At 42.4% G+C, this 213,547-nt stretch overlaps 5 protein-coding genes across 8 annotated transcripts; 3 read left to right on the top strand and 2 right to left on the bottom strand.

Annotated features, from left to right (window-relative positions):
- Window positions 1–19,140: 19,140 nt before the first annotated feature.
- On the top strand, window positions 19,141–56,903 carry KRAS (KRAS proto-oncogene, GTPase). 2 transcript variants are annotated; one of them, XM_065398612.1, is made up of 4 exons: window positions 19,141–19,266; window positions 29,082–29,260; window positions 36,523–36,682; window positions 53,298–56,903. In XM_065398612.1, exons 1-4 carry the CDS (start codon window positions 19,156–19,158, stop codon window positions 53,412–53,414), a joined length of 567 nt encoding a protein of 188 aa, XP_065254684.1. In that variant the 5' UTR covers window positions 19,141–19,155; the 3' UTR covers window positions 53,415–56,903. The 2 variants fall into 2 exon arrangements, with proteins under 2 accessions (XP_065254684.1, XP_065254676.1); XM_065398604.1 differs by lacking the exon at window positions 53,298–56,903 and adding an exon at window positions 45,516–45,635 and having other exon boundaries at window positions 19,156–19,266.
- A 1,186-nt stretch (window positions 56,904–58,089) lies between these two features.
- ETFRF1 (electron transfer flavoprotein regulatory factor 1) lies at window positions 58,090–64,309 on the bottom strand. 3 transcript variants are annotated; one of them, XM_065410144.1, is made up of 3 exons: window positions 64,296–64,309; window positions 58,969–59,061; window positions 58,090–58,871 (listed from the first exon to the last, which is right to left on the bottom strand). In XM_065410144.1, exons 2-3 carry the CDS (start codon window positions 59,011–59,013, stop codon window positions 58,650–58,652), a joined length of 267 nt encoding a protein of 88 aa, XP_065266216.1. In that variant the 5' UTR covers window positions 59,014–59,061; window positions 64,296–64,309; the 3' UTR covers window positions 58,090–58,649. The 3 variants fall into 3 exon arrangements, with proteins under 3 accessions (XP_065266216.1, XP_065266207.1, XP_065266224.1); XM_065410135.1 differs by lacking the exon at window positions 64,296–64,309 and adding an exon at window positions 62,887–62,969; XM_065410152.1 differs by lacking the exon at window positions 64,296–64,309 and adding an exon at window positions 62,784–62,858.
- A 3,824-nt stretch (window positions 64,310–68,133) lies between these two features.
- On the top strand, window positions 68,134–120,897 carry DNAI7 (dynein axonemal intermediate chain 7). Its single transcript, XM_065410120.1, has 15 exons — window positions 68,134–68,331; window positions 71,706–71,796; window positions 73,110–73,201; window positions 76,028–76,129; window positions 78,254–78,391; window positions 82,315–82,461; window positions 99,157–99,260; window positions 100,455–100,725; window positions 103,981–104,086; window positions 106,385–106,551; window positions 107,706–107,856; window positions 117,017–117,231; window positions 117,998–118,165; window positions 118,429–118,542; window positions 120,622–120,897. The coding sequence occupies exons 1-15, from the start codon at window positions 68,134–68,136 to the stop codon at window positions 120,895–120,897; spliced, it is 2,340 nt and encodes a 779-aa protein (XP_065266192.1).
- A 465-nt stretch (window positions 120,898–121,362) lies between these two features.
- On the bottom strand, window positions 121,363–186,653 carry IRAG2 (inositol 1,4,5-triphosphate receptor associated 2). Its single transcript, XM_065410005.1, has 38 exons — window positions 186,083–186,653; window positions 185,481–185,591; window positions 184,375–184,555; window positions 183,930–184,003; window positions 183,765–183,843; window positions 182,216–182,374; window positions 177,348–177,465; window positions 175,970–176,020; window positions 173,493–173,570; window positions 169,784–169,840; window positions 166,073–166,132; window positions 165,898–165,962; window positions 165,694–165,796; window positions 163,418–163,531; window positions 162,551–162,652; window positions 152,638–152,801; window positions 151,214–151,328; window positions 150,669–150,831; window positions 145,526–145,587; window positions 142,924–143,032; window positions 141,549–141,696; window positions 140,589–140,670; window positions 135,812–135,858; window positions 135,659–135,723; window positions 135,105–135,221; window positions 132,328–132,413; window positions 131,571–131,643; window positions 130,165–130,228; window positions 130,052–130,079; window positions 129,125–129,265; window positions 127,113–127,247; window positions 125,183–125,330; window positions 124,108–124,151; window positions 123,343–123,420; window positions 123,194–123,258; window positions 122,637–122,738; window positions 122,350–122,457; window positions 121,363–121,647 (listed from the first exon to the last, which is right to left on the bottom strand). Exons 1-38 carry the CDS (start codon window positions 186,651–186,653, stop codon window positions 121,404–121,406), a joined length of 4,311 nt encoding a protein of 1,436 aa, XP_065266077.1. The 3' UTR covers window positions 121,363–121,403.
- A 14,333-nt stretch (window positions 186,654–200,986) lies between these two features.
- On the top strand, window positions 200,987–208,611 carry SPX (spexin hormone). The gene is made up of 6 exons (XM_065409915.1): window positions 200,987–200,992; window positions 201,931–202,011; window positions 202,143–202,200; window positions 203,890–203,952; window positions 205,147–205,230; window positions 208,553–208,611. Exons 1-6 carry the CDS (start codon window positions 200,987–200,989, stop codon window positions 208,609–208,611), a joined length of 351 nt encoding a protein of 116 aa, XP_065265987.1.
- Window positions 208,612–213,547: the final 4,936 nt, after the last annotated feature.

The raw sequence follows: 213,547 nt of genomic DNA, 5'->3' as shown, positions 1-213,547 counted from the left end.
TAAAACAAAGAAACTAAAAACAGAATCTGTTCACTTGACTGAAAAGTCCCTTTAAACTGTGTTGATATCATTAGCTGAATAGGATTTTTTCTGATAATGTTTTTAATATAACTTAATTATACCCCTTGACCATGTTTATACCTTTATTTACAATAAATTATTTTCAATTTTCTTAATTACATATACTCTTCAAAACTGAATTTGATGCCACAAGTTAGATTTTTTCCCCAATGATCTTTGAGACCTTAATTCAATTGGATTGAAGTTTTAAAGAAGAGAGAGACCGTAGCCACAAGTTCAGATGCCAATGTGGAGCTGAACTTTCCCAAAGTTCAATTCACCTAATATCACTCCCCAGTGTTCATCTAAGTCTTCCTTTTAACAGAAAAATGAACCTTAGACAAAACCCCAGATCCAAACATCTCTGACCTTTCCCAAAGCTCCCACATATCCCAAAGTTCAGAGGTGTTTGGATCTGGGGTTTTGTCTAAAGCTAAGTCATATCTCTGTTAAAACAAAGGCTTTGAAGAACACCTGGAAGTGATATAAGATGATATTGGGTCCTTGAGGTAGGAGAACAAAAAAAATCAGGAAAAAAATCTGGAGACAAAAGAAAAAAAATCTGCCAAAGCAAGACAGCAGTTTTTAAATTTTCTTTAAGACTCTGTGGCAGCAAGAAATTTACATCTCAAGAAAAACTATTAAGAAAAACAGCAAGCTAAGCTCATTCCCTGCTGCCTTCTTGCCATTGACTGTAAACTCTCATAACCTGTGTGAAATCATGAGGTCTTCTAACTACCAGTGAGAATAGTGAAGGTGATATTGAAAGAAAGTAATGGCAGACTTGAACCCTATAAAAGAACAACCCTGGTATTAGTATATTTTTACCAGGAAACAAATGTTAGGTAAGTGAATTTAATAGCAATGTTTTTATTTCTTTTATAGGAAAGTTGAGAGAAAAGGCAAGAGAGAAGGCAAGAGCAAATTGCTTTGCCCATTTCCCACCCAGAAAGAACTTTTAGTTCTTAATTTAACAACCACAAGGCCTAAATAAACATTAGTAGTCTCTACTAATTATGTAGGTGAGGGTGCTCAAAGTACAGCCTGGAGGCTAAAAATGTCCCATGGTGTCCTAAACTCTGCATTCCGTGATCATTCTCTCCCTGTAATTGTAGTATGAGGACAGGGGAATCAAGGGCAGGTTTTTATTTTTGAAGAACAACCACCATTTCTATATCCACCCTTTACTATCACCCATTCATGGATCTCAAAGAGCTCTATCAACAGTGATGTGCTGTCAGAATTTCATGAGGGGTTCCCTCACTTCTTTTCCCTTGACAGCAGTACATGTGATATTCCCCAGATAAGGTACTCTTCTTCACCAAAAGCAATCATGTATCCAATATTTTCTTCTTTCCTGTTCCCCCCCCATCCATCAATCCAATAGTTTCCCCTCCCACCAAAATCCATCAACTCCATGCTCTTCCCCAACCAAATCCATCACCATCCGCCTTCCATATATTAAAAATCTTTCTGCTTTACGTCTGCCCCCTCCCTAGCTGCTTTATGAAGTATCTGTCTAGTTGGCTCCCCCCCAACAGCTGTTCTTCACAGCACCAGTATTGGAAGCAGACACATGTCCTGTGGTCTCTGCTGGTGGCAGTGGCAAACTCCTTGAAAAAGTGGCTCTTACAGCACTTGGTCTCTCCTTTTAACGTCTTAGACCCTTACACAATCAGGAATGAGACCAAGCCATGTCATAGAGATGGATTTACTAGCATTAAAGGATGAGCTCCTTTTGGGAATATAATCTCAACCAGAAGCTATGGGCTTGACACAGAAATGACTAATGAGGTTCTTTGGCCTGCGTTATGTAAGAGATCGGACTAAACGATCACAAATCTATTAATGTTGTTTGAGCTCTCTCCAATGTTCAGACTGCTCATGCCTGTCAGTAGCTTTCAGCATTATTGATCACAGAGTGCTGCTAACCCCACATACAAGACCGAATGGGAATGCATGGCATAACACTCAGTGGGCCTCCTTTCAAACAGATCCTGCAGAATGGAGGTGAGCAGCAGCTCCTCGTCCTCAAACTCTCTCATGTGTCTCACAAGAGTCAATCCTGTCCATTCTCCTTTCTAGCATATATATGAAAGCCCCGAGATAGGCTGTGCAATGCCACAGACTACATTGCAACCCATATTCTGACAATAAACATTTTCACAATCCCTTTTCAGTTGGCATGAGCGATGCCTTCATACACATGACACAATGCTTTCAAACGATAACAACCTGATGCAAAAAACAATTCATCCCAGTAAAGAGGGAAGTGATTCTCTCAGGAAGAGTGGAACACTTAAGGACCTAGCCAAGACCCTGACCATATCCTTTTCAAAAGTGCACATCCTACTGGAATCCTCTCTGCTCCACGAAAATCAAATGTCAGAAGCCATAGACATCCTCTTCCAGATGGAGAAAGTGAAGGACAGATAATTTAAAGGACTTGCCTAAAGTCAAATGATAAAGTCTATGGCAGAACTAAAAATAGAACCCAGATTTCCTGACTCTTAGGCTTGCATCTTAATCACAAGGCCATACATCTCATCATCTTTCTATTTACCTATTAAGGACAGATGCACATACAAGTAAATGCTATGGGAATGTGCATCATTTCTGATGCAAAGGATACACGAATTAGAGGGGCCCCTCATGCTATCAACCAATTGTCATTGCAGCCCATGGTTTTCCCGGGTTCAGATGCCTTTGAAGATATAGAATGTTATGGGAAGATCAACACAAATTATAATAATAATAATAATGATGATCAGCAATCCAATGAACAGATTTGGGGGCCACCAAAGCTATGTAATTGGAGATGGACATTTATGTGGGGAAAAAATGTAAGGACCTATGAAATTAACATTTATTTGGCTAAAAATGAATTAGCTGGATTTTTATTTTACTAAGGTTTTTGGCTGACCAAATGTTTGTTTGTGAACTGATTCCTAATTCTAATTTTTCAAGAACTGTACGTGCATCTGTATATCCCAACAAAGTTGTTCATCTCTTGGTAAACTGCTCATCTGCATTTTACACATAGGAAATCCCTAGTCCAAGCCTTCTGTCTGACCAAATGGTCTGGAAAAGCAGCCTGGCCAATTAACCCTTATTTTTGTGCCACAGAGCAGTGATACAATGGAAATTCAGAAGCTGTAAGAACCCAGACAGAGAACAGAGCTTTAACCCATACAGTAACCGTAACAATTTTCTGAGTGCAGTTACTGCATGACATCTTTAACTCTTTCTATAGAAAATTTCATCCTAGGTGCTTATATATCAATGCCTCATAGGGTACTTAGCCATTAGTTCCTTTCACTATACCTGTATATTTTCTAAAACCCTTTAAAAAGGCTTTAAAAAAATTAAAGTGTTGCAAAATGTTATCCACTCCTGTTCTGCTGCATATTATGTCAGCAGCTATCTGACAATCCATATTGCATGCCAGTGACTTATATGTGTAATTCCTAGAGAGCGATGAAACCCTCATGAAGGGTCTTGGTGCTTCGTACTAAACAATGTGTAACGAAATATTTAACAAATGAATAATGCAATCCATAAAAAACATATTGAGGAGGTTGGGGAAAAATGAAGCTACTGAATGTTGAGAATTAAGGAAAAGAGAATCTGATTCATCACTGTATGACCAGTTTTATACTAGTGCAATAAATCAGCAAAAAAACAAAACAAACAAAAACAACAGTAATGCCATGATGAATGAAAGTATGCAATGTTGTTATAGCCATGCTGGTCCCAGGATATTAGAGAGAGAAGGTGGGTGAGGTAATATCTTTTATTGGACCAACTTCTGTTGGTGAGAGAGACAAGCTTTCGAGCTTACACAGAGCTCAGCTCAAGAGCTTGTCTCTCTCGTCAACAAAAGTTGGTCCATTAAAAAATATTAGCTCACCCACCTTGTCTTTATGATAAATCAAAGTGAAAGAAGCAGATCCCCATATGGTGTAAATCAGCATAGCTCCATTAGCTTGAATGGATATATAACATGAATTTGTTCCATTGTTTTCAATGGAGGTATGCAACTTTACATCAGCTGAAAATCTGGCTCAGTTTCTAAAATGAGGGCAGTTCTTTGACTTTTCCCTCTTCCCTTTAGAAATAAATCACTGTTGCATGTTTTCAATTTTCCTGTAAGTTTTCTATCCAATGGCATAAACTCTCCAAAATAAGCAAATGTGTTTCCTTGCTTGGAACTGTATATCAGGATCTATTAACTACCACTGCAATTGCAAATGATCCAGAAAATCACTCAGTTGAGAGCAAACAAAAGTTTTTTTATTTTTAAACCCTCGCTCTCGATACTTGTTATAACTAAACTATGCTTTGCCTTGACTCTTTCACATTCTTGCAAAAATTCTAGGTTAAAATCTCCTTTCAGTTACACTAGTGCAAATACAAAGGGGCTCTACTGAAGTCAATGGGACAGATTCTGCTCTCAAGTATACTAATGCAAATCTGGAGTATATGAAGCTATTGCATATTACTATACATGAAGCTATTACATACATATTACTGTATATGAAGCTATTCTCCACAAATTCTGTCCTCAGAATTTCACTCGTATACCTTGATAACTGTGAATTGCATCAGAACAATGTAGCAATTGCAGTCTTGATTACTAGTGACTCTCTCTGCAGCGTAAAGTGAAATGCTAGTGTAGGGAAAACAATGGTTTAGTTAAGAAGTGCATTCCAACAAACAATTGTGAATTATGCCTTCTTAATAATTTATTTTTTATTATTTTATTTTTTGTATTGTAGTAGCATCTAAATGCCTCAGCCAACGCTCCCTTCTGCTGATTGCCATAAAAACATGTATTAAGACATAGGACCAGATACTCAGACGCTGTACATCAGCATAGCTCCCCTGAAGTAAATGGAACTATTTGATTTACACCTGCTAGAGATCTGGCCCACAGTCCTTCCTTTAAGGAACTTTCAATCTAACCAAAGGCAAGATGAAACACTTACACTTGACAGATGTGAGTGTAACAAACACCTCAAATGTTCTGAACAGCATTTTAGTTTACACTATTTTGAATACGGATGGCTCCAATTCTAAACTCTCCAGAATTTTGGGGTGGGGTGGGGTGGGTGTTTGGAATCTGGATGCATAACTGCACTTCCCATCTGTGTAAAATGCTGCTATTCTGATTTGGTAGTGTAGTAAACTCACATTGCATTTCCTTTATAATGGTGTAAATGAATACACAGGGCACAGGGCAACAGAGAATATGGCCCAGTGTACTTTGCAACATTCCAATGGAACAATTTAGCGGGCCAAATTTTGTCCTTTGTTGCAGCTGTGCAAACACATGGAAATCACTGAGGTGTCATGAATGTAACTGAGAGCAGAATTTACATTAGTCTTTAGAGCAGTGACAGCGCAGCACTTTTACTAGAAAAGGCTGTATAAAACAAAACCAGACCAGTCCTTTTTTTCCCGTTTGCCTTGAAAAGCCTGCTTGGGGTTAATGCAGCTTAATGCTGAACAAGCATCATGCACTATGTAGCTATGTCTGTACAAAGGGCTTGCTCTTGAAAGTAGAGCTGGTCGGAAATGATCTGACAGAACATTTTCCATTGGTAATGCAGATTTGTTGAAACTGAAACATTCTGCGGGAACATGGTTAAAACTTTCGATAAAACTTTCAATGGAAACCGGGCAGGTTGCTGGGGAGCCTCCTCAGCACCTCACCTAGCAGGGAGCTTAGGTGCTGGGCCCCTCAAAGCCAAATCAACATGGCTCCTCAGCAGCCTGCCAGATGGGCTGCTGTGGAGTCTGGTCTTCTCAGCTCCATGGCACCTGCCAGGTGGGCTGCCACACTCCCAACCTTCCTGGGATCTCCTGTTACCTAAGTCCCCAAGCTCCCCAGCTTCTTGTGTGGCTCGTTCCCTGGCCTGTCCCACACCCCAGCTGGCCAGCTTCCAGCCTTCTCAGCGGCTTGCTAGGTGGGGTTGCTATGGAGCATGGGCTCCCAGAATTCCAGGCTCCTAGGGAGCATTTTTCATTCTGGAAGCACCAAAACATTCCTGCTGTGGGAACATTTTGGTGTCTCTGAAACAAAGTATTGTGGAATTTCAGTTCTGCAAAAAATGTTGAGGTTTTGGCATTTTGTCCCAAGTTGGGCTGAAAACTTTTCCAAAACCTCAAAATGTTTTTGTTGAGCTGAAATTCAGTTTCCTAGCCATCTCTGCTTGATAGATCCTCAGCAGAAGCAACATACTTAGTTTGCGGGGTGAATAATGGGCACACAGCACCTCAGGATCAGGCTATAAATGTTTTCCGAAGTACTTAGAGTATTTTGATATTTTTTTTAAGTAAAAAAGCCTGCAGTAAAGAAAAAGCAAGAGAGTAACCATTTTGAAAAGAGAAAATTTCCTTCTTTTCTCTGTATGCAGTATTTTAATAATTTTCTTTCCTTACTGTGTCAGAATGATGTACAGTTTTACCAAACTCCAGTGAACTGAAACTCCTGGTTATAACAGACTGGTTATGTCCCCAGGAGTTGTTCTGATATGCAGGGATCTGAGTGGAGGTCTGTAACATCTGAAAGAGAGCAGGCAATACTAACATGTAAACTAAGGGCCTAATCCTAATCACATTGACTTTATGTGGAGCAGGAGCAGGACCCAGTTTACCTCAGGGGGTAAAGATCATGTTTTTGATTCAGAACAAGAGGCAAAACCTACTTTGCTTACTCTAAAGACACATCTGCACTGCAGAATTAATTTGGACTCTTACTCGGGAGTTGCCCCTAATCTGACTCCCATCCACACACACAAAACTCTCTCATGTGAGCATGGCGGTGATTTCAACCTGGACCAACTGGCTTGTCTGTAGTTGCATGCTAAAGACCAACTGAAGCTTTCACTTGGGCTAGTAACCTATTAATTTTGCTGTGAGGACACAGGCTAAACCACTCAAGTGCTGATAGTCCTCCAGTGCCTTCCCACAATTCCTCCCCCCTGGGCCCAGAAGGATAGACAAGGTCTTCTACAATTTACTGGGAAAGAATCATAGGGCAGCTTAATTTATTGCAGCATAAAGAACCATGGGGATATGCCCCAGAAATCGAAACAACACTCAGGGAGGAGCGTAGTACCAGTGAGAACACAGTAACTCCTCTATGGCTGTGCAGTGTGGCTGATCACACCGAGGCTAGTCTAATCCATGTGCCCATCACCCAAGTTAATTCTGCAGTGAAGACATACCCTGACCTGCCTCCACTCCAGCGTCTCTGGGAAGGTGACCGCCTCACACTTTTCGAGCATCCTCTTCAGCACATTCCAGGGCTGGAATATTAGAGCCTTATCTGGGCAAGTACTAAACATATGCAGTTCTTCTGGTACTCCCTGGAGTTGCAGGTGCTCAGCACCTCTCAAAATCAGACTTTGGAGTGCAGCCTTGCTGTAGTTGAACCCGGAGCACATCTAGTCAGTGCAACAGAGTCTGCTGTCTTTTCTTCTCTGTTTTCTGGGGTAGAAGAGAGAGACTGCAATTGGATGGTCCATTTCTAGCTCATCGAAGGGCCATTTTTTCCAAAGGTTTCAGAAATCCTTCACTAGTTTCAAATAAATGCCTATACTTACAGATTTGTGTCTGCATTACTGAACGTAATTGATTATGGGTGCCATATTGTGGATATAAATGACAGAATTTAGGCATCCAACTAAACGATTTGCAGAGATAAATTAGATAGCTAAACAATGGATTTTCCAAAGGTTTCGGGCCTGATCCAAAAGACTCCCATTAATTTTAATGGGCTTTGGATCTTTCCCTATGCACACAAACAATGTATACTGTACAACTTGAAACATATGCTTTTTTAGAAGTTAAATTGGGTTTTTCTTTCAACTGTTTTAATTTTAATTTAGGTATATGTGCTGACAATATAATTAGAGGGATGCCATATTAATTAATGCTGAGCTGGCAAATTGGGATAGCAAAGTCACCCAACCTTCTAAAGAGTACTTTGCAGACAAAGCATATGTCCCTCCCTGCCTGCCCCACCCGTTAGATCCCATTTCTAGGTAGAGAAACCTACTATTAAAGAGAGAGAGAGAGAAAGAGAATGCCAGTGGTTGACTAAAAATCAAACCATTTAGAAGCACTAGCAAAATTCAGAATTGTAAAATGTTGCCTTCAAATTAAGTCTGATGTTTTTGCAGAAAATGTTAACCGTGTTTCACTGGAACCTACGTACAGTGAAGATTTTTGAAATGAAATTTAAACAGAACTTCACTATGGGCTAAAGTCTGTTCTTGATGCATGTTAGCATGAAGCTGATAGAAGCTGCGTGTACACACCCATGAGCAGAATTTGGCCTTCTCATTGGAGGTTCACTGTAAGCAGAATTGAAATTTGCACATTACAATACATTGAAAAAATTTGGAATTTTCTATTTCAATATAAGATTTTTGCTATATCTGATTTCACTGTATTCTGCTGTATGAAGTTTGTTACCATACTTGTCATTTAGGACCTGTCTAGACTAGAGTTTTTGATTGTATTGTATCAAGAGTTAATTGATTCCCAATGATGTGTTAAGTAGAAATTGCCAGTTAACTTATGTTTACATTAGCATTTATAATCAACACAATAGTATGGTCTAGACAACGCCTTAGTTTTTTAAAGGAGCTCTTGTGTAAATGGCCTTATCCACATTCTGCATCCTGAAGGTGTCTGTAGGAACTTATTTAAAATGTTTAAAATGTCTAGAAGGGGAGATGGGTAGGGAATGCATGCAGATAACCTCCTAAAACCCTTCACAAGGGTTTGCTGTGAGTTGTGCGTGTATATGTGTATGTCATTTTCCTCATCAGTATTTTTTTAAATGACGGTGTTCAGTCTTTGGGCTGCATGAATCCACTCCCTTTTCTTGGGCTAAGTCTTCATGGTCTCACATTGGCATTTATTCTGCATTCTCTTTGCAGAGGAGTGAGTGCCGGTACAAGGCGATGGAGAAGCACACTCCTGTCTCAGCCCCAAAACAGATGTCAGCCAGGGAAAGACTATTGTATATTTTTGGGCTGTAGCTGCTTTAAAACTCTTCCCTAGCTGGTTGACATTCAGCTGGTGAAAAACTCTGCTCTTCAGTTTTGAATGTCGTGAGCTTTACTGCCCAATATTTAGGACTAGATGAGTCTGGGAAGGGGGCAATCCTGAGTGACAGTGCAATGCCTGCATGAGGGTCCAGTGGTTGTGAGCATCAGGGAAATACCCTGTCAGAAAAAGATACCATAGCCATGGTGTTGATTCTCAGAAGATTTTAACGTTTCTGCATGTGAACCTTCAAAGTTCAGTAGTTGTGCAGGCAATTCTAGGCTGTATGCAAGTCTTTAAAAAACCCTTTGAATCAGGACTGAAATTATGATTAGGACAAATATAGAGTTGCCTTTGAATTGGTAAAAATATTGTAATTAGATGTCTATTTGGTTCCAGGAGAACTGAATTGTTTCTGATTGTTTTGTAAAGTTGAAAGTGCATCTCACTTGCCTGTGTTCAGAACTTCCTCTACAAATTATAGTCAAACACAATCAATCAAAATGTAGTTTGGTAACTCTTGTAAACTCTGGCAAAATCCAGCTTTTTTGCTGCTTTTGCACTGCAAAAGCTTACTTCTAATCAATCCAATTAATGAGTAGGTGCATAACACATCTTAATTCATGTATTTATTTTGATTTAAATATTTTTTAAAAAAACTACTCAGAATTATAGATGCTTGTGATATTTTTAAGAAGGGATGTAAAATAAAAAAATAACCACCCAGCAATATATTTAAACCGACATACAACAAAAATCAGGAAAACATATTTCCCACCTTCTCCAGAATCCATCCCTCACAAAACAAAACAAAACAAATTATCCTTCCACAAATGCCTGAGCAAATAGGCTTTGAATTTAACTAACACAGCAAACCCTGAAGGCCAGCAAACTCAGGCCATTTGGTGTCAAGGTAGGGAAATAATTCCAAAGTCAAGAAGTCCACTTTTGCTTCTCCCTGAGGATTCTTTTCTGATCTCAGCTATGGATATGTGGCATAGGTAGAGAAGGAGACTTTCGAGCAGCCTAGCCCCAAACCACCTATGGCTTAATAGGTCGAAACAGTCAGTGTAGCTCATGGAGCATCAGTATCATGTGCTCACAGTGGCTGATGTCCCATAGTACACTGCCATATACATATTATTTTGTGCAATTTTTTATGAAGGCTGCTGAGATATAGTGTAATAAGAATGCCTAAAGCAAAGATCTTGGACAAGGCCCATAAATAAGACATTGAATAGTCAGATCAACAAGTTTTATATATTCACTGCTAGAAAGGGATCAGGTTACTAACTTCTAAACCACCAGTAGAGGAGTGACAGAAATGATCTATAAGAGCACCCCAACTACATTCCCCTCACAGTTTTGAGTGATACATGCCCCACCACTTTACACTGGCCCCTAGAGTGGAATCCTTACACAAAGGTCCTGAGTTTGCTCCCATAGAAGTCCAGAGGACTTTTGCCATTGACTTCAATGAGAACAGATCAGGCCACAAGAATATGAACAAAGCAACTGGTCTGGACTTTCTCAGACCCTATGCAATGGAAGATGGCATTTTCACACTATAGTTCAGAAACATGCACTCTTCTGCTTTCTGCCAGAGCCTTAACATCAGGGAATAGCATTCAACAGCTAGCTACATGAGCAATTTGGCAGCAAAACCAACTTGCATCAGTTGACCATGGGAACACAGCTTTTAAATTAGATGGCACAGTCCCAAAGTGTCAATGTCTTAGAGGACCAAATGGGTGCAGCTCAGCAGAATCCTTCTTGGATGAACATTACTGTGAAAGAAGCTTGAACATCTTACAGTACTTCTGTCATCTATGATTAGGGAGAGCAAAGCTCTAATCTGTTAAAAGTCTTGAATACTAGGTTTGTAGATACAATATTTGCCTTCTTGGCCTGCCAGCTCAAAAAGTGGGCTGGGCCACCGCTTCCCGCAGCTCCCATTGGCCGGGAAAGGCGAACCGCGGCCACTGGGAGTTGCAAGTGGCTGTACCTGCGGACACTCAGGTACACAAAGTGTCTCATGGCCCGCCAGGGGCTTACCCTGAACAAGCCGCGAACCAAGTTTGGGAACCCCTCATATAGATTTAAAAGTTGACATCATTCACTATATAGCAAAGGTCTATACATTCACCTGGTACAATAGACATCTACAGTTCTAGGATATTAAGTTTTTGGCCTTTTTGTTAGAGAAATACACTTCACCCTGTAATTGTTAACTTGACTCAAAAATTTGATTCATGTTTATTAACTTTTGCAATGAACATCCTGTGTAACTAGAAGAGGTGTTTCACTTAGGTTTTTAAATGAATGAAACCAACAAACTTTAAGTGGCATCAATTATTTTAAGTTTGACAGTAATTCTTTGGAGGGGGTGTGTTTTTGTCTCCCCTTCTATTTTCTGCCAGTATCTCTGCTTTCCTTCCCCCACACAGCCTTTTTCAAATTTAACTAGAAAGCTTCCCAAATATACTTGACTAAACAACCAAATGTGTGGGTTTTTTTTAAAGAAATAAAACCCAAACAAGCCATAGAACTGATTAAACCACTTTCCTCAAAGACATTACTTTTTGGAAATATCTTTTGCCATCGGGTACTGTGTGGTTTATTAATATGTAGATAGTATGGACTAGCTCATACATTTATGTATTGCCCAGCAGGAATGGGATCTGTGTATGGTGAACTATGCATATAGTGGGTCCAATATGTATATGTGTGAAATACTCAGTGTGGATTTGTAATTCTGTAGGTCTGAGTGTCTTGGGCTCTGTGTATAGGTGTCTGGCTCTGTGTGGTTTTCTATTTCAAGTGTCTTTCATAGATGGGTTTGGAAATTTCGATGAACTTTTTTTGCTTTTCGTTTTCTTTCTGTTCTGGTTTCTGTTCTGGCTGGCCAAGCTTGAGTGGAGCAGCCAAAACTTTTGAAAATTTTAAATATTGACAGAAAGTGTTCATAGCAAGCCAGCCCCCCCCAGTGGAGCCTTCCCGGCTTGGGGTGGGGCAGCTGTGGATCTACAGGGCTGGGTTGCTCTGTGTGTCCCTGTAGGGCTGGGGCTGTAGCTCTGTCTGTGGGTCCTTCTGCCTCAGGCTGGTGGCAGGATTGTAGGACACTGCGGGTCTGTCTGTCAGTCTGTGGGTGGGGCGCTCCCTCCTCCCCCTCCCGGCGGCGGAGCGCGGAGCGCGTCGAGCGGATCCATTCGCTCGGCGCTCGGCTCGGCAGCCCCAGCAGCCCCAGCCCCGTCCCCCGCCATTTCAGCCCGGCGCGGAGAGGCAGAGGGACGCGAGCGGCCGCCGCGGGGACGAGCAGCCGCCCCGCAGCCCGGACAGCGCCAGGCAAGTGTGGGGACCCGGGGGGAGCGGCCGGGCAGAGGCCGTGTGGAGCCGGGACCCCGGATCCTCCAGCGGGACCCGGGGCGGAGAGACCCGCCAGCGCCGCCGCCCTGCCCGGCCAGCGTCCCCGCCGCCGCCTGGGGGGAAGCGGGGCACCCAGACCCGAGGGGCCCGGCCGGAGCCTCCGCCCGCAGCGAGACGCCGCAGCCGCCTGCCCCCCCCCGTGCCCCCAGCGCCCTGCTTACCTGTGCCCCCGACAGCCCCATTCCCCCGAGTGCCCCCTGTATCCCCACCTGCCCCCAGCGCTCTGCTTACCTGTGCCCTCGTCTGCCCCCTGTATCCCCACCTGCCCCCCGTGCCCCCAGCGCCCTGCTTACCTGTGCCCCCAACAGCCCCGTCCCCCCATCTGCCCCCTGTATCCCCACCTGTCCCTGTGTGTCGCCAGCTTACCTGTGCCCCCGACAGCCCCTGTTCTCCCGTCTGCCCCCTGTATCCCCACCTGCTCCCAGCACCCTGCTTACCTGTGCCCTCGACAGCCCCGTCTGCCCCCTGTATCCCCACCTGCCCCTGTGTGTCCCCAGCGCCCTGCTTACCTGTGCCCCCGACAGCCCCGTCTGCCCCCTGTATCCCCACCTGCCCCTGTGTGTCCCCAGCGCCCTGCTTACCTGTGCCCCCGACAGCCCCATTCCCCCGAGTGCCCCCTGTATCCCCACCTGCCCCCAGCGCTCTGCTTACCTGTGCCCTCGTCTGCCCCCTGTATCCCCACCTGCCCCCCGTGCCCCCAGCGCCCTGCTTACCTGTGCCCCCAACAGCCCCGTCCCCCCATCTGCCCCCTGTATCCCCACCTGTCCCTGTGTGTCGCCAGCTTACCTGTGCCCCCGACAGCCCCTGTTCTCCCGTCTGCCCCCTGTATCCCCACCTGCTCCCAGCACCCTGCTTACCTGAGCCCTCGACAGCCCCGTCTGCCCCCTGTATCCCCACCTGCCCCTGTGTGTCCCCTGTGCCCTCGACAGCCCCGTCTGCCCCCTGTATCCTCACCTGCCCCTGTGTGTCCCCAGCGCCCTGCTTACCTGTGCCCCCGACAGCCCCATTCCCCCGAGTGCCCCCTGTATCCCCACCTGCCCCCAGCGCCCTGCTTACCTGTGCCCCCAACAGCCCCGTCCCCCCATCTGCCCCCTGTAGCCCCACCTGTTCCTGTGTGTCGCCAGCTTACCTGTGCCCCCGACAGCCCCTGTTCTCCCGTCTGCCCCCTGTATCCCCACCTGCTCCCAGCACCCTGCTTACCTGTGCCCTCGACAGCCCCGTCTGCCCCCTGTATCCCCACCTGCCCCCCATGTCCCCAGCGCCCTGCTTACCTGTGCCCCCGACAGCCCCGTCCCCCCAAGTGCCCCCTGTATCCCCACCTGCCCCCAGCGCCCTGCTTACCTGTACCCCCAACAGCCCCGGCCCCCCATCTGCCCCCTGTATCCCCACCTGTTCCTGTGTGTCGCCAGCTTACCTGTGCCCCCGACAGCCCCTGTCCTCCCGTCTGCCCCCTGTATCCCCACCTGCTCCCAGCACCCTGCTTACCTGTGCCCTCGACAGCCCCGTCTGCCCCCTGTATCCCCACCTGCCCCTGTGTGTCCCCAGCGCCCTGCTTACCTGTGCCCCCGACAGCCCCGTCCCCCCGTGTGCCCCCTGTATCCCCACCTGCCCCCCATGTCCCCAGCGCCCTGCTTACCTGTGCCCCCGACAGCCCCGTCCCCCCAAGTGCCCCCTGTATCCCCACCTGCCCCCAGCGCCCTGCTTACCTGTACCCCCAACAGCCCCGGCCCCCCATCTGCCCCCTGTATCCCCACCTGTTCCTGTGTGTCGCCAGCTTACCTGTGCCCCCGACAGCCCCTGTCCTCCCGTCTGCCCCCTGTATCCCCACCTGCTCCCAGCACCCTGCTTACCTGAGCCCTCGACAGCCCCCTGTATCCCCACCTGCCCCGTGTGCCCCCAGCGCCGTGCTTATCTGTGCCCCCGACAGCCCCGTGAGCCCCCTGCCCATCTGTATTCCCCCCCATGTGTCCCATGCCCCCTCTGTGCTGCCAGCTTACCTGTGCCCTCGACTGCCCCTCCCCACCTGTATCCCCACCTGCCCTCCGTGTGCCACCAGGTTACCTGTGCTCTTGACAGCCCCTCCCCACCTGTATCACCACCTGCCCCCCATGTGCCACCAGCTTACCTGTGCCCCTGACAGACCCAGTCCCCCTGTTTGTTCCCTGTCCGCCTGTATCCCCACCTACCCCCAGCGCCCTGCTTACCTGTGCCCATGACAGGCTCTGCCCCCTGTGTGCTCCCTGCCCACTTGTATCCCCTGCTGCCCCCGTGTGTCCTCTGCCCACCTGCCTCCTGTGTGCCCCTAATGCCCTGCTTACCTGTGCCCCTGACAGCCCCTGCCCACCTGCCCCCCCTTGTGTGCCCTCTGCTCTCCGTATGCCCCTAGCGCCTGGCTTACCTACCCCCCCATGTACTCCCTGCCCCCCGTGTGCCTCCTCTGCCCTGGCAGCTCCTGCCCTTATGTACTCACTGCCCACCCTTGTGCCCCCAACACCCTGCTTACCTATGCCAATGACAGTCCCTGCCCCCTGTATCCCCTTCCCCCTCATGTGCTGCCAGCTTACCTGTGCCCCTGACATCCCCCCATGAACCCCCTGCACACTTGTACCTTCTGCCACCTGTGAACCCCCAACAGCTCCTGCCGCTGTGTACCACCAGCCCCCTGCCCACCCGTACCCCCCTGTGCTTCCTGCCCGCAGGTTGCCCCTAGCTGCCTGCATACCTGTGCCCGTCAGCCTCTACCCCGTGTATCTCCAGCCCTCATGCACACCTGTGCCCCCCATATACCCACAGCACACCTATACCCCCAATAGCTTCCATGTGCCCGACAGCTTGTGCCCCCAGCCCACCTATATTCCCTACAACTAGGGTTGCCAAACCTCCAGTATTGTCCTGGAGTCTCCAGGAATTCTTTAATTAAAGATTGTCTTGTGATGAAACCTCCAGGAATACATCCAACCAGGCAACCGTACCTACAGTCCTTGCTTCCTTCACCCTTCTACACCCCCGTGTGACCCCAGCTGCCTCTGCCCACTACACCCCCAACAGTCCCTGCTCCCCATGTGTCCCCAAGGCCCATTACCCCGTATCCCCCGCCTTCCACTGCCCCCACACCACTATAACCTCCAAGAGTTTCTACTCTGTATGCCCCTAGCCTCACCTGCCCCCTACACCTCCATACCATTCCCAAAAGCCCCATCACTCTCTATATCCCAGCCTCCACTGTGTCCTACACCTTCTAGACCAGGGGTAGGCAACCTATGGCATGCATGCCAAAGGCGGCACGCGAGCTGATTTTCAGTGGCACTCACACTGCCCGGGTCTGGGGGGCTCTGCATTTTAATTTAATTTTAAATGAAGCTTATTAAACGTTTTAAAAACCTTATTTACTTTACATCCAACAATAGTTTAGTTATATATTATAGACTTCTAGAAAGAGACCTTCTAAAAACGTTAAAATGTATTACTGGCACGCGAAACCTTAAATTAGAGTGAATAAATGAAGACCCAGCACATCACTTCTGAAAGGTTGCCGACCCCTGCTCTAGACCACAATGCTCTCTATACCCCCTGGGTACTCCAGCCTCCTCTGCATCCTATACTACATGGGAATCCCTACCCCCTGTGTACCCCAGCTTCTGACCCCTATACCCTCTGAGAGCCTCTACCCCATCTATACCCTTATCCTCCTCTGACTCTACATCCCCATGCCTTCCTGAGAGCCCCAGCCAGGGGCGGCGAGTTATATGGGACTGTGGTGCCCATGCTCCAGGAATATTCAGGGCCCCGGGGGCCTGGCTTCACCAATGTTTGGTGCCGGGTCTCTTCCCCCGGCCCTGTGTGCCTCCCCCAGAGCATCTCCCGGTCCCACCTGCCGCCTCTGAGCGATTTAAAAGGGCCTGGGGACCCCTGGCTGCCGCCACCGGCAGTGCAGCAGGGCTAAGGCGGCTTCCTGCCTGCCCTCAGTCTGTGCCACTCCTGGAAGCGGCTGGCACGTCCCTGCGGCCCCATGCAAGGGTGTCTCTGCACACTGCCCCTGCCCTGAGTGCTGACTCCATAGCTCCCATTGGCTGGGAACTGCGGCCATTGGGAGCTGCGGGGGCGGTCCCTGTGGGCAGCGGTGTGCGGAGATTCCCCTGATTCCCCCCACCTGGGAGCCACTGCTAGAGGGTGTGCAGGTCTCTTTTGGGAGCCGCCTGAGGTAAGCGCCGCACCCCTCCTGCACCCCAGCCCAGAGCCCGCACCCAAACTCCCTCCCAGACTCTGACCCCGCATCCCCTTCTGCACCCCTGCCTCAGCCCAGAGCCTGCACCCAAACTCCCTCCCAGAGCCTGACCCCCATCCCTCCTGCACCCAAACTCCCTTCCAAATCTCGAACCCCCTCCTACACCCAAACGCCCTCCGAGCCCGCACCCCAGCCCAGAGCCCGCACCCCAAACCTCCTCCTGCACCCCAACCCGCTGCCCCAGCCCAGAGCCCGCACCCTTCCCGCACCCAAACTCTCTCCCAGAGAACTCCCTCCCAGAGCCTTAGGTAGGTGTGTGTGTGTGGGGGGGGGAGCGGGAATTGGACCCGTTCTGGGCACCACAAAAAATTGTACAAACCTATCTCCCCTGGCCCCAGCACCTCTGTATATCCCCTGAGAGCTCCTACACCCATCCATATCTTTAGCTTCCTGCTCCCCTACAGCCCCCTATTCTGCTCTAGGGCTTCTAGACCGGGGTGGGCAAACTTTTTGGCCCGAGGGTCCATCTGGGTATGGAAATTGTATGGCGGGCCATGAATGCTCATGGTTCCCAGCCAATGGGAGCTGCGGGAGCGGCGCTTGGGGCAGGGGTAGCATGTGGAGCCCTCTGGCTGCCACTACACATAGGAGCCAAGGGGGGACATGCTGCTGCTTCTGGGAGCCACACGGAGCCCCGGCACGTGCAGAGCAGGGCAAGCCCCCGACCCTACTCCCCGGCTGGAGCTCAAGAGCCGGATTAAAACATCTGAAGGGCCGAATGCAGCCTCCGGGCTGTAGTTTGCCCACCTCTGTTCTAGACCCTTGATCCACACTCCTCTACACACCCAAGAGCCAATACACCCTGCTCCTTCTCTACTCCTGGCCCCCCACTCTATACCATACTGAGCTTCCCCTATACCCCAGCACCTCTTTATACCTCCCTCTCCAGCTTCCAACACCTCTTTACCCTGAACCTCCTTGCCTCCCCCACTCTCCCCAGCTTCTCTCTATAGCCCCCTCTGTGCTTTCATTGCCTTCCCCAAAACACCCTCTTCTTTGTCCCCCTCCTTTCTCTGCCTCCTCCCTGTCTCTCTCTGCCCCATGGTTGTGTCTCCTGACTCTCCTCTCTGCCCCACCCCCCTCTTCAGGCAGATAATGATTTTGCTGCCACTGAGAGGAGGAGGAGGTGCTGCTAGAAGGACAGGTGGCCAACGCCTTCCACCTCTTGAGCGTGAGCCTGACACCAGCCCACACGACTGGATCCCAACAATATTATGCTGTCAAATTCCACCCCTCCCCCACAAAATAATCACCGTACGCACAAATAAATAGTGGGATTCCCAGCCCTGAGTGTAAGGAACGTAAAGAGCCAGAGGAGCAAAGATGTTACAGAAAGTTTTGGCTGTCATGCTTTTCTGTCCTGTTCTGTCACTTTCCTCGTGACAGGCTTTGCATCTCATTCAAGAATTTACTTGCTACTATATCATTATTTATATAACAGAATTGGCTATAATGGGCAAAGACTGTATTCTGGTAATTTATGACAACCATACAATAGTATATCATTGGATGTCCCATATATAATAATAGTATACTACTCTTGCCCGGAAAAAAAAATCTGTGAAGGTGAATCTGACAGGTGAGCCCTGGTGTTCAGTTTTTTTGATAGTAAAATGTTTTAAAGGGTTGTGTTCATATTTTAATATTAAAACTTTATATAGTTTGCTGCTCTCTTGGTAGTATTTAGCCACTTTGTAACTTCCCAGTGAATCAGTTGTGACCCTCCATTTTTAATAATCAATTTCATTCTGAGGCTTTGGCCTTTAAAATAATATAAAATAATCCATGAACCATTCAAGTCATAACTCCTGATATCCAACAACTTGCTATGTCACTGCTCAAAATGGAGAGGTCTTGATGATAGCAGCTTTGCTCTGCAGTTTTTTTTAAATGCATGTTTCTGATCTAACAATGTTTACACCAATTTAGTCTTTAAGATTTGAGGGACCAGTGTCCTAAATCTCTGAAATTTTCTGAAAAGAACTGATCAGAATATCAAATAAAATATTGCATATTATAACCTATAAAAAATGATTTTTTCCAACTTTCCCGAGTAATGGTTTTCACAATTAAAGTTCTTAGTTTCAGTTTGTGTTCAGTAACTTGTGGCACAATATCTGCACCAAATCTTTTACAACTTTTGACACTCAGAAATAGCATCGCCTTTTCAAAAGCTTTTTTGTGTGTGCGCACTAGCAAGAGAATAGTTTTCCCTTTCGTTAAACACCTCAGTAAAGGAACTGGGGGATGACTTAACATGTAATTGAAACCTGACTCTCTCATGCTTAATCTTGACTTCTTTGTTACCAGGTCTGCTGAAAATGACGGAATATAAACTTGTCGTTGTCGGAGCTGGTGGTGTAGGCAAGAGTGCCTTGACAATACAGCTAATTCAGAATCATTTTGTGGATGAATATGATCCTACAATAGAGGTAAACAATTTAATTTTAATAATGTGACAAGTTCTTTTGACATGAGAGAGGCACATTACTTTCTCTTAAATGCTGATGTTGCTTTTGTGGCTTATATTGCTATATTTTTCTATGAATGTCTTTTCTATAACCTTTTGATTTGTATTTTGTTTAAATGATGCTATAATAGTGACCAATATTTATAGCTTGTTTTAAAGAAATTTTAGATATCCAGCAGATATTCAAAGTTCTATTCTAAGCTCAATGGACTGTCATTCCACAGTGGTGTTACAAAATCAAAAGGTAATATCCTGAAAATGTACTTTGATCACCTGAAGATTGGTTCTGGGTACTAGATCTCATTTAGGAGAGACCAGTAAACTAGGGTGTGTGTGTGTGTGTGTGTGTGTGTGTGAAATTGAGAGTGAGAGAAGTGCACAAAATTAGCATAGCATTTGAGACTTTTCTCATAATTCTTATAAAAGAAACTTACCTCTGAAATTGCAAGTCTCATTACTTGAACTGATAATTAAACCGTCACATGCTTCTACAAAATCAGAGGATTGTTTAGATGCCCAGGACTTAAAATAACAGGGAAGTTCTACATTAAAAGTTGTGGTGTGTGGCCAGAACTGCATGGGGAAGTTTACAATGCCTACCACTACTATCCATCAATAATAGTGTTAGTACTTCTAGGAACACCAAATTCATTCAGACTGTTAACGTGTAACGTTCCCCAGAAAAGATGTAAACTTCTTAGAAGATTTGACTAATGGAATTTCTTTGTATTATAGGAAGCTTGCAAACTAGTTGCACAGGATTACCTCAACATTATGTTGTAGTCCACAGTTGTGGAAATCATTGGTGTAATGTTTTGAAGAAAACAACTGCAGTTTTTACCTCCATAAACATCTTTTGACTTATCACAATAGCATTCCTCTAAAGATTACTTTGATAAATACTTGTCTGAATGGATGTCCTAGGTACTGTTTTTGTCTGTTAGTTTGTAAGACTTTTAGGACGGGGACCTGACAAACGGATTACATGATCACAGCACCATAAAATAAAAATAAATCATATAGCTGAGGTTGTAGGCAAGGAATCATTTAGAATGGCAAGTGGCACCCCAAGGAAAGTTCTTACAATTGGATGTTACACTTCTACTTTCCTGCAACTGGATCTGCAAGGGCAGAGCCCCATTCTAATGAATAGGGCTGCTTAAATGTGCTGTTTGCACAGATCCATTTGTGGGTTCAGGGCCTAAGTCAAAGAGCTATAGCCATAAAGATATTAGGTGTTTGTAAACACACAGTGAGAAAGAACATAGGTTATAAATTTGCCTTGCTTTAGTACAGGGGTGGGCAAACTTTTTGGCCTGAGGGCCACATCTGGGTATGGAAATTGTATGGCGGGCCATGAATGCTCACGAAATTGGGGGTTGTGGCGTGGGAGGGGGTGAGGGCTCTGGGGTGGGGGTGTGGGCTCTGGGGTGGGGCCAGAAATGAGGATTTCAAGGTGTGGGAGGGGGCTCTGGGCCAATGGGAGCTGCGGGGGCAGCATGCGGAGCCCCCTGGCTGCCCTACGTGTAGGAGCCGAAGAAGGGACATGCCGCTGTTTCCAGGAGCCGCACAGAATGGGGCAAGCCCCCGACCCCTCTCCCCGGCTGGAGCTCGAGGGTCAGATTAAAACGTCTGGAGGGCCGGATGTGGCCCCCGGGCCATAGTTTGCCCATCCTTGCTTTAGTAGATGATACTTGCACAGTGACAATAGCATTATTTTTACTGTTATGGTATCATTGTCGTCTCATTGCCACTTTGTATTAATGTTGTTGCTGTAACATTCATTGGGTGCTTCTCCTTGGAAGAATAAATATTACATTTGTAAAAAAGTTAAATGTTTGTTTCCATAAGTACTCAGACGTTTGAAATTATTAGTGTGGCTAAAGGAGGTATCCACAACACCTGTAGCATTTCTGTATTGTGAAAGATGATTGGGGGGGAGAGGGGGAAGGGGAAAATATTTATTGCCTGTCAGCAGCAACATTATAAATAAGTATCTCTGTAAAGTTTGAGAGTAGCAGCCGTGTTAGTCTGTATCCGCAAAAAGAACAGGAGTACTTGTGGCACCTTAGAGACTTCTCAATTGTTTGGCCTCTTACAGTTGGCATGGCTACTTCCACCTTTTCATGTTCTCTGTATGTATAAATGTCTTCTTTCTGTGTGTTCCATTCTGATGAAGTGGGCTGTAGCCCACGAAAGCTTATGCTCAAATAAATTTGTTAGTCTCTAAGGTACCACAAGTACTTTTATCTCTGTAAAATTACTTTTCAATAGCATATGTAAGTATTTTTGTTCTTAGAATGTATGATCTATGTGGAAGTCCTCAGGCCCACATAAAATCCACTTCAGTCTGGTCTACTTTCACACTTGTACCTAAACAACTAAAACTGTTTTAGGGAACAGATTTAGTTAAATCAGTGCAAGTGTGTATGTAGACCAACACTTCTAAATATGGGCTAATAAATTAAAGCAGTTTGGTTAGTGCCCTCTACTGGTCAAATATTTTATCTTGTATCCAGAATGTATTGTGGCTCATTCATTTTCTGACATTTTAATAAAATGTTTGTTTTTTCAAATGTTCTTTAGAAAAAGACCAGCCATCCAAGTAGGCTATCCCCGAAATACCCAACTAAAGCTTGAAAGTTGTTCAGGGTGGGATTTCCAAAATCATCTATGTGACTTAGGAACTCAAGAAGTCTGAACTGCTTTCAAAAATTTTACCCTGTGTTTCTAAATCACTTAGGCATTCTTGAAAATTCCACCCTAATTAAATAACATTTTAGAACGGCTCATATTAACTTGTGTAGAGGGTCCTTTCATAAAGGTATGAATAGAGAATTTTTTAGCAAGTGTCTAACATAGACAAGGATCAGTTAAGTGATTTTCTCCCCCGCCCCCCTTAAATTACATACAGTACACAAATGTGGACAATCTCAGCTTTATCGCTGAGAACAGTGGAGGTGTTTGCCATTAGCACAATTCAGATTGACTTTAGGGCTTGTGAAAAACCAGTGATAACAAATTAAGTAATTAGTGTAATGGAAATAAAGCTTTTTGATGTAAATTACAGAATCTAGTTTTCAGGAAAGAATTACAAACTGACTTCTGGAGTGATTCCTAGCATAGCAGTAACTAGTGGTTTTTTTTGTTTTTTTTTTTGTTTTGTAAGTTATGTCTGCTACTCTGGGTTTCCCTTTCTTACTTGAGTGATGTATTTTTGTGCTGGGTCCTGGGGCATCACTGCTGTCTATTTCCCCTTCATTTGTGTGTTTTCTCTAATCCAGAGTGGCACTATTTGGCCTTCTCTAAATTCCAATCTGTCTCTCCCTGAGAGAGCGAGCACGTAACTCAGCTTTCATTACAGGTTGGAGTGTGCACAGTAAAGGGGCACTTTCTGGTTTTGCTATGGTGTTTTGGGGCAATGGTACTAGTACAACAGACTAGGTGTGGAATTTTCTTTTAGAACACATAGAAGCAGTCATTTGAAGTGCTACATACAAGAGAATATCTTAACTTGCATATGAACCTGTTGTGCCTTTTCTATGATGCATTTTAAATTCTTTTTTAAGAACTTTGTAATTTTTTCAGAAATGGTAATACTTACAATACAATACTTATCTATGCTGGATACATATAGACTGCTAGTCCACACAATGTCTAGGCACTCACAAAACTTAATGATCTAAGATTTTTTTCATAAAATGTCAAATTATAAATATGAAATCTTATTTATAGCAACATATTAATTTTACTTTTATCTATGGGCAATTCTTCTTCCTTTCCTCAAATATTTACAGATGGGGGAGAGAGAGATTCCAGACTTTAAACTATCCTCTAGAATCATCTCTGTCCTTGTTCCCTCTACCACCTCAAATCCTGTTTCTTGTCATGGTAGATGGGTTTTCCTTTCATTTTTGGGACTTGGGGAGCAAGGACTTTTGCAATTGGTTTTCTTGTCTGTTGCTGAAGGGCTTAGCTCCTTCAAGCACTTCTTGTTTCTATGGTAAGCAAGATGCTGTGCTACACTATAGTGTAGTATCCTGCTGGGGAGGGAGAGAATTAATTTCTCATAAGGCCCAAGTCTATAGTAGACTACTCAATGGGAGGAGTGGAGAGTGTGCCTTTTAGATGTGAGAGTGGTCTTCAGAGTTGTCCCTGAAGAGTTGATCAGGACAGGAGCTTAGGGTACCCATTCACCAGACTGGACTCCTTTCCCCATGCCTCCTTCACATGGAGTATATACGTAGGTGTGCTGTACATTGGGGAGAGAAGGCAGTCTTATGCAACTCACTTGCCACAGATCTCCAAGGGGGTAGGCATGGACTGGAAAGCTAAAAGTTCCCTTTGGGCTCCGAGTGAAATAGTCGTTTGGCCCTACATGTGTCTTCTGTTTTGGAGGAGGATAAGGGTTTGATCCTAAGCCTACTGAAGTTGATTGGTGGGGGAGGGAACTCACATTGACTTTAATGGGCTGCGGATGAGGCCCTGAGAGCAGTGGGTTTCCTACGCTTGTACATGACATTGGAAACTGATCAGATTTGAATAAACTTTTTTTCAAACTTTCTACAGAAATCTAGTCAATATTAAAAGAGTTCTTATAGGAAGAATACTGTTGGTGTAAAAGTTTTATGATGCAGGTGTATGGAATTCGGAAATCTTAATGTAACAGATGAAGTAGAAAACTCTAGCTGAACTATTTGTCAGTATAACTTACGTTTCTAACTGTCAGTGCCTTCATTAGAAACCGCCTATTTCAGGGACTATAAAGTTTACATTAAAATAATAGTGGGTTTTTTTTTTAAACTGGAAAAAAAAAATGGCTGAGCTATTTTCCTTGACATTCATTACTTAAATTAAGAGTGGTGGTGTAGCTATGTTGGTCCCAGAATATAAGAAACACCAGCTTTGCAAGGGAGTATCTTTTTTTTTTTTTTAATTGAACCAACTTCTGTTGGTGGAAAGTACAAGCTTTTGAACTACAGAGTTCTTCGGGTCTGGAAAGTTTCTTTCCCTTGACCTGAAGAAGAATTCTCTGTAGTTCGGAATCTTGTACCTTCCACTAGAAGTTGGTCCAATAAAAGATGTTACCTTATCTACCTTCTCTTTGAAATAAGAGTGTGTTTTTTCTTTTTGTATAGCTCAGCTATGCAGTTTTGCCTCCTTTGGAGAGGTAGGGAGATATGAAGGACTGACACATGCACATTTGCTCATCACGAATGATGTTTTCTCATGGTTTCTCAAGTAAAAGTCCAAATGAATACAGAAAGAACTAAGGATTTTTTTTCTTTTGATATGATCAGTAAAGTGCCAAAGGTGGGGCTGGTGCTTTATCATTAGCTTGGTGATGAAACTAACGGCAAAACATGGCAGCTCTGCCTTTCAGTTTAATTGGAACTGAACATTGGACTCTGGATGTCTTTTTAACATTCCACAATAGGAAAAAAGTGTTAACATTAACTTTAAATTTCCTGGGGCTTGTAGGTTTGTTGCAACTTTATCAATATTTAAACAATATTTATGTATTTTTTTAAAGTACATGTACTACTACTTACTTTGGCACTTAACGTTGCACTTAAGCAAAATAAATATTTCCAAAGTGATGAGAGGTGAACTTTATCTTAAAGGGACACACAGTTAACTTAAAGTCACATTTGTGCTTGAATTATTTTATGTGGTATTGTTACAAATATCTTCTAGGATCAAGATAAGTAAGAGATGAGACTTTTTTCCCCAAGTTTGTTCACTTTGTGTATTTGGCACTTCGTGACTGTGTAGAATATTTACCTTACCTTATACAAACAGTCATTTCCCTCTCGTTTGTGTTGGTTGTTCACACAGCAACAGGGAAGAGGAAAAAAACACTTTAAAATGGGAAAACATAAGTAAGACTGTAAAAGTTGGTAGGGGGCACCAGTAGCAGGTGTAATACCTGAAACTAATTTAAATTATTAGAAATTAAATTATTTGTTAAAAGTTGGCTAGATTTCAAGCTGTCTGTATCCCTTGTAACTAGAACTGAGGCTCTCTGTTACTTTTTGCCCCTCATTCACAACAAGAGCTCAATACAGCACAATAGCTTAAGCTTTCAATTTTGGTTAGTATTAACAAGAACAGAGTGATATTTTTTTAACTGGAAAATAAAAGGATCTGAAAGGTGATGCGGGTATTTCTTCCTGAATCATTGTACCCATGACACATTTAGATTTCTGAGAAAAGTATTGTTTTCACTTTCCATGGATATATCATGCCTCCGTTTTAGTATTCTCTAGTGCTAGATAATGCTGTATGCATATAATACTGTATTTACAGAAACATAGCAGTTTGTATACAAAAGTAATGTGCTCACTTATACTATCACTGAACCTTTAATAAACTCAGAAGGTAAGGTCCCCTGGGAAGGAAATCTAAGTTCAGGAGAGCTGGCAGTTTCTCAAGGAGACCGTAGTAAAGGCACAGCAGCAAACTATCCCATTGCAATGGAAAAATAGGAAGAGTAGTAAGAAACCAATATGGCTCCATTAGGAGCTCTTTAATGATCTGAAAATCAAAAAGAAATCCTACAAAAAGTGGAAACACGGATAAATTGCTAAGAGAGTACGAAAGTATAGCACAAGCATGCAGGGACAAAATAAAAAAGGCTAAGAACAAAATGAATGACACCTAGCAAGTGTCATAAAAGGTAATAAGAAGAGGTTCTATATATACATTTAAGAGAGAGACAAAGGAAAGCGTAAGTCCTCTACTTAGTGGGGAAGGAGAGCTAATAACTGATGATGTCAAGAAGGCTGAGGTGTTTAATGCCTATTTTGCTTCAGTCTTCACTAAAAAGGTTAATGGTGACCAGATACTCAAGACAATTAATATTAACAACAAGGGGGAAGGAACACAGGCCAAAATAGGGAAAGAAGATGTTAAATTATATTTACATAAGTTAGATGTATTCAGGTTAGCAGGGTCTGATGGAATTCATGGTAGGGTACTTCAGGAACTAGCTGAAGCAATCTCAGAACCCTTAGCAATTATCTTCAAGAACTCATGGAGGTGGGTGAGGTCCAGGAGGACTGGAGAAGGGCAAACATGGCACCTATCTTTTAAAGGGGGACCAAAGAGGATCTGGGGAATTCTAGACCTGTCAGCCTAACTTGAATAACTGGAAAGATACTAGAGCAAATTATTAAACGCTCAATTTGTAAGCACCTACAGGATAATAGAGATATAAGGAATAGCCAGCATGGATTTGTCAGAACAAATCATGCCAAACCAATCAAATTTCACAGGGTTATTGGCCTAGACTGAGGATGGGGGGGAAACAGACATGGTATATCTTGATTTTTTTTCTTTTTTTGTAAGGCTTTTGATAGTCACACATGCCAGTTTCACATGCAAACTAGAGAAATGTGGTCTAGATGAAGTTACTCCAAGATGGGAGCACAATTGGTTGAGACAGTATTCAGAGTAGTTATCAATGGTTCTCTGTCAAACTGAAAGGGGGTATCTATTTGGGTGAGCCCTGGGTCCAGTACTAGTCAATATTTTCATTAATGACTTGAATAATGCAATGGGAAGTATGCTTATAAAATTTGCATATGATACCAAACTGGTAGCGGTTGCAAACACTTTGGAAGATAGGATTAAATTCAAAATCAGAGTATTGGTCTGAAATCAACAAAGTGAAATTCAAGAAAAACAAGTGCAAAGTACTACACATAGGAAGGAAAAATCAATTATGTAACTACAATATGGGAATAACTAGCTAGGTGATGGCACTGCTGACAAGAATCTAGGGATTATAGTGAATAACAAATTGAATATGAATCAATGTGATGCAGGTGTGAACAAGGCTAATATTCTGAGGTATATTAACAGGAGTATCATATGCAAGACACAGGAGGTAATTGTCCCACTTTACTCAGCACTGGTGAGGTCTCAGCTGGAGTACTGTGTCCAGTTCTGGGCGCCACACTTTAGGAAAGATGTGGATAAATTGGAGAGAGTCTAGAGGAGAGCTACAAAAATGATAAAATGTTTAGAAAACGTGACTTTTGTGGAAGGGTTTAAAAAAACCTGAGCATCTTTAGCCTTGACAAAAGAAAACTGATGGAGGACCTGATAATAATCTTCAGGTATGTTAAGCTCTGTTATAAAGAGGATGGTGCTCAGCTGTTCTTCATGTCCACTGAAGGTAAGACAAGAAGTGATGGGCATAATCTACAGCAAAGGATAGTATCCCTGTTATAAGGGTAGTTAAATTCTGGAATAGGTTTCCAAGGGAGGCTGTGGAACCCCCATCACTGAAGGTTTTTAAGAACAAGTTGGACAAACACCTGTAATGGATAGCCTAGGTTTACTTGGTCCTGACTTAGCACAGGGGGCTGGACTTGATGAACTCTCAAGGTACCTTCCAGCCCTACTTTACTATGATTCTATGAAACTGTATGAGACCTAGCATCAAAAACAAATAGTTGTTAGTTTATTCCAGCATTTAGCTGTTACTTTCCAATCCCTGAATTCTGCTTGAGTCTTGTGTGCAGACATCAGGTACTGTAAGTCCAGATTCTGGAAACTTTGAGTCAACCATGCTGAAGTAGTTCTTTTTTACGCATCATAGTAATTGTCAGTGTTTATATCCGAGTCACATTTTGTAACTGTTTCTTTGTAATGCAGAAATGTAAAACTATGCAGTGACACTAAGGCTATGGCTACACTACAGCTTAAGTCAACACAAGTTATGTCACTCAAGGGTGTGAATTAGCCATCCCCCGAGCGACGTAACTTATGCCAATTTAAGTGCTGTTGTGGAGAGCGCCACGTCAGTGGAAGAGCTTCTCCTACCGACATAGCTACCGCTGCTTGCGGTGGCTGGAGTAATTAAGTCAATGGGAGAGCTCTCTCCTGTCGGCTTAGAGCAGCTACACTAGAGAGTTTACAGTGGCTCAGCTATACTGATGCATCTGCGCTGCTGTAAGCTCCCTAGTGTAGCCATAGTTTGTTTTTCAGAGTTTAGTATCAAAATGTCTTCAAATTACTGGTTATTCTAATTTTCATGTTTCAGGCTGCTTAGTGGTAGAAAATAGACTTATTGCCCCCAACACTAAATGTTAGGCTCTTGCATTCATTCTTAAATCTATTCTTCCTCCTTCATTGGTGTAAATTTAGGAATTGCAAATGTGTTTGTAAACTGTTTATTTACATCTGGCTAGTTTGTGTACTGTTGTCAGTGTTGGACATGGTTCATGGATGTTTCCTGAAAATATCCATGGTGTGAAGATGAAACGCCTGATTTGATTGTTCATGAAGTGACTAGACTTAAGGTAAATTAGACCCAGAAAAACCATGGGTTGCATATTTCTGGAACCCTGGTATTGATGAAAATGCAACCACTGAACTTCTGATCTGGGACTGTATCTAAATTACAGTTATCTATAGGGCAAAGAAAAGAGGACTGCCACTTGCATCTGATGTTCTTTAGAAAACATTATATTTTATATGTTTAAGATTATGGAGGCAGAGTCTAGCAGCTGGAGCAGGGGAATGAAAATCTACATTTCTGGGTCTATTCTCCACTTTGCTGTTGGCTTGCTGTATAACTTTGATCATGTAATTTGTCTTCTCTGTGCCTCAGTTTGCCCATCTGTAAAAAAGTGTGGCTAATACCTGACTCAGGGATGTGGAGTCTTGCTTAATTTTGAAAAGAATTTTGAGGTCGTTTGTTAAGTGGAGTTATAAGTCAAAGTCTGCCATGTTTAATTTAAAGATTTTTTTTTTCTCTCTTCTCAGGATTCCTACAGGAAACAAGTAGTAATTGATGGAGAAACCTGTCTCTTGGATATTCTTGATACAGCAGGTCAAGAAGAGTACAGTGCAATGAGGGACCAATACATGAGAACAGGGGAGGGCTTCCTATGTGTATTTGCCATAAATAATACAAAATCATTTGAAGATATTCACCATTATAGGTAAGCTTTTTTTTTTAAAGTTAAATTATAATCTTGGTGACTCTCAAAAGAGAGAAAGAAGCTTGCTTGCACTCCCTCATACCAAAAGATGGGTTTGTTTCCTACAGTTTAGTTAGTTGTGGAATAATAATATATTACTCCTGGGGAATTCTGCACCAAAACATTAAAAATTCTGTATATTTTATTTGTCAAAATAACATAATATAATCATGCCAGTTTCAGTTATTTTGGTAATTTACTTCAAAATACCTGTCAGCAAGTATGTCTGTAACAATACAGACCAAAAAAAAGATTCTGGTATTATTATTATTTTTTTTTTGACAAATAGATTCCTGACTAGGCATATTGAAACAGAACTTTGAGTAATTCATTTAAACTATAATACAGAAACGTATTTCCCACACCCTTCAGAAGCAGTGCAAAGTCTTGGGGGAGTCAAGGGTAACGGAGTAACTGAGGGAGAGGGAAGGAGCCTGGAGTGAATGTGGAGGGTTGTTGGGTGTGGGTGGGAGAAGTATGGAACAAGTTGGGTTTTTTTAGGGAAGGGATTGTTAGGGAGTTGGGGAGCCTCCCCCATGCAGACCCTGGCTGATCCAAAGTCTTTCCCATTCAATCAGGCACATCTGTCCCTGCACCCGCCCACCCCCAGGTCTCTGCAGCCCTCCCCCCCATCCCCATGTGGTCTTGCACCCCCACTCCCATTCAACCCCCTCAGTGCTGTCACCCCACTAGCTTCTGAGCTTGTGCCCCAGCAGCCTCATGTGTTCCACTCTCTGTCCTAACCGGCTCCATGGGCAGGATGCTGTGATAAACTTCTACTCCTGGGGGAATTCTGAATTTTTTTCCCCACAGAAATATTTTCTGCCTGAGAAGTGCTGCAGTTCTATCTTTTTCCCACCAGAGGCCGCTGTGGTGCCAGAACAGCCAGTTGTGCTCATTCTCCTGGCTCTTCTGGCTCCACAGTGGCCTCTGGTGGGCAAAAGGCGGAACTGCAGCACTTCTGGGGCAGAATGTATTTTCTGTGTGGTAAAAAAAAAAAAATTCTGTGCCATACATGAGTTCTGCACATGTACAGTGGTTAGGGTGACCAGATGAGAGACGTGAAATATCGGGATGCGGGGGTGGGGCGGGGTGCCGGCGGAGCAAAAAAAAAAAAAAACCAAGAGCCAGTGGCGGAGGGAAAAAAACAAACAAAAGCAAAAACCCAGAGCCGCCGGAGCATAGGAAAAATTGGTGGGGGCTGAGCACCCACCGGCAGCTCCACGACCCCCCCCCCCCCCCCACCAGCTCGCCTCCGCTCCGCCTCCTGCTTCTTCCCCCTCCCTCCAGCACTTGCGCTGCCATACAGCTGATTAGCGCAAGTCTGGGACGGTAGGAGGGAGGAGGAGGAATGCGGCATGCTTGGGGAAGAGACGGGGCCAGGGCAGGGATTTGGGGAGGGATCCAATGGGGCAGTGAGGGGGCGGGGCTGGGAGTGGGGCAAGGGTGGGAATTTGGGGAGGGATCCAATGGGGGAGGGAAGGGGCGGAGTCAGGGTGCGGGGCCGTGAGCCCCTTCTGCCTGTGCGCCTGAGAGCAAAATATCAGGACAATTCGCGTCCCAACTGAACATCGGTCGGGATGCGGGACAAACAAGTAAATATCGGGACGTCTGGTCACCCTAACAGTGGTGCAGAATTCCCCCAGGAGTAAATATGATAAGCAGGGTTTCAAAGCTGCTATTGCAGTTGATAGGCCATTAAATGTATACTAATCAATCCTTTAGTTACTTAGCCAGAATATTTCCAATTTGCCACTTACGCTTGGAGCATTACACAGGGTTTTGAGTAGGTAGAAGGGAGATGGCTGAAGCCTCCTGAAAGGTCAAGAAGTTGGGCAATTTTGAAAGGTAAATAAAATGTAAAATAAATATGGAAGTGAGGAGATTTCAACGTTGACATCCTATTGAGGTGAATGGAGGTGATTTGTATCTCTCGGGCAAATCCTGCCCATTCTGAGGCTATAGCAGGCACTCTTGGAATTAAAGTAGAGTAGTTGTGCTCTGTGTGTGAAGTATGAAAAGATATGGCGATCCATGGTGTGAACCAAAAAACCCATCTCCGTGGGGCCCTTATATGTTACTGTATAGCACAGGAGCGGGCAAACTTTTTGGCCTGAGGGCCACATCGGGTTTTGGAAATTGTATGGAGGGCCGGTTAGGGGAGGGGGTCGTGGCCTGGCGCCCACCTCCTATCTGCCCCCCCCCCCAATTCCCTGACGGCTCTCCCGGTACCTCTGCCCCATCCACACACCCCCTCTCCCTGTCCCCTGACTGCTCCCGGACCCCCGCTGCCCCATCCAACCCCTCCTCTCATTCCTGATAGCCCCCCCGGAACCCTTGCCCCATCCAACCACCCCTTCTCCCTGTCCCCTGATTGCCCCCTGCCGCCCCATCCAACCCCCCCCCGGGATCCCTGGCCCCATTCAACCCCCTGTTCCCCCCCCCAACCCCATCCACACCCCTGCCCCCTGACCACCCTCCTGAACTCCCCTGCCCTCTATCCAACCCACCCTGTTCCGTGCCCCCTTACCGCGCTGCCTGGAGCACCGGTGGCTGGTGGCGCTACAGCCGCGCCGCCCGGCTGGAGCTGGGCCACGCCGCCGCCACGCAGCACAGAGACCGGGTCAGGCCCGGCTCTGCAGCTGCGCTGCCCCAGGAGCTCACAGCCCCGCTGCCAAGAGCATTGCGCGGGTGGCAGAGTGAGCGAGCTGAGGCTGCGAGGGAGGGAGGACAGCGGGGGAGGGACCGGGGGCTAGCCTCCTGGGCCAGGAGCTCTGGGGCTGGGCAGGACGGTCCCGCGGGCTGGATGTGGCCTGCGGGCCGTAGTTTGCCCACCCCTGGTATAGCAGGATGTATGGATGGAGCCTGGGGGTCTCTTACTTAGGTTTTTCAAATTAGACACCAAATTTTATGTATACTTTGAAAATCTTGGCCCTAGTTATCTATTATGACTTAATATGATATGTAATATGACTTTCCTGATTATAGTGGCTATTTATGTATTAAAAACCTTTAAAAAGTTGCCCATGTCATAAATGTATTACAAAATATAAAGAACAACTTTTCCAATAGTGACACAAACAAAGATCCATACTGCTAATGTAAGGATAATTAAAATAAACACAAATTAGGGTAACTATTGGTCTGTACCCTGAAGAAAAAGATTAACAGATTTGGACTTTGGACCGAGGGAAGGGGAGCGGAGCACACTTCCAAATTCAGGACCACTTCCAGAGAACACCCTGTGAGGCGCTCCCTCCCATTTATAGTGAGGATCTTCAGCTCTCATGCCTCCATCTTCCATTGATCTTAACTTTGGGAATTTGGCATCAGAGAGTGGCAGTCTCAACCAGTGTTCCCTTTAATTTTTCCTACGCATGTAAGGAATGAATTTTATGTGTACCACTATGGAGGTGATCACCTCCATATTGGTGCATATAACAAAATTCATGTGGTGGGGCCGAGAGGTTTGGAGTGTGTGTGTGTGTGTGTGGGGGGGGGACGGGACTCAGGGCTGGGGCAGAGGATTGGGGTGCAGGGGGAAAGGAGGTGAGGGCTCCAAGGTGGGGCTGAGGATGAGGGGCTCAGGGCTGGGGCAGAGGGTTGCGGGGTGTGTGTGTGGGGGGGCGAGGGCTCCAGCTGGGGGTGCAGGCTCTGGGGTGGGACCGGAGAGGAGAGGTTTGGGGTGCAAGCTGCCCAGGGGTTACAGTGGGGAGAGAGGACTCCCCCCAGCTCTCTCCCCCTGCAGCAGCACCTGGGCTGGGGGAGAGGGGCACTTCTCCCCTGGGCATGGCAGGTCCATGCCAGGGCTGAGTTGGAGCCAGGGGAGGGGCGCCTTTCCCTCAGCAAGGCGCGGCAAGTCCAGGGCAGGTCTGGGTTGTGGGCGGGGCGCCTCTCCCCGCCATGGCCCGGAGCCCCTGTGTGGGGCTTAATAGGCAGCTGCGCGGCCACGCAGCTTAGAGGAAACTTAAGTCTCAACCCTTTTGTGACTTAATAAATTATCATCACCTGGAATTCAACATAGGAACATATTGGAAGCCAATGCAGATCCCAGAGCGCTAGAGTAATGTGCTCCCAATGTGAAACATGGCCATGACATTCTAAGTTCACCTCTTGTACTAGATTCATTTTAAGAATTGTCTCTGTTTAGTCCCACATACAGTGCATTAAGCAACCTAATCTTGTGGTTTGTATAACTAGCAAGCCCACACTGGGGGAGAGGGGAGGCAAGGCACATGAGAAAAATATAGGGCTGTCAAGCGATTAAAAAAATTAATCGCGCTGTTAAACAACAATAAAATACCATTTATTTTAAATATTTTTGGATGTTTACTACATTTTCAAATATAGTAATTTCAGTTACAACAGAGAATACAAAGTGTACAGTGCTCACTTTATATTTATTTTTTATTACAAATATTTGCACTGTAAAAAACAAATTTTTTTTTCAATTCATCTCATACAAATACTGTAGTGCAATCTCTTTATCATGAAAGTTGAACTTACAAATGTAGAATTATTTAAAAAAAAAAAACTGCATTCAAAAATAAAACAATGTAAATCTTTAGAGCCTACAAGTCCACTCAATCCTACTTTTTGTTCAGCCAATCACTCAGACAAACAAGGTTGGTTACAATTTGCAGGAGATAATGCTGCCTGCTTCTTGTTCACAATGTCACCTGAAAGTGAGAACAGGCGTTCGCATGGCACTGTTGTAGCTGTTGTTGTAACATATTTACGTGCCAGATGCGCTAAAGATTCATATATCCCTTCATGCTTCAACCACCAGTCCAGAGGACTTCCTGTGTGGTTATAGCAAACTTATTTTTATTCTTGCTTTAACAGTAAAAGGAACATAGTGTTATTTTTGTCCAGCTTTCCGTATTTTGAGTTATACGGTATGGCTTTTAAACCCTTCTTACAGAGATAATGCAGAGAGCACAACTGTAATTATGTAAGAAGGCTTCTTGTTATACAACCTCTCCCCACAGAACATTTAGGCCTTGGCTACACTGGCAATTCACAGCGCTGCACTTGCTGCGCTCAGGGGTGTGAAAAAACACCCCCCCCTGAGCGCAGCGAGTGCAGCGCTGTAAAGCGCCAGTGTAATCAGCGCCTGCAGCGCTGCACGCTCCCTCGCAGTGCTGCAAGCTATTCCCCTCGGAGAGTGTAGTTGCTGGTGGCGCAACTACACTCGGCAGCGCTGTGAATCCGCAAGTGTAGCCAAGGCCTAAGGGTTGAATTCTGGCATTAGTACTGTTATGTTCACACATCAGTGAATGAGCTTGTGATCTGAGATTGAAGGTTCACAGAACTAAATACCTATAAAGATAAGAAACCATAGCTATGTTAATTAAGGAGTAAACTTCCAGACTGTCTGGGTGGGAAACAAATTAAATTAGTGATTGGCATTATCTGTGGAGATTCTTTCAGCAACATCATTGTCTTGCCAAATAGTTTTAATCCAGTATTTGAAAGATGCATTCTAACTAGTATTTGAAAGAGGGATCCACTTACTAAAGAAAGTCTCAGAGAAAAGTAAATCAGTGATTTAAAGAGACAGATCTTAAAATTGCCCCCCTAGCATAGATGTCAGCAGTATTGATTTTAATACATGCCAGCTATTGTGGGTTTTTAATAGTATTTTATTGGTTAAAAAAAGCTGAGATAGTATGTGCAAAAGGATGTCAGGCAGTATAATCAGTCAGCAAAAATGCTGTACAATAAAACATTGATCATAAACAATTCTTGAGAACCTTGCATGTTTTCTAAATGTGGGAAGACAGTAAATTGAGACACTAATGTTGTGTCTACACTTATGGCGGTATGTAGAGTCCAGACTGCATGCATAGCTAGTACAGGTATAAATAGCAGTATAGACGGTGGGGCATTGCTTAGACGAGTGGAGTACACACATGTCAGAACATTAGGGTCTGTACCCTATACGGTTCTCTACGTGCCCAAGCAATGCGTCCCATGTCGGCACTGCTATTGTTAGTGTAGTGTCCTGCTGCTGGAGCCTTTTCCTGCCACAGTGAAAGGCTTAGGCAGCGGGGAAAGATTCTGGTGGTGGTGAACGCTGCGCTGCGCCAGGGCGGCAGGAAAGTCTCGGCGAGGGGGTGGCACTGTAGAGAGAGGCTCTGGTGGGTGTGGTGTGGTGCGAGGCAGCACGGAAAGTTTTGGCAGGGGAGTGGGTGGGTGCCTATTGCAGGGTGGAGGGAAAAGGCTCTGCCTGGGCAATGGGGAAAGGCTCTGGCAGGGAGGGTGGGGTGGACGCTTTGCTCAGGGCTGTAGGGAAGGGCTCCCCGTGCCTCTCCCCACCAGACCCTTTAACTGCCACATGTATCTAAACGTCAGCATGGACGCAGCCTGCTTTTCACTGCAGTGTGTAGTTACGTGTACCCTATATGCCACCGCAAGTGTAGGCGAGCCCTTAGAAGAGGAGCAAATCAACTACGCCTCTGATGCTAGCCTTGGAAACAAATTACTTGCTCACATTGCCTGGCCAAGAAGAGGAGTGGGACGGAGGGGACAGTTTCCTCATAAACCCTGCCATTGCTCACAAAAGCCATCACACCTCATTTACAGTTAAGAACCCTAGTAAATAGGATCTTGCAGCATATTTGGAGATCTTTTCCTACCAAATAATTGAGTTTTGATTCTGCTGTTTTGTTAATCTCTTCAGGTAGAGAGCTCAAATATTGTAAAATTAAGATAGACTTTTATGACTTTGCTATTGCACTACTCCACCAGACAGGAGTAGGAGTTTTGGCTAAATGGGACAAAGTCCCTGGGGAATAAAACAAGAACACTATCTGAGCCTGATTCTCATCCACACAGAGGCCCTTTATGTTGCTCTGGCAATGTGAAAGGACACTAAAGTGGGGATAAAAGTAAAGCAGGTGTAGTGTAAATGGAATCAGGACTCATGTAATTTTAGCTCTCGGAGTCCCACCGCTATCCATAACCATGTGACCAATATTTATGCTCTTCTTTTAAGTTGAAATGCTAAATCTGGGGGGAAAGGCAGTAGTATCTCCTAGTTTAACCGTTATTGAAAAGTTTCAAATAATGTACACATCAAATAAAAGGAAACTATGATGTAGTGTTGACCCATTTGGAAATAATAGAAATGTCTAACTGCATTTTGTTTCCTCCCCTAAAATTCTACTGTATTAACACTACTAAAAGTATTGAAATGAAATCTCTCCATTTTATTTTAGGGAACAAATAAAAAGAGTTAAAGATTCTGAAGATGTCCCCATGGTGCTAGTAGGAAACAAATGTGACTTACCTTCCAGAACAGTAGATACAAAACAAGCTCAGGACTTAGCACGAAGTTATGGAATTCCTTTCATTGAAACATCAGCAAAAACAAGACAGGTAAAGTTCAAAACAAAGACACACAAGCAGAATTTCAAGAACTGAATCTTGAAAGTACCAGAGCATTCAAAACTCCAGCAACTGCCAAATTTTGGTGTTAATGCGTATTTCTCTAGAGGAAAATTTGTGGTGTTTTGCCATTCTGTGGACTCCCAGACAACTCGTACTCATTCACTGATCAATGATGCATTTCAATAGTTCAGACTTAAGGAATGAGACCCGGGCCTCTGTTGCATTCAGCTACTACGCAATAGCATATTTTTTCAAGTTTTACTTGATTTTAATAGTTTGAGAGTGTGTTTCACTTAAAAAAAAGACGGTGTGAAGGACATGAATCACTTTCTTAGTGAAGGTGTTCAGCAGTCAGACAATTAACCAGAGTTCTGAGCTCTTGTTCTTGGCTAGCAAAAAAGTGTAATTTATGCTTAGAATCAGAATAGGGTTATTGAAGGAAAGAAGCTGTCTCAAAGGGGAATGTTGTTGCACACTGCCCAGGTGGGTAGAACTCCTTAGAAATCCATGTATAAATTATGCATTTTACACATCCACAGAATGTCCGGATTAATCAAGTTATGCTATTTTGCCACTACTACCCAGTTTTCTGACCATCTTTAACCTAATGGACTAACTCATGCAACTTCTAAATAGAGAGTAAAATTCATTGAGAAGAAAATTCAGGAGTTCTAAATTTGGATGTGCAGTAATATTTGGAGCATAAACCTATGTCAAGGAAGATTCCAAAGTCATAAAACTTTAGGACTAGAGGGTAGACTAGAAGAAGTGTCTTAAGTAAGCCAAGTGGCATACAAACTGGCTGAATAAATATAGAAGTTACAATATTCCTGTCTGGGAGGTCCTGCGTGTGTCTCATTAACAAGACACTAGGTAGGACAAAAATGAAAAAATTAGGAAATAAACAGCAAACAAATACTGCTGTGGACTATTAATTCTGTACTATCATTTAGTGTTGTAATTTTTTGTTTTACTTTCTTAAACAATGATCTTTGTTACAGAAATCTACCTCCCCTTTTCTTTTCCAAGATAGCTTTTATAGAACCCATTGCTAACATGTTTGAAATTACTTCTTAGGAATACATTTCAAAACAGAAACATAATTAACGTACCTAGCCTTTGATTTCTTTTCGTGCTTACCCGATTTTCTTTTCATGCTTGCCTGATACAAAATTGCTTGTTCAATCACCATTCAAAAATCTGTGCAGTTTTATCTTTGCTTAAAATTCAGTTTAAGAATTGACACAAATCTATTTGATATTTGATTTTTTACCTCTTAATAGGAGACTTTTAAAGAGCTTATGCCCAACATTCATGTAGATTTTAAAAGGCAGTATACCAGCCTGATTAAATACAGATGAAATTGCTTTTCCATTGTCACATTTGAAAATCTTGGTCAGATACTACTAATGTTTGGGTGCTTAAATTTTGAATATCCATGTGAGATGTTTTAAAGAGGCCCTGAGCATACATCCTTGGGGAAATAAAGCCTCTTTAAAGGTGTCTTGAATTTGAAACACAGCAATTTAGGATCCAAAATAACTAGTCACTCTTGAAAATCTTGCCTTCTAGGAATTGAATCATTAGATTTTTATTTTTATTTTTGGTAAATCAACAATATCATTATAGATTAAGTACCTTCTTATGGAACCACAATGATGTGGTCTCAAACACAGAAAATATTGTCAAAAGGGAATTGGATGAAGAACACTGTCTTTAATTTTACCAAGATGCTACCTTTAATGTTTTAATGATTGTGTGTGTGTGTGAGAGAGAGAGAGAGAGAGAAATAGGGGAGAGAGAGACATTCTCTCTCAAAATAACTCTTTTTAAATGAGGGGTGTCAAACATATATAGCCTCTGGGCCACATCTAGCCCACATGAAATATTCAGACTGTGTAGAAGTTAAGCTTTCATTTAAGAGAGATTTTTAATCCTCGTGGTTGCAAAGACTACCTTTCAAACATGAACAGACTGTAAGTGATGCAGTGATGTCTTTTGGAGGCTGCAGAAAGCCTGAAACAATGAGGTAGAAATTTCCCACCCCTCTCTTAATCTCATTGGTGCATTTGCTCTAAAGGTCAATGATGACGCTTCAACATTAACTATTTAATTGCTGATTATTTTAGCAGATAGAATGAGGGAAGAGGCTGAATGTGAAGCCTCAGGGGAGCTGGGAGTTTCTGAAGGGAAAAAATATAGAGTGGAGCAGAGAGGGGAGAGACAAAGGGCTTGTCCATACACAGTTTTTGTTGCAGCTGCAGGTATAAACCTTTATGGTGATATAAAATTGTCCATACTAGGAGGTTGCATTAATTCTCCACTTCATTTTTGGTGCCAGTTTAGTTTAAATCAGCACAAATACTATATAGAGAAGGCCAGAGAGATTTTTGAAAGGAGGGTAAGGATGAGCAGGAATAAGAATGGTCATAAAGGTGTGCATATTTTTTCAAAGTGATATTGAATGTGACAACAAGGTACTTAACAAAAAACTGAAGATTTAGTTACTGCAGAAAGGTCACATTCTCCATTTTTGTGCCAACTTCACATTAAAATCAGCAGGAGTTCTGCAGTGGGATTGACTCCATAATTTATATCCCTGTTCACGGACCATAATTTAAAAAAAAAAAAAATTTGGCCTTCTGCATCAAATAAGTCTGACATCCATAAATAACATAACATCTTGCCCTCTGTATTTCGTTTTTTGTGTGTTTGACTTAACTCGTAGAATCAATTCAGCCTTGGCATATGAGGAAGCAGCTCCTAGTGAAATCAAAAGGAGTTGCACCTCTTTAAACTAGGGATGATTTTTGTTTTTAAGGTTAGATTTTGCAACCATTGCAAGTACTTTTTTACCTTTTATAGGAGATGCACAAAGAGTAACTTCAGGACTGAGCCCAAAATGTGTTTGAACCTAGGGTTGTACGTTGTCCTTCTGTGTTACTTAATTTCTCTTCCAACTCCCATAATAGTATTTGATTAAAAGGAGAGTGTGGGTGGGGGTGTATCTGTGGGTGAGAATTCTTTGAATTGTAACACTAGCCACAAAAGGCTTGATTTATTGTGGAGAATGCATATTTAGACAGATTTTGAAAACATTTTATTTAAGAGTTGATATAAATGACTAATTACTCGTTTTTTTTATTTTAACTGTCTGTTGTATGAACACATAAGTCCCACATAGGTGAACCCCGGCTCATACTGGGAGTTCTAGTGAAGTAAGTGGTGTTCCATTTACAGGACTCCACTTGTGCAGTTCTCACTGTCAGGTTAGGGCTGTAGAAATAAAAAAACTTAAATATAAAAAATTGTTACTTGAACCAGCCTGCCATTTGCAGGTATCATGCCAAAGATCTATGTAAAATAATGGTACCTTATCTATGTATAGTATGCAGCCATTATATTTTATTATGAGGGACTGGTAGCATGACCTATTAAGGTTGCCCCTCACTTCCCTTAAGGCCCTGTTTTCAGTTGCTTGTAATTTTTTCCAACTTCAACTATTCAGTTAAAATTTTCCATGCCTGGTGTCTGTCTCAGGTTGGTGTTTTTTGGGGGGAAATTTCAGCCAAAGTAGTTCAGACATTTCTGAGAATAAAGCTAGGGCAAAATACATTGTTTTGCTCATGTTTAAAAAAAAAAAAAAAAAAACTAGTGAGCATATATTTGTAAAGCTCAAAACACCCCCATGCTTTGGAGCAGGGACTTGAAATTTGGGAGATGGTGACCTTTGTGTCAGTGATATTCCTGGAATGGCACCTAAGATTCCTGAGTCTTGCCATTCCTTTGCTGTCAGCACATATCTGTGAAATCCACTGGCAAAAGGGGTATCTCATTCCCCTCTAGTGCTGGTCCACAAAGAAGATGACATTGTACTACTGCTAAGTGGCAGAGGTCTGTGTGGTGGATCTAAAGGTTCCAACTCTGCCTATGACCCATATAGGTGCCAGGGTATACATGCCTTCCCCCCCCCCCCCCCAATTTGCTTTTTTAAAAAACCCTTGGAAATCACACAAAACAAAACATCCAAACACTATTAAAAGAACATGATTAAGGCTGCAAAGTCAAACACTCATACGTTAGGAACCTTAATTTGTCCCCCTTGTGTGTATGGATTTTGAGACAATCTTTAATTACACGATCATGTATTATATTTTTCCCAAAGGCCCCATGCCTTACTCAGTGCACAGGATGGATGGTGGTCACTTAATGAGTAGCTGTTTAATATTTTGTTTTATCTTCATTGTTAAATTTGTGGCCCTGGGCCTTATTTGCTGTACACGTCTGAAGACAGAATTATTCATTTTCTCATGGGCTTCTTATGGCACTCATCACTATACCATTTGAGTGCTTCACAAATATTTATGAATTTTACAATACACCTGTAAGATGAGGGTGCATTATTTATCACCATATTACAGATGAGCAGCTGTGGCCTAGAGAAATTAAGATCAAAAGTACTCCACTAATTCTGAGTGTTCAGTTTGCAGGGTGAGTGATTTAAATTAGTGATTCAAATCACCAATTTTAACCATGATTTAAATCCACAAACAGGAAACCAATTAAATAGTTGATTTTAATCTTGGTTTGCATTTGTTCTCTCTGGTTATTTTTCTAAAGAAAGGTTCATGGTCATCTGTTGGTAACCATTAAAACATGTTGATTTACAACTACATAGAGCCTTTACACTAAATTTTTTCTTTTTGTTAACCAGGAGGATACACTGTATCTATATGTATTTATTTAAGCATTTATATAGCTTAACTGACACTCAAATTCTTAATTTTTACATTTTTTATTATGTTGGAAAATGGTGAATGGTTAATTTTTTACTTGTGTTTTGTGTCAAGATCAACTTGGATGGACATTAAAAAAAATTAATTAAATAAAACTACCTTAAATGTGCTGGATACATAAACTTTTTCTTATGAAAGTATTTTGCATTTAAAATTGATTTATTAAACAAAGGAGGTATTATATGTAGTTAATGAATTGAACTGATTGTTTTCAGTCATGTCCTTCAAGATTTTAGAATTAGTAGTGCTCACATCCTATCATACATTGTTTTATTCATACATTGGAAGAGGGAAAACAAGCTTTGTTGCTCTTTCAACTCCCAGTTGATGTTTTTAACTTTGAATGAACTAGTAATTGAACTGAATAACTCACATGATGAAAATAGTCTCTCTGCACCTACAGAAGAGGCTACTGCTGTCAGAAGCTGACTTAGACTTCAGCAAACTCTGATTCCAAGTGCTTAGCCAGTGACTTCCATCAATTCATTGGTTTTACTTTCTTTAAAACTTGGCAGCAAACGTGTACTGTTTTGATATTTTTTGTTTAGTTAAATGATTTTATTAAGTGAAGGCCTTAACCTACGTTGTCAATTTCAAATTTAATTTTAAATTTATTTTTTAAAAATAAACTTGTATTTATTTTAAATTAAAAATATCCAGTTTAAATAAAAATCCAATTTTTAGTTTTTTTTAAACTGATTTTTATTCACCCTGCACTAGATGTTCTTTTAAAGTATTATTTGCAAAAGGACAATGTATGAATATACTGTAGGCATTCTGGCCTATGTTCAAATAGCCTTTTATTTTTGTAAATAGTCACATTTTAAACTAGCCATCTGGCTATGTACGAGGAGTCTTCAACAGCATCTCGAATACACTGTGCTGCAAGGTCTTGTGTGTCATGGGCCTTTAACGTGTTTAAAGTAGACCAGTACTCTACAGACATATGAACTTCTCCATTAAAGAGCATGTAATATATTTAATTTTGTAATTGCTTAAAGAAAAGTGTTGACATACTGAAAAGGGCTATTCTTTTTACTTTCTGGTGGTGTCACTATGACCTTGAATTACCATCAATTTATTAACTTTATGAAGTGAGCCTAAAAGAGAAACAGTAATGCAAAGTTTTTTTTAAAAAAGTATTACAGTTGCTTTTTTAAACATATCACTGTGGTGACTGACTCTTTAAAAATTGTCCCTTGTGTAGATTGTCACACTAGTTAAATATCTCTTGTTAAAAGATGTTCTTTCTAGTATGACTCCTGTTAACTAGAGTCCTAATGTTACGTTCTTGGTGGCGGTCGTAGCAACTTCTTTTCTCTCTCTCTGTGTGATTCTCTGCATCGCTAACGCAAAATCACACCTCCTGTTATTGGTGATGGGGACATTGGCATTATGAAGTCAAATGAAGGCGCATTGTCTTATTTCTGATATCACAGCTATAGAATCAAATTTCATATTTCTTCTGCAAAACAGTAAACCCTAAGTATCTTGATTTCTGCACAGCATGTGCTCTGGCACACTGCAGCTGATCACTGTTTATTCTCTCTGTGTGAATAAGATCCCCCCACCTCCCAGGAAAACATGAAAATATGAGCTTTACTTGGCTTACATTTTTTGTAAATGTTCTTCTACAAACTACTAGATGTTTAAATATAAGAATTGTCAGGCCATCAGTATTTTGTGGATATGAATTTAAGCTCCCCGTCTTCTGAAGAGGGTAGATTTTATTTCTTGAGCTTAATTTTATTTTATTTATCCATAAACAAACAAACAAAAGTACAGTGTGTTTCATCTTCAGAATCAGATGGCTGCTGTGCAGGGAAACCTTCAGATAGCAAACTCTGACTTTTGAATGATTAATTTAAAATATGATCTCCTGTGGCATCGTATATAGCAAATTAGAGTTAATAGCAATATCAGTAAATATTAGATGATTTATTTTTGTTTCCTGGGATTCTCTGCTGATCTCAGTTGCACAGTGCATAGATATGCTTTTAGACAATTTAATAATTCTTACATAAAGGTTGTAAAAATATAATTATAAAAATTATTGGGGCAGACTGTGTGCATTAGCCAAGGTAGATTGAAGTTGAGGTAAACCGGTATAATGTGTTCTTCTCAACTCAAGTTAAACCTGTTTACGGAAAGCAGAGGCCCCGATCCTTGGAGCTGGAAGAGCTGTGCTCAGCGCAGGACCTGAGGAGGTAGGTAGAGCTGCAGCTGATTGGCTCTGCCAAATTTAAAGGCTCACCCAAAAAGGCTGGCTCCAGGAGAGGGTAAACAAAAAGGTGGCTTACCTGTTTGTTTACCCAGTCCTGGGGCCAGACATTTTGGGCTTCAATGCAACTTAAAACAGTCCCGTAGATTTCAGTGGGCCTTTAAGTTTGGCAGAGCCAATCACCCGCAGTTCTCTGAAATAGCCATTTGCCAATTTTCGGTTGCTGATACACCTTTCTGTCTTTCAACTGGTTAGTTATCTCAGGTTTTCTCCCAGTTTTTCTTTTATTGCTGAAGAGATGGTATATTCTCACAATGTCCTAAACACAGAGCTGTGAGAGAGAATGGGTGGGTGCTATAGAGTTGTCTATTGTGGCTGTGCTACTCAAATTGCCCTCATGATAGGGGATTCCTTTTCTGGCTGATGTGGCCAGCTTTACAGCCTCTGCACCACCATGTTGCAAAGGTACCAGAGCAATTGCCTGGATCTGGCTCAGACAGTGTAGACTAGAGCCACTTTTTGTGGTAACTTATGAACTTTTCATCCTACAATCTGTAACAGAACTTGCTATTTCTCTACTTTGGAGAAATAACTTATGAGCGATAATATGCATGTTATTTCTGGTGTGGTGTAAATTGTTGACTCATTATTTTAGAAACAGAACATTTAATTCAAGGCACATTATTTTAAAGGGAGACTCTATGTATTTCATCCAAATATATTCTTCTGATAAAATTAGGGCTAACAGTACTTGTACCTTGGCTGACAAATGAGTTCCATTTTTAAAAAACAAAAACAAAAAACGCACCAAACCCCTCCCCATAACAACCAACCTGTGGTCACTTTAAAAATTGAACAATACAGCATTGAGTTAAATACTGCCCATATGAGTAGATGTTTCTTTGTATCTGTTCTTGAAATATGTCGCATAACCTTCCCTGATGTAAAGCTCTCATGTAGAGATCTACATGAGGGCAAATCTTGCTGCTTTAAAGAAGAGTAGACAGTAGCTTACGCACCCACTTGACCAAAGAATGCAAAGGCCCCAAATTAGAGGTGTAGATCTGCCTGCCTAAATAATTCCAAAAGATTGGAATAGGTGACTGAGGAACCTTAAATAAAAACATGCTCCCTTCTTAGTTCCAAAGCTACTGTACTTACATTGTGCATTAAAACATTCACAATCCTAATATGATATGCAACTTTATCTGAGCAATAAATAATGTTGATAACACCCTCATCCCCCCCACAAATTGGTCCACATCCTGTTTTGGCAAATTTCTATCTTCCTACAAAAATGTTGAAGGGCTTTAAGCACAATGCAGCATAGTGGCTTTGCATCACCCAGATCTTACTCCTTGATTTTAAGTCTGCCTCTAACTTGTTCATGTTAGTTATAATAACAGTTATCAAGCCAAACTTACCTCTCTCTAAAGATGTTTTTAAAAATGCATAAATGACAAATGTTTTCCCTAGCAAAATTGGGTACAGAAATAAGTCTTAAAACTAACCTTGAAAACAACACAGGGATAACTCCAGTAGAAAGCATCAATTAAAGAACATGGAGCCATGGAATCTATCTGTGACAGTGTAGACATGGTGCTCCTCCTTTCCTCTGATAGGCAGGCTCTTGCTTTCTGTCTGCAGACTGAATATGAACACAGCCCTTAGAATTACTTGTGCTCCATATACCTACATTTCTCAAGTAAAGCTCATACTTTCAGTGTTTTTTCTGTGATGGGTGTCCCAGTACATCATCTCTGTCAATAAAGCAGATTTTAAGGAGTTGTGTTTTACAATGCAGAGAGTGGAGGATGCTTTTTATACATTGGTGCGAGAGATTCGACAGTACAGAGTGAAAAAAATCAGCAAAGAAGAAAAGACTCCAGGGTGCGTGAAAATTAAAAAATGTCTTGTAATGTAACAGGGTAAGTTTTGTAATAGGGTAAGTTTTGCAAATTAATTTTGGGCAGAAAAGCTGATAATCAGTTTCACGTAAATCAGATATCTTATGGCTTCTCAGTAGTAATTATATAATTTCAAAATATTAATAAGTACAAAATTAATCAAACTTCTATTTTCCTTTATTAACGTTTAGTTTTGAGATTTAGTTTCCTAGCAATAGAGTATTTTTTAAACAATAACTTAGCAGCTATTGGTCTGTTCTGTTTTGTGATTTTTGACAAATGGATAGGAGGAGATCCATACTCTGAGTGACCTTGGGCAAGCTACTTAATCTCCGTGCTTCCGTTGTCTGTAAAATGGGTATCATGATATGTGCCAACTTCATAGGGAGTGTTCTGAGGAAAAATTTGTACATTCCACAGTAGTGAAGGCCAGGGATAGATCTTCAAATTGCTTTACAAATTGCTGATTCTCTCTCTTCATCTGTCTACATTTTCAGATGTAGAAACTGAAGTTAAATGCTTTGCTCAGTGTGACAGACAGATAGTATCTACATGGGAATTAGAACACAGGAGTTCTTGGGTCCCAAGCCTGTCCTCAGAGCATCTTCTCCTGCCTCACTCTCTGAGGTGAAATAAATCACTTTATCACTTCAGGAAATGCATCTGAATTCTTTCCTCCCTTGTGCCAGTTGTAATACCATCAGACAACGGATTAGGATGGGAGAGAGGGAAGGATGATTTTTATCTTTTAAATATCTTTGTTGTAAAAGGGAAGAGAAAAAACTTGTCTAAAGAAATAAGAGAAAATACAAATGTAAGTACAATATATAGCTGTATTAATCATATCATAAAACAGTGTTTAATATTTTCTGGTTTATGTTGCAAAAACTAAGAACCAAAGCAAAAGGGGAAGAGAGAAAGCTATGAGAAATGAAGGAAAGATAACATTCAAGACATAGCATGTCATCAAGAAGTAATGCATTCAGTCTGTTTCTAGCACTGTTTCACCAGACTCTCAAAAGAGCTCCCTGTACACATTTCCATTCCATTAGTTCTGTTGCTCTGGGTGCAGCAGTGCAGATCTTGGGTTATTCCTCCTCACTCACTTGACAGGCCGGATGATGACCACTCGCTGTCCACTCTCTAGAACCCCACCTTTGTCTTTGCCAGTTTGATTCTTGTCTCACTCAGAGCAACATGCATGAAGGTAGTGGAGTTGGACTGTCATTTGTGTTCTAAGCCGTGAAAGCTAAGGAGAAAGAGAAACTCCACCTCAACTGTGGCTCTTGGCAGTTGTGCTTTGCCATTGGGATCATGAGCATTTTATCTTATCCGAGGAGGGAAAAAATTCCACAATCTCATTGGAGTGAGTTTAGTGGTTGAAGTGATGTCTATGAAAGAAAAACCAAGCTGCACAGAGGTTCTCTCCAAAATATTGGCATAATGAGACAGTGGCTGAGGGTAGTTCGTCTGGCTGTGACTGACAAAGCCAGCCCATCCAGTTCATATACAGGGGAAAGAAGTCCTCCCTTGGATAGCCACGGACTTAGGTGGAAGTAGTACTTGAAGACTTCCTGAGGAAAGGGATGTCAGTGAGTTCCCCAGTTCCTTTTCCTCTGGCCTGTAAAGTGTTTGAATTTAAATCTTACTGGGGGACTTTGAACTCCTCCCAGGAGTTCCTATAAAGGCTTTGAGAAAGGTTCCCGAAGGGTCAATACTGGTCTCTTAGTAAAAGTCTCTTCATTGCTTGGCACTGTCCTTTCCCAAACTTCTATAAATGCTTTGGTGAGTCACTGTTCAGAGAAGGGAGAAGTGTCTTATGACTTAGTGTCTGAGTTGACCCCCAGCACCTGCTAAGGAATAAAGTCTTTAAAGAGGATTGAAAATAACATGGTTGTGTGGTTTTATTCATTTTGTTCAGGATTCCCTTCTAGTCCATCCATCAGTCTAGCAGATCATGCAGAGCACCTTCATCACTCCACACACCCAGATTTTTGCTAAATCTGCACAGGCCATATATGCTCCCAGAAGATTTGAGGGATAAATGACTCTCCTCACCTAGACTGGATTCTGCAATTATGCCTTGCTCAAAAAAGATATGTCATTTATGGAGTATATTGGCTTAAAGGTTTTCTTTGTATTGAATTTGGAGTTTACTGCTAGAAAGTTCCACACAGACTTGTTTCCAGATGAGTTATTTGCTAGCTGTTGGCATTACAATATGAGGTTTTCTATTCTTCCCTTCTCAGGAAAGTTTTAGAAATATCGATAAAGATGTGCCGCTGCAGCGCGTCTGGTGAAGACGCGCTCTGCCAACGGGAGAGCGCTCTCCCATCAGCATAAAAAACTTGCGTCCACAAGCGGCAGAAGCTATGTCAGCGGGAGACGTTCTTATATCAGTGTAACTTATGCCATTTGGGAGGGGGTGTAATATTCACACCTTTTGAGTGACATAAATTTTGCTGACATAGGCTTAGTCCCTTTAGCTGAGAATAGCCTGAATGCTGTTCCTCAGGAGTCCCTTAGATATTCCACTAATGTCATCTGCTCCTCCCTAGTGGCTCACTGGGCATTATGGATTTAGCCATGATGTGGGACAATAGCTTATCCGAGCTCTGTACGATAGCTGTTCACTTCAAACTGGATAGACTTTCCCCCCCTTTTTAAAAGAAACTCATTCAGTTGTATTTCCCTAAGCCTTTTCTTCAAGGAAAAGTAGTCACGCCTTTTCACTTAGGATACAGGAGAGAGAGACGCTGGAGATTACTTCCTAAGTATAAGCTTAGTTCTGGTATTTTGGAAAGGGGCAGCTTTCTTTTGTGCATGTACCTGGAAGTAGACCCAAGTCTTCATTCTGACCCCCAAGCAAAGATTTTGGGCTGTGTTGACCTTTTCTCTCTGTGGACTTGCTTGGGAAAGAGAGGCTGGAATCTCGTTTTCTTTGTGTGCTTCCCACTGAGAATCTCCTCAGACTCTTAGATCCATTTCTATGCGTCTCGAGGGTATCCTTTCTCTCTTCACTTGCTTCCCAGAATAGTAGTCTTCCCCCAGATCAGGAGAAACCTTTTGACAAATTTCTGGACACCTGGTTCCATCCTCCCTAATGCTTAGTCAGAATATAAATTGCCTGAGAGGCAAGCCTGTTTGGTTTGAGGAGCTCCTAGGATGCCAGCTCAGTTCAGGGAAACATGATCATTAAGTGAAAATAAGTTCCACGTATATGCCCTTGAGGTGTGATCAGTCATGTTAGCAATCTTAGCATTTAGAAGGCTAATCTGGAGAAAACGTGCTCATAAAGTCTGATGGCACATCACTAGCTGAATACCTGATTCATCATGGTGGCACAAATAACCCACCCTGCTAAGGAGTCTGCCCTTTCTTAGGGTATGTCTACACGTCAAAAAAGCTCCCTCCCTCCCCCGGCCAGAGAGTCTCAGAGCCTGGCTCTACAGACTCTTGCTATGGCACTAAAAATAGCTATGTTGACATTTGGGCTCAGGCTTTCAAGGGGTGGTGGGTTTCAGCCTACACAGCTGTTTTTAGTGCTGTAGCCAAAGCCCTGAGAGCCCAGAACTGTAGACCCAGACTGAGACTTGCTGCTGAGTGTGGGGGTTATGTTTTGTTTTTTGCTGTATAGACATACCTTTATTCTCCTCTCAGTAAGACTCCACTTGTTCTGGGACAGCTTAACTGTACAGCAGACCGGCTAAGCAGATCCAAGGAGAATGGTCCCCTTTCAGCAGATATCCAGAACCTTGGGAAAACTCACAATAGAACTGTTTGCAACTAAATGCAGTGTCAAGTGCTTTCTTTCTTGTCAGCCAACCAAGCCCAGCAATGTTGGTCCAGAATACATTTGTTATTTCATTAAACTTGTCCTGGTGTATGTATTTCCCACTCTTGGTCATCATGGGACACTTTAAAAAAAGAAAAAGAAAAAAGATTTTAAAAAAATCATGATGGTTCTGGATTAGCTAGCTTGGGGAAGCTTGGTATGCCTACCTGCTGATGCTCTCCTGAAGGATAAAATTCCTTTGGTGTTATGCCATAAAGCAGGAGACACCTACGTGCATCTGGCTGACTTTGCCTGTGACAGATGAACAAAATGTTTTAACTAATGTAAAAACTACAAAGGATACATTACTTGAAAATGTTAGTCAGTAGCATTATTTTACAGTTGATTGCTTATCTGAGCATAAAGTTAACTGTAAATTAGGTAGTGAGATGACACAGTGATGGTCTTATTAAAAATGCAAATATAGAAGCTATGTTTCAACTTAATCTTTTAAGGGGTTCATTAATTGTTTTCAGGCTGTAAACAAAGTTATTTTATGGCCTTCCCACCCAACTCCAAAGGTGTGCAAATTTGCAAGCCAAAAATGATGGTGTGGTAATTGTGTCCCCCTCCCATGTTGGAAGTATACACTACAATTAGACCCTTCTTTTTGTACTACAAGTTGATTTATGTCCTCTTTAAAAAACAAACAAACAAACCCTCCCCCACCCCCCCAAACCAAAGTTTGTGGTAGAATCCAGTTGATAGGAGCATTTTGACATAGAGCTACTTAACAGTTCAACTACTTTAAGTCTTAAACAATGTCTAAATATTGTCATTTTCTTAGTATGAATGCAGGATAGAAGCTGATTTATGATCCTACGCTGGGCTCTGATTGTGAATTAAGTTGTCTCCCTTCTGGAGCATGGCCAGTAGGAAGCCTTCCAGACACTGACTGTTTTTAATTTTAAAATATGACTTAAGCTGAATAGAGCACTAAATGAATTTTCTCACGGCTGAACTGAATAAGGTGACTGCTGCTTAGTGGTATATCTATCAAAAACACTTCTAGACTATCATCTTATTGTATGGTTAAAACACTGTTGTATTTTGCATATATACTTTTTAGACCAGGGTCCTGGATGATGCTGTGTGGCAGAATTCTAACAGATTGCTGAATTTCTGTACAAATCCTTCCCAGTGTTGAAATCTTTAGAGATGATTTTTTTGTAATACTTCTTTAAAGTCAATGTTTCATTAAAACACAGTAAGCTAAATAAAGTAAAACTATATACTGAAGGTGACTGAAGAAAAGGCAGCAATATCTAATGCCACCTCTAAGACACAGGTTAGGGAGAGAATTCCAAAACCCAGTACACAGAGAGATTTCAGTAGGAGGCCATAGAGGCTGTGTGATTTGTGGAAATAGTTGCACACTTCCATATGCAATATTCTGTTAGCCAGACTTAGTACTATCAAATGATTTGGGGCTCCTCCTTAGCTGTTCTTGTGACATTGTCAAGTGTATCCATGTTGCATATGTAGAACCTGAAATTTCTCACACATTAAAGGGTAGACGTATGTGCAAATGCCTGATTTTAATTCATAAGTTTTGCCAGCACATTTGAGGAGGTCTGCTTAGAAAGTGGCTTAGTGTCACTGACTCTTTATTCGAGGAGTGTTGAGTAAAGCAGGACTTTGGATAACTTTCCCATTCAACTCTAGGACAGTGTGCTGCAACCCAAATTTTGAAATAATGTTCCTTATCTGCAGGTAACCAAAATAAGTATCTGGGGTTAAATGAAAGGTAAAATAAGGCCTCAAGTTAATTTTGAATTTAAGGTTCTTTATTTTATTTTCACCTTTAAAAGATTCTTGAACTGAGTCTTGATACAATGTGCCCAATTATCAGCCAGTAGGTGCATTAAAGAGCATTTACAGCAGAACCAAAACCAGTAGAATGCAAATATTCTCTGAACCGTTTAAGATTTGATCTGCAAAACAAAGGATTCAATACTGTAAGCTGAAATGCCATACTTAAGTCTCCCCCTAGTGTACAGGTTTTGTAATACACACTATATAAAATTATCCTGTTTTGCAATACCTGCAGTAGGCACAGTAGAATGAATTTCAGCCTTAACTGTGAATCTCTTTACTTTCTTTGAGGTTAAGGTCCTTAATATTGTTTGAATATCGCTTTTTATGGGTTAATTTCTGTGCATTTATTTTAACAGTAGCTTAAAAGAAAGTGGGTGGAATCTTTTTGTGGAAGTTTCAGTGTTCTGTTACACCTTGCATTTAGCACTTTTCATCTGAGACTCTTAGACCATTCTACAAATGTTAATGACTTCCTCTGTGAGGAAGATGGTATTCCTTACGTTTTACTGATGGGGGAAACTGAGGCACTGAGTGGTCATCTTGCTTAGGCTCATGGGTGCAGTTTGTGGGAAAACGGCATGTAGAGCTCTTGATGCCAATCTTGTACTCTAACCATGAGACTTTGGCCCTTTGCAGCAAACTGTAATACATTTTTTTGCTCTGTTGGTTAATGGAGACTTAATACTGCAGTATGTGTTTTAAAATTGCATATCCAGTTACAGCACCACTGTATCTTATCTAGATACAGGTTATTTCCCTTGATACAGTTTATTATGGATTCATATTGTGCCATTATTCTGACTATCTTTCAGAGTTGTAAGTCAGATATTAACATTGGACCGAGTTTTACAGCAGAACAGTACTAATTCTCACTAATTAATGAGATTGTTTGATTTCTAATTTTTTAAAAAGTGAACAAACATTTAAAAAAACAGGGTACTGCATGACACAATATACTATGTTCACTTTATTTTGACCATTACAGTTTATTTTGTATTTCGAATAGTTCATGGTGTACTAGTAAATGTACTTAAGTATGCTGAAACATTATTAGAGCACTCTGCTGTGAAAACCCTGAGAGGTAGGGAGAAATGGCCAATGTTTGTGTGAATTGGTAAAGTACAGACTGGCTAGGATTTTATTCTAGTTAACGATCCTCTCATAGAAGTATGCAGGGACTGAAGCTGTTTTGATGTATTGTAAATGCACATTTGTTTGAAGGAACTATTTGCTTTTAGATATAGATCTCTTTAAATGGCGTATCCTTCAAACTTTCTCTATAGCTAAATCTACTCAAACATATACACTACTATATTTGAATAAAACTGTGTAATTAAGCACAGTAACTATTTTTAAGGGGCCCAGTCTACTCCTATTGGTATCAATGGGAGGGCTTTTAGCTGTTGCCCTTTTCAGCTGTTGTGTGTGGAGGAACTTACAGTGTGCATGTTGCCCTTTATTTGCGGCTTGCAATTTAGGATGTAAGGGTCTGTAGCTGATGATAAAGAACTTCTTTCAGCTCCAGTGGTAGTAGTCTTTGTTTTTACCTGTAGGGCTCAATTTCGGGACCCACTTCTGCAGGTGTGTGGCTTATTACTCTGGTAAAGCAGTATTTTATGTCCACTTCGTACATGTGAAATTCATAAAGAACAATGCAGTGGAGAATTGGGCCTCACTTTCTTGTGTAGCAAATGAAAATGTGTATCTTAAAAAAACCACACTAACCTGGCAACTTCCAAAAATGAAAAGGTTTCCAAAACCAATGAAGATTGCTGAGTGACAATGTATGTGCTTGTTGTTATATTTATAGAACCCAAACACCTAAAAGCACAGAAATTAATAATTAAATAAATCGACACTGTTTATTTAAAAAAAAGCATACTTCATCACAACACCCAATATACATGTTCTTACTAAACTGCAACATTAATAAGAACCTGCAGTGTTCAGATGAAAACAAACACTATCCAAATGAGTACATAAATCATGTTAATTTGGTCTTATAGCCACATATGTTTCTTTTCAGGGTGTCGATGATGCCTTCTACACGTTAGTTCGAGAAATCCGAAAACATAAAGAGAAGATGAGCAAAGATGGTAAAAAGAAGAAAAAGAAGACAAAGACAAAGTGTATAATTATGTAAATACAATTTATCCTTTATTCTTAAGGCATACTTAAGAAAGTGATTTTTTGTACATTACACTAAATTATTAGCATTTGATTTAGCATTACTTAATTTTCTTTCTGCTTCATGAACCTGAATGCTTGTTTAAATGACAGTGGAAGCTTTATTCCTCTTAAGTGCCAGTATTCCTTGAGTGTTGGTTCTTGAACTAGCAATGCCCGTGGAAGAGAAAAAAAAAAAAAAAAAACCCTGAGAATTTTCTTAGGATTTTTTGGTGCATGCAAAGCTGCTAACTTCCTATTTTTCTTACCAATTGTGAACTTTAGTTCTGTGTGCAAACAAAATAATGAAAGTGCTCCACAGGCTCTTATATCGTTACTGTGGTTTTTTATCTGGTTGAATAAAAGGACTAGTTAGCATAAGAAATTTTTATTTCCGACTTGTTTTCTTTTATTCTAGACTGACTGCAATATTGAGAGACCAGAAGCCTTTATAGTCTTCCTATAGATTCTGCTTCTAGGCATCTAGTCTTGTAGCATTTCAGATCAACTTCAATGAATGTAAAGATATAACTTTCACAAAGTTTTTCACTGCAATTTGTCATGGTCACTCCTTAAATACTATATTTTTTCTATAAAAAAAGAAAAATTAAAAAAAGACAATAGTGCACATCTGGCAATGGAAAAAGTAAAAGTTCTAATTAAATTGATTTGCTATTGTAATGCTTTGCTTAAGACTTTCACTAACTTTTTGTGTCAGGAGACCCAGGGTTAAATCCTGGCTCCACTGAAGTAACTGGCAAACTTCAAAGTAGCTTCAGTAGGGTCAAGATTTCTCCCTCAGCGTCACTACTAAGAAATACTGGAAAGCCTTAACAAATGAGTAATTCAGACACTTACAAAAGTTAATTCATATGTTGATTCAGAGTTTAATCCTAAAAATGAGGTCAGGACCTCTACCTTTATAGATGTCAGAACCATTTTTTCAAGAGTGGCATTAAATATTTCCAAATGCCCATTTTGTGTATAATAGGGGAGGCATTTTAAAGTCCAGTAACCTCTTTAGATTCAGTAATGGCACTTGAATTCAGCTGCTTCATACAGATTAGTTGGAAATCCACTATGCCATAAATATGGGGATGATGGAGAATTTGCACAAACATTCAGTAGGCATAGCTGATATTATGGTTTCCAGAGCTAATGTTGTTTTGTGTTCTGCTGTGATTCTTGTGAAATACTAATTTTGTTTCACAGATTATATGGTTGTTTAGTGGAATAAAATGTCAAGATTGTTACACATCGAAACCAGGTTTTCAGTGTTGTTGTTCCCAGAGTGATTTTTTCTTGTGATTTTTCTGATTGGAGTTAATCCATTATTTTGAAGAAGCTTTCATTTGCAGTATAGCAATAGTTTGGTTAATCTGCATCAAAGTGAGAGCCAGCTATCTCGTGTTGCCAACTCTTGTGATTTTCATCGTGAATTTAGTAAATTTGATGTTTTTCTTAAGGCCCCCACTCCTGGAGTTGAGTTGAGTTTACATGAGAATCTCAGCTTGCTTTTCTAATGTTTCTAGCCCTCATAGTTGCAGGGAAGAGCTTGAAAATGTGACTCAACTGTATGCTAAATGATTGAACAGCAGAAGGCAAATAATACACAACGTGTATTGGTCTTTAAAACCTTGTGATTTGTTGGGGCATGATTCGTGAATTTTCAGTGGTCATGATAGGCAAAACTGCTATTCCCAAGTTATCCTGAAACTTTTAAACAGAGTTTGCACACTTAGTTTTTCACAGAATAGGATTTTCATGTAGCAGCGTAACTTAAAACGCATGTTCAATATCAAAGGTACTACATGTGCAAGATGACCTCTTATTTCTACACGGGGAGCAGTAGTAGCCATATTTGAAGGAGAGCTGCAATGGTGGCTAGGGGTGTAGTAAACATACTACCTGTATTTCTGCATGACCCTTACATTTTGTGTGGCTGGGAAAGCATTTCTGAAATTTTTAAAAAATTCTTTCCCAAGCTGCAGGGTATACTTCATACATATGGCCAAAAAGAAAAAAAAAATACTGAAAGATGGTGGTGGGAGAACATAATGTTACATCCTAATTTAGGACCAATAGGAAGCGGGAACAAATCCCGGTAGATGTTGTAAACATCTAATGTTTTATTTGCAACTTCTAAGTTTAAAACATCTTGAGGTTGAGATTTTGTTGGTTAATTGCATATTTTTAGACACCACTATCAATGTATTGGAAGAACGTAGCAGAAGTGGATAGTGTAACTTGAACAAACAAGAAATAAAATCTTAAGACTTATGACTTTTTGTAACTGAGTCACACTGCATGCAAATTTAGGGCTCGTTTAGACACAGTTTTTATCAATTTAACTAAATTGGTAGAAAAACTGATTTAGCTAAAATTGGTGCAGCTTTCAAATGTGGATGCAATTATCAGTATAAAAGTATTTATACCAAGATAGCTTATTTTAATAAATTTAATCTGTAAACTACCAATTCATGTGACTAGATATTAAAACTGTTTAGACCAGCCTTTATGATCTAACTTTCACAAAATACGCTCATCCTTGTCACTGTTGTGCAGTTTTGTCTTAATATTTGTGGAGACTTGGTGAGGCATGTTGAATTGCAGCTTGCACAAGTTGATCTAATAATTATTCTGCCTTTCCCTATTTGAAATGCTTTCCAAGAACATATCCAGATTGCTATCTTTTTCTGATAGTAAATATTAAATGAACATGTGAAGTCACTTACTACATTAATACATTAGATTTCCAATGCCTGATAGTAGCTTTATGTAACTTTTGGTAAACACCTTTTAAAAAAAAAAAAAGTCATCAGTTGAATAAAATTTCAGTTTTAAGTTTTTTTGATTCTTTTAACCTATACAGTTGTCCTAAAATCTTGGTTGGCTGAGATTATTTAAAAAAAAATTCACCATATAAAATGCTATTACTGTAATAGTTCCTACATAAACTTCCATTCTTTTGTCAGTACTATCAAGCAATACAACAATTTCCTTCTAAGGCCATCAAGATGTGGCTCTTTTTGTAAAGTCTACATAAAGCTACATAGGCAGTAATCTTTCCTAACATTTCCTACTAATTCCACTGTCTTGTGTTTTCATGTTGAAAATACTTCTGCTTTTTCCTCTTGAGTGCCAACTTCTTACTAGAACAATTTCTTAATGTAATATGTTTACCTGGAATGTATTTTAACTATTTTTGTATAGTGTAAACTGAAACATGCACATTTTGTACATTGTGCTTTTTTTGATGTGGAATATATGCAGTGTGATCCAGTTTTCCCATCATTTGGTTGCGTGACCTATGAATATTGGTCATACCAGACATTAAATTAAAAGAATGACCACTGTTTAAACTTTTTAATGTTTTATAGGAGCATGTGCTGTGAGGTGATCTGAAATTTGTCATTTTTTGTCAAATTGTACTGCTCCTATTTATTGTAATGTAATAAAAATAGTTATTGTGAACTTTTGTTAATATTTAATTTGTTGCTCCTTCCAATAAATGTAATGCTAATCTTTATAATTAGTTAAGTACCCCATGAACTTCATTTATTTGGCAGCCCCTCTTAATTTCTCTTGCTGTTTTGATTACCAACCACACTGCAGTCATCTTTGCCCATCAACTTTTGTGCAAACCCCCTACCCCCCTATTTACGGTCATATACTCCCTCTTTTTACAGGAGGACTCTCCTTTGTGAAAGCTGTAATGAATAAATTTGGGCAAAACGTTCTAGGACACTGGTCCAGGTCTTTGTTGTTCATGTATTACTATAACACCCTATTTTCAGTTGCTTGTAACTTTGCCAAACTTGAATAGTTTGGGCTGAAATTTTCCATGCTGGGTGCCTCCTGCTGCTGCTGCTTATTATCTTTAGCCAAAATGGTTCAGGTGTTTGAGCATGAAGCTAAGGAAAAATACATTGTTTTGCCCAAGTTTAAAAATTTCTGGCAACCTTTTCTCTGAACAATATTAGTGACCCTGTGCTTTGGAGCAGGGACTAGAAATTTGGCTGAGGTGGTCTCTGCCAGAGGTGCTCGTTTTGCTACTATCCCTATGAAAATCTGCCCAAATGTGGCCAGATTCTAAGCCTTTGGAAAAAAATTACAATTCACACATGCACAGACTTGCTAGAGCTTTGTGGCTATATTCCCTGAAGATTCTGTCCACACTTGGTGTGCTCCAACCTGTGGCTGGGCAGGACTTCCCCTGCAATTGGATTTCTAGGCTGTTGCTAGCTTGGCACCAGAACTGAGAGCATGAAGCCCCTTTTCTGTGCTCTCAATGTTGCCTGGTCACTGAGGAGGGAGTTGCCTGATTCAAATGCAGAGGAGACCAGAGTCAGATCTGGGAGGGGCAGAGTACCTTTGGACAGGGAGACTGGGAGTGCAGGAGGGAAGATGAGACAGGGAATTGGAGGGGATGTTGAGGGGGAAAGACTGGGCCTGGTTGGACAAGGAGACTGGCGTTGGGGAGTGAAATGAGGAGTAGGAGGCCTGGAAATGAAAATTCACCCCCCAGAGATGTTCCAAGATGATCTTCTTTCACAGACTGGACTCCTTCCTAGTCTGCATCCAGCAATCACTCACCCCCCCATAGTTACTGTCCTTTGTTCCAGTTTCTTTCAGTGCAAATATTTGTAATAAAAATATACACTGATTTCAATTACAACACAGAATACAATAGATATGAAAATGTAGAAAAACATCCAAAATAATAAATCTCAATTGGTATTCTATTTTCAACAGTGTGATTAAAAATGCGATTGATTTTTGAGTTAATCAATGAGTTAACTGCAATTAATCAACAGCTTTTTTCATTATATATATTAGAGCTATCTGATCTGCATTCAGTTTTAAATTCATCTGTTCAGTGAAGAAAACGAAGTGAAGAACCAAATTAGGTTAACTTTCTGTCAGAGCATTTTTGCGCATCAAGCTTCAGTTCAGGATAGATCAGAATGGCGGACAAAACCTCTAAGCTACGAGTATAAGATCATATCTGTATGCCACAGAACTTTATATTCAAATAATTAAAATAGCCACTTGAAATGTAGTAATGTAGCCACTGACATGGTGATCAAATATGTCCTTTGGTTTGGAAATATTTAAGTCTCATTGCCTTTAACATAACCATTCTTCTTTATTCATTCATCCTAGCCACTAACCTGCATTGTTACAAGCGCAGGGTCAACAATATTGCACATCACTTATTCTTATTGTCATCCTCATAGTAGCGCTGTTTCATAGCCCTGTACTTTCTGAGATAATACAAGGCCTCTAGCTCTTTTATAACAAATTCTCCACGACTAATTAGTTGCTTAATTTTTTCTGGATCTTTCACATCCTTATTTTTTAGGAAAGCTGCCTTCAAACGGCTTCTAAAGTAGTCTGCTCCTTTGGGATATTCCCTTCCAAGGTACAGCAGCTTTAAAAACAAAAACATATTTTAGAACTTAGCAATACGTGGCAAAAATGTTTTTATCTAGTTAAGCAAAAGTGCTAATTGCATTCAAGACACTTACATTTTTGTAAAGATTCAGCACTTCACCTCTTAAAGGATTGGCCATTTTTCATATTTCACTGAACATAGCCACTTAATTCTTGTGATTATTTACCTGAAGAATAATCAGTTTGATATTAGCCACATACTGAACTAACAAGTGACTGCACTTTAACCATTTATGGTATGATATTACTTACACTAATGCCCAAAATACCTGTTGAATTAGTTTTCCTTAACTTTTGCTTTCCTGAATTAGCAGAAGTGCACTTACAATTTAATGAAGACAGATCTTATTTTAAGCAAAGTTGCAATCAATTCTGAAAATAAATAATAATTCAATGTATATTCCCTAGTTCCAGAATGTGAGCTTGCTAGCTTCCAACATTAGCGTTTTTTATAATTCCCTGTGTTAATATCTAGTTTATACTGCAAGTAGGCAATGTACCCTCGGCCTCAATTATATTGTTAATCTTTCAAGTACCTTGGCCCTGACAATTCTGAGATGAAGCAAAATTGGCTTGTTTTGCATCTGGAAGTAAGGTATTGTTACTATCAAAACCAAGCAATTGAGATTCAAAAGTGGAAACAACTGAAATAGAAGTCACTATGGAAAAGTTCTAAGTTCTTTTATACTCTGCTTTTCCTTAGTTTCTAGTCACAGCTGATCTGGTATTTGTGATTAGAAAGTAACTGAACATGAGATCAGCAAGCTTTATGTTCTGAGTTTAACTCTTGTAACAAGACTGCACTTGAATCCTAGAAAGATTTGTATGAAGAGTAGAGACCCAAGGAAAGGACAGATTTCAAGCAGTCATTTTGCAGCCCTCATTACTAAATGTTTTCAGCAACTACTGAGCTGTATGGGGGCAGATCCAACACAGCCACCTTATGAGTATTCAAGAAATAAATGATTGCAGGATTCATTTTCCTATGCTTGACTTTATCCTCACACACAGACTGTCTCATCAAATATTATCACTCCATGTATTAGTTATAAGCCTATTTTATTATGAAGTGGAAGCTGGAGGATTTACCTTGTTGGGCTCAAAGTCTGTACAATTACTTTCAACCCAAAGATTCTGGAAAGTTCAGTAAAATGCCTGGGGCTCCTAGGTGCTACAGTACTACTAATGAAGGAATTATTTTCAAAGATAAATTTCAGAAGTTTCAAGTAATGCTTCTTTTAAAAAGTTAGTCCTCTGAGCATAAGTGCCTTTCACATGTTGAAGAATAAAAGATATTTGAAAAATATCACTGTGTACAGTACATTTTCTCATTCTGTTTTTTTCCTCTGAGATGTGGATGTTGAGCTACATGCTGAAACCCAAGCTCCATATTTGGCTTGAAAGAATATTCAGACTCAACATCCCTTCCCACCAAGCAGGGCTTGAGAGAACTGCAGTGTGGGGTTCAGACTTAATTCAGATCCCATAACAACGTTGCTAAAGCATTTAAAAAAAAGTCAGATCATTCAGAATATTTCTAATGTAATAAACAGGAAAAAAAGTGAGAATTGAATCAGTGTACATCCTAAAAGCACTAAGTTGCCTAAACTACTTGTTTTATATCATCTTTAAATTCCAAATCCTAGCACTATAAAGTTATTTATTAAATGTTGCTTCTAAACCTCTGGCTGTAACCTGACTGACAAGGCCATCGCAACTAAAGAGAAGCATCAGTGTTGACTCCTTCAGGTGTTATCAGTGTTAAAACATGTGGCAGCAGAATGACATTACCATAAAGGAATTGTTTTCACTGCTTAACACAGGGGTGAACAAGCTTTTTGGCCCAAAGGCCACATCTGGGTGGGGAAATTGTATGCAGAACCATGAATGCAGGGCTGGTGTAGGGGTTGAGGTGCGGGAGGGGGTGCGTTGTGCAGGAAGGGGCTCAGGGCAAGGGATTGGGGTGCAGGAGGGGTGCATCAGGGGTTTGGGGTGCAGGAGGCAGTGCGGAGCACGGGCAGGGGCTCGGGTTGCAGAAGGGGTGTGGGTTGTAGAAGGGGTGTGGCAGGGGGCTCATAGTAATCTTTCAAAGTCAATGATCCATTGTAAACTTTTGAAAGAACAACCATAAAATATTGTTCAGAATTACAAACATTTCAGAGTTACAAACGAGGTGTTCGTAACTGAGGTTCTACTGTACCCTTAGTAACTTGGCACTACGTGAATGTAGACAGTGTTGTGACCATGAGTAGGCCTCACTGATGTTAAGGACTGAACTGATTAGATGGGGCAATTAATGTAGTAGGTCTACCTTGAACTCCTGAACTTCTTTAAAAAGATAGTAGAAGGAGGTACCATTTTAATAGCATCACTGCTTTAATGCAGAAAGTCAAGGTGGGAGGCCTTCCCCTAGATAAACTATTTCACATGACATAGAAAAAAAAATCCTAACTAGCACTATTTGGTCCCTGTGATGGCAGTCTCTGCAGAGGGGCTAACTGACAGGGAGAATGAATTACCCTCTTCTCAACTGAGCTAGTGCCTCCATGATGAAGTTGAAGCCCATTGGTGGGGTGTTTGCATTGCTGCTGCCTCTCTACCTTTTCTGTGGAGAGAGGATTTTAGTCTCCTCAGCTGTCAGGCACCTTTCACAAGCAATCTAATCACCATAAAAAAACAAACATTAACACTGGAGAGGGGGGAGGGGATAATATGTTGACAATTTTTATACTTAAAGTATGATATAACAAGTGGTGTGTGTGTGAAATATAAACCCACATACTTCAAGGAACCCCGGCGGTTCCACCAATACAAGGGATGACAATACCCCAGTGAGCCCATTCTGAGTCTCAGCTCAATCCTTTGTTTTTACTGAGGAGGTAGATAAGCAGAGTTTGTGACACTCTGAGGGCCACTTTTGTTTGAAAAGGGAGTCTCTGCCTATTCCATTGCCCTGCTGGCTCATAAGAAAAACATGCATAGGCAGAATTGATAAACACACATTAAAAAAATATTTTGAGCCTTTAGCAGATCACATTTCCCAGCTTTTCTTCACAAACAAGGGCTAGATAGAAACGTCTCTTCTCCCCCCCCCCGACCCAAACAAAACTGAGATTCTCACATAATCACATGGTTTCAGGAGCTGGAGCTTTAAGGCATCCCTAAAAGTGTTTGAGACTGAAAATAAAATCACAAGAGTTGGCAACACCATGGATATCTGTGATGAGAACCTTGGGGCTGGCTATAAACTCTTGGATTGGATTATCAGCATGGGGGTGGGGGCAGCACAGGGCTGTGTGTGGGTTTGGATTGCTACCCCAATATCAGCAGCAATACAGTCATTTAAAGGTATGTCTACACAGCACACTGAGCCCAGGATTCACTCAGGTTTGAGCCTACGCCCTGCTTCTTTCAATGTGCAAGTCAGTCTGATTTGGGTCAGCAAGTACTCAGGCCCCAGCCCTAAGATCCCATTCAGGGGGAGTGGACTCAAAGCCCAAGTCCTACTCAGCCTCTGGTCCAAGACCTGTAAATTTGCAGTGTGGACGCAGGTCAAGCTGCAGATCCAAGTCAGAAGGTCTGTGCAGGGCAGTATGGACGTGTTAGCTGGGGTAGGGGACCCAGGTCGAGCAACTGTAAGGCCAGGTTTACAGTGCAGTGGGGACGCCCAAGCGCTGGCTCGGAACCAGCCCAGACCCCACAGAAAGAGCCGAGTTCACAGTGCAGCGCAGACATTGCCCGGGAGCCCCCCACTCCCTTGCCTGGCCTAGGGGGCCCCTGGGGATGACGGGGCGCTGCTCAGTGCAGCATCCACAAGCCCCCTCCCAAGCGTGGGGCAGGGCGCTGCTCCCCTGGCTGCCCCCCCCGGGGTGGTGCGGGGTTAAGGCACCTGGGGGCTGGGACTCAGTCTTGGCGTCAGGGCAGCGCCCATCCCCGCCGCACGGGCTCCACCCGGGTCTCGGAGAGAGGAGGGGAAGGGGGGGGGTCTGTACCTCACCACTTGCCCTGCCGCAAAGCCAGCCGCACACGCTTTACGGCACCTTCTGCCGGCCGTAAAGCGCCACCGATCCCGCCCCAGCTTAGCAACCCCTCCCGCAGAGTGAGAAAGACACGAGCGAGCCACCTCCCCGGGGCGGCCGCTTGAGTTAAGCGTGTGGAAGTCTACTGCGGCTGCGCGAGGGTGGGGGGAGGGGAGAGGGTTGTTAGGGAGTCCGGAGCGGCTGCGCGAGAGCTCCACGTGGGTGGGGCTAGTCGTCTAGGTAACGAAGGGGAGGGAGTGGTAAACAGCGCCTCGCGCCGGGCTGGGGGGGACGCGTCGAGATGGTGAGAGCGGGGCGGGGGGGCGACCCCAGGAAGGGCCCGGCCCTGGGGTTGTTTGGGGGGTGGGCGGGGACTGGGGTTCGGCGTCCCCCGGCTCAGCGCCCCGTTCCCATCCGCTCCGAGCCCCGGGGTGCGCGGGGGTTTCAGCCCCCTCCCCGCCCGCTAGCCTCTGAGCCTTTAGCATCGCGGCTTCCGCCTCTCACCCAGCCCGGCGGGGGCCCCGGCGCCTGCCCCTGCCAGTTGCACACAGGAGATGAACAGTGACAAGGGAAGCGAGCTGGTTTGCTTTAGTCTCTTCCAGGGGCGCTGGAACAATTTGTGTCGTGGGGGTGCTGAGAGCCATTGAACCAAACTGTAAACCCCTGTATAGAATGGAAACCCCTTCAAGCCACCCACAGCATCCCTAGTTCCAGCACCTACTATCCCTTTCCATTACGTTGAGGGTAAGGGTTACTGGGACAGTCGGAGGGTTAAACAAAAACAATCAGGTAAACAGGAGGGAGGTGAGTGCCAGTAATCACGGAACAGGTAGAAGGCACTAGGCAGAGAGGCCATTCAAATGTCTCCCACAAGAGGGCATTTCAGCCTTCTGCAGCCCCAGCCAGTTCTGCTGGGACTGCCAACAAAAGTGCCCATCTAGTACTGATTATGGTGGTGGTTTTTTGCAATGTGGACCTTTATCCCCTAGGAACTGGACTGAGACCACCAAAGCATTTCACACAGGCCACTAAATTGGAAATCCTACTCAGTTATTGCCAATCTGGGCTTGATTTAAAAAGGTAATCTGGAGGAGACAGGCACTTTGGGCCAGATCCTCAAAAGTATTTAGGCTCCCCAAATCAATGGAAGTTAGGAGCTTAAGTATCATTGAGTATCTGAGCCTTTATTCCTCCCTGATGAATCCATTTTTTTATGTTGTAGGAAATCCCTGGGATATTTTAGCATGAAACTCAGCTTTCATTCCCCTAAACTTCACCTTCACACCTTACCAAAACCATTCCACCACAATAGACAGCTTCTTCCACTCCCCTAGAGGAACCCTTTATTCCTTCCCCAGGTATCCATTTCTGCCCATCTTTACCTCCGTGTTCTCTTGCTTCTCCACTCCACTGGCTGCCTCTACAGTCCACTTCAATATTCTCTGTAAATTTTCAAAATAATGCATTAAAAATGTAGCCAATCAATGTCCATACATATTAACTAGCTATCTCCTACACATTGCACTGAAAAAGTAACCATTTGGTACATGATACAGTGTCCTGTAGGGATTGAGTGTTGGGATACTTTAGTTTCTATTCTTTGCTCTGACTTCTTCTTAGCGTATGTGCAACGTGCTTCAGGTGGCATGTGACCAGGATTCATCACCGAATTTGATCTGCTGGTTGGATCATTAGTTTCCCTGGCCTGGGCCGGGTACTGATGGGGAGTGCAACGTGAACGGTGATCCATATAACTCCTTGTGTTACTTTTGGAAAAGTCCCTTAGTGTCTTTATGCTTCAGTTTCTCCATATAAAAAAAGGGATCAATGATACCCATTTCTGTATAGTAATTGATAATAATTGTAAGATTATATGTACTACAAACCGGTGAAAGCAGGAAGCAAGGAGTTCAGACATTTTTACCTAAAACGTACTAGTCTCTGATGATGTGAATTGACTTTTAATGGAGAAATTAGAATGGATGTGCTCCCCCAGCCTTAACTACAGTATATTGCTATGAAATGTGGCGGTGGTCTGTTAATACCAATAAAAGCAATGAAATTGTGTAATACTGGTGGTTCTCCCTTTCCCCAGTATTAAAGCTCATTGGCTATTCCCCTTCCCTCATATTAAAGTTTTTTCATATTATCTGTTATCAATGGCTAAACTTTGAATTGAAATATACTTACCTATCTGATTTTAATTTACTTAGTAGCTGCATTTCTTAATTATTCCTTATAATTTGTTTAGGTACTATAATCTCTGACTCTCTCTCTCTCTCTCTTCTTTTTCTCTGAACTTTTAGGGTCCAAAAAAGAAAAAAAAGGTAGGTAGGTAGATATATAGATATATCAGATAGATGTAGATATAACTGCAAAGATACAATCTTGCTCAGACACAGTTTGTTGGACTCAGTAGTGTTCATTTACATAGTTGGAAATAACATTCTCCTCACTTAGGAAATTACAGGGTGAAATTCTATGGATTGTGTTACAGAATCATAGAACTGTAGACCTTGAGAGGCCATCAAGTTTAGGCCCCTGCACGGAGGCAAGACCAATTAAATCTAAACAAGTGTTTGTCCAACTTGTTCTTAAAAATCTCCAATGCTGGGGATTCCACAGTCTCCCTTAGAAGCCTATTTGAGAGCTTAACTACCCTTATAATTAAAAAGTTTTTCCTAATATCTAACGTAAATCTCCCTTGCTGCAGTTTAAGGCCATTACTTCTTGTCCTATGTACAGTGGACATGGAGAACAATTGAGCACCATCCTCTTTATCACCCCTCAACATGTTTGAAGAGTGTTATCAGGTCCTGTCCCCCCCAGTCTTTCTTTTCTCAAGACTAAACATGAACAGTTTTTTTTAACCTTTCCTTAGAAGTCAGGATTTTAAAACCTTTTATCATTTTTGTAGCTCTCCTCTGGACTCTCTCCAATTTTTTTCATCTTACAGTGTAGTGCCCAAAACTGGACACTGTACTCCAGCTAAGGTCTCACCAGAGCTGAGTAGAGAGGAACAGGTTTCAGAGTAGCAGCCGTGTTAGTCTGTATCCGCAAAAAGAACAGGAGTACTTGTGGCACCTTAGAGACTAACAAATTTATTAGAGCATAAGCTTTCGTGGGCTACAGCCCACTTCTTCGGATGCATATAGAGTGAAACATATATTGAGGAGATATATATACACACATACAGAGAGCATGAACAGGTGGGAGTTGTCTTACCAACTCTGAGAGGCCAATTAAGTAAGAGAAAAAAACTTTTGAAGTGATCATCAAGATAGCTCAGTACAGACAGTTTGATAAGAAGTGTGAGAATACTTACAAGGGGAGATAGATTCAATGTTTGTAATGGCTCAGCCATTCCCAGTCCTTATTCAATCCTGAGTTAATTGTATCTAGTTTGCATATCAATTCCAGCTCAGCAGTCTCTCGTTGGAGTCTATTTTTGAAGTTTTTCTGTTGTAAGATAGCCACCCGCAGGTCTGTCATTGAATGGCCAGACAGGTTAAAGTGTTCTCCCACTGGTTTTTGAGTATTATGATTCCTGATGTCAGATTTGTGTCCATTAATTCTTTTGCGTAGAGACTGTCCGGTTTGGCCAATGTACATGGCAGAGGAGCATTGCTGGCACATGATGGCATATATCACATTGGTAGATGTGCAGGTGAACGAGCCCCTGATGGTATGGGTGATGTGATTACAAACATTGAATCTATCTCCCCTTGTAAGTATTCTCACACTTCTTATCAAACTGTCTGTACTGAGCTATCTTGATGATCACTTCAAAAGTTTTTTTCTCTTACTTAATTGGCCTCTCAGAGTTGGTAAGACAACTCCCACCTGTTCATGCTCTCTGTATGTGTGTATATATATCTCCTCAACATATGTTTCACTCTATATGCATCCGAAGAAGTGGGCTGTAGCCCATGAAAGCTTATGCTCTAATAAATTTGTTAGTCTCTAAGGTGCCACAAGTACTCCTGTTCTTTTTTTAGAGAGGAACAGTTACCTCCCTTGTCTGACATACAACATTTCTGTTAATACATCCCAAAACAGTAGCCTTTTTTTTGCATCTGCACCACATTGTTGACTCATATTCAATTTGTGAACCACTATAACCCCCAGATCCTTTTCAGCAGTACTAGCCATCTGCTCTCTCTTTTGTAGTTATGCATTTGATTTTTCCTTCCTCAGAGAAGGACTTTGCACTTGTCTTTATTGAATTTCACCTTGTTGATTTCAACCTCTAATTTTATCAAGATCGTTTTGTTTTCTAATCCTGTCTTCTGAAGTGCTTGCAATGACTCCCAGCTTGGTGTCATCTGCAGATTTCATATGCACACTTTCCACTCCATTATCCAAATCATTAATGAAAATATTGACTAGTACCGGACCCAGAACTGAACTCTTATGCAGAAGGTCAGACTAGATGACTCACAGTCCCTTCTGGAGTTAATCTGCAAAATAGTATTACGGTTTTGCAGGTTTTGGCTGGGACGGGGGAGAGGGAGGAGGAGGTTAAAATATGCTGTTGGGTCAAATTTGGTGCAAAAGTTAGATTTTGAAAAAATGAGACAAAAAATTCCATTTTTAAAAATTCCAGTATAGTTTTTAAAATTTACAAAAAACAAACATGTTCTCCTGTAGCATTTTGGTAGGTCACACATTGCAACACTGGACTAAGGCAGGAGAATCTGAAAAGAAAATTGATTAGAATATGATTGTAAACAAGTGAAACTGACTAGTCTGTTTTCATCTTCCATTCTGAGAGATAGAGAGAAAAGTCAACAAATGACATATGGTAAAAAGTAAGTTAGATATCTAAAAACTTTTCAGCTTTAATATCCTAAGGCCTCATCCTGGAGTCAAACTCACGAGCATACCTTTCATGTCTGTATCTACAGATCTCATTGTGGCAGAACTTTGCAGATGAATGCTTGAGTAACACGTGATGGGATTCACTCTTGCCTTAGTAGGACATAACTAAGGCTACAATTTAGTCACAGGTATTTTTAGTAAAAGTCATGGACAGGTCATGGGCAATAAACAAAAATTCACGGCCTGTGACCTGTCCATAACTTATACTAAAAATACCTGTGATTAAATCTTGGGGGGGGGCAGGGGGGTGCTGCTGGGAGGGGGACATCTGTGGGGGCCCACTGCTGGGGTGGGGGCGCCCGGGGCCAGCGGCACCAGCTGCCTGGGGGGCCACAGACCATGGCTGCTCCGGCCGGCCAGGGAATGCTGCCGGGGGCCACAGACTGTGGCTGCTCCAGCCGGCCACCCAGGGACCGCTACTGGGAGACGCCAGAGCAGCGGCTGGTGTGGCTGTCCCCGGGGCTGCTCCAGCAGCAGCTGATGTGGCTGTTCCCCGGAGTCCCTGGCTCTGGAGCCAGCTTCTTGGGCAGTCCTGGGGTCAGCCACACTGGCTGCTGCACCAGTCACAGAGGTTGCAGAAAGTCACGGAATCCGTGACTTCCGTGACCTCTGTGGCAGACACGGAGCCCTAGTCATAACTACGTTGTCATCAGTAGAGTTACCAACTCTTTTTGCATCAGTAAATTTGTCCTAATGTTTTGTTCAAGTTTCATAACAAGTCTTTTAACTAAGTTTCAGTTTATACATTTGATTTAAGTTTTCATTTGTTTTTTGCCATACAAGGTTCAAAACATTTTGTCATTTTGGCTGGCCATACAGAACAGAATAGCTTCCCTGATATTTCTGTTAGCTGACAGTATGCTAATCACCTTGGAAATAACAGAATTCAGAACACATCTTTTAATATTGAATGAAAAGGGTCCTCCTGGATAATCTGAAAGCTCTTCATAAAAATGGTTTGTTTAAGATAATATTTACCAAAAATATCACTACTACCAAAATGGGACAAAAGTACATAACGAGAAGGCTTCCATTATATCACACTATTTATTTACAAGAGTTTGGCCTTCTGCTCTTTTCTCCTCATCTTCCTTTTGGTTATCCTGCACCTGATTCTTTATTGCCTTGCATTTCGTGGAGTCATTTACATCTTTGCAAAATAGCTGTAAAATTTTACTATTCTGGACTGATAGCACGTTACATGCACTCCCCACTCAATCTATATAGGTGCAAGTGGCAAGATAGTGGAGAATCAGGTTCCCAATCTCTACCTTTACATCCTAGCTCTCACTTTTATGCTGGTGATATTCAACTCTGCATGTCACCATGTCTCCTCTGTTTCAAACAAATGAACATATGGTTTCATCTCATCTGCCTTTAAGCTAAGTGTCTCAGAAACAAAGATGCATCTTTTGGTCAGTCAGGAGGTACATCATCAAATGCAACTCAGACACCTTCCTTGACTTGGATGTTTCTTTTTGACTGTTGTCCATAAATTGGATTTAAGCTTAACTCTGAACTCTTCTCCCATATCTTCTGCATCTGCAAATCCATCACCATCTGCACAATGCTGTCTTATTCTACCTCTGCTGAAATCCTTGTCCATAATAAAATCATCTTTTTCTTTAGTTACTGTAACTCTCTTCTCTTTGGTTTCTCCAAGTCCCAGTACTGCTGATTACAGCATTTGTGGAATACCACTGCTTATCTTCTAAGACACACAAAGAAAAATGTATGTGTCACAACAAACAACTCTGCTGGCTCTGTGCTGATTGTGCAATTCAGTACAAAATTATCTTCCTTGGATTTTTTTTTTTTTAATCTCATGGTTCATTCTCCTTCTCTTCATCTCCCCTCTTAGTCTAATAGAGGGGTAGCCAACCTGTGGCTCCGGAGCCACATATGGCTCTTCAGAAGTTAATATACAGCTCCTTGTATAGGCACCGACTCCGGGGCTGGAGCTACAGGCGCCAACTTTCCAATGGCCCAGGGGGTGCTCACTGCTCAACCCCTGGCTCTGCCACAGGCCCTGCCCCCACTCCACCCCTTCCTGCCCCCTCCCCTGAGCCTGCCGTGCCCTCACTCCTCCCCCTCCCCCCAAAGCCTCCTGCCCACCACAAAACAGCTGATCAGGAGGTATGGGGAGGGGAGGAGGGGGCGGGGCTGCCGGTGGACAGGAGGCGCTGGCAGTGGGGGAGCTGATGTGGGGGCTGCTAATGTATTACTGTGGCTCTTTGGCAATGTACATTGGTAAATTCCGTCTCCTTCGCAGGCTCAGGTTGGCCACCCCGGTCTAATACTAGCCCTCTCTATTCTATCATGTTTTGGCCATTACTACTGCAAGAGCCACCTTCTTCTTTTCAACTTTTGCCATCTAAAATAGCCTTCCTTTATACTGCTAACTCATCAGCTCTATCTATGTTATATATCAGATATCTTCATGTATGTTTGTTCAGCACCTAGCACAGCATGCCCTTGATCCTGAGTGAGGACTCTGCTTGTAGCTTGTTTATACAATATAAATAATAAATTATAATCTTTTATGAAAATCTCTCTTCTCCCTTGTAATCTCTCCCTCCTCTACTATTATTTATCTGTTAACTTTGTAATTATTATTTGGATTCTGTAAAACATTTTTAGATACATGTATGAAAAATGTTATACAGAACCAAGTTGTATTGTATTGTGCATAGGGCTGTCATATGATTGCAGTCAATGAGAACCTTGTCTGAATAAACATTGAGTAAAAACTCATGTATTAACTAAATTATTAATTAACTAATACATTAACAAATGTATGAATTTATTTATTCATTAACTAATGGATTAACCAAAATAGCCTGTGCTCTTGATCCTCCTCATATGTATAGTTACTAGATCAGATTCTATCTAGAATTCTATTCTACCTATTCTATTCTAAAGGATAGAATTTGATCTAGTAACTATACATATGAAGAGGATCAAAAGCACAGGCTATTTTAGTTAATACATTAATAATCGTTTAATATTTTTCCTTTTAAATCTATTTATTTTAGATGGTATTGTGTGGTGATTTTGCTTATTCCTCACAGTATGGGTTAAACGATCCCCTTTGTGGACTCTATCAGAAAAAAAAAAAGGAAAACAGGGCTCTGGGGAACCTATCTTTTGGAGGGCAGGAGAATACCAGTGGATTCTCAATTAAGTCTTCAGGCTGCTCTCAGGGCCTTAACACATATATATGTTGCAGAGATCTTATATGCTGAGCCACCAGTAGCATCTGGTCCTTAGTATGTAGTTAACTTCCCAATTAATTATTACAATACATAGATTTTTTTCTAATATAGTGTCTATAATGGGTCACATTTTCCCATGTTATGTTGGTTCAAGTTGATTAAGGAGAATTTGGCCCAATATGTGTAGCTCTACTTTTCTTACTTATATGAATATTCTTATGTCAGTGAGGAAACTGGTGAAAGTTACAACAAATATATAAATTCCCTGCTTTAATCATCTCTTAATTGTGCTGTTATGTTAAAGGACTGTTCCTGTGACTTTGTCTTGTCTGTGTATTCTTTAAATCAACATTCTTTATGCTTACTTTCAAAAGTGAAAAAATCTTTTGTTCTGTCATATGAATGATATTTTAGTACAAAACAAAAATCCAACTTTTAAATGCACTCACTTCATTAGTCTTGCTAACCACATTTCCCTGAGGATAGGGCTGGTTTAAACATTCAGCTATTTTTGTGGGTTACAAGAAAAATTTGTTTCCTTTACTGACGTAATATCCTGTTCTTCTGTTATCTTTTGAACACAGATGTTGCTACATAAAAGACTGAAAATATACTTTGAAATGCTACATTAGAGAAATAAAATGTGTAAAATTAATGTTGACATTTAGTCTCCTTTAATTTATTGCCCATGTTAAGTCTGGTGGAAGTGGAGGTAAAAAGAAACTTAGCAAAGCTGAACGACTGAGATTACAGAAAGAAGAAGAAGATAGAAGATTGATAGAGGAAGGTACAGTGCGTTTCACTTACAGGAAATGTGATTACACCAAATCACTAATTAAATAGGTAGAGTGCAAATTATGATCATTAAGGATATCTAAATTCTGTTTCATTTCAATAGGATGATTTACTTGTATTTCTCTGTTCTCAAGGCTGGCTTTAAAGTTTTGGAAGGCCCTAAACAAAGTTATTTTTTGAGACCCCACATATCCCCCCTCACTATGTTCAACCTCCTTTTCTACATACTCTTTCCACTAGTTATTCCCCCCCCTGCTCCCCACAAATGTTTGGAAAGTGTATGAGGATGGGGAAGAGCATTACAATTTTTCCTTATCTTCCCTTCTGGTACTCTCCCAGCCAAGTCAAGAACAAGTGGGTAGAGAGGTAGGGGAACAGATATTTCCTCTTCTCCACGTTTAGTAATCGGGGGAATGAGAAATTCAATGACCAGGACTTTTCTCAAAGTAGATCAACAGAGTACGCCGACTTTGAGCTTAACAGAGTACTGATCATTGCATTCAGACAGCAACAGACGCTCCATATTAATGTTAGGACAGTCTTGCAAAGAGGGATGGATTAAAGCATAGAGGCATAGGCCTATGCCTAGGGCTGCATCTCCTGCAGTCATGTAATCAGAATCTCAGCTATCATAAAAAACCCCTATTTTTTAGCCCTAATGGCTGAGAAGAAAATATTGAAATGTAATTCTAGTTTAGCTTATGTGATGACACCTGTCTGAACCTACAGAGACCTTGATAAAATAACTTTGAGACATGCGAACTATCCCATGCATCTCAATGGGTTACTAACTCCAAGAGCTTGGGGAACCTGTCAACATCACCTTAGCAGAGGATGATGTATATGGCAAGAGGAGATGACCAAAGCAGGACCAGACCACCAAATCAGATCTATTATAGCTATTGTAATGAGTACTGGGGGACTGCCGGCTGCCACCTCTGCCTCTTAATATGTAGGTGGGGGAGGAGAGGACTCCTGCTACTTCCCATTGAGGGGAAAAAAGACTCTGTCTCTGCTTCTGTGGAATTGTAGGAATGGCACATCTGCCCCCACAACTCCAAGACGGGGTAAGGCCATGGGGAGATCTGTGTGCATAGAGATGTGGATTTACTTTATCTGGCACTGCTTCCAAACGTTATGGATTGAACCCATAATGGACAATGTAGATTGAACTCTTGCTATCACCAGTTATTAGTTATTTTGAAATAAAAATATTGATCTGCTAGCTAGTTTTTAAAATAATGTATCTGTTTTTATTAATCAGGATGTACTTGTATTGCTGATAATAGATTTCTCATTCTTCAGAGGAAGCCCGTTTACGAGCTGAACAAGAAGAAGCAGAAAGACTTGAAAAGGAGAGAATTGTGCGAGAGGAGAGGGAAAGACTTGAAGCAAAAGTTAGTTCACAGCCATCATAATAAACAGCTATTGCAAACTGCAATAGTCAGTTAAACTTTATGCCAAATCATTGTTGATTTGTTATGAAAATGTGGGAATTTCTTTCCATTTCCTCGGGGGGGGGGGCGTCTTTCCAGTATTCTTGGATCAAAACTAATAATGAAAACTCTAGCCATACCACTGCAAAATGTAAGAGCCACAAGTTAAGTACAGTTGGGCAATTAACTGGGTCAGTAGCTAAATGAGTGACCTCCAAGGAAAGCCAAAGGTGCTTAAGAAAATGATGCTAAAGACTTGGTATGTGCCACTGTGTCCTCTAAGCCAGTAGTCACACGGTATGATATAAAGAAGTGCTTATGAGGTAAAAGAAGATGTAAAAGCTCAGTCTTGCCTACTTCTGATAATTAAAATCCTCATGGTACTCTTTGTATGAGTAGAGATGTAACCTCTGTCCTGTCCAAATTCCAATCTGAGTGAATGGTTCTTGGTTTTCTACAATTCCACATGTATATTCTATTAGACATATTCCTTTTTGCTCCTAAACTGTATGTAGTATTGCGTTGGGCTGTTATGAATTGTGATATTTCATTCTAGAAATGGCTGCATTTTAGTGCAGGTGTAAAATTGTTGTATTGATGTGTATGCATGTATGTGATGTTGTAGTGTAAAGTTTGACTTGCTCTGAATTGTGAAACTGTAGGTGAATTACGTAAGCCAACCCAAACTGGTGCCAATAAAAACACACTGCTATGTATTCTGTGTATGGCACATTTATCAGAATTTTTTTTAGAAATGTTTTAGCAAGTTTAACAATTTTAATTGGTCTTTTTTTTCATACCCCATCATCTGTAAAGCTAGATTGCCTTCATTGTTGTGAACCCAATTAGCTAGGGCTCTGAGGGGAAAAAAAGCGACGAACCAGTACATTTTAAAAACTTCTAAAAATTGCCCCAAACAAATTTCCATACACTAAAATGTCACAGTTTTAAGGTTTGATATCTTGGAACCTACCAGAGGCAACTGCAGTGTGTTCCATTGGAAAGCAGGAGTGGAGGGGTGCTCTTGGATCCAGTGATAATCAAATATCTCTTTAAAGCTGATGGATGTGCCACGCACTCTTCTACTAGGGTTGCCAACATTGTATTTAAAAATTAAGGGACTATTTTCTTAGCACCCCACCCCACCCCACCCCTCCTCCTGATATTATTATTAATAATAATAATAATTAATAATAATCAGTACTCACCTACATTCACCAGGGGTATTTCTTGCAACTGGGGATGTTGGCAGAGACTCTGTGAATGGGGAGGCTACACCCCAGGAGTAGGGATCCCTTGCCAGACAGAGCCCCTTCAGCGAAGCCTGTGCAGACAGACAGAGCCTGTGCAGGGAAAGCAGATGGGGCTGTGCTCAAGGGTTGGAGTAATTTATTGTGTGGCTCAGCAATTTATCACATCACCAGCACATAGAGATTCTCTATGATAAAACATTGCTAATTTACTGCAATCTCCTGGATGTAATGTGCCATAAAAATTCAAGATATTATTGTGATGGGTTGTGTCGCAGAGACCCCCTTGGGACTGCCACCTGATGGGCTAAGACTACCTCTGAGCCCGTTTTCCCTGCCAGCTTGGAACTCCAGTACCCTGTCTTGTTGAGCCAGACACGCTAGCCTGCTGCAAACATAGACCCAGGTCTGAACCACGGCCCCCAAAAGCTGCAGACTTAACTGAAAACAGCTTAAGAAGTGCTCCTGTCTCTAGCACCCAGTCACCCAGTTCCCAATGGGATCCAAACCCCCAAATAAATCCATTTTCTCTGTATAAAGCTTATACAGGGTAAACTCATAAATTGTCCTCCCTCTATAACACTGATAGAGAGATATGCACAGCTGTTTGCTCCCCCAGGAATTAGTCACTAACTCTGGGTTCAATAATAAGCAAAAGTGATTTTATTAAATATAAAAAGTAGGATTTAAGTAATTCCAAGTAATAACAGACAGAACAAAGTAAGTTACCAAGAAAAATAAAACAAAAACACGCAAGTCTAAGCCTAATACAGTAAGAAACTGATTACAGATGAAACCTCACTCTCAGAGATGTTCCAATAAGCTTCTTTCACAGACTAGACTCCTTTCTAGTCTGGGCCCAATCCTTTCTCCTGGTACAGTCCTTGTTCCAGCTCAGGTGGTAGCTAGGGGATTTCTCATGACTGCAGCCCCCTTTGTTCTCTTCCACCTCCTTATATACCTTTGGCACAAGGCGGGAATATTTTGTCTCTTTGGGTCCCCACCCCGCCTTTTAAATGGAAAAGCACCAGGTTTAAGATGGATTCCAGTACCAGGTGACATGGTCACATGTCCTGTGAGACCCCAAGCCTTCATTCTTCCCGGCCTGACTCACAGGAAGGCTTGCAAGTAAACAGAGCCATCTACAGTCAATTGTCCTAGTTGATGGGAGCCATCAAGATTCTAAACCACCATTAATGGCCCATACTTTGCATAACCACAATAGGACCTCAGAGTTATATTTTATATTCAATGAACACACTCAGTAGATTATAAGATTTATAATGATACCTTACAAGAGACCTTTTGCATGAAGCATATTCCAGTTACATTATATTCACACTCATTAGCTTATTTTCATAACATCATATGGAGTGCAATGTCACAATTATATTATCAATATTTGGATTATTTTTAATATGAATAATCTGTCCATTAAAATACCTAAATAAATTGGGTTTTCTTTGCTATAAAATAATTTATACAAACTAAAATTAAACTGAATAGTAAATTCATGTACCTGATCTTATACTAACAGGATCAAGAGCGGAGAGGGACTGAACTTGCAGAGCTCCATTCATTAGAAGAGAACTTTTTGTCAGCAAGGCAATGGAAAGCAGATTATAGAGCACATGCTAAGGTAAGCTTGCTTTCCAAAATATCCACATAGTATTATAGAGGTTTGACAAAGAAGAGACTTTTAAATGATCTTGTGCTTCTCTCTTCTATTACAAGATCGTTCCTTTATTTTCTAGTGCTTTGTTCATTCTATTTTAAACGAAAAACAGCACATTAATCAAAAAAACTTCTAAGGAGTTTGAACAGTGGGTAATATTTGCTCAGGTGAGTCAGGGATGACGGAAGTCAGGATTTTGAGGTATATTGGCAAAATTATAGGCGGAAAACAGCATAACACCTGAGTTATATACTACTGTCAGATAAAAACTACATTAAATGCAGTTTAGGCTGAGAGTATATATCAATAATTTAGGGTAAATTACATTACAAAGATGTTGGAAATATCCCTCAGATAAGCATTCTATAACCAGGAAATTCAGAGTTAATGTTTCTATTTAAGTCTAATGTGTTAAGGGATGGAAATACAAAGTTAAAGAATCCACAGTTCCATCCTATAGGACATCATGCAATGCCCAGATGATTATTGTTAAGTTGTTTGCATATTTATGTTTCCAAATTAGGTTAAACTGAATTTTAAAGATGCATTAGATTTTTCCTTCCACCTCCCATCCCCTTTCTGACGGCACTATAGGATAGAGTTAAGGTTGTTTGTGTGCGCTAACTGTGCATTTCTGTGTCTTGCCATCTTTGGTGTTGTTGTTTTCTCTTTAACAAAATAGCTTTTTTACTGAAGGAAACCTGTTGCTTTAGTACCCCTGAGAACAATAGGAGTTACCAGTCATTTTGAAAGAGGGCAATTCTTTATGGAATTCTCCTAAGATTATTCTTCAGCCTGTGCTGAAGGAGTAACTTTCAATTATGAAAAATGATGATAAAATGTGACCATTAATCTTTAAAAACTTATTCAAATGTCACCTATGCCCACAGTTTCAGTGAGTTTTAACTTTATAGGAAGTGTGAAGAGTTTGCTTTATTCTGTTATGAAGAATATTCAGACCAAAGAAAAATCTAATGCTAAGTGCTAAATTTCTGAAAGGTCCCATTTTCAATTAATTTTAACTTGTAAACAAATTAATGGATTTACTTAAAAATTATCAGAAAATTCATTCAATACACAAAGAAAAAGTATTTTAATTTTGGAGAGCATATACTCTCTTTGTTATACTAAAATATAACTCTCTTTGTTATAATAAAAAGTTTGAATCCCTGCTGTAAGAGCAAAATTTAGCTCAAGCATATCTATGGAGCCAGAACTGGCTCCTCTGTAATACCCGGCTCTATTTAGTGTTCTCAATCCTCACACTTTATCATCAAGCACATTTATTCAAAATTGTAAAAATAGTGGAATTATTTTGTGATTGGATGCTGTTGTTAATATTTAACACTTATTAAATTTACAGATGGGATTTTCAAAAGTGCTCCGCATTGACTTATTTTTGCTCCCTCTAAAGTCAGCGGGAATTTGACCATTGACTTCAGTGGGAGTACAGCCATGCTTAGTGCTTTTAAAAACTCCATTATAAGTCTTTAAGGTACTTAACAAATACTGTGTGTTGTGAGGATTAATTAGATAATGAGACAGGTTTTATTATGATCCTTATTTTACAGATGGGGAAACTAAGATAGAGATGTTGAGGTCACAGAGTGAACCAAGACTGAAAGTCACACAGTGAGTGATGGATGAAACTGGGTTTAGGACTCAGGCTCTGTCTACACTTGGGATTGGGGGTGTCATTTCCAGCTCAAGGAGACATACTTGCACTAGCTGTTGTTGAGGTAGTGTGCTGAAAATAGTAGTGTAGCTGCAGTAGCATGTCCAGAATATTGGGCTAGCTGCCCAAGTGTGTAACCATGTGGTCAGGATGGGTTTGTATTCAGGGTGACTAGCTTCTCTTGCTGCTACTGCAGATATGCTACAACTTTTGTGCACTAGCTCTATGAGAACAAGCACAAGTATCCCTCTTTCAGCTACAAGTGTAGACATATCCTTAGTTGTATGTTTATCACTAGACCGCACACACGTCTCTCTCAAAACCCTCCTACTCTTGTATTGTAATGATGAAGTTTTGAGGTGTTTGTACCTAAAACTTTTGGATTTACTTTTCTTTTAAAAAAATCTCTTTAGTGGGAGCATTACATGCAATGTGATGGGAGTCCTGACCCAGCTGTGCCCCAAGAAATTAACACTTTCATGAGCTTGTGGCAAGAAAATAAAAATGAGGATATTGAGTTTGTGATCAAGAAAGGAAACCAAGTGCTAAATGTAAGTGTTAAAATGATATTTTTACGGTTCTTGGTTACCAGTAGCTTACAAACCTCAAAATGGTCCTGTATGCTCCTTTGTTTGGTTGTTTGCCTATAATTGGTCATCACCTAAATTATCAGCAATTTTTGTGTGTTGGTCTTCCTCTGATATGCTGTCTTTACTTTCCTTCATTATAATTTTTTTATTAGGAAACAAGGAACATAAGACCATTGGTCCAAAAACTCTAGCATCCTGCCTTTCAGGAGTTCATATATATAATGCTTGTAGAGATGGATCCAACCAAAATTCTGGATCCAAACACCCTCCCAAATTGACGAAAGTGTCATCAAGCTCCAGATCTGAACATTGCTGCTCATGCCATCTGTAGAAGCTTCAATGTAAAGGAGCCTCCATTCCTACCATTCATCTAGTCAATCTAGCATTGTTTTACATGGTATGAGCAATTCAAATTCCTTCTTAACCTTTGGAACAAACTGCTTATACTCAGAAGCATGTGATCATCTAGACCAGGTATGGGCAAACTACGGCCCCCGGGCTGGATCTGGCCTGTCAGGGCTTTGGATCTGGCCCGCGGGATTGGCACCCCCATGGCTCCGTACCCCCTCCTACACCCCAACCCCCTGCCCTGAGCCCTCTGCCGTACTCCGCACCCCCTCCTGCACCCCAACCCCTTGCCCTGAGCCCCCTTCCGCACTCTGCACCCCTGGCTGCACCACTGCCCTGAGCCCCCTCCCGCACTCCACACCCCCTCCTGCACCCCAACCCATGCCCCGAGCCCCCTCATGCACTCCACACACCTCCTCTGCCCCAACCCCTTGCCCTGAGCCTCTTCCTGCACACCACTCCCTCTCCCACACCCCACACTCCATCCCGCACCCCAACCCCCTGCCTGAACCCTACATTCATGGCCCTGCATGCAATTTCCCCACCCAGATGTGGCCCTCAGGCCAAAAAGTTTGCCCACCCCTGATCTAGACCTTCATTATATCCACTCACAGTATTTGACTTGTAGTGTGGTCAGATTCACCACCCTGCACTTTAAGCAAGGGGGGGGGGGGGCGGGTTTGTCTGGCTGGCCAGGAGAAGAGGGCAATGCTTTCTGGCTTGGGGGAGGACGGGAGACGTAAAACTGCCGGAAGAGCAGTCAGCGTGGTGGGATGACTCACCACCTAGGAATGAGGGGTTTAAAAAGGTCAGCCTGGGCCTGGCCCCTCCCCTCATTCACTCTGGAATTGGCTGGAATTGGTAAGGTCCCGGCAAGGGAATTGCTGGAGGGACCTGGATGAAAAGCGGGGGAGCTGGTGGAAGCCCCCCTGCAAAAAAAAAAAAATTGGCTGGAATTGGAGGAGCCTGGCCGTGGATCTGCTGGAGGGACATACATTTTTCACCTGCACTTCACATTTTATCCGCTGGGTTAGTCCTAGATATCTATCTAATAATAAAGTTGCGGCCTGATTAAATCCATATCTAATGTCTCCTGTCATTCTTTTGGTATAACCAGACAATGAGCTGGTATAGGACTATATGCCATACCAGAAGTTCTCCAATGGCCCCTTCATTTTCTAGAGAGTTTAAGCTTTCATTTAAAAAATTACAAATTTTCTAGCCCTGTGGTAGCAAAGAAAACCTTCCAGAAAGTGGAGCCAATATGGTGTTATCATAGTGCATATACAGATAGACTTCCTGAAACGATTGTTCTAAAAGAAGCAAGAACTTCTGTATTTATATCAATGACCAGTTCACACTGAAGACATGGAGGTACTCTGAATGCTAACATTTCACCATTTACTGCTGATCATTTTAGCAGGATCATTCAGCTACTTTGGTATTATGAATGTAGTTTGAAATGGGTGGACTTGAGCTCACCACTTTTTTACTTCTATTTTGATTCCTGGCCTCCAACTTCCTTCAGCAATGCATCTTTTAGGTAGCCTGTTGCATTTCAGGATTGGTTTCTGAGGCACTGATACTGGAAGTTTGAATATACAGCAATAGTAAGTGTGGTCTGCTGTCTCTACTGCAGTTAATGACATCTTCTGGTAATCTTAAATTACTGTGGTTATGTGTTAAATAGATTTCTGTAGAATGAATGAATAACTGATTGATGTAGATGATCATAATAGTACAAACAAAGGGATCTAAATGCTTCTCTCCCTGTGTGCATGTAATTTCTGTTGACACTAATGAGTGTAATTTACAGAGAAGGAGAGAAGAATATGAAATATATCAAATAGATTTAAATTAGTTTACAGTAAATATCACACTAACAAACGCAATGTTAATGGATGACTTTGCTAATACGGCAATATCTAATAAACATTTGACATTTAATCTCAGGCAAGCATTGTAGACATCAGGATGGATTAATGTTAGTTTGTTAGATGTGCTAAATATCATCATCTTATTGCAAGCAACTGTGTCATTGGAGCATTTATCCAAACCTCCAATTTTGGTTTATCCTGTAGATTAAAATTTTGTTGACATATTTGTTCCTATTACATTTTTGAAATTCAAATTTGAGATTATTATTAGCGGAAGAGAACTTTCTCCAGAATTTAGGCTATAAACATAGCTTTCCATTAAAATCCTGATTTTGACCAACCCCCTCCCCACCCACAGACATTGTCAAAACACGGTATGCTTGAAATTTCTCATGTGTGTTCTTCTGTGAGAGGAGAATTTTCTTTTGAATAGTCTAGAGGGGAAATGGATAAATCATTCTTGAGATATGACAGTTTAAATTAGGGGAGAATTCAGATTATAATGGACATCTGTAGGTGCACATTATAGTTCAGGTGACAAAATAGATTTGATTATAAGCAAATGGCAATCAATAAAGCACATTCATTCTACAAGAATAAGGAAAATTCATGTGAAGAAGCCTTATAACTGTCAATGTTCTTCTGATGGCTGGAGTTGCATGGCATCATATTCACACAAATTCAAAATTTTCATTTACAAAAATAGCATAATTTACAAAATCAGCACCGACCTCACCAATATAAAAATCTGTTTTTGTTATGATGGGACCTCTGATGTGAAAACAGGGTAGGAGTATATCCCAGTATTCTATTTCCAGGAAACTAAGCAAATACATTTTACTTTGAATCTCCTCTGGTCTGAGGTGTAAGAGTCTTGGTTCAGGTTCAAAACATAGATCTCCAAAATAGAATTATAGAACTTCTAGAGAAAGATATTGCTTATATTCATGACTAGTCACTCCAGTAGACTTAATCAGTTAGTGGAGTTGTCCTGCCAGCATCCACACATATAAAATGATGTCTGGAATTGCTGAGACTCAGGCCAGGAACTTTGTTGTCTGTAGACAGCACTACGTTATGAGCCAACAGGAAATCTCTTATTAGCTGTGTAGCACTTGTTTCAGATCCTACTGGTTGTCCCTGTCATAGCTGTGATGAGTTTAGAAAATAATAAATATTTTTTTATGAAAACCTGGAACAAACAGGTCAAAGAAACAGAAATATAACTGTCCCAAGCAGAGTTTCTGTGCCCTGCAATTTTTCTTGCTCAATAAGTCAGTCCTGCACTGAATGTGGGAGGGATCCTGTGAAAATAATAGTATGTGATGACATAATTAAAGACTGTATCATAATATGTATGTACAAAGGGGCTAAATTAAGGTTGCACAAGCAACCTTAATTCTGGCATTTCCTAATTTTGAAACCTTAATAATGTTCTTTTTAGATGTATAATAGAGAGAGAATTCCTGTAACCAATATTTGTGTATATGCAAAAGAAGCAAGTTCAGCTCATATTTTAACGGAGCACAGGATACCTTATATGTGATATCTGAAATCAAAAGAGCAGAAATCATTCTCCTACCCTACTCCCCGAAAAAAGGAAATTAAACTGCTATGATTTGATTGTAAAACTAATTTGGAAAGTTTAATGTCTTTTAGTTAATCGAGAAGTTGAATTTTCTGTTATTGGACACACCGCCAAATGAGCTAATGGAAAAGGTCATCATTCAGTACCAGGAGTCAATTCTGGAATTGCAGAGTCTTCTTCATCAGAAATACAACGAAGCAACAGAGCACCTACTTAAAGTAAGCAAACTTTGTATTTTAGTTGTTAGTCTTCAAATGTTATTCATGAAATATCAAGGGCAATGGGAAAGTAACAGTTTTGTACATTAGGTTAATTTGCAAAAGTGACTTTTTTTGCACTGTGATACAGACTATTGTGTAAACTTCCCCACCTCAAACATAATCATGTACTGGACTGATGTTTCTGAGGACCTCTCCTTCACAGTGTCTGAAGTTAGAATTTTTAAATTAACCTAAGGAAGTTCAATTCAGTGGGAACTGGGTATTTCAGTGTGATTTGACACTAAGGGAATTAATAGGTCTTTGAAAATCCTGGCCTTAACTGTCACCATGATTTAAATTTGCAGTAACCATTGATTACACAAAAATTTAGTGATTAAATGCAAAATATTAAGTCATTAAAAGAATCTTTGACAGATAAACTTTTAAACAAGTTTATATGACAGACTTTTTAAATTGAGATTTTATCTGAATTGAAGAATATATATAACAAGATAATTAATATACATATAGGAAAAACACTGTATATATTAAATGGTGATCTACTTTGCCTGCTAATTTAAACAGTTGATTCTATAGTGGATTATGTATGTTTAGCAAGAGGATGGTGGTAGGAAAACAAATGTAGAGAGGAGAAGAAATAAGAAAAAGTGGAAGGAAGTGGTTGTATGTTTGTAAGAAATTGTTAAGTAAATATGAAATTATGACTATTTAATAGGCTATGATTTGGAATCAAGCCGCATAAGTTCAGTCTTAGATATCAAGTGTGTTGATATTGAACCAGTTTATGTAATTCTCTTTCTCTGGCTGTGACTCAAAGTTTTTTTAACCATTCTGAGTAACTTAGACATATGCAACCTGATCCAAAGCCCTATGTAAAGTAAGTAAATGTAAATCTTTTTGGCCCTTCAGGTAGACAATGTCAACAAGTTTTGTATTCTTTTTAATATTGTATATTGATAAAATGTGTCCAGGACTGTGAAATGGGCACATATTATCCAACAATATCCTCATTCTGCTCACGTTGAATAGTGTTTTACTTCATGAGTAGTTCTGTTGAGGTCACTGAGTAAGGGGCTATTCTGCTTAAGTAAGGGTGGGACTGTCGGGCCCTACATTTGGTAGTACCTCATTGGCTGAATTTATGCTGATGTGGGAACTTAGTTAAAATTGAAAACTTACAAGAGTACAAAATGCAAAGCTACATTGGCCCTTTTGCAAATATATAATATTTTGTGTTATTGAATCTATAATGTTAACTTTTATGTCTTAACAAATAAGTGCAATGTGACCCAGCTGTAATTGCTGTAGTGTATTCTTTTTCCTGTTATGTGTTTTTTGCTTTATTAAATTTTATGGAGTTAAAAGTAACATGAAAGTTTTTATTAAACTTTTGAAAGTTTTTTCAGAAGGCCAATTCTCCTGAAGTAAAGATGCCATTAATTAATCATTTGCGCAAATAATTTAAGACACAGGACTTTGGACTCTGTTATATGGCAAACTAGATTCTACTTTTATTACTTTCAATCAGATAGCAAGAAATCAAATGAGTAAATCAGTAATTCAGCACAGTATGTAAAATCCAAATTAATACATTGCATTGGAGAAAATCAACCCGACTACATTTACTGGGGGCATCGTGCATTACATTCACGAAGCAACATTAACAAGTTAGCTGTGACTCAGTGATTGTCTGGTTTAACTATTCAAATACTGAAATAAACAGATTTATCCTAGTAAAGGTTTTATTTTGAGCAAGGAGAAAACACTACTTAAAATTACTGACTATTAGAATGAGTGAATAATTCACAACCAATACTTTTATTTGACTAATTTTGCCTTTTTTATTTTTTTGTTTTGTGCATTGTCCACAAACATCATGAAATTCTCTAATTTATTCATCGTTCAATATTATTCATTAATTATTTTAGCAAATAGTTTGTGGCCTGCAGATTGTTTGAGTGGTGAGTACTAGAATCAAATATATACTGTGCACTATAAAGAACATATCTAACAGATACAGAGCAGACTTCTCATTGTATCTTCAACTGTAATATTTGCAGTTCACAATAAATGGTGTTTTGCGCCCCAATGCTGAGCTAAGGTCCACACATGTGGACTCTTGCACCTGTGCAGACATCCATTGACTCTAATGTGATGCTGTATAGTCACGTGGGTCTGCCTGTGCATATCTGATTGTATGATTGGGACCGTGATTAATTACAGAAGTCAGCCAGTTAGGGAGCAGAAAAAAAATCACTTGATTTATATAACTAATCAACACAGGGTGAACTGTAATTTTTATAATCAGCTATGCAATTAGAAATTCCCTTTTGGTTAATATGAAGTATTCAATCTAAAATTTCGTTTTCAATGGTATCGTCTCTAGTAACATTCATTTCAGCACTGAAATGTTTCAGGAAAGAGACCACAAAAATGTTGCAGACTTGCTCAAATCAAAATTCACTTTCAGATTCAAAGAAATATTTTTTTCCATTATTGCTCAGCTCTGCTAACAAATTACATTAATGATAAGCAATCGCTTATTCATAGTAGTTAGTTTTACATTAAATATGAAACATCTACCAATCTGGCATAGGAACTGTAGATTGTTTAGAGTCAGCTATTAGTTTCAGTGTCAGGGTTCAGAAGCTCAAGCTCAGCTATGGAACCTAGGTATTCTTCTTTGAGTGATTGCTCATATTAATTCCAGTTAGATGTGTGCACGCCGCATGCACAGTCGTCGGAAAGTTTTTCCCTTAGCAGCACCCGTTGGGTCTGCTGTGGAGCCCCCTGGATTGGCACCTCCATGGCGCTCTATATATGGCCCTGCCGACCCAGCACCTCTTCAGTTCCTTCTTACCGCCAGTGACAGTCGTTGGAACTGCGGTAACTTGCTTAGCAAGCTCTCCTCGTTTTCCCTAGCCTTTCAGTTTATTTTATTTTAGAGTTATTCCTAGTCTAGTTAAGTTTAGTTTAAGTGGTTTTCTGTTGTTACAGCAGATAGCTGTTGGGAGTGGAGGGTTTCCCATCCACCCTGACCGCGTTCCCCCTTGCAGACTTGAGGTATGCCTAAATCCCAAGGGTTCAAACCCTTCAAGTCCTGCAACAAGCCCATGCCAACGGGCGACCCCCACGACACTTGCTTAAAGTGTGTGGGGGAAGCACACCAAGCAGACAAGTGCAGGATTTGTAAAGGGTTTCGCCACAGAACAAAAAAGGAGCGGGACTTTCACCTCAAGCAGCTCCTTATGGAGGCGGCACTTAGACCGCAACCCACATTGGTGCGGCAAGACGCGGCACTGAGCTTATCGGTGCACAGTGCCCCAGTAGCAGTGGTAGAAGCGGCACCGCGGAAGGACTCTGGAAGAGACTTGTGGCACCACCGCTCCCTGGCACTGAAACAAGTGAGATCGACCCAGCACCGGTCTCATTCCCCGGTGCAGAAGTGTCACTGGAAGCAGGGGAGGAGTGGTTCTTCTTCGAGTGCTTGCTCATATCGATTCCAATTAGGTGTGCGCGCGCCGCGTGCACGATCGTCGGAGAAATTTTCTACCCTAGCAACACCCGGTGGGTCGGCTGTGGAGCCCCCTGGAGTGGCGCCTTCATGGCGCTGGATATATAGCCCAGCCGACCCAGCGCCCCCTCAGTTCCTTTTTACCGCCCCTGACGATCGTTGGAACTGTGGAGCGCGGCATAGCTGTTCTCCACTCTCCCTAGCTTATCCGGTTAATTCTTATAGATAGTTGTAGTTTGTATGTTCTTTAGATTAGTCATTCCTGTTCATAGTTCATTGTTAAGTAGTTGTAAATAGTTAGCGGGGGTTAAAGGGGCTACTTCTCCCCCCTTTTCCCCCGGCGCATAGCCGGGCTCATGCCCAAGGCTCCTGGCTTTAAGCCATGCGCGTCCTGTGTTAAGCCTATGCCAACGGGAGATCCGCACGACTCGTGTCTGAAGTGTCTAGGAGAGTCCCACCAAACAGATAAGTGCAAGATCTGTAAGGCTTTCAGACCCAGGACCAAAAAGGAGCGGGACTTTCGACTCAAGCAGCTCCTCATGGAGGCGGCACTTAGCCCAGATCCTCCCTCGGTGCGCCAAGTTCCGGCACCGAGCGCCTCGGTGCGCAGCGCCCCTGCGGCACCTACCGGTACTACACTGCGAGCAGACGCGGATAAGGCCTCGCAGCACCGTCCTCCTTCGGCACCGCGTCCGCCGCAAGCGCCTTGGCGCCGGTCCCTGTCTCCGGGACATAAAAGACCCCGCAAGACACAGGAGGCTGCTGTCCTACAGACACTGGCTCCCCCGGTACTGGTGGTAGAGCCGCGTCCACCTCTAGAGCGCCAGAAGTCGCAAATATCGGCTACACCGTTGACTCCGGCACCGGGGCCGTTGAGTCCGGTGCGGACTGGCTCACCACCCCGATCCGTGGTAGAGCCCTGTCTCCCGTCTACTCCGGAGACCTTTGCGACGGTGAAGGACCTCATCGCTCTCACGGAGCCGGCGCCATCTCAACCCGCGGCACCGCCCGCTCTTCGGACAGTGCAATCCAGGGGCAAGCCTGCCCTGGTACGCCCGCCGTCTCCGAGCGTGGACTCGCGGCACCGCTCCAGGTCTCGGAGCAGGTCCCGACGCCGCTCGCAGTCCCGGCGCCGACTTTTGCCCCGGCACCGGTCATACTCGCGGCCTAGGTCCTCTTCACGGCACCGATCTACGTCTCGGCACTGTCAGGATCATCGGTACCGATCGGAGTCGCGACGTAGTTCTCGGCACCGGTATGAGCGCCGCTCCAGTTCGAGAGGCCGCTCCCGGCACCACGTCTACAGGCGCTTGTCTTCGTCTCGGTCCAGATCTGGATCTCGGCACCGACATGGCCAGCGGCACCGATCTCGATCACGGTACCGCTCACCGGCACCGCGCAGGGACCGCTCGCCTGAGGACCGGCACCGTATCGTACCGAGCCCATGCAGATGCGTTCGGCACCACCCTGGCCCTCGAGATCAGCATCTCGCTCCTCCGACGGGGCTTCCAGATCAGCATACCCTCCTCAGGGTCAGGCTGCCGCTGACTTGGGTCACTGGCCGGAAGGGGCAGAGGACCCTGCGCAGGACCCTATGCATTGGTCTTTCTGGACTCCGTGGGCGTATCACCAAGCGCAAGGGGCTCCTCCATCAGCCTCTCGCTCGGTACGCTCCGAGCCCAGAGTCTCGGAGGCCACCATCTCCCGTCCTCCTCCAGGGGGCATGGAGGCTCCTGTGCCTACACCTCAGGCCCTAGACCCCGGGGCAGGAGATCCTCCGCTTCAGGGGCCTTTAGAGCCGGACCCTCCTTTGGACTCCTTGCCCCCGGAGGCATCCTCCTCATCTTCTCCGGATGAGGCGGTGGCGGGCACAACAGCCTCGGGCCCGCCCCCAATAGATCTTCGTGCTCACCAGGACCTATTACGTAGGATGGCACGTAATATGGACCTCCAGGCGGAGGAGATAGTAGAGGTGCAGGACCCGGTGGTGAGCATCCTGTTGGCTGATGGCCCATCCTGGGTGGCATTACCACTGATTCGGACGATTCAGGCTAATGCCACTACCATATGGCAAATCCCTGCCTCCATCCCACCCACAGCCAGAGGGGTAGAAAGAAAGTACTTCGTCCCCTCCAAGGACTATGAGTACTTATATACTCACCCTCCACCGTGTTCACTGGTCGTGTCCTCGGTGAACGCAAGAGAGCGTCATGGCCAGCAGGCGGCAGCACCCAAATCGAAGGACGCTAAATGCTTCGATTTGTTCGGGCGTAAAGTATACTTGGCGGGCGGTCTGCAGCTCAGAGCCGCGAACCAACAGGCGCTTTTGAGCCGCTACAGTTACAACTCATGGAACTCCATGGGTAAATTCAAAGAGTTGGTTCCCCAGGACTCAAGGGAGGAGTTCGGGGCCTTAGTGGAGGAGGGTAAGAAGGTGGCTAGGACCTCCTTACAAGCCTCCTTGGACATAGCGGACTCTGCCGCCAGGACACTAGCATTGGGCATAGCCATGCGACGCGTCTCCTGGCTCCAGGTTTTGGGCTTGCCGCCAGAACTGCAGCAGACCCTGCAGGATTTACCGTTCGAGGGCCAAGGGCTGTTCTTGGACAAGACGGACTCTCGATTGCAGAGCCTCAAGGACTCGAGAACCATTATGCGCTCCCTGGGGATGCATGTCCCAGGGCCCCAGCGCAGACCCTTTAGGCCCCAGCCGCAAAGGTTCTACCCTCCCCCGCCTCGTCCGAGACAGGACTTTGCCAGAAGGCGGGGCCGAGGTGGTAGACGAAGGTCGACCGCCCCTCAACCTGGTCAGAACCAGGGCCCACCTAGGCCACCTTCAGGTCCTAGACAAAACTTTTGAAGGTGCGCTCGAGGACGGCGCCCCAGCCACTACCCAGGATCCATCTCCTTCCTTTCGGGATCGCCTCTCCCGTTTCCACCGTGCTTGGTCCCTTATAACCTCGGACCATTGGGTCCTTCGCACGGTGGAGAGGGGATACGCTCTCCAGTTCTCTTCGTTCCCCCCCTCCCACCTCTCCTCCCTGTCCCTCTTCAGGGACCCTTCTCACGAGCATCTCCTTACACAGGAGGTTTTTGGCCTCCTCTCTATGGGGGCCATAGAGGAGGTGCCCCCAGAGTTAAGGGGCAGGGGGTTCTACTCCCGCTACTTCCTGATCCCCAAGTCAAAAGGAGGTCTGCGACCCATTTTAGACTTACGCGGACTCAACAAATTCATAGTAAAGTTGAAGTTCCTCATGGTCGCCTTGGGGACCATCATCCCCTCCCTGGATCCTGGAGACTGGTTCGCCGCCCTCGATATGAAGGACGCATATTTTCATATAGGAATCTACCCCCCACACAGGCGCTTCCTTCGATTTGTAGTAAACAAGGTGCACTACCAATTTGCCGTCCTTCCCTTCGGCTTGTCCGCGGCTCCGAGAGTGTTCACAAAATGTATGGCTGTCGTGGCAGCATACCTTCGTCGACAGAGGATACAGGTGTTCCCGTATCTAGACGACTGGCTGGTGCGCGGCCGCACCAGGGAGCAAGTTCAAGCTCATGTCCAGATAATACTGCAAACATTCCACGAGTTAGGCATTCTACTCAACAAAGAGAAGTCCACTCTGGATCCAACCCAGAGAATAGAGTTTATCGGGGCAGTCTTAGACTCCAGACTCGCCCGAGCTCTTCTTCCAGACACTCGGTTTCACACCATCACAAACATCATCCACGGACTCCAGGTCTTCCCGATCACCACAATAAGGACGTGCCTCGGCCTGTTGGGACACATGGCCTCTTGCACTTACGTAACCAGGCATGCCAGACTTCGGCTTCGCCCACTTCAGGCCTGGGTATCGTCGGTGTACCATCCTTATCGGGACAACCTGAGCATGGTGGTCATGGTTCCAGACTCGGTCTTGACCTCTCTCACCTGGTGGCTGGATCACAAGGCGGTTTGCGCAGGAGTGCCATTTCACACCCCACAACCCTCCCTGCACCTGGTCACAGACACTTCGTCTCTAGGTTGGGGCGCTCACCTCGGGGACCACCATACCCAGGGCCTGTGGACCGCATCCCAACTAGCTCTGCACATCAACGTTCGAGAGCTGATGGCGGTGCGCCTAGCCTGTCAGGCATTTCTCGGTCTCCTACATGGCCGTTGCGTGTCAGTCCTCACAGACAACACCACGGCCATGTTCTACATCAACAAGCAAGGAGGAGCCCGGTCGTCTCTCCTATGCCAAGAGGCCACTCGCCTGTGGGAGTTCTGCATTGCCCACTCGATACATCTCACGGCATCGTTCCTCCCTGCAGCCCAGAACACTCTAGCAGACCGTCTCAGCAGATCCTTCCAGACGCACGAGTGGTCGATTCGTCCAGATATCATCTATTCCATCTTCCAGAGGTGGGGATTTCCCCAGGTCGACCTGATCGCATCTCGAGCCAACAGGAAGTGCCACGCGTTCTGCTCCCTACAAGGGCGTTCTCCGGAGCTGTTCTACGCTTTTCCTCCATTCCCACTGGTCCACAGGGTACTGCTCAAGCTACGCAGAGACCAGGCACGTCTGATTCTAGTCGCTCCAGCTTGGCCAAGGCAGCACTGGTACACCACGCTTCTGGAGCTATCGGTTCAAACTCCAATCACACTTCCCGTGTGCCCAGATCTGATCTCTCAGGATCACGGCCGACTCTGTCACCCCGACCTACAATCGCTCCACCTCATGGCGTGGATGCTCCATGGCTGAATCGGACGGAGCTACAATGCTCACATCCCGTGCAACAGATTCTGCTGGGAAGTAGAAAGCCCGCTACAAGGACCACTTACTTAGCCAAGTGGAAACGGTTCTCCTGTTGGTGCGAGCAGCGGGCCACGCCCCCCTTGCAGGTGTCTATTCCTTTTATACTCGAATATCTCCTATCCCTGAAACAGCAGGGCCTGGCGATATCTTCGATCAGGGTTCACCTGGCCGCTATATCGGCTTTCCACCCAGGAGAACTCGCTTCCTCGGTCTTCTCTAACCCGATGGTCGTCAGATTCCTCAAGGGCTTAGAACGACTGTACCCAGAGCAACGCCGACCCGTTCCGGCGTGGGATCTCAACCTAGTTCTCTCCAAGCTCACAGGGCCCCCGTTCGAGCCATTGGCTACTTGCTCACTCCTGTACCTATCTTGGAAGACAGCCTTCCTTGTAGCCATCACTTCAGCAAGGCGTGTTTCTGAAATCAGGGCGCTCACGTCTGAGCCTCCATACACAGTTTTCCATAAAGACAAGGTGCAGCTTCGCCCCCACCCTGCCTTTCTCCCCAAGGTAGTTTCAGCTTTTCATGTGAACCAGGATATATTTCTCCCGGTCTTCCATCCTAAGCCGCATGCTACCCGTCAAGACCAGCGTATGCATTCCTTGGACGTACGCAGGGCCCTGGCTTTCTATATTGAACGTACAAAGCCGTTTAGGAAGACGACACAACTCTTCGTTGCAGTGGCCGACCGGATGAAAGGCTTACCGGTCTCCTCACAGCGTCTCTGCATTCGTGCTTGCTACGACCTGGCCGGTGTCCCGACGCCGCGCCTCACCGCCCACTCCACGAGGGCCCAAGCCTCCTCGACTGCCTTCCTGGCTCATGTCCCGATCCAGGACATTTGTAGAGCTGCAGTTCGGTCATCGGTCCACACCTTCGCCGCTCACTATACGCTGGTACAGCAGTCCAGAGACGATGCTGCATTCGGATCAGCGGTTTTGCACACAGCGATGTCTCACTCCGACCCCACCGCCTAGGTAAGGCTTGGGAGTCACCTAATTGGAATCGATATGAGCAAGCACTCGAAGAAGAAAAAACGGTTACTCACCTTTGTAACTGTTGTTCTTCGAGATGTGTTGCTCATATCCATTCCAAACCCGCCCTCCTTCCCCACTGTCGGAGTAGCCGGCAAGAAGGAACTGAGGGGGCGCTGGGTCGGCTGGGGTATATATCCAGCACCATGAAGGCGCCACTCCAGGGGGCTCCACAGCCGACCCACCGGGTGTTGCTAGGGTAGAAAATTTCTCCGACGATCGTGCACGCGGCACGCGCACACCTAATTGGAATGGATATGAGCAACACATCTCGAAGAACAACAGTTACAAAGGTGAGTAACCGTTTTATCTCCGACTCTGAGACCCACCCCTTCGGAGGCGGCCAATGAGGCATGTCCCAGGGAGGAGCACCCAGTGCCAAAAACTTTGGAGCTGGCACCGTTGATTTCAGCCTCGCAAGGGGGACCATCGAATCAGGTGCCATTGGACTCCCTGAGCCAGGTCATTGAGGATGTGGAACTACCATCCACCCCGGACACCTTTGAGGCCGCGAGGGACCTCATCGCCATGATGGCGCCATGGTCCCCGGTCCTTCGCACCAAGCCTCCGGTGCCACAACATGCGGCACTGTCTCGAGGCAAACCGGCAATGCTTCGTCCCTCAAGGTCTGCAGGGACGGGACAGAGATAATTCTGGTGGCACCAGCGTGGCCTCAACAACACTGGTACACCACAGTACTGGAACTATCGGTGGATGCCCCGATCACGTTGCCTCTCCTCCCCGATCATGTTGACGCCCCAATCACTCAGGACCACAGTCGTCTTCATCATCCTGACCTGTAGTTCCTCCACCTCATAGCCTGGAATCTTCATGGCTAAACCCCATGGAGCTTCTGTGCTAGGAACAGGTAAGGGAGGTCCTACTCGGCAGCAGGAAGCCCTCCACTAGAGCCATGTATCTGGCAAAGTGGAAAAGGTTTACTTGTTGGTGTGACCAGCATCATACACTCCCTCTTCCAGCACCTGTACCTCTCATCTTAGAGTACCTTCTGCACCTGAAACAGTAAGGCCTGGCAGCGTCATCCATAAAGGTACATCTCACTGCTATCTCGGCTTTCCATCCAGGAGTGTCTGGACACTATGTCTTTGTCAACCCTATGGTTGGCCGGTTCCTCAAGGGTCTGGAATGGCTTCATCCCCAGATTAGACAGCCTGTTCCCTCATGGGACCTTAACCTAGTTCTTTCCAGGCTAATGGGGGCTCCCATTTGAACCACTGGCAACTTGCTCCCTTCTCTATCTGTCATGGAAGGTAGCCTTTCTGGTCACCATTACATCAGCAAGGAGGGTTTCTGAGTTAATGGCCCTTACCCCTGACCCACCCTATATGTTTTTTCACAGGGATATAAGATGCAACTCTGGCCCCACCCGGCCTTTCTTCCTAAAGTTGTGTCACACTTCCACAGTAGTCAAGACATTTTCCTGCCTGTTTTTTATCCTAAGCCTCATGCCAGTTGCCGTGAGCAGAGACTGCACTCCCTGGATGGTCGGCGAGCACTAGCCTTCTACATCGAGTGCAGGAAGTCGAATCAGTTATTCATAGTGGTGACAGACTGGATAAAAGGGCTCCCGATCTCATCTCAAAAGATATCTTCCTGGATCACGTCATGCATCCGCATGTGCTATGAGCTGGCCAAAATACCAGCCCCGGCTCTTACAGCACACTCCACAAGGGCTCAGGCCAAATCAACGGCATTCCTAGCCCAAATCCCAATACAAGAAATCTGCAGGGCAGCAACTTGGTCCTCAGTGCACACGTTCACCTCTCATTACGCCATCATCTAGCATGCCAGAGATGATGCGGCTTTCGGCAGAACGGTGCTCCAATTAGCAATTCCATAACTCTGACCCCACTGCCTAGGTAAGGCTTGGGAGTCACCTAATTGGAATTGATATGAGCAAGCACTCAAAGAAGAAAAAATGGTTACTCCCCTTCTTGTAACTGTTGTTCTTTGAGTTATGTTGCTCATCCATTCCAAACCCTCCCGCCTTCCCCTCTGTCGGAGTAACCGGCAAGAAGGAACTGAGGAGACGCCGGGTCGGCAGGGTCATGTATTGAGTGCCATGAAGGCGCCACTCCAGGGGGCTCCACAGCCAACCCGACGGTTGCTGCTAGGGGAAAAACTTTCTGATGACTGTGCATGTGGCGCGCACACACCTCCAACAAAATAAACTGCTGTTTGCTTTACTGATCTAAGTAGTTCCATTGACTTCAATGTGACTACTCATCTGAGAAAAAGATTTCGCTTTCAAGATTTTGTTACTTGGTATCATCAAGGTCCAGTTTAGCTTCCCCTCTGGTCTGGTCACTTGTACTGGCAGGGATTGGTAGGCATCAGCCAAAGGTGTCTGGATTCTCTAGTTCAAATAGCTTTTTCTGATGCTGCAGGGTATTTCTGTCTCACACTGAACTATTGGGAAAGGAATTTTTAGTGAACACAGTTGAAGTTACATTAAGCCTTGCCTTTTTAAGTTTGCTTAACACGTATGCCAAACTATTTTCCACATTCAGCTATCCATTTGTGTAAGGTGATCTCTCACCACAATTCTCCAAAATCAATTAAACACATTAAAATCTGTCAAATACATATGAGGCTAATATTAATAATTATTCATTACATTAATAAGTAGGCATGAAACTCAATGTTGAATTCATGGTCTTCCGTTCCCACATCTTCTCTGGGACTCATCTTTATAGCCTCTCTGGTAGTTCCTTTAATGATGTCGGGAAAAAATTATATTCTCATAGCTATTTTTCTGCTTTAATTCCTGTCCTTGTCCATTGCACTGGAATAAGGGTGAAGACTGTGGCTGTTCTCCCCACTCCATTTTCAGTTTGACAAGTACATCAATGGTCTCTGCAGCAGAAGTATAGTATGCAACTGCCCGGTCTTCGTTACTTTTTGAGTATGGCTTAGTAGACCAGAATCCATTCGCTATGTGTGTTAGCCAAAAGCATGGTATCTCGATAAACAAATAATACTTAATATCATCCCTTAAATTGTCAAGTAAACTCAAAAAGCTCCTCTTAAAATCTTTCATCATCAGGATTATGTCTGTTCTGAGCAAGACGCATTTGTCTCAGCTGCTCATAGAAGGTTTTGCTTCTGACACGATCTCATTTTTTTCTCTATAATATTTAGTATCAGAGGGGTAGCCGTGTTAGTCTGGATCTGTAAAAAGCAACAGAGGGTCCTGTGGCACCTTTAAGACTAACAGATGTATTGGAGCATAAGCTTTCGTGGGTGAATGCCCACTTCGTCAGACGCATGTGTCTGACGAAGTGGGCATTCACCCATGAAAGCTTCTGCTCCAATACATCTGTTAGTCTTAAAGGTGCCACAGGACCCTCTGTTGCTTTCTATAATATTTGTTGCCCTGTTAAGCTCCTCTTCCAGCTCCATTACCTTTCACTTATATATTTTGCTAATGGTTAACTGAAGATGAAGCTGTTTCTGAACTGATATTAATTAATAACCTGAAGAAGAGCTCTGTGTAAGCTTGAAAGCTTGTCTCTGTTGTCAACAGAAGTTGGTCTTTGTCTCTCTACTATCCTGGGACCAACACAGCTACAACAACACTGCAAACAACAATGGAAGATATGAATTTTTGCACGACAACATTATATATATTTTGAGCTTGGTTTCCTTTCACAGTGGTTCTGAGCATCTGTAGTGATCTTATTTGCTCATTGACCATGTCTGTCTATGTAATGAGCTGTGTATTCTTAATCTGCAACACCTCTAGCTGCTTGACTTAACTTTCTACAGTTTCTGTTTGCTTATTTCAGTCAGTAATCTATTTCTTCTGCCATTTTAATACCTGATTTTCCTACTTGACTTTGAGTATTTGTTTACTTTGAACTGGCTATAATGCTTGTCCTTATCTCTGGAAATTCTGTTCTTTCATACCTTACTAATTCCTCTCACTGCTCTTTCTTCCTGGACACACGCAGGGAACTTCTAAATACGGATGATCTAGTTTCAGAAAACACTCTCCAAACTTAACCAATTATTACTACATCCTTGGCACAGTCTTCCTACAAATGAACAAGCTGTTCATACAAACATGCGCATTTGGGGCTAACAGTAAGTCACACCTAGATTTACTGTCGTATAGAATCTTGTAGCTTAACTTGAATTCTAAAAGGTCACCACTTTATACTATGCCACAATGAGATACACAGAATCTTGTAGGAGCTAGGGGTTACTTGAAAGTTGAGTTATGCAAAGTCTTAAACTTTTAGTAACATATCAGAAGGCTGATTCTCCTTCAGTAACCCCCCCATTAATTAGTATTGTTTAGCCAAAATAATTCAAGGCCAAGGAGTAAGAGCACTGCATATGGTAAACTAGATTCTGGACATTATTACTGCAAGTGAAACAGCAAGAAATCAGAGGAGCAAACGTAAAATACAATTTAGTGCATAAAAACACTGAGAAAATCAACCAGATATCATTTACTGGAATTGTCACACTGTGCATTCAATTAAAAAGTCAGTTGTGACTAGTAGTAATTTGGTTTAATAATTTGAAGTTAACAGACTTAAAAGTTAAACGTTTCTGTTAACTAACTAAAAAAAACTTAAATGGTAAAAAAAAAATACTTAAAATGAATCAAATTTGTTAACCAGTGTCATCTTTATAGTTATTATATGAAATTTAATGAATGTCTGTCACTTTGCAATAAGAACAACAGAGGGTGTAGTGTCAGGTTTCATCACCAGTGACAGTGTTCAGAAGTTGTCTAAGTTTCTCATTTGGAGATAAGATGTGGAAGCTATGTATTTTAATACAGGTAAGTATACTACTTAAAATGAGTGTGAGGATGCAAATACTTAGTCTGTCTTAAGATTCAGCATTTGATGGATGTTGGTTGTCAGGATTCAATGGTGAAAGATGTAGATGATTTGTGTATATACAGGGAGCTGTCAACTTGTTTTCTCCTTTGAACCTCAGTTTGGTTCTCTGCCACGGTCTGGTTCCTGGTGCCATTTGGTCCAATGGTACCAACAGGAATAAATGAACTTCCAAAACTGTTTGTATAATCTTCTCTAAATTCAGATATGGCTTTCTCTAACACTGTAGTAGGGTATCCAGGCAGACACTGGACTGCTGAACTAGCAATTCCCAGCCTTATGTGAGTTGCTCTTATGAAAGAACTTCTCAGTTTCCCATCTTGGCATCCCTCATGTTACTTTCTCTCTAGATGTTGCTCCTTTTGTATCTGAACACAGAATGTCTAAAGACAGAACACTTCTTTGATAGTATAGTGGTCATCTTTCAGGTTACAAGAACGAAGAGTACTTGTGGCACCTTAGAGACTAACAAATTTATTTGGGCATAAGCTTTCGTAGGCTAAAACCCACCTCATATGCATGCAGTGGAAATACAGTAGGAAGATATATATATACAGAGAAAAAATGGGGGTTGCCATACCAACTCTAACAAGACTAATCAATTAAGGTGGGATATTATCAGCAGGAGAAAAAAAACTTTTGTAGTGATAATCAGGATGGCCCATTTCAAACAGTTGACAAGAAGGTGTGAGTAACAGTAGGGGGAAAATTAGCATGCGGAAATAGTTTTTAGTTTGTGTAATGACCCATCCACTCCCAGTCTTTATTCAAGCCTAATTTAATGGTGTCCAGTTTGTAAATTAATTCCAGTTCTGCAGTTTCTTGTTGGAGTCTGTTTTTGAAGTTTTTTTGTTGAAGAATTGTGATGTTTAGGTCTGTAATTGTGTGTCCAGGGAGGTTGAAGTGTTCTCCGACCCCCATTTTTTCATGTTCTCTGTATATCTGATATATATCTTCCTACTGTATTTTCCACGGCATGCATCTGATGAAGGGGGTTTTAGCCCACAAAAGCTTATGCCCAAATAAATTTGTTAGTCTCTAAGGTGCCACAAGTACTCCTCGTTCTTTTTGCTGATACAGACTAACATGGCTACCACTCTGAAACCTTTCAGGTTACAGTTAGCTCTTCCTTTGATCTTCGATTTACAATCTTGATGGCCACAGCTCAGCTTTCACCTTATCCTTGCACTGTCTGAATATACATATCAAAATGTGCTGCTTCCTTCTATTTCTCGCTGATATTTTAATGTTAATACCTTATTTGTATATTCTGTGATGAACTGTATCTTTAAAAATTGTAGATTATTATGTGTTTGTTTCTGTGGGAGACAGAATGGACAATGGCTCTTCAACAAACAGCCTTGTTATCCTGTTACTGGTTGTCAGGGTGTAATAGAATTTTGCCTTGCTCTGAGATAACTTTATGAAAAGGGGTTTTCAAAAAAAATAGCTGCCTCTGACATTCCTGAGTGTACAACTGCCTTACTCCCAGCTCTTGTCCTTGGTGGAGAAAGCAGATTTGTAAGCTAACACAGTTGAAGTCAAATTAACCTATCGCTTACCAGTTTGTCCCAGGGTCCCTTTACATTTTATAATTTTGGAGAATCTTCAATAAATATAAAATGCTCGCTCTAAGGTTACTTAAATAGATTTGAAGGAAGGGGATCATTACACGTAGGGTATTTTATGCATAAGCAGCAGCATAGAAAAATATGTGACGATATCTATGCGAGAAGCTGCCAAAAAGGAGGACAAATTGGCATCAAAATATACGCTTCCCAATTTTGAGAAGTTGTTGTTGGTACTCATATGAAGTGCAGCCAGATACCACAATAATGGGTGCCTTATAGATACTGGATCACTATTATTTGATTTATGTAATTCTGGTAGTTGTGCACAAGACTTTATCACAGCTCAAGTGTACCAGATAAAAGAGAGAATCCCTGACTACCTGGAATTTACAGACTAAAGGCATTGAGTGGCTGTAATACAATGCCATGCACCTAAATAAAGGATAATGTGTGGCCATTGTAACTAGAGTGTATCACTGAACAAGTGGGTTTTCTGGGCCTTTGTACAGAAGTGCCAGGACTGACCATTATAGGGGCAAGTCCCCACTTAGAGAGAACAAGGGGAAGACTCTGTCTTTCTAGGGCAGATAAGAAATATGTCATAAATGTGATCAGTTAATTCACTGAATTAAATTATACAGTAATCAATGACTGTTTTTAACATTTTAGCTAGTGATCACAGTGAAGAAAGTTTTATAGTTTTAAATCTCGTATAGGCCGTTACAAATTATCACATGTAGATTTTACTTAATTCAGATGTTATCCTAAGAATTTATGATTTGCTCAACTTTTTAATTATTCTTAGTGCAAAGACAATAGCAGTTCTTTCATCAGTGTCAAGTACATCAACTCCATCCTAGTTTAATTTAGAGTAATATGCTGATTTGTTTTTTGCAGAAGGCTAGTACTTTCACAGATTCTGACAGTGGAAATATGGATGTGGTCATAAAAGATAAAAATATCACTTTCTGTATTTGGGGAAACCTCAAGAAGAATCCAAGGTACAGTACAAAAGTGTTATCTTCAAATTAGCTCTATCTTTGTACATCTCTATGGAATAAAGACTCAGGGCCAGTTTCTGACAACCCTTATTCATGTTGAGTAGCACTTTACTCCACAAGTGGCCCTCATCTGCCTGGAGGGAGGGGGGAGTGTGCCAAACACTGGAATTGTGGAAGACAGCTGTAAGACTGCCTGCTGAGGACTCCCTCGCAAGCCCTATTGTAGGGGGTCTGCTCAGGATAGGATGGCTATGTTGGGGCAGGGCTACAGCACTCTGGAGACAGCATTGCAGCCTATAGGGCAGCCTAGGGAGGCTTCTGTAACTTGTGCCCCCCCAGAACTGTTTAAATTATTCTATGTGCGGCAAAGGAGCCTTGAATCAGGAGTGCGTAAAAGTGGCTTGATGTTATGTTAGCATCCTTCGATTGGGCACAGAATATGCTGCACCTTTTAAAGCACAGCACAGAATCTCACCCAGTGTTCCTAAGCAAAAGATGGAGGTTTATGTGTGGAAGATTTTATAATTCTAGCCAATATCTTCTTGTATTAAAATGGGCAGAAGGAGAGTTCTCATTTGAACAGGTCTGCTTGGTCAGAAATGGGACCTCCAGTCATACTATGGCAGGCCAAAGATCCATGGGGGGAAAAGGCCCAAGTTCTTGGGTATCTGATTTGACACAGAATTGATCTCCTTCTGTATGCCTTCTAGCCCATTTCCTACGGTGGCACAGAGGCAGGTGATGTGCTTGTTCTCCTAGCTTGACTCTCTTTACCTTAAGTGCCTCCTCAGCTTGTTTGTGGAAACCGTGGAGAGGGACTTAATACAGACAGCAGCTGCATTAACCTATGCAGAAATGTGCCTAATAAATGAGTCCAATTTACCTATGAGGATGCTATATAGAACAGCTGACTCCTCCCCTTCTCTGCCTGGCCATGATCCTTAACTGCATGCAGAGCTTAATTCTTTTAATTCTGTTTTAGCTATCTTGGAGGGGCTGGTGGCAGCTCTCGGTGCTGGGTGAGCATGTGATGACCATCTAACCAGATTTGTTCCCCAAACTGTGACATATGGTAAAAGGCAACATAGGTGCCTGTATTACTGTGATAAATGTACTGGAATATTGAAGTGTGATGTACAAATAATTATACTGACTTTACTAGAGAATTCTTTTGTTTCAATTCTCTGTTTACAGATTTAAAAATCATATGTTTTGTGATGCAGAAAATGGATTTGATCTTCCAAAGACAGTGGCCACAAGTGATATTGCTGTCCGCATCTTGCACACTCATTATGATCATATTTCCCCACTACAACTCATTCCCAAACTGCATTTAAAGGTGCAAGCCCCAGAAAGCAAACCAGAATTAACTGTGCTTTATGATATGAAAGAAGAAAAAGAAGAGGAACAAAAGAGTGGGGAAGACAGCAACCTGGTAATTGAAAAGGAATCTGATGGAAGAAAGGTAAGAAAGATGTAAAAGGTACAGCATGGACAGTGCTGTCAGTTAATGCCTAGCTGCATAGTATTAGCATCTTAACAGATCTTTACATGTCTCCCTTGTGCCTTAGAAAACAAAAAAAAGTCCTTAAAATGTTCATTCTCCTTATAAAAGAATTCCTCCTTTTTGGAGAAGGTCTTGCAGTTGAGTTCCTTATAACTAAAAATGGGCCTACCTCAAAAGTACTAGCGGTTCAGTACCCTGAAAAGGTAAGGGAGCAGATCCTGAGATCTTAACTCAAGTTTTATCCAAGTGAAGTTCTTCTTGACGTCAACGGGAGTTTTCCTCGAGGAGGACAAAGTAAGAGCTAAATATCTCAAGATTTGTCCTATAGTGAATTTTTAAAACACTTTTAAACTGTAGTCTCTAAGCACTTAGATACAAAAACTAAAACCAGATAGAGCCAAATTCTGTTGTTATTTGCACTATATAGAATTTAGCTCCATAGGTGACAAAGCTATCCATAAGCACTGTTGCCACCACCAACTAAACAAAAAAACAAGACTAAACTAAATCAGCTACATGCCACATCACATAAAAAATACATCGTACCCTGAAGATCACCAAACCCAAGCTCAGGCAGACCACCAAGACTAGAACATGACAAAGCCAGTGATTCTCAACTGGAGAAGGCTCTGCGGCAGTCCTGCAGAATTCAAATCAAGGACCTGACAGCAAGAGCATCTCAGTCAATCTTAACTGCTGTGGCAGGATGTAGGGTGAGATACCAAAAACACTGAACCTTTTGAGTCAATTCCACAAAGACTTTTGTATAACCAGTCTTCTTCTGCCCACTCCAGTAGGCCATGGCTTGTTCCTTGAAACTATCCAAAGTATCCTAAGCCTTCTCCCTTCCTTGCAGTCACACCCTTCCCTATAGTCCCTCTCATTTCTGGTTATCTTCTCAACCACCTACCTTTTGAGATCTGCTGGGTTTACCAAGACTGGCAAGCTCTGAAGCCACACAAGGTGTGAGATGAACAAACTGCAATCTTACAAATTTGGGGGCTATCTAGCTGCACCATCCATTGTAGACCACAAGTGAGGGAAAGTCCAAATTCTTAGGAATTTGAAGTAACCATCCTCAGCTTAGGGCACAGCACACAGATTGCTACACCTGCTGGACTGCTATGGATCTTGAGAGATAGGGGAAGGAGAAAAGAAAGACCAGCAATCGGAGAGTAGAAATGACTGTTTTGATGGAAAGTTGTAGTAGGAATGAAGATTTGTGATTGTTGTGGATGGGAGTGGGATCAGGGCATGGATAATACCAGATACAATTGTAAGACATCACTGTAAGAGGGTCATTCAAAAATGTTAATAAGTATATTAGAATGAACTGATTCTGTTTACAGAAAATTCAGTTTTCAGAGTGGTAGCCGTATTAGTCTGTATCAGCAAAAACAACGAGGAGTCCTTGTGGCACCTTAGAGACTAACAAATTTATTTGGACATAAGCTTTTGTGGGCTAAAACCCACTTCATCAGATGCATGGAGTGAAAAATACAGTAAGCAGTATATATATTGCAGCACATGAAAATTCAGTGTCCCACAAACCACACACAGGAGTCCAACACTGTCAGGACAGTCTGAAGGGGTGCAAAGTAGGTTTTAGAATGGAATGGGTCTTTACTCTGGTGTTGTGGTTGTTTAGTCTCTGTATGTTGATGGTTTTTCCACTAGAGGGCTGGCAAAATACCATCTCTATCAATCTGAATCTCTTCCAAGTGATATCCCATAGTTGTACAATGGCTTTTTTTACTCTTATTAGCTTCTATGGCTTGTAGGTTAACAGGCAGTTCTAAATTACTCTGATTCTGCTGCCAAACTTTCTAGGTAAATAACTGTAAACTACCATTTTTACATCTTATTAACATATATTTACAGCAGTGGTTCCTGGCCTTGTTGTGTCTCCCTCTACCACATTTGCTGCAGAGCAGTGCCTGAGGCAGGTCATCCCCACTCCCTGCTTCCTTTACATAGGGTTGCCAATTTTGGTTGGTAGTATTCCTGGAGGTTTCATCACATGACATAATCTTTAATTAAAGATTAATCTTTAATTCCTGGAGAGTCCAGGACAATCCTGGAGGGTTGGCAACCGTACTTTTATACCATGACACATCTCACCTGTTTTATTGTCTTTCTCCTGTATTTTTCTGGCTTTTGCTTTTCATTCCTGGTTAAGCTCCTTACCTTGTTCTTTTTCCCACTCTTCTCCTCTCTCTTCCAAGTCTTGTTCCCTCTCCACCAATCCTCACTCTTTTCCTGTTCCCACCTCAGGGATCCGCTTCTCTGAACGCCGGTTGCTCACCTGGGATATCTTTTATAGTTCTGTTTGCCCTTAGTTTTTTCCTTCCCCCATTTTTTTCTCTAGTTCTGTCCCTCTTTCTGCTGCTGCATGGTCTCTCTCTGTTCCCCTGCAGGGCAGGCATTCCATACAAGTCTGCAGGCTGCCTCTTGCCACAATTCCCTCACACAGTGTATACGGAGAAGCACTTTAGCTCCGTCTAGCGGAGGGGGAACAAACATGCAATAAGTGCCCGGCTACTTTCCCCATTGCTATGCCTCTCAGAAGTCTGGCACAACAGGGATGAGGGCACATCTAGGATGAAAATCCAAAACTTACAATAACTTTGTGAAAAGGGAAAACAATGAAAGGTATGAAAAGTCTCATAGGGTAGGTACAAACGAAAGAGTCAGGATATCTGAATTCTATGTTTGTTTCTATTACAGTTCCTATCTTTCGCCCTGCATTAGCTTTCTCATCAGAAAAATTAGGCTAGTAATACTTACTTCACATAGTGCTGTGAAGCTGAATTCATTAATATTTGAAAAGTGCTTTGGGATTTTTGGAGGGAAGCTGCTATAGAAATGCAAACGTGTTCTCTCTGTTTATATATTAATATGTAAAGCTGATTACCTGACTTTGACAAAATCCAGACTGCCTGAGACAATGTTTTTGTACCAAAACCTGGTTTTGTCAGCTAGCAAAAAAAAAAAAAAAAAAAAGAGTGCCATAATGATGCATTCTGGATATTCCTACACTACGGCCCCATTCCTCCAGTGAGCTTCATGCACATCTCATTGCATAATGAGGACCTTACTCATTCTCCCGAGGTTTTCATTTTCACAAAGAAACTACACTATTTTTAATTGCGCCTGTCTCACTGTAACCTAAAAACACTATATTTTGTTTTTATATGTTTGTTTTTTAAATAGAGTGCCATCTCTTTCAAAGACAGCACTAAAATCGATCCTGGTGAAAATGAGAAGCTAGAAGAGGAATCTGAGAAGAAATCAGAAAATGTTAGCACCATTTCAGGAGGTACTCAGATTTTAGATGCAGTATTGCATAATTATATACATTTTTAAACTTCTGATTTTACTCTAGGCAAACATTGGAGCATACAAAACCAGTGTATATAATGTAGCACCGACACCTACATGGGCAGAACAAAGATGATGTAGATATTGCTCTCATTTTATATATTTATAAAATATAATACATACAGGTGTCTTGAGATTCTAGCTAGGTATCTGTCTTGGGTGAATAAGGTTCTTCCCTTGTTTCTGAGTTAGGCTGAGATTGTCAGTTATTGAAGCTTATGCATAACTGGGAGCCCAGGAATAGTTCCTTACTTAAGCATGTACTTAAGTAAGGTGCTTAAGCGCTTAGCTGAATCAGGGCCATAATCCCAGGAAAGAGACCAGTGCTAGTTGTAGTCTTCTTTCTCATATAAATCAGCCATCAGTTTCTCCAACACTTTTAGATCCTTCAGTTTAGTAAAATCATTGATTTATTTCTTACACTTTCTTCTAAAACAAGATGACTGTGTGTTGTGCAGCATTGATTATCTGAGCAATAGAGCCTTTTACCTGTTTAAAAGAACTTTCCTGTGGGTGCTGCCCCAGCAACCAAACTTTCAGGTTCACATCTAGGGATGACCCAGGTAGGTATTTCCCCTGGGATTTTTCCAAGGAGTGGATTTTAGGCATTTAGCTCTCTTAAGTGCCTTTAAAAATCCCAGGCTTAATATTAACTAAGACCTGTGCCGAGAAATGGTATAATTATCTGTATTTGTTTAAGGTCTTTTTTCTTCATTGTTTTAGTGTGAAAAGGTATGTAAAGAGCAAAGTGTCTTCTCTATTTGAATATATTTTTACAAGTGTTAAAAAAGATCTTAATGATTTAGCTTGGGAGAACAAGTATTTAGCTTTGTTTAGAAGAAGTTTGGGATTTTTTTTATTAAAAAAAAAGGAAAGCCAAAGTTGTAGTAAATAGTACAGTGGATTTACTACATAGATTAGTATACTATACTATTAAATATACAGAGAGCTTAAATTGTAGTATGCGCACAGTATACTATAAAAACTACATACAATATGTGAGCATATATAATATTCATATGAAACTAGCAACCCTTTCCCATCCCACTCTAAAAAAGACCTGGAAACACATCACACTTGATATTTTTAGTTTGTTGAGATTATCTCATTAAAAAAAATATATAGTCTTTTATTTAGTAAGTTTTATAGTACAGTTACTTTATCTTGTGTTATTGAACAGAGTTTAAGTGGATCCTCATAATAAATTGTTTTCCTTATATTATGATACCTAATAACATATTTTTCATGCATTTTTGAACATTGCTAGTGAACATCCAGCCACCTACATGATATTGTTAGAGGGTGAAAATCCTATATTATTTTCTTTAAGTGCTTAGAACTTTTAAAAAACATTCACCATTGGAAAGTCTCTTAAGAATTTTGGTAAGGAATTTCCTCTACTCTGCCATTTCGGATTCTCTAAAGAATTTTGTTCCACAAATTGATCACCCTCCATCCCCTACTGTGTTAAGCATCTTCCTTTTCTAACTTCAGTTTGTGGCCCCATGTTTGCCTTACATGCACTTTCCATAACCTCTATAGCATGCACTTTCCATAACCCCTGTAGGATTTTATATAACATGGGGGCCAAGTTCTCCCTGTTAGTTATAACCAGTGCAACCTCACTGACTCCAGACCAGATTCTACTGTCATTTACTGTTGTGAAACTCCATTGCGTTTATTGAGGTTGCACAGATTATACCTAAGACCCTGATTCTGTAGGTGAATCTGCTTGAGCAGACCTGTGAAGTCACTTACAGAATCAGGGCCTAGTAGTAGGAGAAATGCACCCTTCTCTTTAAAATCTCAGTACTAAAAACCTAAGAAGATGGTGTAATCATTAGGTATGGATTAGTAAATCCACTGGTGGTCATAGTCTATGCAGCTACAGAATGCCTTGGTTACAAAGGAACTCCAAGTGCCCATAGCTAGCACATCAGTCATATGCCTAATTATAATTGGGAGCCCTACAGTTCTTAATTTAAGGCCCCACAAAACCTAAGTCCAGCCCCGAATAAGCCTTCTATTCATTTTTGTTGTCTGTCTAGTTTTATCCATTCCAGTGAATCCTTTAAAAAATCCATAGACCACCAGAAGGTGGCGCTGAGATATTGCAGCGTAGAAAGCCATTTAAGTACATATTTAGATGCTGTATGTGCAAAAAGCATTTGGGATTTGAAATCTTGGTACTTTATTCAGACATTGAATTAATACATGATATTTGGTTGTTATTTAGTTCAGGTTGCACCACTGCAGGTGGCCACTGATGAAAAAGAAGAAGAGATAATTGGCGAAAATGAAGTTGATTTGCACCAGTTCACACCAGTGGGTGGAGTGTACCTTATTGATGCACTGAAGCTCCCACCTCAAGCCAAACAAATCAAAGGCTGGACCATGGTGGAAGTAGGTCAAGATCTGAAGCAAAATTGCACCCAATGAATCTCTTTTAGTTCTGATTACCCTGGAAAGAGTTGCCACAGTTCTGGAGATTTGTCAATATAGAGTTCACACAGTATAAACAAACAGTTCTATCCTAGGGTGACCAGATCACACAGGTGAAATATCGGGACGCGGGGGAGGGTGTGTGGAGGGGAAAAAAAAAAAAAGCCGGCGGCGGAGCAAAAAAAAAAATTTGCGTCCCAACCAAAGGTAGGTCGGGACGCGGGACAAATAAGCAAATATCGGGACAGTCCCGATAAAATCAGGACATCTGGTCACCCTATTCTATCCTTTGAGTTTCTGTGCACCGAGATTAAAAGCTGAGTTTTCAAATCATGCTCCTCAGTTGCACCTGCAAACTTTCTTATATAACTGTGGCATCCATATAATGGATGTGTATGCATTCAGACAGGTAGTCACACAGTCAGTTCTGTTAAATGGAGGTTGCACAGACACCTGAAATCACTGCATTTGAAAATGCTCCTAAAGATGTTGGTTAAAGGAAAAGGAAGTCCTTGCTTCATTTTATAAACAGAAGGATGTGTTAAAGCCTATGATTGTGATAACAGAGCTTTGAGTTTAATTCCAGGCTCTGCTGAAGACTTTATGGTCCTTGGGCAGTATGCCTCAGTTTCCCCAATTGTAAAATTTGAGATCACATTTACCTGCATCACAGGATTTTTGTGCTGCTGATCTCATTAATAGGCATAATTTACATAAACTGCATTTAGCTCAAGTAAATATGTTCATTGGGGGACTGAGACATATAACTCCCCATCCCTAACCCAGCACCTTCATGTAGAGCTGCAGTACAGCCCCCAGTGCAGGCAGTACTTGGATGTCATACATATGGACTGGAGTAATAGCTGTCGCCCCTCTCTGTGGCTGTACAGTGTTTGTAGAAAGCCCTTTGAGATCCTCAGATGGAAGATGCAGAAGAAGCAAAGTGTAATTTGCAAAGTTACATAGATGTGTAGAATTATCAAATGATATATAATGTTTTTAGCTCTTTACATTGTATTTTTTGAACTCTACAGAGGACCAAAGTGGATTACAAAATTTAGTAGTCTATTGCTGTTGATTTGACATTTTCTCTTTTCTTCACCTCCCCATCAAAGTTACTCGATGTAGGATTGGAGACATATCCGTATCCTCCAGAATCAGAAGAAACTGAAGATGCCACATATCCACGTATAGGGGTGACTCTTAGACTTCTTGACAGTGTGATATTTTTTGAGGAACCTATGGTTGCCAGATGGGATTCTGCAGGTACAGTAAGTCTTCAGCCAGCTGTTACACACACATGCTAAATCCAAAAACCTTTCTTAAGTTCAAGTCCCAGAATTCAGATCTGGATTTTAATTTTTCCAAAGTTCATGGAGTATTTGGAACTCAGACTTTGGCAAGTCCCAGTTCAGATCCAGAGTTTGGTATGGGCCCTTCGCTGTTCATTATCCTGTGATTTTTGAAAGCTTAACATTCAATTGGTGCAGAATTTCTAATAGACTCAAGATTTTGTTGCTCCCTTATTCAAACAGTCTTTATTCTGTAAATTATTTAGAAGTAAGGAAAATGTTGTATAGTGTTTCAGTCCTCATTCAATGATATCTCTTGGCAATTGGCTCCATTAAAAAAATCTTTCTAAAACGATGATAGGCTATTATCTCTGCTTTACTGTTTGGGTTTACATGTTTTAGCTCCCATATAGTGTAAATATTAGAGCAAGACAGAGAAAGGTATTTCATTTTGTGAAAGATTTCAATATTTCAGTATTTAATTTCATTCTGATTAGGAACAAAAGCCCAAAATTCTCTGTGAAAGGGGATTGAATCCTAGCTCTGAGACAGTCTGCCTGGAATGCTGTCCTGGCACTGCAAATCCTGGCGTCCCTGGGTGCCAGACTGTGGAAGTCCTGGTTTCAGAATTTGCCTTGTTTCTGGAGATAACTTAATCAAAATTGAACGGCGTCTGCAGAACGTTTTGATTTCAATAAATTGGTAAATCCCCGTGAAAAAATGTTTTGTCCAAAGTTTTTTGGTCAGTTGTAGTAAATATGTTGTTCTTCCAGTGCTTGCTCATGTCCATTCCATGTTAGGTGTGTGTGCTCGCCACATGCACCGGTGCTAGAAGTTTTCCCCGCAGTGGTAGCTGTAGGGCTGGCTCTGGCACCCTCTGGAGTGACGCGCTATAAGAGGCGCCGGCAGCCCTCCCCCCACCTTCAGTTCCTTCTTACCGCCAGTGATGGTGCTGGAACATCCTCTTGCTTTGGCAAGCAATTGTACCAGTGGTTCTTCTCTACTCTGCCGACGATAGTAACAGCTCATTCAACAAGAGCACAGGCATCGTCAGCAGCTTCCTGGCTCATGTTCTGATCCAGGACATCTGCAGGGCCGCAACATAGTCATCTGTCCATACCTTCACGACCCATTATACGATCACCCAGCAGGCCTGAGACGACGCTGGCTCCGGTAGAGCGGTGTTGTAATCAATGCATCCATGAGCTCCTGACCCACCTCCAGAGGCACTGTTTGTGAGTCACCTAACATGGAATGGACATGAGCAATCACTCGAAGAAAAAAAAAAAACAGGTTCTTCTTCGAGTGATTGCTCCTGTCTATTCCACAGTAGGTGTGCGTGCTCGCCACGTGCACCGGTGCCGGAAGTTTTTCCCTTAGCAGCATCCATAGTGGGGGAGCACTGCTGCGGCCCCTGGAGTGGCGCTGACATATCGCGCCATAAAGGGGGCTGCGTGCTCCCCCCACCCTCGGTTCCTTGAAGGTAGTCGGAACTTTGTGCTCCAGCTTTGCTGCAGCATTTCTAGCCTTAGTGGTATCCAGCTTTCACTGAAGTTACTTGTTGATCTTTTCTCAGTTAGTGCCGGGCTCGGGGCATGCCCCGTGGCCCAGGTTTCAAGTCGTGCGACTCTTGTTGCAATTCTGTGCCCAGAAGCAATCCACACACTCAGTGTCTTCGCTGTCTGGGCGAGGCTCACATTAGTGAGAAGTGTAAAATTTGCCGCTCCTTCAAGCCGCGAACAAAGAAGGAGCGTGAGATCCGACTCCGAGCTCTCCTAATGGAGTCGGCGTTGGCCCCGGCACCAGCGCATTGAGCCGACCCCGTGCCGGGCACCGCGTCGTCGTCGCGCAGCGCAGCGCCCCCAGCGCGCCATCCTGATTCCGCGGCCGGTACCGCGTTGTCGGTGCGCAGCGAGGCCCCATCGACGAGCCAGCACCGTTCCCCTTCTAAGAAGCAAGGGAAGACTCAGCGGCGCCGGGAGAAAGAATGGGGTGAGGCTAGACCCGCGCCGGGCAGCCCACGATCCCCATCGGGACTGAGACCTCCGACTCGGGTGGAGCGGAATAGTCCGGTGCCGTCCACGCGCACCTCGCCAGAGGTGAGAATGCCTTCGACACCCGGAGGCAGCTCAGGCCGCGTGCGACATCATGACGCTTCCGGTACCGGGAGCGCCGCTCCAGGCAGGCCCCCGATCCCGTGGGAAGCCTTCGCTCAGTGCCCATCAACCTTCTCCGGACGTCTCCGAGGTCGAGGCACCGTCCCGAGTTGAAGGGCTGAGCCGCGGACCACGGTGCGCCTCCACGCCGTGAGCAGGGTCGTCTGCGAGCGAGCTTTCCTCCTCCACTCCGGGAGACCGTAGGGGAGGCACTAAGAGGCGGCGCCGCTTCTCTTCGAGCCTTGCCCGCAGGGACAGGTCTCAGCGGCGGCGGCACCACCGTTCACGCTCCGGCACCCGCCGTGGAAGGCGCTACGCCCGGAGCTCATCACGGGAGTCCCAGGCACCGAGGCGTCGTAGTCTTGGGCGCCGGAGGGATTACGGGGACAGCACTCCCGACTCCTACCTGTCCTCCTCCAGGGACCGGAGACGTCATGTTCGGGACCAGACGACACCGCGGCACCGACCTCCTCGGCACCGGATGACTCCGTGGCTCCACTTCCTCCGGTCTCTCAGGAGGATTTGAAGGCCCACCAGGAGCTACTCAGGAGGGTGGCATCGAACCTCCAGCTCCAGGCCGAGGAGATGCAGGAACCATCGGACACGTTGTTCAATGTCCTTACCTCCTCAACGCCGGGACATGTGGCCCTCCCGCTCCATCAGGGGATGGCTAATATCACTACTGGCCTCTGGCAAACCCCGGCATCCCTGGGTCCTATCTCCAAAAGGCCGAACGGAAGTACTTTGTGCTCACAAAGGGGCACGAGTACCTCTACTCCCACCCAACTCCGAACTCTCTAGTGGTGGAGTCTGTGAACCACCGGGAGAGACACGGCCAACCCGCTCCCACCCCCAAGGACAAAGACGCTCGCAGGCTGGATTCCTTTGGAAGAAAGGTTTATTCATCTGCGAGCTTTCAGCTCAGAGTGGCCAACCATCAGGCACTCTTGAGCAGATATGACTTTAACCTTTGGGGATCCCTGCCCAAATTTGAGCCTTCTCTTCATGAGCAGGACAGGAAGGAGTTCCGGGCTCTAGTTGAGGAAGGTGCGGCGGTGGCTAAAGCAGCGCTCCAGGTGGCCTCCGATGCGGCAGACACGGCCGCTCGTTCGATGGCCGCAGCGATCTCCATGAGAAGGGCGTCCTGGCTTTCGCTCTCTGGACTATCGGCTGAGTCCCAGTCGATCATGCAGGACCTGCCATTCGATGGTCGGCCCCTGTTTGCAGATCAAACAGACACGCATCTGCACGGGATGAAAGACTCCCGTACCACCCTGCAGACGCTGGGCCTGTACGTCCCGCTGGCCAAGGACAAGCCCAGGCCTCACACCTCTGCTCCACAGGCTCGGGGCAGATATGAGCCCCCACCTAAGAAGCAATGGGAGCAGAGGCGCCGGTCACAACGCCAATCCCCTTCGGCCCCTCGTCCGGGGCCCTCTAAGGCCAGGAGGCCAGGGAAGCGGCGTTTTTGACTGCTTGCGGGGGGTTACGGGGCCTGTTGCCAGGTTAAACCCCCCCCCCCAGTTAATAAAGTTCAGGTTTGCCAATCGTTTACCTGCCTTCAGTCTGCAATGGTTCCATATTACCACGGACCGCTGGGTCCTCAACACTATATCCCTGGGGTACAGGTTGCAGTTTGTTTCGCCCCCTCCCAGTTGCCCTCCGGCCAGGGGGTTGGCGGAGGACCCGGAACATGTGCTCCTCCTAGATCAGGAGGTACAGTGCCTGCTCTCCCTGGGAGCCGTGGAGAGGGTACCTTGGGAATTCCGGGGCAAGGGGTTTTACTCCAGGTATTTCCTCATCCCGAAGGCGAAGGGCAGGCTTCGGCCCATCCTCGATCTGCGGAAGCTCAACCAGTTCTTGGTTCGGTGCAAATTCTGCATGGTGTCCCTAGCCTCTATTATTCCCTCCCTAGACCCGGGGCATTGGTTTGCAGCGCTGGACCTCCAGAATGCGTACTTCCACATCCATATTTTCGAGGGTCACAGGCGCTTCCTCCATTTCCTGGTGGGCCAGGACCACTACCAGTTTACGGTCCTCCCCTTTGGCCTCTCGACGGCCCCCAGGGTCTTCACGAAGTGTATGGCGGTGGTAGCGGCCCACCTCAGGAGGAGAGGGTTGCAGATCTTTCCCTACCTGGATGATTGGCTGCTCAAGGGCGAGTCCCGGTCCCAGGTGCAGCAGCAAATAACCCTCCTGCTACGCACCTGCTCAAATCTAGGCCTAGTGGTAAATGAGGAGAAATCCACGTTAGTTCCGGTCCAGCGCATAGAATTCATAGGAGCGCTGCTGGATTCCCAGGTGGCCACGGCTTCCCTTCCAGCGGACAGGTTCGAGGCGCTCAAAGGCCTCATCGACTCGGTCACGGCCTTCCCGGTAACCACGGCTCGGATGTGCCTTCAAATCCTCGGCCACATGGCAGCATGCACCTCAGTGGTGCGACATGCCAGGCTCCGGATGAGGCCCCTCCAACTCTCTGGTTGGCCTCCCGCTACTCCCAGGCCAGGGACAGCCTGGACAAGGTTGTCACGGTGCCGCCAACGGTGGTTGCAGACCTCCAATGGTGGGCCCTCCCGAGCAACATGCTCCGGGGTATCCCCTTCTGAGAGCCCTCTCCGTCGCTAGATCTAGTGTCGGATGCCTCAGACCTGGGCTGGGGAGCCCACGTGGGGGACTTCAGGACCCAGGGTATGTGGTCACCCGAGGAACTGTCCCTGCACATAAATGTCAGGGAACTCAGGGCAGTGCGCCTGGCATGCTTGGCCTTTCGCCAGCGCTTATAAGGGAAGGTGGTCAGAGTCCTCACGGACAATACCACCGCAATGTATTACATCAACAGGCACGGGGGCATGCGCTCCAAGGCCTTATGCCAGGAAGCCCAGCTCCTGTGGGAGTTCCGTATAGCCCACAATATCCTCCTCCGAGCGTTCCACCTACCCGGCGAGAGCAACACGCTCGCGGATCGCCTGAGCAGGGTGTTCTCACAACAACACGAGTGGTCCCTGCACAGGGAGGTGGCAGAATGGCTCTTCCTTCAATGGGGTACTCCCCAGGTAGACCTATTCGCCACCGCCCAGAACCGCTTGTGTCCCAGGTTCTGCTCCAGGGTGATAGAAGGTGATGGGGCCATGACAGACGCGTTCCTGCTCAATTGATTGGGGCCCCTGATGTATGCCTTCCCGCCCTTCCCCCTCTTAGGCAGGGTCCTACAGAAGGTGAAGTCAGACGGGGCGAGAATTATCCTGATAGCCCCGGATTGGGCCCGTCAACATTGGTACGGGACCTTACTGCAGCTCTTGGCGGCCCCCCCTTGCAGGCTGCCGCTCCGCCCGGACCTCCTCTCCCAGGAGGGAGGTCGTCTCCTCCATCCCAACCTGGCCCTGCTCCACCTGACAGCATGGCTGCTCTGTGGCTAGATGCGGAGGAGGGGAGGTGTACCGAGGCTGTTAGACGGGTCCTGCTTGAAAGCAGGAAGCCGTCCACACGGAGGGCCTACCTGGCTAAGTGGTATCGGTTCTCCTCATGGGTGAGGGAGAGAGGTTCCTCCCGCGCGTCCGCTCTGCTCCAGCTGGTCCTGGACTACCTCCTGTCCCTTAGGACCCAAGGGCTGGCTCCCTCCTCGATCAGGGTGCACCTGGCGGCCATTTCGGCCTTCCACCCTCCGGTGGCGGGACAGTCAGTGTTCTGCCACCACATGACTTCCAGATTTTTAAAGGGTTTAGACAGAGCGTTCCCTTATGCTAGACCCCCGGTTCCTCCTTGGGACCTGAACCTGGTGCTGTCACGCCTCACGGGACCTCCCTTTGAGCCCTTGGCCACTTGCTCCTGGTCCCGCTTATCTGAGACAGTGGCGTTTTTGGTGGCTATCACCTCAGCCCGCAGGGTTTCGGAGCTTAGGGCGCTGACCTCGGATTCCCCGTACACTGTCTTCCATAAGGGGAAGGTCCAGCTTCGCCCCGCACCCGGCCTTCCTACCGAAGGTGGTCTCAGCATTTCATATGGACCAGGACATTTTCCTGCCAGTCCTGTGTCCTAAGCCCCATTCCTCCAATGAGGAACAACGCCTACACATGCTAGATGTGCGTAGAGTGCTGGCCTTTTACTTAGATTGAACAAGGCCATTCCGAAAATCCCTTCAGCTTTTCATTGCTACGGCCGAGCGCGTGAGTGGGCAATCGGTTTCCACCCAGCGGATCGCCCGCTGGATCATCTCGTGCATTCGCACCTGTTACGACCTGGCAGGGGTTTCCCTGCCTCCTATTGTTAAGGCGCATTCGACGAGAGCCCAGGCCTCGTCAGCGGCCTATGTGGCTCATGTCCCTATTCAGGACATCTGCAGGGCTGCTACATGGTCCTCTGTCCATACTTTTGCATCGCGCTATGCGATCATCTTCCAAGCACGGGACGACGCCGGGTTTGGTAGGGCGGTGCTCCGCCCGGGTAACCCTTAACCGTTATCATTTAGAACTTCTACCCACCTCCGTCAGGTATAGCTTGGAGTCACCTGTGATAGTGTACCCCATAAGGCTTTATGGGGGGGAGGTGCTTATAAATGTATGTATGACATAACCGGAATATGTTTTGTGCTGCCTGTGCCATGTAACATATCTCCATAAAGGTTATGGTCTACTATATCTATTCATCCTATTTGTACACATATATCATTTTCTACTTGAGGTTAAGAATATGGGCTGTATACTTGCTTGGTTTCTAAGTAAGCTTTGTGAGGCATTTGGTCAGTTTCTTTAGGAAGGAATTGCAAGGTTAAGTACCTGATCAGGAAGCACTTGGGGAACAATGCATCTTGGAATGCTCCAATCCACATAAGAAGTCTTCCTGGAGACATACAAGATACCATGTGGACAATGGCTTCGGCCTGTAAAGACTGAGTCATGCAGGGACATGTGACTTGCCCAGGTGACTCCAGAACTCCATCTTGGAGTTGGACTTTGCAGAGGAGGGAGGAGGGGGGGGGTCTACACCCACAAGAGAGAGTCTACTTAAACCCATGGGAGACCCCTCCATTTTGTCTTCAGCTGGCTAAGGAAGGAGCCTCTCCACCCCCCCCCACCCCCCAGTATACTTGAAGGAAACTGGAACAAAGGACAGTAACTACAGGGGGTGTGAGTGATTGCTGGACCCAGGCTAAAAGGAGATTAGCCTGTAAAAGGGAGCATTCTGGAACTGGTGAGGAACTTATCTGTATTTAGTTTGATTAGACATAGATTTGCACATTTTATTTTATTTTGCTTGGTGACTTTGTTCTGTCTGTTACTACTTGGAACCACTTAAATCCTATTCTCTGTATTTAATAAAATCACTTTTTTCCTTATTAATTAACTCAGAGTATGTATTAATACCTGGGGGAGCAAACAACTGTGCATATCTCTCTATCAGTGTTATAGAGGGCGAACAATTTATGAGTTTACCCTGTATAAGCTTTATACAGGGTAAAACGGATTCATTTAGGTTTAGACCCCATTGGGAGTTGGGCATCTGAGTGCTAAAGACGAGCACGCTTCTGTGAGCTGTTTTCAGGTAAACTTGCAGCTTTGGGGCAAGTTATTCAGACCCTGGGTCTGTGTTGGAGCAGATGGGAGTGTCTGGCTCAGCAAGACAGGGTGCTGAAGTCCTGAGCTGGCAGGGAAAACAGGAGCAGAGGTAGTTTTGGTACATTAGGTGGCAGCTCCCAAGGGGGTTTCTGTGATCCAACCCGTCACATCACCTACTGTGGAATACACAGGAACAATCACTTGAAGAAGAAAGGACAGTTACCTGTTCCGTAACTGGCGTTCTTCGAGATGTGTTGCTCCTGTCTATTCCACATCCCACCCTCCTTCCCCTCTGTCGGAGTTGTCTGGCAAGAAGGAACTGAGGGTGGGGGGAGCACGCAGCCCCCTTTATGGCGCGATATGTCGGCGCCACTCCAGGGGTCGCAGCGGTGCTCCCCCACTACGGATGCTGCTAAGGGAAAAACTTCCGGCACCGGTGCACGTGGCGAGCACGCACACCTACTGTGGAATAGACAGGAGCAACACATCTCGAAGAACGCCAGTTACGGAACAGGTAACTGTCCTTTACTTACCTTTCGTAACTGTTGTACTTTGAGATGTGTTGCTCACGTCCATTCCATGACCCACCCTCCTGCCCCTCTGTCGGAGTTCCAGCAAGACGGAACTGAAGGAGGGGCAATGGCACCTCTTACACCGGCGTATACCCACGCCACTCCAGAGGGTGCCAGAGCCGGCCCTATGAATACCACTGGGGAAAAACTTCCGGCGTCCGTGCATGTGGCGAGCACACACACCTAACGTGGAATGGACATGAGCAACACATCTCAAAGAACAACAGTTATGAGAGGTAACTAACCGTTTTTTTCCTCAATGTGCAAACAACCAAATCACAATAGCCTGCTTGAATAGAACTAACTTACCATTAATAGTGCTGCAGTTCCTCTGTGCCATTTATTTTAGTCTCAACAGTGTAACAGTACTCATTGATGGTTATGAGAAAAATTACAGCTAGAAAATGTAGATTATAGTATATAAATCTATCTTGAGCCAAATTCTACTTTCAAATCATATATATTTAAAAGGCCAAATACTGTTCTCACACCAGTGTTAATCCAAAGTAACCCCACTGGACTTCAGTAAAGTTATTCCTGGTTTACATTAATGTAATAAAGTGGAATTTGACTCAATGTTCAAGAGTAGTTATTATAAATGAGCTCCCAGACCGTTAGCTGCACCATCATCCATGTTTTCATTTTAAGTTATCATTTTTAGGCTAGGGAGAAATTTTGATACCAATTGTAAGACTATCTTTCTCTTAACAGCTATTGTCTGTATTATATGCCTAATATTCTCCAGAGCTCAGCATACCACTTGACCCAAGGTAAATGTGATGTATTGTACTACCACCACCAAAAGCAGCAGCTCTAACAATTTTTTCCTCTCTTTTTTTTAATATACAATATAGGCAAACAATGGAGAACTGATGGTATCAGTGACATAAAGTACAAAATGAAAGAGAAACAAATCTCTTTTGAGATGGATGCTTTTTATACAATCACACTGATTCAGGATGCTCACCTCAATATGCCATACCAGTCATGGGAACTGAGACCTAATGGCACAGATGAATTACTTTTCATGGTTGTTACAGCCTTTGCAGAAGTTCTAATGCAAATTAAGGTACAGTAAATGTCTTGATACATGCAACTCCAATAACATGCAATGGTTATTTAGGCCATTAGCAGAGCTAATGTTTGAGTTCAGGCTGCCCTAATAAGGATGAAAGCAGGAGGAGATTTGTGTATTGACCCCCCCTCATGGAATTGGGAAGGTGCAGGGTAGGGAATAGAACTGGTGCTTTAGCCTAGGTTTTTGCCCAGCAGGCAGCATACTGCTAACAGAGTTCTAATTAATGTATTTTGAAAGCTGCAGCTCCCACCATCCCATGTTAAATTCAGGGCCATCATACAAAGCACAGCTCTCCACAAATTACCCCTCTTTCCCCCTTTATTTTAGGAATCTTAAAAGGCAGCTCTTCAACTAATCTGCTATTTTAATGCTACTTGCTCAGTGTAAAATCTCCTCCTCTGACTTACACATACAAATCTACCTTCTAGTTACCCTCAAAATCTGACAGGTATCTGCCAGCTGAATTAAGATCCACTATGGTGGCAATGTGCTGACGCACTGCTTAAACTCTTGAGGCGGGGAACATTCTAGAGGCAGGGGTGAACGGAGCAGATTAAGTGCTAGGCAATAGCAAACATGCCTCCTTCCCTGTCTGCACACACACCCACTTGAAGTTTTGGTCCTGGCTGCTATTGGTTGGTAGTGCTGGGGATATGGGGTGCAGGTGAATGTGTATGCATCAGAGGTATTTATAGAGTAGTCACTATGGGACTTAGGATCTGGAGAAAAAACTTGTTTTTATTGCATTGTGCAACAGGGTAATCAGTGTATGCTGTCTTCAGTAATTGTGGATGGGAGTGAACAACTTTCCCACTTGACGGGAAAATGGACATCTCCAATTGACCTGATCATTGCTTTGAAAAAGGCTGGTGTGAACATTTTCCCATCAGACTATTCTTACAAGTACGTCTGCGTGAACAAGAAGGTGAGACAGCTATGAACTATTTTTTTTTTTAAATCCAATTTTCTACTTGTAGACAACATTTTTTTGGCACAAAGGTGGATCTACGCCATCCAGAACCCACGGGTACCTGGGTAAGACAGCTTGCAGAGCCACCCAAAGGAGCAGGAACCAGAATCTGGCCCACTGTCTTTTGACCGCAGCTTGCTTTTCAGTATGGTAGTCTAGCATAAAGTGGGGTGATTTGTTGGATCCGTGGTTTCTGATTTGTACCCTTTATGTTACAGACTCCACTAGCAGAAGTCACAACTTATCAACAGATGGCGCTGGTTGCATCTGCTTTTGCTTTCAGTTGGAGCAAGTGGAATCTGGCATCTGGTCAAGATCAAGTAGTTTTTAAGGTTGCTCTTTTAGACTTAGTCCAAAGAAACAATCCAGAATAATGTAACATAAGACTAGATAAGCAACATTGAACTACAGCTAGCTCATGACCTTTCTCAGAGCAGGGCTCTGGCTTTTCAGTTTTAATAGCTTTAGAATTAACTGCTTTCGGAAGTTTTACAAAACTTAGTGTACTACACTGATTCTCTAAGGGCTGGCCCCTGGTGTACTCACCCATGCCTTTGCTAAGTAACAGTCATTTGGCTATTGAGATTGCATCTCTTTGGGTCTTCCATTACTCTGCTTTACAGGTCACCTGGCATATATAACTAACTGTTAGCTTGGTTATGAAAGTTTAGCACAGTCCAGGGCTACCTAGTTTCTCTAGCTCTATAGGTGGGTACAAAAAGGATTTTCATTCAAAGGTAGGCTGAGTCAGAGTCCTCTATTATCCATTAGATACGGATGGTTTTATTAGTTGGCCAACTGTAACCTGAGCTCGCCTTCCCCTCAGAGCAGCCCGCAGTGTTCTCCTCTTGCAGGCAGACCTCAGGTGTCAGATCTTTAACATCCCCTTCTTTCAAGGCATAGAGAAGGGAGATCCTGCCTCACTTATTTTCTGTTCCCTGCTAGGAGAGAGAGGAGCTCTTTTGGCAGGTATGTAGGGCAGATTCAGTTGCAGCCTCTGGCTGCAGATAAGATAATAAACCCCTTGCTATTCTAGTTCATACATTTGCCCCTACCCCCATATGAGGCAGGAAACTAGCAGTCACACACACACACACACACACACACACACACTCTCTCTCTCTCTCTTCTACAGGCTAATATACACAGTATCCTTTTGTCAAGGTTGAGTAATTCTGTTCTGTAAGATGTTTTGCACTGCCACGCAACAGCTGGTAACTCCCACTTGCTAGATACTAAGTGCCATTAGTAAATTTGGAGCTCTAAGGCAAATAATTTTAACAGTATTATCAATTAAACGAGTCTGTACAATATTCGCACCCTTTCCTTGCATTTGATGAAGGATAAATAAATGCTCAGTTCACAATGGACAACTTTAACCACCACCACCTTTCAAAGAATCCGCAAGAGGAATTAGTGAATTGCTATGGTATCTTCTGTCCAATCACAGGGAGGCTACAATGTTCATAGTAACTATCACATATGAGATGCTAATCCTGGAATCTGAGTTGCTTGACTCAGTGTGTTTAGAGTTGTTAGATGTGTAGGGACAAATAGTTACATATGCAAGATTCCTGTTGGCCTTCCTGGGGGAGCCCTGGGTACCTAGAACAGGACCCACAAAAGCCAACAAGCTGAGTGGGGAACCATCTAAAATTATCCAATACAAAATGCTGAGGACAGGGGTATGTGCCTCAGGCAGGGTGGAAGGGACTGTTCAGTCACCACTTAGAATTTACAGCCTGTCTTCCGGAATTAGGTGCCTAAACCTAGTTAGCCAGCTCTGACAAAGAATTGTGGTGGCCCCTGACATCCAAAAAACAGTGATTAGCACATTCACCCAGGATGCAAAAGACCCAGGTTTCACATCCATGCTCCTCTTTCTGGGAGTGAGGGGGCAGAGGGGAGAAAGGGGCTTGAATCTAGGTTTCCCACCTCCTACTGGAAGTGCTGTAACCCATGCAGCATTGGAGAAAACACCACGTTCTGCTGTTTTGTGCAGGGCTGGATCCCGTAAGCATTGTATAGAGACACATCTGAGGCCATCTAGCCTATTGGGCCCCCCGACAAACAAATGCAAGAGCTCAGACTAGACATTTCACTAAGTCACATACTCAGCAGCAGGATTGAAGCAGTGGTGCACATGCCCACTGACATTTGGCGCTATGGGGATTTTAATCAGTAGAAACTGAGTGTGGGTTGTGAGGATCTAAATTTTGGACTCAGGCACTAGTTTACCTCTTCTGATCAAGACACCTAGGGCTAGATCCAAAGTTACACAAGGAGTCTCAGCTGGAGCCTGGGTCTGACCTTCCTCCCTATATTATCAACCTTCCTCCCTATATTAACTTTATATCTATATAGAGAGTGTGGTAGTATGTTACAGCATTTATTCTTCCATTCTGCTGTAGGTGAGCGAACACCTTAAAACAGATGCTGTTAAAGATGAAGACTGGTCCCTTTACATGTTTAATGGTCAGCGAGCACAAAGGCTCAGAATCAGTGAAACTAGTGAAGCCTTCTCAGAAGATCTAGCAGAAAATACTGAATTTCATTCTACTCTCTACCATCTCATCAAAGATTTTGCCAGTGAAGAAGCAATTGAAAAAGTAAAGAAAGCCAGTTGCCTATTTATTGATGCTATATCTCAGCTGCTCATTGCTACTAGAGTGCTAACATACTCTTAAGCCAGTATTTTAAATTAACTTTATTGAGCATCAAGAACTCGGTCAATAAAATTACATTTGATGTCGGTCATTTCACATGCAAATCAAAACAGCTTTTTAAATGCCTAAAAATGCATAAAAGTTGTTTTTGTGAATAAAATTCTTTACTTTCTAGTAACTACACATTTAGACCCATTTATTACAAACTTCAAAAGGAGAGATGGCTATTTTTTTAAGTTGTTCTAATCTTAAACAGGATTCAGACATTTGGGAAGATAGTCTTCTATTGTCAGAGGGGGAAGTTGTATTTCCAAATCGTGCTTCAAAATGTTTTACCATTGAAAGTTAAGTATAGTCTAAAAAGCTTCAAAATAAATGATTTTAAATATGCTACCTCAAATCATATTAGAAAGTTAAAGTAATTCTAGACTTGAGAGCTATGTTTACACTAGTTTATATAACACAAATTGAGTCACACGGGAAGTCCAGAAAAAAAAATGTTTACAAATTAAAATACAGATTGTGTGTTATACTGGTGGTGGTCCATTGTGTTGAAGTTCAGTATATGGCCACAGCAGTTGTTGTAGTGATGTCCAGGAACTTCCAGTTCCCACCGGGGCAGCATCTGCAGGTCTTTGGAGAGACAGACCTGTGAGGAAGCTTGTGAGTGCAGCAAGGAGTACAATGATGGTAAGAGAAATCCAGAGAGTTTTGTTAGCCTTGGAGAAGGAAGTCTTCAGATGAGATGCCCACGATGACATTATGTTGCAACTGTGGAGAAGCCATAAACATAGGACAGACATGCTTTTCTTCAAGGTTTAAATATCATATTGTGTGACTACTAATCCAGAATATAAATTGTATGTAATGAAGGCACTGTACTAATAGCCAGCTACAGTGGCATGTTATATTCTGGGTTTAGAATGCAGGCTCTGGTCAGCAGTAGATGCTAAAGATGTTTTATATAAAAAACTCTGAAGAGGCACAAAAACTCTGCGTTTTCCAAGCCAAAATATGGGATTTCTTCACACATTCCATTCATGTTAATGGAAATTGTGTGGCTAAATCTCCTAGTAGGCATTGCAAATATCAGCCATTTTTTCTGCAACAAGAGGGTTTAATGTAATGTATAGTCCAAGGACTTCCTCTGTCAATTTAGAATGACAGGGCTATCCGGACTAGTTAAGCCCTTAGGCTTTGATCTCCAAGGGCAGTGTTGAGGCAGAGCACCACACTGCAAGGGATCACATCTCAAGATGAATTTGTGAGCTTGTAAGAGTAGAAGTTGTTCTGTTCTTGACTAGTACCAAAAGTAGAGCTTTAACCTGCTAATTAGATTGCTTAATGTCTGCCTTTCAAAGTAGGCAGCATCAATAAAAAGTCAAGATTACCACTCTGCTTCCTCTTCCAGTGTCCTCCACCTGACCACCACTTCCCCTTACAGAAATTCATGTTTGCAATTGAGAAACTTACGCTGATCCTAGACTCCATTTTGATGGCTTTTTCCCCCTTTCGGTAACACTTAACTTCCTTGCTTTGTCTTCTTGTATTTCTTCAACTGGTGGTTCTGACTGTTTGGTTCTGCAAGTAAGTGTTAGAATTAACTTTCCTGGTAAGCACTCATCAATACACATAAATAGGCACATTTTTATAAATAGAGTAAGTATTCCAGTTTATAGCAGCTTGGACGTGCAACATGGTGTCAGGGGCAAGAAGCAAACCCACCTTAAAGCCTTGGAGATTAAGTAATCTAGACCTACTTTGTTTCAGACTGTTCTTCCTCAGACTCTGTCCAGGAATATGTGCTAATGAATCGTCGCAGTGAAGGACGCTTCTCATTTTGTTTTGATCCCAGTCGGCCCCTGCCAAATGTACATACTTGAAAATAAGTACTTCAGCTAAAACTTTCAGATCACAGTAAAGAAAATAACTTCAGTGCAAGATAGAGATAAATGAGCATGCTCATTTATGTTGGAGTAGGCTACGAAGATTTTGGCCAATATTTTTCAAGTTTGACTCCCAGGTTTCATATTTAAGCACAAATTATAAGGTGCCAGATTTTCAAATTTTCTCATGTCCTTGCAGTTGAAGTCCATGGGAGGTCTGAACCTCTTAAATTTGCAGATCAGGCCACTTGGTGTGAACACTTAGGTGTGGCTGTAAAAGCTGAACTTTAAGGTTTACATAGCATAGACATTTACAGCATTACTTCCAAAAGATGCTTAGTAAGCTACTCCAGTGGAATGGTTTACTACAGCCATAGTGAAGCTGAAAAAATTAAGGCCCATTTAAAAACAAAAAACTCAAGTAGCCTTACCAACTGCTTGGTCGTCTGTTGAATTTGTCACTTCTTTCATTTCCATCAGTTCCATATAATTGGGCCTGTAAAGGAAGGTAAAATGCAAATGTAGTAGACCTGACTAATTTGAGAATGAAAACAGTCACCCTTTGACAACCCTTACTTACCAGCGGCAAACCAATACCAGCATTTCCAATATTCCTGGGCAATGCTGCAATACTGACTCTTCGTAGGGATGATGTTGGCTACACAAAGAAGAGCTATTAACAACTATTATGCATTGGTTAGATTAACCACTAGTTTTAGGCATGTTAATTCGAGGCGTAGATTTATAAAAGTTGATGTTTAGTTCATATAAACACTAAAAAGTTACATCTGGGGTTATTACTGGGTAATACTTTAAGTATACTTTCAACAAAATAAAAAAAATTAAAAAGGGGAATTTTACATATTAATATGCGGGTTATTTTCTAGATTAGAAACAACATGCATGTATATCTGCTACTGCAAATTCTGAAATTTAAAGATGTCTTAAGTTAACCTACTGGAGCCCAAAATACGGATCCTATTGCCAACTTGCCACACTGCTTTTAGATATCTCTTGGCTCAGTATGTAAAAGACCTCTATTTTGAAGCCTTCATTATTGAGGACCCCATGAGAGCAATAGTTTTTGAACTCAAGAGAGACAGGCCTCAAAACCATGGGAGATTATGGACCCACTTAGAGGAGCACATTGAAATGTTATGTTTTTCCATTGAAATGTTAGCGTGTCTGATCAAGTTGATTTGCCTTTGTGAGTTTAGGGAGTTAAAGAGCCCAACAGATACAGATTTCATGTGGATGTCAAGCCCCAGTGGAGTACATGTACATGGCAGCTCTGAAGAGCACACAGCATTCCATTTATTTTTTATAATTTCAGTGGTATTGGTACCTTGAAGTTGAGAGAACTTGGAAGCTTTTTATTTGTAGATTCATCTGTAAAGAGGAAATGGTATTGTAAGCAGATTTTTAAAGATTGCCATTGTGGAATAGAGCCAGATGGTCTGACCACCTGCAGGTCCTATTTAAGTGTATAGCAGCTAAGCATCTCTGGGGAAAAAACCCAAGCAGCAAGTGTCAAAAACAAATCAGTGTTGTTGTGTCTCTAATATCCTGGGCCAAACATGGCTACAAGGTGGGTGAGTTGATATCTCACCCACTGGTCTCTCTAAAAAGAAATTTAAAAATTGCCAATAAATACATACATACATACATACTGGAAACAGCTAGAGACTTGTAACCATTAGCTCAAACTAGCTAAGCTAGTTAACGTTGCACATTACTGCATGCCCTATGCAGGAGGGGTCACTTCTGCTGGGCTCATTAACAATGTCTGGTTAAGTTCTACTTTACCTTTACCAAGTTAGATCTGTTTTTACAAGATGGAGTACTCCTCCGTGCCAATTTTTACTCCTTCCTTCTTGGCTAAAGAGCTTCTGCAAGGAATTTTGTGTTGTGCCCGTAAGACTAGGATCTTTTAAATATAAAGAAATGTGTTCTGATTTTCAGAGCACCGAACACCTTCAACTCCCATCCCATCTCAAAAGCTTAGAACTTCTGAACTCAGGCCACTGAAGATTGACTAGATGCACATTAAAATGAACATCCAATTTGTAATTTACTGCATACAAGAGAAAAGAGTTCACCAGCCTGTGTTGCACCTTCCAAAGAGGCCTGCTACTCCAGGGATGAAATGGGAGATGCTTTCAGAGATTCAGGAAGTCTGCTTACAAGTCTGAAGTTATAGTTGCCCTTAAATGTTTCCAATAATCATCTAAGTGAGGACTATCAATAAGCTTTTCTTCTGCTATGCATTTACAGTTATCATAACTGTACAGGAGATAGGAGGTGCTTTATACATGCTCTATCAAAGGAGGTCAAGCAGCTTTATAAATACAAGCTAAAGGGCTCAACTGATGACAATTACTTAGAAGAGAAATGAAAATATGCTTAGGTTTAACAATTACCTTGATCCCCAAAGGAGTGAAAGCATCTTTCATTTTGTAGCAAGACCTGTTTCAACTCCTCAAGTTCTGCATGCTCTTTTGTATACATGCGTTTCAAGTTTTCCACATGTTGAATCATCACTTCTACTGCCTTACTGACACGGCTCTCCTAGCAAAGTAAATGCAATACTGGGTGAAAGACGTTAGCTCTTCAGGACATTGAATTATGCTTGGAGTAAAACCACCCACATAATCATTCTAACTTACGGCCTTTCATATGCATCCACACAACAAACATTCTTGTCTCATCTCACATCTTGATCACAGCAGCTTCCTTTTCTCAATCTTGCCTCACTCATCCATTCAGAATGTTGCTGCAAAGATCATTTTCCTAGCAGATTTCTTTGACCACATCGCCTCTCTGAATCCCCCCACTGGCTCCCCTCTCTCTATCAAGCACAAGCTGCCGGTCTTAAGTTTCGAGGCCCTTCATGACCTATCATCTCTCATTCACTATTGAGATGTTGACTTCTGCTTCTGATTGCCCATGTTGCCAGTCTCATGTTGACCAAGACACAAGTAACTTGACATGACAGTAACAGGTTAGACATCTGTCAGGGATGATTTAGATCAGGGGTTCTTACACTGGGGATCAGGACCCCTCAGGGGGTCACAAGGTTATTACAAGGGGGGTTGCGAGCTGTCATCCTACACCCCAGACCCCGCTTTGCCTCCAGCATTTATAATGGTGTTTTTATTTATATATATATATATATATATATAAGTGTTTTTAATTTATAAGCGGGGGGGTGTCATGCTCAGAGGCTTGCTATGTGAAAGGGGTCACCAGTAAAAAAGTTTGAGAACCACTGATTTAGATAATAATTAGTCCTGCCTTGGTGCAGGGGACTGGACTAGATGACCTGTTGAGCGCCCTTCCAGTCCTACATTTCTATGATAAGTGACTTGCCTCATTTTTAGTGGGTATGATTGGGAAGTTAAATGGATCAGTAGACTAGAGATGGGATATCTGTACTAGCTGAGATAAGGGGGAATACCCTGATACCATTTACAATGGACAAGATAAGCCTGGAATGGAAGAGCAGGTAAAAAGCAGATCATGCATGCACACAGTATGGACAGGTACAGGGATTGGTTCCTGCAGAGTAACCAAGCCAATCCCAAAGCATGTGATGCAATGTATAGTTAGGAAAGCATGTGTTATAGTGTTGGTAGAAATGTATACAAGGAGAAGTTGTGTGTAACTTTGGATGTGCGTACACCCTATACCCATCCCAGATGCTTTAGCCCGATCAACTCCATATAGCTTTGCTGTATGCCAAATAAAAGGAACCTGAGTGATGAGACTGAAGTTTTGGAAGAGGTCTTGGGGGGTTGGGGGGAACCCACAATATCTCCATCCCCCACTTGTTAAGTTTTCAAGCACCTTCATGCTTTCCCCCATACTGCCCCTCATGCCTGGGAGATGCTTCTTGTAAACATCTGCAAAACTCATTTTTGTCTTCCTTAAAACCTCCCCTTTTCCACGATGCCTATAAAAACTTGACAATGGTTAGGCCACTGGTGTGCTGAGACCATTGCCTATCTGATGGATATTATCTCACCATACTCCCATCTGTCTATCCAGCTGTTGTATCTTGTCTTATACTTAACGTGTAGGCTTTGGGGGATAGGGACTGCTTTTGTTTTACTTGTGCAGCACCTACCACAATAGGATCCTTGTCCATGAATAGGGCTCCTAGATGTTACAGTGATACAAATGAATGTGCAGATAACCAACATAATGCTTTTTAATAATATTGTTCCAGTAAATTGTGTACTGTATAAAATAGAAGTTCAATTACAAATACTGAGTGGAATCTGTTAAAGAGAGCTTTAGACTAAAGAAAGCTTCCTTACTTTACATAAAGTAGTAATTGAATCAGATTACCTGATTAATGGCTCCCAACATCTCTGCTCTACTAGCAAGTCTGGCAGCATACTGGCTAAGGAACTGCAAGCTTTTCTGCAGCTTCTTAATGATCTCCTGTGCTTGGTTATCTTCATCACACAAAGGTGCTAGAGACTAAGAAGTTCATGGGCAGAGGGGGAGAAGTGGGGAGGAAAGAAGAGGGAAATGTAACAGTCCTGATGATTAGTAAATAAGTGAGATGCCATTCTAGAGGCTTGTGGAGTGAATGTTACTCTGCAAAGGAAGCGATCACACCTAAATGGGATTCTGCTTGGGCGTACTTGTTTGCATGATCAAGTATATTAGGGCCAGATAATGAGTTGGTGTAACTAAATACAGCACCACTGGAAAAAACAAAGGAGTTATGCTGATTTACATCAGCTAAGAACTGTAACCTTGACATTCACCTTATGGTTTTATCAGCTCACTACAAGAGCACTCTGAACAGGACAATTTCCCATTTGTTGCTGTATAAAAACTCTTCAGTGTGTGTAATATACAAAAAAATATATATAAAAACAGAAACCAAAAAGAAACAAAAACAAAAAACAGAACCTCAGTGCTAAACATAATCATATTTTTTTACTCTATTTATATCATCAAATCCAAAAATAAATTCCAGCAAAAACTTTACATTAAGTAAGGCTGTGTACACTACCACTTATATCGATATAACTTAGGTCGCTCAGCAGTGAGAATAAGCTACCCCCAAATGACATAAGTTACACCGACCTAAGTGCCAGTGTGGACAGCACTACGTCAGCAGGAGAGCTGCTACCACCACTCATTGGGGGTGGATTAATTAAGCCGATGGGAGAGCTCTCTCGGCAGCAGTACCACTGAAAGCTCTCTAGTGTAGCCTAAATGAAGTTACTATAAGCTGGGTGTGCAAGGGATTGAAAGACTGTACTCAAAGAGTACTTATCAGTGGTTTGCGGTCACACTGGGATGATGTAATAAATATCTTCATTAGTTACTTGGATAATGGAGAGGAGAATGTGCTTATAAACTTTGTGGCTGACACCAAGCTGGGAGAGGTTGCAAGTACTTTGGAGGACAGGATTAGAATTCAAAATTACCTTGACAAATAGGAGAATTGGTCTAAAATCAACAATATAAAATTCAGTAGAGACAAGTGTAAAGTATTACCCTTGGGAAGGAAAAGTCAAATGGACAAAGCCAAAATGGGGGAAATAACTGGCTAAGCAGTAATAATGCTGAAAAGGATCTGGGTGTTATAGTAGATTAGAAATTGAATAGGAGTCAGTGTGACGCAGTTGCAAATAAGGCTAACATTCTGGGCTGTATTAACTGGGGTGTTTTTGTAAGACAAGGGAGGTAATTGTCCCACTCTACTTGGCACTGGTGAGGCCTCAACAGGCATATTGTGTTCAGTGTGTCCACATCTTTCCTAAATTGTGGTGCCTGGAACTGAAGAATCCATATAGGAGAGGAGCAACAACAAGATGATAAAAAGGTTTAAGAAAAACCTGACGTATTAGGGAACATTCGAAGACTGGCCATAGTTAGTCTTTCCCCCCCCTCACCCCCCGAAGACTAAGGTGGTGTGGGGGGACGGGAGTGAAGAGAAAGAACCTGCTAACATATTTGAAGGCTTAAGGGCTGTTATGAAGATGACTGATCAATTGTTCTGGTCATTCCGCGAGAGGACAAGGAGAAGTAATGGGCTTAATCTGCAGCAAGGAAAATTTAGGTTAGCTATTAGGAAAAAAACTTTGTAACTACAAGGACAGTTAAGTTCTGGAACAGGCTTCCAAGAAAGGTTGTGGAAGCCTCATCACTGGAGGTTTTTAAAAACAGGCTAGACAGACACCGGTCAGGGATGGTCTAGGTATATTTGGTCCTACCTCTGCACAGCCAGCTGGACTTGAAGACCTATTTAGGTTCCTTCCAGCCCCATATTTCTATGGTTAAAATGTACTGTCAGGCCACTTGTACCCTCCCTCCTTCCAATCTCATCCATTGCTAACCTCCAGCAGCTTCAGCCCATTCACGATCTCCTTTTTCAAGTTTTCTTCAGCCAAATCTCGGGACCTTTCTTCAAGCCTCACTCGCTTATCCAAGGTGAACAAGTCACATTTAAAGCCCAGAGACAATCTGAGAAACTCTGCCTTTTGTAGGGGAAGAGAGAGGGGAAAAAAAAAGTCATGACTGATCAGGCAACATAGAAGTATATTCAGTACTAAGCGTTACCTCAGACACTCAATAGCTATTGCTAATGAATGACAGGAGGAGTTGTAGGAGAGGTCACCAGTTCTGAACCCTCCCCAACAGGCTTCGAATTTAAATAAATAAAATCAAAATTTGCAACTCTACCCATCTCTAGTGATAGATAATTAGTTTACCACCAGAATAGCTACTCTCTCTCTCTCCACATCCCCAACAGTCCATCCTGTTGGGAAAGGCAACATGAAACAATTCTGCCTGGCAATATGAACTGTACTGTTAGCACATTCTGTTAGACTGAAGCTTGTGTCTAGGCCAGAACTCTCCTTCCTCCCATAAAATGACACCAGTAGAGAAAATTCAAAGCCAAAAGTTTATATAGTGACAAGAGTCTTCATTTTTATAGCCTTCCTCCTCTGCTCCGTTTTCCTGCACTGCTTATGAGCATCTTTTGATAAACAGATTTCAGCTTCATCCTCTGAAAGGATCTCCCTTCACCACTAGCACACAGGGGGCTTCAATTGGACATGGAAGTCCACCACCACCACTGGCATGAATATTTACCTAAAATCAAGGATTACATTAATTTGATTAATTTAAGGGGAGGCAGAAGGTCAATTTCAAAACCACTCAGTACATTGAAAAATGCTTTACCTGAATTTCAGAAAGAAAGGACCATTAGAAAGTTCTACTGGCTGAAATATTTCAGGATACAAGTAGTTAAGACTCACCTCCATCTCCTTCTCGCTAGGAGAAACACTGTAGGAGGAAAAGGAATAACCACATAAGAAGAGCATAGTGCGAAGTAAATGCAAGTGGGCATCAGATTACATGAGATACATACTTGTCATTTTGTTTGGTTTTGGTCACTTTAAGGCCAGTCATAGTGGGAGAAGAATTCCCTGATAATTAAAGAGACAACACACAAAATTTTAGTTGTTAGGTTGAGGAATAAACTCCCCTTAAAAAGAGGAGTTTACGAAAGACTTAAAAGTTCAGTCCCAAGAGGGAAAAACTGGACTAAGACTTGGGTTGAACTACTGTCTGGTAATAGAAGTAGCAACATCAATGTGCATTAGAACTAGGTTAAAAGTCAGCAAGGCAGCTCATTAGTGTTTCCTTTCAATGGCCAAGACCCCAAAGAGTCAGTCCTTGTTTGATTAGTTTGTGGCCTTAACTACAGAAGTCCAGATCTGAATTTGCAGTAGTTGGATCTTTGGTTTTGGTTTCAGTCCCCACTGCAACCTCCTCTCCACAACCCACTACTTCAAGATAAGCATTATAAAAGCCCCCCCAAACTCACTATTAATAGTTCAGTAAGGATCAGCACATGGGTGGGGACAGCCAAGACTAAAGGTGAGGCACTTCTAAAAAAGGAAAGCCAGCCTGGGTTCAGTAGAAACTGCCACCCAGCTTTCAGATTCTTACACTGCCCAAAGCTTTGATGGGTTGAAAGAAGTTGCTTTATATCCCTGTTGGAGTAGGGGATGCAAGTATCATAGTTAGCATTAGGATATCATTGGGTGTAGTAAAAACTTGGCCTGTTTGGAGACCCCTAAGGAGTTCTCGTTCCTCTCCAAGGGAAAATACAGCTGGATTAGACCAGTGCTGGTAGGAGGTGGACGAAGAGCATGTCTTTGTAGGATAACATTCTGTTTCTCTCCATTTTAATGCCTAATGACAAACATTTTAAAGTTTACACAACATAAAATTGACAAAGCTGCTTCCCTCTCCAAAGCCAGACTATAATAAGCACATCATACAAGGTAAAAAAAAGCTTCTGTAGCAGTCAGCTCTTTACATGAACAATAATCCTAGGTCTGTGTTGGCAACTGCTTTTACCCTGGTAGGAACCTGGGACATTCCTGTCACCATGGTATCAGAATTGACCATCATTCCTGTAACAAACATGATCTGCTCAGTGGTTCATCAGCTCTTCACACCCAGTTGAAAACTACAAACAATGTTATTTTCTCATACTGAAAGCAGTGTCCTCATCCTGGTTTCAGAGAGGGTTTTATGTTGCATTATATACACATAAGAGTTTTCACCATCATAGTTAAGCATTAAGATAGTCTGTTCCACTTTTACAAGCAATAGTTCGGTTGTACAGCAAACACAACATAAAGAAATTAGGGATAAGAACATTTAAATATTCTGAGGTTTAAGACCAATGTGTTTTACTGGAACACTAACCAAGCATGCGCTGTAATGTGTTAAGTGATGTGAATTTCAGCGAGGACCACTTACCTTTTCTACCAGAAACTGTAGCAGACACTTGTTCACTCTGCTCTTTAATAGCTTCCATTTCCCCATCTGTCTCCTAAAAATGGTTTAGAGAGTAATTATACAAACTTGCCACAAATACTTGACAATAAGATCAGTTATGACGGAGGTACTCTAGTCCTACAGTGGGTTTGTGTGAACTAATCTTTATACTGCTGCCACTGCCGTGTATGGAAACTAGTTCTTGAATGGGTTGGAAGGCTTCCCCTCCCTAAAGCAGTTTGGGTCTTCCTTGGAGAAGGCTCAAGTTACCTTGCAAACTCCTCATGAAGTGACACTATCTAGAACTTCTTAAGCAGTCAGATTACTATGCTGAAATATGAGATGGAGAGAATTTAAAGTAGCCCAGGATGGGCAGGAAAAAAAACCCCCAAAACCAACCACCACCAAGCCTGTCCCGTCTGGCCTGAACCCATGAGGGGAATCACTGGACCAGATCCTCAGCTCGTGTAAATCATCATAGCTCCTTTGGCATCCAACGGACACCAGCCGAGGAACTGGTCGTGCAGTCTCTGGGCGGGGAGTTCAACCCAGGGTGGTGCTTACCCCTTTCATCCTTAGTAGGTTTTCCAGTGTGGGACTTTTCAGACATACCAAGCAATCTGTTTCTCAAGCCACCCCATCTGTCACTTCAGCATTCCCGGTCTTCTCTTACAGCTAAAGCCAATGGGTTGCACATGCCAGCATTCCTAGAACTTTAGCAGTCTAGTAGAGCTCTTACCAGATCTAGCTGTAATTCTTTTTCAGGTGTAGTTTTGTGATTTTCCATGATGGGGCAAAATTCACTTTTAGTCGTCAGATCCGTATCTGAAGAGAGAGATTCCAGAAAGTGGATGTAAAGATTTCAAAGATGAACAAATGTTACCTATTAACTAGATTTCTAAAGCAGGAACCACCACTGCTCTCTCATACTCCCCGTAGTAATTACCAGAAGAAAATGCAATAAAGAAAGAGGCCTTTAAAAGCCAGCAGCACAGAGTGCTGTAGAAATAAATAAAAAATAAATAAAGATATGGAGATATACCTATCTCATAGAACTGGAAGGGACCCTGAAAAGTCATTGAGTCCAACCCCCTGCCTTCACTAGCAGGACCAAGTACTGATTTTGCCCTAGATCCTTAAGTGGCCCCCTCAAGGATTGAACTCACAAGCCTGGGTTTAGCAGGCCAATGCTCAAACCACTGAGCTATCCCTCCCCCCTGCAAAGAAAGCGCAGACAGTGCTGCTATGGCACATTTATTGAGTCAAAGCATCACAACACAAAGGGCTACCGCTTTGTATTGATCAGTCATGCTGGTTGCAGCTGCTCTAAGTTTGCAAGACAGTTTCTATATATTCAGCCCAAAGCAATTGTTTTGGAAAATTGAAGTTTTCTATGCTTTGATTATTTGATTTTGGGGGCAACGGAGGGAAGTTAAATTAAAAAAATAAAATAAAAGTCAGTCAGTTTAGAGTTGTAAGATATATTTCTGATCTCACATGAAGAGGCTAAAGGAGGTTTGGAAGTGGTGCTCTGCTTAGCAATATAGGGTGTGTGGGAGTGAGCACAACAGATGTAATTCAGATACCATCACCTAGAAGCTTGAATGCACCTTCATGCTCCACTTCGTGCACTAGGTCTTTATTCGAAAAACTAGAATAATGTCGGAAGACACAGGACCCATGTGCAGTAGACACTTTGGTGTCTGAAGTGAACTGTGGTACACAGTACAAATAGTTGTTCAGCTGCAAGAATGTAGAAGCTCTACAGCTAGAGCAGATTAAACTCCAAGGGTTGTGAGCTACAGATCAAAGGGCAACAAACTGGTGAGTGCAGCAAACTGCTCAACTCCAGTCTAAGAAGCACACATCACTCTAAGTGCCACAACCAATCACCTCTGGTTTTTAGGATGTTATATGCTCCATTGGCGAGGCTGCTGAATTTTTAAAACATTCAAAAGAAGTAGTGTACAGGGACCTAGACCTAATGCAATATTAAGTTTGCACAGTCAAGCACTCAAAAGGTTAGGCAATTCCAAGAGTTCATTTCTCCTGCAATGGCAGCTCTAGCTACAAAGAATCTCTTTTAAAAATTAACAACAAAACACGAGTCTATATTAGTACCAACCAAAGAAACAGGATGTGCAACATGGTCAATAGTGTGATCGAGAACTGGACTTCTAGAATTTTCTCTTTTACAGACTTTACACTGAATTAACACTAGTAACAAACAAACCAACAAGTCCTACAAAGCCTACCTTATTCTTTCAAAAAGCAATAGAGGTTATGGTTGGCACTATTGAAAGCAACAGTAGCAAACCACCAATAACCCTCTGCCTCTATTTGTGTATTAGAAAGACATTCTGTAGAAGTATAGTGATGCCTTAGATATAAGTGGAGTGCTGACAGTTTAGTACAACGTGGAAGATACAGGACAACTGGATATTGAGATTTCAACTAGCACTAGTAGGATCCAAGCTATGGGCACAGCTCTGCCATCCTACCCCATTCTGGCTCTATGCTTAAGACTGTGTGCTTCCACCCATCGAGTCATTGATAAGCCAAGTGAAATATCTTCAGCAATGCTACTTTCTGAAGCCAGGCTGGTCTGTTTTTCCAAGAAAAAGTTGATGAAGGTAAATTAGAAAGGAAATTACTAGCGAAGAAACAAATACCTTAAATCTGGTGTCTAAAATTAGAGACTTCAGAACCCAGCCCAAAGGAAGATGAATGTTCAGAAAAAGAATGACATCTCTGGGGTCCATTACTGACTAAATTAGCATATTCTAGAAGTGCATTCCAAATTACAAATCAATATTTAAAACAAGTGTTCTCTGCTATTCTGTGCAGTGTACTCTAAGTCAGCTTTTATTAAAAATATACTCTGTATATGTATGATTTTCCTTAACTTAGGCTTGTGTGTGCTCAAGGAGAAAAGTAGGGACATTTGTTTTACTAAGTGAAGGAAACACATTCAGGAACAAAGATGAGAATAGTGTTGCTTGACCTCAATGAGAACTCTTCCCTCATTCTCTCCCCACCCCAACCTCTCCCCAGTGTTTTGGGCCACTCAAGTTTGACATAGATTGACTGATGTTTCCCCATTTCCCTTCAACGGATCACATGGCACAGTGCTTTGGAATCTTTTTCATTTGTTTACATTTTCAGAAGAGCTGCATTAAATTTAATGCTTAATAAGCATTGTTTATGAAAGGTGCCTGGATTGCCAGCCCTGGCAGGAGAGTAATCACCTTTACCAACTCATTCTACGTGCCCCTTTTTGCAGTGTCTTAAGCCCTAATCCTGCAATGGTCTCTGCCCAGGCAAAGCCCTATACTTGTGCAGAGCCCCAGTGAAATCTGGAAGCAGTTGCAGGCCAAAAAGTTATTATTCTGAACATAATGTAGACGGAGAGAGAGCTTTGCACAAATTCTTACTCAACTTCCTCACTTCAAAAAGATATGTTGGAAGCAAGCAGTTTCCCCATCACATGATAAATCTTCAGAGCAGCTACAATACCTGATACATCATTATTCAGATCCTTATCTTTATTTTTCTTCATTGCTATACAGGTTGATGTGTCTTCACCTTTTGCCCATGAAGCCTCCGACAATTGTGTCTCCATGGCGAGCAACTCTATAATAGGAGGCAATAGAAGGCAGAGCCATTACTGCTAAAAAGCTGCATATACTCAAGGGAATCTTAGGCTTGGTCTACACTAACCCCCCAAATCGAACTAAGGTATGCAACTTCAGCTACGTGAATAACGTAACTTCAGCTACGTGAATAACGTAGCTGAAGTTCGAAGTACCTTAGTTCGATCTTACCTTGGTCCACACGCGGCAGGCAGGCTCCCCCGTCGACTCCGTGGTACTCCTCTCGCCGAGCAGGAGTACCGCAGTCGACGGCGAGCACTTCCGGGTTCGACTTATCGCGTCCAGACAAGACGCAATAAGTCGAACCCAGAAGTTCAATTGCCAGCCGCCGAACTAGCGGCTGGGTATAGACGTACCCTTAGTCAGACCTCTCAGACAAAATTCATGGATCACTGTGCTTCCACTTTAAGAACTTACCAGCTGATATAGAGCTCTCCAAAGAAGATGTAATATCTTCTTCTTGGGATGGTGTTGAAGGTTCACTGCCAAGACAGGAAAACACTTAGACATTCATGATCTGATAGGTCTGGTTAATTTATTTAAGAATTAAATGTATACACAGAGACTGACCTGGACAAGACTGGATTATCCGATGTTAAAGGCAAAGCACTACTCTCCTTAACAAAAGAAATGTTAAAGCGTTTTAGTGTTTATACTTGTAATAGGACATCACTTCTTGTGTAAAGCAAATTTATAATATTTACCAGGTCCCAGTCTTAAACAATTCCTTTAGATGTATCTAGATCTGGTTGAAATGTTCATTTCAGTAAAGAGGGGGTTATTTAAAAAAAGTTTGCACCCTCCCCTGCCCATGTTTTTCAGCCAGCTCTAGATGTATAGTGTATGTTTTAATACTGTTACTACCAGGGGGGTGTAATTATGTTTTTGTAGTAGTAGTAATTTTGGGGGGAAATCTGTTCACATCTATAGTTTTGTTACAAAAAGCTGTACTCCTGACCTTTATGCCAAAGAGCTTCACACTTTAAAATCAAAGTGTGTTGTTTCAAAGAAATGTCACAATGCTAGATTTCCCCCCCCCACACACACACACACTTTAAACTGAACTGAGATTGTGATGCAAGTCTTAAAGAGAAACAAAGCCACTTGGCCTTTCCTGCCATTTGTTTCCCCCACCACTTTCAAAGCCATGCTACATTGCTCACCAAGATGATTTGGGGACATAGTCCCTTCCAGAAATTCAGAAAGCAACACTAGAAAAAGCTCTGAAGCTGAATCAGTGTTGCTTCTATGAGACAATGAGCTTTTGCTCGGGTTAAATTACATGTTGTTTAAGAGATGAACATTTACATTCAAGTCTCCATTTTTGATTCCTACTAATAGCAACATTGTACCACGCCCACCAGATTTTAGAGCAGAAAGGCACTCATTTTTTCATACTAGCTTAATGATCATAATAACTTTGTTTCACCATTAAGGGCCAAATTCTTTTCTCAGTTCAATTTGTTGCACCTGAACAACAGACAAGTCTGGCCCCAAATCTGTAGCACATCGCTGATACATAAACTGCCTTTTAAAAAGCTTGAACTTTGAATCCAGTGTGTATTTTACATTTTATTACCATTGTCAATTCCTTGGACCACCACCACAAAGCAAATAGAACTATACTAATGTAACTCCAAGTGTAAGATTTTGGTTTTGAATCCCAGTTATCAGTAGTTAATTTGGAATTGTAGGAGGTTTGCATGGCTTTTATGGCCACTCCTCTCAGTGTGTCTAGGGAACACATTTGCTTTAATGTACACATGACAAAGACTAGTAATGCTATTGTATTGGATTTCCACGTCACTCTGGTTAACATTATGCTTTCCCCCAGACTCATTTTATAATAGTACATATACAACAGGCTGTCTTGTACAGAGTGGTTATCACAGTTTGTGGGGGACAGAAGCTCTTAAAATTAAAATGGTAAGAGTGTCTTGGAGACTAGTTATATAATAGCAGGTAAATAGCTTTTGTGTTCCTTTATTATCCTGTACCAGCAAGGAGATAGATATGAAGAGGATCTATCATGTACAAAAGATGTTTGGAACATAGGCTTCTGAGGGAAAAATTTAACTCTCCCTGAAGTGAATGGGAGACCAGCCCACTTATTCAAGGGGAGAATTCCACCCCTGTACAATATAGAAAAAATCCTGTTACTATAGCATAGAAATAATGAAGATGAAGGAGAAATTTAATGAGCCCATCCATGGAGGACATGCTGACTAAGAACCTGAGCAGATATTAAAAAACAAAAGGGAGGGAGCGTAGGAAAGGAAAGTAATCAAAGCACAGAGATAGGAGTTGGCTGAAGTTTCTCAGAGAGATGTGCAGTATTAGTAACCTCCTCAAATTTTACATTTCTGAGCCTGTTTAATTTTGTAAGAGTGGGATCTAGAAGTGAAGTGAGAAGAAAATCTTTATTTATGAACTTTCTTTCTATAGAAAAACCCTCCATAAGCTTTTATCATAGAAACATGCCATACAGCCAACAGTGTTCTGAAGGGACAAGTGATTATGGACCCCTTGATGCTTAGGTCCCCAACCTTACGCCTGCATGGGGCCTGATTTTTAAGAGGATGCAAGCTCAGCTGTTTCTGAAAAATGTGAGACCCCTTTCAAGATGTTTTTAGTTGGGCAAGCAAAAACTGAGCAACTTTAAAAATAAAATAAATAAATAATAAAAAGCCCCACTGGACAGCAGTGCTGTGCATGTTGTTCAGTTTCCTTTCTCCCCACATTAGTTTAAAGATCAGTGACTAGAGTTCAGCTCAGTCATCTGGATGTTTCCTCATGCAAATCTCTGCTATTTATACTCTTATTTGAATTCTCTCTTGGGCTTAAGGAAGCTACAGTGGTTTATTTTTCTCTAGGGGAGGGAGCAGTGTACTGGAATGGAAACAAAAAGACTCAAGGGAGCTTATAATGTAGTACTACCTCGAAATCAAGAGGGATTGACCAAAGCAAGAGAGACCCCCACATATAATGCAGGAATAAATTCAAGCTCTCAGTGACTTTGTTACAAGCCAAAGGAGAACTGAAAGCCGTTCTATACTTTTCATCCACACCTAGTTCTTTTCCAAAGACTTTAAAGTGTTAAGAACTGTGAAACTTCTGGATTGCAGAGGTAGAATTTAAAAAAAGCCCACACTGTGGCTTTACTATCACACCTGTCAGTGTATGCCAGAGATACCTGCCTTTAATAGGTTTAACAAAATTATGATTTTACCGAAATTCAGGGCACAGTTACTACCTGCTATATGCAATATATCAGTCATTCTAGTGAAGCAAGGTAATGATTTGCAATAGAGCCCAAACCAGCTCTGTTTACAAGTGAGAAAAACACATGATCTCCTTAGAATATCAATCTCTCTCTATTGTCTAGGCCTACTTCTTGTAATGGAGAGTGTGTTTGCTGTTTCACTGTCCTCCAGACACTATCTGTGTTGTAGCAGTCTTCTGGTGAAGTACTCCTTGCATAAAAGCTTACAGAATCCCAAAGGAATCAATATACATTTCCTTGGTGATGTGTTGGAAAGCAAGTGTTTAGTTCTAAGCCCCCAGCATAGAAAGATTAGTTTGACTCACACAAGAGCTAGAGATTTTAAAGCAGCCTCAAATCCCTACTCTGACCATGTTTTCACCACACACACACACACACACACACACACACACACACACACACACACACACACACAGTAATACAAGTATGGAGTTACTTACATTCTGAAGGACTCACTATAAGCAACACACCTGCAGGTAACCACAGTCTGATAAAATGCTAGAGACTCTTCCTATTAAACATGGACATTCAAATTTTGTTCTACGTCATAGTTTTTAGACCAGATATGGGATACCGCCCATTTGCCTTTCCTTCAGTTCACACCTGGAATCTTGTCCCAGGGAAGAAAGAAGGATTATGAATACTACACAAAAGGGATTCCAACAGAAATGCAGAGGAACCCTACCCAGAGCCAAAAAGTGTAATTTTGGGTATAAACTGGAATTACAGAACTATACAACTATACAAATATGGAGTGTGTTATGTTGCTTTAAATGTACACAACAGTGCTGGTCACAAGTGCTGGGTTGACAGCTGTGTGGAACGAGGCCCTCTAGCTAGCCAAAGCAGAAGTACAATATGGGCAGTAGCAGTGCAAGAGAAGGCTTCCTCACCTAGCCCCCACATCTGTCAACCAACATATCTCAACCCCAAGATCACTCTAATGTGGAAAGAGTGATTGAGTAGCTGTCTCATTTTCTCCTTTGCTTCTCCACCAAGAGTGGATAATGACTATTGCAGATGGCTGGGCCACTTCACAGTGGGCAGGTCTGAGGTTACTAACTCATTTTTGGCAGAAAATGATTTCACTATTAGTCTAGATAAGGTTGCACTTTCATTTGATGCAGCAGTACGGAAAAAAGTGCCATTGTATTAGTCTGACAGGCCAGATGCAAATGTCGCTGAAGTCCAGGATTTGAAATCCTGATCCCATTGACAAAGCTCAGGCACATTTCCAATTAACATCACAATTAGAAAGTGTATGGTGCCGACTAGAACAGAAAGTAACGTTGGTGACCAGCAATCAAGGCGAGAACCAAGGATTTACTCTAATGTTCATCTGCCTGTCGTAATTTGTCACTTTGTGGGACTGAGGACCATTTATTTGGTCTTCTTCCTCCTCACCTTAAGCACTGAGTGGACAGACACACTATCCCATTGAAATCTAGATGCAAATCTGAACTACACTATATTGGGTAAAGTATCGATCACCTTGTTTTTCTTAAGCAAAAATGGATTTTTGGAAGAGCATAGTCATAACGTAACAGTTTTCACAGAAGGAAGTATGCAGAAAGACAATCAGATGGGATTATTAAAATGTAAAGATGCCTGCTTGGTTTTTTGTTTCATCTCTTTCCCCCCTCCCCCCCCCCCCAACATGTTGTTGGGAACGGATATCATTCATGCTTTACCAATAGAGGAGTCCCTCGTTACTGAAAAAGAAACACTCATTTTAAGATTTGTACATTGAATAAAGAGTACTCTGAGTTAGAGTATAGGATTTAAATACTCCTAAACTTTGATCTGGATTTGAACATCACAGGTCAAGTACATTTCTGGAATGTTTTATTCCAATCACAGTTGTTAAAAGAGATAGTCTCAGTTGGTATGTCTCCCAATAGCCTGCATAAAGAAAGGTAAGTCAGCAGAAGTCCACTGATTTACCAATGGAGCAATGCCGAAAATCTGACCCCTCAATTCTATTTTAAAAAGTCAGTGCACTATTGCAAGTAAAGGGCTACCAAATTCAAAGGCAAGATTGCTGAAATTAAAGACAGCACTAACCTCAGTAAATAGAGAGTCCATTGTAGTAGAGAAGGCAACAAAATCTGCATCAGTCTGGTTACCAACAGAGCGCATCTTCCACCTGGCAACACAAATTTTATTTGCATATTGCAACAAGATCACATTTGGATGTTTTCCTTAAATTAATTTTACACAGAAACAAGAGTTGAAGTTCACCACCGTGTCTTCGTGAAGATTGGGGCTATTCCCCAACCATGACAGATACATCATTAAGCAAAACAAGTCTAATGAAAATGACATTGACAGATAGTAACAGAGGAGTCACGAGAGTTGCTGAGACTTGCAGTCACCTGTTTGCAATGCAAAGTTCTGCTTCCTCAGCAACAGCCACATCACATTTTTTAAAAATCAGTTTCCAAAAAGGGAAAAATCAGATCTAGCCTTAAGAAGAAGAAAATTTTATACCACAATGGCTACAAAAGCATCTCTGGTGCTTTGATGACCCTGTAAATTATCAATTTCTAGTCACAGTTAGGAAGGGCGGTCTAGTGGATGGCACATTAGCCTGGAGCTCAAGGACCTGATTTTCAGTTCCAAGTTCAGCCACAGGCTTCCTCTGTGACTTAGTCTATCCTATGCCTCAGGTCCCCCATCTGTAGAATGGGAATACCACCTCCATGGCTCACAGGGGCATTGTAAGAATAACCCTTATTAATGAACGTGAGGCACTCTGGTTCTACAGTGATAAGGGACATAGATACCATTATAACCAGTGATACCATTATTTGCTCACTAATTCAGAATATAGGGTCTCATTCCCTTGCAGTGATGCTGTAGTATTAAACAAGACCAGATTCTTGAAGGTTAACAATAACAGAAACTATACTAGAACAGCTAGAGAGTGGCGGTCTTCAGCTCCCCTCAAGAGTCTGTGGTAACACTACTTGTCCAGTCTCCCTTTCCCCCGACCCCAGCCCAAACATTGTTTTGCCCTCTTACTTGTGTCCCTCCAGTGTCACGTCCAAAGTAGACCCATTTTTCAGATCCTCCCTTTCAAACATAGAGCGAGCTCTGGTTGTTACACATGTGAGATCACTGCTTGTGCACACTCTTGGATTCAGCTGTAGGATTTCCAAGGCCAGAGCATCTGTTAACAAAGATGCAGACTTGAAATAATGAGCAGGGTGTCAACATAAAAAGTTACTAGTCAGTCAGCTGGGTAGATTTGGTCCTTTTCTATCAACAGATATATCCACACCTCAGAGACAATAAACCTGACTGTACATTTGCCCTGTTTCATTCGCTTGCTATTTTCATAGGTTATTAGTAAAGGTTCAGGGAGCTGTAGAGAAATATAAGCAGACTACAGGTGGATGGACATAAAACTTGGCAGAATCCATTTTTAAGGGGAGCATGACCAGCAGTCCAGGGTAGGCCAGTGACCATTGACACACTTGCATTTGAGCAGTGTCCATTTGCCACACTGCAACGCTAGCAGCCAGTCTCTACCTCACACAGCTTTCAGATTTGACAATTGTATATGGCATTTTGAACTGAAGCAGTGGTGTCACGGGGAGATGGGAGGATGGTAATGTGTGGGAGGCAAGGCAGCAGCACTTACTGTAGAAAGTAACATTGTATATTGCAGTGGAAATAAAACCTTGGTTAGAGTAACCCTGGGCTCCCAGACAACAGGGACCAGTAGGCAAAGGGAGGAATTGCAAACACTGCATAAAATGACATCTCTGCAGAATCAGCATACAGTGGCATTATGGGAAGGTGACCGATTGGCTAGATGGAAGCTCACTGACCCACATCTATGCCATGACATGGCCTGGACTCTCAGCTACAAGCTAAAGCTTGGGATAAATGAAGCAGGCAAAACTGGGATGTTAAAAGCTCAGTTTTTGATGCCTGTCATATACAACGTAAGCTAAACCGCCTCATCATTAGTGCTGGAGATTGATAGTACAGCCATTTGTTTCGCACAAGAAAAGCTCTTCAGTTGCCATTTCCAGTTGTCTGTGAGATGGCTCATGAACACAGCTATTCTTTAGATCCAGCCAGGCAAAGGCATCTCAGGTAATTTGTGGACATTGTTTATACCAATTAAAGCCAATAGCAAATTTTCACCATAGTGAGTCAGGACAGATTTATACTGAGGCACAGGCAACAGATACTTATAGCAAAGAATATCTGTGCTTGATAGAACAATTTCCATTATGGTTAATCTTTTAATCCTTTGCTATTTTAGATTTAGCACCATGTTACATTAGACAATAATTTTAGTTCATCCACCAACTACCTCTGCACTTCAGAAGATCAGAGTACAAAAGAAGGCAAAAACCATAAAAGAGTAGCCAGCAGATCTTACCTAGCAGAGGTGTAGAATACAAGCATGAGTATCTCAAGGAGAGTGTCTTGGGAAGTCCAGTGCCCTGACCTGCTTCTTGGCCCCAAAATCTTTTGAAGGAGCAAAGGTGCTAATCGGAGAAGGGAAAGCGTATGGAAGGTTATTGTTCATCATGTTACTTACAGTAGCACCTACTACCAGCCCAGCATGTTCCCATTGTGCTAGGCACTGTACACACAGAATGCTAGACAATCCCTACGCTGAAGAGTTTACAGTCCAATCGACAAGCCCCACATGGGGTGGGGGAAGGGGTACAATACACAAGCAACGTGGACAACGTGATGGTGGCAGACATGTTAGTGCCATGTTTTTTGAGTAGTGGGTTTAGTTAGGAAGGGATAAGCTAATTAGAAGGTGAAGTAAAAGGAAGGGACACTGTAGGTGGTGGTGAGCGGGACAAGGCAGAAGAGGGTGACAGCGGCAGGTGTGGAATGAAGCTGAGCTGAAGAGAGGGTGAGAGCAAAAAACAACCAGTCAAAGGGCAGAGAAAGTCCAGTGAAGACTGTAGAAAATTGACTGAATGGGTCCGCTTTGGCAGCTTCTCCAATGGCTCCTACAGGCTCTCTTCTGCAGTTCCCCTTCCCCTCTCACCAACAGACCCAGTCCCCATGGGGTGGTGGGGGAGGAGAAGTACCACCTGCGTCCTAGTTCCCCCTCAATTGTATATGCTAACCGTTGTTCAAATGAGGCCTTTTACTGCTGAAAACCAATCAAATAATGCATATTGGAAAGGATTTATGCAGCAGTAGCCATTCATCGATATGTGGGGGAAAAGGTGTTATTTTAACATGGTTCTCAAACCAAGGAAGTGTCTGTATTTTAATGATGAATTTATGTCTTCTAGCTTCAAGAACTCTAGTTTGAGTTTCAGCTGAGTCTTCAGCTTCTAGTCCTTCAGAGAAGGGTCACCTATGTCTTAGAACAGTAACTTTTCAAAAAAGCAACAGAAGACCATCGTTTGCCACGTGTTTTACAGAAGTTGAAGGCTCAAGGACAGTCAATAGAATCAATGTCTACAGTTCTGGTAGAATCAATGTTTTTCCCTCCCCCGTGTGACAGGGGAAAAAAAAAAAAAAGCTATAGGACTAAAAATAGTGGCCAGAATTTCTCACTATCTTCTCTTTTACTGTTTCTTGGTTTAAACTGGACAGTGGACTGTAGTCACTAGACTCCTCATCTATGCAACTCTATTGTAATAGGAAGATAGTTAGGGCAACTGGATTGGGAGAGAAAAGTATACACTATTACTGCTTGTAGAAGCCATACTGTTGGTTGGATTAATATCCTTCTATTGGAGGGATTCTTACAGTTAAGCAATCAGAGTACTACCCAATTTAACCAATTCTGCTTCTGTTTAATCTTTGCAAAAGCTTAAGTTAGAGACAGTTCGCATGAGTAAAATTGACTCAGTTACCTATGTGCGTAAGTTTATGCACATGTGGATGTTTGCGCAGGATTGGGGCCTTAAAAAAAGATAAATGCTTTACTCTAAGTCTTTGGAGGGAACACAACTTTGTCAAAATAAAGCCTGATCTTTTAGTACCTGAATAAATAAGGTTATAGTAATAGGGCTGGTAGGCATTTTCCAATGGAAAAACATTTTCCATTGGAAAATGCCTATTTGTTGAAAGGGTCTCCTGGATGTATTGATTTTGACCAATTTCTGTTTACAAAAAAGTGAACATGAAGCATTTTCATAATGTTAAAAAGTTCCATTGCAACATTTTCATAATGAAATATTTTGATTTTTTATTAAAATGGTAAGTGAAAGTCGATATGGAATGTTTCAAATTGACTCAAATTAAGGGATTCTATTTTGCAGGAAAATTAGAAAGGTTTTTTTCAGTTCCAGAACAGATGGAAGGGATTTTGAACTCAGGATTTCCCTACAAAACAGAAAATCTTGTCCTTGCCCAGCTTTGTTACATAAAGTAGTGCATTTACCTTCCCGCAGTGGCAATAGGGAACACTGATGTTCTTTGCTGCCCAGCTGCCACAGAGTTGCCACAAACGAAGGCACGTTATTAAATTTCCCTCAGACTAAATTGAATGGAAATTGTAAAGATGAAGTGTTGCTGCTGCAATATAAACCCTTTTCTATTATCCTCTTCCTTTTACCAGCCACACATTCAGTGCTCCCATTTGCCTGCATCCCCTCCGGTTTTTTAAAATGGCCTTCAGAACAGCGAAGATGCACATTGTTCAGTGCGTGGCAATCAAACAAACTCAGATTTTAAACAGGGAAGATATGAAGGTAACATCCTTTTAAGCACATGACCACCACCGCCGAACAACATGCTCCGTACTGAACCATGCAGGGACAATGTCTGACCCAGGGCACTTGAGGAGGGGAATCTGAGGGATACATGCTAATCAACCTGCACAGTTCGCTTCAACCAGTACGTTTACACAAATTAAACTCTAGGAAAAAAAGTAGCTCAGTTGTTACAAAAATGGCCCTCAGATTGGACTTCAGACAAATTGTAGATGGACATTCACCCTGGTGTCCTCTGTGCCATGAAATGCTCTCCTCCACCACCAGGTGAGATAATGGATTTCATACCTGACACAGCAATCCACAAAGTTGTCCCTTAAACAGTTTCTCTCTCAGTGGGTTAACAGTGGCTATGAAGAGACATTTACATAATCACTGCATGTTAAATTATAAAGAACCATTTTAGATACTCTTATGGTTCCTTTTAACCTTGTTTTTGCCCATCATGAATGAAGTTAAATTTTCACCGTCAGCTATTTGTACCTGCAATTTTCATGTATTCTTACGATTTTAAAACAGATGCATACGAGAGACCATATTCCACTGCGGGGGAGACACTGAAAATGTCCTAGGCATTGTTCTAATTTTCTTATCCTTTTTTAAATACAGAAAGGGATATGTTTTGTATCAGAGTGTCACTGCTTTTAGAATGCAATAGCACTCTGAATAACGGCTCTAAACATGGGGTCATAGGCTGCCAGGTTTGGACCTGCGATTCCAGATGATATTTGAGATTCCTCCCCTTCCACCCCCCCCCCCCCCATGACATAGCATTTTGTTGGTTTTATTTTAGTTTCCAGCATTGCACACAGAGGCCAGAAAGTGCTCTGAAGAGCAAGGATAGTCCTTTTGTTCACTGTCTGTACAGTGCCTAGTGCAATAGCCCCACCCCCTGCAGCCCTGAACACTAGTGCAATACACATAGAAATTAACTGTATTTTGCTTTGTACATTGTTGCAATAATACTTTGAATGAAATGAAAACTTGGTTAATTGCATCTCATTCTTCTTCCACAGATTAGAATCCATCTCTCAGTAGCCATATTAGCTCTATCAGCACTAGCTGCTCTAGCAATTAATGTTATGTTAAGGTACCAGAGACTCTAAACATAGGATGGCAGAATTGACCCTTTCTCAGAGCAAATAGTACCTTCCTCAGCAAATTCCATTGATTTCAGTACTGTATTGGTAGCATTGCTAGCAGAGGACTACTTGTGGAGTAGTTTACTCCGCAATGTGAGTGGAGGTGTCGAAGTGGCCCTAGGGAAGAAAGCAGCCGTGACTGACAACACAAAGGGAGTACGTGTGAAGTGGTACTGTTTTTAATCATCAATTCTATATCCATACCATTGTTAAGAACTGTCTTTAGAGAGTTCCCAGTTCAACAAGAGACTGTCTTAAAATTTGGGAGACTCCTCAAATGGGAAGTGAGTGTAGCTCTACTGGCTTCATTTACATTGGCTGGGGAGATCCCATTTTAAAAACAGGGGTGTTTTTTTGGTGTTTGTTTTGTTCTTAGGAGTTACACTCTTGCCAGAGCCTACCAAGGAAACGAACATACCAATTTCCATTTCTACACCTCTTCCATGCAGCTAACAACATATCTAAAGGATGAATGTGCAAATGCAGTGTGCGCGCACACATGCTTCCTCAGGTAAAACGCTCACTTGAATACGAATGAACATACCTGCAACCTGTAAAGCCATCTTGGGGAAGTTTCTGCAATACGGGGGCGTAATATTCTTAAGGGACCAGTTTCAGCCAAGTGCTTAGGAGCATGCCTCTGCCTCAGCTCAGCATAATCTTCCCAGCATGTGTTCTGGTTTCAAAACTACTAAATAATTTACAATGTTTCCCTGCCTCAAGATTTTTCTTTAGAGTACATTTCCCCCATGACAACATGGATCATGTACCTGGAGCCAGACCCTCAGCTGGTGTAAGTCACCAGCGCTCCATTGAATCTACGGGAATAGACAGAGACTTGACATATCAAAGCTTTCTGGGTTATTGCTGTTAAGAAGGGGTGAATACCAGGTAAATCTATGAAGTCTCATAAGTTTAGGAAAGAGCTTCATTTATATTTTAAAAGGAACGAAAAATGTGGCAGCCTCTAGGTGAAACAGTTGTTTCAGACAGCAGAGCTATAAGAACACAAGAAAGGCCGTACCGGGTCAGACCAAAGGTCCATCTAGCCCAGTATCCTGTCTGCCGACAGTGGCCAATGCCAGGTGCCCCAGAGGGAGTGAACCTAACAGGCAATGATCAAGTGATCTCTCTCCTGCCATCCATCTCCACCCTCTGACAGACAGAGGCTAGGGACACCATTCCTTACCCGTCCTGGCTAATAGCCATTAATGGACTTAACCACCATGAATTTATCCAGTTCTCTTTTAAACTCTGTTATAGTCCTAGCCTTCACAACCTCCTCAGGTAAGGAGTTCCACAAGTTGACTGTGCGCTGCGTGAAGAAGAACTTCCTTTTATTGGTTTTAAACCTGCTGCCTATTAATTTCATTTGATGACCCCTAGTTCTTGTATTATGGGAATAAGTAAATAACTTTTCCTTATCCACTTTCTCCACATCACTCATGATTTTATATACCTCTATCATATCCCCCCTTAGTCTCCTCTTTTCCAAGCTGAAGAGTCCTAGCCTCTTTAATCTCTCCTCATATGGGACCCGTTCCAAACCCTTAATCATTTTAGTTGCCCTTTTCTGAACCTTTTCTAGTGCCAGTATATCTTTTTTGAGATGAGGAGACCACATCTGTACGTAGTATTCGAGATGAGGGCGTACCATCGATTTATATAAGGGCAATAATATATTCTCAGTCTTCTTCTCTATCCCCTTTTTAATGATTCCTAACATCCTGTTTGCTTTTTTGACCGCCTCTGCACACTGCGTGGACATTTTCAAAGAACTATCCACGATGACTCCAAGATCTTTTTCCTGACTTGTTATAGCTAAATTAGCCCCCATCATATTGTATGTATAGTTGGGGTTATTTTTTCCAATGTGCATTACTTTACATTTATCCACATTAAATTTCATTTGCCATTTTGTTGCCCAATCACTTAGTTTTGTGAGATCTTTCTGAAGTTCTTCACAGTCTGCTTTGGACTTAACTATCTTTAGCAGTTTAGTATCATCTGCAAACTTTGCCACCTCACTGTTTACCCCTTTCTCCAGATCATTTATGAATAAGTTGAATAGGATCGGTCCGAGGACTGACCCTTGGGGAACACCACTAGTTACCCCTCTCCATTCTGAGAATTTACCATTAATTCCTACCCTTTGTTCCCTGTCTTTTAACCAGTTCTCAATCCATGAAAGGACCTTCCCTTTTATCCCATGGCAGCTTAATTTACGTAAGAGCCTTTGGTGAGGGACCTTGTCAAAGGCTTTCTGGAAATCTAAGTACACTATGTTCACTGGATCCCCCTTGTCCACATGTTTGTTGGCCCCTTCAAAGAATTCTAATAGATTAGTAAGACACGATTTCCCTTTACAGAAACCATGTTGACTATTGCTCAACAGTTTATGTTTTTCTATGTGACGGACAATTTTATTCTTAACTATTGTTTCGACTAATTTGCCCGGTACAGACGTTAGACTTACCGGTCTGTAATTGCCGGGATCACCTCTAGAGCCCTTTTTAAATATTGGCGTTACATTAGCTAACTTCCAGTCATTGGGTACAGAAGCTGATTTAAAGGACAGGTTACAAACCTTAGTTAACAGTTCCACAACTTCACATTTGAGTTCTTTCAGAACTCTTGGGTGAATGCCATCTGGTCCCGGTGACTTGTTAATGTTAAGTTTATCAATTATTTCCAAAACCTCTTCGCGTGACACTTCAATCCGTGACAGTTCCTCAGATTTGTCACCTACAAAAGCCAGCTCAGGTTTGGGAATCTCCCTAACATCCTCAGCCGTGAAGACTGAAGCAAAGAATCCATTTAGTTTCTCCGCAATGACTTTATCGTCTTTAAGCGCTCCTTTTGTATCTCGATCATCAAGGGGCCCCACTGGTTGTTTAGCAGGCTTCCTGCTTCTGATGTACTTAAAAAACATTTTGTTATTACCTTTGGAGTTTTTGGCTAGCCGTTCTTCAAACTCCTCTTTGGCTTTTCTTATTACATTCTTGCACTTAATTTGGCAGCGTTTATGCTCCTTTCTTTTTGCCTCACTAGGATTTGACTTCCACTTTTTAAAGGAAGTCTTTTTATCTCTCACTGCTTCTTTTACATGGTTGTTAAGCCACAGTGGCTCTTTTTTAGTTCTTTTACTGTGTTTCTTAATTTGGGGTATACATTGAAGTTGGGCCTCTATTATGGTGTCTTTAAAAAGCACCCATGCAGCTTGCAGGGATTTCACTTTAGTCACTGTACCTTTTAACTTCTGTTTAACTAACCCCCTCATTTTTGCATAGTTCCCCCTTTTGAAATTAAATGCCACAGTGTTGGGCTGTTGAGATGTTCTTCCCACCACAGGGATATTGAATGCTATTGTATTATGGTCACTATTTCCAAGCGGTCCTGCTATAGTTACCTCTTGGACCAGCTCCTGTGCTCCACTCAGGACTAAATCTAGAGTTGCCTCTCCCCTTGTGGGTTCCCGTACCAGCTGCTCCATGAAGCAGTCATTTAAAGTATCGAGAAATTTTATCTCTGCATTTCGTCCTGAAGTGAAATGTTCCCAGTCAATATGGGGATAATTGAAATCCCCCACTATTATTGAGTTCTTAATTTTGATAGCCTCTCTAATTTCCCTTAGCATTTCATCATCACTATCACCGTCCTGGTCAGGTGGTCGATAATAGATCCCTAATGTTATATTCTTATTAGAGCATGAAATTTCTATCCATAGAGATTCTATGGAACATGCGGATTTGCTTAAGATTTTTACTTCATTTGATTGTACATTTTCTTTCACATATAGTGCCACTCCCCCCCCCCCCCCCCCGCACGACCTGCTATCCCCTACAGAAAGCAGGACGGGCAGCTTGGACAGAGTCTACAGCATAGGAAGCGGAGGTAGCAGGGCAAGAGGGTTCACTCCCAATACGAAGGTGGTTGCTTAGGCACAAGAACAGCATCTTCAGCTATACTGCTCCTTAACACTTAGTCCTGACTCAGAGGGCTCAAAGCGCCACCTACTGAGTCACCAACCCCATGTGTTGCAGCACCCTGCAATTTTGTGGGAAGTTTCTCTTTGAAAGGCCAACAGGTCTGGACCTTGCTGAGCTCAAGTCGTGTCTGGATCATCGCACAAGGAGGAATGACTGAAGCATTCTTGAAAGAAACAGAACTTCCACAGAGTAAAGTAACACAAAGGTCACCATCTAGTGTGACCTCATTTGATTCTTCCATTATCTAACTGCAGCAGAACACTTGCCAGTGCTATAAGTGAATACTACATAAGTACTTACTTTTCTGCTCTTTATCTTTTTCCTGAAGTGTCTGGCAAGAGCTCATTAAAGCCGTATTCATAGCCTGAAGGAGTCTCTGCTCAGAAATGGCTTCCTCTAACACACTTCGCAAAGATCTGACTTCTTCCCAGGCAGAATGAAGTGCCCCATCTCGATCCTTAACCTGAGCACAGAACAATAAATGTAAAAAGATCACAGCCCTGACTGACACAAAAAGGTCTTTACTGTTCATGCAAATGAAACCGAAATGCATCTGTTCTCTCAGGAAGTGATAAGCCCCTACTGAACTTCTGCATTTTTACATTTGGGTGGACTGTGTATGGGAGCTATTTCTGAGTTTTGTTTTTTTTAAGCCACCACAAATATGCAAAGTTGCCTCTTTCATCAGCAAGCTGTTGACGCCACCTCCTCTGCTTTTACTTCCTCTGCAAGTCACAGTTTTGCAGTGTGGCTGTTCATTCCAACAAAGCATAGTTTCCTATTTGCTAGCAGAGGCGTATCAAGCATAGCTTTCTGGTGTGCAGAACACCAAGTCACTGCCCTACCTGTTTGCTGGAATCCTCCAACTGTTTGGTAGCTTCTTGGAGCTGCAAGCCAAGAACATCTGCCCGACTGACAGCTTCTTCTTGCAACTGTTTGACAGCTTCTAACTCGTGTTGTCTGCAGGGGGCAGGACACAAGTTCAGAAAAATATGCCTGGGAAGTGTGATACCCAGTCACTAAGAGAGAGACCACATGCTATTAAAAAGCTTTAACATTGTGTCTGGGAAATTAAACTAACAAGGGGTTTAGGGATTAACCCATCCAAGGCTCTTTGATCTGCCAGATGAGTACAGAAGTAGTGTAGGTTGTCAGTAGGTTCCTAGCCACCCAAACCTGTGCAAATGCTATGCAAGTAGTGTCTAGATGAATTCCAATGTGGAAAAGGAGTAGGAGTTTACTGCACCAGTACCAAATAGTTTTAAAAGGCATTTTAAACAACTTATCATAGACAGTCCATTTGGCTATTTTAGGGAAAAGTAGTAAGAGGATCCAAAGTCAAGAGCATTAGTAAAAATGTCAGATGACGACCCTGCAGGAAGAGTTAATGATCACTACAGTTACGCAGCTTTGATTTGTTAGTCACTTAGTCTCACTGAAGCACCTTTTAAAGCACCAAGTGACAACTACCAATGGAAAGTCAGCACCACACAAGTCCCTGTGATAGAAAGTGGCTGTTCAGTGACCCTTAATAGGCTTCTTTTGCATTGCAAAACAGTGGGGCTGTATCCAAACCGACCTTGTTCTGAACGTCTTCCCACTGTTACAGCTCCACTGGTAGCATTACCAGCCACCCCCATTTTTAATCAGAGTGTCCTGAGCTGGGCACTCCACCAGCAGCTGGCCTACACTAGCACTACACCAATGGTGGGAGATTCAGAAAGATATAGAATAGATCAGGCCAGGAGAATACTATGCTTGCTCAGCCCCAGCAAACAAATAAAATGAGGATAGGAGTGTTCTTTCCTAGCCTACATTTACCCATTTCTATAAGAAAATCTACTTAGAGTCCAAATTTTCCCTGACCACTAGTAAATCAAGGCAGTGTGCTGCCCTGAGCTAGAAATGGTTTGGTCTAGTATAGCAGACCATTTCCAATAAGTAAGGATGTTGGTCTGTCAAACATGGGCATGCCATCAACTTCATACACAGCCAACAGTTCTGCTTATTTAGTGGTTGCACCTGCAGAACATGCAGCTTTTAAACTGTTTAGTCTGTGGTCTGCCTGGTGTTTTAGCAGAGTCTCTACAATGATGCATTCTTACTTGGTATGCAGAGGATAACGCCATGTAAGATAAACCCCTTTAAACAGATCTGCTCACAGAGGAGCATGTGATTAGTTTTCAATTTCAAGAAGTCTAGTTCCGAGTTCCATGTGTCATTTACATGGGGGGGGGGGGGGGCAAGAGCAGGAGAGAATTAGAGGTACCTGGAAGAAAGCTCTTTCCTGACGTGAAGCTGCTCTGTTCTTATTCTCCTCAGATTTCCTGCCATTCTAACATACTCTTTATCCAGGGATTCTCTGTGTTCTTCTAAGAGATGGAGCTTTTTAATCCAATGATTTATCTTCTCTTCTAGCACTTGCTTGAGGTCCTATTCATTTTTAAAGTTAAAAATGCCACATGGTTATAAGAGTGTAGCATAAGGTTTACTGAACACGGCACTTAGAAGTGTACAGGATCTCTGGTCAGCAGAGACAGCCTCTCCCTATCTGCCATCCCTTAGTAGTCTAGTAAGTGTCCATATACTAGACTGTCAGCAGTAAGTAAACAAGAAGGATGGACTTCATGCAACATTGAGTTTAACCCCCCTCAGTTTTTGAAGGGGAAAGACAGATAAGGACATGGCATCATAACAGCGTAACCAGTGCAGCTGTCTGAAAAGTGGCTTTTCATCTATTTTTTTCAAAGGAAGTAAAGTTTTTTGCAGAAAAAACATCTCCTTCAAAATCTTCCATTGAAATTAAAGACTTTTGAAATAAAAATTGGCTCCAGACTTAAAAAAAAAAAAATTCATCGCAAATGGAAAAAAATGGTAACAAGTGTTTCCTTTAAAAATTGTGGAAGACATTTACTCTTTTAGACCAACCCTGATAATCACCAACACATAGAAGCTTTCCAGAAGGTTCAGAGCATGGCATTATACGCTATTTTACAATTCTTTATTTGTGGCTTCACATTAGGTGAAGCGACAGGCAGAGAGAGTGAAAGACTATGCCTTTTAGTAGCATGGGAGAAAGTAACTTCAGTTACAGCAATTGGAGTGTTTCAGGGTAGAGTTTATATGAATGTGTACCAGATTTAACCATGCTAATGTGCAAGTTAAATGTTGTTTACTTTGTCTGAGGCCTGTCTGGTCAACAGAGCAATGTCTTTCAGCTGGCAGCAACACCTTTCAAGACTGAACTCCAGATGGCAGTGAGCATGCACTGTAGAGGGACAGGTATAGTGTCTATCATGTGATTAGCAAGACTGCAGTAGAGCACTACCTGAACACTTTTTTGGGACCTGTTTCTTGGCTTACAATTCCACTTCTGCTAAGCTGAGGATGAGGATTCCTATGTTAATGTAATTTTTACCGAGTAGAGTCAGTTCTATACAATGACTAGCCTAACTGCGGAAATTTCTCATGGTACTTGAAAATTATACAAAAATCAGAAAGTTATTGCCCATGCTATTTACTCTCAAAGAAATGTCTGATCTTTCAGAAAGCAAGCAAGATCCTGACGAGAACTCCTTAAATAATTTAGACACCAGCCCTGGCAATAGACTGTTATAGTCAGGGAGGTGGTACCATTAAAACCAAAACATTCACCTTTTCGTTCTTGGTTCAAGGACAGAGCCTGGCTAATGGAGAGAGACGAGCTTATAAAGAAGAAAAAGAGGGGCATACTTCTTATATGGCAGTAAGTGTTGTCCAGTTTCTCTAGTAGGACTATCAGACTACTTGGGTCCCATTGCAAGATCTTAAAACCACTAAGAACAACAACTCTTGGCTCTTACCAGATGCAGAAGGACGACCATATTCCTTCCAAAATGACACAGTAGGCACTTGGCTGCTCTTACAAGGTATTGCTGCAAACATCACTTATGAGCAACATTTCCCCTGGGAACATTTTCCCTACCGTGAATTGTCCACTCGGTAACTGCAACCTAGCTGCCACATAAAAGCAATATTTGACATGTCACATCCCCCACTTACTTGCATCACTTTTTGGTGGCAAACAAAAAACAAAAACAAAACAAAAAAAAACCACCCAGAAAAATCCCAAGTCGTCTCTCACTGAAAGAAAAAAAAAATACAGATTATTCCAGACTGTCAAACTCTTGGGACTACTCAAAACCAAGTTGCAGTCAAATGGGAGCTACACAGATCGATTGTATGCAGAATGTGGAAGTAGAAAGATAAGCTTTGGCTAAATACAAAGATGGACAGTCGAATAACTGCTGTAAATGTGGGCATGAAGGAAAAGCCCCAGATGTCAACTAGGCTCTCTTTATATGGTTCAAGGAGAAGAAGGTGTAGGGAGCACTGCTTGCTGGACTTGCAATCAAGGGAAAAGCCCTTCAGCTTGTCTCTTCACTTGGATTGAATGATTTTAAGGCAAGTGACAATTGGTTTACCAGATGGAAGAAACACTTCAATGTTGCTTCCAAAAAAAGGGAGCATGGCAAAAGCAGTCGGTGGACTCACCAGCAGCTGAGCAATGGTACTGTGAAAAAATTCCTCACATTCTTGAAAAAGTTTTCCCCAGCTGACATCTGCAATGCTTACTAAACAGGACTTTATCTGAAAGGGCTCTGTGACAGAGGACATGTAGAAAAAAATGGAAAGCTAGAAGGAGAGAAAGCTTCAAAGGACTGTGCTTGTCTGTGCCAACCTGGATCAGAGTGACAAATGACTGTTGTTCATGAGTGGGAAGTCAATCCAACCCAGATGCTTTCCACAGATTTTCAGTTAACTTCTCCTCAATTACGTCAGTTCAGTGAATGCCTGGGTGACAGGGGAGTTTTCATCAACTGGGTAAAAAAGTGTGATCGCCGTCTTCACTTGCAAAGCCTTAAGATAGGCCTCGTCTTGGGGTGTGTGTGGAGCAGTTATCCAGTGAGTGGCTCTCACTAACATTCACCTTGAATTCTTACCCCCCAGTGCTACATCTTTGATGCAACCTATGGATCAAGGTGTGATTAAGAACACGAAGGGACATTACCCATCAAAAATTGCAAACCAGATCCTTGTTGCTCTTGAGGCGAACCCCGCAGATGTTCAGACAGTCCTGAAAACTCTACATTCACTAGCTTGTGTTCATCTTTCTTGTTGCCAAGGCCTGGCAAGATGTAAAGCCAACAATTTCCAATGGTTTCAGGAAAGGCAAATTTGTTGTGATATTGAACAGTTTGACGACCCCCTGAATGATGCTCCACTTCAAGCAAGCCTGGAAAAGGAGGACATAGTAGCAGCTGTGGATTTGCTCAGATTCGGAGAGCTAACCCATGAGCAATTACTGAGCACTGCAGCAAGGCCAGAGAAGTGAGCTTGTGTTGATGAAACATTTCATAATCAAGAGGCAAATCGAGAGAGTGAGGATGATTTTGATGAAGCTCCTCTGACAAACTCTGAGCTGTTGAAGGTTTGAACCAACTCAGCACTTTTCACAGCTAGAGGGACTTGGTGACAGGGTCTACAGGTCTCTTTGGGACATTGTGACTGAGAAGAAGCAGAGCAAAGTAACAGAGTTTTTCATCCACAATGAGTGAGTTTATCCATTTCTAATTAATTTAGAAGTTGATACTCTATAAATAGAATACACTGATGTGGAATACTATTTTAATTTAGGTAATTACATTATTATTTGCTTAGCAGATGCCCTTATCCAGGGCAATTTACAGTGCATACAAAGAATTACCATTAAATGGGAGTACAAAAAGGGTTTACAAATAAGAGCAAGAGGTTGTGTTTGTTGTCATGGTTGATGTTTGATTTTTTTCTTAACATAAAAATAAAAACTAGATACTTTTATAATCACTCAGTACCACTTTCTTGATACAGTATAGTAGTAGGCTACGAATGCAGAACAGAACCCAGGTGTAAAATATGCAGTACCTATACTAATGTAATACTGTAGCAGCAATAAACATACTTCAAGTTGTTACACTTCTAGATTGTTAGCACATACTGTAGCTGTTTGACGTATCAGAAGAAGCAGGCTGCCTTTGGTCAGACGACACTCCCAAAACAGCAATAGCTGCTTAGGAGCAACATAGCAAAAGGGCACTGATATGGTGCTACTAACGAGTGTCTACGGTTGTTCCTTTTAGGCTATCTTCCTGTTTCACCAATTGTTCATTGATAACAATGGATATAGTGGAAATGTTTTAAAAGAGGATGTAACATGTGCTCTGAGATCTGTACTGGCTGCCTGTTAGTTTCTGGGGTGGAATTTATAGCGTGAATTCTAACCTAGACGGTTTGAGATGATTGGTTGAGACCACTGCTCTTCTGAGATGTCAATCAGTGGCGCTGACAAGGTGCACCCTCTTAGCTCCCATTTGAACTGGGGTGAGGGGAGAGATGTGTGTGCCTATTTTCCAAGAAGTTTGAACTAAACTCCCTAGCTTGGTCTGCCAAAGTCCAGTATGCTAACCCCATCTCCCTCCCACCCCTTCTTCTCGGGTAGTTTGGGTAAGTGCAGATAGGATGCACATGATAGATATAGATTTTTTTTTTGCATATTACTACTATAGGTTATAATTTGAGGCTATAAGGGCTGTCTTTCATGTTGGCATTCTTGCAACAGTTTTAAAACATACAATACTTAAATAAAGCTAAGAGCAGTGATGGACATTAACAAGTTGAAAACAAACCATGGTCTATTAGTACATAGACAAGGGACAGATCTGCTAGATTAGAACTCTTTAATATCAAAGGCAATTCAGAACCAATGGCAGAAGCTGAAGTTATTTAAAAATATATTAAAATTTGAAGTAAGATGCAATTTTTTAAACAGCAAGGATAATAAGCCACTGAACAGCTTACTAAGGGATATGGTAAATTCTCCATCACTTTGGGTCTTTAAGTAGATCAGATGTCTTGCTACTTGATATGATCTAGTTCAACCACAAGTTATTGGACTCTATATTGGTCCCTTTCTGTACAGAGAAAAATGTTGCAGGAATTATTGAATTAAATTCTATGGCTTTTGCTATGCAGAAGCAGGGCCGGCTCCAGCATTTCTGCCGCCCCAAGCCAAAAAAAAAAAAAAAAAGCTGCGATCGGCGGCGGCAGTTCAGTGGCAGGTCCTTCGCTCCTAGAGGGAGTGAGGGACCTGCCGCCCCCGAATTGCCGCAGGTGCCGCCCCTCTCCCTTGGCCGCCCCAAGCACCTGCTTGTTAAGCTGGTGCCTGGAGCCGGCCCTGTGCAGAAGGCTAGACTAGATGTTCACAAGTCACTCCTGTCCTTCAAGATCTAGGACATTTTACTTTGAAGTAAACATGGCATCTGTCACCTTTAGAGTGACAACTTCTCTGATCAGTTGAGTACTTAGGGAGCTCAAGAGAAGTTTTAGTAGCCTGTATCTGGTATCCTAAACAGAAGTAGCAGCCTATTCCTAATTCACCACTCTGTTCCTTCTTTGATAGAAGGGTTTAGAAGAGGAAGTTTACAGATGTTCTTCAGAGGTATGAGAAAAAAAGATTCCTGAACAGGACCTAGGAAGACAAAATATATAAAGTGGTACCCCTGTTTTCTCTTCCTGAAGAGATAGGCTGATACAGAACGTCTTCAATAATGAGGTGCTAAAGCAAGGTAAGGAATTAGCTGGACCACAGTGGAGGCTACGGAAGCATGACAGCAGCATACCTAGTGCCATTTTAAAATCTTCCGTAACAAGTCCCTTGTCCCAAATATCCAGGAAACAGCAATAGTTTTGTTTCAAAGAAACTTAGGCCAGGAAACTACTCCTGTAAATTAATAAGGGGGAACTGTATTGGGAGGAGAGCTGTGCATAGTTATCTAGCTCTGGACAGCCCTAAAAGGAGTTTAGACAAATACTAGATGTGTCATAAGTATACTGAAGAGAAGATCACTCATATAACTCCATTAGTGTTAATAGGAGTTGCAGTTATGAACATGTACTCTAACAAAATGATAAAAAAATTAATGCATCAGGCAGAAACATGTATCTAGCAAATAAAGCCTGTCTGAAGAGTGACCCGATTTTTTCTTCGTTTTTTTAGATTTCAAGAGAAAGGGGCACAGGATTAAAGTAGTTAGTAATACAGCTAACTTAATCCTTGTTCTTTGAATAATGACTTGCAACAGCTATTGTGAAAGAGGTAACCACAATTCAGTATATTTGTTCCTTTCTGAGGCAGCTCTTGAGTAAAACTCTGTTTCTATATTGCAATAACTTCAATTTAAGGACCAAACAAAAGAATTAAATGATTGTCATATTTCTAGGATGTCTTCTAGTCAGAAGAAATAATATAATCTATAAACCTGACCACATGCTGTCTACTTTAGAGTTTGACATGCATCTAAAAATGTACGTAGTCACTTGTGTGGAAAGCATCATTTCACACTCTCTTTGTTAAATGCTGGATCATAGCAGAGATCTGACCAGTTCTTAGTTTGGGTAAATCTCCTGTGTAAGTCACAGGAAGTGACCAGCCCTGAACACCCACATCCTTTATTAAAAAAAAATAAATAAATAAAGTCACAGAACAGATGGGCAGTGTTAGTGCGAGTTAAAACAAGAATGGTTTTGAGACAGGTGTGGAACATGCTTAGCTTAGCTAAGAGAAGAAGGATGGCAAGATCATTATTAGAGTTGGTCAAAAAAAAAAAAAAACAATAGTTTTGTTGGAATTGAAAAAAGTAGTCTCATTTTCATTTAAATTTCCCCCCAAAAAATTGATAAACCAAACCTAAAACAAAACAAAAAATGGTTCTCAGTAAAAACCCTTGTTCTTCTTTTTGTTGCAAAGCCCAGAAAAATTCATAAAAGTGAAATTTTTCCATGATTTGTTTAATGAAAAGCTAATTTTGGATGAAAAAAACAAAAACGACAAACCACCACCACCCCGCCCACACACTTCCGCCAGTTCTAGACATACTCAGCCACTCATAGGTCTCAAGGATACAGTTTCCAAAGTCTATGTTGTTCTGTCTAGACTGTATGGTCAATATGGGGGGGAAGGGGAAAGAGAAACAAACTGGTTTCCTCTCTAAATTACACACCTCTGAAGTCCAGTCATCCTCAGATATTTTTTCCTTTGAACCCTCCATTAACAAGCTAAATGTAAGTAAGGAGCCTAGATAACCCAATGCACCTGTCTCCAGAAGTAGCGTTGTAAAACTTAGGGCTTGCCTACACTTAAAATGCTGTGCTGCTGTAGCACTTCAGCGATGACTACCTACACTGACAGGAGAGGTTCTTCACCTCCCTGGTAGGTGGTAATCAGGTTGACCCGAGAATTTTCCTGTTGACCCGAGTGCTGTCTACACCAGGGGTTAGGTCGGTTTAACTGTTGCTCAGGGTGTGTGAATTTTTCACACCCCTGAGCCTTGTAGTTATACCAGGACCAGCTCCAGGGTTTTTGCCGCCCCAAGTGGCGGGGGGAAAAAAAGCCGCGATCACAATTGTGATCAGCGGCACTCCGGCAGCAGCTCCACCAAGCCGCTTTCTTCTTCGGTGGGAATTCGGCGGCAGGTTCTTCCCTCTGAGAGGGATCCGCCACTGAATAGCCGCCGAACAGCCCGACGTGCCACCCCTTCCCCTTGGCTGCCCCAAGCACCTGCTTGCTGGGCTGATGCCTGGAGCCGGCCCTGAGTTATACCAACCTCATTTCCTAGTGTAGGCCAGGTCTTAGCGGCCATAGCTAGACAGGTACAGCAGTACTAACCTTAGGCTTATTTTAACCTTGTGTGATTTAGTCTGTGAAGTAGGAGAAGAGAACTCATTTAAGAGCTGGGCTAGCATGCTTCTTTTGGCCTCAGCAGTCCTTTCAAAGGAGTTTTTACTTAAGATTAAAAAGGTTACAACTATACGGCGCTGATAACTCCCCAGAGGATGTGAACAGGCACACTCTGGGTGCATTAGCTTTGGAGAGGACCCCTTTCACATGAATGCAAGAGGGACTAGGAGCACAGAAGTGTTGTTCAAGGTCTGGTGTGAGGATGTCCACTGCAGAACTGGCATGCTTCAGCGAGCAGGCAGTAGTGATACAGAAGGGAGACACACCCAACTATTAAGCCTGGTCTAGACTAGAAAAATTACCTACTGCTGCAGGTTTTAACCTCAGCCATGTTAAAATGCCATGCTTATCCCTGCTGTAACTCCATGGATTTTAGGGATCAGTTTGGCCAGCATCAGTTCACTCCTTTGACACGAGAGTGACCAGACAGCAAGTGTAAAAAAAATCGGGATGGGGGTAATTGATGCCTATACAAGACAAAACCCCAAATATCAGGACTGTCCCTATAAAACCGGGACATCTGGTCACCCTATTTGACACCTATTGTGAGCAGTGAGTAATTTTTCTACTGTAAGCGAGGCCTGGTCCACACTAGGATATTAGGTTGGTATAACTACATTGCTCAGGGATGTGAAAAATCCACAGCCCAGAACAATGCAGTTAAACCAACCTAATCATCAGCATAAACTGTGGTGATTCGATGGGAGAATTCTCCTGTCAACCTAGCTACCACCTCTTGGGGAGGTGCCGTACTGACACCGACAGAAGAACCTTTCCCAGAGGCATAGGTAGAGTCCTCACAGAAGCGCTACAGCAGTGCGGCTGCAGTGTCCTAAGTGTAGACAAGCGCTAAATTTCCAACTGCTACAACATGGATGTGTCTTCAGGAGGAGCAATGCTGCTAATAGCATCTTAAAATGAAGGAGTGAATTGACAGACAAGAATTCAAGCCCCACTGGAATGAAGATTTGAGACATTGTTTGGGGGAAATAGGTGAGAGAAAGGAAGTGAAAGTCAGTCTTGTACATACTCATAGGAAATTCAGGCATGGCAAGGAGAGTCTTGTCCTCAGGCTGCCACTACCACAAAAACAAAAGCAGAAGACTATATGTCGAAGTTTGTCTTCCCAGGTGATGACCCCGATTCAGAGGCAACTCTATTCCTGGGTGAGCTATTGAGATCAGGTCTGATCTAAAGTTTTCCATCCAACCTTTTGATACAAAGTTGGGTTTTCAACAACATGTACACCCCTCCACCTCCCAAAAAGTGTCTGATTTCTACAGAAAGTTGCCTTTTAAAAAACAAAATAGGGGAAATCTGAAAATCCCCAAAAAGTTTATTTGGAAATGCTAATGTAGTATGTAAATGCCCCATTTCCCTCTATAGGTTGGGTTCCCAGACCAACTACCTCTCATGATACAGCACCATCAGATACTTTCCATATTTACCACAGCAACATAGCAAGAGGGGAGAATAGTGCATCATGGGATATGTAGTGTGGCCAAGGAGCCCTAGCCTACGGACGATGGTTGCATGGGATATGTAATCTAGTTTGGGTGAGGCACTGTGGTGACATTTCCAAATCAAAAATTTGGTTTTAAGTCAAAAGGTTTTTGGCTAATGAATAATTTTTCCGCCACAGAAGAACCATTTCCCCATTTTCCAACCAGCTGTAATTGAGATGTTTAAATTACACCTGAATTGTCAATATGGTATGTGGAGTAGAAGGAGTTCAGGTTTATACAGCAAGTATGGAGGAAAACAGTGTTTTTCTCATGAAACCACTCAATCTACCCTTCCATTCAGACAAGTAAATGCATAAGCACAAGCAAATGAGACAAATATACCAAAGAAGAAAGGACAAAATGAGGAGAAATAGGGTATAAAATGGAGGGGTTCCATTTGTTTAAAAAAAAAAAAAAAAAATCTGCCCATCCTTTAATTAGAAAGCCCTTCATCGCCATATTTGGGGTCAGGAAGGAATTTTCCTCCAGGGCAGATTGGCAGAGGCCCTGGGGGGGGGGGGGGGTTTCGCCTCTCTCTGCAGCCTGGGTCACAGGTCACTTGCTGGAGGATTCTCTGCACCTTGAAGTCTTTAAACCATGATTTGAGGACTTCAATAGCTCAGACTTAGGTTAGGGGTTTGATACAGGAGTGGATGGGTGAGATTCTGTGGCCTGTATTGTGCAGGTCAGACTAGACTATCATAATGGTGTCTTCTGACCTTAAAGTCTATGATTCTAGGATTGTTATCAGTTCTGTCCTCAAGCAACATCTGAAGGCTACACCAAACACCCTCCCTTAGCTTTTTAGCTCTTCAACACCATCACTTCAGAAATAATGTGGCTTGAAGAGCAGGGTTACTTACAGCAAGCTTTGTTTCACAAGTCTCCCTCACATTCACCTCAGGATCTGCAACCCATTGCAAAGTGGTCACAACAAGTTCCTCTGCTTCAGAGGCTTCCTCTTGCTGAAAAGATACATATTAATGCATCAAATACTTAATGCTACACAACATCACCTAAGCAGGATATCAGACTAGTAATAGTACTAGAGAGAAATTTCTCCAATAAGTGATGCGTCATAAAAGTAACTGGCAGGAAGCACTGCCTCCAGATAATTGGAGTCAAATATAGTCGTCCAAAACTGCCTCACTTCAGGTCTCAATTATGAATCACTTTATGCACCTCGGCATGGGCTATTTATATCTCCAGTTTACTCTCTTCCCTTCACACAGATTCTGCAGAACAATTACACCCCCTCCCATACAGGAGGGTAGGCCGTGACAGAGCCTCAACTGTGCACAGCACTCAATTATGCACTGGCCACCACAACTGAGCCAGTGCAGCAGGGATAGGAATAATCCCCAGGGAAAAGGCAGGAACAGATGACCGTAGTAATGGGGAAGCGGGGGACAATCACAATTTGGTCCAATTCAGTCCCTCAGTTGCTCCTGGGACAGCACAAGTATGCACTTCCCTTTACTCCGGTCTTATGATAACTCTAAGGTTCAGTTCTCAAGGCAGAAAGTGAGTGTGACATGGGGAATCTGGTTGATGCATTTGTTTTAAATTAGAGAAGCCTTCCACTACAGGAAAGCAGAAGGATGCTCCTAAGAGACCTGTTCTCTATCCATTGATTAATGTGGAAACATTGACTGTGGGATGATTTGAAAAGGCTAAAAATCTGAAAGAGCCCAACATTCCTATAAATAGTTACTTATGCAATATCATACCAGTTTTTGGATGGTAGCCTTAAAGTTTTCTCCCATTTGTTCAGGTCCTTGCAGTAACAATAGCACCTCTCGGTCCAATGTTTCGTCCAAAGCAGCCCATTCAATTCCAGCGATCTATTTATTTTTTAAAAAGCCAAACAGGTGTCCCTTGATATCTTTTGAATTATAAAGGCCAGCACCAGTGACATTTAGAACTTTCAGGAGTACTACTGTGTTGTGTTTACCAGAAGGTCAGAGTTACTGGGAATTTTAAGCCCATCAAGGCTGCAAAAATGCATCATGTCATGGAGATTTAAGAACTAGAAATGTTGGAATGGTCTGAGCGAGGTAGATCTCCTCAACTCCACACACACAGATTCTCCTCACCTCCACGTACACGACAATGGATAGGGTATTAGGACTCCTGGGGTGACAAAGAATAGAAAGGAGTCTAGACCTGTTTCACACTTGTTTTAATAGGACCTCACCTCATGCTATTATCCTTTGACACAAGATGAAAATCTGAGACATAATATGGTGCTACTGTTCAAAACTTCTGCATAGGGAAATATTTTACTTTCCCTGTTAGATTACTGCCTGTCCAATTATTCCTCATGCTTTCAAGTCCACAGAAGGGACGGTGAATTTTAACATTACTTCATAGTTCCCTGCAGTCTCTTTCTGCAAATGCCTCCCTCACCCGGTTGGTGCACTCAGAAAATGGTAAAGTGAGCAACAGACTCATCTCCCTGACTAAGCCAGAGGCAGTCAGTGCTGTTAGGAAGGCTTTTAAAAGTGTAGCTGGACAAAGATTTCATTGCACAAGCTATTGGAAAGATAGGTTTTATATGCCATGGCCATGATTCCCTTTAACAAGGCTGTGTACCAGTAACAGAAGTACGAGCTGTTCCTGTCTGTAACAAGACAGTACTGTAGGGCAGCAATGGTGTAAGCGAAAGGAGGACAGTACTCTAAAGTCAGTCCTTCTAATGCACATGGAGCACAAAGTCATACAGGAATGGAACTAGGAATGCTCTACACAGCACAGAAGCTATTTTTCAATAGCTCTTTCAGAGCACTGGAAAGGCAAGGGTGTTGGTAGTCAGGTATCAAATTCTTGCCACTAGGTTGGTTTGATTCCAACCCAGGCTGGCAAGAACCAAAAGTGTCTCCCTTCAGATAGCTGTTCAGTCTAGCGCATTGGTGTTCTCAACTGTCATGCATCCCGTAGAGTTGGAGAAAAAACTGATTTTTCAATTCTCTGGCAACTGAAAAAACTGGGTCAAATGAAATTAGAAAACTGCAGAAAAATTTGGTGAACAAAAAAAAATCCATTTGGGGTCAAATGAAACATGTTCATCCAGAAATATTCTGTTTGGTGCATTTTTATAGGATTAGATTTACAAAACAACTGGAGGAGGAGGAGGAGGAGCAGGAGCTGCCACCCGCCTTACAAAAACTTTTATCGCAGTGGTCAGGGTGCTCATCTGGGATGTGGGTTCTTTTGCTGGATGTAGAAGAGGGATTTGAAGTTGGGTCTCCCATACTGCAGGAGAGCACCCTAGCCACTGGGCTATGGGATATTCTGGTATAAGTCTCCCTCACTCTCACCTATTGAAGGTTTTCCACTTTTAAAAAACAAATCGTCATTGGAACAGGGACTTTGGTCTCCCCGCTTCTAGGAGAGTGCCTCAGTTACCAGGCTATGGAGTCACTTACTTTCCCTGGCCCAATGACTATTCACGGTCATTCACAAAGACAATTCATAGTCATTCAAGCTGACAACGAATAGCCACTGGGCCTCCTTCCCTTCCTCCTGTTTTATGAATGGAATCGAAGTCCTGAGAAGAAATTCCTGGCAAAACTATTTATGAATTTGCGTCAAGTTTGCAAAACAGTTTTGGGTTGACAAAACTGCATTTTTGGGTAAACAAACTATTTGTGCAAGTGTCCACATTACAAAAACCACCACAACTGTCATCCACTGATAAGCTTAGCAGAGGCACCAAGATTTAAGTGAACTTAGATGCTGGACAGACTAACCAACGTCTCTACTTCCTTCCCATTCATTCTCTGCCCATGGGTATGGTCCTGCTGCATGTAATAAGCTTGTGCTGCCAGTGCAGTACTTGTCTGGTGATTTATGGACTTCAGACACCAGGCCTATCTGTTCAGAACCAAGAGTCCTCTGTGCATAACCCACAGTAGTTTTGAGTCACGAGGGTCCTTCCTATATAGGTAATTAGTGGTGCAAAACATGTACATAATTTGAAGTGTTCAAACTTAAAGTTTCATACCTCTATAGATTGTTGAGCAAGTGCCAATTCACTGTGCAATGAATTTGTCCCTTCAAGGATGCTGCTGTTAAATTTGTATATCAGTGGGAAGTCTATGCCATTTCTAGAAGGAGAAAAGAACAGCAAAAATTTTACATAAAAATCCACCAAGTTTTTTCCCTGAGAAAAAGGAAAGTTACTGGAACTCCCAATTCAGATACTCACGAAATCAGCTCTTGCTGCATTTGTTGCATATCATTCACCAGTTTATTTTTTTCCACCCGTAATGTCTAGAATCACATCCAAAGAGAGTTCATAAATTCACTTGTTATACAGAATAAGAACTTCTAAAAATCTGTATTTTCTCAAATGCTCCCACAAGAAAAACCCACTACTCTACCTCGATTATAGAGGAGTATTCCACAATGGTAGACTTCAGTTCTTGGATGTCCAAGTCTCTCTGCAAAGGTTGGGTGGAAAGAGAGTTAGTGGCACAGAACCTAGTGGCTAGCATGCTGAAATGAAGTAAGTGGCATTACTTCAGTTACACACTGTACATGATACTCCCTTGCTCGACAAGTTAGCAAGTTATGCTGTTAGAATTTGAATTGCAAATCATGAACTTCCAGTGCTTTACAAAGAGGTCAGAGCACTGCTAGGATAGAGATAAGGGTAAAGAAAGGAAGGGTTTAATCACATAATAATTTTATACTTTCTATATTTGGAAAACCAACCAAATGTACATAGTTGCATTTGTGAGGCAATCCTAAATAGAAAGCAAAGTTTGGAGGCCTTCCCCACTCCCTTTAGACTGCACCCTCTCTTCCCATTACTGAGATTCTTCACAGCTTGTGTATTTTGTCTGTTATTGATTTTTTTTACTGCATTTTACAGATGCAAGTAGTAGGAGGTTAAATAAAAAACACAAGGGATTAGAACTTTCAGGTGGTTTAGTTCTAAAACGTCTGTGCTTATAGCTGTGGGGTATTTTTAGTCTAGAATTTAAACAAAATGTGTCAAAAAGTAACAAACACCCTCTTCCACACATTTAGCCTATTTCATATACTTTAAGAGCACTGTACAGGAACTCAAAGAGATGGGGCCAAACTGAAGCGAATTACCAGCTGTAATGGATTTCAGAGCGGTAGCTGTGTTAGTCTGTATTAGCAAAAACAACGAGGAGCACTTTTGTAGTTAAAAAACAAACAAACAAACAAAAAACCCCACTATTTACCCAGGCTAATTTTTACACTACTGTTACTCACACCTTCTTGTCAACTGTTTGAAATGGGCCATCCTGATTATCACTACAAAAAGTTTTTTTCCCCCTCCTGCTGATAATATCCCACCTTAATTGATTAGTCTTGTTAGAGTTGGTATGGCAACACCCATTTTTTCACGTTCTCGGTGTGTGTATCTTCCTACTGTATTTTCCACTGCATGCATCCAATGAAGTGGGTTTTAGCCCACGAAAGCTTATGCCCAAATAAATTTGTTAGTCTAAGGTGCCACAAGGACTCCTCGTTCTTTCAGCTGTAATGGAATGCTAAACTCTATTATACTGTTCAGCCACTAGGTGGCACTGTGTGCAAGATACCTTATTTTAAACGAACCTCAGCCATACCTGCCAAAGCATTAAAGCATCTTACGATGAACACATCTGGTGTCTATAATAAGCAAGCTACGTAGCCAGTCTATATCTGGTACATAAGTGCATGACAGCAGTCACCACTACATTAAACTACCCTTCTGAAACTTTGGTGGCTTGGATAAACAACCCCCAAATTTATACCATGGCTGTTTCAGTCTTAAGGCTCTGTATGGAAGAGACAGGTTGCATAAGGTTTATGAACAAACAAGTTTGTGTCACTTCGTTCAGATCTCTACAGGTGTAGACACAGAAAAGAGGGCTGCACAAATTCAAAATAAAAATAACTAAGGGAAGCACTGATGCCAGTGTTTCACATTTCAGGTTTAAAATGTAGAATTAGTTAAAGTGGCAACTTACTGACAGTTTATATGGCTATGCAGGTTTCAAAGATGTATTACAGTTACATTAACAGTTCACATACTCAGAAGCTCAGCTACAGAGCATTCCTTAAAGCAGCAGCAACATGAAATATTACTTTTGGTACACTGTCCCTTTTTACTATTATTTTAAAACCACAAGAGTACTTGTTAAAAAAGGTGAGGTTACATGCACTGAGAACCTATGCACCAATGAGCAAAGAAAAGGAAGTTGCTGTAAAAACAAAAAAAGTCTATTCTAAGCCTGTAAGTTCACCTACATAAAACAGAAGCTGGAGATCAGCTAAACTTTCATCCTCGCGTGTTTCCTGTGGCTGCAGCCTGGGAGAATAGTAATACTTAGATGTTGCTGTAGTACATTTAACTGGTCTTACTCCAATCCCTTTTATTTTAGGTTAGTGGCACCACAGCGGTGGTTTACTTTGTGAACAGTAGCTCATCCTGCAAGTGTCAATGTCTTCAAGCAAATCATAATTTTCTCTAATCTATTCCTTATCCAAAATTTACAGTCAGTTTATGCAAGTTCCTCTGTGGCTCAATCACTGCAGGAGTACTCAATCCACTAGACTGCATTCAAAATCCAGTTTCTATTTGGTCAATTGACGGGGTGAACATAACTCCTAAGGAGGACAGATTAAAGAAGGCACAGAGGCTTTGATGCTCTCGAGCTGTAAATCAACAATTGAGGATATTTTAGAATTTTAAGTCTTTTCCATTCTAGGCAACATAAGCTTTGCCTGAGGCACCTTTCCTACGAATTGTCTAATGCAATATTTATTGAGTAAGTTACGTTTAAGTTGGAATCTCGTCACATTTAGAATGCACGTGCATTCCTTGTTGTAGAAGCATTGGTGGTCAGAATGTTTTCTGACTCAGTGATGAAATACATACTAACCAAGATTTCTGAAATGCACATCGGCTTGATTTGAGAATCCAAAAGGAGGCCCAGGCCTTTAAATTACATTTGCATCTCCTATAACTCAAGCTGGGTTTTAAAGAGAGATACCTGAGGGCAGGTCTTCACTCCGGGAGGGGGGTGTGTGTCGATTTAAGATACGCAAATAGCTGAATTCGACGTATCGGAGCCGACTTACCCCGCTGTGAGGACGGCGGCAAAATCGACCTCCGCGGCTCCCCGTCGACAGTGCTTACTCCTACCTCCGCTGGTGGAGTAAGCGCGTCGATTCAGGGATCGATTGTCGTGTCCCGACGAGACGCGATAATTCGATCCCCGAGAGATCGATTTCTACCCGCCGATTCAGGCAGGTAGTGTAGACCTAGCCTAAGAGAAAATGTGTGCTCATAGGCAGAGATGCAATTTACCACATTTTACCCAGTGAGGAATAGCCCATGGAAAATCATTTAAATTGAAAAGGGATATCAGCATTTTAGGATTTTTTAAAGTCTTTAGAATAGAAGCTAAAGCGTTGGGCATGCATGTTCTTCCCATCTACTTCAAAGAATAGCCTGTCAAGTTTTTCTACCTCTTCTGGAGTCTGCTGTTTTTGCTGGATATAAACAGGCCCCTAGGTCTTTAGGGCCAAATTCCAGTGCCTTTACTTATGTTGAGTAACATCTATTCCAGGGATCGGCAACCTTCGGCACGCCGCTCACCAGGGTAAGGCCCCTGGCGGGCCGGGCCTGGCCTGTTTGTTTACCTGCCGTGTCCACAGGTTCGGAGGATTGTGGCTCCCACTGGCCACGGTTCGCCGCTCCGGGCTAATGGGGGCGGCGGGAAGCGGTGGCCAGCACATCCCTCGGCCCACGTCACTTCTCGCAGCCCCCATTGGCCTGGAGCGGCACACTGCGGCCAGTGGGAACTGTGATCGGCCGAACCTATGGACGCTGCAGGTAAACAAACCGGCCTGGCCCGCCAGGGTGCTTACCCTGGCGGGCCGCGTGCCAAAAGGTTGCCAATTCCTGATCTATTCATAGGCCCAGTGAAGTCATGGAGTAAGGTACTATCGCACAGAAGGGTATTAAAATATTACAGTAAAATGGTTTCATTAGCTTTCCCCATAAGTTAAAGTTCCCCATGTTCAGAAATTTCGATCAATACAGTCATGACACTAAAGCTACTAACCTTCAATAGACTTGCATCTTTATTCACCACAGTGTTCTCATAAATGTGCACTCGCATCTGAAGGGAGGAAGAGATTAGAGAAAGGCCTTTTATTGGCATGCAGATTCAAGTGTCCTGTATTACAATTTTAGCCCCACCAACTAGCGGCAAGGGGAAAATGGCATCATAAGCTTATATTGTGACCCAAGAACCTCTTAATGCTAACTAGCAGGGGGCGAGGGTGGGGGGGGGGGAATGTAGAGGAGTTACAAGAGTCTCCTGAGTCCCGTGTGTACATACTAGTTGATCACAGAATGTCATGTGAGGTCTCAAATGAAAACCAGTGTCGCACTAGTCATTAATATAGTTGTGAAAAGTATGTGTGAATGCTATGTCAGAAGTTCTGTCTATATACTGAAAATGTGTTTTTAAAATCTGTGTCAAGATATTAGTCACTAGCAAAGGTGGAAAAAAATAAATACAGGTTTTCCCTCCAACCAGGAGGTAAGGAACATACATCTCTCTGTTGGGATGTAAACTACGCATTGTAAACTAACACAATGGATGCCCATTTCCATCCAAAGTCAGATGTTAACTAAGAGATGTGAAGTAAACAGGAGAGAAGCATGCAGAAGAAAAAGCAGGGGGGGGGAAGGGAGTTGTCCTGTTCATGAGTAGACAGTGAACGTTGAGTATTTCTAGAAGGCAAAGACGGTAACCCTGTTATCCTGCACCTATGAAAGTGGAGTCTCCTCCAGCCTTGGTTGAAAGTGCTGCAGAGAATTTTGGGTGAGAGAAACTTATTTAGACAGGAGGTTAACCAGTTAGCTAATGGAATGAAGTGGGTTGTAGCCCACGAAAGCTTATGCTCTAATAAATTTGTTAGTCTCTAAGGTGCCACAAGTACTCCTGTTCTTTTTGCAGTTAGCTAATCTGAGTCTCTAGAAAGCGTATTAAGATTTTGATTTACATAGAACTATTGGTTTCCAATCTTTTGACTCAAGATCTCCTGGATCTCTAGTCTTTGATAATAAAAACTTATTCTTGTTGCCACCATATATCGGAGTGCTTTGGTGTAAAGCAGAGTTCTGGTCCTAAGCTGAGTCATACAAGCTGGCACCTGCTGTTTCTTTGGGAACAGGACACCTGGTATTTCTGAGAGCGTTCAGCGAATAAAGAACTGGACACTACATGGAATGCTTGGAGAGGGCTCAGGGGTTGGTGTGGGCCATTCACTAACTGGTACCGAGGGAGCGAGGCTGGCAGGGGCCTGGAGGTAGCTCTTGCTTTGCCCGAGGCTGTTGGATTCAGGGAACTGGTTCAGAGCAGGCACAGACAAGGCTGCCTCATGCTAAGGGCTGCTTGTAGTGAGATGCCTCACAACCCTGGGGAGTGTCACATTTATGAACTATCAATGGAAGTTTTACTCCTTGTTTACAAGTTGTATGGAATGACACTGCTTGGACTCCTCCTATTGTGCCCTGAGGGATATTTTAGATCACAGTTATGAACAAAAATACAGAATCACAGAAATGCGGGGCTGGAAGAGAATTTGAAAGGTCATCAGCTCAGTGCCCTGTGCTAAGGTAGGACCAAGTAAACCTAGACGACTCCTGACAGGTGTTCGTCCAACTTGTTCTTATAAACCTCCAATGATGGAGGTTCCACAACCTCCCTTGAAAACCTGTTCCAGAGTTAAGCTATCCATAGAGTTAGAAAGTCCCCTCCTCCCTCAATATCCAACCTAGATCGCCCTTGCTACAGATTAAGCCCATTACTTCTTGTCCTACCTTCAGTGGACATGGAGAACAACTGATCACTGTGTCCTCTTTATAAACAGCTCTAAACTATTTCAACACTGTTACCAAGTTCCCCCTCAGTCTTTCACAAGACTAAATATGCCCAGTTTTTTTTAACCTTTCCTCATAAGTCAGGTTTTCTAAACCTTTCATCATTTGTGTTGCTCTGGAGTCCTCTAGGAAAGATGTGGACAAATTGGAGGGAGTCCAAAGTGTGGTGCCCAGAACTGGACACAGTACTCCAACCAAAGCCTCAGCAATGCTGAGTAGAATGGGACAGTTATCTGCTGTGTCTTACATACAACACTCCTGTTAAAACACCCCAGAATGATATTCGCCTTTTACAACTGCATCACATTGTTGACTCATTCAATTTGTGATCCACTATAACCCCCCAGATCCTTTTCAGCAGACCTCCCATCTAGCCAGTTATACCCCATTGTATAGTTGCACATTTGACCTTTTCTTCCTAAGCAAAATACTTTGCACAGGTCTTTATTGAATTTCATCATGTTGATTTCAGACCAAGTTCTCCCATTTGTCAAGGTAGTTTTGAATTATAATCCTGTCCTCCAAAGCATTAGCAACCCCTCCCAGTTTGGTGTCATATACAAATTTGTATAATACTAGTCTCCACTCCATTATCTAAGTCATTAATGAAAATATTGAGTAGAAGCACACCCATGACTGACCCTTGTGGGATCCCACTAGGTACTCCCCTCCAGTTTGACAATGAGACATTGATAACTACTCTGAGTACAGTCTTTCATCCAGTTTTTCACCTACAGTACTTTACTCTCTAGACCACATTCCCCTAGTTTGGTTACAAGAATGTCATATGGGACTGTCAAAAGCCTTTCTAAAAATCAAGTTTTTATGTGTACAACTTACCCCCATCCACTAGCTCAGTAGCTCTGTCAAAGACGACTTGCTCTTGACAGACCCAGGCTGGCTATTACTTAAAACCATATCATCATCTACTAGGTCAGTGGCTCTCAACCTTTCCAGACCACCGTACTCCTTTCAGGAGTCTGATTTGTCTTGTGTACCCCCAAGTTTCACCTCACTTAAAAACTACTTGCTTACAAAATCAGACATAAAACACACAGACGTGCCACAGCACACCGTTATTAAAAAATTGCGTACCTTCTCATTTTTGCCATATAATCAAATATTTATATTCCAATTGATTTATTGTACTTACATTTCAGTGTATAGTATATAGAGCAGTATAAACAAGTCATTGTCTGTATGAAATTTTAGTTTGTACTGACTTCACTGGTGCTTTTTATGTAGCCTGTTGTAAAACTATGTAGATATCAAGATGAGTTGATATCTCATCCCCTGGAAGACCTCAGCATATCCCCTGGGGGTATGCATACTCCTGGTTGAGAACCACTGCTCTAGGTGCTGATCTTGTAGCCAACCTGGAGCACTGAAAGTTTAAGTCATAATCTATGCAACTATTTGGCATGAACCAAGAGTCTGCAGTATTCATGTGTAACTTTAGTTGAGACAAGTGCTCAGGATAAAAGGGTTCATTCCTTTTCCACAATATTTGTTGTGATATTTGCTTAAGCTTTAAGAGAGCTTTGAAACTCCCACAGACACATTCATTTCCCTTAGCCCATCTACACTGTGGTTTACTTCTTTTTATTATTTCATTTCTAGCACTGTGACCTTAACTAGTCTAGTACAGACAAGAATTCTTCTCAATGAGGTTGCAGTAGGAGAAAGAAGAAATAAAATGGTCCATCAGGAAGACTGCTAGAACCCAGATAGCACCATCCATAATCCAGGCTATTACCAGCACATCACATCTTGTGATGGCAGACAGTGTCAGAGAGCTGTGGAACTCAGAGTAAACAGAGGGCTAGTTTGGTGAACAGTCTCTTATCAGTGATGATGAAGTTTAAATTTAAAGTGCTTACTTGGAGCTCAGCTGCATCTTTGGATAACTCCACAATCTTCTTCTGAAGGCCATCTGTATCCAAGGCATTCCTAATATTCTGATCAAAATGCAAACTATTAGACATAGCAAAGAAGAGTTACCAAATACACCTCTACCTCGATATAACGCTGTCCTCGGGAGCCAAAATTTTTTTTTTTACCGCGTTATAGGTTAAACCGCGTTATATTGAACTTGCTTTGATCCACCGGAGTGCGCAGCCCCGCCCCCCCCAGCACTGCTTTACTGCGTTATATCCGAATTTGTGTTATATCGGGTCACGTTATATCGAGGTAGTGGTGTACTATTTTGGATGAGCTGGCGAGAGAGATGGGTAGTAAGATTTCCTCCTCTCAAATCACTCCTTACTGACTGGCCCCTCCAAAATACTCCAACAGGGGAGGGGGAAGAGAGAGATGGTCAATATCCCCACACCATGCAAACCCTGCCTCCTCCCCCCCTCACGCCCCCCCCCCCCCTCCGTGGCCTTAGAATGTGAACACCTACAGTGTCAACTGCATAGAAACCAAACCGGCTAGCTCTGGCTGCCTGCTGCCCAGCAACACTGATCTTTCCAATGCTGATGTACTTTTATTGGCACTATCTCTATGCCAACACAATCCTGAGTTTTGCCTTATTCAGGAAATATACTATAAACTCATCCCATTCAAGGCACGTGGATCAGGTTCCCACACAGTACCACCCCCATCACTCCCCAGAAGCTTTAGGCAGCTCTTGAAACTTTGAAAGACAGTACACTTTGGAGCAATTCCTAGACTGCAACCTGTCTAGGCACACCCAAGCTAGCTTTAATTTACCAACCTATGAATAGCAGGGAAGCCGTGGCAGCATATGTCCACGTGGCACTCTGGGTACATACTCAGGTGACTAACCTACGCCGAAGTTTGTGCTGCTATGGTTTCGCTATTGTTAGTACTTATAGTAGCTACACTGAAGCTACTGTGGGTTGGTCTACACGTGCTGCAATCACACATACCCCTGCATGCCCCCCTCCCCTGCAGTGTTAGCCAACACACATTATGCATATAATATAGTTTTGGGAAGTTATATTAATGTATTATGCTCTTCCCACAATTCCTGTCACCCACGTCAGTATCCCACAACACTTTACAAAGTTGACTTTAGCATTAGGCAATAGGAAGTCTGTAAAAGCCAAGACACATGAATGTCCTAGCACAGCTTGGGATGTAACTCTACTCTCAATGGGTTTGGAATGTGGTATCTAGAATAGAGATAAGGAAAGGTACAGAACAACAAAATAAGGAACTGGTGAGTTGGATCTTCAGTGACAGAGTGCTTTTTAAACTTGAAACAGCCATAATATAAATGTAAATGGTTTCGGTTTGCATCTTTGAAGCACACCTTCTGCATAAGGTGAACATGCTGCAAGAGAAGATTAGCTTCACAGAAGGATGATAAGTACTTCTTCTTTTTATATCGTCCATTTTTGTTTTTAAGACAATACATTTGGCTGAGTTTGCTTATTTGGTCTCTTGAACATTTCTCATAGTGAGCCACAAGTATAGTCAATCAATTGGCTATACTATTAATTAACAGCGTGGACATACTCTTAGAGGTTTGCAATTGACTGGACAAGTGACATGTTTTGGAAGTTCTATTGATGGGCCTGGTGAAATAGCACAGGACAGAGTTCTCTGGCTCTGTGAGATATTTCTTCTGTTTGTTGCACTGTGTCTTGTGGGTCATTAGTCCCTATGGCATGTTCCTCTCTCCCTTGGTTCTCTCTCTCTCTCTCTCTCTCTCTCACACGCCACAAATAAGCCATACTTTTCAAGAAATAGAATATTTTATAACAATATACTTTACTTATAATGAAATATTAACTACCTTTGTTTTGATCTTCATATTTCCCTCCAATCAGATACAACAGCAACCATTTTAAAATGAGAGAGTGTCACAAACACACTCTACTATTCCCCAAAAGACACCATTAAGCCATGATCAATTATGCAGACTTTTGGGAGGTCTCTCAACATAAATAGGTCACAGCCAGTGACAGACATATTGATGGACAGAAGTCAGTTACTGCCTTTTAGCTGGGGTGAACGCTTCTACCTAAAGTTCTTAATCCAGATCTTAGTTGAGTGGTGAAATAGAAGTGCCTGTTATGGGCAAGAGTTTAGATGGACACTATTTCAGTGTTTGGGCTATCTGAAGTTGACATCTTTGGATCCTCCATAGTAGGGAACCACCACCACTGCTCTCCCCCAACAAACCTTATTCTCCCTCATCTGCCAGATGAATCTGAAATGTAATGCATCTTGGAGACTCATGACTCACAACGAAGTTTCTGTTGTAGAACATAACCAGTGTTGCTATGTAATAGCTCAGGCTTGAAAGAATAGAAAAATTCTATTCCTCAAATGCTCAGTTTAACTAGAGGAATACACGTACCTGTAAAGTTTATATATACTGTACCTCTTCCTGAAGAGAAGAAATTTTGATGATGAGAGACTGATTCTCTTTTTCCTGGTTAAAGAGAATACAGGAAGAGTCAGCTTGCCATGTTTTAAAGGTAGTATTGTTTATAATAGTCATAGGATACTATCAAATTACTTGGGTGACCTTAGTTTCAAAGCTACTCTGCCTTGATCTGGTGAACCACTAAGTTAAGGAGCCACAAAAAAGTGAGATGGCTAGAATGATGCTAGATGATGTTCGCATTGTTGGAATAGTGCAACATAATAATGAACACTGTGACTAATATATTCTACTAAAGGATGTGGCATATGCAACATTTGCTGTAGTTTCCTGTAATAAGGTGAAAAGTGTAGCAGGCATCTTCATATTGTTTTTCCCCCCCATGTCACCCCACAATTCAAGGAGTGGAGTCCCTTTTTTGGTTGCACAATGAAACTTTAGTAGTTCTAGTCTATATCTACAGGCATCATGCAGCATCGGGAGAACTTAACTGACCAGTGCTCCTCACTCAGCATTATGGGGGAATTCATACCTCTGGAGGTCCAGAAAAAGACCTGAGCACCACTAAAGAAGGACTTAGATCTCATACTAGCTATCTGCAGAAATCTCTCTCTCTCGGGGAACCAGAGGATGCCAATCTAAATTGCAGACTCCACAAGAGCTGCATAGAGCACTAGAATTACTAGAGGAACGTCAACCGATTTAAAGACAGGTGTGGCTACAGATTACAACACCAAACATTCTGTAAATTTAGTTGTATGCAAGACCAGAGGATTTTTTAAGTGCAGATAGGGACAGTTGTAAGTATTTCTTAATGATTTACTTCACTATAAGACTTGAAATTATAAAACCTTCCATCTGAGGATCTCAAAGTGCTTTATGAACATTAATGAATTACACCTCAACATTTTAGAGAGGTATTACTCAGATTATACAGGTGGGCTAGTGAAGTTTCTTCTCACACCAGTTTTATACGGGTATAATTCTACTGACTTCAGTGTAAGTTAAAGGAGAATCGGGCCCCAAGTGTTTTGCTCAAGGTCCATACAAAAAGTGTCAGCAGAGCCAGGCATTCCTAATATCCACTGCGGTGCCTTAAAAGGTTAGCCTTCCTCAACAATATCCCTTCCAGACAGTATTATAGAGTATTACATGGAGCAACAAAGCTGCAAACAAAAGTTTATTTCAGTCGTGCCTCAAATTGAGAGGTTGTAAAAAGGCAGTTAAAACTCTCTCTTTGCCTCTGATATGTTATTTCCAAAGCTACATGAACTACCAGCCATATTAAGGGAACATAATTTCCTGATTTTATAATGGTAGGCAGCTCATTCCCTGAGTACAGCTTCTTACTTTTATATATTATCAGAAGACCTACTAGCTGTTTATGCTGGGTCACAATATTGCCTCTCTTCTCTTCTGAGATGGTCAGGCTAATTTTCATTTCTTCCAGTTCCTCCTTTAATGATTTTGCTCTCATAACAGACTGCTGGGCACTGCAGAAAGAAGAATCCAGCAAAGCCACAGGCATTAGATTTTTAAAGCTTATTATGTACATAGTATTTTTGGATACAGTAAGAGCCCCCGGGGACTCATCCTTGTTGGCACGTTTTAAGGCAGACAGCAAGAATCTGCCAGTTGAGTTAGGTTTAAGCTTGCACTTTGGGCTAAGGAATGACCTTTTATGGAATTTTTCATTCCTGTCTATTTCAGCATCCCCCTGCCATGCCACCAGGGCCTCTGCTGCATCTGTTACCTTCATTCAGCCAAGGAATAGTCAATGGACTGCCCCTGAGCACTTACAGGCTTGCTCTTGGATCACATCTAACTTACAACTTATAATCAAGTGCATAACTAGTTACAAGCAGAGTCTGTTTTAAGTGTTTGTTAGTTTCCATGGTCACTAACAATGTTTTGTTCCTGCCAGAGGCCTATGGTGAGAGTCATTTTCCTGTAATATTATTTCGCTATGTTGATGGGATCACCTAGCTGGGCATGTGTACGTGGTGTGGCCACAACCCCTTCCTGTTATCTATATGCAAACAGGACCTCCCCAAGTACATTGCTGATATATGGCCATTACCACTTCTTGCAACAAAGCCCGATGCCAACTCTGTCCACATATCTATTCAAGTGATACCACCATAGGACTTAATCACATCAGCTACGCCATCAGGGGCTCGTTCACCTGCACATCTACCAATGTGATATATGCCATCATGTGCCAGCAATGCCCCTCTGCCATATACATTGGCCAAACCGGATAGTCTCTACACAAAAGAGTAAATGGACACAAATCTGACATCAGGAATCATAACATTCAAAAACCAGTAAGAGAACACTTTAAGTCTGTTACTGAGTGACCAGAGAGGTTGAAGTGGCAATTTTGCAACAGAAAAGCTTCAAAAACAGACTCCAATGAGAAACTGCTGAACTAGAATTAATTTGCAAACTAGATACCATTAACTTGGGCTTGAATAGAGACTGGGAGTGGCTGGACATGGACACACCCTCAGAACCCTGACCAGGGGTATTCTATCTGCTACCCAAGATCCATAAACCCGGAAACCCCGGACACCCCATCATCTCAGGCATTGGCACTCTTACAGCAGGATTATCTGGCTATTTGGACTCTCTCCTCAGACCCTACGCTACCAGCACTCCCAGCTATCTTCGAGACACCACCGACTTCCTGAGGAAACTACAATGCATTGGTGTTCTTCCTGAAAACACCATCCTGGCCACCATGGATGTAGAAGCACTTTACACCAATATTCCACATGAGGATGGACTACAAGCGGTCAGGAACAGTATCCCTGATGAGGCCACAGCACGCCTGGTGGCTGAGCTTTGTGACTTTGTCCTCACCCACAACCACTTCAGATTTGGGGACAACTTATACCTTCAAGTCAGTGGCACTGCTATGGGTATCCGCATGGCCCCACAGTATGCCAACATTTTTATGGCTGACTTAGAACAACGCTTCCTCAGCTCTCGTCCCCTAGTGCCCCTCCTCTACTTGCGCTACATTGATGACATCTTCATCATATGGACCCATGGAAAGGAGGCCCTTGAAGAATTCCACCTGGACTTCAACAATTTCCACCCCACCATCAACCTCAGCCTGGACCAGTCCACACAAGAGATCCACTTCCTGGACACTACAGTGCAAATAAGTGATGGTCACATAAACACCACCCTATACCGGAAACCTACTGACCGCTATACGTACCTACATGCCTCCAGCTTCCATCCAAGAGACATCACACGATCCATTATCTACAGCCAAGCCCCAAGATACAACCGAATTTGCTCCAACCCCTCAGACAGAGGCAAACACCTACAAGATCTTTATCAAGCATTCGTAAAACTACAATACCCACCTGGGGAAGTGAGGAAACAGATTGACAGAGCAAGACGGGTACCCAGAAATCACCTACTACATGACAGGCCCAACAAGGACAATAACAGAACACCACTGGCCATCACATACAGCCCCCAGCTAAAACCTCTCCAGCGCATTATCCACGATCTACAACCTATCCTGGAAAATGATCCCTCACTCTCACAGACCTTGGGAGGCAGGCCAGTCCTTGCTTACAGACAACCCCCCAACCTGAAGCAAATACTCACCAGCAAATACACACCACACCACAGAAACACCAACCCAGGAACCAATCCCTGTAGCAAACCTCGTTGCCTACTCTGTCCCCATATCTACTCTGGCGACACCATCAGAGGACCCAACCACATCAGCTACACCATCGAGGGCTCATTCACCTGCACATCCACTAATGTTATATATGCCATCATGTGCCAGCAATGCCCCTCTGCCATGTACATTGGCCAAACCGGACAGTCCCTCCGCAAAAGAATAAATGGACACAAATCGGACATCAGGAATGGTAACATACATAAGCCAGTAAGTGAACACTTCAATCTCCCTGGTCATTCTATTACAGATTTAAAAGTCACTATCATTGAACAAAAAAACTTCAGAAACAGACTTCAAAGAGAAACAGCAGAACTAAAATTCATTTGCAAATTTAACACCATTAATCTAGGCTTGAATAGGGACTGGGAGTGGCTGGCTCATTATAGAAACAGCTTTTCCTCTCCTGGAATTGACACCTCCTCATCTATTATTGGGAGTGGACTACATCCACCCTGATTGAATTGGCCCTGTCAACACTGGTTCTCCACTTGTGAAGTAACTCCCTGCTCTCCATGTGTCAGTATATAATGCTTGCATCTGTAACTTTCACTCTATGCATCTGAAGAAGTGAGGTTTTTACCCACGAAAGCTTATGCCCAAATAAATCTGTTAGTCTTTAAGGTGCCACCAGACTCCTTGTTGTTTTTGTAGTTACAGACTAACACGGCTACCCTCTGATACTTGGGAGTGGCTGGGTCATTACACAAATTGAATTTATTTCCCCCATGTTAAGTATCCTCACACTATCCTCACACCTTCTTGTCAACGGTCTGGAATGGGCCATCTTGATTATCACTACAAAAGTTTTTTTTCTCCTGATAATAGCTCATCTTAATTAATTAGCCTCTTAGAGTTGGTAGGGCAACTTCCACCTTTTCATGTTCTCTGTATGTATATATATCTTCTTACTATATGTTCCATTCTATGCATCTGATGAAGTGGGCTGTAGCCCACAAAAGCTTATGCTCAAATAAATTTGTTAGTCTCTAAGGTGCCAAAAGTACTCCTGTTCTTTTTGCGGATACAGACTAACACGGCTGCTACTCTGAAACCTACCACTTTGAAGGTCTTTCAGGCTCTGTCCTCTCTGTGGAAGTACCAGAGAGAGGACCCAGACCTACAAAAATCCTAGAATTCGGCAAAGTCCCAGTCTCCAGAACTAACAAGAGCCACAAAACCCGCTCTTGGTTGACAACTAACCCTAAAAAAATTCCCCGAGCTGCCCAAATTTCTACCTCTGGGCACACACACTGCTGCCTCACTGTAGGTGTCCGGACACCTAAGCCCCAGCCCAGTACAATCTGCAAACTGAAAAAAATAGGCAGAGGGGTATCTTTTGTGTCTATGCGGTCCAATACATTTGGCATGCGTGGAACTTGCTTCATGGTACCCAGAATGGCTGAGAGGGGTGGTACTTTTAGCCCACTAGTTAGGATTCCCACATCTTGGGTGGGAAACCCCAGTTCAGATTCTCCCCACTGATAATCAGAAGGGATTTGTACAGGGGGTTCCTCACTCTCAGGCCATTGGACTATGGCATATAATGTAGATCATATTCTGATGTAGGTCATATTGAAGTTATTCTACTTCAAAAATAATTTAAAATATTAATTGGGCCAGAGAGAGTGAGAATCACTCTAGAGTCCAGTGGTTAGGCACTCACTTAAGAGGCGAGATGACCCCTGTTCAAATCCCTTCTTCAGGCAGAGGGGGGAACTGAACCAGGATCTTCCACATCTCAGTTAAGTATATGAACCACTGAGCTAAAGTGAGGTTCTCTTTTCCCGCCTCCCCCTTCTCTTCTCCTCCCCGCATGCCCATCAGGTCCATTTTGTGTTGAGTTCAGCAGGCACCTAATTTTCTTGGGGGAGGAGGGGGGAAGCTTAGGCGTCTAAGCTGCCTGAATCCAGGAGAGAGGGTTCTGGATTGCAGAACCTAACCCCATGAGTTCCTAACCCCATGAGAAGGGCAGGGCTTAGAACACACCACCTTTTGCCAGCTTTTCCCATTAGCTAGCTTAGGCAGCTATTTGCCTCATGTGCTGGCTTTTGTGAATTTCATTCTTTAGGTGCCTACCTCTTCATTGTATAGGGAGCCGAGGCACCTAACTCAGGCTTTGTGGTTTTCACTGTTCCAGTGGTTTCCCAGGCACCTAAGAGTCAGGCGTTGTGACGCTTCGCATCACAACGCTCATCTCCCTTTGCTGATCTGGGCCAAGCTACCTGGATTTCCCCCAAAGGCACTGAGACTGAGGCAGCATGGTAGGGTGGGCATAAACTTCTAGGACTAACATTTAATCACGGAGCCTTTAACGACAAAGAGTCAAGCCAAATACTGAACTAAGAAAAACAGGAAGGGATCCCCATTTCTTCCTCCTCCTCAGTGACTTATTAGATAGATTAATGGGAACCACTTTTTCCAATTTTATAGAATAAACATGAGGTCCAGCATGGGGAGTTTTTGCAAAGTTGGTCACCACTTCCAGACAGCAGGAGTTAAAAATTACTGAACTTGTGCTGAAAGCGTTCCACCTTTTTACTTGATTATTTAGATCCTCATTGTCCTCCATTAGCCTATTATTGGTATCCTCCAATGCTTCAACTGCCATCTTTAGTTTGCAGTTCTCCTCTTGAAGTTTCTGATTCTTGAACTGAAGGTCTGCTACACAGGTAATCAAGTCAGATGTCTCCCTGTATTCAATAAAGAACAATCATAATTTCATGTTCTTCTCAGTATGTGTCTTCCAACAAGGTAAAATGTGAATAGAAGAATTGTGTTCAGGCAAGTTTTAAGTTGGTAGGCAATTGCTCTATTCTGATGCTACCACAACAGCCCCAAATCAAGGCCTTGAACCTACAAAAAACACTTATGAATAACTTTACAGATGTAATAATCCCATTAATGGGGCCATATTCAATGGGCAAGTGTTCACAGGATAAAAAGGTGTGAGTGTTTGATAGTCACTTTCTCATAAGAAGTTACTGTCAACTAGTATATAATTTTAAAAATCCCTCCCACTCCCCCATTGAAAGCCTGTGATTAGCACAAGCTATATTTCTAAAAAATTGATAGAAGTGAAAATTTCAAAGCTAGATATGTGCCTAAACTGGAACCTGAGAGGAGTACACCATTTTGAACGTTTTTTGTATGGTGAATTGAACGCAAAATCATGATTTTTAAGAGCACTATAAATATCAAGATGCTGTTCATCAGTGAAACCCAAACATTAGTTAAAAAACCAACAGAACTAAGGGCTGGGCGGTGGGCACCCTTTGAGATCAGACCCTAAACACACTACTTTTTATATGAATTAATATCAGACTTTGAAAGAACTTGAACAAAATTTCCACTGTTAATTCTTATCAGGGAACACTAGCAAACCAAAGCTGAATTAGCAAAATTTCCATATAGCAAATGGTATAAGAGGAATTAGCATACGTTACAAGCAGGCACATGAACAGCAGTTGATAAGTTAAGCCAAGTTCTGTATAGAACTTTAAACACTGGTTTTATTCTTAACAAGGGCTGTGTAACTGGGTTTTTGCAAGTCCAAAGAGGCTCTACCAACCAGAGGATCTCAAAGTGGGGGGCACAGAATGTATCCAGGAAGGGGGGCACGTGAGAAGTTTTAGGGGGGAACCCCCCCCACCCCCACAAAAAACACCTTACTGTGCACATTCAGAGCTGGGTGGCCAGAGAGTAGTGGCTATTGGCTGAGTGCTCCGCTCTGAAGGCAGCATTGCTGCCGGCAGCAGCTGAGAAGTAATGTTAGCATGGTATGGTATTGCCACCCTTACTTCTGCATGGCTGGTGGCAACAGCTCTGCCTTCAGAGCTGGGCACCCAGCCAGCAGTCGCCGCTCTCCACTCTCCTTTCAGAGCTGGGTGGTCAGAGAGTGGTGGTTGCTGGTGGGGCAGACAAAGAAGGGGGCATGATCAAATAAGTTTGAGAACAACTGCTAGCAACAGTGCAAAGGAATGCACTTTGATCCCATCATCCATTTTTTTCAGAAGAGAGTTTAGGCCTATTAGAGAAAACGACTGTATTAGATTTAAGAAAAGCATTGCATGACAAACTTACAGGTCTCCTTTGGACACATCTCCACCTAAGGCCTCTAAACTTCCTGATGTAATGTTTATCCTAGCAGGAGTCTTTTTTGCTGAAAGAGATTTTTCCAGTTTTAGTTTAAGAAAAAAGAAAAAAAAAAAGTCAGGTATTCCTGAGTAAGAATGAAATATTCCACACCTGTTAGAATGCTCTCATGCAATTTAAACACAGAATCTTCTGTATTTGTCGTTTGCTCCTTAGTGGTATCTTCCCTGAAACAAGTAAACCATGAGGTTACTCAAAATAGATTCACTCTAGCCTACCTACACAGCCTGTAGTTGACACTCATTCTATTAAAATACATTCAAGTTCCTTGCTATATACATCCCTGATAATCTATTCCTACTCCTTAAGCTATAGTGTGACCTTTAATTTCTTACTGACTTTTTTTTTTTTTTTTTTTAAAACCACACTATGTAGGAAGATGTGTGGTGAAAAGCCACCCTGTGGTCACTATCAGTTGTACGATTCCTGGATGCTAACGTACGCCCTGCATATTAACACTGCAAACCGGACAAGCTATTCTTACTGTCTTGTCTTTATAGAAGACATTTTGTGAAATTAGAAGACAAATTTCTATTACCATTTTCTTTTACAGTCTTCAATCCACTCTTTCATGATAGCATGGTATGTTTCCAGGTCTATCGAGATGTCCCTTTTATCAGGATCAAGCATGTTGCACAGCTCTTCAAGACCACTGTCTTCTGACCCCCGGCTAGTTGTATGTCTCAGATAATCAACTATCTTGGAAACGGCTACTTTTCCTTAAAAATATAATCAGTCTTTGTACCAGATTTTAAAAGTCAAGACAATTTTGTATAGGCAATAAATTGTAATAAGGGGATTGGAAAACATTCATAGCATGCTTGAATCTGTGCTGTAGTATGTCTAAGTGACTTGTGATGCTCTAGACCAGCTACTGGCTAGAAAAATTCTAGTGTGACATGGAGAGGCAGAAGCCAGGAGAAAATTTAGGATTAAGAGTTTCAGAGCTAAAAAAGGGGGGGGGGGGGGAAGAGATTCTGAGGTGAAACCATGCCCCCACAGCAATATTTCTCTAGACAATAACGAGGTGGGATTTTAAGCCACTAACACCAACACTGCCTCCTTAAAAAAGGAAAGCACATAGATGAAAGTTAGTCTTTTATTCTGTTAGGCAATTATATCAAGAGCTAGCAGGAAAATGGCAAGTTACCCCCTCCCCTCATTAAAATAAATACATCAAATTTCAACCAAAATGAAGATTTTCCCACAAACATTGTACAAAAAAGTACAAGTAGCTCTAAATACAATGACAAGAAGGCAAGCTGAGACATCTAAGAAAAGAATCCTATCACTTCACTGACATGGTTATAATTTGCATTTCTATGACACCTTTCAGAGGATCTCAAAGTGTTTTACAAACATTTTTTGCCTCAAGTAGGCAAATGTCCTTGTTTTACAGATAGGAAACAGAGAGAGAGAGAGAGAGACTAGGTGACTAACTGTGCCATCCTAGGTTTTTTGTGGGAAGGCCAGGAGAGTACCAGATCCCCAAACGACCAGTCCTTTGATTTAGCCAGGAGACCACCCTCTCTCTATATGTACCAGACAGATTATATTTTCTTAAAAAGAGATTCTAGTAAGACCTAACACTTGAAATTCACTGAGCAAAAAACCAGAGTAAATGGGGGGGGGGGGTTAAGACACCTCTGCGTTCTGTGTCACATGCACAGAAGATAGTGGTCAACAAGTCTTCTTCGCAGATCAAGCTCACATCATAGGTGTTGTCAGCGTTATTCGCCCATGATAGTCTCCATCCTATGGGGGATAAATACATTATACTACATCTAATTCTCAGTTACCATGACCTACTTCCAACTACATTTTTGTTTTTAACAACAGCATAAATTTACATGACATTCCCAGGGGTGTTGTAACCTAAACAACAGGCCTTTGATCATACAGCTAACACAAGGCAGACCCCTGCACTTGTGCAGAGACCCACTGAAGTCAACAGGGTCTTCCCACGCATTATAATTTGCAGGCTTGGGAACTAAATATGGCTATGCTATAGACTTTATATACATGGATGGAGTGTATGGAAGTAGAAGATTCTAGACTAGATCTTTATAAAGGGAAAAAAGGGATTGGTAGGCTTCCTTAGACCAAATGCCCCCCTCAGTGTAGTGTTTCAGGTCTTTTTAAAGAATTAGGTTCAATCATTTGAGACAGCCATCATTAGGTAACCTAATGTTTAGGGTTGGTGAAAAGAAAGCTGAATACTTTAAGTGTTTATTGGAATTGTTTACCTCTTTCACTCAAAGATAGTCTCTTCACCACTGGAGATTGGAACGCAAAACATTCTGCCTTTTGGACTGTCGTTAAGAAAGGCAAGTTTGGACTTGATGTAAGGTAGTTACATTCGACATTGGAAGCTGCAGATAGTTGACCCATACGGATGTTAGCCTCTCCACTTTTGAGAAGGGGTGGAGAACTCTCAACTTGGCACATTGGTAGCCATGACTTTCTGGTCTTCTCTTTATTTTTACCAATTGAATAGGTTGCACTGCCAGTGTGGAAGTCAGACGTGCATCGTCTGTGGCCTGCGGCCTGCGGACATGGTGAGAAAATATTGTCACTACTGGGGCTTAGGAAATATGGCCCAGTAGCCTCATGACTTTTAAAGGTCCTTTTCTTCAATATCTCCTCTAAGTTTTTCTTGATATTAGTCTGTGGGCTGTCAAAGTTCCTAGACTGAAACTTTGGGATCTGTAAAGCAGGATTAGAGACTTGGTCCATCATCTGGATAGTCTTGATTTTTCGGCAAATGCTGTCCACTGGGTTATGATGACGTTTGTTAGTTACATTTTCAGAAGACATCATTGACTTCTGTTTGAAAAGTATCTGAACAAGAAAGAGAGTGAACACAAAAGTCAGAAATATTGATTAAACATTCTTTGCAGCAGTCTGTATCTAATAGGCAGTCTATACAAAACAGGAGATAGTGGTGGTCTGAAAACTCTTGGATAACATTTGAGTATTTTCTTGCAAGTCTTAATTCATCTAACTTGAAAATAATTAAAGAACTCAAGCTGGTTAGAGGGGAAAAAGGAAAAGAAATTCATCCCCTTTTTTAAAATCAAGATTTAAAGAAGTTTGACTAACTTTATGGTTTTAAAAATAAAGTAGCATTTTTCTAGGTTTTTATTTCCACAAATTGAAGTCTTATTAAAGTTTTAATCTTTCGTTAGAGTTGTTTTATTTACATATTAGGGCACATTTGCACTTTCCATATAAGCACAAGGCCAAAGGACTAAAAGGAAGAACAGTTATCCAGGAATTTACATAAACTACCTTTTATACTCTCTAGAAATTATGAACTTCTGCTTTCATCCAGCATGTCCAACAATTGCAGGCAAAACAACTGCAGTTGTACTAGTCTTTTGACTTCTTGAACTGGTATTTATAGCAAGTTCTTAATATCGGCCTGCAACACCAAGTTCCATGAATTTTAAATGGGGTGTTTTCACAAAACAACACTTAGTTTTAAGTTTGCCAGTGTTCAAAGCCACCTTGTTCTGGTACCACGTGAAATGAAAGAGGGGCCCAGGATTAGCATTTTACTGGGCCAACCAAACAAACTGCCCACTCAGAGACACCACCACAATTGCTACATTACTGTGCGCTGAGCTAGCTTAAAGCTTTTGAAGAGGTTGGCAAGATGCTTCTTTGAAAGGACTCCACATTTAAAGGGACTCATTTTACATAAAAGTTATGTTTGGGGGAACCGGAGATCCTTCCCTCCTAATCTTCTCCTGCATAAAGGAAACAAGCACAGCTATTTTTTTAAAAAAATTCTAGTGATCAGTTTGTAGATCTTTATATTGATTTGTTTTCAATGTTATTGTCAAGAGAAATAGATTGTTTACAAACAAAACCACCCCCACCCCAATACACACACTTCTTTGTTGAGAAAGTGAAAGTTAAGACTTGTCCTTTTCATTCCTAGTCTAACCAAATAAGGGGACACTGGGCTTTGCACGGGCTAAAAAGGTGGCTCCAATTTGAGCATCAGATTGGACTTCTTTGTATCATTCACTAGTCTATTTATTGGTATTCTCTCTTCTCCAGACTAAGCAGTCCCAATCTTCCCAGCTTCTCTTTAGAGGAAAACTCACCTATGCCACTATGGTCTTGTCTACCCTAGCATCTCTCCCCACCACCCCCAGCAATTCCCCAGTGGTAGCACCAGTAGAAATAAGAGTGCGGACAAGGCATCAGCCACCAACTGTGTTTTTATCATTAAACTATTTAGACCTGAACAGGGTTAGATGACCAATACCGGCAGTGGCCGGAGCCCTGTTTGTTAGAACTCCAGTCAACGTCAATGAAACTATGGTAGCAACAGCAGGAAACTTGTATTAACGAAGACTAGCGTACACAGCCTAACGTGCCCTCCTTTGGGCAGTTACTATTTCTTCTCTAGCTGTAGGTCTGTACTTCAAGATGGAGGTTTAAATTTCAGCTTGAGGAGACATACCTGTGCTAGCGCTGATCAAGCTAGCATGCTAAAAAAATAGCACCTTGCCATGGTGACAGGTGGGGCCAGCTGTGACAAGCATGTATCCATGAGAGGATACTAGGTGTATACTCCGAGCAGCAACCCCCGCCCCCCCCCCCCCCCCACACACACACAGTGCCATGGCTATATTCTATTTTTAGCATGCTCACTCAATCCGAGCTAGTGCTAGTATGTTTGCTTGAGCTGGGAATCATATCCTCAGCTTGAAGCCTACACATACCCAGACTCCCTTCCAATGCCTTCTCAGAAGCCATAATGGTATCCTTGCACAACGCCAGCAGGTTTCTCTTATTGATTGCAAAATTCCATTTGCCTCCAAGAATTAAAGATCATTAGTGTAAGCGATAGCAATTCAGACAAGTTTAAAGTAAATAAGCAGATCCGCTGTTTCATAAATCAACCAGGGTGTTAATAATATTGAAGCTGTTTGAAAAGTTCAGGGTAAACCTATTATAAAAGGTTACATTTAGGGTACAGTTTTCCAGCATTGACGAGAGAGGTGCAGGAATAATCTGTATAGTACGGGTGCCGAGAGCCATTGAACCAAACCAGAAACCCTGGATAGGGTAGAAGTCACTTCAAGCCAGCACCAGCACCGATGATCTAAAGTATCTAGGCTTAAAGGTTCTGGCTTAACAGCCCTACAGACTGAAGCCGTCTGCCCACAGAACAGCTACGGTGTGGAAAGCAGCAGAGCAAACTTCCCCTGTGCTGCCCAACCAATCTGCCTCAACCCTTGCCTCAGAGGGACCATCTCAAAATGCAAGATTTTCAAGGGAGCCTGAACAGCTTTGGTGTCAACTCCCATTGAAAGTCATTCTTTACTTGTTAGCCATTTTAAATACTCAAAAATAGAGTGTTGTCTTAAGAGTTACAACAGCTATATAATGTTGAGCGACTTTATCCAAATGTAAGAGGCAGGAATCCTATTAAATGTATGTCTTGTACAGGGCTGCCACTAGCCAGCTTTACACACTTCAATTTAGCGACACCCAAAAGCTGCTTTACAGCATATTGAAATAGATCTTATTACCAACAAGTGACACATTCAGAAGACAAACTATTCCATTTTTGCTATAGTAGCAGATATTTTAGTGGGGAAATAATAAGCTACTGAAGCATTATTTTCTGCTACCATTAAATGGTTCGGAATTTACTGCATACATATAAACAATCCTTTAGCCTTAAAAGCAACACCACATTTTAAGCCCAAAATGTTACAGAGTGCTACATAGCTGTGACAACCAAGACATCACTTAAGACATCTTGGGGGCACTTTTACTCCCCTTGACTAAACCAGTTTGAAACACACCCCAAAAAGTTATTTTTCTAAGACTGATTAATATAATTCATATTTTTTACACTAGCTGATATGCAACCTTTTAGCAGAATATTTCAGAAAGAACCTAAAGCTACCATGGTTTTGATGAAAAGTAATACAAATACAGCTCTTGAATCTATACTTGATTTCAAGATGTTTACTCAAGAGACAGGATCCTGCATTTTCCTATTGTTTTAACAAGAAGTTTTTAGAAGCTACAAACAAATCTTTCCATCTTCATGCCATGATTGCCCTATCTTGTCAAATATTGGCAATGCACTCTTTTGTAAGGAGACAAGATTAAAAACATTAGTTATATCTAAATCACCCATTAAGAATATTGAATTTGCAAGCAGATAAAATCAAACCAGAAGGAAAGGGATCTAACCATCCTAATCTTGACAATGTCCTGTTTAAGTCTCATTTCATAACAGCCCTCATAGAAACCCTTTTGAATAGCTCCTACCTACTATTACATACAAAGGGAAGGAAAAATTCTACTCTGCTTCTTTTAAAACCTGAGCAGGGCAACAGAATCCATTTTAACTATCCCACTAATAAAGGCTAAGTGGGATGATTATGGTTGTTTTCTAGCAATACATTTAAATGGCTAAAGACAGCAAACCCCTTTGATAAAAATCAGTTTCAAAGACACACCTGCTACTGTCTGCAGTTCACTCTCAGTGGTTAATAAGTTTGATTAGGTTTGTACCATGTATCAATTTCCCACTCTGTGGCCCTTGCTTTACTTCCAGGTGCTTCATTCCCCTACTAAATGAATCCTTTTGACCTTCTCACTCTTTCCTACAGCATTTTACTGCCTTAGGCAGCCCTTAGCTTTGAAACAATGATGAAAAGAATAAAATAACCCACTGTAGCCTGTGATCCTCTGATAATGGGACATTGCTGGTTCCACCCAGGAGTCATTCTGGTTCCTGCAGCTGTAAGGAACTTGGGCAGAGTGTATAATTTGAGTTCTGCACAACTCACCCCATAGTTTTCACCTTTCAACCAGGTGACTCTTGTTGGCAGTTTGAATGAGCCTGGAGACTGCTCAAGAAATCCTCTTGCATTTTGAGATGGTCCCTCTGAGGCAAAGGTTGAAGGACATTGGTTGGGCAGCACGGGGGAAGGGGGAAGTTTGCTCTGCTGCTTTCCACACCATAGCTGTTCTGTGGGCAGAAGGTTTCAGTCAGCAGGGTTGTTAAGCCAGTACCTTTTGTGAGCACTAAATGCACAAGCATAACCTAACATGAACATTATGGCATTTCAGGTGTTTGCACTATGACTAAGCTGAAAAGGAGTGCTTTATTACAGGGGTTCCCAACCCTTTTTTCCCTGAGGCCCTGTGCAGCTGCAATAGGCACTGCAGCCCACTATTAGCATGGAGTTGTCCAGATGGAAACAGAGAAGCACTGCCAAGTCCCGGTCCTGGGGGGGGCTGTGTAGCTAATACTCCAGGGGGTCTGACAGACCTGGATTGTGGGGGATCGTGTGGCGGCTGAGAGCAGGAATGGTTGTGAGCCCTCCAGCCACCCTGGAAGCTGCTGCCTCTCGAGGCTGGCCTGTCCTTGCCCACCACCCAGTGGCTCCGCTTTGCCCTCTACTGCCCGCCAGGGGCACGGGGCTCCTCTGGCCCTGGGCAGGGGCCATCACCAGTAGGGGGAGGAGGCAGAAACTCTGGGTATGTCTACACAACAACTAGACACTTACAGCTGGCCCGTGCTAGTTGACTCCGGCTCGTGGGGCTCAGGCTGTGGGGCTGTTTCATTCTGTGTAGACTTCTGGGCTCTTTTTGGGGCCCAGGCTCTAGGACCCTGCAGAGTGGGAGGACCCCAGAGCTCGGGCAACCAGCCCGAGCTCGGAAGTCTACGCATCAGTGAAACAGCCCCACAACCTGAGCCTTCTGAGACCGAGTCAGTTGGCGTGGGCCAGCCGCAGGTTTTTCTTTGCTCTCTACACAGACCCTCTATGGTTAGTTCTAGTACTGCAACAATTCTGATTGCCTCTTCCAGCCCTTCAGGTTTTTATTTTTGAAGGTTCACAAATTAATCCCTGGCCACATTCAGAGCTAACCAAAATTCAGAATTTCCATCCTGCTGGAAATTCCAACATTCTGACATTTCCAAATTGGGATTAAAAAGTTGAAATGTTTGCAGAATGAAATTTTGAAGTGTTTGGATTTGGAAGCATCAACATTTTTGATCAAAATGACACATTTTTCACATTTCCAAAAGCAAAATGTTTCATATTAGTTTATTGTACTAAATTGAAACAATTCATTTCAAGTCTGTTCGATATTAAACCGCATAGTGGTGCATTGCCTCATGAAATTGGACTTTGGAAGCCTGATCCTCCGTTGGGTCAAGCTCCCTGACAGGAGTACATCACCAATGACACCCCCCCCCCCCCAAGTCTACCGACTCTGATGATGCATCACGCAGCTCAGTCAGAGGGAAATCCACATTATATTATAAGAGATGTATTCCTCCAGGGAACCCAGGCCATAGCAGAGAATGGGGGCCTGAACTACTGCTCCTATACAGCAGTGTGTGCTGGTAGGAAAATGCAGTTTAATATTTTATAGAAATGATTCAAAACAAAAAGTTTCAAGTCAGTTCATCACAACTAAATAGTCTGATTTGGGTTGAACTAACTCCAAATGAATATTTCATTTCAGTTTTCCTGATGGAAAATCAAAATTCTTTGGCAAAATTGAAATTTTCCCGTGTAAAATTTTGATTTTGTAGAAACTGCATCTTCCATCGGAAACACATTCTGAAGGAAAATGCCTGACCCAGCTCCACCCTCATTCACTCTTCATAATCCAGGAATGTCTTATGGGATGCCTGCAATAAAAGACCCACAGTAGGGCCACGGCTGGCCCAGGTCAGCTGATTCAGGCTCATGGGGTCTACGGGACTATGAAGTAGCCCTGTAGACATTCAGGCTCAGGCTGGAGACAGGGCTCTGAGATCCCATGAAGGAGTGGGTCTCAAAGCCTGGGCTCCACTGCAAACCCAAATGTCTACACTGCTATTAGGCCCATAGCCCTAGCCCTGTGAGCCCAAGTAATTTGATTTCAGCTCTGAGACTCGGTGCCACAGGTTTTTTATTTCAATCTAGACATACCCTTAGTGGCCAGGCATTTGAGGGCACACCCAAAATCACTGACATATTCCTCTTTTTATTGTCTCTGGTTGTTGAAGGCTGCTTAGTTCGACTCAGTTGTGGTTCACTCAAGAGATTGGAGGGCATGCTTGAAAGAGGCATATCACTAGGGTTTCCACCTGGCCGGTATTTGACTGGCCTGGCTGTTTTTTTTTATGGATTTACCAGTTACCAGAAAAATAATTTAATCTGCCTGTTTTTTTTTATATGGGTCTAGAAATTATTATCACAATACACTGGGATAGCTAATGTTATAAGTTTCTGCATCCAGCTAAAGATGCTGCAGTATTCCCACTTTCACAGTTTTAGCGATAACAGATCAAAACTGTTGAAAATACAGCCACTGTCTGCCCACCAACATGCAAGCGCACCGTGCCTGTGTGTGAGAGAGGGTTTGAGTCACGTGTGAGTGAGGAGATGTGGTATTATCAATCTTATCTCTATGTGTTATCTCTCTAGATACTAAAAGTGGCTGTTGAAGGGGGGGTGTTGTGGAGTTGCCTTGAGGTTGGGGGCTGCGGTTGTGGTGGGCTTGCCTTGTGCGGAGGGTGGTTGCTGGGGTTTTTTGCATTTCAAAGGTGGTAACCCTACATATTGCCCTTGGACGGGTACCATGTGTCAGTCCTTCAAACACCTCCTGGGCCCTGCCATTTATTCCAACATTTATTACAACAGCTCATTCAAAATGGTTGATCCATGGCCGTGGCCACCCCCAGAGTAGGCTTAAGGCATGAAGTTAGACCTCTGACAGCACTACCCTGTCTATTTCCCCTCTCAGGGCTCAGTAGAATGCTTTTGTTATCAGAATTGCTTATATCGACCCACCAAGTAGTCCTCTGGCATCTGCGCCCTAACCTTTCCAGCCAGATTCACCAATTGGGGTGTGACCAGTGTCGTCGTTACAGCTGCTCAGTGCTACAGTACACCAAACCTCGAAGGTACGAGTAGTGCGTCAAGTGTACTGCAACTTGGAGGCAAGCACGGACGGCCTTTCTGATGTTAGGCCCTATCGGCACGAGGCCTGGTGGGTTCCAATAATGACTGATATGTAGCTAAATGACGGGGTATTTTACTAGGGCTGGCAGAAAGGGGAAGGTACAGCGGCTTAACCAGTTGCAATTTAAGGAATTATAACAGCAGTTCCTAGCTGGGCTCTGGGGGGTAAGCAATCCACTAGAGTTTTAGGGTCCCTCTGGCCTAGTACCTGGATGCCTCTTTGGTCCAGTCTCTGCTAGAGCCAAATAGCAGCCAGTAGGTGTTGAAGCTGGGATCAGTAGTGGGGTGTCTCACTGGGGCCCCTGTGCAGGGGCTCCCTGCTCGGTCTCTGCTGCTTCTTTACAGGTTCTTCACAGACCTGACCCAGTTACAATATCCACCAGTCACAACCTTATCACACGTGGTTCTCCAGCTTCTGCTGCAGCCTGCTCTGCACGCTGTTCCCCAGCAGTCTTCCCACCATTCAACTTCCCTGCTGCTTCCAGTTTCCACGTGGCCACTGTTTCCCTAGAGTGAGCTTACTTCCTAGGTCAGAGTTTTTCCTCAAAAAATCTGAATCACATGCATCCGAAGAAGTGGGTATTCACCCACGAACGCTCATGCTCCTATACGTCTGTTAGTCTATAAGGTGCCACAGGACTCTTTGCTCCTCAAAAAATGTCTGCCTTCTACCCCTACTGGCCAGGGAAAGGGGCTGTACCTGCATGTCCCCCTGGAGGATCAAAGCTCAGAGGGGAGGGGATTGATGGGAAATGGTAGTTTCATGCTTAGCCAATATCTCATATTTGTAATGAGGCAAATCCTGGAAAGTGGATCAAAAAGCCTAAGTAGAAAGGTTGTGCTACGAGGAAACATCGCAGAAAGAAGGAATCCCTGAGTGCTTTAATTACATTGCTGTCCCATGGGATGTCTGGCACACCTTCCCTGACCTATCACAGCTTTGGAAATATTTTACTGAAATTCCTCACAGTGCAACACTTGTCTTGCTTATTCACCAAGGGGCAGTTTGGACAGTGACTGTCAATGCAGCAGTCAAAGAAGCACTATTTTACCAATCAGCTCATGATCCCTGCCCACTCTCCTGCAACAGGGCCTGATCCCAAATTCTCTTGCAGTTAAGAGTCTTTCTATCGGTTCCACTGCAAAGACTTCAATGGGTTTTGGGTCAGGTCCTTTGTTAGAAGCAGTATTGTTTCATTAAGGCCTGCTGTCTACACTTTAACTAGGTTTAAAACTAATTCAGCTAACCAGTTGGAGCCATTAGGTACACCAGGAACTGATTACAGGAGCACAAGGATCTAATTTATACTGTAGCTCCAATTGATTTAAAAACTGATTAGAATTTGGGGGGATATTTCCTTAATGTACACTGGGAAAGTCTCTGTAGGCTTGTCAATAGTAGAGAGCTAAACTATTTGTACAGGAACAGTTTAAGCAAAATGGCTCAGTATGCCCACCATCACCTTACCTATTTGGTTTGAGTTTTGCCCTGAAGCCACACTATCACTTAGATAACCATCTCAGTTGCTGGCTACCTCTCCCACAAATACCAGCTCAGATCCCAGAATTAAGGCACTCTGGACGATTTTACCAGGCACTGTGGGAGGACTAGTGGAACTGTTTTAGGACTAGTTGAACTATTTTGTTTGTTTCCTTCTGAAGGAAGAAAGGGAAAACACTTGGGGAACAAAATGACTAGGCATTAAAATGAGTTTTATTTATCTATACATCTGGTAGGCCAGTACATTTCTTAGGGGTAGACTCTCATCAGACTAAACAAGACATATGGCTTCTACCTCAAGAACACAACCAACCTTAACAGCACCCCACTTCTGTTTCAAATAGCAAATTTTTAATACTACAGTTACCGCTTGGAAGGTATAAAAAGCTTTTTAAAAAGCTTCTGTTTTGGTAGAAGTCCTGTAACCTGCATGATGGGAGTCAAATACACGTTTTAAAATAGACTATGTTCTTCATTTACTGTAGACAAGAGAAAGTGTTCATAATTTTCAAAAGTGTCTAAGTTCCATTTTCAAAAGCAACGTAGGCATTTAAGAGTGTAAGTCTCATTGAAAGTCAATGGAACTTAGGCTACTAAGGCCCAGATCCTCAAAGGTATTTATTTAGCTACCTAGCTACCATATCTGGGCATAAATGCCTGGGTCACTTTTGAAAATGTACTTAGGCTCCTAAATCACTTACCCAACATCCATATTCTTGCCTTCTTTAACAAAAATGAGTCTAAAATGTGTTTAGCAGAAAAGCTAAATTGTACCCCATGGCTGTATGTTTTGTGGACCTCTCTGAATTGATATTGTTCGACAAGAACTTTGGTTAGCCTTTTCAAGAAACAATAACAGTACCCAACTGTCCCATTATCCCTCAGCCCTTCAGTGAAATCGAGACGTCTGTGCCATTTGCCTCAGTCCCAGTTTAATCCACTGTTTGCAATCAAATGTCAGTATCAAGCCACTTGACAGCATTTCTTGTCTGGCTCCATGGGTGAGACTGTGTGACAAATGGACTACTCAGCCAAGAAGGGCTGGCTGCGTGAGTAACATTTAGCATGGTCAGTATCCATCCAGGTAGTTTCTTGACAAAGACAAAAATCTTTTCTGCCAGGTTCACGGGGGTGGAAGCAAAGGTCAAATGACTCCTTGGCCTTAGGTGCTTCTGTCATTGCAGAAGCATATCTTCTCTAGTGTGTGTTCTGTGATGTTACGTGCAATCCTTTATCATTCATGCTTTAAAGAGTTTATTCTGAGCCAACGAATACCACAGAAGCACTTATATATTTCTTAGGATTTGGTGGTCAGCTGCCCTTTTCCAACTTGCAACTTCTTGAAACTAACTTTTTGTAGCATTCTACTTCTTGCAGAGAGATTTTCCTGATGTTTGGCTTAAATTTTCCCTTTACTAAAAGGAATTATTGTACCCTAGGCATATCACAATATTTCACACTGGCGCCCTAAACAAAGGGACTATTACCTCCCTGCTCTCATATGTCAGGCCTTTACATAAGCAATACCAAGTTGCATACTGGCTTTTCTGAAGCTTGCAGTGCTGCTGCTTACGCTGTACTTGTACCTCCAGGATGTACCTCCAGCCCCTTTCAGAAACCCTCTGGACAAAGGGAAGGATTGTCTTGTAGCTAAAGCACTGGACTTGGAATCAGGCACTCATACCTCAAACAGTCAAAAAATCACAAGTCAGGCCTCCAGAAATATGAGATTTACTCAAAAATCATGAGATTTTTTTTTTAAATGACACATTTTTGGGTGCTTTTCTTAGGCTCTGAGTTTCTGAAACCGGGGGCATGTTGCAAATTTTCAAGCTTTTCTCCCCAGCCACAAGGGCTAGAAACAAACTTATTTTAAAAGAATGAAAGCTGAGATTCTCCCATAATAACATGACACAAGAGCTGCGGCTTTTAAAAAACACTCAAAAATTTCATGAGACTAGTGCTAAAATCGTAAGAGTTGGCAACACCGCATGTATACGGAAAATATGGTATAGAGTGAAGATTATTATTTATTTGTATATCTCTAGCACCTGGGAGCTCCAGTCATGCACCAGGACCCCATTGTGCTAGCCACTGTATAAACACAGACTAAAAAGACGGCCTCTGAGACTGTTTACAAACAGACCAGGGAGCACAAGGACACAATGGGACAATACTGGTCAGCACGATAGATAGTGGTCACAGCAATAGGTGACGTATGCCCTGAATTTGGCCACATGGCTCAGAACCCTGTGGTTAACAATCCCTCACAGATGTGTTCCTCCAAGTATCTCAGAACTCAAGCTCAGTCACAGAGTCTTGGGTTTCATCATTTACAATGTCATGGTAGGCAGGTCAATGACCTTTAGAACATCTTTCGGAATAAGCATATGTTAGGCTTCTTCTAATGAGGGGGTCTTGCTGCCACAGGGAGCTTCTCTCCACCACTTAGAGTATTGATTACTTGCCAAAGCCACTTACTCATTGATGTGAATCTGCTAAGAAATGGCAGGATTGATGTCAAGCATTTGATGAGGAACTCATCAACCTGGGCTGTCAAAACAAAAAGAAAAGACACGTATCATTTTAAAGTGTTATGATCCATAACCCAATTATAGAATATTTTATTTTTCAAAGATATGTGCATGTATGTGCACACACACACATCTGTATGTGCCTAAGTTATGTATGTAAGCACCCGGAGTGCATGCATATTGTTGTATGTTTCCCATCCTAAAATATTATTTAATGTTGCTGTGTGCTGTTAAACATATGCCATATATCACTGCAGAGGTGGCTGCATTGCTGTGGCCAGTATAAATATATACTATGTAAAGCGTCATGGCATGAAAGATGCTATAAAGGGAGGAAGGATGGTCTTTAGGTTAAAGCACTAAACTAGGATTTAGGAGTCCTGGGGTCAATTCCCAGTTCTGCTCACAGACTTCTTGTATGACCGCAGGCAAGTCATTTGAGATAAAATTTTCAAAAGCTCTAATAATTTAGGATTGTACGACCCATTGAAAGTGAATGGTACCTAGGCGCCTACATCACTTAGGCACTTATGAAAATTTTACCCTAAGTCTCACTGTGCCTCACTTCCTCATATGTAAAGTGAGGATTATAATATTCCTTACATCACAGCGGTTTTGTGAAGTTTAAAGATTCAGTGTTAGTTAAGTACTTTGAGACTAAAAATGCTAAGTAGTAATATATTTTGATGATGATATAGCAACAACAACAACAATAAACATTCAGCTTGTCTCCCTTTGTACGCCAGTTTTACACTGGTGTGAGTTACTCCAGATTATACCAGTGTGAGTGAGGGGAGAATCAGGCTCAGCTTTTTATACCAACAATCTTCATTGTTCCTACATCTGTTTTATAAAATCTTCACAGTTTGGCTGTCTGTATCCACAGGTGAAATACTGTAGACATGGGTTTAATTTTCTACTGATCATTGCAGAATTTTAATTTTGTCTCTGCAGTATAAATGGAAGCAAAGACTGCACCGAGCCACTTTTACGCCACAAAAGTGAATGGCTACTGCCTAGCTTTAGCGTTTCTCTGTGTGTGATTGTTAAATGATATGCAACCCAGAAAGCCCCTCTTTAAGGCCAGGGCTTGAACATCCAGAAGAATGTCCCTGTTCTGTCATGGACAAGAAGATGTTGACAAAGACTGGAAACTTCGACTTGTAGAAGATGCAAGTAGAATCCCTTCTGCCAGGTAAGGGTGCATCGTGACTTATCCTTTTTAAAGGATGCAGATACATAGACTGCTGATGCAGTTCCACCACTATCACCTTGGTTGTGTGACATAACCAGGACATAACCTAAGCTGCCCCCTTATTTCTTGCACCCACAATGCAACTAGGACCCCAACTCTGTACCATTGTTACCCAACATCTGTCATACTACTGGCATAGGTAGGCCTTGAAGAGGGCAACCACAGCCAAAGAAGCCCAAAAGTAAGCAAAGGTATGGACCTTAACAAAACCCATCTGCACATTCCCTATCCATGTCTCCACATGAGCACACATTTATCATAAGCTAGGAAAACTCTTTTTGCTTTGGCTGCAGGCCCGTTCACCTAATAAATATGCACAGTAACAACCCTATCCATGAGAACAGCACTATTTTTACTATCATTCTTGCCTCTTCTATTGCTCACCTGCTCAGTTGGCTCTCTGGCCATTCCCTTCACGAGACCCCTGTTGGGGAAGTATTGCTCCCATTTTACAGATGAGGAAATGTAGGCCCCAAAGTGAAGACACTTGCCACGCAGGCAGTTGGTGTTGAAGCTGGGATGAGAAAGTACGAATATTTACTCCCTTCCCTAGAGGGACAGGAATTGCCAGACTAGATCAAACCAGTGGTCCATCTAGTTTAGTATCTTGTCACTGAGAGTGACCAGTATCTGATGTAGTCACTCTTTATATAAAGGGTATATTTATACATTGTTTATACAGGGCTGATAAATGATGAATAGATCTTTTGACAAATGTTTACTCAAATACTATAGATTGCTTTAGAATCCAAAAGGCCAATAAGATGCTTATAACCATGCCTTATATCATTCTATTACATCTACTAGTGTCCTTATAGGTTTCAGAGCGGTAGCCGTGTTAGTCTGTATCAGTAAAAACAACGAGGAGTCCTTGTGGCACCTTAGAGACTAACAAATTTATTTGGGGATAAGCTTTCGTGGGCTAGAACCCACTAATAGTAACCTGTAACACACACCTGTCATGTATTTAATGTGCTTGTAACATCTATTAATCATTTATAAAAGGACCCTTAATATCAGGGTTTGACACCTAATTCTTCAGATTCCCGTTCTTTCATGGTTGTCTGCGTCGTTCTTTTGCTCTAACTGCTCATGAACTGGGCTTTTACTCCAACCCCTCCATGGAGTTGTGACTGTCAAGACTGCAAAGGTAGTAAGGCTTAATGGTTTAAAAAGTTTGCTTATCCTTTTGATTTTGCTTGGCTGTAACAAAACCATAGGCAAGAGTGAGACAGAAAAAAAGAACAAGAGACTTATTCCTATTATGTTAGCCAGCATTAAAACTGGCTCCACTGGACATGCTGTCTTTTTTCAGTCTCTCTTTTCTCACGCCTTGGCAGACTGTGACTCTTGAGAATAATTTGCTAACTTTTCGGCAGGGTCGCTTTTTAGTCGCCGCAGTCAATGCCAACCTGATACACCATAGATAGGTTACCCAAAGCAAGAGCTCGTTAGCCTTATTAATATTTGCTGCAGGCTGCGGTTATTGATCCTTCTTCATGACAGTGAGGTTTTACTGGGAAGCTTGTGGGAGAAGTTTTGGCGGTGATATTGATGTATTGAGAAAGTCGCCTGGCTAATGCGGTGAATTTCCATGTCTGTGGGGTCCGCCCTTCAATCATTTCCCTGACTCCCTGCAAGTCCCCCTGAGGAGGCATCAGACCTTCTACTTCTCCATTGCCAGGGCTGACAAGAGGTCCCTTTAGACTCCTCCACTCTGCTGTAAAGGGGGTGGGGATTTTCACTCAGAAGACTTAAAAAGGGAACCCCAACTTGCAACCAGATCAAATCTCTTTTAACACACAATCCTAGCTCATCCTATCCAAGACTACTGATTTACAGGGGAACTAAGTATGAAGGTAAGTCAGAAGCTTTTGATACTTGGAAACATTTTGGTAAATAGTAGTTTCTCCTACAGTTTTAGTTGTGTGTATTATTTTAGGAACAACAGGGGGTGGTTTGTAAGGTTTTTTTTTTTAAGTTAGAAAACAAGTACAAATGTTATAATGATTTTCAGTGTACTGTAAACCAAACAGATTAAACTATTAATAGCACAATGACTTCTAAAACACACAGGATCAAATAAACATCTGTGAATCATAATAGCTGTATGCTATCACTTACTTGTCACATGCATCAATGCATGAAAAACAAGGCTTGCTTTGTGTATACAAACTAGAGATTCAGCTTGCTTTACACAGGATTTGTGTTCGGTATATTCATTTGCAAGTGCTGGGTCAGTGTGCAAAACCCAAGATTTTAATATGTGTTTATAATAACATTTGTATGATCAGTCAATATCCTGGTTGATGTAAATCTCACACCAAGTTTAACAACATTTACTTACCAAGAAAGCAGTGATCTGCCTTACTGTTTTTGAAATGCCAAGTCCCCTATATTGGAATATAGAAATATTTGCCTATCGTCTCATTATCATCCAGGGTTTAGTGAAAACTGGTGATATATATTATCTAATCTCTCTCTCTCTCTGGGTTTATAGACCATGTCCATCACCACAGTGTCTGAGGACCTTGCATATTTGTAAAAGAAAGCACACAAAGTTCTCATGTCAATGGTAATTTACATCCATATGTGAACTTCACATGGTCTGATATTAATATCCAACCTCTCCTTAAATTTGATGTGGCTTGGCTGAGATGATGTAATCAGTGGAAGAGAGGGGCTTTAGAAGCAAAGGGGGTCTGGAATAACATCAGAAGATGAAGCTGTGCAGAGAGGATGCCTGAGCAGAGAGGATGCAATTTCTCATGTGTTTGTGGTTGCTTGTCCTGTGCAGGGATTGCGTAGACTGACAGCTTCTGCCATGGCCCTGTTCCTTGCAGCTTCTTTCATCTCTTACTCCTGGAGTGCTCCTCAGGTAAAGTGCTTTATCTGAATGAATGTACATGCATTAATAACTCTCACAGGTGGTTGTTGGCAAAGTGGTGGTGCTTGTTGTTAGTGACAGGGCTGTGGTAACAGGTCACTTTTCTCTCCTTTGGTGTGAAGGGTCACTTCCAAAGAAGAAACTGGACTCCTCAGGCTATGCTCTATTTAAAGGGTGCACGTAAGTCCCAAGCTATTTCAGCTTTAAAGAATGTAACTTCTCTACCAATGGATTATTCTTTATATGCTTTGTTCAACACAAGCAGAAAACGGAGCAGTGTTAAATAGCAGGGCAGGGGAGTGGAGATGGAAGCTCAGAGGATCATAGGGTTGTGTTGACTGTGCCTTCTTACCTTAAAAACATTGCTATTGTTTTTTGTGAAGAAAAACAATTGTAATTTTGGAACAAAAAATGCTTAAATGTTTCCAAAGGGAATGTAATTACGGGTTGGTTGTTAAATCTGCTGGAAAAAATGACTTTCCCCTCTGAAACTGATTTTTAAAAGACTTAACATACATTTGATATATTTAAGTATTCCTTTTTCTCTCCTGTGCTTTATTAAAGCATCTCCACAAACAACAGGGTAGCAGAATTTTCTAATGCAAACCTTTTGGCTTGTGCTGGAAATTCATACCACAAGAGACATCTGCTATGGAGGATGGAATGGCAGTGTTACCTATTTCTTGGTAGTGCGTTGTGTAAATCTAGTTTTGTTAGTCCAGCATTAAAGGAATAGTGTTTAATAATCAAATTTGGAAATTTTACCATTATTTTAAACAATTCAGTGGAAACAGCTTTTTTTTTTTTTTTAAACAAAATAAACATTTTGGATTGTGTTTGCCACCCAAACAATACAACGAGAACCTAACAGTAAACCTTCCTACAGCCAAAAAAAAAATCGATTTCATAGTCTACACCAGGGGTCGGCAACCTTTCAGAAGTGGTGTGCCGAGTCTTCATTTATTCACTCTAATTTAAGGTTTCGCGTGCCAGTTATACATTTTAATGTTTTTAGAAGGTCTCTTTCTATAAACCTATAATATATAACTAAACTATTGTTGTATGTGAAGTAAATAAGGTCTTCAAAATGTTTAAGAAGCTTCATTTAAAATTAAATTAAAATGTAGAGCCCCCCGGACCGGTGGACAGGACCTGGGCAGTGTGAGTGCCACTGAAAATCAGCTTGCGTGCCACCTTCGGCACGCGTGCCATAGGTTGCCTACCCCTGGTCTACACTCATAGAAATGCAGAAAGCACACAGCATAAATAATTTTAAAAAATAAATTAAGGGCCAAAATATTTGCTCGTGCAAATGGGAGAAAATTCACCAAAGTCAAGAAAGCTGCCTCCATTTATGCCAGCAGAGAATTTGGCCCCTGGTATAAAAACAAACTGTTATTTTTAATAATGTGTTGTAATTTTACTAATCTGTTTATTACTATTACTGACACATTCAAAGTAATTTGTTTGCAGTATCACATATTTTCTTTTTTTAAAAATGACAATGTTCCTTTAAAAGCAGTTGATTTATAGTGTCAGGGATGTAGAGCAGCAAAGGCATGTGAAGGAAGAAGCTGGTAAATTTCACCCGCAACTCCTAATAAATAAGTTAATAAAACAATGGAAAAGGCTGAAAATCATCAGCCCTTTGGAACAGAATGTAGCTCAGATAAAACATTCTGTTCTATGATTTAGATTGCGCTGAAATCAACGGCTCTCAGGCAGCTGGAGTTATATATCACTAGAATGTTTGTATGGTTGTGTAAACATTATTGTAAAACAGTTTGAAATTACTATTTTAGGGATCTCTAGTTATGGTTCACATGGGTATGGTGTTTTGTTTTCACCCCCTTCCCATTGATTTATTAGAGGGACGTCGATTCATCTCAGATGAGAGCCAGAGGAAGGACCTCTATGACAGATTGCAGCTAGGTAAGCTCATCTGGAAATGTGTTTTTTTTAAAGGGAAAAACTATTATATTATTCCATCTCCATAACCCTCACTCACTTCCCAAAAATGATGTGCATCATAACTGATCAGGTGGTTGTGAACAGCAGGTGCATAAGAAATGCAGAAAGCTTCAGTTTAACAGTAAACAAAACATTCTCTCATGGGAGGAAGAGGTAATTCAATGGAAAAAATTAAACTGAGGGTACGTCTATACCCAGCCGCTAGTTCGGCGGCTGGCAATCGAACTTCTGGGTTCGACTTATCGCGTCTTGTCTGGACGCGATAAGTCGAACCCGGAAGTGCTCGCCGTCGACTGCGGTACTCCTGCTCGGCGAGAGGAGTACCGCGGAGTCGACGGGGGAGCCTGCCTGCCGCGTGTGGACCGAGGTAAGATCGAACTAAGGTACTTCGAATTTCAGCTACGTTATTCACGTAGCTGAAGTTGCGTACCTTAGTTCGATTTGGGGGGTTAGTGTAGACCAAGCCTGAGAGAAGCTACTTTTTAATGTTTTGTTTTGTTAGAATCAAATTCAAAGGAGCAGTGAATATTAAGAGTTGAATAGTTCAATTATTTCAAAAATCTCATTGGAAAGACTAACAGCCTGAGTCTCCTCTCACTAACGCCAGTTTAAATGCATCATCTTACATGAAATTATTCCTGATTTACTTTGTATAAGCGAGAGAACAAGCAGTCCCCTTAACTTTCTATCTCTGTTGGCAAAAATAAAATAAAATAAAGGTATGTTCTTGATTACTGTAACGTGTCAAACTATGACAGTAGAGAAAACATTCATTTAGACTATATTTATGGTGCAAACTGAACCTTACAATTAGATAATGAATGTATGCAAAAAGAGAATGTACCTTTCACTCTGTAAGGGGGCTTTAGGAAGAATTACATTTGTTTCCTTCTCTTTAAGTAGATTATGAGGTTGTTTTCTCTTAGTGATTTAATGGGCTATTTTCGGGCAGAGAATTGTATAGAAAGTGACTGAAATAGCCTACAAAAATATATATATTTTTAAAAGTGTCCCTTTTGTTCTCAAGTTGTAAAGATTAAAAAAAAAGCCAGGGCAGAATGTGAAATGCAGCAACTTTGCAGACACACATTGGCTAACTGTGCTTCATTGGTATAGGTTTAGATCTGAGAAAGTGTGTTGGCTTTGTCTCTCCAGAAACACGCAGCCAAAATACAAATCCTATAGCTCTGTCGGAGGCTGCAGAACTATTTCTTAACTCCTTACGGAAAGCACAAGAAGGTAAATGCATCATTTATTTTACTCTCTGAGCTTCTAAGAGGTTTATGAATACTCTATTTATTAATGCTTTAAAATAAATCTGAGAAGATCTCATTTGGCTGATTGCAAGCACAAACTATGCCCTCGAGTATATTGTATTAGAAGTTACAGTAAGAGAGAGATTGGGACATATGTCTGAGAACTGATGGAAGGATAAATGTTGGCTTATCCTGCTTTGCTGTTTGCTTTTCTCATTTCCGTTGGTTAATTTAGCCACCATAATTCTGGACTCACTTCTTGTTATCTTCACACATGTTTGTTTGGGCTCTAGGGACCGTTTATAGTGACTTGACTTTGCAATAGCAAACTCCTCTTTTGGGTTCCTGTTTCTGCAGAATACAGTTCATGGGTGAGATCTGTACCCCCGGCTCTGGCTCCTTTACACCGGGTAAAAGGGTTGGATTGATGTAAAAAAGCCCTAAAAGCCACACCACAGGCACTGTGGATGACAGCTCTAAGGCTGCCTCCCAAGGACCCACAATAGCCCTGGCGCAGGGGGTATTTTGAGGGCAAGGCTGGGGCAGGAGGTGGGGCTGCAGCACGCAGAGCTGTGATGATACCAAGCAGCACTGTGGTCCATAGGAAGCCCCGGGAGGCTGTGATAACTTAGACAGGCACCCAGAGCTGTGTAAATTATGCTGGGGGTTTTGCCAGTCCCAGGAACAGCCTGGGATTGGGAAGGCACCAAGGTGTCTTAAAGTCCCCTTAGCCTCTCATGGGCAGTGAATTCTATGCTCTGCCTCTGAGGCCTTGTCTTCACTATGAAAAAAAGGTGTGTTCTTAACTCGAGTTAGCTAACCCGAGGGAAAACCTTAGTGAGACAAGGCAGTCTGTAGTTTTTACATGTGTTAGCAAGTCAAGGTAAACTCTATACTCTCCCATAGCCTCTAACTCAACCTGCTAACTCATTTGAACACTACAAACTGTCTTGTCTTCGCTAGAATTTTGCCTCGGGTTAGCTAACATGAGTTAAGAACACACCTTCTTTACATAGTAAAAACAAGCCCAGCACAGAATCTCACGCTATATGTATTCACTTATACTGGGCCCAGTCCTGTCCTTTTCTGGCAAAACTCCCAATATGCTGTGCTTAATATTAAGAAAAGTGTTCAGTTCTTCCATTCCGCATCAGGCAAAACTCCCATCAACTTAAAAATTCAATGAGGGTTTTGCCTGAGCAAAAAATGGCAGAACCGAGTGAAAGCTCTTAATATTAAACATAGTATCTTGTACACAGTGTGCAGGCTGAAGGTGGACCTGCTTAACCTAGTGAATTTGGCCTTGTGTGTTAATAATGACAGAGGGAAACCATATAAAGTTCAAGCCCTGTAAAAGAAAGTTAGCTGTATTTTTCTAGTTCGTTATTGCTCACAAGGAAAAAGCAACCAGTGTCAGCCTCGTAACCAGAAAATAGGAGATACGACAGACCTGATTAAGCATGTGTGGCTGGAAATGTTAATTGTCACAACTCACCAGTTCCTTATCTTTATTAAGGGCTTGCTCCTCCAAGGTGCTGAGCGCTTTGCTTGTAATCCAGCAAAGTGTTTAAAAATGTGCTTAATTAAACCGTCAAAAGCCGAAACAGGTCAACAGGACTTCCTTAAAGATAAGCGCATACATACGTGTTGTGCTAGTCTAAGGCCAGAGTGCTCCTCCCCCTATAGAATTGAGCCCTAAGCACTTTTCTTCTTTGCAAAGAAATCAGAAAGGAAGGTAAGACTCTTATAGTCCAATTCACTCCTTTGTACAGGGCAAGTACAAAACCTATGAATCATTTAAGCCCTCAAAATAAAAAGTGGGACTTAAGTGGTGTGTAAGTTTTCTGTTGGCCCTTTGCACAAAGGTGAATGTCACCCAACATGGATTTAATTGTGGTGGTCAACATACTTGAACATGGCTCTAGTGTCACAAAAGATTGTTACAGAAATGTAGCTGTCAAGATACAGTGCTTATGTAACCATTTAACCTCTCATCCCCCAAGCTTCCCCTTCACTTCAAGAGCCAGTTCAAAGTTACTTGATCTTAAATCTTCCATGAGCTTACACTACTCGTACAGACCCTGGGCCAGATCTTTAGCTCAGTGGGTCTCAAACTTTTTTACTGGTGACCCCTTTCACATCGCAAGCCTCTGAGTGCAACCCCCCCCCAATAAATTAAACACCCTTTTTAATATATTTAACACTATTATAAATGCTGGAGGCAAAGCGGGGTTTGGTGTGGAGGTTGACAGCTTGCGACCCCCCATGTAATGACCTCGCAACCCCCTGAGGGGTCCCAACCCCCAGTTTGAGAATCCCTGCTTTAGTTCTGACATTTTACAAGTTGCGGGTCTGGCCCCCCTGGTTTCTTTCTATTCCTCTCCATGCTCCCCCTTTTCATCTAGCTCATTCTTCTTCCTGTCCTTCATAATCTTGCTATCAGAGCTAAGTTTTTCACACACAAAAATCTTCCCACAAAAACAACCAATTGATTTTTTCACTGTAACTTTTTCATTGCCATTTGTATCATAAACTTTACAGACTTTTGTTTTCATTTGGATAAGCAAAAAAATTTAACAAAACAACTTTGAGGAAAAAATTTCAAGAAAATGAAAAATGGGTCAAATTCTGAAATCTGTGAAATGGAAATACTTAGAAATTTCACAATTTTATGCAGCTTTTTTATTTTCATTTTTCAATCTACTATTGGTGTGAGAGCCTTCCCCTCCACTGCTAAATGACCCAAATCTCAACAGAAAACATGCATTTCCCCCTCCTCTATACCCCCAAACTTACTCTTCTGATTGTTCTGATTTATCATTTAACTCTAGTGTGAAGAGTCTGGTTACAGCTTTTATGAAAACCCCATGCAGAAAAACATGCTCTTTTACTGTGCTAGGGGATGACAGAGTCAGAGTCCATAGAATAAGGCATACAGTTTCAACCTAGATGATTTTTATTTTTGATTAAAGAGAATGCCCAATGAAAGAACAAATACACTGCTGTCTCCTTCCTAGAAATGTTTTCTCTTTCATTGTCTTTAAGATCCTCCATCCTGACATAATATATAGCCCTGGCTTCTAGCAAGCAGGCAAACTTCATGTATTTAAAAGTCCAGTAACACAGAAAACATAATCATCACTACATACATCACAAAACCCCCTGCTTTTCCCAGGTAGTTACATATAATAGGGTTATGTCTCAGGTTTCTCTATCACTTTAGAAGTTGAACTGCCTGTGTTTTAAGACTTTTCTTTTCATGCAGCTCATTACTCCCCTCATATCTTGTCTTTATTGTCTTTCAGCTGAAGAAGAAACCAATGATCACCCTGGATACTTAACAGACAATCTATTAAACTGGTGAAAGATTTCAAGTTGCATCAACATGCCTGTTCATCTCCCTTGAACCCATGGTCTATGTAAGCAAAACATTCTGATTCATCTGACTCCACCTGTGTTCTGAAGGAATAAAGCTTGGACTCATTTTTGCATTTTGAATGCAAACTGATTAAAGGTTATTGTTCAGCTACGGAAACTATTTTAAATTTGATTTCCTATCTTAAACCACATTGCGTGCCACCCACAATTTAAAAACCACTGGAACATCTTAGCTTACAGGACCCAAACATCAACATTGAATTGTTTTTGATAATTTTTCCAAAATCTTCTCATGGAAAAACTTTCACCATATTCCAGCCAACTCTGCGTGCAAACACTTTTTAACCTATGACAGCAGTTGACTCTGTAACCACCACATTGCTGGTCCTGAAATCCACCTGCAGTCTATTGATGTTCCAGTTAAATCAATGAAATATTAGAATGCATCTAGTATATGGGGCAGCAAAGCAGGTGATTTCTGCTGCAGATATTTCATACTGTAGCGAACAATCAACAGGCTACCTATCTAGGCCTTAATCCTGCAAAATTAAAATATATGCTTATATTTTATGTACTGTGAGTAATTCCATCAAACTACTCAAAATAATGGAGGAATTCCATCAAACTACTCACAGTGTATAAAGATATGCACATGTGTAATTCTTACCAGGATTGGGAGCCTTCCTAACGGTCATGGGATAAATTCACCACTGTCATCAGTTGAAGTTCATTGTGTTGTGCCAGCAGTGAATCTAGCCACACATGGCAATAAGAAAATTGCACAAAAATATATGTAATTACACATTTTTTATGCAATTGATTTATGTACTTATTTGCTTTCTGAGCTGCAATATGGGAATTACACTTGAATTGGCTAATTGCTATTCCACACTGATATGGACATGTTTCACATTGCTATGTAGTTATATGGTAATTACCAGAAAGTCTTCTGGAGTTCTGTAATTAAAGAATAGCCACAGGATACGTGTGTCCCTGCAACGATGTTTCTTTTTTTTTCTTTTCAAAACCATTTGCCTGTGATCTATCTCATGATGTCAACACTGATTAATGCCACTAATCTGCAATCAATGCAATGTTGTTTCCCACTTGCCCGAAAACAACGCAGCTGAAATAATGGAGGAATTAATTTTTTTGATGCGTTGATAGATACTTCTGGTAATTAGTTACATTTTTAATCAGTTTGGGGGGAAATGATTAGATGAACCAGGAACAAATCCTGGTTTTTGAAACAGAGTTAAATCACCCAGGGGCGGGGTGTGCTAGATCACTCCATTCATTCAGCCATTCATTCAGAATCCCACGTATGGGTTCAGCTATAGCCCAAATGAAGTCAATGGGAATCTTTTTATTTACTTCAAAGGACTTTGCATGAAGTCTAATCTGAATGCCTCAGGTGTTTCTAAATTATTGTTTGGCACGAACTGGGGTTGTACTGTACCCTGGAGAAAAGTAGAGGGGTTATGTATCTACTGATCTGTTAGATTATCCTAACCTTCATGTGTCTGAACATTTCAGAGCTACAGCAAAACATTAGCTATATTCAAGATTAATAGACTTTTTTATGTTTTACTGTAGGTCCATGCCCACTAGTGTGGACAATTCCTTACCAATGTTATGAAAATAAATAAAAGGTCTACCTTACTTGGAAATGAGCTGTTCTTGGAGCCTTCGTGTTTTCAGTATGACAGCTAACTACTGCCAAGTTTGTCAGATGCCAATAAATGACCCAATAATGATATGAAATCAGTTGGGGGTTGGCCTTTGGTGAGCTGGTATCTTAGGTGAACACTTATTTTGAGTCCTTGCTACCTTCCCACGATCAAAAGGCAAAAATGTTTGGTAATATTTCAAATACATCATACTCATGAAAACCAGCTCTAACATTCAGGGCAGAATTAAAATGAGTAAGCCTAGAAGTGTGCGGCATAGATCACTCTGGCTACTGTAGGAAAGGACATAGTATTCATGCTAGTTCCATCTAGAAAGTATGCTGCTGCTCTTGGGGCATCTAGTTATAGAAGGGAGTCAAGAGACCATGTGTGACTTTGACAAACAGAGGACAGTGTCCTAGATAGAGGGATCTCTGCCAGATCATCAAAGGGTTTTTTTCCTTTCTACCAGCATCATCTCACTCTCGTCTGGGTGAAGCTTGAGCCAGCGGCTTTTCATCCAATTGTGTAGGAAGCTGGTCAGTTGACTGCAGTGTGTGAGTTTGAGGAGATTGAAAGAAAGAGCTGGGTGTCATTGGGATATTTTTGGCATTTGAGCATAAGCCAGCCCACTATTTTCCTCAGTGGTCTTATATACTGGGGACATGGCTGAAAACGGGTATAGGATTTAACCTTGTGGGAATCTGCACATTGGATCATGTATGTTGCTCCTTGCAATTCTGTGGGACATATCCAGAAAGAATGAGTTAAGTTGTTTTAATGCAGTAGAGCTGGTCAGTACATTTTTGACTTAACATTTATTTGCTAGAAAATGTCAATTTGTCAAAACCAAAACAGTTTAACAAATTTCCTGTTTAGAAAAGATTTTGGAAAAAAAGTTTCAAAATGTCCCTTTTCAACATTTTCAAAATGAAAGTTCCATTTTCAGGTCACAACGACACTTTTGTTTAGAAATTTAAGTTAATTTATAATAAAAAAATGTAAAATAAAAAGGTCAACATCAAAATGAAACGCTGTAAAATTATCAGTTGACCCAATATGACATCTTTCAATGTTTTGGTTAGAAAATGTTGTCCGGATTTTGACTTTTCATGCTAGGTCAGTGTGAAAAATCTTTTCAAAAATCTTGAAAATTCTCGTAAGATGGGAAACATGTTTCCGGCTCAGCTCTAGAAGGTAGCTCCATTAAGTGAACAGCACATTGCCCATTTGTACCAGCTGAGAGTGTGACCTATTATATCCTATTGAAGTTGTATGGGCAGTTTAAGTGATTAAAAAGAAATTACTAGAGCAGGGAAGAATATTCATTATGAACAGCTTTGTGATGAAATCCAGCTGTTCTCGCCCAACTCCCCTCCCCCCCCCCCATTCAGAAAGTGTTCTGAATAATATGGGTACTTATAATATATTTGGCTTTCATCATTTTGCAACATAAGTTCTCATGAAAAATGTCACCTTATTGGTTGTTTTAGTTATTTTTCTTTTCTTCATCATCATTTCACAGGGCAGTGACTGATTTGATATACACATTTATCTTTGTGTCATACAAACCTGGTGTTTTCTTCTAGGTGTAAAATAAAACACCTATGTGACTTAGGAACCATACATTCCATTTTAACAAGTGACTTCAGAAGTAACTCCCAATGCGGCCTATGTGCTTTTAAAAATCCCACTGAGGGCCTAGCTCCATCTTTAAACACCTAAATATGTTTAAGAATCTGGTCCTTAGGCATTTAGGAGCCCAAGTTTCATTGTAATTGGCTCCTAAGTGCCTGAGACCTAAAGGTATTTAAGCACTTAGTTCCCATTGATTTAATGCCGAAGCAGGATCTGGGCCTAATTCTCTTTTGAAAATGGGACTTGGGCACTTTTGAAAATTTTACTCTCACAACTTATTACTGTAATTCATTTACCTCAGATATACTAGATCATAGAAACTGAAGAGAACTCCACAGACAATGCTGCCTTGGCTTGCATGCTGAACTCAATAGGGTTGTATGGGAACAGGGTAAGTCAGGGCAGACTTTGACATAGAATTGTACCTTACAGGAAAGCACTACTCATTATTTCAAGTTCACTCCTCTGTTATTTTTTTTGGTGTTGCACCTTTCATTTGAGGGATTTGGTCAGATATTTTAAAGGGCAACCTCACACATTTGGTACTGAGAGTACAAGGTCTGGGCCCATTTGTTTTCTCTGCATTACAATAAGAAGGGGCAGTCTTGTCTACTGAATAGAGCTCTGGACTAGGACTCTGGAGACCTGGGTTCTGTTCCTCCTTCTGATGATGATCTGCTGTGTGGTGATCTTGAGTGAGTCATTGCACCAGTCTGTGCCTTTGTTTCCCCTCTTATAGTTTGTCTACTTAGATTGTGAGCTCTTCCAGGCAAGGACTATCTCTCATTAGGTGACTGTACAATGTCCAGCACAAAAGCACCCTGACCTCAGTTGTCTCTGGTGGTACCACAGCTAACTAATAAGCTCTGCTAACTCAGGCAGTTCTATAGGAGGTCATCTTGTCCTGGAAATTTCCCATTAACAGATAGAGCTAAGGTCATCACCTTTTAAATTTAGATTTTTGAGACAATGTTATCCCATCACAATGCGACATGTGGATTTATTCACAGAAGCAAGCATTTTCAGGAATTTTATAGCTTGCTTGAGCCAAATCACATGAATTTTTCTCCCCAAACTTCAGCGGAGAGAGTAAAAATGCAATAAAATGGAGCATTCAAAAGAAACCAGAAAAAAGTGGTCTGCTGTTTTTTGTGGCTCTAGACAACTCCATAAGATGACTTCACCTAAAAATGCAAATACTCATGGAGTAACACCAGATATTTTTCCATAAACAGCACCAAGACATTTCTGTGCGCTTTAAAAAAATTCTTAAAATGATGTAGATTTAGAATAAGAGAAACAGCAGAAGAAAAAACAAACCATTTTCTTTTCAACATTTTTTTTTTTTTTTAACTCTGCCAAGGTTTTCCCTGGTAACAATTTCTTCAAAATGTTCCAGTTCAGGGCTTAAAGGTGGTGTCTCTTTGCAAGGGGAGAGGAAGGGATGGGAGTAGGTATTCATTTGGAATGACTATAATGGACCTTTCTTCATGGATTACAACTAAGTTCAAATAATTATACAGACAAAAATATGATCTACAGTATGCGCAATCTAGCTGGAGCTATCACACGGAGTTTGTCACATTCTCTAGGTTAAATAAGCTTTGAAAAATC

The sequence above is a fragment of the Emys orbicularis genome, chromosome 1 (assembly GCF_028017835.1).
Source record: "Emys orbicularis isolate rEmyOrb1 chromosome 1, rEmyOrb1.hap1, whole genome shotgun sequence".
NCBI classification, from domain to species: Eukaryota; Metazoa; Chordata; order Testudines; family Emydidae; genus Emys; species Emys orbicularis.
Note: the sequence above shows the minus strand (reverse complement) of the source record. Positions and strands in the feature narration are given on the sequence as shown.

Bases quoted from the DNA above. Each gene is read 5' to 3' on its own strand.
- SPX (XM_065409915.1), top strand. The intron at 202,012-202,142 runs GTAAAGTGCTTT...TTTGGTGTGAAG, and splicing joins ACTCCTGGAGTGCTCCTCAG to GGTCACTTCCAAAGAAGAAA. The intron at 203,953-205,146 runs GTAAGCTCATCT...TTGTCTCTCCAG, and splicing joins CTATGACAGATTGCAGCTAG to AAACACGCAGCCAAAATACA.
- DNAI7 (XM_065410120.1), top strand. From the start codon at position 68,134: ATGGCTGCTCCGGCCGGCCAGGGAATGCTGCCGGGGGCCACAGACTGT. The intron at 104,087-106,384 runs GTACTCAGATTT...GTTGTTATTTAG, and splicing joins TGTTAGCACCATTTCAGGAG to TTCAGGTTGCACCACTGCAG. The intron at 118,543-120,621 runs GTTGCTCTTTTA...ATTCTGCTGTAG, and splicing joins AAGATCAAGTAGTTTTTAAG to GTGAGCGAACACCTTAAAAC.
- ETFRF1 (XM_065410144.1), bottom strand. From the start codon at position 59,013: ATGGCCAATCCTTTAAGAGGTGAAGTGCTGAATCTTTACAAAAAT. The intron at 58,872-58,968 runs GTAAGTGTCTTG...TTGTTTTTAAAG, and splicing joins TGCTGAATCTTTACAAAAAT to CTGCTGTACCTTGGAAGGGA.
- KRAS (XM_065398604.1), top strand. From the start codon at position 19,156: ATGACGGAATATAAACTTGTCGTTGTCGGAGCTGGTGGTGTAGGCAAG. The intron at 29,261-36,522 runs GTAAGCTTTTTT...ATTTTATTTTAG, and splicing joins GAAGATATTCACCATTATAG to GGAACAAATAAAAAGAGTTA. The intron at 36,683-45,515 runs GTAAAGTTCAAA...TTTACAATGCAG, and splicing joins CATCAGCAAAAACAAGACAG to AGAGTGGAGGATGCTTTTTA.
- IRAG2 (XM_065410005.1), bottom strand. From the start codon at position 186,653: ATGTCTTCTGAAAATGTAACTAACAAACGTCATCATAACCCAGTGGAC. The intron at 165,797-165,897 runs GTGAGTATCTGA...TTCTCCTTCTAG, and splicing joins ATGCAGCAAGAGCTGATTTC to AAATGGCATAGACTTCCCAC. The intron at 140,671-141,548 runs GTAAGAGGGCAA...TTGTGTTGCCAG, and splicing joins GTGACACTGGAGGGACACAA to GTGGAAGATGCGCTCTGTTG.